The 288358-nt window shown below is 36.7% G+C and overlaps 18 protein-coding genes and 1 pseudogene across 38 annotated transcripts; 11 read left to right on the top strand and 8 right to left on the bottom strand.

The window, feature by feature from the left end:
- Window positions 1–653: 653 nt before the first annotated feature.
- Window positions 654–12232, bottom strand: pwp2h (PWP2 small subunit processome component). Of its 2 annotated transcripts, none has more exons than XM_058779138.1 (21): window positions 12119–12232; window positions 11156–11268; window positions 10932–11026; window positions 10057–10156; window positions 9812–9955; window positions 8741–8876; window positions 8325–8611; window positions 7572–7715; window positions 7163–7233; window positions 6941–7077; window positions 6720–6868; window positions 5592–5739; window positions 4884–5034; window positions 4590–4770; window positions 3857–4004; window positions 2785–2893; window positions 2573–2638; window positions 2210–2428; window positions 1963–2113; window positions 1505–1579; window positions 654–1418 (listed from the first exon to the last, which is right to left on the bottom strand). In XM_058779138.1, exons 1-21 carry the CDS (start codon window positions 12203–12205, stop codon window positions 1253–1255), a joined length of 2877 nt encoding a protein of 958 aa, XP_058635121.1. In that variant the 5' UTR covers window positions 12206–12232; the 3' UTR covers window positions 654–1252. The 2 variants fall into 2 exon arrangements, with proteins under 2 accessions (XP_058635121.1, XP_058635129.1); XM_058779146.1 differs by lacking the exon at window positions 12119–12232 and adding an exon at window positions 11478–11635.
- Window positions 12137–14401, top strand: LOC131542446 (thymosin beta-11-like). Its single transcript, XM_058779158.1, has 3 exons — window positions 12137–12269; window positions 13181–13290; window positions 13479–14401. Exons 2-3 carry the CDS (start codon window positions 13191–13193, stop codon window positions 13508–13510), a joined length of 132 nt encoding a protein of 43 aa, XP_058635141.1. The 5' UTR covers window positions 12137–12269; window positions 13181–13190; the 3' UTR covers window positions 13511–14401.
- A 34545-nt stretch (window positions 14402–48946) lies between these two features.
- On the top strand, window positions 48947–50447 carry LOC131543364 (transcription elongation factor A N-terminal and central domain-containing protein). The gene has a single exon (XM_058780630.1). It carries the CDS (start codon window positions 49205–49207, stop codon window positions 50357–50359), a length of 1155 nt encoding a protein of 384 aa, XP_058636613.1. The 5' UTR covers window positions 48947–49204; the 3' UTR covers window positions 50360–50447.
- Window positions 50448–51947: 1500 nt separating this feature from the next.
- LOC131540250 (ras-related protein Rab-9A-like) lies at window positions 51948–54579 on the top strand. 2 transcript variants are annotated; one of them, XM_058774970.1, is made up of 2 exons: window positions 51948–52241; window positions 53139–54579. In XM_058774970.1, the coding sequence occupies exon 2, from the start codon at window positions 53175–53177 to the stop codon at window positions 53778–53780; it is 606 nt and encodes a 201-aa protein (XP_058630953.1). In that variant the 5' UTR covers window positions 51948–52241; window positions 53139–53174; the 3' UTR covers window positions 53781–54579. The 2 variants fall into 2 exon arrangements, with proteins under 2 accessions (XP_058630953.1, XP_058630874.1); XM_058774891.1 differs by having other exon boundaries at window positions 51952–52216.
- Window positions 54580–55447: 868 nt separating this feature from the next.
- On the bottom strand, window positions 55448–101894 carry gpm6ba (glycoprotein M6Ba). 3 transcript variants are annotated; one of them, XM_058774363.1, is made up of 7 exons: window positions 101737–101894; window positions 64474–64660; window positions 63666–63822; window positions 62328–62496; window positions 61846–61919; window positions 59977–60042; window positions 55448–57384 (listed from the first exon to the last, which is right to left on the bottom strand). In XM_058774363.1, the coding sequence occupies exons 1-7, from the start codon at window positions 101738–101740 to the stop codon at window positions 57232–57234; spliced, it is 810 nt and encodes a 269-aa protein (XP_058630346.1). In that variant the 5' UTR covers window positions 101741–101894; the 3' UTR covers window positions 55448–57231. The 3 variants fall into 3 exon arrangements, with proteins under 3 accessions (XP_058630346.1, XP_058630270.1, XP_058630398.1); XM_058774287.1 differs by lacking the exon at window positions 101737–101894 and adding an exon at window positions 88202–88530; XM_058774415.1 differs by lacking the exons at window positions 55448–57384; window positions 101737–101894 and adding exons at window positions 57391–59684; window positions 88202–88529.
- A 1233-nt stretch (window positions 101895–103127) lies between these two features.
- Window positions 103128–106366, bottom strand: gemin8 (gem (nuclear organelle) associated protein 8). Of its 2 annotated transcripts, none has more exons than XM_058774772.1 (4): window positions 106260–106341; window positions 105977–106018; window positions 105424–105817; window positions 103128–103883 (listed from the first exon to the last, which is right to left on the bottom strand). In XM_058774772.1, the coding sequence occupies exons 2-4, from the start codon at window positions 105977–105979 to the stop codon at window positions 103627–103629; spliced, it is 654 nt and encodes a 217-aa protein (XP_058630755.1). In that variant the 5' UTR covers window positions 105980–106018; window positions 106260–106341; the 3' UTR covers window positions 103128–103626. The 2 variants fall into 2 exon arrangements, with proteins under 2 accessions (XP_058630755.1, XP_058630672.1); XM_058774689.1 differs by having other exon boundaries at window positions 103129–103883; window positions 106251–106366.
- Window positions 106367–106778: 412 nt separating this feature from the next.
- On the top strand, window positions 106779–113150 carry LOC131539843 (splicing factor U2AF 35 kDa subunit). 4 transcript variants are annotated; one of them, XM_058774571.1, is made up of 8 exons: window positions 106779–107031; window positions 107443–107530; window positions 110479–110545; window positions 111178–111227; window positions 111970–112068; window positions 112233–112366; window positions 112656–112748; window positions 112841–113150. In XM_058774571.1, the coding sequence occupies exons 1-8, from the start codon at window positions 106988–106990 to the stop codon at window positions 112956–112958; spliced, it is 693 nt and encodes a 230-aa protein (XP_058630554.1). In that variant the 5' UTR covers window positions 106779–106987; the 3' UTR covers window positions 112959–113150. The 4 variants fall into 4 exon arrangements, with proteins under 4 accessions (XP_058630554.1, XP_058630406.1, XP_058630472.1 ...); XM_058774423.1 differs by lacking the exon at window positions 110479–110545 and adding an exon at window positions 108945–109011 and having other exon boundaries at window positions 106780–107031; XM_058774489.1 differs by lacking the exon at window positions 106779–107031 and adding an exon at window positions 108945–109011 and having other exon boundaries at window positions 107457–107530.
- Window positions 113151–113692: 542 nt separating this feature from the next.
- On the top strand, window positions 113693–126167 carry cbsa (cystathionine beta-synthase a). The gene is made up of 15 exons (XM_058774185.1): window positions 113693–113827; window positions 116156–116411; window positions 117091–117197; window positions 117500–117634; window positions 117910–117989; window positions 118064–118268; window positions 119789–119880; window positions 120114–120239; window positions 120929–121013; window positions 121132–121237; window positions 121445–121522; window positions 123692–123826; window positions 123993–124101; window positions 124180–124264; window positions 125159–126167. Exons 1-15 carry the CDS (start codon window positions 113743–113745, stop codon window positions 125287–125289), a joined length of 1815 nt encoding a protein of 604 aa, XP_058630168.1. The 5' UTR covers window positions 113693–113742; the 3' UTR covers window positions 125290–126167.
- A 3843-nt stretch (window positions 126168–130010) lies between these two features.
- Window positions 130011–133578, top strand: cryaa (crystallin, alpha A). The gene is made up of 3 exons (XM_058783335.1): window positions 130011–130202; window positions 130917–131039; window positions 133207–133578. The coding sequence occupies exons 1-3, from the start codon at window positions 130011–130013 to the stop codon at window positions 133411–133413; spliced, it is 522 nt and encodes a 173-aa protein (XP_058639318.1). The 3' UTR covers window positions 133414–133578.
- Window positions 133579–134550: 972 nt separating this feature from the next.
- Window positions 134551–145336, bottom strand: LOC131542200 (serine/threonine-protein kinase SIK1-like). Of its 5 annotated transcripts, none has more exons than XM_058779871.1 (13): window positions 145199–145336; window positions 144788–145022; window positions 143977–144132; window positions 143645–143761; window positions 141588–141651; window positions 141319–141480; window positions 140847–140971; window positions 140599–140722; window positions 139420–139634; window positions 138450–138813; window positions 136282–136539; window positions 135995–136202; window positions 134557–135156 (listed from the first exon to the last, which is right to left on the bottom strand). In XM_058779871.1, the coding sequence occupies exons 3-13, from the start codon at window positions 144115–144117 to the stop codon at window positions 134814–134816; spliced, it is 2121 nt and encodes a 706-aa protein (XP_058635854.1). In that variant the 5' UTR covers window positions 144118–144132; window positions 144788–145022; window positions 145199–145336; the 3' UTR covers window positions 134557–134813. The 5 variants fall into 5 exon arrangements, with proteins under 5 accessions (XP_058637413.1, XP_058636574.1, XP_058638165.1 ...); XM_058779060.1 differs by having other exon boundaries at window positions 145137–145256; XM_058781430.1 differs by lacking the exon at window positions 145199–145336 and having other exon boundaries at window positions 134551–135156; window positions 138450–138678; window positions 144788–145164.
- Window positions 145337–147022: 1686 nt separating this feature from the next.
- hsf2bp (heat shock transcription factor 2 binding protein) lies at window positions 147023–152403 on the bottom strand. 2 transcript variants are annotated; one of them, XM_058772824.1, is made up of 8 exons: window positions 152271–152403; window positions 151349–151496; window positions 150597–150700; window positions 149959–150108; window positions 149668–149809; window positions 149457–149574; window positions 148503–148606; window positions 147023–148319 (listed from the first exon to the last, which is right to left on the bottom strand). In XM_058772824.1, exons 1-8 carry the CDS (start codon window positions 152337–152339, stop codon window positions 148087–148089), a joined length of 1068 nt encoding a protein of 355 aa, XP_058628807.1. In that variant the 5' UTR covers window positions 152340–152403; the 3' UTR covers window positions 147023–148086. The 2 variants fall into 2 exon arrangements, with proteins under 2 accessions (XP_058628807.1, XP_058628816.1); XM_058772833.1 differs by lacking the exon at window positions 152271–152403 and adding an exon at window positions 151894–152078 and having other exon boundaries at window positions 147024–148319.
- On the top strand, window positions 152356–174676 carry ankrd10a (ankyrin repeat domain 10a). Of its 3 annotated transcripts, XM_058772804.1 has the most exons (7): window positions 152356–152465; window positions 152547–152759; window positions 154776–154928; window positions 157681–157772; window positions 172249–172484; window positions 172593–172679; window positions 173764–174675. In XM_058772804.1, the coding sequence occupies exons 2-7, from the start codon at window positions 152562–152564 to the stop codon at window positions 174144–174146; spliced, it is 1149 nt and encodes a 382-aa protein (XP_058628787.1). In that variant the 5' UTR covers window positions 152356–152465; window positions 152547–152561; the 3' UTR covers window positions 174147–174675. The 3 variants fall into 3 exon arrangements, with proteins under 3 accessions (XP_058628787.1, XP_058628780.1, XP_058628794.1); XM_058772797.1 differs by lacking the exon at window positions 152356–152465 and having other exon boundaries at window positions 152519–152759; XM_058772811.1 differs by lacking the exons at window positions 152356–152465; window positions 152547–152759 and adding an exon at window positions 153482–153597 and having other exon boundaries at window positions 173764–174676.
- Window positions 174677–177052: 2376 nt separating this feature from the next.
- On the top strand, window positions 177053–179300 carry LOC131541895 (ubiquitin-conjugating enzyme E2 A-like). Its single transcript, XM_058777904.1, has 6 exons — window positions 177053–177288; window positions 177570–177650; window positions 177898–177923; window positions 178016–178105; window positions 178988–179076; window positions 179164–179300. Exons 1-6 carry the CDS (start codon window positions 177245–177247, stop codon window positions 179290–179292), a joined length of 459 nt encoding a protein of 152 aa, XP_058633887.1. The 5' UTR covers window positions 177053–177244; the 3' UTR covers window positions 179293–179300.
- A 908-nt stretch (window positions 179301–180208) lies between these two features.
- On the bottom strand, window positions 180209–185998 carry LOC131541862 (inhibitor of growth protein 1-like). Of its 5 annotated transcripts, none has more exons than XM_058777853.1 (3): window positions 185960–185998; window positions 182577–182727; window positions 180209–180951 (listed from the first exon to the last, which is right to left on the bottom strand). In XM_058777853.1, the coding sequence occupies exons 1-3, from the start codon at window positions 185981–185983 to the stop codon at window positions 180215–180217; spliced, it is 912 nt and encodes a 303-aa protein (XP_058633836.1). In that variant the 5' UTR covers window positions 185984–185998; the 3' UTR covers window positions 180209–180214. The 5 variants fall into 5 exon arrangements, with proteins under 5 accessions (XP_058633836.1, XP_058633861.1, XP_058633852.1 ...); XM_058777878.1 differs by lacking the exon at window positions 185960–185998 and adding an exon at window positions 183435–183670; XM_058777869.1 differs by lacking the exon at window positions 185960–185998 and adding an exon at window positions 183435–183669 and having other exon boundaries at window positions 182577–182805.
- cars2 (cysteinyl-tRNA synthetase 2, mitochondrial) lies at window positions 185364–192287 on the top strand. Of its 2 annotated transcripts, XM_058777829.1 has the most exons (15): window positions 185364–185962; window positions 186039–186089; window positions 186333–186450; window positions 186574–186645; window positions 186723–186828; window positions 186951–187031; window positions 187308–187437; window positions 188701–188834; window positions 188972–189039; window positions 189130–189196; window positions 189304–189442; window positions 189926–190049; window positions 190189–190284; window positions 191472–191696; window positions 191997–192287. In XM_058777829.1, exons 1-15 carry the CDS (start codon window positions 185718–185720, stop codon window positions 192051–192053), a joined length of 1713 nt encoding a protein of 570 aa, XP_058633812.1. In that variant the 5' UTR covers window positions 185364–185717; the 3' UTR covers window positions 192054–192287. The 2 variants fall into 2 exon arrangements, with proteins under 2 accessions (XP_058633812.1, XP_058633818.1); XM_058777835.1 differs by lacking the exon at window positions 186951–187031.
- A 146-nt stretch (window positions 192288–192433) lies between these two features.
- On the top strand, window positions 192434–197171 carry LOC131541888 (ras-related protein Rab-20-like). Its single transcript, XM_058777892.1, has 2 exons — window positions 192434–193365; window positions 195317–197171. Exons 1-2 carry the CDS (start codon window positions 193176–193178, stop codon window positions 195865–195867), a joined length of 741 nt encoding a protein of 246 aa, XP_058633875.1. The 5' UTR covers window positions 192434–193175; the 3' UTR covers window positions 195868–197171.
- A 234-nt stretch (window positions 197172–197405) lies between these two features.
- LOC131543941 (tubulin alpha-8 chain-like) lies at window positions 197406–197969 on the bottom strand (annotated as a pseudogene).
- Window positions 197970–201864: 3895 nt separating this feature from the next.
- On the bottom strand, window positions 201865–234212 carry LOC131542739 (NLR family CARD domain-containing protein 3-like). The gene is made up of 13 exons (XM_058779689.1): window positions 234110–234212; window positions 229243–229328; window positions 228908–229024; window positions 228653–228769; window positions 227082–227198; window positions 226848–226964; window positions 226009–226026; window positions 223238–225007; window positions 222406–222579; window positions 222122–222295; window positions 203341–203514; window positions 202754–202927; window positions 201865–202040 (listed from the first exon to the last, which is right to left on the bottom strand). Exons 2-13 carry the CDS (start codon window positions 229290–229292, stop codon window positions 202034–202036), a joined length of 3009 nt encoding a protein of 1002 aa, XP_058635672.1. The 5' UTR covers window positions 229293–229328; window positions 234110–234212; the 3' UTR covers window positions 201865–202033.
- Window positions 234213–245537: 11325 nt separating this feature from the next.
- On the top strand, window positions 245538–258166 carry irs2a (insulin receptor substrate 2a). The gene is made up of 2 exons (XM_058779473.1): window positions 245538–248886; window positions 255856–258166. Exons 1-2 carry the CDS (start codon window positions 245778–245780, stop codon window positions 255858–255860), a joined length of 3114 nt encoding a protein of 1037 aa, XP_058635456.1. The 5' UTR covers window positions 245538–245777; the 3' UTR covers window positions 255861–258166.
- The last annotated feature ends 30192 nt before the right edge of the window (window positions 258167–288358 follow it).

Below are 288358 nucleotides of genomic sequence, written 5' to 3'. Positions count from 1 at the left end.
CCCCCCGAGACTCAACTATTTTCTGCAATTCTCCAGCTGTGGTCCTTGGAGAGTCTTTAGCCACTCAAACTCTCCTTCTCACTGCACATTAGGACGATATAGACACACGTCCTCTTCCAGGCAGTTTCGTAACATTTTATGTTGATTGGAAATTCTTAATTATTGCCCTGATGGTGGAAATGGGAATTTTCACTGCTCTAGCTCTCTTCTTAAAGCCACTTCACTAATTTGTGAAGCTCAATTATCTTTTGCTGCACATCAGAAATATATTCTTTGGTTTTTCTCATTGTGATGGATGATTAAGAGAATTTGAGCTTTGTTTTCCCTCCTATTTATATTTCTATGAAACAGGAAACCATGGCTGGATAATTTCAATGTTCATAATCACCCTGGAGTGCTCAAAATTGTAAAAATCAATGGGAATATACTTCAGAGATATTTTACTCATAAGAATTTCTAGGGGTGCCAATAATTGTGTCCAACGTGTATTAGAGAAAAACATTTATTTCATAATGAAATTCCCCCCCCCCCCATCTTAAATTCTTATTATCCAATGAAAGGTTAGATTTTTGTGGGATTAACAATGCAGATTAATTTTCACAGCCTTCATTGATCATATTTACCAAGGGTGCCGATATTTTTGGCCATGACTGTATATTATAACAGATATCCTTTGAGACACTGTGCTCAATGAGAGCATTATTAGGCATGTAAAGAAGCTGTGGCGGCCTATTTCTATTTGAAAACAATCCAATGAAACAAACTCCATGAACATTGTTTCTGTATTTAAATCAACATTTTCTCTATAAAACAAAGATCAGCTTTCTATAAAAGCTTATTTCCACCAAGATTAAAAACATTAAATTACAAAAAAATGGTAATCGCTAATTGTCACAATTTTGACTTTTTCCCTTGCAATTGAAAATTAACATCTGCAAGACAATAAGTCTGCATTGTGAGATTTAAATTCAGAATTGCAAGGAAAAACATCAGAATTCTGAAAAAAGTTGCAATTACCTTTTTTTTATTACTTTGCAGAAACAAGCTTTCATCAAACAAGAATAAAAAAGTAGAAACAACATTTATTAACAGTTGATATTTTATATATAAAATCTAAACTGTGTCAGGTCATTTCTAACATGTTTGTAGGTGCTGCCTGTCCATGTTTACACTGACAAAATACATAAACCTGCACAATAACTGCTGCTTGTCCAAGTCCTGACCGGCTATGTTTCAGTTGAAGTGTTCATGATCAGTTTTCCACCATTATAGACTCATTCGTTATATTTTCCTCATCACCTCCGGAGTCCATTGCCTCCTCCTCCTCTTCACTGAGGGATTCTGCTGCTGTTCTTTTCATCCCTCTCTGTTTAGACAGAGCAGCAGCGTAACGAATGTTGTAAATGTTCCAGTCGCAGCTAGAAAGAAAACAAAGGTTATATTTAAAATTAATCCAGAAAGAAAAACTAACATTGTTTCCTTTTTAGAATTCTGACAAGCTTACAGTTTGGACAGATCATCACTGTGTCTTTGGATGCTCTTCAGCAGCTGCTGTACAGTAGGCAATACAGCCCCAGATCTGAAAATGCAACATGAACAGTCTTACAGTGCTCACCAATAACAGATAAATCACTGCAAAATAAGACATGAAACATTTCTCCTTACTTTTCTGCATGGAAAAACAAAACAGCTGTGAAAGGTGGTGTTTAACAGCCAAAAACTATTGATCATCTTCAGGAGATAAAACTACTTTTTTTTTTTTAGGTGCCATTTTTGCAAAACCCTATAACCAGTGGTATGATAATGTGATATAACAGCTTATTCTGTCTCTATGCATATTATTTGTGCCAAAATGCCAATTTAAGTGCAAAAATGGGCAATTTAAGTACAGCAAATATAACTTAAGAATTCAATAACTTAAAACCACTGTGAGCTCATTCTGAAAAGAGCTATGCTGCTGACCGGTTCTTGAGCTTTTGTCCATGTAGGGTGAGCAGACACTGGGCCCAGCTGAGGTAGAACTGCAGGTGGTTGGACTTTTCCAATGTTGAGGCCACAAAGTTCAGAAGTTTATCCACATACACATCCGGCAGTGAGCTACACACCACTGTAACTGAAATATCAAACAATAATATGAAAATAATTACAACAAAATAATGTATTTTTAATATGACAAGAATATATTTGATCATTTTAAGAGGGAACATACTTTGGTCATAAGGAACCGCCTCCAGAACCTCTCTTATGAGTGGCATTTCATTTAGCCGAAAAGACAGCAAAATGGCCGATGCCCACTCTTTTTTCTTCACCTGCTGCCGTATGCTTGCCGGCGTGACATCCATGTCTAGATCATAGGGGTCAAACACCAGTGAGGCATCAAGAGAGTAGATCAGCAACCCTTCAGTGGAAGCTGCCGCCCAGCTGCGCCCTAAATGGAGAAGTAGGCCAAAACATCATCATTCCGTTCCATATTCAATACAAATATTAGGAAGTCTGGATAAACATTATTTTGAATAGTTAATTATACTGAAATCTCTCTTAGTGTGTTGTGCTGTAAAGACAAAAACTCTACCGGTAGGTGAAAAGCAGAGAGCGCTAACACGGATCTCTGGCTTAAATCGTCTGGAGCTCATATCACCTGACAGACGAGGAGAGACAGGCATGAGAGTCGCATGCAAAAGTCAGTATACATTATATATGCAATAATACATTCAAAGCTCTTAAAAACAAAATGCTCAGCTACGCTGATTGGCAGGTTTACTAATCAGTGAGAAGTGGACTCACCTCTCTTGACTCCAGGAAGATTGAGCTCCACTCCGTCTCCATCCCCTGTGCCTTCATCCACTAAAGAGAGACTACCAAACTCTGTCATCTTACGCCTGTCGAGGAACTCCTGAGAAAAGAAGAACATGGCAGAATTACTTCATAAGCTAGAGTACAAGAATTATGAAATGCTAATTTAATGAATACTGCATGATAGCACTTGGTTTACAGTTAAGAGCAAAAAATAAAAAATAAAATAATAATAATAGGAAACTCAATTTCAAAGGGTTCGTGAACTGCGTTTTTCTATTTTAAGTTTCCTTAGGTGCACATATAATGTTAGTATGATTTTAACATCAAAAACTGTCACTTTATAGAAATAAGCCAGACCTAAACACTTCATTTAAATAGGTGTATTGTCTTTAAGATTTCAATGTAAACACCCACTGATGTGACTTGGCTTAAATCTCTGCATATGAAATAAGCATGTGTAACTTTTGAAAACTTGTACCATGTTACTCTATTAGAGCTGCCAAGATAAACTAATCATGAAAAATGTTGATTACAGCATTTCTACTTTTATTGCATCAAAGGTTGCAGCTCTGAGAATCGCAGCTGATCACAGTCATGTCTATTGAGTACATGAATGCAATGATCTCGCCACTACAACTCAATTTTTGCACAAAAACTAACCACTTTTAGTCCACTGATCATGTGGCATTTCTCATGTCAAATTGTACTAAAGCATCAACGGGTGAGTCAAAGAGGCAATGATGAAGTAGTAGGTGTTGATTTGTGTTACCTCTATTTTGTAATAAAAACTCAAGTAGAAATTTTAATTTTTCCACATACAATGAAACAAAATTTCATTTTGGTTTCAGTAAAAGCAGGTTTTGGACTAATGAGAATGTTTTGAGTTCTGAAACGTACAGTATACAGATTTTTTAGCACCTTTTATATGTCACAAGATCAGTTCGCAACCCGTTTATTAAGTAAATTATTAGAATACAATCCTAAGTTTTGTGTCAGACTTTTTAATGTCTCTATATGCAGTGAATACAAACAAGTAAGTTTGCTTAATAAGTGTGTGTACCTCCATAGCGTCCAGAGAGAGATTACAGGAGATCTCAAACTTCTTCATCAGAACATGTTCCTTGATGTTATAAATGCACACAAACTTTGACTGCCCACCTGCAAGGATTGATTCACCATCTGCTGAGTAGCACAAGGAGGTGAAGGACCTACAAATCAAATAAGTGATCAATGCCGGTTTCACACACATCTAGGTGCAGGAGTGTAAATTAGGTTTACTGGGGGTAATGTAAATCCAGACAGTTTTTTTTTTTTTTTTTACAAAATAAACTGATAAGAGTTTATGTACATTATCCCACTTATTACAAGGCTACTTGCCACAAGTCAATAATTGGGAACAAAATTCACCACATAAATATAAATAAGGACATAAAATGTGTAAAATAGCATTTAGAAAACTATTTAAAATCTGTTTATCATCATAAATCCATTACAGTGTATAAAATCATTCTGGCAACAATATTTACTTCAATATTCGCTTTAAAAATATATACTTCAACAATATTACCACAGGCCTAACATTAAAACAAGTCCACTGGTTTCACTTTACACTAAACACAGTCGATAACTTAGGTGCAAGTTGGTACATTTGAAGGAATTTGGAGAGCGTTGGTGGTGTGAGATGTGAAAGAAGTGGTATATTATTCAGTGTTGCTAATTACAATGGTTGTTATCAGGGAATAGATCAATAAAAAAAATATGCATTTATTTATTTTTCATTTTTTGTAGCTTACTTTCCCTTGGCAGACTGTTTAGCAGTGATCTTTTCGGTTTCTTTACGGCCCATCTGCAGGTCATGGCGGCCAGCAATAGAGCCAGTCTGTCCTCCAGTCTGAGGGGTCCAGAATGTGATCTCACCATCCAGAGAGGCAACTGCCAACTCCTGACCATCAGGACGATATGTTACAGCGAGTCCTGAATAAAAACAGGTGCCAGACATCTTTAAATAACACATCCATTTCTTTCCAAACCACCTGGTCTATTTCTCTCTAAACAGTTTTACATAAACGGTCACTTTGTGAACTTGCCATCAGAGGTGAGCCGCAAGATCTCTTTGGTCTGCCAGCTGTCCAGCATGTCCCACAGCCGGACTGTTTTGTCCCATGACACACTGGCAAGCACAGACTGGACTGGACTGAAGCACAAGTTGCTGACAGGACCCTCATGACCACTAAGCACCTGCTCCAGCAGTAAAGAGTTACAAAGAACCCAATTACATTTCAAAAGATGTTTGCACTGAAATGATTATTCTTGGCTGAAATGGAAAATGCAAATCTTAAGTTTCATTTCTAGTATTCAACCATTTACAACAATCCATACTGTTTGTTGACAAACTGATAATTATTCACAAAAAACAAGGATATTAAGTGAAAGTGACGTGACATACAGCCAAGTATGGTGACCCATACTCGAAATTCGTGCTCTGCATTTAACCCATCCAAAGTGCACACACACAGCAGTGAACACACACCGGAGCAGTGGCCAGCCACTTATGCTGCAGCGCCCGGGGAGCAGTTGGAGGTTCAAGGGCACCTCAGTCGTGGTATCAAGGGTGGAGAGAGCGCTGTACATTCACTTCCCCCACCTACATTCCTGCCGGACTTGAGACGCGAACTCACAACTTTTAGGGTCTAGAGTCCGACTCTCTAACCATTAGGCCACGACTTCCCACACATTTTACACATTGCACTTATCACATGATCAGAAACAAGCACACTAATTCAGTGGTATCTGACCTCTAGCAGTCGTCCAGTCTGCATGGACCATAGGAAGATCTCAAAAGAGTCTTGAGAACCTGCACACACCAACTCCCCACTACTGTCCACTGCCAGAGAGGAGAACTGAGCCGGTCGTGGAGACGTCATGGTACGGAAGTTCCGGTACCTGAGAAAACAGAATGAGAACAGAGTAAGAATAAAGAGAGAACAGAGTATTCAGCAGTGCAAAATGTGCATAGGAAACATTCTCCTCAAACTATATTTCTACAAGTAAGTGACAAGTAAAGAGAGCTATAAATTGGAGAAATCGGCAAATGATTTTGAGCGGTCTATTTTTTGACTCACAATCTGTGAATTCAACACTCATGTTCTGAACATAGGATCAATAACAAATCAAGCAAACTTTTTTTTATTAGTGATGAATCAAATTGAAGTTTTCATTTAGACCAAAACCAAACCTGAAAATAAAATTTACATCACATTTATCTTCTTAATAAACATATATATATTTACGCATTTATATTATATTAAAGGGATAGTTCCACCAAAAATGAAAATTCTGTCATTAATTACTCATGTCGTTCCAAACCCGTAAGACCTTGTTCATCTTTGGAACTCAATTTAAGATATTTCTGATGAAATGATAGTGTTCACGACAGTACCACGTATGCGTGTGATGCTGCTGACACATTAGATGGTATTCTAACATAGAACCCGGATGCACTGCACCTTATTTGAAAGCAGAGGACGCGTCTGACACTAAAGAGAAGAAATTCTTGAATAAAGTCATTATTTTTGTTTTCTTTGCACACAAAAAGTATTCTCGCAGCTTCATAAAATTAAGGTTGAACCACTGACATCACATGGGCTATTTTAACAATGTCCTTCTGGGTCTTAAACGTGGTAGTTTCATTCCTGTCTATGGAAGGTCAGAAAGCTCTCAGATTTCATCAAAAATATCTTAATTTGTGTTCCGAAGATGAACTAAGTTCTTACGGGTTTGGAACGACATGAGGGTGAGTAATTAATGACAATATTTTCAGTTAATTACTTCAGGGCTGAAGTAATAAATGTCACAGAGGAAACCAAAGCAGGAAGTATTGTGCAACAGTGAATACATTGTTGGAAATGGATAACAGCTGATACCTGTGCAGGTCAAATGCTCTAACAGTGCCATCTAGTGAGGCGCTGACCACCACAAAGCCACTGGAGATGAAGGCAACATCGGTGACACTGCTGGAGTGTTCAGTGAACGTCACAAAACAGAGGCCACTGTTGGTGTTCCACACTTTAACCTGGAAAGCAACAGTTTATCTGTATCTCTCTTATTTATTCCCTTGACAAAAACCTAGTGGTAGAAGACTTACCTTCCCATCATCTCCTCCAGTAACAAGATACTGACCATCAGGTGAATAAGCCAAAGAGTTCATGTTGTTGAAGTGTCCCTGCTGTTTGAACACATAGGACTCACTCTGCCATTCCCAGACCAGCAGCTGGCCCAGACCTTTAACCCAGGACAGAAACAAGGCATTACAGTAAAGGACAGCACACTGTTGTGCTCTGATAAACAAACTGATTGAGAGCAATACCTGAACAGCCAAAGCCAATCCAGTCACCGGTGGGATTCATAGCAATGGCAGAAATCCTCTGATCTGAAATACTAGATGTGAAATTATGCTACATTTCATTTCAATAATCAGAACAGAATAAAGCTATAGCTATGTAGTCACAAACACCTGCGACTAAGACTGAAGATACATTCAAATACACAATACTCTGGTTGTTAGGGCTAGGCAAAAATGTAGCAAACTTAATTTCTTAAAACTCCCGAGATCTTTCACTCTGTATAAAACATTTTTACTGAATTGTCCTGGTGGGATGCACACAATAGAATACACTGTGAACAGTGCAGTCTGATTCACGAAAAATAGCTCTTGACTCCCAGCCCTGCTGGAGGTTTTTGACAAATGCAAGATTCACTGGAAATATATGACAAACCTGAGTGAGTGAATGAGGTCAAATTCTGGCAGTTCATGCAGGTGGAATGCTCCAGATGCGAAACCTGTCACAAGGATGTGTGTTTTCTTGTGGAAAGCTGCAGCTGTCAACTTGTTGAAATCACCCTCCTTGTTAAAATAGTGTCTGCAATAAAAGACAGCTTTAAAATGTTATTACATTTAGTCATTTAGCAGACGTTTTTATCCAAAGCGACATTCAAATAAGGACAATGGAAGCAATCAAATCAGCAAAAGAGCAATGATAATCTAACTGAGACTTGTCATAGCACTTGCATAACGCAGTACACGTGGCAAGTTTTTTTTTTATTATTATAAAATAAATAAAAAGAAAACAGATAGAATGGAAAAAGAATAGAGCAAGCTAGGGTTAGAGGCCTTTTTTTGCTTTTTGTTAATTGTATAATTAATAAAAAGAAAACAAATAGAATACGAAAATAATAGAGAATAGAATTAGAATAGAGAGTGCTAGAGTTAGAGGATCAAATAAAGATGGAAGAGATGTGTTTTCAGCCAATTCTTTAAGATGGCTAAGGACTTGAGTTGGGCAGCTCATTCCACCAGGAGGGAACAGTTAATGTAAAAGTCTGACTACTTTTAATGTAAAGTTATTACAAAGACATGAGAGCATTTGCCATGTTTTATAAACAAAACACTAATTATGGTGTGAATACGTCTTAAGAACAGACCCACAGATTGAAGAAATAAGGATACTTTCAGAGCGGGAAAAACTCACTTGCTCCTCTGTGAATAGCGGACATTTTTGATGCCTTCCACTTGTTTGGGTGCATCTGTGCTTCCTTTAATCACATCTCCTCTGGTCTCTCCATCCTCCCCTATAATTTCCTCAACATCATCATCATCTTCCTCATCATCATCTTTGTTTCTTTCCCCTTCTTCTCTCTTTTTTTTCTCCTCCTCCATCTTCTTTCTCTCAGAGCATTTTGGGCCCTTCCGTAAGCCCTCGAGCTCAGTGTCACTTTCCCATACACATAAAGTGCCATCTTGGCTCACTGTGTACATCTGTGAAAACAAATGAAACAGCTTATGAGTGGCATATGTGAGCACAAGTCATTACAGAAATGCAAAAACAAACTTTACATTCACCCCTGTGCTACACAAATGCAGCAGACACTTTTTTTACATACGTACATCTAAGCTGTCCTTCTCAAAGAAACAGCCCACTATGATGTCCTTGTGACCACCAAGCGAGTAGTAGATGAGATTTGCCCATCTCTCTGCTCCAAAGATCCAGGTGGTCATGTCCTTACTACCAACAGCAAAGCACCTAGTTATTAGCAAAGGAGAGAGAGAGTTTAATCTGTCACATAGTGGTAAAATACGGTTCAGTCATTTCAATTATTCCCACCTGCACTGTTTGCAGTTCATTACATTTCAAACACACAAGGTAATTCATGAAAAAACTCAGGGATAGAGCATCATGTGGGAAACCAGCATTTAAAAATTGTTGATGCATTAAACAAATATTTATACATGCTCTATAAAGTTCCCTAAAAGGAACAGTTAAGCATCAGAATGAGAGTTCAAACAGATGATAAAAACATCAAAATAATCCACAAGCAATCAACATGACTCCAGTCAATGAATAAACATCTTATGAAGTGAAAAGTTACGTGTTTGTAAGAAACAAATCCATCATTAAGACATATTAACTTCAAACTATTGTTTCCAATAAGAAGTCCTCTATTCATAATATTACTTTCTCCAGTGAAAAAGGTGTCTCATCTGAATCAGGAGAAAAATATGCACAGACCAAGCAGTGTTTACAAACCAAAACAGGTCTGAACAAATATGTGGGTGGATTTTGATACGAGACGACAGCGGATGATGTACTTTTTCACTAATGAATCTTATTATATATATATTCAGGACTGTATTTTGGCTAGAAGCATTGTTTTAAAGTCATGTGGATACTTCTGGATTGTGGTGATGTTTTTATTAGCTCTTTGGACTCTCATTCTGACGGCACCCATTTACTGCAAAGGATCCACTGGTGAGCAAATTATGTAATGCTAAATATCTCCAAATCCATTCCCATGAAGAAACAAAGTCATCTACATCTTGGATGGCCTGAGGGTGAATACATTTTGAACTGAACTATTCCTTTAAGAGCGCAAGAAAGTATAAAATGCACAATAAAAAGTGAATGTTTTTGCAGCACCATTCATACATTTAAGGATACAGAATAAAGCTGTTACGTACTTGGAATCATCCGTCCAGTCGATACATGTCGTCTCATCAAATGGTCCATAATAACTCTTGTCTAATGCAAATGCATTAAACTCTCGGTTTCTTCCAGGTGCATGATACATTAGAGCCACATTTTCCTTCGTTATCACAAACTTCCTTTAAACAATGAAGGAACACGACCAGGGAAAATGTAATAAGAGCTGTTCATGCATAAAATCATATTATAAAGATAATAAGTGCTGTGTGTAGTAACTAACTTTCCATCAGGGGAGAAGGACACACTGTGCACAGGACTGTGGAAATGATAATGGTGAAGTACTGCCCGAGTGACCAAACTGACCAGTACGGCCGCTCCATCTGAAACACATTAATCAAACAGTGTTAAACACAAAACTCCTTTCTCAGCAAAAAAACTAACCAAGAACATATTTTTTTCCCAACTTCCACACTGAGGTTTAAAACTACACTTTAAAATGATTATGTTCTCATTCATTATATTGTTTTTTCCCTTTACAAATGATATTATTAGCATAATATTATATATTGCATTGAATGTTTAATTAAAATATTTCATTAAATTCAAAATATCCCTTTTCCTTTAAGTAGCATTTACTTGAGCAGCATTTCACAGCTGCAGTTTTGTGAAAAAACTGAGGATCTATGCTATCCAGCATGTTCCAAAGTTAAAATTAAGTCAAGTCATTTTTATTTGCATATGCTGTATACAATACAGATTGTTTCGAAGCAGCAGCTTCACAGTGATAAACAGGAAAAAAGCAGAATCAATTATGGAAACTCAGCTATGGAAACAGTTCAGATTCTGCTTTAAAGCAGCTATAAAAAAAAAAAAAACAATAGTGTCATTTTTATTGTTGATTTGATTGTTGAATAACTGAAGTGTCCATGTTGAAAAATTCTATTCAGCATGAGAACTCGTAATAAATAATTATTCCACTTACAGAATAATTATTATTTCTTTCTTTTGTTGTGATTAACATTTTATGTCACAACCTCTTCATAATCCTTAAACTGTTAACTCTTGGGCTTAAATTAAATGGAATTATTTTCAAAATGGTCTTCACGTTTTATGACAGGAAAAAATATGCATGGAGAATGATGGACTTTTCCATACCTTCATCAATAAGTATGGCAAGATTCCCATCTGGAGAGATTCCCAAACAGCTGATGTTCTTTGTGGTGGACACTGGTAAGGTTTCTGATTTGTTACTGAAGAAATACAAAACACAACATTTCCTCAGTTGAGAACAGTATAACTTTCACTCGATAATGAGAGAGCATTTTCAGCTCACAAACGGCAATGAAATCAGTGTTATTATGAAAAGGACTGATACTCACTTTTTCAAATCAAAGACGGAGATGCGGTTGCCAACAGGACTAATGACAGAATTTCCATCTTTAGAGAAACACAGGTTCCCATGGCGATAAAATGCCCCTAATAAGTTGGAAAACTAGAAGAAAACGCGAACACTTTGCATTAAAATATTCACTGTCAGACATACATTCTGATTTAAGACAAACATTCTGCTACATTTATGTTTGTTTAAAAATATTTCTCGTCAAAATAACCAGCAGGCAAAGTATCACACAAATGTCTAATAAAAAAGCAATACAATTATTCACAAGAAGAACATCAATAGCAAAATAGTGTCTGTAATACCTTGTATGCAAACTTCATGTTTTCTGGGATGTTATATTACAAATTATCCATTAAACATCACAAATCCATCGTTCTGCACGTGAAAAATTCTAAATACAAGAACGCACATGGGTTCAAAAACACTTCCGGGTCAATACCAAATTAAAAGTACCCAGCATCGGCACATAAAAGTCTCCCAAAGGTTATTGCGAAGTATAAAATATTGTGACAATAAGTAGGTGCAAACGGTGGAGAAAAAAATACTTAATGTTTACACCGAATATGGAATTTATTTCACTCATAATATGGTTTAATTTATCATTTGTAGATGCTAAGCATCTAACGTTACCTTTTTATTTATTAAAAAACACGTATACACATATCTAACGCGTGCTGTTATGTTGCTCTCTGCTAAATAAATAAACAAATTAATAAATAAAGTAAGTTTGTACTTGAAATGAAAAGTCACAGTCATGTCCACCAGATGGTGTCTTGGCACAATGCTGAAATCATTTCAACGTAAAACTCAAAAAAAGAAATAAAGGAGAAAACAAGATAGATTAATTAATCTCGTTGTCATAAACCACATCACTTCTGTCTTTCGGTTTGTGAGTGTCTCTGATTAAAACGAATAATCTGGATAATATTAATAGTCCCATTACCTGAACGCTGCTCTGTCCAAGAGAGCAGAGAGGTGACGTCAGCGTTTGATTAGCATATCTCCCTCTATATATCTCATGCTTGCGCATTGGCGCGCCACAGTACTGCAACGTAATTCAGCCACAGACTTCAAACTCTAATCCGTCTACAAAGGTATGTGTTTTAGAGCTACGCATGTGATATAATGCTATTGGTACTGTGTTAACGAATGGTAATAATGCAAATCGTTATATCACTAATTTTACTGAACGTGAAATCTGGTCTTTTCCTAATAACTCTGGAAAACAAAGCACATGCCTTTGCATCTGAAAACGCGGTGTATTCAAACATCTCCAGAATGTTACAAATAGTAAGAACGAATATGCAAATGTTGCTTTAAAGTCGATACCTTCAGGCGGTCAAGGCGGTTAACCTATTTTCCTTTGTTAAGCCTCTTTGTGCTGCAAATGCATTAATAAGGATGTGACTCATTATGTCATTTGGCACATTTGCTGCCTTGTATCAAAAGCACAGTTGGCTAATGCGTTATAACGTGTAATTGGTGAAGAGGGCGTTGAAAGAAACGGCAGCGTTGTGTGCTGTGGGTGATAAAGCAGTACAGGGCGGTGGTTTCCCTGAATGCAATCACATTTTGCTAAAGGCAGTCTGCATGCTTTGCCTGAGCGTACACACGAAAGAAATGGAATCGAGAGCAGAATTATGTAGGGATTTTTTTTGCCCTTAGGGAAAAAAATAATAAATAAAATGAATAAAACACAATTCCTGTCGCATTTAATAATTCATATTGTAACCTCAGCGTGGGAACTGCTATTGTTATGTAAATATTCAATTTTTGCTGCCTCAGACGCCATTCAGAAAGGGTGCGGTTTTGTTCAGTTCTGTGTGGCAGTGTCGGGAACATCAGCGGGATGTGATGCAAATCTCCTCAAAATGAACAATGGATTTCTGGGGCTTCATTGCCTCTGGTGTTTTAGAGAAGCAACCCTCGCTTTGGCTTAAACGCTTTTGCAGTCAGGAGAGTGGAACAGAAATTACATTTGTATTCTCTTTTGTTCCTTGAGCAGACAACCAATCATGTCTGACAAACCAAACCTTGATGAGGTCACCAGCTTTGACAAAAGCAAGCTGAAGAAGACCGAGACTCAGGAGAAAAACCCACTGCCATCTAAAGAAAGTAAGAATTACAGCACAAAACTGTACTTTTTTTTTCTTTTCTTTTTTTCTGGCTGGTGTTACATAACTACAGTAAGCTGTCATGTCTCTGGCCTTGGGTCATAATTTGTCATTTTCTCCTAGGATGCTATCAAATGACATTTACACAGAATCGGAGTGAATTCTATTCTTTTTTTTCTTTGTCCGCAGCCATCGAACAGGAGAAGCAGGCGGCCTCGTGAAGACACAAGCTGCCATCATGCACTGTGCACACTCCCTTCCCTGCATTGCCTTCTTTTCATTCACTTCTTTTAGCAGTATAACTTTGTAACCAAAATGTCAAAAAAAGAAAATATGAAACAAAAAAAAACAAAAAAAGAAAATCTAAAGCTGCATCACTGTCAGATGGGATGAGCCGACCCCTCTAGCAACACCTAGATGCATCTGGACCGCCTCCCTTGTCCAGTCCAGCGACGAGAAGAACAGAATGCTCTAATTCCAGGAGCATGTGGCATGGATTCATCTGGTGCCCACCGTGGGCTGTTTTGCATTGGTTTCGACTTGCCATAGGACAAGGGGGCGTGGCCTAGCGGATATCCCCAAATTTTCATCATCCGATTGAGGCGTGGCTTTGTGTCGACAAGTGACTAGCTGCAGAGTTATGTCATCACATTTTTTTTTTTTTTTTTCAAATTTTAGGATACACTGCACAATCTTTGGTTTTTATGTCAGTAATGATTAACACCTTCTTGTTAGTGCTGCTTCAGTGAAATGCTTTTTTTATTGGCAAGAAAGAGGAAGAGAAAAAAAGCAAATTCCGTCTAGATGTGAAAACACTTCAAAGGATCGGGTGTTGTATTTTAATTGATTGTGCCCTTCTTATTGATGTGGTTTTGGGGTTGCTTTGTGTCGCACCCTGTCTTGGTTGTCTTGTTGTATGGCGGTTATCACCTATCAAAATGTAAATTCAATGTGATCGCTTTCAGCTGTAGATCAATATTTTTTTTTTATTTTTTTTTTTCTTGGGTTTTGTAAAAGGAATAAACCTCAGCAACCATGTTATAATGCCACAAACCATTTATCAATAATGGAAAACTGAAACCGTTGTAATAAAAAAAACTTTGTTATCAGGATTTTCTTGTTAAGTCTTAATTTTTTGTTATTTGCACTTATGCAAGATCTAAAAAACAGATTAATTTAATGGAGGGTACTAACATTGTGTAAATATATAACCCGTTGTTCACTGACCATGCAATTAGCTTGCAGTCATGATCTATCGTGGGGATTTCTGAAGCTGCCTCCTGCACCATGGATTAGTGTCTCCTCTGAACCCTAATTACATTAGCATGGTGACACAGATTCCATATCAATAGGTATAAAACAAATCTCAGGTTTAAAAGGAAAAAAATTAGAAGTAGATTTGTGAAATACAAAGTGAAACCATTTTAGCTCTATCTGAAATTAAATAACCACAATCAGCTTTTCTCAATATTTAAACTTGTTAATCCACCATAACAGTTATTGCTATCGTTACTCTCCAAACGCTGTCTTCATGGACAGCCTGAGTATGCATATAATTAAAGAAGACAGTGGGCACAGTGTTTCCTCTCAATGTGAAATTAAAATGGCCACAACTTCCTGGAAGGACAAGCAACTCATTCTCTGGTGATTTTCTCTACAGTAGAACTGTGTTCGGCACACTGACCAAGCAGGATTTTAGCATGTGTCCTTGTAAGTGGATTGGTGTTAAGTCATTTACACTTAATACTGTATTAATCTCTTGGGAAAGGCACTGGTTGGAAGTGATGGACTAGAAGATTCTGTGTTTGTGTCTATTATACGTCAGTGACATCACAAGAAGATAAATTCATAAAGATCTTCTGCGTCTGTAATTCTTCCTCATTCTCTTTCTAACACCCCCCACCACCACCACCACCACCACCCGTCTCTCTCTCTCTCTCTCTCAATCCATTGTATTAATTCCCTCTAAGATCTTAATCAAAAATGAAGCCAGCTTTGGGCTACATATTAGATCATTCTAGCCAATCAGTTACATATCATGTCATATACAAGGGGAAAAAAGCATTCCTGTCCTGATAAAAACAAGAAATGCCAAAGGCTGATGCTTAAATGAAGTGCAAATTCAGGCATGCCACAGAATCTGTCAATAGATGTTTGAGCAGAGTATAGTAATGGCTAATTCCTCAGGGCTTCTGTTACATAACTTATAGTAGATTCATTGAATGGACTGTTGAACAAAGCCTAAGTGGGCTTTGTTTATGAAGCTGCTGTTTGTAATTTATAGTGTATCAGTTGGATTCTTCAAGTAAAAATGGCATTTATTTTCTCCATATAGTGGAATATATATTGAACTTGTAAACTTCTAAAGACAGACCTACAATGAAGTTGGTCTCAGAGGTTGTTAATTCATGGTATATGCTTTTGTTAAAGCCATCAATCTGCATTGTTTGAACACTTTAGCACCCATCCACTCCCAAGATTTGGTGTAATGTGTGATGTAATATACCATAATAAAAATGACATAATATAGTCTGACTACATCCAAAATAGCATACTCTCTGAGTAGGTACTTGAATGAGTAATTACTTGCAACCATTAAAAAGTATGTGAATGTGTGTAGTATGAATTTAATCCGGACATACTACATTCATCATGTTGTCATTGACGTGTGACCTAACAGCATCAGTTGTGTCACTTTATCGTCAGTCACAAATTCTCTCCCGTGTAGTAAAGTGTTCATCAGATGTACTTCAGAATCTTGCCGGAAGTAGTAAATCATCTGGGTACTTTTTGCCTGTTGTTTAATGAATAATGGGAATTCGGACATACTACTCTTTTCACAAACAGTTTTTTTTTTTTTTTTTTTTTTGTATATACGTATAGTAGTATATGATATACAGGTGCATTTCAATAAATTAGAATGTCGTGGAAAAGGTCATTTATTTCAGTAATTCAACTCAAATTGTGAAACTCGTGTATTAAATAAATTCAATGCACACAGACTGAAGTAGTTTAAGTCTTTGGTTCTTTTAATTGTGATGATTTTGGCTCACATAAGCCAAAATCTTCATAAGACCAATAAAAAAAACAATTTTAGTGAATTGTTGGCCTTCTGGAAAGTATGTTCATTTACTGTATATGTACTCAATACTTGGTAGGGGCTCCTTTTGCTTTAATTACTGTCTCAATTCGGCGTGGCATGGAGGTGATCAGTTTGTAGCACTGCTGAGGTGGTATGGAAGCCCAGGTTTCTTTGACAGTGGCCTTCAGCTCATCTGCATTTTTTGGTCTCTTGTTTCTCATTTTCCTCTTGACAATACCCCATAGATTTTCTATGGGGTTCAGGTCTGGTGAGTTTGCTGGCTAACACCATGGTCATTTAACCAACTTTTGGTGCTTTTGGCAGTGTGGGCAGGTGCCAAATCCTGCTGGAAAATGAAATCAGCATCTTTAAAAAGCTGGTCAGCAGAAGGAAGCATGAAGTGCTCCAAAATTTCTTGGTAAACGGGTGCAGTGACTTTGGTTTTCAAAAAACACAATGGACCAACACCAACAGATGACATTGCACCCCAAATCATCACAGACTGTGGAAACTTAACACTGGACTTCAAGCAGCTTGGGCTACGAGCTTCTTCACTCTTCCTCCAGACTCTAGGACCTTGGTTTCCAAATGAAATACAAAACTTGCTCTCATCTGAAAAGAGGACTTTGGACCACTGGGCAACAGTCCAGTTCTTCTTCTCCTTAGCCCAGGTAAGACGCCTCTGACGTTGTCTGTGGTTCAGGAGTGGCTTAACAAGAGGAATATGAAATTCCTTGACACGTCTGTGTGTGGTGGCTCTTGATGCCTTGACCCCAGCCTCAGTCCATTCCTTGTGAAGTTCACCCAAATTCTATTTTGCTTGACATCGATTTCTCTCAGTTGGTTGTGCATCTTTTTCTTCCACATTTTTTCCTTCCGCTCAACTTTCTGTTAACATGCTTGGATACAGCACTCTGTGAACAGCCAGCTTCTTTGGCAATGAATGTTTGTGGCTTACCCTCCTTGTGAAGGGTGTCAGTGATTGTTTTCTGGACAACTGTCAGATCAGCAGTCTTCCCCATGATTGTGTAGCCTAGTGAACCAAACTGAGAGACCATTTTGAAGGCTCAGGAAACCTTTGCAGGTGTTTTGAGTTGATTAGCAGATTGGCATGTCACCATATTCTAATTTGTTGAGATAGTGAATTGGTGGGTTTTTGTTAAATGTGAGCCAAAATCATCACAATTAAAAGAACCAAAGAGTTAAACTACTTCAGTCTGTGTGCATTGAATTTATTTAATACATGAGTTTCACAATTTGAGTTGAAATAAATGAACTTTTATATACTGAAATAAATGAACTTTTCCACGACATTCTAATTTATTGAGATGCACCTGTATATGTATAGCTTTTATTTTGATTATGTCATTGGCAATGTACTTATTGAAGTCATTAAGGTCACAGTCTTGTATCTTTGTCTTTTCGTCTGATTCAAATCAAAGTTCAAAGTTTATTATGTTGTGATTCTCCTCATAGCTGGTTGGTTAATGAAGACTTTTTAAAATCCCCATGGAAAAAATGAATGGGAAAAACACTTCTGGAGCTAACGCCGCTGAAAAAATGTTGCACTGTTGTACTTTCCAACTTATTTTGCAATGCAGAAGAAAGGTATTTTCTGTAAATGTGCAAGACATCTGGTTTATTTGCTGTATAGGTAAATAACTAGAAGAATAACAGTGCAGTAAACAGTAAAAAAAAAAAAAAAAAAATTCTATTTGTGCTATAAACCAGTGTTCATGATTTTGAAGATTAAATTAAAATAATATAAGAAATACCAGTCTGGATTATCAAACAGCATAGAGGACTGTTTTTGTATAGCTAAAATAACTGGAAGAGATTGACACTGGAAGCCATGCACATTGAAGTTACAAAGGTTGATCCACTTTTATGTAAAAAAAAAAAAAAAAAGCAGAAAAATGGTTAGCAAGGTGGTTAGCAAAAAAATAATAGTGTACAGTATAATTCTGTGAATGTTATGAAATGTGGGGTTTGACTTTATGTTGATGGTCCCTTTAACACTGTTGACTTTAAAGGGATACTATCATTATTATTATTATTATATATTTTGCTGACACAAAGAGGAGACGAGTTGTTGAATAAATGTCATTATTTTTATTTCCTTTGCGTACAAAAAGTATTCTCGTCACTTCATAAAATTCAGATTGAAGCCCCCCCGCAATCTCCATCTATGAGTAGAATGCCTGTTGAGAGGCCATCACAATAAAGAGCTAGCAGATTTTAAGCTGACAGTCTGATAGGCTACTCTAATGAGAGTTATTTATTTAAGTTATTTATTATTTAAGTTATTTATTGTCAACAGAATGTTAAAAAGGGACATTAAAATAAAGTTTTACCAAAAGGTGTGATTTCACGAGCACCTTCCAAGAAAGCATGACTGCTAATCTAAACTGCGTATGTATCCATATCATTAATTGAGACCTAAAGTCCTTTCATGTGGAACGCAGCATCAAGCTTACTCTCTCCTAACCGTCTGCCTTAATGTTACTGACATCTGTTGAGGCACCATCTCAAAGCTGCCCCACTGTGTGACCTCAGCAGAAATCTGCAGCCTGACTGGCCCACTGATCGTCCCGACTGAAGCCAATGGGAGGCCATTTAGCTTTTCACAAGCCGTTGCACATGCAATTGTGGTTCAGTGATCTTTCATGTCTCAGTTCTTGGCTCAGACAGACAAATGAAGTTGAGCCTTTGGGATGCTGGATGACTTAATGAAGAGTGCACTGAAAAGGTAGCCTACCTCCAAGGGGATTATTTTAAACTTCACATTATTTTAAATTAGCAGAATTTTAAATAGGCAGATTAACAGTTGCATGGTAGATAAATCTTATTAATTAGAATAAGGCAAAAGATATAAGTGGTTAAGTTGGCTCCATAATGTATCTACAACTGCCATTATGAGACTAGTAACATATCCAATCCCTGCTGTGTTCCATCTGTTGATCACAGTTGTTTCCAATATTAGCCGAGGTAAACAGAGGCCTGCGCTGCTGTTTCCACAGTAACCAGACTTACATGAGAAAGTATCAGTATTGTAATTAAAAACATTTGCTTTTAGTCTATATGTTTGGTGTCGCTTCACCTATTCTTTGTGGGAATTCAAAGTAATTGAATCATCGATATGAAATATAATAGTCTCCCAGCCATGTTCTTCTATTTAACTGCCTGATTCATGTGCTGGACTAGTATTGTGTAATATTGTGAGAGTCTTAACAATGGTTACAATTTCAGTATTGCAATGCGCTATGCTTGTAAACAGCAAGACACCAATACAGTTTGTGGTAGTTGGAGGCACGATTAAATATTCCATATTTGAGCAACATTCATGTCCAATTGGATTTTTCATCATCTGATCTAGAAACACCACAGCAAATTGTAATATTCTTTTACACAAATCATACAATTAATAGAAAAATATGACATTTGCACTGCTGTGTTGCATAACCTCACTCAATATCATTCCTGTGGTTTCTTTTGTTCTGCTTGCTATAGCCTCCCTTTTGAGCAAGAGACACAACCTAAAATATGTGCAATAACGACCACAACCACAGCCAAGATGCTTTGCTCAATCATTGGCTAGTTAGTGTATTGGTGTACTACACATGTTTTTATGTGTAACAGAGAAAAACTGATAAAGTCCTTGGAAGAAATGACCAGTAACTTTTCCGTTAAACTTATGGACATTTCCTACAAATCTAAAGCACAATACAACTCAATGCGTAATTTAAAATACAACCACAATCAATACAGAAAATCCATTCATATTTTTTTACCAGCTTCAGCAGATTTTTGAGTTTGCTCAACTTATTTCTGTGGGAGATTCTCAAATTTTTGTTGTATAAACAACAAGTTGAGAAAACTCAAAAATCTGCTGAAGCTGGTTACCTTAAAATTTTAAGTTGGCTCAATATTTTTTTTTTTTTTTTACAGTGTAGGCCATGTTTTTACAGACTTTTCTTAAAGTGTATATAGATAAACCTTGTGGTTTAGTGATAAAAAACAAACAAAACATAAATACATTGTAACCCACTGGTAGATGCATTAACTAAACATTCTGGGGGTAAAAAGACTGTCAGAAAATAAACAATTTTTGCAAACAACATATCACAAATATTTCCTTACATTATAGTAAATGTTTTGGTGTATCATTGTATCATTATGGAGCCTTGCAAAAAAATTCACTGCTATTTTCTGCATGTATATTATAGATCTTATTTTGAACAAGTTTGATTTTCTATTTTTTATTTTTATTCATTTATTTTGACCTCATAGTGAGTGTTTCAATCTAAACATCGTAACCGGATCTTCCAGTAAAATGTCTTCTTCAATCATGTTCATCTTCAGTCATCTTCAGCTCTGGCCCTGCAAGCACACACACATTTTTCACTACTGAGAGCCACGCCCACATCTCAAGGTCCAATCAACAACCAATGAATATGAATGAACCAATGAATTAAACTTTCAAAAGTTTATTGTGTAATTTTTCTGTGTTTGCTTTTAATACCATGTGCCAGCCAAGCAGCTGACATTTCCAAAATTGGGAGAGGCACAGAGAGCTTTGAGGTGTTATACTGTAGTGATGTGAGAGGATGTAAGATCAATGCTGATACAGTACATCACAAACCGAGTGTTCTTTCTTAAGTTCTGCGAGCCAAACGTAAATCAGTGCAGCAGCTGTGGAATGGACACTAATGTATTGAACTGATGCACTGAGTGTCAGGAGCGCTAATCAATAATGTTGCTTTGACAGACTCAAATTCAGTACTGTGGTGAGAGACTCACCCATTATGGAGTCACAAAACTACAGGCCAAGAGTGTATGTCTGTTTCTTTCGGTCCCACACCATTATAAGCTGCTTCATCACTGCATCTCCTCAAGATTACCAGTAAAAGCACTTGTTAGTTCTAAGAAGTCCATGAGTCAGCAGCTGTAATGACATTTACTTGAACAACTACAATAACCCTCTGTAGTGCAATGCGTGTGAGAAAGACTGTGCATATGGGATGCAGTTCATTGCTGACCACTGAGACAACTGTCTCCTTCCTCATAGTGACATGACAACACAAACATGCAGTGTTCTCAATTTTTAAACTGTCACTTCCTTCTGCACTGAAAAAAAAAGGGTAACCTAAAAATGGTGGTTAAATTTAATATTATTTAATATTGCTGAATCAAACAAAATGCATTCATTTATATCACCAAACCTATTTTATATGGATTAAATCATGTAAAAATATATTTTTAAAGTAACAATTGCAGGTTATCACTTTTTGCAGTGTGTGTTTCCACATGATGTATTAAGGAGAATATATACAACATTCATTTTGCCAGAGATTACAGATTTGTTGGAACTTTGATGAGTGTTTCGATTTCATTCAGTGATGAACTCCACATCATTATTTAACTGAACTGAAACGACACTGATCTGAACTGATCTGAATAACTTGTTAAAAGGTAGACGAGACTATGGCTATTCCTTAATGCATGGCACATGATAATAAACTTATTATTATGGATTTCTCTTATGTTTGTCTTCCAAAATATTGTTGTATTTCGAGATATTCAAAGCACATTTGCAGGGACCTCTTTAAAGTGCGAGCCACAATGTAATGTATGTTAATTACATTGAAAAAGTGTGTCTAGGAAGAGAGACTGCAGCTTAATTAACCACAGGCCCTTTAATAACGGTGCATGCCAGTCTCATGTCGAGAAGACTTTAATTAGCACAAGGCATCCTGCACCATTTAGGACCCATCTTATGTGTTGCTGACCCTAGATCAGCATTAATTCTGTTAATGAGTCAAGTTCGTAACTCCTCATTTATGCCCATGCTTCTCAACCAGACAGAGAGAAACGATCTGCTCTTAATTGGGGTTCTTGAATCTCTAGCCAGTGACTCCCCTAAGAGATTTGTTATTTGCTCCATTTTTACTCATGTCAGAAACCATTTGTTTGTCTGGATTTCAACACCTGGAAGGTAACAATTATAGTTTTCCCCCTTTGTTCCCCTTTTAGCTCATATCTTATCACTGGATTAAATATGACATATGATTACCTTTTGATTTCTGTATAGCTTTCCAAAGAAAACTTCTATTAACTATAGATTCTAAAATTATTTTAATGGTGACTAAATAGATTTTGCAAGGAGTAATTACAAATATTGTCGGTATAATGTCTACTCCTATAATCTAACAACTAGGAATTCAAGCACTGCAACTGAAATTTCTTCCTGTTTTAAATGTGCTAGTTCCCACTGTTCATTGTTTAAAATACAAAAGACTGTTTATGAACTGAAATAACTCATTTATCACATGAACCAGCTTTAATTATCTGTTTATTTCATAATAAAATCACTTTTAGACATTGCAAGTGTCTTTATTTATAAATGCAGTGTACAGATTACAGGGACAAGAGAGGCAGAAATGACACAATGGTGAATTTATTGAACCATTTATTGAACAGCAGGACAACAACAATGTAGGCGAATAGAAACTTCAAAGGAAGAATATGGAAACAGTTCTTATATTTGCAGGTGCCAATGACGCACACACAAACACACACACACACACGTGTTTCCATGTTTTACGAGGACTTCCCATAGACAAACTGTATTTTCTTTCCCCTAACCCCAACCCCTAAACCTTCCAATCACTGAAACCTTTTGTGCATTTTAAGATTTTCAAAAAACTTAATTCTGTATGAATTATAAGCTGTTTTCCTCATGGGAATCAAAAATAAAAATTACTGTCCTGTACATAAGGAATACCAGGTAGACACACACTTACACTGGGGAGCAGACGAGAGAAGGAACCCAGGGAGGAGCACCAGGAGATAACTTGGAGCATTCAAGTTGACTTTAGAATGAGAAGGTGACGACTAAGAGATCACTGATAGAATCACAGTTAAATATCACAAGGTAAGAGTGAGCCAATATCTCTAGTTGAGGCCAGACAAAGACTGTGGCTGCATCCAAAAACTTAGGCAGCTGACTTGCTGCCTCGCTGCCCTATGAGGCAACGTTTTTGCAAGAAGGCACCTCATGAAACTGATTTCGGACAGGCCTCTGGGGCAGCGTAACGGTTTTATGATCCACAGCAAAATAGAACGGAACCAAACCAATATTTAATCACAATAATACTGATTTCTCGCTATAAATAACATCAAAGTGCAAAAAGTTAGTTGGAAATATAAATTTACAAACTGACCACCAAACACAACTTTCAGATGCCATCTTTATTTTTTTTAGCTCAACCATCACAGAATGGAATGCACAGGATTGTGGGATATCAAAGGCAGCGAAGAATACATCTATGCTGCCTTCAAAAACTGATCAGATGAGACAGGAAGTGAAGCTAACTTTGGATTCGGACGTGCCTTGATGCCTTCCTACCTTTGGAGGAATGCGTCCTCCAAAGGCAACATTTTTCAGTTTTCTTATGCAGGCTGTGAATGATTGTGATTGGAGTGCTAATGAAGGGCAGGTGCAGGTGATGGCAGAGGGACAGCAGTGTAGTTCATGAGCAGAGTGACAGCGTGACACTACTATAATGATGGTAGTTTTTTGTTTGTTTGTTTTATTTAAGGTTCACTATGTTACAAAATTAGCAAGTACATTATGAATCCATCTTCTAAAATCAGATTCTTCTTCTTGCTCAATCAGATTATATGTAAGGGCAAATTTGTGAATAAGTGTTTATATTCAGACTATTTTAGACCAAGCGGGATGCCAACCACTGCGGAGTAGGCCAGTACCTGCTTAACTCGTCATATAACAAATAATAACGTCATATACAAGTAATACCTCTTTTGCGAACATATGGGAATGAGAATATTGCGTGAGATGTTTTATTTCTCAGCCTTTTTTCATGTTTGTATACAGTAGCCATGCAGTGGAATGTAGCCTTGCTGGAGACGATAATTATCTATTCTGTCAAGGTTTACGTGAGGGTTCATGTTCACAACCAGGCACAACATTCTGTAACATTTTTAAGTGATAAAAGAAAAAGTACATCAAATTACTTGCCTTTAAAGTTTTTAATGCTTTTAATAATTGGTCTTGCCATAATTTATTTCTTATTTATACTAAGGCATCATATATTCTGGGAGAGGGAGGAAATACAATATACAAACCAAAAGGCACAAATCAGATTAAAAGTGTTTACTGAGAGTTCTTATTTGTCCAGTGCAGACATGCATTAGATGCAGTGTTTTGTGACACAACCCAATGAGTTCAGGCACAGATATGTGTCTAGGAGTGAAAGCTTGGCTTATATGCAAAGCTTATTTAAACTCTATTAATCTCATCACCTTGTGTTGTTTATCTTTTAATATCTGGCACCAGGACAGGAAGAGGAACCGTTCCAAAGCTCTCTTATTGCACTCATTACTTCATAATGAGGTGACCACCAACAGAGACAGCTATGGCTGAGGACTGCATGCTAAATTTGCCCCTGTTAAAAATAATGGGGTACTTGTAGCTATCTAGATCAACTTTAAATGGAGTTTTGATTGTTAACATTTAGTGAAGTTAAAAATCACATAAGTGAGTAAAAATATGAATATTAAGTGGCAGTTGTCTACGTTAACTGATCAAGCCAAAAACACATAGAAATTTGACAAACGTGTACAGACAGAGACATTCTAAACACAGATACACACAACTGCATTTACATGTCCGGGCATGCAAGGTATTTGAACACAGATGGTATTTTCTAAGGAAGGGGTGAATCCTTTCATTCACACACCTAAATGACAGTCCTGATGTCAGCCGAAGCATCAATAATCACAAAGCTGCATGCTACACCACAGCCGCACATACTCTAGGCCTATGTGTGATTTAAATCTTTTTTTCAATGTTTAACTTAGACCTACAACGATGCAACTTGATTGGGTATTTAAATTCATTCAAATTACTGCTGTGATTTCCTTTGAGTGGCCAAACTTATTATCTTATTATCACTGACAACCACCAAAAAAGAAAAAAGAAAAAAGGATTCCAAAAGGGGGTTTTCGCTGCAAAAAAACCCCAAACCCCCTTACATTTAGTCATTTAGCAGATGCTTTTATCCAAAGCCACTATTGACTATTGACTACAATGCCAATAGAGAACCATTAGTTTAGATTATACAAGAGTATACAGTATGTTATGATTGTCTTGTGTGCTATAAGCTACACTGTTTCGTGCTTTTTTAAATGTTTTACTATTTAAATTCAGTTAGCTTGTCTTTAACAAAGAGTGAGAGCATGTTCTACCTCCTCTGTATTACAGTAAATCTGTTTGTAAAACTCCCTTTGATCGTGTTACTGTAATGACTGACTGTGTGTTGGGCTTTATTATCTTCTCAAAGGATGCTCTGTTAGAAGAGGTCAAAGAGGAACAGAGAGTTTAGACGGCTCTTATGCAGAATAGTGCCTTTGATAGATTTTCTGTGCTTTCCTGCTGTGGTCTCTTGTCTCACTGCCTTAGCTTCCTCAAGGCGGCTGGTTTGGATGCTGTTGCCATGGCAGCTGATAGCACAATTACCAATTTGACATCGACTCTGAGATCAAGTCCAGTAGAAAAATGCTAAAAACAGAATAATTGTTTTATTCATTCTTTGGTAAGTGTCCTATTTTTAAAGACTTATTTATTTTGCAGATTTATTAAGCAGATTCATTTTGGCAAAGACATGACTGATTACATAAAGCACAAATCTGACAACAGTTTGTCCTATTTCATCAACGTCACAAGTGTCATCTTTTTTTGAACAGAAGCCCATGCAGGTTCAGTTTTAAAACTAGAACATGTCCAGTCTATTGAAAGTAGTCTAAATCATCTAGTTTTCATCAAATATAAGCTTAGTCACATGCTCTTATACATCCTTTGATTTCCAGGTGAACTGCAACAAGTGAAGGTATTTTTCAAGTGAATCAATATTTTCAGAAGTGCCAATCACTAAGATCTGTGTCAAATACATGAAATAAAAAGGTAACAAATAAATCTAATATGCTCAAACTTGTAGATAAACAAATGCAATAAAACAGTAATAAACCTGAATTACAATTGCTGTTATCAAATATGAATGTACTCTGGAGACACCACAATATAGTGAGTGAGGTCATTAACCTAAAAATTCTATCCGCAGTTCTAGATCATTTGAAGTTTAGGCCTAGCGATTGAGTTTAGTTATTGATCATGAACATATCTATCTATCTATCTATCTATCTATCTATCTATCTATCTATCTATCTATCTATCTATCACGGTAACATCTAAATTAACTGTTTTTTAAGCAGTTAATGTAAATCATTGAAGCAACCTAAATACCTTAAAGCATACCAACAAAACTCATTTCTGTGTGTTTTATCATTTCGGTTCACTGCAGAAAGGCACAAGGTTTTTGTTAGCTGTATGGTTTCAGTCCAGCTAAACTTTCAAAATGAAAGTACATCCATTCCTTACTTCTCCTTCACTGTCTGATTTTGTAGAACAAGATGAAACCTGCCCACTGTTACATTCTACAAACTGTTCTGGTCGGAAGAGGTGAAACTTTCTCGAAAGTAAGAGCCTCTAAGCACAGTGATGGCTGTAAGATATCACCCTCAAAACAACTCCCTTCAGTAGACATGGCTTTTATTGTTGCCTTTAAAGCAGGAAGTGTGCTTGGAGTGAATTGATTGCACTTCCTGTTTTGCTGAGCAGTCTTTGGCAGCTGAACAGTCTACTGTTCTTATTTTTTTGCCTCCCTGCTAAGTTGTATATAAAAGGTGAGGTTGAGATGAAAGAGGTTTGTGTAACTTTTTCAGCCATAAAATCGTGTGGGATTGTGAGGTTTTAATTAAGATATGTTCGATGTGCTAACACATGTCTTGTGGAGTTGGCCATATTTTCTGTATATTTTTCACACACACACACACACACACACACACAAAAACGCCCACATTTGTTTCTGTGAATTGTGGGGACTTTCCATAGCAATTACTTTTATACTGACCAAATGATATTTTCTATCCCCTAACCCTAACCCTACCCCTTACAGTAAACCTGAAGTAGTAAGTAAACACACACACACACACACACACACACAAGACTGGATGATGATTAGATCAGATCTCTGTGTGGAGCCCTGACTGTTGGAAAAATATCATTGGATTATTGCAATTAATGGCCAAATGGATGTTTGGAAATGTAAACTGATATTTCCTACTGACACACTACAGCAAAAGATAACTGACTTTAAAAAAATAACTGACTTAAAACCATTTTTTAGCTGGTGAAAATACTAGTATTCTAATATATTTGTGTGTGTGTGTGTGTACGCACACACACACACACACACACACACACACACACACACACACAGATATGTTTGTTTCTGTGAATTGTGAGGACTTTCCATAGACCTCTATTATTTTATACTCACCAAACAATATTTTTTATCCCCAAACCCTAAACCTACCCCTTACAGAAAACCTGTTTGCATTGTTACACTTTCAGACAAACATCTTTTACTATGTTTACTTTTCTAAATTTTTTCCCTCGTGGGGACCACAGGCCTACACACACACACACACACACACACACACTATATATATATATATGGTTACACTTTATTTTGATAGTCCACTTTAGACATTCTACTAACTATAAGTAACTTTGCAACTACATATCAAATACATGTCAACTAATTCTCAATAATTTACAACAACATGTCTACTAACTCTCAGAGTAGACTGTTAGGTTAGGTTTAGGGTTAGTAGAATAAGTTGACATATACTTGCAAAGTTTCTCATAGTCAGTATGTTGTGTGTTGTGGACCCATCAAAATAAAGTGTTAGAAGATATTAAGCAGACAGTCTACTAATACTCTAATGACTGCTAGTTGACATGTAGTTGCAAAGTTACTTGCTGAGCCCATTTGGACTTGGATATCTTGGATATAACAGATTTTGCAGCTGGTATATGAATAGAATCTAACGAAAAAAATCAACCACCTGTAGCAGCTGCTCACCCACTGAGAAAACTGGATTTCTGGCAAACATTTCTGGGGTGATGAGGACACAGCTCTGCCTTGTGCCCCCTTTTGTCCATTGTTCATTTTCCACAAAGCAGAGCCCCTTAACCGCACGTGTGTCTTTCTGAATGCCTGATGCAAAATCAAAAGAAGTACACACACCATTGCTTTGAGTCTTGCTGGCTCTTTGCCCAGTTCTTTGCCTATTCCTGCCTTCTGTCTCTGTACAATTGGCACATGCCTGGCTCTGGCATCTAAAATCTGCTGTGTGCCCATTCTACTTGCTAGCTCAGTCTATTATGCTTTCATCAAGTGAAAGATGGCTGATATACAGATTTGTGCCTAAATACCAGGGCCTAACTGTCATCTTAAATGAATAGCTCACCTAAAAATGAAAATGTGCTGAAATGTATTCACCCTTAGGCCATTCAATATGTAGATGAGTTTATTTCTTCATGGGAACAGATTTGGAGAAATATAGCATTCCTGCAACTGTTACTTTAAAAAGTGTCATTATGGATTATGGACTTGTATTTTAGCCAGAAGCAACGTTTTGAAGTTAAACATGTCTTAAGGATGGATTCTCATTCTGACGGCACCCATTCACAACAGAGGATCCGCTGGTGATGGGATGTAATGAAATTTCTCCAAATCTGTTCCAATGAAAAACAAACCCATTTACATCTTGGATGGCCGGATATTTTCAACAAATATTCATTTTTAGGTGAACTATTCTTCTAATTTATTTAGCAGGAATGTTAAATTTTAGCATTCATTTTAAAAAGAATTTACTGTATGTAATATACTGATCAAAAGGTCGGTTTAAAAAATGACAAAGTGAGCATTAAACTTTTATTTGGTTTGAACTGCTTTGATGAAGTTTTAAGTCTGCTTTGGATGGTATATAGGGATTTCTTATGATGTAAAACAAATAACAAAACAAGCTAAACAAAACAACACAACAGGCAATTACTTTTCTGGCAGTTACCTTTGTGATAGATCAAATGGACAGAGTGCAGAGACATTTTGCTCAGACAGAAACTCTGAAAGGAAATACCAATGGATTATGAGAGAATGAAAGTAAGGGTGAGGGAGGGAGCTGGTGGACCCTTTCCAAAATCTCTACAGCCGTCCTTTCTTGCCCTCAGCATGGGTCAAATTTAAGGCTCTTTTCTGGAGGCCAGAGCATCTACACAGTTTCAAAACAAATCTTCATAACATCCAGCTACACCATGTGTCAACTTGGTATCCTTACATGACTCATGCTTTATCTTGGTTTGCGAAGTATCAAAATAATATTTATGCTGCCTGTAATTCAGGTCAAGCTAAAGGAAGGGTTGACAATCCTGTGGTTGACAGTTGTTGCGAAGTTTTATAGTTTTGTTTGTTTGTCTGATCATGTGTGAATCTTTTATTTCCAGAGTGCACTAAAATGACCCGGATAGACTGCTGGGTGTAGGTCAATTGGATATAACTGTTAACCTCTTTCCTCTGCCTTGTTTCTATGAGACTATTTGCAAACTCATTCTAAAAAATACACTTATTTGAAACTAATTTTGTGGTATTAGAAAATATTAGAAAGGAAGGCCCAAAACAGCTTACCATATATTTAGTACAGAGCAAGTCCTTAAGTGTCCCGCTTAGGGGCATAATTATGATAAGGGCTCTCATCCAGTTGATGAATTTTCCTCTCTGGGGTTTGAATTTCTGACCTATAGATCTTAATCCACACTCCATATCTTTAACATTTTAAAGTTATTATGAAAACACTGCATAAAATAACATCGAATTACACTGAATCACAACATTAATTTAGATACACAACTTAAGAGTGAGACTGACCAACCTTTCAACAAATTTCCACACCAATTTATGTCTGTAAGTTTTTTGTTTTGTTGTTTGTTTACTATAGACATACTGAAAGCTGAGGCTCTGTGTCTGGAAATGACTCATCACATCTTCATGGCATCACCATAATGTATTTCTGAAATCTTTAAAGCACTTGAATATGATATCAGAAGGCAAGAAGGCAAAGCTCTATGTTACAGCTCTCTTCATAAAACTGTTAAGTGGTTGGAAAGTCCCACTGAGCAAACTGGCAAATAGTACATTTAGTATATACATAATGCATAAATATGGCAACATTTAAATGGGTTAGAGATATATCTCTTTAAAATAACAGTTGCAGGTTACCACATTTTTGTAAAACGTACACTGGCTAGCTTTACAAATTTCAGATATCATATGATGAGTCATATTGTGGGATTATTATTTTTTTTCTGGTGTTTTTTTTGTTTTTGTTTTATGAAGTATTGATTAACCAAAAGGTAATTGATTTTTTTTATATATATATATTTATAAAAAAATATTATACTGACCATTTGTAGGCCATGCATCAGCTGTAATGTTGTAGATATAGAAATATCAAGTTACTGTAGATTAGACTAAAATCAATTTGAATGCAGGTGTGAAAGGGCTACTGAAAATGTGATCAGTCAGTGTTACATTCTAGGAGCTTGAAATAAACATTCATATAAGCCTTTATTACTGCTGAAGTTAATTGAAGTTTTGTTTGTGTCCATGTGTAGAGAAGGTAATAGCAAAGAATTGGCATTTATAGCTTATCGGTATCTTAAAGATTATATGGCTATACACTGTTATGGTGATGAACATTATAAATTCACTCCTCAGAACTGCATCTTCATAGATTCACTAACACACAGAGGAAGGACTGCTGATAGGCTTTACTGCTTTCTCGCTTCATCCTGATTTGATCCTGTCATCACACAGTGAGAATGCAGAAGTGTGTGTGTGTGTGTGTGTGTGTGTGTGTGTGTGTGTGTGTGTGTGTGTTGGCGTAATGGTGCTGTACTGAAACAGGCAGAGGCAGAGCCTCCAGGCCCATCATTCCTGTTCTGCAGATCTTGACTAAGGTCGACATGATTTGGTTATGCAATAATCTCAACAGATCCAAAAACCTTGCAGGCCCAACACACACACACACACACGTCTGGTTTGCTATCCTTGTGGGGACTCTGCATAGGCGTAATGGTTTTTATACTGTACAAACTGTATGTGCTATTGCCCTACACCAACCCTACACCTAAACCTACCCCTTACAGGATACTTTGTGCATTTTTAGATTTTCAAAATAACACCATTTAGTATGTTTTTTAAGCCTTTTGAATTACGGGGACATAGGCATTGTCCTCATAAACCACCTTCAAATTGTAATACCTCTGTCATATCCATGTCATTATACAAATTTTGTCCCCGTAAACAACAAAAACCAGTACACACACACCACCAAATACTCAAGCTACTACAAAACACATCAAACCCCTTTCAAACCTTTTCTGAGAGATAGCAGAATATCTTGTTTCATACCCAGAGGGGCAACTTTGCATTTGATGGTCTTGAAAGAAAGAAAGAAAGACAGCAAGAATTGTGACATCTGATACACTTCTTACTTTTGGTTATGTTCAGTGTATTTTTACTGATTTGTTGTCCATGTTATATATATACACATGCCTGATCCAATTCCAATAAATGAGTCTGCATTTGGTTATTTATTAACGCAGTAATATGATTTATGAACCTTTGCTCAAACTTCTTTGTTCAAGCATGGTGATAATTCAGTCAAGATTTCCCCTATAGAGTTCTGAGAAGAGCAAGGAAAAACAAGCCTGAGATGGAAAGATAGTATTTTTCATGTCCAGGCTTGAGAATCCAGTTTTGTGTGGAAGCTTTGGAAATATTGTACATCTGTCAATAAAGAGCACTAGAATCTTTACGGTCACAGGAAAGGAAATTACCAGCCAGATTCCACAATAATTGTCAAAACCTCTGTGCAAACTTAAAAGCAAACTGCATTAATAATGCACTCTTAAAGTGCTCATTCTGTGTGAATTGTCTAATACTTCAATTAGAAACAAAACAAAGTTTTTATTCTCTAGTTTAGAAAGAAATCAACCATAAAATCACCCTGAAGAACGTACAATGAAACATCAAGTACATTTTAAATGGTCATGCAGCGTATATGACAAATGATGCTTATAAATCTCCCAGTGTCTTCAGATTGTTGTAAATGAAGAAAACAAGATGTTGTCTCCTTGCAAAAGTGTAGAAGTAACATTTATACTTTTTATGCACGCACAAGTTAATGTTTCTTCCATGGTTTAAGTGCTGGATATCTGCAATACATTATGTAACAATGTAACAAGATATTTTGGTGCAAAATGTTTAACACTTGCTTTGAAAATACACATTGTAGGTTAGAACAAGGAGGAAACTGCAGTGTGTGATAATTAGGGCTGTAGCTATCGAATATTTTAGTAATCGAGTATTCTACCGAAAATTCTATCGATTAATCGAGTAATCGGATAAGATGAACGTTTTCTTTATTAAAGAGCAATACTAAATATACAAGAGAAAATAAGACAGGTCTCTTAAAATGAACAAGTAATTTGTTTCCTTTTTAGAAAAATTTACATTTTTATTGCTGAAATTGCATATATTAATAACTGTGAAAACTAAATCCATTTAGTGCATTTAATTGCCATATTACATTCAAAATGCAAATACAAATATATAAAAATAAAAAATCAATTTCAAATTACTGTAAAAAAGGTAAACACAGTACAACCTAAAACTAAGACATAAAACTAACATTTTTATTTTCTCTGTGACACTTTTTTTCCCCCCTACTATGTTGGCAGCAAAATGTTAAACGAATTTCGTGTCTTAAGACACAAAATTCGTTTAACATTTTGCTGTCAATAAAAGACTCTTGACGACGAATAAAATAACAAATACAATTTTGTGCAGACTACACTTTTATTTGTTAGCCTATCTGTCTTTCTTTCAATAGAGGAAATTTAAATGTGTGATTCTGAAAACGAGATCTAAATTTAGCGGGAACGGTCGGGTCGGGAAGAAAATTATTCAAAGCGGACAGCGGGTGAACAAAGAGTGAATATCGCGGGAGCGGGACTTAAAAAACAGCCCCGCGCAGACCTCTACATCAGATCGCGTAAATCAGTGGGAAATGAATAGAAATGATGATTCTGTGTACAGAAATATCAAGTAAACCTGTAAAAATATAAAAACCCTGGCAAAGTTATTATTATCAGCGCATGTGAGCAGAGCATAGCGGGGAGCAGATCAGTGAAGGAGATTTTACCAGTTGCCCACAGCTGCACTACAGCATGTCACCGCATAGTAACGCTACTGCAAACAGCGTTATTTGAGCGGACTTGGCTTTTCCGGTGAGCATGAGCGGTAAATGAGCAGAATGCACATGGATAGAGTGGAATATTGAACGGAGCGTCACGCGGCTGGAGGAGAGTGAAACCTGAACACTGCTGTGCGGCGCGGCATATATTTTCGGCGGCCGAAAATTCAGTGCATTCCTAGTAAATAGACTAAAACGATTCTTCGAAGCACAAGAATTTGCCTCGATGATTTTTTGTATTCGAGTTACTCGAGGAATCGTTTCAGCCCTAGTGATAATGTTCCATTCAAAGACTAACAAAAAACCCTTTTAAACTCCCACACAGGATCTACACCCACAAAAACTACACGCAAATATGCTCAGACTTGTCCATTGTAATCTCCCACTTTGTTTTGACATGCAAAAAATGCCAGCAATGCTGAGAGCTGTATTGGCCATATAGTACTGTACTGCGAAGACTGTCAGAAGGTCAGAACTGACGCCATACACAGGCATTATACAGTATTAGGTGTGTTTATCCTGGGTTATGATTGGATTAAGATTAATGCCTGAAACCAATGCAAAATCTGGGCATAGCAAACTGAAGAATTGAGATTTTTGCTTTCATTTTTTTTCAGTGATGCTGTCACTGAGTGCACTGCAAGTCACTTGAAAGACAAATTGCATGTTAAACATGAAATATATATATGTATAACATATTAAAATATTCCTTATTGTACTTAAATGGGAGAAAGTTTTTATTGATTTTATATTATACAAAAATTATATTTCCCTCACATTCCACTGTAAATATTTAATAGATTTATTTATTTTTGTATTTTGTTCCTGCAACATTCATTTGTGAATAAACACTCACTTGCACTTTTTCTTTCGTAGACATTATTTGAAGAATGCAATGTAGAATGTAAATATACAGTATATGCTTGTTATATGTCATCAATCTCTTGAAATGAATTTTAATACTCCATGTACTGAGGTCTGTACGAATGATGTATGTTTTAAAACACTAAGAAGCTGATCTTGTTCTGGCAGGCTCACCCAAAATCAACATGCCAAAAGTTCAAAGATCACACTGAGCTGAATACAGATACACCCACTGTCCCTAAATAATCGCTGCTGACCTGACAAGCTGTTACTACGGCCAGTAAACAGAGCTTTAAGCCATAGAGCACATGCCAGAGAAAAAGAGCAGATGATAGAGAGACAAATGACAGATCGAAAGACTACCAGGTGAATGGGTTAGTAGTACACACACCAAAACATCTTTACTCTTTATACAAACTATCTAAAGTATCAACAACCAAGTTGACAGATACACATGCTAATTTCAGATCAACCAGTAGCCTCTTACATTTTTTAGAGAGGAAATGTTTTTGGTACTTATGCTGGAACCTGGAACACATTCTTAGTGGAACCACTGACGTCCTCCCAAAATACAAAAAAATTCCTTGATCATCATCGGTTTGGCCAAAAAAATGCTGTCTTACACTTACTGTATGCAGGCTTGAAAGCTGAACCAACAGTCAAAGCTGTGGTTACATAATAGAGGCCCCCAGATATCATGCAAAAAAAGTTCAATTCCAAAACTGAGGAGCAGCCAGAAGTGAGGTTAGAGCCAGTGCTGTCTATAATTACAAACATTCCTCAAGTGAATCCTACGTATTAGAGACGGAGATTCCATTGACGTCAACTCTATTACCTTCTCTCTTGTTCTCACCCGGCAGTGTGTGAGTGGAGTCTTACAAACCTCTGGGCAGTTATGTCACAAAACTGAATCTCCAGCATAGTGTTATGCATATTTATAGAGATTATGATCCAGTAATCCTTTCATTACAACAAAATGCCAAGCAGAACTAGGCTGTTATTTCCAAACAAATATAAAGTCATTTGGACTCGTACACTGGAGTCTGTGAATAATCTTTATGTCCTGTAGCCCATTCTGTACCATATGCTTGTCTTTTCAAATGGAAATAAGTTGTTATGTTTCTAAAGCCTTACGATTTTCCATCTCTTTCTACTTTTCCCTGCTGCTGTTCAGAAAACAGCAACTTTACAATAGGGTTCAATTCATTACCATTGAGTATCATCAACTTACAATGAAAATAATAAAAGCATTTATTACTATATACTATATTAATATACTATTATTCAAAATACACTTGCAAGTTAAAATAAACATATTTATAAATACTTTAAAGGTACTATTCATTGCAACAATTCCAACCTTATTGTAGAGCATAACCACTGAAAACTGGTCACTCGTTCACCAAAATTAATGCAAGTTCAAGCAAAAGTTTAAAGTTAGCTGGCATCCCAGTTCTGCCTTAGATAGTACTTGTATGTACAGTGTCAAACAACATTCTAGAACATGCAAAATTCAACATTTACAATGATAATTTTGGAAACAAATGCATGTGAAAATGGGTTACACTTTATTTCGATAGTCCACTTTAGACATTCTACTAACTATAAGTAACTTTGGAACTACGTGTCAACAACATGCCTACTAACTCTCAGAGTAGACTGTTAGGTTAGGTTTAGGGTTAGTAGAATAAGTTGACATATACTTGCAAAGTTTCTCATAGTCAGTATGTTGTATGTTGTGGACCCATCAAAATAAAGTGTTAGAAGATATTAAGCAGACAGTCTACACTGTAAAAAAAAAAAGAAAAAAGAAAAAAAAAAAAAAGTTGAGCCAACTTAAAGGGGTGGTTTACTGCGATTTCACTTTTTTCATTTTAAATAGTGTGTAATGTTGCTGTTGGTGCATGAACAGTATCTGCAAAGTTGCTGCGCTGAAAGTTCAAGGTAAGCGGAGATATCGTCTTTTAAAAATCAGGAAGTTTAATGCCTACAAAAACGACTCATATGGGACTACAACGAGATACTTCCCGGGTTGCATACGTAAAAAACCCATAAATTTGCATCAACCCCTCCCTCCGGAACATGCCAAAGAGGGGGCAAGGCCATGTTCTGCGGCTTTGTCGAAGAGGAAGAGTTATAGTGGAGAGTTGTAGCCATGCCGTCGAAACGGTGTTATTTTCACCCAGCTGTCAGGTCTTCTGTGTTCGGGCTTCCTACGGACGCTGTAGTTCGTCAACAATGGTTAAAATTTATATTTGATTATGTTCCTGACAATTACAATCCTAATTTAGCTCTCTGTGCCGCGCATTTTACGGAAGACAGCTTCCAGAATCTACACGAGTTCAATGCCGGATTCACACAGAAACTGTTACTAAAACATGGAGCAGTTACAACTTTAAAACCAGAGGCAGCAGTTGTTGGGCCACAACCTGTAAGTAAGATTTAATAATTTTAAATGTATTTGCATGTATAATTTCAGACGTAATGTTTTAGTTTTATCAAGGACGTAAACAAATGCCAACGCTGGCTTTAGTAGCCAGTTAGTTAAATGCTATTTCGTGTGTCTATGACAAACACGTACAAACATTTTGGACCCGAATTTGTAATTATTTACTAATTTTGTAAATGTATTTTCCATGTATACTTTATGACGTAATTTTTCGATTTGATCAAGAACGTAAACACAAGCCAACTCTGTTTGGTTATAGTGGCCAGTTAGTTCAATGCTATTTTGTGTGTATAAGACAAACGTGTACAAACTTTAAAAAACTATATGTAATCACAACAGCAAACTTCCATTCAGAAACGTTTTGTAAGAGCCGTGCTTGCGGAAGTTCTGCTTGACTCTCTTCATTACCGCTTTCTGGGTCTGATTCTGGCTCAAACTGATGGGCGTGAAGTTTCCGGACAATGTGCAGTACGCAGTTTAGCCAATCACAACACACCGGCCCAACTAACCAATCTGAGCCCATTGCCTGTTTCTGAGGGAGTGGTTTATAGAATCAGGAAGTCAACCGGTCGTTCAAATGACAGAGGAGAAAGAGGCTTACAATAAAGGTGAAATATATGAAAAATAAGGCGTTTTTTAACAAACGAAACACGAAGACATGTTATATTGCACCCCATAAACACAATTAAGCAAAGAAAAAAAGCAGTAAACCACCCCTTTAATATTTTAAGGCAACCAGCTTCAGCAGATTTTTGAGTTTGCTCAACTTATTTTTGTGGGAGATTCTGAAAATTTTGTTGTATCTTAAGTTAGCTCAACTTTTTTTTTTTTTTTTTTTTTGTAGTTCGTTGCAAAGTTACTTACTGTTAGTAGAATGTCTAAAGAGAACTATCGAAATAAAGTGTTACCTATTTTTGTTCTGACTTAAGCACTTCCCTTTTAAATGTGAACGTAAATAGTAATTTATGTATTTATTCATGTCTTAAATGTTCTGTGTGCATTGAAGACACTGCTGATTCATTTTTACAATATATTTGTGTACAGTGACCTCATGTCAATCTCCACCGTCCCATAGACCTCCCAGACACCACGGGATTGTGTTGGAGAGAGGCTGTTCTTCGGTGTCTGGGAAGCGTCCGAGCCCGAGCCGGAACCAACCCGTCAGCCGCGGCTCCCCCTCGTCAAGTCAAGTCAAGTCACCTTTATTTATATAGCGCTTTTACAATACAGATTGTGTCAAAGCACTTAACAGTATCAAATTGGAGGATAGAGTGTCAGTAATGTATAATGATAAGATTAAACACTCAATTTTCAGTTAAAGGCATTTCATTATTGAATTCAGAGATGTCATTGTCTAGCTCGGTTTAGTTTAAATAGTATCTGTGCAATCAAATCGGCGATAAATCGCTAGAAATTAAGTGTCCCCAACTGAGCAAGCCAGAGGCGACAGCGGCAAGGAACCAAAACTCCCTCTGTGACAGAATGGAGAAAAAAAAACCTTGGGAGAAACCAGGCTCAGTCGGGGGGCCAGTTCTCCTCTGACCAGACGAAACCCGCAGTTCAAAAGTTTATATTTCTATTTAATTTTGTTGCAATTTCTAACAATAGTAGTATTATGTAGTTAGGTATTTTATTATATTTTAGTCAGTTGTCATCCCCGGCACTCCCAAACCCGCCGCCGTTCACGGCCACGGCAAGCCCGCAGACGGAGAGTATGGCAAGCCCGCCGACAGAGAGTATGGCAAGCCCGCCAGTGCCTGCTCCTCGCAAGAACCCTCCGGTGCCTCCGCTGGTCCTGTCCAGCTCTCCTGTGTCTCCGCTGGTTCCGTCCTCCCTATCTCCGCGCTTCCAGAGCGCCCTCAAGAGTCTCCGCTGGTTCCGTCCAGCTCTGCGCCTCCAGAGTGCCTCCCAGTACTTGCACCACGAAGGCGCCTCCCTATCTCCGAGCTTCCAGAGCGCCCCCAAGAGGGTTTAGTTCCGGTTCTTGTTTGTTAATTATCGTTCATTGTCCCCACCTGATTTGGATCACGTTGTTTGCCCTTTTGTTCTCTTCCATTTATAAGTTCTCAGTTTTCCCTTTGTCTTTGTCTCGTCTTAACGTTAATAAATGGAAAAGGGTGTTTATGATTTCGTTCTCCAAGTCTTTTATTTTAAGTTCGCTAAAACCACAAGCCCGTGACACCTCAAGATGCTTAATGCATTAATGTGAACAAATCGAACCTTAGTGTGAAGTGTTACTGCCCAAAACTTCACACATTCACCAAAATTAATGCAAGTTAAAGCAAATGTTTAAAGTTAGCTGGCACCCCAATTCTGTGTGTCGCTGTCCATCTATATTTGTGGTTTTTAAGGAGAGAGAGAGGTGTGAACAAGTGAGAAAACTGACTGAAGAGAGCAGATGTCTATAAATGTCTTTGCAAAAATGCAAAGCTCCTTTTGGCGCCATCCTGGCAAACACAAAACTCAAAGTATGCAACAGATGGGCTATACACACAGAACACGCATTTAAGACATTCAGCTTCTCAGCGTTCTTTCAGCATCATTGTGGCTCTTCAACAATACCGCTGGGGGCCCTGAGCTCCCTCAATGGTGCGACGTGAAAGTAGGAGAGTTAAAAATGGAGGTCTGTGGGAGGTCCGCATTGCACGCTCATAACCTGCATGTTCACAAAAAAGTGACCTTAGATTAGTGATGTTTTTTCCTCATTGCTAGATCAGTGCTATATAAGGATGTGAGAAACTGCTGAAATTCCCCTATTCAGTCTTATCAAATGCACTCAACCAGTCTACTGATAACAGATCCCTATTGGTATTTCTCTACGTGACAGTTGGACACCAGACACAAGTGTGCATTTGTGTGTGTGTGTGTGTGTGTGTGCATTTTTGAGAATGTTATGTGTTTTGGTTGTGATTATAAAGTGACATCACGGTCAAATCTAAGTCAGGCCCCTGAAAAAACGGTAATACACAATGAGCTTTGTTGTTTGGTCATTAGTTTTGAAGAGGACGTTTTTCACAGAACACATCCTCTCACTGACTCTTGTATGCTAAGTAATGAGGCTTTCAGATGCAGATGCAGTAAAACTCCTAATTTTCCAAAATTTCTTACTGCTTTCATTAACCTAAAAGCAACACTACAATGTCTCTCAAACAAAACCTCAGTTAATAATTGAATAAATGGTATAACAATGCTAATACTATCTTATGCACAGAGCATTCAATCAGTATTATGTCATTTTAAAGAAAAAAAAAATCCAAACTAACTTCCCCACTTGAATCAGACTTCAGCCTTTATCTGGTTTTTATCAAAACTGTGACTTCACAGTAACAAAAACTGTTGGTATCATTTAGTTACACTGGTTCCTGCAATGATTCTCTTTGATTTCAGGTAGACCAGAGACATATTATTGCCACAGCCTATAAATATTATAAAGTTACTGCATGTGGACATGAAAACAGCATCAGTACTGTAATAGTGCAAGCTGAAGCAACAGAAGAGGAAGAAAGACACACAGTACCAAAAGAGTTCTTCTTCTACTGAGTCAAGTTCCCTTCAGTCACAAGGTTTGCTGAGAGTTGAGCACTTCTGCAATCATCTCTTGGAAAAGGGAAGTGCAAGATTATGTGTACCTTTGGTTAAACTATTTGAGCACTGATATGACTTTGTATAAGCCTCTTTAAAATGGTTAAGAAGGGGCCTCTGTTTGACCATTATTTAACTGAGCGTGATCTCAGTAATGATCTCTAGCTGTTAAGATGAATGCACAAGTCAAGTTTAACAAGATACATATTTAGATTTTATTTTAACAGCTTGTTTAACACCATGTTTTTATTTACTTGTTTCATATTTGTGCACATGGATAAAACATGACGTCAAATCTAGGTTTAATTAATCAAATTCTAATGATTTGTTTTCCTTTCTTAGAGACATTTTTAAACCTAGGCTTCTTTTAGGCTTTTTAACCTCTTTACTTCTTCTAACCACCATTTTATCTTTGCTTTTTTCCTTCATACATTCAAACAGGCACAGTAGAGGTCATGGTTGGTATTCTCATGATTTAGCCTCAACTTTATAAAAACCGTCTGTGGAATTTGGCCGCATATTTCCTTCTTCCTAATTCAGGCTCCCAAATATGGCAAACATCTCGCTACATCAGCTGAAATATAAACCTGACTTGTACAGTTACAGTCATTTTGCATGTTCTTCAACATGTTTGTGTAATGCAAGGTGTTTCATCAAAACTCCTAGAAATTACATAATCTCTCCCTCTTCCTATTTGTTTCTTTCTCCCTTTTTTGTTCCTCCCATCCCCCAGCCCCATTAACTGAAATATTATGTAAGAAATTCAGGCAGGTCAACCAACAGGCAATCTGTTACTATGAAGGTGAAAAAAAACTTTTTTTATGTTTTGAGAGAAAAGAAATGCTGAATTTTTTTAGAAGTCATTATTCCTGCATTCAGTGCCACATGATCCTTCAGAAATAATTCTAATATGCTGATTTGCTGCTTGCTTTGAACTTTTGACTTCGTGTATATATAGTTGTGGTTAAAATTTTACATACACTCTGCAGTATCTGCAAAATGTTCATTATTTTACCAAAATAAGAAGGATCATACAAAATGCATGTTTTTTTTTAGTACTGAACTGAATAAGATATTTTTCATAAAAGATGATTACATAGTCCACAAGAGAAAATAGTTGAATGTATAAAAACGACCCCATTCAAAGGTTTGCACATGCATGCTTGATTCATAATTCTGTGCTGTTACCTTGATGATCCACTGCTGTTTTTTGCTTGTTTGTTTGTTTTTTGTGGTAGTTGCTCGCTGTTCTTTAGAAAAATTAGCTGTCATCCCTCAGTTGTGAAAAGATGGATCTCAAAATCATACAGTCATTGTTAAAAAGGATTCAAGTATGTAAAAGATGCTGGAAAACCAAAGAATTTGTGTGACCTGAAGGATTTTTCTGAAGAACAGCGGCAATTTAACTGTTCAGGACAAACAAGGGAATCATAAACAACTATCACAAAACAAAAAAATAGCTGTGGATCACTCAGGTAGCAACACAGTAAGAATCAAGCATATGTACATTTTTGATCACAACTGTGTGTATGTGTATGTATACACACACACACACACACACAAATAAGGCTTTGTTACAGGTCAGTCATATAGAGATATATATAGAAATATAGAAGAAGAAAAAAACTGTCACTCTCTCCCTCTCATTGACCTAGTCTTTCTCACACTCATGGCTGCTCTCTCTCTCACTCTCTCTCTCTCTCTCTCTCTCTCCTTTTCTTCCTAGTTCACTCTTTCACTCTCAGAGCAGAGTAACTAATTCTGACATGTCTAATAACTCACTAATCAGACTAGATAAGACAAGGGAGGAGACGTGCAGACTGTTGTGAAATCTTGAGGAGGCGGCGAGACACAACCACGTTTTGAGAACAAAGTGTTTTACAGAACATACGATTTGCCACTTGTTTTTTTTGTTTTTTTGCCTTGTATTGAGTCGGAACCACCAATAGTTTGTTGTTACAGATTAACATTACATAGTAATGAAATTCTGAAACATTATGAATAAATAGAGAATCTTAAAGAGACCAATTCAGACTAATATATAAAAAGATATTCTGACCCAGAGCTCAAATACAACCTCCTTTTCTGAGCTTTGCTCAGTGTTTTATTACCAGGGTAATTAACCCAGTTCTAGAAACATTCCTGTTTTGTAATTATTTGTTAGTGGAACTGGGTGGATGTGTTTATGTGTGAGTGTGTAGTCATTTTATTGTTGTATATGCTCAGAACTGTTTGTAGTTAGTCTGCACAGATTAAATGTTGTGTTTATGTACCTAATACACCTGATTATTTTACATTATATACATAACCTCATAAATAAATGAAGCACCTACACAATGTGTGGTAAAGGTGTGAAACAATTCTAAACACGACACGGAACCTACTTAAAAATATGAAGATTTTAGATGGAAGACCCCTGACAAGATGGAAACTTTTACTACACTAACAAAAGAGAAAAGAGAAATCATGGATAACATGGTAAATAATGACAATAGCAGTGGGAATTTCATAAAATATTTGCACCAAATGTCATGATTGCTCAATTCCCTATCATCTCAAACCTAAACATGACTTTGTCTAGTCAAAACAAACAGGGTTATTCCTTGGTGTGGGTTTAGACTGAATGTTCATGTGGAAGCGAGTGTTTATGTTTTTGGCAGATGTTTCGTTTTTCTGCAGGATAAACAGTACAGTTACAATCACGGAGAATCATTTGGGACCTTTATAGAGGGAGGAACTGGCATTATAGCCATACAACTGCAGATCTCAAGCTAACAGCAGCCAACAGCAATATTCATTGTTATTAACTGGGCCCAAAGCCTGAGCAATGTGTTCAGTAACTTTCAGCAATTTCTCTCTCTTTTTTTCTTTCACTCAAGGTCACACTCACAGCAGCAGGGCTTCAGCTCTCCCCCTCCTCCCGTCTCACTCAGTATCTGCCTGCGAGAGTCTATCCTCGTCTCACTCTGTCTGCCTGTAGAAGCCTGTCTTACTGCATCTGCCTCTGAAGACTTAAACCTCATCGTCTTCCGCCGGGCCATGTCTTGCTCTCACTTAAAGGGATAGTTCACACAAAAATAAAAATGCTGTCATAATTTACTCACCCTCACATCATTCCAAACCTGTATGACTTTCTCTGTTTGTTTGTACTTTATTTAAAGGTGTTAAGCACTGAGTAACATTAATTAACATCTAAATAGGGTTAGAGTAAGGTTAGTTGCTTGTAATTACACTATTACTGCTATAGTAATTACAATGTAATATGTGTAACATGGACACAGTAAAATAATTTTGGTATAGTCAAACAGTTTGGTGATCACTGACTTCCACTGTTTGGGAAAACAAATGTGTTTCGGAATGACGATAATTTTTGTATGAACTATCCCTTTAATGTCACTTTTCAACATATACTACTGTGAAAGAAACAATAACATCTAAATAAGTAAAACGAAAAATTATTTATTATCACTTAATCAGCCTTAATATGTTAATTTGTGACAACAAAACTACTTTATATGGATTAAATCATGAAGAATTATCTTTTTATTATCTTTGGAAAAAAGGATGTGGATTGTCAAAGATGACATCCGTGAGATTGTGATTCTATTGGTTAAAGTGTGTAGGCCTATTCCTGTTCTCACACTTATTACCATCATCATCAACAACAACAATGGATTTACCCTTGTCTTAATCTGGGGCAAAATCTAGGGCTAACCACAGGATAAACTAGTTAGACTGTCTTATCTGACTTAATAAATTTAAAGTCCACAGCATTTTTTCATCACATAGATGAAAGCACATTCTTACAGTCAATTGGAAACCCAATAATCTTTGGATGAAGCCATGAAAAACACATAATCTGTGCAATCCAAAAAATACTAATTGAGGTTTCATGGAATCATATCCTGAATGAGGATGACAGGACAATGTAGAATATGTGATATAGAATGGATGGTATTTACAATTAACACACTGATAATGTAAGAATTCAAGCAGTCCAAGTGGCCAGTGCACAATATGCTGTAACAGAATAAATAACAAACAGCAGTGCTTTAACATTTCTCATAATACTTGTAGCCAATGCATTTAAATATAATCCTGAAATGTATATTGAAGACCCAGAGCTGGAACCAGGAGGAAATGAAAGCAGTGTTAAAATAATCTACAGGAAATAAATGCTGTGCCACGTTGTGCACTGTCATCTGAACAGGCTGCAGAATGTCACTCAAGGGGAAAGGTCATGTTTTTGTCAGTTGCATACACTGACAAAAATGGTAACATCTAAAATGAACTGGTTTTATTGAAGTCAGAAATTATTTAATATTTTTGAATCAATCTAAACACATTTATTTATAACACTAAAATTACTTTATATGTATTAAATGACGAAGAAATATGTCATTAAAGTAATAATTACAGGTTACCACGTTTTGCAGTGCAGCTGTATGACAATGTGTCCTTCTGCAAGTGCAGGCGTGTGGATGCATGCTACTCTTTGTAGTGGAATGTGCAACGGCTTTGTTGACGTCTGAGTAGAATTTAGTTTGTAGACATCTGGTCGTAGATCAGTGTCCGTAAAACAACCCCTGCCTTGAATACCACATTAGAGCAAGCAGGAAATGACAGTATTTGTTTTATGTCCTCAAGGGTCTGGACACAGAACCATGAATAAAAACTAAGGTTGGATCCCCCTCTTGTGGTATATGAACTAAATAACAGTACAAAGCTCTGTAAATTTCCATTCTTTCTCAAAGTTGAGAGTATTGTAAGCAAATAATTACCAACAGTGGTACCAAATTTTGTCCTTTTAAGTAAGGAAGGGGGTGGGGGGGGGGGGGGAAACCTGTATAGGGAGAACTGGAATACATGGGAGTTGGTGCAGCTCCACCCAAAAGTCTAAACAGATAGGAACATTGAGTGGGAAGTAACAAAGAAAATAAGTTTGAAAGACTTTAAATTCTTTTTAACGAATTGTACTCTCAGGTTACGCCTGTTGTTATGAAGAACAAAAATGTGCCTATGACCGTGCTCTTCTATTATGTGAGCACTCATACAATGAGCCATTCCGGATATAAAACCCCCTGTGAGAGTTTTCATTACTTTTTATTTCAAAATGGAAAATAGTGCACCTGTGTCCGTTTGTGGAAAGAAAAAGCATACATAAGATTCATGCAAATAGCCTATAGCTATATATTTATATATTATAATTATATTATATTAGCTATTTATTTAAGTGTGTGTATATAATTGATTTTTTAACCAGCATCAAAGCCGACGTCAGCTAACTTCCACTTTTCCGCAAAGCAGTGGATCTGTACTTCCGTTATACATTTATACCGGCAGACTTCTCGGCAAGATGCGGGAACGCTAAGAGTTAGACTAATACTGTTAATGTACTTACAGTCGGGTTCTTTTGCGAACGTTATTCTCCATCTTCGCTGTAGATGGTTGAGAGGCCACCCTGCAGCAATGTTATAGATTTGCTTTCAGATTTGTATGATAACGCTTACGTCTCCACACAAAAAAACCTTTTCACTTGTTATTCGGTTTATTCCCTGGATCATTTATTTGATTTAGTTCAATTGTTAATGTTAATATTGTAATAGAGAGTACACTGTGTAAATTATCTGTATATTGACATGCAAGTGTAGTTGTTCTGCAATAAAAAAAGACAAATGTCGTAATTTTTTTAATATGGGAAAAATTACACGGACACAAGTCATATTTTTTATAATAAATATTTTCATATTACAAGTTTCACATCCATAAACGCAAGTGGTCTGAAAAGAAACCCAGTATTATCCAGTTCAAGAATAAAATGGCTTTATATTGAAACAATGCGAAGGTCCGCCGTCAAGCTGTAGTGCTACTTAACTATGGACCTCTACAATTACTTAAATTCCTCCGTTTGATTTATCTTTACATGTATACCCCTTCTTTGTGAATTATTATTGATTGATATGATTGATCATATTTTATGTTCGTTAAAGGCTATATGCAATGTGATCTTTAAAAAACAGCTGTGTTTTATATTTATTTACATAAATGCTCACAAATCTGTTTTTAACAGTAAAAGCTTTTATGCAAACTTAATATATTTATTATTTATTTATGAATTAAATTGTATCACGTTTATCAAAATAAAGCAGAAAAATATAGACCGTTTTATTGATATTTAAATAGTACAAGTTATGTTGAATATTATTCTTATACAGACGCTGTATTAAACAGTACATACATTTCTGTTACCACTTGCAAATATCTAAAACATTTGGCAAATATATATCTAACTGCAATAAAGACAGCAAACACTGCGCGAGAGTCGCAGAAATCAGAAAGTACGACTTCAGTGCTCCGTTCACAACTCCTCCCTCGACTTCAAGCGGCAAATCTCGCCGATCGGTATTCGGTAAATTCGTTTGAGATGCCAGACGCCTCGCCTTGAATGAGGACGAGAGTAGAAAGCTGCAGTCATCCTTTAATCGTATTTGTGGCAGATGTATAAGTGTCTGGGTGAACTCCATGCTGGTAGCGACAGCGCTTTACTGTGCTGGCGGAAGTGAGGATACCCTGCTTCGAGTCAGAACGGAAGTTGCGTGACGTCATGCAAACAAACAAAAATAAATAATAAAACATCGCTTCCGCAAAAATATTGCTAAAATGCTATTTGATTTCTTATGGAAAAATCGAACACACTATGTTAAAGAAGACTGTAATTATGAATACATATGAGAATGGTGGCCTTAATTTCTTAGATTTCCCCACAATGAACCATACCGGATTAAGCATCACTTAAAAAAACCCACTTCTGTCTGCAATTTTATTCCATCCTCACTATGCCTTTTCAAATATTGGTGGTCTTAGTTTTGTTTTGTTGTGTAATTATAATATAGATAAAATTCCAGCTAAGTTATCTGCTTTCCACAAACAAGTGCTCCTATCTTGGTCATTAATATAGCACAATTTTTCTCCACATTGCTGTTTCATCTGGAATAACAGAAAAATTATTTATAATCACAAATCTGTTTTGTTAAAGAACTGGTTTGACAACGATATTAAATTTGTTAGTTAAATAATAAAGAAGGAACACAATTTTCTTATGACGAATTCCTTTCTTATTATAAAATAGTTACTCAAAAAGAATTTGCAATGGTTTTTGGTTCAATTCCTTCAGGTACACAAATGCTATTTAGAGGTATTGATGAAGACCATTCTCCCGGTTCAGTGTCTTTAGATGTTACTAAATCTTATGTTGGTAAAATCTGTTTTTCATCATACCCCAAGAGTAATAATAGAGCTATTCATACTCTTTTCCAAAGAGAAATGACTGTACCTTATATTTTGTCTCACTGGGTCTCCTTATTGAATGGAAAATTGATTTGCTGGAGAAAAGTGTGGTTGTTACCACAGAAATATCATCTTAGAAATAAGATTAAAGAAGTTTCTTATAAGCTCATTCACAGATTTTATCCAGCAAATCATTATTTACAAAAATTTAAAAAAGGAATAAATGTAAATTGTACTTTTTGTAATGAATATGAGGAAACTGCCTTACACTTATTTTGGCACTGTACACACTCAGTTAGGCTACACTATGGTGTAAGGTCCAAAAGTTTATTAGTGAAAATATTCAGTGTTTAAAACCTTCTTCACTCTTATGGGAAAATGTACTTTTTGGCTTTACTGACTATCCTGACCAAGAGGAACAGTACTTTTACTTAATTTACCAAATTTCACATTCATAAGTGTCAATTTTCCAATAAAAATTTTTTTATGGTTTTGCTGACTGTATTTATGACAGTATCAGAGACTCTGTGAATAAGAAAGCTGTAAGAACCTTGAAAGTTTGTGAATTTTACAATATATTTATTTGATTTTATATATACATACAGATATATATATATATATATATATATATATATATATACTTTTTTTTTAAGTTTACTTTCCTCCCCCTGGCAACTGTTTTGTTTGTTGTAATTTGTCTTTCTATCTTTTTTCTTTTCCTTTTTTCTTTTGTTTCTTGATAACATGTTGTATGTTATTGTTCTTTGAATAATAATAATTAAAAAAAAATAATAAATCGCTTCCGCAACTTTCCAAAAGGGAAGAAAAAATTAAATAATAACAAGAACAACAACAGACAGATTGAGTTAGTAGAGACAAAAAGTAAATCGTGAGACAAACCCTGGACAGATAAGAGAAGTGTATGAAGTTATTTAATAACAATGAACATAATAACACAAAGTAATAGATGTAAATTATGATTTTAATGAAAATACAAAAAACCTTAGACACTATGCTAATAACGTTAATAAAGTTCATGGAAGCACGCTTTAGCAATCTAAAAAGGGTTCACTAAAGTTTTTCATGCCTGCACTTTAAAGACGTATTTATACAACTACGCCCTCTATAGGACGGAGGTGCTGCGTGTAATATGTAAAAGATATCAGACATGGCGGAAGGATTGCGAGGTGTCGCTTTCAAAAAAGGTTGTACTGTTGAATGTTTTAGCTAGGAATGACGACTTTGTTTGAAGGTAAAGGTGATGCGTTTTTCTGCAATTTAAAAATTATTTATTTTATTCATATTTTGCAGCAGTTTTTTCCTATAAACGCATGTCGGCTTAACGCCGCTGCAGCCAATGGCAATATATATTTTTCTTGGAAATGTTAGTTTAATGTAGAAGAGGTCATGAATACTAAAGAGATAATTCATTATGCTACACAAATAGAGAAGCTGCAAAATGATGGCGGCTATGAAGATATTATATCACTATTGACAGACCTGAACAACGCATGTTTCACGCTAGAGCAGCTGCAGACTACAGACATTGTTAAGGTCCTTTATAAACTACTCAAGTTCTGTCCAGTTGTGAGTGCTAGAACAATAGCAAAGGGCTTGCTTTCAAAATGGAAGAAGTTGTATAAGTTGTCATCTTTGCTGAAAAGTAATAAAAAAGGCATGCGGGACGACAAGGAACTAGACACACATGACCTGCCTAATGTTGAGGTGTCCCACTTAAATGAAAAGAGGAATAAGAATCAAGCATTTACATGCCACACAGAACAACATGATATAACAAAGGTTGTAAACCAGGACAAATGTGATGCATGCTTAAATAAGCTGTCTCCTGAAAAGCCTTGTCCAGCAAAACAAGCTGCAGAATCTGTTCAGCTACATTGTGAGGAAGAGAGCGTCACCCTACCTGCAGCATCACATAGGAGATCTGATACAGGGAAAGATTCTCAAACTTCAGTTCCTCAGAACACCACTCAGCCCAGCACTTCCTCTGGCTCCATGGCATTGAGATCCAAATGTGTCCATCTGATTCTCCAGGCTCTTACTTTAAATCAGCAAATAGACTCAGATGTTATGGACAAACACAAAGCCCTTGCTGAGGACATTGAAACACACGTTCATGCTCTTCACGGACGAAACCAACTTAAGTACAAGTCCTGCATCAGGAGCAAGGTGGCCAACCTAAAAAACCCAAAGAACCCTCTCCTGTGCCAGGGCCTTATTTCAGGACACCTGACTCCAGATGCATTCGCCCGGATGTCAGTGGAGGAAATGGCAGGGGAGGAACTTCGACAGCTCAGGGAAGGTTACACCACTATGGGCATTAATGAGCATCAGTTACCAGAGGCAGTGGAAGGGACACCCACCCATAAAGTTCGCTGCAGGCGCTGTGAGGGTTTGGACTGCAGGGTGACGCAGATCTCACGAGGGACGCTCTTCTTGCCATCCTGGGTACGGAGTGGCAGTGCAGATGATGATTCAATGACTTTCATGACGTGTGCTAATTGTGGAGACCAGTGGTACCACAACAGCTGGGTTTGTCTTTGAGCAAGTGTGTGTGTGTGTATTTATAACTGTAATAAAGATGAATAGCAATATTTTTCAGTACTAATTGACCGTTTTGTGCACAGTTAAACCAAGCAAAGATTTTTTTTATCAGAATAACTTTCTTGTGGCCTTCAGTTTGGTGCAGGGAACCCGCATGCATTGTAAGGGTTCACTGCACCAAACTGAAGGCCACAAAAAAGTTACTGACCCAGAGGAGATACATACTTTAAATACAGAGTTTTAAAATGCATAGTTTTCAAGTACAGGAGCCACACTTTGCAAATGCACCATATAACCATTAAATATGTTACCAATACCTTTTTTGATACAATTAAATATATCATGTTCTAGAATAATCCTGGATATTTATGATGTTGTCTTGTTAGAAAATGAACATGTAGGTTTCATAAATTTATACATTTTGCTTTTAAGTAGTTGTGAGTTTCATCAAGTTTAAAGTAATTTAATTTATTTAATCCATTGGTTTTGACTAAGTTGATACTGGTAATTCCGATTATATGCCCTTACAAATTTCATATAATGATATATTCAAATTATGAAAAACGTTCGCATGAATATATGGTGCAATAATGTATTTATTAAACACTTGTTACTTTCACCAACTTTATACATCATCATTTGTTAAATAATTTCACTTAACTACTCCATCTCTTAATAAAGGTTACTTAAACTGTGACTCGTACTAGGATAATAATAACTACTGTATGGTAATTTCCAAATCCACTTCCTCTGTAATGTCTTTCAGAGATCATGAGTTTGATCTTTACTACTCTATTCATGGCTTTGACCACAATAAATGAATGTATGAGAACCAGTAAAGTTACTTTCAGATCACCCAAAAAAGGGGAAGCACAACCCATGCAGCATGAGCCAAATGTGATCTTGTTTCTAGGCTCAGCAAACATGTGACAGAAAGTGTTCCACATGCAGAGAGCATGTGACCTGGTAATCTGCCCAAGATAGGGTCCAAAGGCTGATTTCTTTGGATGCCTCAGTCCAAAGAATGTATTTTATGCACTCAGATATCTCACTCAAGAATGTTGAGCATGAACACAATTGTAATAAAAAATACACGTCTTTAATGTGGAAAGTTCCATGGGAAAATATATTAACAGGCCATGTTGTTATTAGTCAGAATTAACTCTTGATATGTTTAGAATAGTCTAATTAGGCTACGCTTAACCTCATCTCGAACCTTATGGTAGATTTAGTGCTTTCATTAAAGTTATACAAAAATCACTTAAACTGTTATATTATTGTGGTATCTGTATAACTGTTCATTGCAACATTCCATGTTTGAGATATTCCATGATGAGGCAAACATTAGTGTAATCTTTAAGATTACATTCCTCTTGCACAAGTTCTAACCAGATCTAAGCTTCATGATGTAATGACATATTGATATAATATTGTGTGTGTGTGTGTACATGAGAGAATTTGTTCAACTAGCAGGGACAACATTTGGTTAGTGACTCGCTGATAACGCTGTCGTCAATCAGAGACGGTTAATAATTAATATGCCAACCAAATATTAAGGGGAAAGACACTTAAAAGAGAATATATTTAATTTACAATGAACCTTTCAGCCATGGTTTTCTGTATCAAGTTGACCTCAGTTATGAATCTAACATCATTCATTTCAGTGTTGTTTTATTAACTGATTTCGTGTTGCATGTCTTATAAATGAGTTCTGGGTCATATGAGCTTCAGTAGCTTGTTTGGCCAGCCCAGGGCGCCATGTCTTGGAGCCGCTCCACACACTGGAGATGCTGGTTGTACTTTACGGAATGGCGCTGCTAGCACAGCACTTCGACACTCATTGCTGAATTCTTAACGGTAATGTATTATTCTTACACTAACGGTATGTTCCTCGCGCAACAAATGTTTTAAATGTACATAATACAATGTGTAGAAATTGCCAGACCTTTAAAGCAATGATGGCGCTGTTAAGAGCGTCTCAGATCTGCCGGTCTGATCATGCGATTGAATGGAATGCCGCCACTTTCTTTTTCTCCTACACCGAAGCGATGTCTTGCCACAACATTACATTACTTTTTACGATTTGTTTAATGACGAGAAAACAGTCGCATTGTAACAGTTGTTCCGCTTGCCATTGATTAACTTCGCATCCGAGTAAAAATGGGCTTGACTTCAACAGACGTCGTATTCCAAGATGTTTCTGCTGTATAGGCATGAACAGCGCTGTCTGGTTGTTAAATGTTTGCTATAAAATAGCAGCCCAGCCTTACATTTCGTCTAGCTTTACACCGTAAATCTCCTACAGTTATTCAACATGTTCAGACTCGTTCGTTGTCAGTCTCATGTTATTCTGTATTGAAAAAAAAGTTGATGTAATAAGTCCAACTTTGATTACATTGATTCCTTACATTGTGAGTTTTATTATTTTCATATAGCCTACTAAGTTATGAGGACAGGACAATCCGTGAAGATGTGTCTCACATGATCAGCGCTTCCAATGAATGGACTCCTGTCATGGGACATTTCTAAACAGAAATATTAGCCTACTATTTCTGTGAGGAACAATGTCTGGGGCCAGAACTTTATTGTAAAGATTCCATTGAGCTAGCTGACTTTATGTCACACTGGCATTAAAAGGTATTTAGGCTAGTAGGTTACTCTGAAAATCACCTCCCACAAAAATCCTACTTAACACTTTTCAGTGTAGGCCTATATTTAGTTCACTTCAAAGTGAGAAGACGTGCTTTTCAAAACTTGATCATTCTGATTTTCATTTCAGGTCTTTGGGTGAGGTAACCTATGAAAGTTCTTGATCATGACCACCAAGTCGTCTTTGTTAAAGGTGATTCTCCTGGGGGATGGTGGTGTGGGAAAGTCCTCCCTCATGAACCGGTATGTCTCCAACAAGTTTGATTCACATCTATTCCACACAATCGGTGTAGAGTTCTTAAACAAAGAGCTGGAGGTGGATGGTCACACAGTCACTCTACAGATTTGGGACACAGCTGGCCAGGAGAGGTTCAGAAGTCTCCGAACACCCTTTTATCGTGGCTCCGACTGCTGTCTGCTTACGTTTAGTGTGGATGATAATCAAAGTTTCTTGAACCTCAACAACTGGAAGAAAGAGTTTGCATACTACGCAGATGTCAGGGACCCAGAGAAATTTCCGTTTGTTGTTCTAGGGAACAAACTAGATGTGGCAGAGCGTCAGGTGTCAATAGAGGAAGCTCAAAGGTGGTGTCAAGAGAATGGTGGATATCCATACTTTGAAACAAGCGCAAAGGATGCCACTAATGTCTCATCTGCGTTTGAGGAAGCAGTTAGACGTGTGCTGTCATCTGAAGATCGCGCAGAACACCTGCTGCCCACAGACACTGTTGACCTGCGCAGAAAACCACGGGCGAACGGCTCATGCTGTTGAAACACTCCTTATGTGTTAGCAAAAAAATGCATACTCCATGCCAGAAAAACCTCCTAATTTCCTAATTTTTGTTATTGCAGAGTTAAAACATCTCAAACTCTTGTCTTGCTCTGAACAATGAACATAATTGAAGAGTCTCTCAGAATTACATGCCTTGTATAAACTTTAAAATAATCTCTTTGGATCACATTCCTATTCCTGTGTTCTTTAGGTTGCCTATTTTATGATTGTTGGTAAACCAAACAGGGATCATTGAGATCCTTTAGCTTCAGCACTCACACTAGTTCTAATGCTGTTTACAGTTGAGAAATAAACATCGGCTGTTACACTCATGAACACTAGAACATATTCAAATGTGTTTTGTCTCATTTTCTGAGTGTACAAGTTGTGTTACTTTAAGTGCCTTTAGCACAGGTTTGTTTGTTTGTCTTATTTAACAATCTTGTGTGATAAGACATCTTGGAATGTCTTTGAGTCATGAAGTGCGATTTTGTAGCATATTTGTAAATATATTTTGTATTAATTACCACTCTCATTTCAACGGGCTTTGGGTCCCTCATTGATACTCTTAATTTATCAGAGCTAACAATTTATTTTTTGAATATGCTAGAATATAAAAGCAGAGTACTGAAATGATAGCATTCTAAGACATTCAACGGTGAATTTTATTTTACATAGTTTCTGTGTCACAAATGATTCTCATAATAATCCTGCATGCTAATCCAAGTTTGCTATATTTGTGTGTATTCATAAATATTTAATTGAAATAATGCTGAATTAAAAGTATTTGATAATTGATTATACTCTTCATTATGTTTTTATTTGCTGTTATACTAACCACAATTCTTATTATTATTTTGGTGCATTGAAAAGATAAAGGAATCTTTCACCCAAAAATGAAAATTTGCTGAAATTATGCAGATGAGTTTGTTTCTTCATGGGACAGATTTGGAGAAATTTAGCATTACAGCACTTGCTCACAAACAAACCTGATTAAGTTCATCAGCTTATTAGTAGAGACTCCAAGACCTGAAATGGGTATGCCAGATAAAGATGTTAAAATGTGCAGTGTCAGGGGGCTAAATGAACGTGGTTGAGAACCAATGCTCTATCTATCCATAATATTGCTTTCTCCAGTGAAAAAGTTTCCTTGTCTGAATTTACCTTAAAGTTAAAAACATCTTAATGATGGTTTTGTTTCTTTCACTTCACAAGATGTTAATTGATGGACTGGAGTTGTGCAGATTACCTTTGGATTATTGTGATGCTTTTATCAGTTTTTTGGAGTTTCATTCTGACGGCACCCATTCACTGCAGAGGATCCACTGGCGAGCAAGTGATGCTAAATTTCATGAAGAAACAAACTCATCTACATCTTGGATGAACTGAGGGTGAGTACATTAGCAAATGTTAATTTTTGAGTGAACTATTCTTTTACAGCCAATGTCTTTAAGCATAAAACAAAGTGGGGGCACCATGTTCTCATTCCTACACCAGGTGGCGCAAGTACAGCAAAAATGCACATTTAGAATGCACGAGCTCAGCAGGATTTAAAGTAGAAACGATGTTACCTTGCAATGCAGTTAAGTTATAAGTCAGTTTGGCCAAGATATGAATCTCTTGCACATGTGCTTTTTTAAATAATAATGAACACAAAAGAGTTCATATAGATCATAGAAAATATTTTACTAGAGAAGGTTACAAAAATCACTATACAGGATTCATAAAACATCTGACTTCAAATAAAATCGACTATGAAACATCTAAGACTACAATTTCCAATAACATACAGTGGTTGTTTTTCGGGGAGAGGTGGGACACTGCCAATTGTAGTTCATTAGAATGGACTACACATCACTTATAGTACTGCAAAACGAAATGAAATATCTCTCCTTCATGCAATAATCAGGGAACAATAGAACATCCAGGCACACATCTTCTTTTTCAAAAACAGGGTAAATAGATCAACATCTTACACATCCCTTTAAGCTCCCGTTAACAGAATCTTTAACATACAGCAAGAAACGGCATATAATTGGTATTAAACAGTTGTATATGTGGACAATACTAACATGCTTGTATTTACAGAGACATTACAGAGAAAAATTATTTTAGTTAAAAGACAGATCAATAAAAAGAGAGTCATATTGTAAAAGTAGTAATAGAAAGAGAGAGAGACCAATTAGGAAAAAGATACACTGCAAAAACAAGGCTGTATTATTTGACTGTAAATTCAAACCATTTTCAGAGTTTCACATCCACATAGCAATAACTCACACAGAGGAGTCACAATCATCTCATTAAACTCATGGTAAACATCAATCTTGCCATAAGAACAAATTCTAGAAGACTGAAAAATACCTAGATTTATCAATAAAACTGAAGGAAAGTATGTAACCTGTATAGCTGATGAGGGCAGTTTCCATTAGACATTATTAGTAAATAATTTAGCATTAGTTCATTTATTATTATTATTATTATTAAACAAACGTCTACTTTTTTTTAGCCTGTCACATTTATTTCAGTAAGATGCAGTTTTCAGAATATCATTTTGAAGGTTGAGTGCTTGATAATGATACTCAAGATTGACAGCTTTGAGGAAACGTCCTTTTAAGAGATTTGTGTGTGTGTGTGTGTGTGTGTGTGTGTGTGTGTGTGTGTTAATATACCTGCTTTCTATTACAAGATTAGTGCAATTTGTCAATAACCGGTATTGTTCCCCACCCCTTGCAAAAAATAAAGTAAGAAAGAGAGTTGGAAAAAGGTGAATTCAGAAATCTAAGATAGCCATAGAGACCAGAGAAAGATTCTACATAAACAGACATTTTCAATACACAACCTGGCACCCATGATTAAAAAAACAACAACATTCATTCACTTTCACACATTTATATATATATATTTATATATGTATAAAACACCAAAACAAAGGAAGTTCCTGCAAAATGTCTGTGAGGAGTTAGTGCAGACAGTCTATCATGTAAGCAGCGCTTCACCAAGACAATGCATCATAAAACCAAACATAACCCAGTTATAACCATGACTCTACACTGTACGTACAATTTCTAGCAATTCAAAAATACTTGCGAAATGACAGTATGATACTTGAATACATACACTTTTATACCAGTGGTCGTTTGCACCATGAAGGAGATGAGCAAAACACATCATATCACCATTAACTGCATGATTCCACTCATCATTTGTTACAGATGTTCAATATCTTGCCTGACATGTTTCATCATGATTATAACCAACTTATACCACTGTTATGATGTATAGTCAGGATAGCGCAGCGCTTAGCAGTGTTAGTTTGCGTATAGTGTTTCATCTGAGGGCGGCAGGTGTGTGTGTGTGAGTGTGTGTGTGTGTGTGTGTGTGTGTGTTTTGGTGTGGTGTAGTCTAGAGCAGGTTAGATAGAGGTTGGGTACGTAAGAGTTGGGAGAACTGTTTATGAGTAGGAGTTTAGACCCTCCTTGGAGCGTGACTGCACATCCTGCAGCTCTTGATCATCTCTGGTTTTGATGTCCTGGTAGGCATGAGTCTGCTGACACAGTCCCTTGAGATAGGCCCAGTTTGCTGCCAGGATCATCAGGTAGTGGATCTGTGGACGGGAGAGAAGGAGAGGAGACAGACAAAAGAGAAAGAGTGACAGAAAGGGAGAAAGACAGAGGAAGAAACAGGTGGAGGGCAGGATTAGTCATGAGTGGGTTAGTTAGCCAAAGCCAGCTATACGAGTTAAGACAGTATTAATTAGTTGCTCTAAGAATCACTTAAGTAAATAAATCTCAGTCAGTTATTATAGCTGCACCACACAGAAATCAATATTAGTTGATCGGAATACACTGAAAAAAATGGACATATATAAGGAAATATATATTTATTTATATATTAATATTATATATCTGTTACTGTATATCTTTAGAGATAAGCCAAAATATTACGCGATGTAGGTATAATATAATATACTTTTATAATTGTGTGTGGTTTTTAATATGCATTACATTTTCTATTATTTACTAAAAAAAATTAAGCTAGTCAGTATGTGTCACATGCACAGGGTTATTATAGTAAACTAAAAGTAAAATCATAAAATATCTGATGTATATTTTACTTCAGCTAGTTGCCATAAGGTAATATTTCGCACTTTTATACACTGTAAAAAAAAAAAAAGAAGTTGAGCCAACAAGTTTATACAACAAAAATTTGAGAATCTCCCACAAAAATAAGTTGAGAAAACTCAAAAAAACTGGTAAATTTTATTTTTTTAAGTTCGCTCAACTTTTTTTTATTTATTTTTTACAGTGTATAGTTTGTCTTTATGTAATAAAATAGCTAAAACAAAAACTGAAATAAAAAAGAGAACTACATATACATTTAAAAAATATAGTATCTCATAACTATTGTGTCCAGCAAAAAATACTGTTTAAACAAAATTGTTTCTTTTTCATTTTTGTCCTATGCAAGTGTTATTTGGTTTTATTTTTGTATTTAATGATTCCAGCAATATCATCAACTTGATTGCACAGATACTATCTGAACTGAACTGAGCTGGACAATGACATCACTGAATCGACGATGAACTGACTTTAACTGAAAACTGAAAGTGTTTACTATTATCACACACTATTTTCCTATTTAATACCGTAAAGCTGCTTTGACACAATCTGTATTGTTAAAAGCACTATATAAATAAAGGTGACTTGACTTTAGACAAACTGAACAAAACAGGTTTAAACCAGAAACTATTATTTCCGATTACAAAAATATATAAATGACATTTTTCAGTGTATCAGGCATCACATGAAATCTGGTTATTTCATGAGTTAGCAGTTAGTAAATAAAAGATGATGAACGACTGATATCTAAAGAAATGTAAAACAAACAAACAAACAAACAAACACAAAACCCCCTAAAACGATTAAATAAAGAGAAATGAACTTCTCCACAATAATTGTTTATTTCTGATTATTTCTGAAAACAGGAACTATACTGCTTTGAGAATAATACAAAAGGCAAAAACTATATGCTGTCTGAATTCAATATTAAACATAATATTAAACTATGCAGGAGGCTCTGAAAGAAAATGGCATTTTTAGAGTCAATTCCATGACTGCAAAACATCTCATAAGGAGTTAAAAAGTACAGTCACACCCTTCACAGGAACATGTAGCACAGAATAAAAGTTTATGAGCATAAACACAACATTCTTAATACCTTTCATAACAGCAGTAACTATGCCTTTCTCATCTGCTGTGCTTCACTTGCCTTTTCTATCTGGATGGGTTCTGGAGGACTACGGGTGCCTCAGGGTGGATATGATCCAATGGAGAGACATCATTACCAAATAGTACTATTTTCTAGTTTTAATCCTGGCCATTAGGTGTTGTTGGACTAACAGAGAGTTCAATTCTCACTACTAAAGTCATTTTCTTTTAAACTGTTAATAAGCTACATTATTCTGGATTGGTTATAGGTGCTATACTTTATATGAATTGGTATCTCTGTAAAAATATATGTAAAACATTAAGTGAGTATGATGTATTGTCCTTGTTTTGCAAAGAGATCACACCTTGTCAAATTAGTATAGAGACACAAAGATTCAAATTAATTGAACATTAGACATTATCATTAATATGCACTACCTAATATGCACTGTCTATACATTAAGGCCCATGCTATGAACTAACAGTTCTCAATTTATTTCTCTCCTTTGCCTTTTTCCTGATCTCTTTTACTCACTCAGATCCTCCCTCTCCCTATCTTTCTGTCTCTGTCTCTGAGAGTAACTTTCACAGACTTTGCAGTTATACAAAAAGCTCAAAACTTAGTGGTGTGACTGTGGTCGTAGCTCTTAAACTTCAACACTGCAAAGTTATACGTTGTGGCCATCACATAGATGAGCTGAATGGAAAAGAGACAAACCAGTGGGTGAGACCAAACAGTTTTAGATGCACAATAGCAACTTTACAATAGAAGTTGGACCACATCCCTCGAAAACTGAAAGTACGGTTGTTCAATCTGTGCCTATAAAGATTCTGTAAAAAATATAGCACTATATTTCTTTTCACAGAGCAATTCTTTCCTAAGCAATTTTACATAGTTTTTAACATCAAAGAAAATTATTATTGATATGAAAGTTAAGAAAACAAGTATAAAATGAACAAGTGGACAAATGAACATCATGAACTCTTACCAGTGCAATCACAGTGGCTCCAGCTCCAGCACAGGCAACAATATAAAGATGGTAGGACAGATAGAACTGTAATAAAAAGAGTTTAGGAAATCCATTAAACTACAGACTACAGAGCTCGCCTCACAAAAATGTAATATTCCCCATTCAAAATAAAATGTACCTATTAAACCTTTCCTTTAAAAGTATATTTTTAAAGGATCAACAAATCTTCTCAAGATAAATACAAGCCAACATTCCTTAAAAAGGTACAAAAAAGTCTGTCTTTAACCCTACAAAGCCTACTGTATCATATTTGATACACAAAGGACTAAAAAACAAAGGATTGTTTTTTTTTGCTGTGAAATCTTTACTGATTTTTATAAGGTAAACCTAAGAATTACTTGGATAATTGTTTCTCAGGGGGATGTAAGTGATTTTCACCATTTACAGGGGATAGTTGGTGATTTTATTGCCGTCCGAATCCAGGATGACGTAAAAATCCCCAGCCGAATTACCTACTGTTTTTTGACAAACACCAAGGTCGTGTGGTAATTTAATACCCATCAAAATCCACATCTCTGAGTTTACGAGAAGTAGTCGATTCAAAATGTAGTGTTTAAACCCTTTTTGAGCACTCCCGAACACCGTACAGTAACTGTTGTACTTCAGTGTAATTTGCATACATATTTATTTCTGAAATGCTGGAAAGTATTTAAAAGAAAAATACTTCATGACTGCTCAACCTGTTACGGGTTGTGGTTGTGGCATAAAATAAAATGAATATAAATGAAAGGCAGGAGAACGAAACGGCTTCAACGCACTTTTTCCCATTTATTAACTTATAAGAACGGACAAACACAAAGGGAGAACTGAGGACTTTTAAAGGAAAGGGAACAAAAGAGCAAACAACGTAATTCAACTCAGGTGGGGACAATGACAGATAATTAATTAACAAGGAACGGAACTAAACCAAATAAGGACAGACGGGAACTCAGACAGGCAGACACGTGACACAACCACAGCGACTAGGAACAAAAAGAGAAGTAAAGCACGTAAACATTCGAAATGGGTCTTTATTATGGCAGCAGCAAGTATGCAATACAATTTTAAAACATGTATTGTAAACAGATATATATCGCGTATAATTATATATAACTATAGCACGTCTATTTTCCTATTTTTAAACAGGAGATTTAAATAATCAAATAATAAAAAGGTTTATATATTATAAAATATGCTTGGAATAATAAGAATACATTTTACATAATAATAAGTATTTTTAAATACATTTTACACAATAAAATTTGTAAATAAAATTCATGTGACTGGCCACGTGAGCAGTGCGTTCCCGGGTTTGTAGGATCAAGAACTCACTCCTTCACTGTGAATAAATCGCCGTCCGAATCCATTCGTTTTATCACTGAGGTGATATGTAAATGTATTTTTACAGACGTCCATATAAGAAACAATTACCGTCCGAATCGGGCTTAAGACATATTACTGAATTTTATTTACTGAGTGACATCTGTTATTTATATAATTTAATGTAAGTAGTCTGCTATACTGTTATAAAGATCTCATTGATTTACATTACAAGCTATCAGAATTTCTTATTTTAAGCCATATAAAAGTATTGCATATTTTTGCTTAGCTTGGGCCCCCCTCCCAATATTCTCAGTTTATCATACCATATGAGCCATAAAAGCTCAACATAAACACATATGCAAGCTCTTTCTTTTTAGATTTTGTCTAAAGTTTCGATAAACTGTTCCATTAAAAAAAAAACTCCAACTATTATTACATGTCAGGTAAACATGTAAATATGAAAAGAAAAGATCTTCCTGTCAATGCAAATGTGGTGATCTTCAGGGAAAAATTAGGTATCTTTACCTCACTAGTATTGCAGATGTCGCTTAGCGTGGAGCCACAGGCTTTACCAGGAGTAGCGTTCCATGGGATGATTCCTGAAAATGATTATATGCATCACATACATTAATCTAAAAGGTTATAAGGACTAATAAAGCAATACATTTGAATAATTATAGATTATTAAATATATATTAAATATATTAATATTAAATATATTATAAATTAAATAAATTAAAATCACACACGTACATATACACATATATATATATATTCATTTTCCCACTGCTAGGGGTTTCAGTAAATGCTAGAGAAGGAAACATCTGATTGTATTTTTTTTTTTTTAAAGGAAGTGTACACTAGTTAGCACTGACAGATTTATCTCAACAGCTGCATTCCATTAGAATAACTCACTCCTTAGATTGTAAAGTGATGTTAATTTTGCAACTAAATACAACTAAGTATTATTCACTGGTTCACGAGTTGAGGACAATCAAGGTTTTTACCATACTGCCGCACATCGACACAGATGTTGTCCACAGAGGTGAGATTGGCAATAGGGGACTTCATGGCTCCACATGTGGTCCACATGTTATAAAACAGGAAAACGGGCACCGCAGAGAAGCCAAAGATACCCAGCCATCCCAAGCCCAAAATGTAGGTGAGGAACACAAACTTCAAAAATAAAAAGAGAGAGAAGGTTGTTAGCCTCTCATGCTCACATATCCTTTCAATCTCCACGTTTCTAATATTATGATGACGAGAATAATCTCATAGTTTTTAAATCCTGCAGTGCATACTGTATGAATGTGACCCAGAATCATGACCTATTTACCACCGGATCACCTTGGATGTGTTACTACTTGATTATCACACTCGTTCATGTGAACATACACACATGTTTTCCAGACTAATGCATGACACATGCATACATGGCCTAAAGGCTTTGAGGATGGATGCTACTGGACATCTGCAGTGATTAAAGCAACTGGGGTATATAGCACTGATCGTGCCAAATCCATCCTAAAGGGTTGGCGTATGTACAGTGGGCGTATGTGCGTGTGAATATGCTAAATCTAGCATTAATGTTTATGGATGGGGGGAAATGCATTTATGAGCGTGCACGTTTATATAATTATGTGTAAGTGTTTTTTTCAAACGTGTCTGTGGCTATATATCTGCATAATGCTAATTACAAGTTTCATTACATAAGTTGTTCTAAGTATCACAACAGTTTGGAAAGCGAGTGGCCCTAAAGGGTCAATGTTCTATTGCATTAGAAAATAATGTACAACCTACACTAAACCTTGCTGTAAACATAACATATTTATGTTAACAAAAGCAAATGTGAGATAAAAATGCATTTGCTGAAACAATAATGCTATTTTAGCTTACTTCTACAGGTCTTTGAGGAGGATTCGTATTTGAGCTCTACACATCACAAGTACAATGCTGTACCGGGTGAGATTCTGAGCAAGTTTACGCTGTCAAAACATATGCAAACATATGGAGCTGGTTGTGTGATGCAAACATCAAAATGTGTTAGTTAATTATGGTAAAAGTCTCTGAGGTCATAATAACATATTGTGCAATGAACTGTGTGAAAATAAATCTTTATTAATCAATAACCAGCCCCTACAACCATTCTTTGTGTGAAAAGGAATAAAAGTTTTTGGTGTTTTACTGCCTCTAGCTGGAGGCAGTCCGACTTGATAACTTGAATTGAAATGTACATGTCGGTACATTTTTTGAGTTTTGCAGAAACAAAGGTAGAGGAATGTTTTTTTACAGTGAGACTGGGTTTTATTTGTATGTCCATGCTTGTATGTGCGCACTGGCCTCACCATGGCACTGATGCAGCGTCCACACACAGTGGTCTTGAACTCGCTGTGCATCTCTTTGACAGCGCTGGTGGTGTAGAAGCCCTCAGCCAACAGGATGATGCCATACAGGAAGAAGAAACAGGCGATTCCATAGATGATGTACTGCAAAATCTGAACCCTGTATAACAAAGGAAACATTTAACTATGGTGAATCTGTTAATGTAAGAGATCTAGGGTGGACATAAATCCCTCAACAAAACAGAGATTTTCTTATTCTACTGGCACTTTCAAATTAACATGCTTGAAAAGATATCAGTTTAGATTAAATGATACCAAAGTATATAGTCGTAGCTTATTTAAGATCACATTTTCCAGAGCTCCTGCTCAGTAAACAATTGTGGCAGTGATTGATTTGACATTTATGTGGGGGATGCAGATGTGCTCTTGGCAGATTTTATCAGTGGTCCTGTGTATACGAGACAGGGCCACTGACAGTAAAGATGTACACAGGAAATTAAAGGCAATGGGTCATTTGTTCCCAGTAAATCTCCAGATGACATGATGGAACAGAAAGTACTGCCAGTTAATTGCTGGCATTCTAGAGGTCATTACTCAGCACATAGTCATCCTTGAACATGTCATAGCCATGAATGCAAACAGGTAGAAAATGATAAACTCAAAATTAGCTTTCATCTCTTTAAATATACCTCTAATAATCATCACACCTTGAGCAACTCACAGTAGTAATCTAAATAAATGAACAGCTATCATTGGGAAGTTATTATTTATGGAATTTGGAGCATTTTAATGGTTGTTTGAACACACTTACACATCAGTGAGAGTTGCATGATCAGAGGTGACGCGAGAGAAGTGGTTTTCCACCATGGTCACAGTGCCCGTAAGTGCCACATGCCCACAGCCGCAGAACAGAGCAACACCCGAAAAGCACAAGATGGTGGCCACCAAAGATGCGTAAGGGACGCCGCCCAGACACTTGATGCAACACTCGAAGCAGCCTGTAGGGGGACAAAGAGAGACTTCATGTTTTCCATATTTCAATGCTACTTTCTAGTATCTGTCACTTTGATTTTTTTTTTATGCTGTTATAATTAACCACACATACATTTTGAATATTGTATTTGAACTCTGAACATATTGAGCGTCAGACGAGTTTTTAAGGCCACAAAAACTACTTTAGACAGATAATGTTTTTATCACTTGATCAATTCTGCCTTGGACGCCCCAAGAGGTGAGGTTCACGTGTCTGGCGTCTTGACACCACACTGCGACACAATCATGTCAGATGAAATCAGCTAACCATCCATGACAAGCCATCTTCACACTCACGTCGTAGGATGAAGAGTTTAATTATAGCCACTAACAAATACATTTCTCTTTTTTGAATGCTCAATGATCAGGTTCACTGTTAACAATCATTATTTTACAAAACAGAATGGAAACTGGAAAATACAGATATGTAAACGTAATATATGACATATATTGCTATATCAAGGGTGATATTGCCATATGTTACCTATAAGGCCATATTTATATAAATAACATACTGAAACTCCCGATAGTAAAATTTATATTATGTACATATAATAATATCTATATAATGATGTTTTATATATTATATGTAGCATCCCTATATAACAATGTTTAATTTATAAATGCAACTTTATTAAAACAACATATACAAAAATGTGTTTATATATGTTTTTGTATTTTTGTTTTAAACATGTCTGTTAGATTACATGGATAAATCTGTCCTTCAGTTGCCAGCAGTTCTCCCTCACCAAAGAATGCATGATAATGGCAAGAACACACAAGGCTGTGTTCAGAATCTACAAAGTTTATTGGACATATACACAGTTAATTTTTCTTATTATGCATATTCACGTTATGCATATTCATCATTGAAGAAAGATTTTCAAAATTGAGCTTTTCTCTGACTCCCTCAGACTCTCCCAAGGCCTGGAATGCAGTTACATTTGAAACAACACAGCTCATATCATAAGTTATCTAGGTCAAAGAGGAAGTGCTGTGAAGAGATGGAGTTGCAGAGCACAGAAATCAATGGAACATGATCAACCAGGGTCCACAACAATAACCTGCACCGGGGCCCGCACGCCCTGACAATGTCTATCTTTTATATTTATGGATGGATATACATAGCCTATACATGACATTAATGTTCAAAAATGTATTCATGTCCAAAATGCATCACACATACAAAAGATATATGAAATTGTTCCAATTTCTAATACCTTTCATATATTTTACTTCATATGACAATATATTTCATACCTGAAAATTAAATATATGTACATATAGTAATTACATTTGCATATGTGTACTAGTACTTTTACAATGCCGCTTTCTGAAAAAAATGTCCCCAGAAAATGCAAAATTCAGCATTTAGAATGATAATTTTGGAAATACATGGGAAAATTCTGTTCTCACTTAAGCACTTCCCTTTTAAAATGTGAACATCCTAATTTTATTCTTTATTCATGCCTTCTAAAGAGTGAGAAATATTCTGTGTGCAGCGAAGTCGCTGCTGATTCATTTTGTTCTCTGCCTATTTATCTTCTTCCAGAGACATTAAACAACACCAACTCCCCCACATGCATGAATAATGCATCATAGATAGACTGCAACTTATGATCTTAAGACATCTATGGTACTCAGAAAAAGAGTGTTGAGTGTCTGCCTGAGGAACTACATTTTATTACCCATAAAAAAAAGCACTGTGGCAGTAACACAGTACAGTGATGGTATCAGATAATAAATAAACTATTTATTTATTTGTATAGATTTTTTTTACAATACTATAATACTATTTGAATGTTTACCAGATTAATATACAATATTAGCATGGTAGATGTAAAAAAAACAACAACGACAACATGGCAATTTTTTACATGTTTTGCAAGTGTACTATGTGTTTACAGCTCTTGTGTGTGAAGCTTTTTGCACAGTTTAAGAGCATAATAGGCCTCTTATGTAATCCAAGCAAGATGAATGTTTGCATAAGTAAACAGAACATACTGCATGTAAGAAAACAGAAAAAACATTTTATACCTTGCTTTGCCTTGCTGTTAGTGCTTTCAAACTGTATATATTAAGAGTTAATAGGGATTTTGACTGAATAGGGGTCTTTAGAAAGTCATGCAAATAGAAGAGTACACCGGCAGGGTCATTTCTGACATCAATGGGCCCTCTGACCCTCCTGTCACACACTCACATTAGTGATGCTAATTAATTTTTACAGTGAACAGAACTTCTCTGAATATACAAAAGCATCTGTTCCACACTGTCACACTGTTACCTCTTACAACAGCTGCTGCTCAGTTCATAATAGGCCATTTAAAGAGGTAAAATGGTTTCTCAACATGAAGAGGATGATTACAGCAGTTATCTGACAGCAATGTGAAATTTCATTTAATGTGTGCTGTGACTGGTTAGATCAGGAGTGGTCATAAAAGAACATATGGCTACTGCAGTTAAGCTTGGGAATGAAACACGGCAGGTTAAGATAGGGAAAAATTATTTTAGGATATTTGATCATTTCCAGCTTTATTCTTATAATAATGCCACTCATTTTATATGTGTGTTCACTTAATGTACTGCTGATTTTATAATCAAGCAAAACATTTTTAAAGATTGATCTCTGTTTGTGTCATGTAAAATACATTTATTTTATAAATTAAAAAATAAGTATTTCATTGTAATTCCCACTAATTTGACATGGCGTGACATATGGCATTACATTCATCACTATTATACCATTAAAAATATAGAATTAAAAAAATTTGCTATGTAACTTCAATGTAGGCTAATTTATATTCCCTGAAAATGCAGAAATTGTACATCATGTGTCTTTAAAGGAATAGTTCAATAATGAAAATTCTGTCAATTACCATTTCTTAAAAGTACAACAATTACCTTTTCAAAATGAATAGAATATTAGAATAAAGACATTCCTGACATTTTTAGGCGTAAATGGCACTTGTTTCCTGAGAATGGGCTGTGTACACATGCAAGTTTATTTGCATCAACCAGAGATCTGGACACGTGATATTCTTCATCCAACCACATTTATTATTATTCTCAATGCTCATGCAAACTTATTTCTGTGAGTGAACTGCTTAATTCAATCAGTAGTGTTAGTCGTAGGTCAGGCAAACCTGAAGAACAGAGACAATAGTGCGAGTGGAGATACATGCTGCTTGTGACACAGAGTGCTTATATAATGCTTGTTAAAAATAGCTTCAAACACACACACAAAGAGGAAAAAAGAAGAGCGTAAAATTGCACACTCTTGCGTGTGCCACTGGTGTTTCCATGGCAACCCTATGCAATTGGTCTCCTTAACACCTCATAATTGCAGTCATGTGAATATCTTTGGGATATCTTTCTGCTTTAGAAATTTTCTTCATAAAATAATGTGAGAAATGACTGAAGCATGATGCTGCTATTTGCTCTTGGGGAGATAGTAAGACATTGTGAAGTGACTTTTGCACATGACCCCTGTCTAAATGAAGAGACATGAATTCAGGTTAAATTCAGAATGATTCCAGTAAGGACATGTCCTAAAAATATTTGAACTGCCAAAATTTCCCCTTTATCCCTCCAAAATAGTTTACATTATCTTTTGTTTTCCTTTTTTTTAAAGATTAAATAATCAGACTGAATTTCTAAATCACTGACCAATCTCTAATGTAATGTCATTATTTGTTATTTTAAGTTTTTAGAGTGTTACAATACACCCTAAAATATTATTTCTATAAAACTGGCGTAAATGGTAAACAAAATTTCTAAAATTACCCTCCAATTTTATAAAAATGTATGTCACTCTCCCTATGTTTATGCCTTTCTCAAACATTACATTGCTCATTTCATTCCTTGGTAAAGTAGTGTAACACTTTAGCTTAGTGACCACTATTAACTAGTTGCTTATCAGCATGCACATCACTAACATATTGGCTGTTTATTAGTACTTATAAAGTCTTATTCTTATTCTACATGATCATATATCCCTTAATCCTATCCCATAACTAAACAACTTTACTAACTATTAATAAGCAGCAAATTAGGAGTTTGAGGCAAAATACATAGTTAATAGTTAGTTAATAGTGAGCATTGGTCCGTCCCCAAACTAAAGTTTGACCACACGCATATATATATATATATACACACACACAGACATTGTTATCCGATACATTTGATACATTGTCATCAAATGTAACACAACTCAAACCAGGAAGCCCCACAGAAAAAAATTTGGTCAGAAATGTATTTGTCAGGGAGCTCTGAAAGAGGAGATGAAGCTCTGAGAGAAGCAGCTGTGCATCTGTGTTGCCTAATAAATCTATCCCATTAATGTTAATGAGCTAATGAGGTTAAACCAGAGGTGCTGAGATGCTGCCTGATATTGTAGATACATGCCGGGTTACAGTAAAACGTAGTGGTGCTGACACAAAACTGAGTACAATTACAAATGAAAAGTTAGTGCACATTTTGACTTCAAAATTTATTTATCCCTCAGAGCTTCCTGCTGCCTGTTGAGGACCTCCAATGGGCATCCATGACAGTGCCTGAACCGTTCTCCATTTATCAACAGTGTTTAAGAGCTTTAATGGGCCATAGACAGGCAAAACAGGGCAGCTCTCTTTGCAGCCATAAAGGAAATCAATGAGCTATTCATTAGTGTTGAATTTAGAATGCAAAGATTACACGGGTCATCTCTCTCCGTCTCTACACTCAACTGTCTCCCTCAGCTATTTAGCATCTGATAAAATACATTTTACAACTGCATGCAGAACTCATAAATTCTGGCACAATATTTTTTTTATTACAATATTTGAGGTCCCTTCATTATTAAGATCTGGGATGTTCTATGGAATGAGCTCCACATTAAAAAAAGGGATGCTTTTTGTTACAGCTAAATTTATAAATTGTATAATTTATTTATCATATTGTGTTTATGGTTTGGTTCAAAACTTACATTTTGAAAATGTACAAAAGGTGTACATTTTTGTGATTTTATATTAATCAATAATATTTATTTTCCCAAAGACACAAACATTCATAGAAAGTAAAAAGTTTATTTTTTTTATACAGACCTACCATACGTAATCAAAATATTTTCTTTAGACATAAGCCAAAATGTTACTTAATGTAGGTCAATATAATAAATGTGTGCCTTTTTACAACTTAATTTCACCATAAACTGAGATTCTCAGATATTAAATCATATTTTTGACCTAAATAAAACCAGTTCATTTAGATATTGCCATTTTTTTCATTCTGTTCTGTACATCATAAAGCCAAAATACTATTTTAACTTTTTTTTTTTTCTATAGTGGTGTTATTTGCTTTTAGACAAACTGAACAAAACAGGTTTAAACTGATTTGACCAATAAAAATGCACTTTAAACAAATGACACTGTCATTTCACTTTTTTCAGTGAAGACACACAATGCCAATCAACCAATGTCTTCCAACTATCAAACATTGCTGTCAGTGGTAAAAAAAAAAAAAGCCAAATACCAAGTTCAAAATCTTGTAAAACACAGAGCCTTCATCCTCTTGGGACTAACAAGAAGAGCAGTAAAGAGGCCGATTGATCTGAAGCTCTGACAGCTAACCGTTCCTGGTCCAGGATCATAGATCAGGTCAGATTATGTGATGTCAGTGAATCAGTGCGTTTCGATGGAGAGCGAGAAAGGCAGGCAGGAGGTTTATGAGTTGAACAGACCTAGATGGGTAATGGTTTGGAATTGCTTTCGTCCACCCCCACCTCAGCGGCCACTGCCAGATGCAGCTGTGATTTGTTATATGAATTTATTTACATGTAGCTAGAAGGCAGCAACAGCTGTTAAAACTGAGAATGGCTCTACATGATAGGCTTTAAATGTAAAACTTGCCAAACCTTGATTGTTTATATGGTCCTATAATAAATCAATAAATTATTACAAAATGGCTTAGCTCTTTTTGAGCACACAAATAAATTAAACACATCAAATACTGCAATAGGGAAAAATAACCCCTTTAAGTTTTACACACTTTTTGCACAATGCCAATGAGATTTACAATGAAAGATAAAGCTTCAATATATTGATTCCAAATAAATCCAAAAAGGCCTGCAAAACAGACTTTCTAAAGGGCTTCCGAATGGTTGTTGCTCCTCTGTGAGATGTTCTGCAGTGATGAGCAATCAGAGTGAGTGTTCCCCTCACAACCTCTTTTCACAGCAATACAGTAGATCCTCTGCCAGACAGTTTAGCAAGGTTTTCTCAAATGAAACAGAGTGAGAGAGACGGAGAGATGGAAGACAGGAAAGAAAGAATGAACGCAGATTTTTTTGGCCCGGGGGCTGGTGAAAAGTGGTTGCCATGGCAGCGTTCTGCCCACGACCCAGTTGAGTGCACCCACATCTGACTGTCTCCGCAATGCCACGGTTTCTACATGCTTCCCACTCATTCACTAGCCCAGGGGAGAGTGTGTGTGTGTGTGTGTGTGCATGTGTAAACCTGACCTGAACTGTGATTACTTGAAAGACAGAGATATTGGTTTTGCAAGCTTTGGTCTATTATTAATCTTTACATTTATTGAGATAGTTCATTCAAAAATCTTTTTTGCTCCAATCCTGATTTTCTCACATCTGCAAAACATTCAAAGTTTGAACTGTTTTGTCCACATGATGAAAATCAGCAGAGTCTGATCATCTTCATTTCAAAATTGAATTTTGAAACACTGACACTGTTATTGGACGGGATCGAAGCAACACTGAACTGAAAAAATTGACGCTACTGTCTTCTGTAGAGCTGCTTCATAGCTGAACTCACTGATGAACTTTACACAGTTATTGAACTGAACTCAATCAATACTGAGCTGAATAGTGACACTTTTGTCTTCTGTAGTGCTGCTTTACAACAGAATTTGAATTTTGTCTCATTTGATGAAGTTTGCATCATTGATTCTGTTTATTACTGTGAAGCTGTATTGTATAAAGTGCTATAGAAATAAATGTGACTTGTCTAAAACTACAACCCCACTGACTTTCATTGTACACTGAAAAAATGGTAACATCTAAATGAATTGGTTTTAAGTCAAATATATGATTTAGTAGCGTAGGGTCAACTTAAATACATTAATTTATTTAAAACTACTTTATATGGGTTAAATCATGAAGAAATATCTCTAGCAACCATTGCAGGTCACCACTTTTTGCGGTTCATGGTTAAAATATATTTTTTAAAGTGTAGTTTTTGTGTTCCACAGAAGAAAAAAAAAACATACAAAATCATAAAAAATTTAAATCATTGGAATGACATGTACGACAGTCCTCACCAGGGTCACCCCGTCCCACTTCGTCTCCTCTTCTGCTAAATGTGGAATATATAAAAAGATTCTATTTGTATTCATTAACCTACAAAGTCACACAGGTAGAGCCAATGCTTTGAACTGTTTTAAAGAGTACTTTCCAAGATTCAATTGCACTTCAAACAGCAATGAAGCACTTCCAGTTAAATGTAAATTTAATATTTAAGCTTTTGTGGGTAAGCGTTGACCTCCCAAGCATATTAATTAACAACAGATTGTGTGAAAAAAAGTAGAACAAGAATCCAAACATCTTTATTTAAGGATTGGTGAATATTTAAATGGTCGTGTGCATATTTCTGCTATAGGCCATTCCTTTTTAGGAGTGGCATATTAATTTGTAGGCCAATTTTCTGTGCACTCTGAGAAGAATTCTCTCTCAAGCGAGAAAAACACTGACACAATGTCAGTTTTGGTAGAGACACAGCCGATCTGTTCAAGCTGTTGGAGCCCTGCCATCTCTCTCTGCCCTTATGGCTCATTATACATTTCTCTTTAATGTTTGCCACTGGCAAAATGTCCCATATTCGCCCTGTGCTAAGACTATATACTGTACGCCTGTACATTCACTCACATGACTATAGAGCTTTAGATTGAATTATGCTTAGGCTATATATCTAACAAAGCACCAACAAACTGATCTATCGTTTTATTGCATGAATAACATTGAGCTAGAGGTTACAAATATTGCCGGCTTTTACATTTCAAGCATAAAAAATTGTAACATAAAATGGTAATTCATTTAAATAAACTGGTTTTAAATCAATTATATTATGTAATATTACTAAATCAACCTAAATACATTAATGTACACCACTAAAACTACTTTATATTGGTTAAACCACGTAGAAATATCTCTTCAAAGTAACAAATGCAGGTTACAACTTTTTGCAGTGTAGTTAAAAAAAGTTGCATTTACGAATTTTGAGCACATGAATGTCCAAAAAAAGTATTCTTTACAACTGGGAATTGAAGATGATACCCCTGTTAAGATGTTAGAAGGGTAATGAATGATTTAGAAAGTAATTATAACTTTCTGTGCTGTAATTCAGCACAAATCAGGCTACCAATAGCTGCTTGCATAAAATTCAAGGCATTAACGTTTGCCTACAAAACCACCACTGGCTTTGCACCCCTTTACCTAAATTCATTACTTCAGACTTATGTGCCTCTAGAAGCTTACGTTCTGCAAGTGAACGTCGCTTTATTGTTCATCCCAAAGAGGCACAAAATCACTTTCACGGACTTTTAAATTAAATGTTCCCTCCTGGTGGAATAAACCTGCCCAACTCAATCCGAGTCCTTATAGCCATCTTCAAGAATCTGCTAAAAACACATCTCTTCCATCTTTATTTGACCCTAACTCTAGTACTCTCAATTATCTATCTATACAATTCTATTCTTAAAAAACAAAAAACAAAACTTTTTGCACTCTGTTCATTTACAAACTGCTAGTTTTATTTTATATATATATATATATATATATATATATATATATATATATATATATATATATATATATATATATATACCTAACACTAGCTTTTCAAATTTTTGTATTCCATCTATTTTTCTTTTATTTATTATAAAATTAAACAAAAGCAAAAAAGGCCTCTAACACTAGCTTGCTCTATTCTTTTTCTATTTTTTCTGTTTTCTTTTCATTATATAATAAAAAAAAAAAAAATCTTGTAACGTATACTGTGTTAAGCTAACTGAGACTTGTTATAGCACTTGCATATCATTGCTCTTTTGTTGATTTTGATTGCTTCCATTTGTAAGTCGCTTTGGATAATGGCTAAATGTAAATGTAAATGTAAAGGTACTTCAGTAATATTAAGGTGCTGTGTTCTAAAAAGCTTCAATGACAGATGCAGACAAACAGCAACAGACATGTTCTTTTGGGTTTTTTAGGATCAGTCTGTTACCGTTGGTCGGCGCATATTTTCGCCGATTGAACAATTTGAATCTGCGTATTTCGGGTGTTGGAATGTCTGAGAAGTGATGTACTATAAACTGGTGACCATCTGCGTTGGTCTGCATCTGTTAGTGAGGTGTTAATTGTCCTGTGAACAACAAATGTTGTCTTGCAAAGCCTTTACATGATGCCAGTTTTAGCTTGACATGCAAAACTATATGATATTATCCTTATATTGTAAAAAAGTTCTAACCTGCAATTGTTAGTTTAAAGAGATATGTATACCTGATTTCAATTTGTAAAATTTAGTTTTGTTGTAGTTTTATTTCACAAAAGTGAAGGAAGGTAAAATGCTATGGGAAAGTGTGTGTATACTTCAATTGGTTTCAGGCTCTAATTGAAGATCTCTGTTTTTTGTAATCTGGGATTTTTGGTTATTCTTGTTCTCTCATCACGTTTGGCAAAGTGGATTATTTCTTTTCTTTTCTTTTTGATTTTTCTTTTGAAAGATTTTTCCAATCTTTGAAGTAACCGCTGGTTTACTAAAGTTGCAAATCAAGTTATGTTACAAATATAATTATGCTGAATCAGAAATCTGAAATACACTTTCTGTAAAGCTGCATGCTTTGAAACAGTATACAGTGTGAAAAGTGCTATACAAATAAATAGCTAACGTAACTTAAATGTAAAGTTAATCCATCATGTGTTCCTTATATGATGAATAATACAAATTTCAGAAGTAGTTTTTGGGTTTAATGTTACACAATATTTTGTTTTGCCTACATCCAACATGCGTGACATGTCATAATAACAAATGCATTTGGAAGTAGGAGCTTCCCAGGCACACAGCATTAACCAATGGGAATTCTATTCCAATGGACAGCCACCACACGCAGCATAGTCTAGGAATAGATGAATTTGCACATGGCTCCTGTCAAAAAAACATCATGTCTCACACATATTCACTGTTACCGACTTATTTTGTGGGATGCAGTTTAAATGAAGCTTTTTTGTGGCTGATCAGAGATCAGTTTGGCTATATCTTTTGATAGATACGCAGTGGTTTTTGTAAGCAGAAGCATGTCGTTGATCAATGTGGAGGAGGTGAGGTCTGACCGCTGTGAGAGCCTGCTGAGAGACAGACAGCGTTTCGTGTGAGTAAATGGCCATAATTAAGTGCACGGCTTTTAAAGTTGTCCCTCCTTTCAGCACCAACACTGTGTTGATCGATGCTCGATGCCGCTTTAGAGCCAGTTCTGTATGCATTTTTGTGTGTGTGTGGTAGCTGACTGTCCATTCACATTCATCAAGGATGCTTGAGAGGAAATTAAGTGTAGCATTTGCCTTGACTTCACCCCTGCCCTTCTAACATACTCAAATGCTCATGTGCACATTTATAAGCATTCACACAAAAACATACAACATTTAGGACTAGACAACACATGTATACACTATTCAGTCCTTTACATCAGACAAAATTAAAGACATAGACTCAATCTGATCTTCACATTACTACACTGAAAAAAAATGGTAACACTTAAATGAATAAGTCAGAAATATTATTTAAAATCTCTGAATCTATCTCTAATTTATACCACAAAAATCTATTTATGGTTAAATCATGTAGAACTATCTCTTTAAAGTAACAACTGCAGGTTACCAATTTTCACAGTGTACGCTTAGATGGGCAAGCAACATTTACAAGAAATATATAACAACTTGTCTGTTCCAGAGCAACATTAACTTGTGCTCACAACTGTTTATGTTCGGAACAGAGACCAGAGACCTACTGATATAAGTAGAAAGCTGCCGTCGCATCATCCAAGTGGATGCTGCACATTGGTGGTGGCTCAGGAGATTCCCCCCTTTCATGTAAAGCGCTTTGAGTACCCAGAAAAACGCTATATAAATGTAACTAATTATTATTATTATTATAAGATATGTTTCACTATCAAAACCTGCTGAGGGTGAGAAAAAAAATGCATTGTTCAGTGATATTTTATTTTACAGTTCATGTTACACACGTTACTATAATTATTGAAAATACTAATAACAACAACAACTGTGTAATTACAAGCAGCCCCAAAAACAATGGCACACCAATTACATGTAGTCAGCTAGACTCACCCCATTATTATGCATGTAAATACATGGCAACCTGAACTTTGACCTACTATTCCTGTGCTGAAATGTACTTGGAAATTACTTGAATTTACTTTAAATATATGGTTTTTGCTGCTTAATTAAAATGAGCTAATGCTATACAATTTTAAAACGTTTAACTGTATTATTTACTCAGTTCAATCAATCATAAATAAATAAATAAATAAATGCCTCTTTCCACCTTCACCAGGCTGAAAGACGGACCAGGTGGAACACCTTGAAACACAGCAGGGATCCTATCATGAGGAATCAAACTGCCCTTGATCTTTTAAGATAAAAGATAGCAATAAGAGAACACGATGTACTGTCTAACATACTGGAATTTTCATAACTCAAAAAACCTCTAGTCAAAAAAGAGCTTTTATTGAAACGAATCCGCAAAAAATGACTCATTCTGAATTTGATCAACTTTTTACTTCAGCTCTTCAGCACCAACTATGTTTACATACTGATGCCTATTGATTACTAAAGGGATAGCTCACCCAAAAATGAAAATGCAGGAAATGCTTCAGACAGCATGCGAGTACCCCATTTCTGTGTTTTCTCCCTCTTCCAGCCACATCTTTAGATAGCATGTCAATGCCAAAATGAGTTCTCTTTCACATCTTTTTACATTCATGCAAGGGATAATGTACATCCAGCCGGTTGTTATCACAGAATAAAGCCTGACAGGCTTATCGGCAGTCCGACGCGAAGCGGGAATAATAGCAATGTTGTTTTAAATGTGATTATTCAATTTCTGTACCTGAATATTACTGTTATACCTATACCTCAAAAACTTAAAGCACTGTTTATTTCATTTTTTATCTTTGTTCTGTTGTATTTATTTGTTATTATTTGTAATTTGTTTATTATTTGTGTAATGTTGTTCTTCTTATTTCATTCCCAAGTGTTTTCTCTTTGATGTTTAACCTATCTAAATCTTTATTTCACAGAAAAAAATGGTAACCAAAAAACAATAACATCTAAATTAACTAGAAATATCTATTTAAAGTCACAACTGCAGGTTACCACTTTTTTCAGTCGGTCATTGTGGCTAAAACTGGACAAAAGCTTAATGCATAAATTATAAATAAGGCATCACTATGAATACATATGTTTTTTTCTCTCTGGTAGGGAGATGATAAAAAAGGGATCAGAGAACAGCAGATTGTGCACCAGTGGGCTGAATGGAGAGGATCCATATACAGGAGGATGAATGGCATCATGCAGAAACAGGACATGCTGTGCCAACCTGCCTTTTATTGCTGTTCATACCTATACACACCACAAATTTACACAAGCACAGGCCAATTTTCATACACAGGTACATGTAAACACAAAAACATGAATGCATAAGCATACTTATGGAAGCACTCGCCCACACTCTCTTACACATACAAAAAAGTGGCTAAACAGCCATGTGAGTTTGCGGCGGCAGATGGAGGCTGTCAGCATGCCCTGAGTGAGCTGTTCCAAATGAAAGGCACATGAGGTTGTCGTTCCTCTCTGTGATTACTCTCACATGCTCACAGTACTTGGCAGTCTTGAGGAAAGGCTAGGCTGTGCATATCAGCATTTGGGACTGAGAACCGTATTAGGTGTTAGTCACAAATTGTCCTGTTCATTCAACAGCACAGGAGCATCAAGCCCCTTTCTATAGCACTGAATACCGCATGCAACCACCAGAGACAGTGATTAAAGTATTATCAAAGATACAGATTTACATAAAACCGAAGCATCAAAATTGATGTTATTTAATAAATGGGTTCAATTCGTGTGCAAACCCAAAACAGCTCTGAATGGTTTGAATTCAAAGTCTGACACAGCATGTAGAATACATAAATAATGGTATAAGCTCAGGTCAGAGACAGGCTGAATCTGAAGCCTTCAAATAAAATACTGCTCTGTCTGTGTGACCTACCAGAAGTTCCTGGAACCCCAGATGAAACAACGTACCACATACAAGATTATGATTATCACACTATGACATAACAGGCACACTTACAGTATTATTTTGTACACACACCCACAAACATACACTAGAAAAAAAATTGTTTTAAAGGGGTCATCGGATGCAAAATTCACTTTTACATGTTGTTTGAACTGAAATGTGTGTTGGCGGTGTGTGTACACAACCACCCTATAATGATAAAAATCCACCCAGTTTTTGTTTTTTTTAAATCTTGATAAATGATAACCCCTTTCTCAAATCAAGCCTTTCTCAAGGCCACTCCCACAACTGTTGACTGACACTTGCGTTTTTACCTTAGACCCGCCCTGAGTGAGCTGTACACAGTCCGCCATTGTTTCACCGCTGGAGCAGGAGTAGACAAGAATGGCTCCTAAGCGATTGAGGTGTTTTGTTGTTGAATGTAATGAACATAGCAGTTGTCATTTACTCCCGACATCTGAGCCTCTGAAGACACAGTGGATTACGTTTGTTTTTGAAGTGAATGTACCCCCAATCTACCTAAATGCGTCTATGTTCGCACGAATCATTCGTGATCCAGCCTCACATACAGAAGTAATGAGTATAAGGTTTTTTTATGAATCTTTGCAAATCGCCTTTCCTAAAAATGTGCTAGTTAGCAAATTTCACGATGAATGCGGCTAAAGTTTACTGTCTCTTAAAGAACTGCACTACTGCACGTCACCTCACAGAAGAGAGGGGCGGGGTGAGCAGAGCTCATTAGCATTTAAAGGAACATGCAACGAAATGGCTTGCTGTCAACAGAGCAGTTTTTGACAAGGTAAAAAGGGTGTTGTTTTACACTACCATTGAGAACCTTTAACCAAAGTATGTTACAGACTTTTCATTAAGACCCTAAAGAATCATATCAACTTGTGGAAAATGGGCATCCGATGACCCCTTTAAGTCAAATACTATTTAATATATCAACCTAACCGCTCAATCAACCTAAATACATTAGGGTAAACGTACCTATTAAGCTCACCAAAATCTACATTGAGTCATTTTTAGTGCACAAGATATTGGTTTCAGTACAAGAAGTTATGTAAAAAATAAAATATTAATCTCTCACACAAAAATATTTAATTTTATTTTAAATGACAAAAGCATTTCAATTAAGATATACATCATTAAATGCAAAAAGTCTGGTTGTGCTTAATGGGTACATTTTTGTACCCTTTAAGCACACCCCGTTCCCATAAGGCTAACACCATGTTTTATTAAAAATTCTTGTTTATTTTAAACAACCTTTTTAAAGAATAATTGAAAAAAAAAAAGTTTTATTTGAAGGTACAAAGTCAATCACAATCGTCGTAAAACAGAACACTAAAATCAAGCAACAAGGCATACAATTTGATCAATTATATATTCATAGTGAAGTGTCATTTAAGTGCACTGCAACATCTATACTAGTCCACATTCAGCGAAGTAACACATATTCAAAAAAACACACTATTTACAAAGTCGGTAAGTGTATGAAGCCTATTGTTTTAAAAATTATGACGACTCCTATATGTTCATTAGTGCATCCCAAAACACAACATTTGTAATGCCTCTTTGGAGCTGACACTATATATATCCAGTAATTGCGGACCGCAGCTTCTCACTCAGGGCTGTGTGTATGCTAATAGGGCAGAGAGCGTCACAAATGGGCGGGACTTTTTCCCCTCGGTGACCTGAAACAGCTCTTTTGGGGAGACTGTTCATGATTTATTGGTTTTATAAAAAAAAAAATGAGCTGGTGGATTTGTAACATTATAGGCTGATTGTTTTCACACACTGCAGCCATGCAACTGTGTTCAAACACCTTATAAAAGTGATTTTTGCATAATAGGTCCCCTTTAAAGTGACGACCATCAGTTAATATTTAAAGTTTGTTTATGACGTATTTACATAGACGTTCAGTGTGGAAGAGCTTAAAGAGAGCACACTGAGCTTAACTGAGCTTAATCATGTAATAATTATTAAAATGACAAGATTTTGCTAAATAAATAATGTAGGTCATGTATTAAGTTCACACATATTTTAATATGAGCAACTATTATTAACAATATCTTTAAAATGATACTTTTTCTTATTGATGTCATACTGAAGCTGTGTGATTTTCATAGTAGTGCACCCTTTAAGCTCACCTTAAAATAACATGAAGTCTTTAAAAATAAAAGCAGTGTAAAACCACAGACCAGCAATAAAATGTCAATTTATAATATTATGGATGTAAAAGTACAAGCCAGTAATGCCTGTGAAATATTATATTAGCATAGCTATGTTCCTAAAACTATCTTTTGGATCTAACTGTAATTTTATCCCACATCCAAGTTACAGGTTATAATATGGAAAAGTCTGAACATTGATCTCTTAATTTTACAGTAAGTAGTGAAACTTACCCAAAATAAAGGATTAAACATCTAAAAAAAAAAATGCACATTTAAGGAGCTACTCTTTTGGTTAAAGTTTTCAGACAGCTTTCAAAATGGCCGCCAGGCAGCGTGAACACATGGAGACCCATACCTCAGTGTGCAATGATCTGATTAACTTGAAATTACAGGTGGTATATAGTAACAAACATATCAATTGATTAAGACTTCAAATAGGATAATAAATAATTTTTTCTTTTTATAATCTGAGCTCAAAAATGGAAGTGTGCTTAATGGGTATGCGAGCTTAATATGTACGTTTACCCTAATTAATTTATTTATTCCACCAAAAGTAGTTTATATTGGTTAAATCATGTAGAATTATAAAATGTGGCTGTCACTCTTGTTTACAACCGAATGGTGGGTGAATGTACCCGTATATAGTACTCTAAAGCGCATTGTACTGTTGTGGTAGACAGAGGAAGGGGGGCATTTAAATGGGAAGAGATTGAGGGAGAGATAGAGAGAGAGAGAAAGAGAGAGAGAGAGAGAAGAGAATGAAAGTGGGAAGTAGTATGGGAACAGAGATCAGGGAAACTGATACTGGGTAATGAAAAGCCAGTTTATAGACTACAGGCAGCGCAAACATACACAGCCCTCATCCACACTGAAAAACGGTAACCTAAAAATGGTAACAACTATGTTAACTGGTTTTATTTATGTCAAAACCTATTACTTAACATCACTGAATTAACTTAAAAACATTAATTTATACCAGTAATCAAATCAGAAATAGCTCTTTAAAGTAACAATTGCAGGTTACCACTTTTTATTATAGTGCAGAAGAGAGATGTTAAAAATGACAATAAAAATGCAAAGAAAATCTATACTGATCTGATCAGTATAAGAACAAGCACTAACCATCAAATATAAATATTCTTAAATGTAATTTATTTTCATTTTACTTATAAAAAGGTATTTGCTGCTTGGTTTACACAGTTACTTATTATTGCCATTTGTATCTATTAGTACACTGTAAAAAAAATTAAAATTCCAAATAAATCTGTGACATTTACAGTAAAATACCGGCAGCTGTAGTTGCCAGAACTTTACCATAAAAAATATGGTAGCAACATTTTTGGTTTTACAGTTTACAATTTAAATTCAAAGTAAAAAAAAAACAAAAAACATTTCAGTAGCTGCCAATGTTAATTTACTAACCTACTGAACTTCAAATATCTGTTTTGTACCTTAAATGGTGATGAGAAAAATCACATGATGAACCAAAGCTCATCATTGAACATCAAATGTGAAGTGTCATGCAGGGAATTCTGGGAATGTCAATTTAAATTTTTTCACTGTAAATTACATTATGACTTGTACTTTTTCCACTTCCAAAGACTCTATTTTACTGTAAAATTGCATTAACTCTAAATACAGTTATTCACTGTATACAGTAGGAAAACTTACTGTTAACCAATTAACAGGTTTTTACTGTAGCATTTTTACTTTTAAAATCACGCTCAATGTATGTATAGGATGACAACACCAAAAAATGTACCAAGAAAATAAATACTGAGAACATAAATCTGAGAAAAATGCCTTTATCTGCATGTCTGTGCATCAGTTCTTTCATCTTTACTACAGAGAAGTTATCTAAGCTGTGCAAGTTTAAATGTATCCTGACATGGTCCAACCATGGTCATCATTTGTTGTTTCTGAACATCCACAAGTGTACCTTAACGTGAACAGTGGCAATATTGGTCTAAAGCTAAAAGCAGACCACAGAAAGTGTTTTTCCATTATTGTACAGAAAACAAACATTATTTCCTGTGAGCCAATTCTTTATTGCTACCCATCCTACATATTTCCTGATTACAAAATCAGATGTTAAAGATACAGTGCCTCGTACGGTGATGAGAGGTCATTTACTTTATCAATTTTATCTTTCCCACCTTTAGTACTACTACATATCCCTCCCCTTTCACGTCCCAAGAATGATGTAATCCTTTTGATGTGGAAAGTGCAGGAGTTATGTAAAAAGAGAAGCGTGTGCATGCCGCCTCTTCTGCCCTCCTTCTTTTCTGTGCATGTGAGAGAAAAAAAGAAAGAGTGACAAGGAGAGAGAGAAAGACTCTATACTCTTTCAATTCTCCCATCATTGGCGTGGGAAGCATAAACAAGTACCCCAGCAAGCTATTAATCAAGAGCAATTGTATGGCACATCAGAAAGATTAGAAATGACAATGAATTGGTAAAATGGTAATTAATACTCAGAAAGATTTGAAGGGCCATGAACAAGGTGTACAAAATAACGAATGATGGAAAAAATGCTGTATTAACAAAAAGACAAGCATATGAGCATGCAGCAAATGAGACTCAAAACACTTTTTTTTATCTGGTCTCTGAACAATTTTTGTAACCATCCAGTATATTGTGCAGTTTCTGAATTATCTACACTGTTAGACGTTTATGTAATTTCTACAGTTATTTACTGCATATCACCCAGTATAATACTGCAAATTCCCTTTACAGTAAGTAACTGTAATACCCTTTGCATCATGGGAAATTTCTGTGACGTCAAACCCCACATACAGAGACTTACTGTATTTTTTAAAATTCCTGTATACTACCGTATTTGCCATAACGGACTCTTTGGCGCCATTCTATTGAGGTTGTTTTATTTTCCTCATTTCTTACATTTGGATTGACACGATTTTCCCTACACCGTGTCTACAATGCCGCAACAGCTTGGAACTGACTACTGGATGTGTTACATCGCTTCTAATGATTGGAAAATCCGTTTGTCCTTCATGTTGGAAACAGCGCGAGCGCTTGGAGTACTTCTGTATGTCAGAAATATACCGGGGCATCAGTTTACTGTCCGCATCCACTGTAGATAGTATATATAATGGCTTCTATATTGTCTTTTGTCGAGTCGCGCCGCGAGGAAGACACGGATCCAGCAGGGCAGCGCCGCGGGTTTTTCCCGGGGATGAACCCACGAGAGTGGAGGAGTTCCGGAGAACATCTGTTCTGTGTATCGATGCACCTTACGAGAGAATAAGACCAGCAAGCAAGGTAAAAATATATGTACGTTTGTCTGTGTGTTTGTGTCAGAGTTTTGCACACCAGGTTAACCTAGTAACATTTACTCGTCAACATAGTGGTTACAAACTTTACCCCGGTAAACTGCGCTATCGTTTCAAACGACTTGTGTCAGATTATTGAATTACCGAATTAAAATTATTTTTAACGAGCAAAGCTTATCTTATATTAACATTAAGCTAACTAATGTGAAATTTAGTTCAGGTGTTAGTAGTTAATGTTGGCCAGTACCCTACTGAGAAAATAAAATCGTATGTTAGCTAGGTTAAACAAGTTTTATGGCAAGCTGCCTTTCTAGTTTTAGAATTAAGTTTGTTAAAGTTTTTAATGGAATTTAAGATTTACTACATTTTTTTGTATTTGTGTTTTAAAGGCAACTGCAATGAAGCATCAAGAAAAGACATGAGCATGCCAGCCACCCTGAGACTGATCATTCATTGTAAGAGAACAACTATGGTTTTGAGAGATTTGTGTATTCTATATGGGGTTTGCCTTTTAAATGTGTATCATTTGTACTTCTTGTTTTTCAGGGAACACATTTCTATCACTAACAAAGTGGATGGTGAGCAAAGGTGGTGGCCACGTTTTGGAGCAGCACCTGGGTTTTGCAGATGGCTATGTATATTTTCCCCATTATGTTTCTATTGCTTAAAGATTCTTTGTGAGGATAAATCCAGATGATACAAAATAATGCACTGCAAAATGTCCTAAGACAGGAGTAATTGTGAAGATGCACTGTTCCAGTATTGGAAGACTGTTTTATTGGAATGTGTCTGTTTTAATTGAATGGCAGTAGTACCTATGTAGGGTAAAAATTAAATTAATTCTTTATAAAAAATTATAAAATCTAATGAAATCTATATTAAAATGAATGAATTACAGTAGTATACTGTTGAATTGGTAATTTACTGTAAAACTACAGTTGGCAATTGTAAATCAGTTTAAGATTTAAGTTTAAGATTAATTGTTTAAGATAATTGTAAATACAGTTTGCTAATGTAAATCTTAATTACAGTAACTTATTGGCAACAGTGTTGCCAGTAGGTTACTGTAAAAACCCTTTGAAATGTCTAACAGTGTAACAATTATGAAACAGTAAGGTAAACGTACCCATTAAGCACACTTCCATATTTGAGATCAGATTATAAAAAGAAAAAAAAAATTATTATCCTACTTGAAGTCTTAACCAATTGATGTGTTTGTTACCATATACCTTCTATAATTTCAAGTCAATCAGATCATTGCACACTGAGATATGGGTCTCCATGTATTTACACGGTCTGGCGGCCATTTTGAAAGCTGTCTAAAAACTTTCACCAAAAGAGGAGCAGCTTAAATGTGCAATTTTTAGATGTTTAAGCCTTTATTTTGGGTAAGTTTCACTACTTATTGTAAAATTAAAAATTAGATCCAATAGATAGTTTTAGCAACACAGCGCAGATGCTACAGAACACAGTTAGCTGAATAGCTGTATAAGATTGTGTGCAACGCTAACATATTACTTCACAGGCATTACTGGCTTGTACTTTTACATCCATAATATTATAAATTGACAGTTTATTGCTGGTCTGTGTTTGAATATGTGTTACTTCGCTGAATGTGGACTAGTCTAGATGCTGCAATGTGCTTAAATGACACTTCATTATGAATATATAACTGATCAAATTGAATGCCTTGTTGCTTGATTTTAGTGTTGTTGTTGTTTTTTTGTTTTTTTTTTGGTGATTGACTTTGTACCTTCAAAAAATATATTTTATTAAAAATTCTTGATTATTTTAAGGAATTTTTTTAAAGAACAATTGTAAAAATATGATGTGAGCTTAATGGGAACAGGGGTGTGCTTAAAGAGTACAAAAAATGTAGCCATTAAGCACAGCCAGACTTTTTGAATTTAATGATGTATATCTTAATTGAAATGCTTTTGTCATTTAAAATAAAATTAAATATTTTTGTGTGAGAGATTAATATTTTATTTTAACATAACTTTTTGTACTGAAACCAATATCTTGTGCACTAAAAATGTCTCAATGTAGATTTTGGTGAGCTTAATAGGTACGTTTACCCTATGTTCTGGGTACCCTGTCTTATTTATTTTAAAGACATTTCAGAAAATGTAGGAACTGTTGCACAGTGCAATTGTAATTCCAAGTATTTCTGTGTTCTCTCCATAATGTATTAATCTAATCATGCTGGTGGCGATTGTTCAAAATTTAACATGGAAAAGAGGATAAGAACACAGTGGAAAGAATAAAGCCATATGGAATTATCTGCTTGAATCTCATGATAATCATTTATGAGATGGGCTACATCTCCAATGGTTCAAGGCATACAGCAGTTATATGATGAAGCAAATGCACCAGTGGGTGGAGTGAAGGAGCATCCTCCTTGTTGCATTGATGCTTGTGGACTTTATTGCACAACAGCACAGTTATCAATTCCATAACTCAGTCAACATAAAAAAATATTACACAAACAGTCCAGAAGCATATGAGCCTGCAGCAAATGATGTTTGAAAACACTTGTTTATCTGGTCTCTGAAGAATTTTTGTAACCATGCAGTCTATTTTGCTATTCTGAATTATCCAGCAATCATGAAATATGTATCAGTATGTTCTACTCTCTTTTTTATTTCACAGAAATTTCAGAAATTGTAAGAATTGTTGCACAGTGCAACTGTAATTCCAGGTATTTCTGTGCTTATAAATTATGAAATGAAAATGGCTTGCTGAAAAGGAAAAAAAGCAGGACGGGACTTGATTTTATCCATTGGTTGTTGATTGGACTGTGAAAAGAGGGTGTTGCGTACCGGAATGGAGGGAGATTTGAATGTGATTGGTTCAACTGCAGTGAGGCTTTGCATATGCCAGCAGGGAGGAGTCCATATATATATGCATGGATGAATTATTCACAATATAAAGCCAGTAACATGCATTAAGAAAATGAATCAATTCAAGTCCATTTTGATTTCATGTCAACTCCAAAATCAATCAACCTATCCAGGTTTTCTGTACCTTATTACTGAACAAAGCATCAAAGCACCTGTTTCAATGTAACTGTTGCCTTATAGGGGAACTTCACAGCTGAGAAAATGAGCTTTTAATAAAATTAGCTGTCTACGCAGAAGCATGAAAAACACCCATAATGCACTTTGATTATGGCACCGCCCTTCTACTATTCTGACTGTCTGTGGGTGAGAATACAAAAATGCTAAACATACTGCTCATTTACATACACTACTGACATTGTAACAATAGAAAGTTAGTTGAAAATTGGCAAACTTATCCTTTAAGTGAACAAATAATGTGCCTCCAAAGCTCAAAGACTGACAACAGAGAAAGCATCTACAGCAAGGTGACCTGACAGAGACCAACAGTTCTTGCAAATACATCAAATTTTCATAAAGACTACTTATCTCTGCATATTTTAGTTGTTACACATATGGTACCATTAGGTCTCTCTCTCTCCATAATGTATTAATCCAACCATGCTGGTGGCAAGATTGTTCAAAATTTAACATGGAAGAGAGGATAAGAACACAGTGAAAAGAATAAAGCCATATGGAATTATCTGCTTGAATGTCATGATAGTCATGATTTTATGAGCTGTGAATATTAACAAAGATGGGCTACATCTCCAATGGTTCAGTAGTTATATGATGAAGCAAATGCACCAGTGGGTGGAGTGAAGGAGCATCCTCCTTGTTGCTTTGATGCTTGTGGAGAACTTGGACTTTATTGCACAATAGCACAGTTATCAAATCCATACCTCAGTCAACACAAATGCATTACACCTTCAGCGCTGCTTATATCACGGTGGGTTTTATTATTACAGAAGACCTTGTTCAGATAATCCTGAAACATAATCATCACTGAACTCAAATGACAAATAGGCTAACCTGTATTTACAGACACACGCGCGTGATTTATGTAGAGCGCCCTGATAAATGGCGCTTAGAAAGCATGTCTTCTTCAGGTGCTTTACATATTCAAAGCATGCATTCGGTTGCCATATGTGATACTTTTATTTTGCGAATTTCTTTTTGTCAAAAATGTTTACATAGAGCGCGACGTTGAACAGCAAAGGAATTCATCAAATTTATATATCAAATCTATCACAACCAGAGGAATTCACTACAGCAATGTAAACAACACCTTCAATACAATGCGACACCTCCATCTCGTCACCATCAGGCTACTATCGACACCAAGACAAAACAACATTTAGAATATGCTTAATGTAGTGATACGATATACAGTATAGTAGCCTATTTATTATTGACGCATCAGACAAAAGAAATGTGTTTGTTATTGCGTAGAGTAGGAATCACTAAGGTAACAGGAGCTGCGCTTATTCAAATCATCATCACAGGCAGCGATGGAAACGATTCTCCAAAGACGCAGAGGAGAGATTTGACATTACCAAAGGTAATGCGCTCCAAAGGTAGCTTAAATGCGCTTTCCCTAATCGAATAAACGACGTAGAAGAATTTTAATGTTAAGTGAATGACACGAGGAGGACCCTCAATCAATAAAATACTCGATTGATTCGCTAATGAACCGCGCGCAAAGCGAAGCCTTCGCAAATAGGTTAAGCCGCTCTCTAAACATCTAGCACGAGCAGAATAAATCCGAGTCGAAACACAAAACAAAACGAATACACAGTTACAAACCTTTGCTTTCTTCCCTTTCATCCTGATTCTCCTCAGCCGTCGTTTCTGGTTTCATCCCATCCATTTGGAAACGAGTATGTTGGACACACTTCCCTTTGCCTGGTCTCTCTCGCTCTAATATAGGAGTATATTTTACAGTCCACCTCAAATGTGTAAATGTTTTGTCAGAACGGATTTCGCGCAGACAATTGATTCATAAACGATAGGAGCTCAGCCGAAGAGGATCTCGCGTAAAGGAAGACTACAAGCAGATACGCGGAGGAGAGAGAATCCGTGAGAGGCGAGGAAAACAGCCACTCCACTGCCAGTCAGGTTGACATAAACAGATAGTCCCAGCTGTAAACAGTCACACATGCTCTCTCTCCGTCCCCCTCCCTCTCTCTGTCCCCCTCCCTCCCCGAATGGGAGGACAGAAAGAATAAACTGTACTTATTAGGACAGGGGTCAGATATGAATTAAAAGTGATGTGTGCTAAATGAGACCTAAAGACACAAAGACACTTCAACTATTATTTTATTCTAAACATCCACATTTAAATGGTGGGTGCCCCCTGTTTTTTTGATAATAATAAAACAATGGTCAAACAAAGAAATACCATCTGTCTGGAATCCTCTTAAACAGTATTAATTCTCATGCACATGACCTTCTGCTGCATTCAGCTAAACAAAAGACTTGCACGTACTGGTAAAGTACAACTGTGCAGGAAAGAAAGCACACTAAATACCATCTCTATCATTACCATTTAAGGAGCCTTAAAACCCAGAGGGTATATATGAGGTCGTATTTCAACAGTCCCCCTGTTAAAAAGCAGACACTCCAGAGGAGTGTCACATTAAATCCTGATCCTGAAATAGATAGCACCCTATAGTTTATTGGGTTAATGAATGTACAGTATACTTGGACACGACTAATACTAATAACATGGACGTGACTAATAGCATAGCTAAGTATGTCTGGGTTTTAGCTTTGATTTTTCTATCTCCTATTGTTTCCCTATACATGTCGATCCCACCTTTTCACACATGCCTGCATGCTATATTGGTCATAGCATACTGTTCAGTCATTACCTTCAGCAAGAATGAAAACAAAACCAAAACCCAGGAAAAAGAGGATGCATGATCACCCTATTGTACACTGTAAAGAGTGATGGACCTGCATTTGGAAATGACCCATAAAATGTCTCTATAGTGATGGATCTTTACGTATCACCAAAAATTTTACACCATTTTGTGTTTGTTAAATATTTATTTTTCAGCTAATCATAATTATATTTTATTGTGGAACCACAATAGTGTTTTACCACACTAAAAAATGGCAACATATAAATTAAGTGGTTCTATTTAAGTCAAAAATATTATTTAATATCGCTAATTTATACCAACAAAACTACTTGATATGGGTTATATGTACAAAATATATTTTTAAAGTAACACTTGCAGGTTACCGCTTTATGCGGTGCATAGAAATACAAAAGTGATCTGAGAAAGGCGTAAAGAGATTACTGTCCACCTCATTAAAACACCTCCCCTCCTCAGGCATCAAAAACACAGCAAGTAAAGGAATGCAAGTGGTATTGGATGTGCTGTAAACAACCTCAAACTTCTGGTTGTAATTTAGAGTTCTTACCTCCTTTAAAGTGTCACATTTTACAAGCAATTTAGGATGAAATATACAGTTTGTGTCAACAAACTTGAGCCTATCTTTTACATCCTGGAAGGTTGCTAAACTGAAACAACCTTGTCTTGGTGGAAGAGGAGACATTAGAGGATCTTTATCTACGCCTCTCACTGAAATTGCAGTATATATAGTAATGAACTGAGGCGTAATAAGAACAAATCAGGAGGAGAATTTTTGTGCATTTATATTTATTTGAAAGATATGTGCCCTAACATGAATTAGTTCCAATGACAGTTTTCAGATTTTTCAGAAAAGTTCAGAGGTGCATCTTTTCTTTGTTTTTGCCACTATTTGTCATCACAAATCACATTTAAGACTGGGGGTAGCCATGTAATAGCCAATGGGACACACTGGAACTTGTCATGAGGCAGGGCTCAGGGACCATTTTGCTCTGACACACTACAATAATCTCTAAATTTGTAGGTCACTGTCACAGATTAAGTGTTTGTCTGGTAGATGAGAAATGGTGTCTGGCACAGTTTATCTTCTTATCATCATCATCAAAAATTTTTTTTTTAAAACGTACACAACACATACAAACACGCAAAGCTATCAAGCTAGAGAACTAATTATTATTCTTTATTTAATATGTGTAACCACCACAACACTCTTTTTGGGCTAATTTGTCCCCAAACTTCTTTAATAAGCACAAAATAACAAGATATTGGCCATGGTGTCAAATTTGCAAGCCTTGGAAAAAGGACAGGTACATTTTGTAGAAATTTGTTTTCATTTTGACATGAAAGAACACATTTGTTGCTCATTGTCAAAAAAGCTCAACTAAATCAGTTGTGTTTTAGTGTTGGAAAAAACCACACACACTTTTCCATGGGGTGAATACTTTTTTATAGGAATTGTAGTCCTGCCAAGTTTTTACTGCAAAGCCTTGGAGCTTTTTAAGCCTTGAAGTTTTTTGTTTTTTTTAGAGATACTCTCTCTTTCTCAGGTCAATGTAAAACGGAGGCTCTTCGTCAAGAAGAGAAGTATGTTTTATCTATTTGTCAATAAAAGTGGAATTGTTCTCTATGCACCCTCAGAGCATAACAGCCCACTCTCCCTCAAAATAACTACACAATCCCTCATGGCTGTGTAGTTTAATTACTCTGTTCGCTGTTTATTAACAGGGACAATAGCTACATTTGAGGTCTCTACAGAAGCTCAGAGTAAGAGCCATTTAGCAGACAATAGAGAAAATAACGGATGAACGTTGGCTGCAATTTATGTTGCAGAACTTCATAATGTCAACAAACTGTCAACCACTGAAAAGGCTTCAATAAACACAGTTTAGGACTTATCTGAGTTTTAGAATATGTTAATTATTCATAACAGCAGAACCAGCTGTGGGTAAAAGAAAAGATAATATTGTGATTGTTCATAAGAAAAAAAAAATGTAGTGGGTTAACTACTAACAATGTTCATGCAGTCTTTTAATGACCACAACGGAAAAAGTAAAAATAATAATAATAATAAAAATAAGTACAAAATATAGTACAGACAAAAATAAACTACAGGATAACAGCAGAAATTACCAAAAATAACATTATGACATGGTACACATTAAATTCTTAATCTTTTTTTATTAGTGTTTAGCACATGGTCTGAGTAAAGAGATTTTATGTATTCCTGTTGAACAAAGCAATATTTTCTTTTAGAAATGTACTTTTTACCCATAATAAAATTTGATTACAATGTCTTTCAAGCTTTGTCAAATAAGCAGCCCGTTTGTGTAAAGGCCAAACTCAAAAGGAAACAATTAAAAAAATCTAAATGAATTCCAGACGAATGGTCTATTCGCATTAAAAGCAGATTTGCACTGGAACAATGGCACAACCCCAATGCACCTTTCAGATGGTCTGCCATTCAAGTATCAGAAGTACAGAATGCAAGAGAAGAAAGTTCAAGACTCGGATTTCATTAATAACTCCAATATGTACTGTTTGATTTAATTATGAAAAAAAAGAATAAAAAAATCTGAATCTCTAGCTCCACATCCATCTTTAATGCGGTTTCATAATTCAGTGTTTCATGTGGGTTAGCAAAACGCTAACCCACATGAAACACTTGTTAGTGCATCTGGTTATTACGTTTTCATTGCCAGACCACCAAAAAATAAAAAATAAAATAATGGATGTTCATCGCCATTCTGAATAGGTCGACAGGAATTATCTAATCAAAATCTTGTTTGCATCACATATTTGTGTTTAGTTAAAGGCCTGTTCACACTGACAAAATGCAATCTACACAGTGTATCAGAGAGGTTTATTTATACCAAAAATATTTCTTTGGCTACATTAAGACAAAATTCACTCCCATATGATAGGTGGTGCTGTTCGACAAACATACCTTCAAAAGGTCTACTAACCAGCTCTCACTGATGAGAGAGGAAAAGAAATACAATGTCACATGGGCTATAAATAGCACCGCATATGCCATGGAAGAACATATGGAATGAACTCATGTCTCAGTCTGCAAATCTTCTTCAAAATCAGAAATAGAGATCCACTAAAAAACATTGGATTGTCAAAGTGTGAATACTAGTCTTCATTGTAAATAGGTCTTTATAAACCCCTGCCCTAATCCCATATGAAGCAGGATTTCCAGATGCATAATAAATACTTTAAGATGGTGTGTATAGTTACCTTTAAAAATATAGCTCCACTGAGGGTGAAAACATTAGTTAGCTTCTCAAATTCTCAGAGAAGAGATTTGAAAACTAGGTCAGAATTCTACTTGTGTTGCTGAACTTGTCATTATTTCCCAACTGATCACAGCTAAATCAAATCAAACCCAAACACTGCACACAAAACTATTAAGGCCTGTTCACATCAAGAAAAACAGCTATAAAGATAACTAAAACTATAACTGAACGCTGAACTGACGAACTACATAACACTAACTGTAGGAGCTTCTTTACAGCAGAATTTGAATTTATCTCATTTTTGAAGTTGCGTCACTGATTCTTTAATTTTCCTGACAAAATCTTGCATGAAGTGCAATAAAAATAAATGTGGCTTAACTATAACAATAACTGTATAGCGTCCACACCAATGCACAATAACATTCTGTTTATTATTCTGTTTAATATGTTGTCTGCCACTTTAAATGCTCAAGCTCTTTAAAGCAGGATGTACTCTGATTGGCTCTCAATATTTTTATGGTTCATCAGCACAAAAAAAAAAAAAAAAAGAACGCTCTGAAAGTGATTCCAACTACATCATTCCTCGTCGTTTTTGTTAGGCCTATATTTTGTTGTTATTAGATGATGATGAATTAGATCAGTTATTAAAACTTTATAGTTATCGCTTCAGTTATTGTGCTTGGTGTGAATGAGCCTTTATTCTGCCTCTTCACATATAGCTACATTCTATTCTAAGTATGTCAAAAAAATTGGAAATCTATTTGGAAATCCAGACATATGGTTGGTCTAGTCTAGTTAATTTGAGACAGAACAACCCAGTGGACACATCTCTTCAGTAATGAGCCCATTACTGTTCTTTTATGTGCCCTGACTAGAGAGTTAATGTGGAAATAGAGGTTACAGCACACTGGAAGGTTTCCTTTTGAAGTATTGTAAACAAAAAAGCAATTAAAGTTGACAGACAAGGCCTAGTCCTGTTCCACTTAGGAGAGAGGTCTTCAGTGAGACCAGAGCCATGTCTCAGATGTCAAAGTTTAGGAAGAGAGAGATGTTTCATTTGATGTTAAAATACTGTCTCCTACTCCAGCTTATTATGCAGAACAACTGTAAGTAATCCATAGGTAGGTTTTCTCCAGAATGTATGATTCTAAACTGTGACTGTTACACCATTGCTCTATGTGTTTGAGCAGCCCGACATACAGTAGCAACACTGGCGTAACCAATATGTCGAGAAGTAAATACTCTATTTACTATGAAATCAACATCAAAGAATCAATTAACATTTCAACAGAACAAAAAAAGAAAGACAAGGCTCATGTGCTCCTGTAATTTGTGTTTACAATAACTGCCCCTAACTAATCCCAGATTTTTATGCAACCAACTTGGCCAATTGAAATAAGTACTTTAGTCCTGTGGCACAGAGTACTGCTGTTTAATGCCAACAGAACCCATGACAGTGTCTCTATAGCAACATGTTAGCACTGCTGAGAGACAAAAGTAGGAATGTTAGGAGAGGTTTTAATCATTCAAAACTGCTAGGAACCAACACTCGCGCATCTACATACAGTATTCCATACACATTATCTGGTTTAATAACATTTATTTCTCATTAAATGATCATAATATCATCAGTAGTTTTACATTTGTTGGATTGCAGCTCCATTTCAAAATGGTATAGTCAAGCAAAATATCGTCTGTATTGGCCACACACAATAAGCTCTGAATTATTGATTAGCATCAACCCTTAAATTCCATAACGGTGCATCCCTAACACATACACACACAGATATGGAACTTTATCATTAATGATTAAAAATGGTTCTTATAGATTTTGAAAACTGTTTTTGCTACTTAATATTTTTGTGAAGACTATGATACATTTTTCCATGATTCTTTGATAAATAAAAAGTTCTACAGAACCACATTTGTTTGAAATACAAATCTTTTGTAACATTATAAAATGTCTGTTAACCCAGTTAATGTTCTTGCTGTGTTAATTTTTATTTTTTTAATCTTATCCCAAACCTTTTAGTGGTATTCTATCATGTTTTCCACAAAAATATGCAGCACAACTGTTTTCAATATTGACAATAATTATTGTTATTGTCTCAGTAATTACTGTTATTGTCTTATCCTTGATCACAGCACATTAAAATGATTTCTGAAGGATCATGTGACACTGAAACTGCTGATCATTCCGCTTTGCATCAAACATTACAATTTAAAATAACCTTTCTATTTCAATTATATTTCACAATTTTACTGTTTTGTTCATATTTTAACAACTGCATTATTCCAAACTTAGCGTAGTGTATAATTAAAATATGTAATTCTCTTTGCCTAAATTAAAAAAAAAAAAAACTATCACTAACATATACAGAAATGCATGCACAAAACAAATGCAAACACAAGAAATAGAGTTTGTAGCTGAAGCCTTAATCTAATCCAAGTGGTTCAAACAGGCTAAATAGGCTGACAGCTTGGGTGGGTTTTACTCCTCAGAAGCATCCATGATTATGTGCAACTTTACAGGCTCATGTCATCAGCTCCCAGTCAGTTGTGGCTGTGTCTAAACAGAGTAGTGAGACAGAGACAAAAGAGAACTAGACAGGAGGTATATGAACTGGGGAACTATCTTCTGCCACACCTGCATTTAGAAAACATCATTTCTTTGGTCCATTTTGATCTAGCCATTTAAAAAAATAAAATAAAAAAACGTAATGGGGTAGTTTACCCAAAAATGAAAATTCTGTCATCATTAACTCACCCTCAAGTTGTTCCAAACCAAATCAAAAAAATATATTTTAAAGAAGATATTTTAAATGTTGGTAACCAAACAGATGACAGTAGCTATTGACTTGTCAATCACTACTGTCAGCTGTTTGGTTATCAACATTCTTCAAAATATATTTTGTGCTCAACAGAAGAAAGAAACTCATACAGGTTTGGAACAACTTAGTACATGATAGATTTTCATTTTTGTGTGAACTATCCCTTTAACTTAATTATATGATACTAATAGGACAAGCCAAATCACAAAACAGACAATGAATTAACAATGACTGTTGCTGAAAATGTTATGAAAAATACATATATCTCCAGGACTTTACAACAAAGTTGGTATTAACCTTCGATGCTGACAAAATACTTCAAACTGAAATTGCAGGTACGATAATGACAAAACACACACCACAAAACTAAACAAAGCACTCTTGATCTAATGTCCTTTAAACAGGCCAAATCTCCTGCTCTGAGAACTGCACAGTGAGAATGGAAAAAATCATGACAGTGCATCAAGAACAATGTGTATATATTATCTCATGAAAAACCTGCTCGTTCACCATCAGTTATCAGTTCACCTAAAATAGGCCAAGAAATAAAGGTAAAATATCTTTCTCACCCCCTCTAAATGATCTGTGTTGTTAGGTTTAAATCCCTCTTTGCAAACCCATAATCCTTTTGGCCCAGATTCTCAAGGGCGGGGTCTTAGGATGACATCACAGCAGTGGGAAAGCGGTTCATTCCCAAAGTAAAACTGTTTTAAAATATCCGGAAGCAATGCGTAATTTTAGTCACAACTTAAGACAGAACGTTGCTTTCAAATATAAATAGAATTGGTTAATCTGTTGCATATGCTTGCTGGTGCATGCCAGTTATATGTAACAATTATAATCATGGAAACTAAATTTGAGGTTACCAGTTGTTACATAACAATAGTCATAAGTTATGAATTATAATTGTCATTATGAAAACCTGTCATTATTTTCTCACCCCTATGTCATTTGAAACCCCTTACTTTCTCCCATGGAACACAAACAACACATTTCCTTTCCGTATAATGAAACTGATGTGTTGTCATTTGGTTCTTATGCCATGTCTAGAGCATGTTTTAGTGCTGGATGATATGATAATTAATAACTATGAGTGATTTAGATTAGATCTAGCTATATTGTACTTATGGTGTGGTCTAGCACATATTTCAATGCACATATTCAGATACGGGTAATAAAGAGATTTAAATATGGATTTGTATTGTTCTATTTAAATATTTCAATGTTGGTCGATTTTCTTCTAAGCGAGAGTTAGCGTTTCTCTAAAGGTATTAATGAAAATATTAAAGTCTGATGTTCGAGCACATGCCTGAGTGTTCAAAAGTAACTATGGGATTTAGATAATGTTTTGTTGTAAGCGAGAGTTGGCAATCAAAAGCATCAATGAGGATATGATCCGTTGTCTTAAGTGTTTAATAGTTTCCAAATTGAATCAGTAGTCATTTTAATAAAAATGTTGAGAAGTATAAAGTTGTCACACTTTGGCTTGGGGCGAGGAGAATATTCAACAATCCTTTTATTGAATAAAACACCAGGAACATGGAAGTTGGTTGGGGGTAGACAAACAGAATGACGATTAGAAGGACATTTAAGACTGGACCCTGAGGCAGGGAAACACAGGGCTTATAAAGGCTGGGGAAAACTAGATAATTAATAACACAAGGCTAGGGACTAATTAACTGATGATGACATCAAACAAGGACAGGAACAGGAACTCCAAATAAGGGCACGAGAGGAGGGGAAACACAAGACACAGAGACAAAGTCTGACAAAAGTATAGCTTTAAATTCAATTATACTGTATCTGATTTCAGGCAGAATTATTATATCTTGATGCCATTTCTTATTGTGGTTTAAAAATAGTGTGGTACAATGACTGGATGATGATTGCCTATGTATTTTTTAATGTCTTTTAAATTCAGTAAAATTTTTATAATTTTTATATAACAATTCCTGGATGATGGATTTGAATGCTTCAATACATGAAGTTGGTATTTTTTTTATAAGCATGGTGTATTCAATGAAAAGTGTAAGCATAAGTATGCATGGTCCAGGGTGCACATTTTAATGGCAAGTTTACTTTTTTTTTTCCACTGTGTGAGAGCATTTGTCAATGCCTTTTTTATACATCAGTCCCCAAGAGTTCATTTTTGTGTCACTTTAAACTACCTGAATCTACAGAATAAAGATTAGACCTGACAAAATTCTCAGATTAGTGAAAAAGGGCATCTCCAGCAAATAAAGTCACTTATTCCCCTTGATAACTCGAAATGTCATTGGATAAGTGATTTGAATTTCTGTTTAAAATGAAGTTTATAATTGAAGACTGTGGTGTTATCTACACTACAGTGACCTTTTCTATTATGCTGCACAAAATGAGACTTTGCCATGGCTCAAAGGCACAGATCTGTAGTTATGGTAGAAGTAGTGCTTTGCATAATGGACACAGAGGTGTTTTAGACTGGATAAACAAGATTTCATTCACACAGAATGGCATGTGATGTAATGGCATGGCACAGGTTGTGAGGTCTGAGGTGGAATTATGCGAGTAGGATTATGTACAGAGGGATGCTGTTGCTTGGAAACGAATGCTGCAAAGTAGCTAAATGCAAAGTGACATTACTCTCACTGACTACACTTGGTACAAGTGCAAATGCTCTTTGAAGCTAAGCAGTTCTCAATGTAAAGGCTTGTTCACCAAGAACGACTAGCTACATTGGCATTCACACAAGCGGATGATAATGTTCAGTTTATTATAAGTGTGTACTGCATTTTCGTCATATGCTATTTAAAATGCTTGAGCTCTTTATAGCTCTGTGCTCAATGTAAATTGTAAAATGTAAAATGTAAACTGTGCTCAATTGTAAAGCTCAATGTTTATATCGTTCATCAGCTGGAATTATTTGTTCTGAAAGTGATTCCAACAGTATCGGTCCTCTATGCAGTTATTGTTATTGCTGTGGTGTGGACATCCCTATTCTCATATTAGACTGATTATTAAAACTTTCTAGTTACAATTGTAGTTATGTTCCTTGGTGTGAATAATAGTCTGAATAACAAGTCTGATGTTGTTTACAGACTAAAACTTTAGACAGTTGTATATAGTACAAGAAAGGTTGTTTCTTTGTTTCTTCCATTTATTGCAGCCTAAAAGCACAAACAAATTCCTCACTTAATTTAAACCATTCACTTTTTGGTAGAAAGAGGAAGGATGTGATGGAAAAACAGAAGAGAGTTGAAGTATTCACTCTAGACTTTAAAAAGCATATTTGGTTTTGTATATGAACCTAGAATTAAGATATGAAAGCAAAGAAAAATCATTTTCAGTTATAGACCAATCACAGACTCCTTCAGTGTCAGAATGAAGTGGTTTTCTGAAGAAAAGATTTAAACTTGCTATGAAAACAAACTGACTTAGAGGAAACCTTGTTTTAGCGAACACTAACAATGCCATATACAACCCGAATTCTGGAAATGTTGGGACATTTTTTTTTTTTTTAATAAAATGAAAACTAAAAGACTTTCAAATCACATGAGCCAATATTTTATTCACAATAGAACATAGAGAACATAACAAATGTTTAAACTGAGAAATTTTATACTTTTATCCACTAAATGAGCTCATTTGAAATTTGATGCCTGCTACAGGTCTCAAAAAAGTTGGCATGGGGGCAACAAAGGGCTGAAAAAGCAAGAAATTTTGAAAAGATTCAGCTGGGAGAACATCTAGCAGTTAATTGACATCAGATCTGTAACATGATTAGCTATAAAAGGGATGTCTTAGAGAGGCAGAGTCTCTCAGAAGTAAAGATGGGCAGAGGCTCTCCAATCTGTGAAAGAGTGTGTAAAAGATTGTGGAATACTTTAAAAACAATGTTCCTCAACGTCAAATTGCAAAGGCTTTGCAAATCTCATCATCTACAACGCATAACATCATCAAAAGATTCAGAGAAACTGGAGAAATCTCTGTGCGTAAAGGACAAGGCCGAAGACCTTTGTTGGATGCCCGTGGTCTTCGGGCCCTCAGACGACACTGCATCACTCATCGGCATGATTCTGTCATTGACATTACTAAATGGGCCCAGGAATACTTCCAGAAACCACTGTCGGTAAACACAATCCGCCGTGCCATCTGTAGATGCCAACTAAAGCGCTATCATGCAAAAAGGAAGCCATATATGAACATGGTCCAGAAGTGCCGTCGTGTCCTGTGGGTCAAGGCTCATTTAAAATGGACTGTTTCAAAGTGGAAAAGTGTTCTATGGTCAGACGAGTTCAAATTTGACATTCTTTTTGGAAATCATGGACGCTATGTCCTCTGAGCTAAAGAGGAGGGAGACCTTCCAGCATGTTATCAGCCTTCAGTTCAAAAGCCAGCATCTCTGATGGTATGGGGGTGCATAAGTGCATATGGTATGGGCAGCTTGCATGTTTTGGAAGGCACTATGAATGCTGAAAGGTATATAAAGGTTTTAGAGCAACATATGCTCCCCTCCAGATGACGTGTATTTCAGCAGGACAATGCAAAACCACATACTGCAGCTATTACAACGGCATGGCTTCATAGTAGAAGAGTCTGGGTGCTGAATTGGCCTGCCTGCAGTCCAGATCTTTCACCTATAGAAAACATTTAGCGCATCATTAAACGAAAAATACGTCAAAGACTACCACAAACTCTTCAGCAGCTGGAGACCTATATCAGGCAAGAATTGGACCAAATTCCAACACCAAACTCCAGAAACTCATAACCTCGATACCCAGACATCTTCAAACTGTTTTGAAAAGAAGAGGAGATGCTACACCATGGTAAACATGCCCTGTCCCAACTATTTTCAAATTTGAAATGAGCTCATTTTGTGCATAAAATTGTAAAATGTCTCAGTTTAAACATGTTATATTATCTATGTTCTATTGTGAATAAAATATTTGCTTTTGTGATTTGAAATTCTTTTAGTTTTCATTTTATTCAAATTTTTAAAAAAGGCCCAACATTTCCAGAATTCGGGTTGCAAACAGTTAAGTCTAAATTAGCTTTTAAAGAGAATCCCAGGCTATAATCCAGTTCGGTCAACATATACATTAAAAAACCTGGCCCACAAGGGCCTTGAGAATAAGTCTATGTGTCGCTTAAGATTGTAACTGAATCTCTTTCTGAATTGTTTAACAAATTGTAGACAACTATCATCATGAGCAGAAAAATCATGAGCAGATTCTATGAGACATGGGCTGCCATTCCGTGGTAGTGCAATTCTGCTAGCAAATCTCCTGACTGAAGTTCAGTGGCATGAACGTTCAGTCAGTCATAAAACAATCTGTCCTCCCTGGGAAAGCAGCGTATTTATTAAAACCACTTATTTAAATGCAACATGCCTCTATTATCCTATCATTGTCAAGTGTCACTTACTATATAATGTCTATTAACATCTGCAGTAGGTGTTAGAGGGAAGCTTCCATAGTTTTTTGCTGACTAGGACAAGAGAGAGAGACAGAGAGAGAGAGAGAGAGAGAGAGAGAGAGAATGGGAGTCACTTTGGGCTCTGACTCATACAATAAGCATTTTCTTGAGTCCTGGTCCTCTAAAGGATGACATTCTTCCATCAAGGAATACAAAACTAACATCACTCTCTTGAGGGGAATTCACAGAGCAGAAATGTGCCACTTAAGCGGCAGTCTTGGTAGATGCAGACAGCTGGCAAAGAATGTGCTTTATAACTAACCATTCCAAGGACACAGCTGGGACAAATGAAAGAACGAATTCTTTCCCATGAATTAGCTCTATTTTGCATGCTGGATAAGTACAGGATAAACAAACCCACAGACTCATAGCAAAGCTCATTAATAGCACTCCAACTGACTGATGCATGCAAAAATACACAAAGCAGAATTTGAAAAAACTAAAATGAGATAAACATTGTTTTTCTAATGATTCTCTTTGTCTATTTATTACTGCCTACCTCAACTAAAACAAAACTCAGGGGGTGGGGGAGACACCTAAATAATTAGGCTATTAAAATAATAGTAATATACTAACACCAAACTAAACGGTAAACATATATCTAATAGCCTATACAACGGGCTAACAAATATCTGTTGCCATTTGATACAAGACCGTTTTTAAGAAGTCTGCGAAAGTGACACGCGTTAGAAAAATGAAGAAAAAAAGTAATTTTTGAAACACTGGCAGGCAACAACAAAACAAACTGCATTTTAACGCTATCAAATATTACAAATTATTCGCAGCTAGAGTATGAAAACGCATTAGTTGCAGCTGCAAACTAAAACGCGTCTCAAAACGAGAAGAGAAAGAAACGCTATACTAGAGTAAACTCTTATTAAAGAAACTATGAAGCAAACGCGCCACTGAGGATGCACTGACCAGCATTCACTCACCCATGTTGCGTTCTCTGTGTTCGGGGGGCGTTAGTGAAAGTTCGGCGGGTGTTTGGAGTGGAAAGAGTTTCGCTCAACTGAACAAATGTGTCTCTTCAGCTCGGGACCATCGCTGCGGTGACGTCACTGTTTGGGGTCCCCAGACGGGGCCACTCTTGCCTCCATAAGCGCAATGATGGCAGAGAGCGGAGCTTGTATAGCACCATTAGGCATTAGAAACATATAAGCGACAAACTAAGGACGATAAAACAGTGTCATACTCGCTCATGGTAATGGAAAATGTTGTGTTCTGTTTATTCATTACAAAAGAAAATGAAAATTATATAGGTTACACACCAAAACGACACAACGTTTTGGTATTTCATGTAAACTTTGATACTAAACTTGTGGAGAGACCAGAGAGTACAACTGAATATAAATTGCCTGATGCTCAGAGAAAACCCCATGGCAACCAGAAGGCAGGCAGGGAACTCTATTCAGTTTTGGCCATTTGGCATTAGTCCAGCATGGCCTCACTAAGTGGGCAAACAGAGAAGTTCCAAATTTCTCAGATCCTGATGCCTGTGGAGACAATGTTGCTCATATTTTAATGGCTTATCTGGAGTGTCACAGTTTGCCATTGGCTAATTTAGAAAAAGACAATAATTTCTAGAAGATAGATTGCACATAGTTCTTGAATAATGATTAGCATTACATAAAAGTACATTTAATGCAAGTTCATCTTGACAAAACGAGCTCAACTCAACCTCAGGCCATCCAAGATATAACTGAGTTTGTTTCTTCATGGGAACAGATTTGGAGAAATTTTGCATTACATCACTTGCTCACCAACGTATCCTCTGTAGTGAATAGGTGCCCAAACAGCTGATAAAAACATCACAATAATCCACAAGACTCCAGTCCATCAATTAATGTCTTGTGAAGTGAGTTTGTGTGTATATATATATATATATATATAAAAAAAAAATCCATCATTAAGGCATTCACACTTAAAATATGAGTCCTCTATCCATAATATTGATTCTTCCAGTGAATTTTAATTTTGGGGTGAACTGTTCCTTCAAACGTTTTAATTAATTTTGGAAGTAACCACTTTTTGCACTTTATCAACATGCAGTAACGTAAGTGATGTTTGTAGCATCAAAACCAGAGTCTCGCCTTTCAACATCTATTCACAAACGGTCACAGAAGACACCAGTAAAACAGGCATCTTTCTAATTGTATCTCCAGAGATGGATGTTTAAAAACAAGAATATATAGGCAAAGATCTATTTTTTTCTTATTGAAAAACTTCGATCAGATAAGATTATCATCTCTGAAGCATAAGCACTAAAAACATCATACCAACTGCCACACCCACACACATTTCAAAGCAATACATTTATTAATCAATCAAACCACATTAATTAAACAATGACTTCTTTGCATTAAAAAAGGAGAAATTTGAATGTAAAAACTGCACCAGAGAATAAGCCGGCAAACACTGTCTCATGTGCTCATGTGAGATGCAAAAAGAAGAGACAGACAAAACACATTAACCAAAGACTGTGGGGGAGGCAATGACCTAGTTAGGGAGAAATGACTACATGAAAAGAACGACACTGAAATCTAAGCAGCGCATCCATCATTTGCATGATATGAGAAACTTTAAAACGATAAAACAGTGTGGATGCCATTACATACAGATATCGCAAACTTTCAAACTTTTACTGATCATACTGAACTGAACATTTATTAAAAGTACTCTCTAAATGCTTTATCTGTCTATAAAGACCTAACAAGTGTTTGTTCTATGTATGCGAAAGGTCCTCAGAGATGCTGATTTGATGCATCGCTTCAGTACTGTCAGCACTGTTGTGCCTGGCATACTAATGATGGGGTCTGATCATCCTACAGGTTTAGTGGTATAACAGGCCAGTACTTGGGCTGTTTTTTGTCACAGTTGCGGTCAAAGGTGAGCTGCATGGCCGCTTCCATCCCCTGAATCATTGCTGCATCTTTACCATACAGCTTCTTCATCTCTGCAGTCCTCCTTTCTCCCGGACGCTCTGAAGGAGGCAGGCTGCTGCGCCAGGAAACTCTGTGCAAGTCTTGGTCAGCTAGAACATACGAGTCTTGCTGCTCTGCCTCCATCTGCTGTTGTTTCTCTACATAGCAGAGAAATGAGTAATGTCATGACTAGAAACATCACTTAAGGCTTTAAGATCAAAATAAGTGGCTTTTTAAGTAATCTTTTTTGAGATAAAAACACAAGATCAAGATTGGTATTTTGGTGTTCGAGCACCTTAATGAGAAAAACATTACATTTTCCTTACATTAGTTAATGCTACCATGACAACTCAAGCAATACATTGGAACTCAAATATGCATAGGTCAAATATTACATTACACATTTTTCATGTCTCCTATACTAGTGGATGACCACAGACTATGCTTATTTGCAAGCAAAACTTTATTTAATGTAGTTTAGTTTGTATGTTTTCTACCTTTTGTTTATTATTTTCCAGATTGAGGCCATGTCACATGTTGGAATCAGTCCATCTCACTTGGTCCAAAAATAGGTTAGAAGTGAGCACTGCTTATGTTTTTTTTTTTTTTTTTGGTTAGTTTAGAGTAGGTAAGTTAGGGCGTGTAAACGCCAAAGACTTGCTTTCATTGTTTTTTTCCCCCCTTTAGTTAGGTTAGAGGTTGAAAATGAGTTAGATTGGTTTTGTTTTGTTTTGTTCTTTTCTTTAGCACCACTTTTTCTCCTTGGGTTTATTTTGTTTCGATTGTTTTATGTAAATATTGTATATAATTTACTTAACCTTTTTGTTTATCCCACTTCTTTATTGTTACAATTATCTACATTATTGTTGTTGTCATTTAATATGGTTATTTCTTACTTTTCCTTAATTTGGTAAAATAAATGATCTTTCGTTGACACTTTTGGGTTGCGTTTTGTCTCTTGCCACCTGCATCGCCACAAGGCTGGTCACAATCTCAATGTTACTACTTCCATCTCTAGACTATAAATGAAAAGTTCGTAACAGTGATCGTATCAGAAAATATTCCTGTACCAGTTGAGAATCACTGTGCTACACTGTTGTCAACCAAGCCAGTACTTTAAAAATGAGATCTCATACTATCAGGTCCGTATTCAACAATGAATGAATAATCCCAAAATGATTGCAGTGAATTATTAGAGTGCACTTTTCCTTTAAGCAGGCTTAGTCTGTAAAACAGATGGCCAGTGTGAAGAGACTGCATGACTCCAGTGGGGACATTCTGGGATAATGAGTTTGGCACAGCACCACTGCTCCTTTCAAGCTCTCATCCAACATTTCCCCACATAAAGGAATTATCTAAGCAAATCAAATTGGGGAAGAGAAGATTTTGGGTTGTCTGTGCCATCCGTATGCATTTTTCCTGATATTTCTGGTTCCTGGTTCTCACTTCATATCTGCTTTTGTTTTAGGTTTTCTATTGTGTAACATCTATTTTTTGTTTGTTTTGCTTTGATTGGATTATGTATGTTTTTTTCTGCTGTCCTCTGTTTAGACTTACATCCTATTCATTTGTCGTTTCCCTTTTCCTTGGGAAGGACCACAAGGTTCTGAAAGGCGACATGGAAACCCCAAAATTGCAAGTTCTTGCAGCTGAAAGGTCAGTTTTTAGACATATTTCCACATGTTGTTAAACACTTACTGAGTTCCTGCCTGTGTCGCTCTGTCTGGGCAAAGTATTGTCGCAGCTCTTCTGAGATGTCCATGTTACTGACGTCACACTCGATCTGGCTCTCATCCGAACTCTCCTCCTCCATCTCACTGTCTGAATCAGTGGCCTCATTGTCCCTTTCTTCTTCTCTACCTGTCCTTCTGTCTCTGTGAGCGTTCCTCCAGCTCTCGTCTGCATGCCCGCCTGAGTATCGCTGGACGGCAGAGGGGTTCATCAAATACAGTGCCTGGAAGAAGCCAAACTCCACAGCTTTTCTGTATGCCCGCTTATGCCTCTGGTGCCAGCTCATGGCCTGCTGGTAGTGCTGCCAGTATCGGGCGTAAACCGGATGGGCGTACCACACCTCTCCATCACCCTGACTGGCCTGGAACACAACAAAGTTTTTGATGTTGACTAATCAGTAAAAAGTGCTTAAAATGATCACTCGGTTTCATAATGCATATAATCAGTCATATAGCCTTCATTGGCTGTATAATATTGATCAATCATAAATCAATCAATTACAGAGAAGTGCAAGACTTACCATTATGAAGAGACGACTAGTTAATGGTATCTATTTCTGTACCTGTTAGAAAGAAAGGTAATAGCTTTATTTCAGTCACCAGTAAACATTTATGTATATAGAGCAGTGGACATTAGAGGCGAATAATTTTGCCATAATACAGGTAAACGAAGTTATCTATTATTTTCGGGAGTGCTCTTTAATCAACACAAGCGTAACGTTACTATCAAGACTCCAATAATTAAACGTATTAGACATTAAACTTAAACTAGCATTGTTTAGTTGCACTTCTCACCACACATGCCTTCCTCTGCCATGAGAGGAGTGGTCTTCTTCTTCTTTGGTGTTTATTGACGGTTGGCAACCTAACTTTTCGGGGCATTACCGCCACCGACTGGAATGGAGTATGGATCAGGATATTTTCGATGACAGTCAGTAGAATCAGAGTTTTTTTAAGGAGGAGATGGCAATCTGTCGTTCAATGACTCGACCACGTGCTCCTTGTAAGCCAATCATTTAATGGCTCTGACGTTGTCGGTGTTTTAGGACATCTGGAGTAAAGAGATAACTATTCAGATTGTACAGGCATGTAATTCCTTTGATGTCTGTGAAATTTTGTTTATTCCCCATAGACGGTGTATTTATTTATTTTTATCTTTGTCAACAACTGTTTTTACATGGTTATGTTGTCATGCATTTATTGTTCAATAAAAATCTTTGCCAGATAATGCCGTAAATGACTAGTCTAGCACTTGTCTCCTGTTAGGATCTCATCGTATCTATGGTCATACAGTCTATGGTTAAGCATTGTTAAGCAAGATTGAAGTCTCCGCGTGTAAAGCGGTGGCTCTGGTAACTTCTAATCACACAACAGTAGGTGTTAAAGAAAAATGATATTGGTAATTTGACGACTGCGGCAGATGAGAGGCTACTGAGAAACATATATATCTATGCTGAGAAATGTCAAAGTCTTTTTATAGTCTTTGGAAATGACGTAGATCGCAGATTCGCATCCGAGTTGGACCGTTCAAGATGGCGGAGTATCTTGCGTCCATTTTTGGTACAGAAAAAGACAAGTAAGCTATATTAATATATTTAGTTTGAACGGTGCAATATTAACTGATTTGCAGGCTAACACACCTGCTTGTCTGCTGAGCTTTTACATCCGAACGCAAAACAATGTTTTTGTGTGAGATGTGATGCTTCCGCATTGCTCATGCTGCAGGTTGCAACAGTGAAATCAGACACTGCCGCCAATTTTATAAAACATTTTAAATATATCTAATGTACTGACATCATGAATTAAAAAGAAGTATTGATTTCTCTAGTTTTTCAGTAGTTGGGATTAAAATATTGTGGCTTTGTCAGTTTAAAAAGTTAGAATTGACACTTTGCATGGTCTTGTCACATTAATGTCAATGGCGATACTTGTGCGTGTCATAGTTTTCATATCTTGGAACAGTCTGCTTCCTGTTTGTTATTTCTAGGGTCAACTGCTCCTTTTATTTCAAAATTGGAGCTTGTCGTCATGGAGATCGGTGTTCTAGATTGCACAATAAACCAACTTTCAGTCAGGTATGTTTACATCTCAAACTTCACACCAGTATGTTTTCATTTCCACCTCATTAAAATTAGTTTATTGATGTTTAAAGTGAAACCGACTTAATATGTTAGCTATGTAGAATTTTTAGTGTGAAAGAAGTATATAATTGGATATATATCTTACGTTTACATTTGAATATGTAATTTAATTGACAATTGCTGGTATTGTCATATCTTGCCACACATTTATTGAAAAGTTATTTTTTACATTATAACTGAAAGTATTTGTATATTCACTTTTACATGTGTGCGTTATTCTATAATTCTGCACTTTAATGGAAGTTTTGTCAAATAACGAATGTTACTTTGCCTTTCAGTCACTTAATACATTCAAGACATTTAGTGTACAGAGTCATTTGTAGTTCATCCTTAGTTTCAATAGTGTTTAGGACTATTTTGTCTTAAAGCACCTGAGATCTGGGGCCTATACCATGAAGCCAGTTTCAGCTTAGTTTGCACCATAAAAGTGGCTTGGCCTTTAACAGTGTTCTTCGCCGTAGTACGTTCAACAGCTAACCTGCTACGGGGCTGGTTATATTCTGGATAAGAGATTCAAATCAAAACTGGACCAATCAGCTGTGAACAAAGTGACACATCTCTGACACAATAAACTCAGTACCCCAGTTTTTCTTCCTCCTAATTAATAGTCACTACAAACTAGCAAAATTTTAAAGAAAAAAATTGTCTGGCTTTTTGTGATGATTGATTATTGTAATTATTTTATGTATTTTGTCTGTTGCACATTTTTAAGCTTAACAATCAAGCACGTAGTTTAGATGAATATAAATATATACAAATAATATAAATAAGCTTTAGAAACAATTGATAAACTACATGTAACCTCACATGTTCAAGTGTCTGTTTACCTATATTTATTATCAGCTGTATAAACTAACTGCACAACTTTTACTTGCACTGATATACAGTAGCTTGATGTTTTCTTTTAATTTTCTTCTTTCATGGACAACTCTTTTCTTCTTGAACTGTATGTTTCAAGGCATGTGATTGGCTGTTTGTTACTAATGTCACACTTTCATGTGCACATGCTCCATGAACCTGAGTTGACAGAGACAGTTGATGATCAGTGTATTGTTTGGTTTCGTCAACTCAAAACTAATTCTGTAACCCTGAGTTTGTTCAACTACCATCATGGTACAAGTCCCAGATCTGTGAGTGTTGGGTAATCCATTACTTTCTGAGATTTGCTTAAGAAAGCTAAATGGTCAGCTTTTTTACCAGGTAGGATTTCTTTCTTTCTTTCCTTTTTTCTTTCTTTTTTTTTTTTTGGATGCACAAAGACAACTTCCTCAGCATCATTTGCAGCTCTTTTTTGTGTGTAGCCAATTGGGAATTATTTATATTCATATTTTGATTTCTCCCTTTGCAGACCATCTTGATTCAAAACATCTACCGTAACCCCCAAAACAGTGCACAGACAGCCGACTCTTCTCGCTGTAAGTCCCGCTTTTCCTTGAGATAATGCTAGCATGTGGGGTGAGCAAGAAATCCCATTTCTGTCCCAGATAATTGAGATAAAACTCAAAGTTGATGGAGAGGCAGCCTCGGCACTGATACTCTGGACCCTTACTGTACTTCAGCAAATTACACACATCAAGTAAACATAACTGAAACTTTTACTGTTTCTAATAAACAGTAAAAGTGTTATGGATTTGCTTTTATAATGTGAGATTGTCCAGGCAATTGTTCAATGCCCCTTTTCCAACGACATGATTCCTGAACCGTTTTATACTTGCTTGTACATTCTCAAGTGATTTTATACCATTCTATCAAAGAAAAAACACTTCTGGTCTGGAAAAACTGGTTCTGCAACATCCATAAACGTTTTCCGATCTGGAACCAGGGCCTCATTTATAAAGATGTGCTTAGAATATTCCTAAATGTGAACGTACAGCAATTTCTGAAATGTTCCTGCAAACAGTTTAGGTCTATACAATGTCTATAGCACAAAAAGAATTCCCTAATGCATCCCACATTATAAATCACACTTAATGAATTCATCTCTTTATGCTTTAGAAGTTGGATCAAACGTGATCGTACCTGTGTTTTATAAATGAGGCCCCAAAAACCAATTACGTCACAATGTTTTGTAGTTAGGTCAAATCTCCTTAAACAACATCAGGTTTGGCTAGCTACTTCATTGATGCTTGCAGTAAGGAGCAGTTTCTAATTTCTTGCAATAAATACATTTAAAAATGACTAATAGGAAAAGCATTCAGCATTGATCTGCGTAGGCTTCTACTGAGATTCAAGGAAATTGGAGAGCTTGCAAAAGAAAGTAAAGACATGCTGAATGCTGGTTTCATCTCCAGCCACATAACCTGTTACTTCACCATTTAGTTTGTGAGCCAGTTTGTGAAAAGATCCCAGATTGCATGAAAACTGGCACCATGTTGATGAAAAAGGGGTATTAGAGGTGCTGGGTTTGTGTGGATTCTTGCCTAGAAAAGATCATTTTATTTGTTTACTTTTAAGGTAAGTATGAGTGCAAACTCCAGTGACGCACACCTTTATTTCCGTCCAGTAAAGGACTCAGTACTTTGACGAAAGCAGACATCTTGTTTTTGATTTGGACATGACAACATCTGTTTAAAATATTTAATGATCCGCATAAGTATAATTAGACCCCTTGTTTCAAGAATATGTCAACTGAGCTGTACATATTTACATTATTGTTTACAGAAGATACTTCTCTGCTTCATCAAAGCCCTAAGACCTTTACGTACCAGTTCTCTTGTCATCTTGGATGGATCTCTGACCTCTCCTGCTGACCCCACTCTCCCCAATTCACTTGTTTTCATGGATTGCCTAATTTATAATGTTGATATCTCATGTGGTCTGTAGACCTGGATGCTAAACAGTCGTAGAGTTTCTTTTACAAAGATGCACATTTTGTATTTCAGACTATTGTCCTCATGAACATATACCGTAACACTCAAAACTCTGCCCAGTCTGCTGATGGTTTACACTGTAAGTTGCCCCCCACTTGCTTGCAGGAGTCTGCAGCATTGAACGTTTCTTACGACTGGCACATATCAAGAGCATCCATAACAATGTTAAATGATTAGAGCCCATAGTTTTTTAAAATACAACTTTTCACAAACACTGCAGTGATTGAATCTTGGCCATATGTTTATAAGTATAATGAAGGTCTATTTAATTCAGGATTTATGTTTTGCAGACATTTTATCCCCAAGGATGCATCACTCCTAAAAATATTTGTTAGGGAATTTTATGGGTAATATATAACAATGAGACCTATAATGACATGCAATATTGTTTTATCAGGGCAACAGATTTGTCTTTGATCCATATTATGATACAGTCTAATCCATACAAAGGCTTACTGTGTGTCTGCCAGATTGACCTGAAATATTTTCCTTTCTGAATTCTCAGTTTAAACATATGATATGTTGATCTTCAGATTTGATATTTAAATATATCCTGTTGGTTTGTGTTTTAACACTATCCAGTAGTTTTATGATGGGCCAGTTAATCTAAAACTTTATTTCTTATTTGCATGCTATGGGGGCTATATATCAAAATATTGTACTCTAATACACCTTTCTGTGTTCTAATTATATTTAAAAAATTGTTGCTAGGTGCTGTTAGTGATGTGGAAATGCAGGAACATTATGACGAGTTTTTTGAGGTGAGTTCTCATCAAGGATGAGTTTTGTTGTGTTTGTTTTTGACTTGGTCAGAATTCAGTGTACAGTTTCTGTGTCTTTCTGTACTCTTTACCGTGCTAAATGGCTCAAATGTGCACATCTAACATCTACTTAAAGTGATGTTCCTAGAAGAACAAAGCTAATATTTACATATAGATGAAACCATTAAAAGCCGTGCTGGTTGGGTGAGGGAGAAATCCTGGCGACCCAAGGTTTTTAGTTGTGGAAGCCTGAATGGTGCATAAACATTTTACAGTAGCTCTTCCTCATTTCAACATTTGTCACATAAAACATTTCTTTAGTGATCTCACCTTGCTTATTTTGTGATTTATATTACATTTCATAATGCTTAATGAGAATCAGTAGTTAAATGAATGCAATGGTTCACCCAAAAATGAGGGGGGGAAAAGAGTGAAATGTAATGTATGAGTAAAGCATAAAAAAATGAATAAATAATTATTTCATCATTTACTCACCCACATGTTGTTCTAAACCTGTGTGACTTTCTTTTTATTTCTTTTCTTGAACACAGAAGATACTTTGATGAATGTTAGGGTCCAAACAACATTGACCACATTGGCTTTCACTGTATGGACAAAAGAAGTCATACAGGTTTGAAACAACATGAGGGTCAGTAAATGATGCCACAATTATTTTTTTTGCACTATCCCTTGAAGTAGTTATTTCGACATTTTCAATGCCGATCGATTGTGTTTTCAACAGGAAGTCTTCACAGAAATGGAGGAGAAGTATGGAGAAGTCGAGGAGATGAATGTGTGCGATAACCTTGGTGATCATTTGGTCGGAAATGTTTATGTGAAGGTACTGTAAAATTTGAGTGTGTTTTGTGACATTTGCTTGATTGAACAGACAGGTTTATGAAATTAACCGTAGTTCAGTATTTCAAACAATGTAGCTATAACAGCCTGCATTAGAATTATACTTGGAAATGTGTAACCGTTTATTTTGTTTTATTGTCTGAACAGTTTCGGAGGGAAGAGGATGCTGAGAAGGCTGTATTGGACTTAAATAATCGCTGGTTTAATGGCCAACCAATACATGCAGAGCTCTCACCAGTTACAGACTTCAGAGAAGCCTGTTGTAGGCAGTATGAAATGGGGTCAGTGTCTCACACTTCATTCATTCAGATATTTCATTGAGAAACAATGACATTTTAAATATATAATATGTCACGTTTTAAGGAAATGACTGATTGGAAACGGTTCAAGACATTGTTTGTGTCTAAAGTTGTCATATACAAAACAGGAGAGTGGTTATGTTAATATAGTTTCTATTATAGTAATATAAGTCTCTAAAGCAGGGGTCACCAAACTTGTTCCTGGAGGGCCGGTGTCCTGCAGAGTTTAGCCACTTTTTTTTTTTCATCTTACCATCTCGTCTCACCACAGGGAGTGCACTAGAGGCGGTTTCTGTAATTTCATGCACTTGAAACCCATTTCTCGAGAGCTGAGGAGAGAGCTTTATGGACGTCATAGAAAAAGGTACCGAAAACCTTCTTCATCAAAGGCCAGTCTTGTGCCTTTTGTTAAAGTTGACATTTTCGTCGTTGTAATGGAAATTATCTTTCCATTAGACATCATTCTCGGTCAAGATCTCGTGAAAGACGCTCTCGCTCTCGTGACCGCAGCCATGGAGGTCGTGAACGCAAGAGGAGAAGATCAAGAGATCGTGAACGTTCTGGAAGATTTTGAGCCATGACACAGTTTTGCTGCCTATGTTTTGTTGCTTAGTGTCATCAACCAATGACCGACATTTTTGTGAGACATCAAATGCCATCGTTACTTGCTTGAAACCTTTTAGTTTGTCACTTTGTTTATTTACTTTTTTTTTGTGTACATTTGAAAGAATTTTATTTCTCATTAAAAGTGCATTTTTATAAATTGTCTATGCCACAGGTTTATTTCTGGGGTTATTAAAATCTTAGTCATGATGAATTAGTCCTGCAGGCTTTCAGCGAGTGTTGTAGGGGTGTGTCACACTGCATTTCTATTCATTGGTTATGTATTGCTCATAAAACACAGTGGTATCAGTTTGGAGGCAGATAAAGTTTTATATCACTACAAAAAGAAAATGAATTATGTTTGCCTTCGTAGTAGGAGTAGGGATATTGTTATAAGAGGCAATCTTGCAGTGGTAAAGTTAAAGATAGTACTTAAAAATCAAAGTTATTACCTCAAAAATCATAAAATCTGATTATTTCCATACACCTTATTTATCCATTGTGACAGTGGCTAGTCAGCATGACATTTGAATGAAAAAAATCTTTGTAAGAGAAATTAGCCATTAAAGATATCTTACATTTCAGCTATTTTGAGTTGCAGGCCAAATGTTTCACACTCATGTTTTTAAAATAATTAAAAAATAAATAAATAAATTTGGACATTTCCCAACTTCTGATAGGAGGGCGATCGACAGACGCCCTCGTTCCAGCCAATCAGATTGCGCGCCAACACATGGCCTTTTCCCAAATAAGTGATGAACCCCGTTCATATAAATGACGTGACGCAGGTACTTCTGTATGCACAGCTGTTAAAGTGGACGGTCGGCGCTTATCAGCAAGGTAAATGTGTTTTATAATCGTTGAATATTTGTAATGGACGTTGAAGTATGTGGTCAGCAATATATTTGAGACATATATATATATAATATACTTTTTTTTTTTTGCTGCTTTCCATATGTTGAAATGTTTATTTGCAGAACGTCTTTTTATTAGTATGTAATCATCAAAATCCTTTAATGCACCTAGCAGAACAGAAAGATTTATTCACAACTGCGAAGATTTATTTAAAACTAAACGTCATTTCCATCAATACGGATTAAATTAACTGCATTAACTAAAAACGAATTCACAAAAAGAGACGGACTGACTGACATTAACAAAAATTTTAAGAGCACGAGGTTTGTGATTTGCAGGTACATTGGTTGCCTCGTGCTCGTACAGATTATCTAAACATGCTTCTGATATTTAATGAATGGTTCTGTAAGTCTTATAAGTGTTTTGCGGGAAAACGATATGCAGGAAACTGCCTGGATGGGTTGTGAATGAAAGTTTTTAGTCAAAAGAGTTTCTTTAGAGCACATGGATCCACTTTAAACTTCCCCATACTTCTGACAGCCTGACTCTTGCGTCCTAGACTGGGTTGCCATGTGTGTGTATTAAAGTCACTGCAATCTCCAATATTTGGATTTTACAGTCACGTGAATATTGTTATCATAACCGCATCCGAGTTATATTTCCATTAAAATATAGTATACAGCTTGCTTGTTTAGACTGACAGAAGACTGAAGACATTTGTATTTGTGTACTGTCAAAAGTTGGGATACTACGGATCTGGCAACCCTGGTCCTAAAGAGTCACCACTCATGCAGTAGAATTTTGTATTATAATTTTTTAATATCTATCTATCTATCTGGGATCATTTGCTTTCAGGTAATATTTTGGTATTTAATGCAATGAAAATGCAAGAAGTGAAGCTTAAGTGCCTAACTGATCAAATACACAGTCACTGAAAATTACTGCAGTTTTCTTTTGTGGGAATAAGTCAGTCTCAATCATGTTATTTCTAGATACACAAAGACCATCTGAACTTGCATTGTATTATGGTCATTTCGCATTAAAGCAGTCAAGCATGCTTGTTATGTTGTTGAGGCTCATAGTTTTAACAGCTGGTGTATTTTATGCTTGGCTTCTTAGGTTATATATTAATGGTTTCTCATACTCTGGAATTAACCTGATGGATTCCTACGTCGTTGTGGTGATGTTGAAGTAATTGTAAGAGTGCTGCAGACCTGTGAACAAGCATGTTTAGCACTTCAGCTTCCATTGTCCTGAATTTTAAAAGGTTTTTAAATTTGATTTTAGTTAAATGCCTGTAATGAGGTCTGTGTTTAACACAAGTTCAACATATTTTCACATTTTATTCTACAACATTACATAAGTAATGCATCCTTGTGATTTTTTTTATTTTATTTTATTTTTTTACTTGTCTTAAAAAGGCAGTTGCTAACAACTGTCTAAATGGAACTACAATTAAACACATTAAATGTGAGTCATCATTTTATCTATTCACTAGTCAATTTTACAGGCTAATTGTGTTAATAATCAAATCTGTTTTAACTCAGACATTCAGGTAAAATGTTTTTGAATAAAGACTGAAAGAGCTGACGAACTTAATGGTGGTGACGTTGAAGTCATGTGACTATAGCCTACGTTTAGCTTTTTTGCTTCTTGTATTTAGTTTTCAAAATAGAGAAAAGTTGTTCATTTGTGAAGATTATCTTGAATGAAATGTGTAAGAATCATAAACTTTTGTTAGTCACAGAGCTTATTTTCTACAATAATCCAAAAGCCAATGGAAAATGTAAATTTTGGGTTGCCCTAAAAGTATATCTTCACTGCAGCAATCTATTGCTTTCTTGTTAATTCTGTGGATTTTACACTTTCTCATTATGGGCTTTGATCTTTTAGTCATAGTTGCTTTTGGAACTAGTATAAAGACAGCAGCCTGGAAGTATTCCAGCTTCATAGTCTGTGGACATCTGATTAAATTAGTGATGCTATATCCTATAATGTGCGATCCCTGAATTGAGTTATATTTCATGTCTTCTTGCACAATTGTGTTAAAATACCTACATTGGGATACAACCATTGAGAAAGAAATTGGATGTGTAGCCCTATAACAATTTTGGATTCATGCATTATGTCGTTAAATTGACCGCAGTCTAATTTACCAACTGCTGTCTGCCTTAAATGTTAATCCAAAAAAAAAGAAAAAATGCAGTGTTTCTAATTTTTCTAATTTTTTTGTAAACATCAAAGTTGTTTACAAAATTTAGCCTCTAATCTACAAACTAAAATATGTTATGAACCAATTCTCACACTTTACAGAGAACTATAGAGGAATCATGCCTTCAGTTCCATCCAACAAAGAGAATGACAGTCCTGCCTGCCCTTTTTCTGGCAAGAAGACCACTGGCAAGAATGGTGTTGAGAAGTTGGTTTCAGATAACGTAGACAGAACCCTGCAGCTGAATAGAGAAACTGTGGCCACTGATCCAAAATGGATTCGTCCTGACCTGCCAAGCAGATGTACCTGGAAACCAGGAATGTCTCTTGAAAATTCCCCTCACAAATACTTCCCCAGGTGATAATACTTAATGATCTCTCACTTTTCAATTCTGACTTAAAATCACAAGATACATTAAATCAAGTGACAGGGATGCATGCGTAGAGAGCTGAGCCTACTAAAAAAGCATTTCTGTGTCTTGCTCCGGAATATTTCCTTATTTGGAAACTTATCAGCAAGATAAACATGTTTCACAATCATTGATTAGCTGTAATGGACTTTGCTGTATTCAATCAACAATATATTTGTTATGGAAAAAAAAATATATATATAGAAGATATATAACATTAATTTAACAAAAGGAATATTTACTTTTTAGGTTTTAGAATGTACACACAGTTAAGCAGATGCATGTTTGTGTATGTATTCATAAGTGCACATGACTTTCCTTTATATTTACAGTTTCTAGATTGTAAAGTCACCATGAAATAAAAAGACAATTCTTATTTTTATGAGAATATGAATATTGGTTAATATTTTTGAAGATAATTTTTTTTTCTCTTCTCTGATAATGTATTCACTGCTGTGAGTGCAGGACAAAAGGTGTCACTCAATTCCTATACTATATTTTATATTATTTTTTAATTTACACCGTCACAAAATGACCTTTGTAACTTTATAACTATAATTGTAACTATAGGTTCTGTCCCTGCAATATCCTTTGAGTGTTTATTTTTTCCTCCTTTAACCATTACAGGACAAAAGCTGAGAAGATTCTGCCCAACATCCTGGACAGGATTGGAGACACACCACTGGTCCGTATAAACAAGATCTCGAAGACTTTTGGACTAAAGTGTGAACTTTGTAAGTGATTCATTCATATTTCTACTTTTGAACAATTCTAAATCAGTTACTTTAAAAGTCAGTATCGTTTTACCACAGAAAGTGTGCTACCAATAAGAAACCTCCTTGAAAGGCAAAAAAAAAAGAAAAAGAAAACCCTGAAAGATAAAGCAAGTATTGACCTTGAGTCCTTTGAAAGAGTTTTGGCCTGCTTTGTGGCTTTAATGTTATATTTAAATCTATGAAATGGATGAAAGACATTTATATAAATAACTTAAAGTTACTTTGCAGTCATTTGGTTTTGTTTGTTGGTGTGTCTGTAGTGGCCAAGTGTGAGTTCTTTAATGCTGGTGGTAGTGTGAAGGACCGTATCAGTCTGCGCATGGTGGAGGACGCAGAAAGGGAAGGCATCCTCAAACCCGGAGACACCATTATAGAGCCCACCTCTGGAAATACAGGTAATCACACAGGACTCTGATGTTGACACTGATTTTGTTAAGACTTCATCTGACCTGTTTTCTACATTCTTATTTCATTGTTCGTTGTTACAATATGTGTGTTCTTCTCAAAATCTTCAACACTAGTTCAGTGCATACGTTTAAAATCCAGTTCATAAATATGGTTAGAAAAGTGCATTGTAGTGGTCAATTTTACAATGGAGAAAAGCAAATATCAGTTTGCTTAAAACATTTTTTAAAGGTCTAAAGGGTTAAGTTATGTGCACTCTATGCAGGTATTGGTCTTGCATTGGCTGCAGCAGTGAAGGGTTATCGCTGCATAATTGTTATGCCTGAGAAAATGAGCATGGAAAAGGTAAGATTCTTTCCAGTTAGATCAAATGGGATTTGTTAAGCCATCAAGAAGGTTAAACGGGAGTCTCTTCATAGGTTGATGTCTTGAGAGCTTTGGGTGCTGAGATTGTCCGAACTCCCACCAGTGCACGGTTTGACTCCCCTGAGTCCCATGTGGGTGTGGCTTGGCGCTTGAAGAATGAGATTCCTAACTCACACATCCTGGACCAGTACCGCAATCCCAGCAACCCCCTGGCTCATTACGACACCACTGCTGAGGAGATCCTGGAGCAGTGTGATGGTAGTAATTGTGTTGTTTCTCTCACTTTCTCTCTCTGTCTTTGTTCTCCTATCTTTTTCAGATTTTTATCATCAAAGCATAGCTTCCTCTCGCTCCAGCTTCAAGGCTTTTTGTTGTCAGTAACATTAAAGGAATAGTTGACCCAAAAATTAAAATGTGCTGAAAATGCACTCACCCTCAGGCCATCTAAGATAGAGTTTTTCTTCATGGGAACAGATTAGGAGAAATTTAGCATTATATCACATGCTCACCACTAGATCCTCTGCAGTGAATGGGTGCCGTCAGAATGAGAATTCAAACATCTGATTAAAACAAAACAATTATTCACACGACTCCAGTCCATAAATTAAAGCCTTGTGAAGTGAAAAGAAGGAATACAAATTTATCAAGGCATTTTAACTTTAAACCATTGCTTCCAGTTAAAATACAAGTCCATAATCCATAATAACGCTTCCTCCAGTGAAAAAATCCTCTCACATCAAAATCCATCCATATATTTGTTTAAAACTGTTTTGGACTGTTTGGACAAACGTTGCTTGATCTGTGCTCTCCTGATTTACTTGAGACAAATTTTTCACTGGAGAAAGTCATATTGTGGATAGAGGTCTCTATCTAGGCAAAAGCAGTGTTAAATGTTAAAAGCAAATCTTAATGATGGTTTAGGTAATACTTTATTATAAATTAATAATCATTAACAAACATTATGTAATGTCTAACAGATAAGTTATATAATATCAGATCATTATATGATGTTTAACAGATTAGTTAATATATTCATTAAGCTACAAGTATGGTATCATTTCACAATGTTCAACAAATTCATATAAAATTACAATTGAAATAAGCTTTCTATTCATGTATGATCACGCACAAATACAATACAAATGATTGAAGTTATACACTGATAAACAGCTTATTAATGAGCATGTGAATGCTTACAAATGCCATTAAACTGGTTGTTTAAACTGATTAAAATATTAACCAATGCCCTTTTTTTACATTTACAAATGTTGTAAAAATGTTACTCATTCACGCATTCATTGCAGAGGATCCACTGGTGAGCAAGTCATCCTAAATTTCTCCAAATCTGTTCCCATGAAGAACCAAACTCATCTACATCTTGGATGGCCTGAGGGTGAAGAGATTTTTGGTCCCACTTTATATTAGGTGGCCTTAACTACTATGTACTTACATTTAAATTAATCATTTGGTACAACGCACTTATTGTGTACATACATGTGTTTACATTGTACATCTGTAATTACATTTATAATTACACTGTTGACCCATCCCTTACACCTAACCCCACCCTTAAACCTACCCATATCGCCAAACCTGTCCCTAACCTTACCCGTCCCGTATCCCACCTTAATATTACAATATGAACACAATAAGTACATTGTACTTGTTTTTGATGTAAGTACATAGTAGTTAAGGCCACCTAATATAAAGTGTGACCAGATTTGTAGTAAATTTTCACATTTGGGTGAACTATTCTTTTAACTCTCATCTCACCGCAGGTAAAGTGGATATGCTGGTGGCAGGAGCCGGCACAGGTGGCACTATTACTGGTGTTGCTCGCAAACTGAAGGAGAAATGCCCAAATATTAAGGTAGACACTGATTGTCCCTGAGATCTGATGCACAGCAATTTTGTGAAATTTGCCTGTGTTGTAAAAAAATCACTTCAAATGTCAGCCAGAAAGATAATAACTGGAAGAGTAAACCACATAATGTTAAATTGAGATAACATCATATAAATTGCAGTTTTCACTCAGAAATGAAGTAACCAGGCATCACTGAATATACGTCTTGACTCATCTGAAGTGTGTATGTGTTTTGGTAGATTGTTGCAGTGGACCCAGAGGGCTCGATCCTCGCTGAGCCTGAAGAGCTAAACCGGACTGATAAAACCCAGTATGAGGTGGAGGGCATCGGATATGACTTCATACCCACTGTCCTGGATAGATCTGTGAGTGACTCTACTTAAGTGTGTAGGTTTGAATATAAGTCCTTTTATAAATTGTATATGACAGGGCTCTTCAGATGACACACTTTCTAAAAATGATATATGGATAATCAAGTAAACCCAAGTTGCTTCAGTCCAGTAAGTGTTCATCCTGAAATTTTATTAACAATATCAAAGTTATTCTCACATTTTACTAAAAGGCCTTTTACTTGCTAAAAAGTATAATCTAGCAATCAGACGACTGAAAGCATGTAGCAGATTGTGCGCAATCGGTTTTTCAGCAAAGTTTGATCATGTTGATTATTTCGAGGACTTAGAAATGTGTGTATCAAATGTGATAAAGTAGGCAAAAAAAGGTTAAAAGTATATTTTTCTATTCTAAAATAAATGTATACTATTAAGGGGGTTTGGATTTGGTTTGGGTTTTTTGTGTTGACGTTGTTTGCAGTAAAAGTGCTAAGGTCAAATATTATACTCTCCTCTCATATTCATCTGAGTAATTTGACCCCTGATAGGAAGAGTCCTGCTTTTTGATACCCACATGTTTGTTGCAATAGTCTACTCACTGGTATTGCTATTCTGTTCTTTGCCAGAAGATGGCAGTAGAAGTATAGTTTTGGCTTACAGTGTTCTACTGTTGCTCTCAATAGCATGTTCATGTACAAATCACACACATTGTGTTTTTATTTCAGTTGGTTGACAAATGGTACAAAAGCAATGATGAGGAATCATTTGCCATTGCCCGAATGCTTATAAGAGATGAAGGGCTGTTATGTGGTAAGCACATTATCCTTTCTTAACATGTCACACATTTTACAGCATCTAAAATGTAATGTCATGATTGTAGTGGATTTGTGTTTGTATATACCGCACTGTTTATGTTCTCTGTTGCCAGGTGGGAGCTCAGGCACTGCCATGGCGGCTGCAGTAAAGTTTGCCAAAGAGCTGAAGGAGGGACAGCGCTGTGTCGTGATTCTGCCAGACTCCATTCGCAACTACATGTAAGGAGCACAAAATAATTACATTTATTCCTTAAATGCACTGTAAGCTGCTTTAGTTGAAAGCATCTGCCAAATTTATAAATATAAAATATATTCTCACCCTTGACTGGCTTTTTTTCCACAAAGACAACTAGCTTCACAGAAGCTTGGCTCAGTCTGAAGCAATGGATGTTAATCATCATTTTGTGTTTAAAATTTACTCTAAAGGTCCAAGTTCTTGAGTGATAAGTGGATGTTCCAGAAGGGCTTTCTGAGGGTGGAAGACATCATGGTGAATAAACCCTGGTGAGCAGAATATCATTTTGTCACCTAAGATTTAGTGTGTATACGTGAGACTGGGGCTATTTGTCGCATTTTATTGGTAATTTATTTATTTGGCATTTCTTAGGGTACATTTATTTTTAGAAGTAAATTTCTATGTGGGTATATAACTAAAGATTACATAAGAACATAATAACAGGACATGTTGTCACACTGTACACTCTTAAAAATAAAGGTGCATAAAAGGTTTTTCACAGCGATGCCATAAATGAACCATTTTTGGTTCCACAAAGAACCATTCAGTCAAATCCTTTCTTACCTTTTTACAATCTGAAGAACCTTCTTTCGCCACAAAGAACCTTTTGTGAAAGAGAAAGGTTCTTCAGATGGTAAAGGTTCTTTGTGGAACCATTTAGACAAAAACGGTTCTTCTATGGCATCGTGAAGCACCTTTATTTGTAAGAGCGTAGAATCTTTCCATTGCACAAAAGGTGCAAAAAAATATTCTTCATACTAAGAACTTTTTTTTTAACTGATCTCTAAAAGGTGTATATATATATATATATATATATATATATATATATATATATATATATACACACATAGGAATATGTATATATATACTTTTTTTTTGTGGCAACTCTGTGAAAAAACACTTTTTAAATTTTTAAGAGTGTATGGGGTAAGTTGCCACAATGCAACCTGTCATTTTATAAGCTATCCAGCAAAATTTAAACAGTAAAACAATTAAAACTGCAAAACAATTCATGTAACAGCACAACATTTAAGATTTATTCTACAAAAATATCAAACCATTATTTTGGGTGGCAAATGTTGAAACTAATTCATGTTAAACATTTTAAATACTCTTGTCCTTTGAACAAATTTTCACATTTTTATTTAAAATCTGTCTTCATTTTATAATTTATTATTAGTTTATTATTAGTCATTTTATAGTTTATTTTATTTTTATTTATTTATTATTATTATAATATAGGCCTATATTTTTATTATAATGTTTTAGTTTGGAGAAAAATTAATCTATTCTAAAAATAATTTCAGTTAACATGTTGTCACACTGTACACTCTTAAAAATAAAAGTTTTATGAAGAACCTTTAACATCCATACACTCTTAAAAATAAAGGTGCATAAAAGGTTTTTCACAGCGATGCCATAAATGAACCATTTTGGTTCCACAAAGAACCATTCAGTCAAATCCTTTCTTACCTTTTTACAATCTGAAGAACCTTCTTTCGCCACAAAGAACCTTTTGTGAAAGAAAGGTTCTTCAGATGGTAAAGGTTCTTTAATGGAACCATTTAGACAAAAACGGTTCTTCTATGGCATCGTGAAGCACCTTTATTTGTAAGAGCGTAGAATCTTTCCATTGCACAAAAGGTGCAAAAAATATTCTTCATACTAAGAACTTTTTTAACTGATCTCTAAAGGTGTATATATATATATATATATATATATATATATATATATATATACACATAGGAATATGTATATATATACTTTTTTTGTGGCAACTCTGTGAAAAAACACTTTTTAAATTTTTAAGAGTGTATGGGGTAAGTTGCCACAATGCAACCTGTCATTTTATAAGCTATCCAGCAAAATTTAAACAGTAAAACAATTAAAACTGCAAAACAATTCATGTAACAGCACAACATTTAAGATTTATTCTACAAAAATATCAAACCATTATTTTGGGTGGCAAATGTTGAAACTAATTCATGTTAAACATTTTAAATACTCTTGTCCTTTGAACAAATTTTCACATTTTTATTTAAAATCTGTCTTCATTTTATAATTTATTATTAGTTTATTATTAGTCATTTTATAGTTTATTTTATTTTTATTTATTTATTTATTATTATAATATAGGCCTATATTTTTTATTATAATGTTTTAGTTTGGAGAAAAAATTAATCTATTCTAAAAAATAATTTCAGTTAAAATGTTTTTATACTAGGTGTTTGAAACAACTCTATAGAAAACATCTATTTGTACATTTTCCTATTTGAACTAGACAAATTCTCGGTGTGAAAGCTAGCCCCATTTTCCTTATATTAAATATATACTCCATTTACGAACATTAATACAATGTCTAGGTATTTAGAACCCTTTCATCATCTTGTTCTGTGTTTGTTCTTTTTTTTATTCACCCTTCATTCAATTTCTTCCAGGTGGTGGAATCTGAAATTACAGAGTCTAAACCTTTCTGCTCCACTAACTGTGCTGCCCACAGTCACATGCCAAAAAACCATCAAAATCTTGAAAGAAAAGGGCTTTGACCAGGCACCTGTCGTAAATGAAGCTGGGTGAGCAATACATGCAACAAAGAAGATTTTAATCAACATTAAAATGGTGACAACCTCACCGTAATTGTCATCAGTACTTATTGTATTAAATCTATATTATCATTGTAATTGAAGACGATTAAAAGTGAGGAGTGGAATGCAGTTGTGTCTGGCTCGCTCTCTGCAGGTTGATTCTGGGAATGGTGACCCTGGGAAACATGCTTGCCTCTGTGCTTGCAGGAAAGGTCAAGCCCTCTGACCCTGTCAGCAAAGTGCTCTACAAACAGTTCAAGCAGGTGAGCGCAGTTCTTTTAGAAAGGATAGTTTGAGCTCACTCCATCTGACATTACTTCATCCATTTTTGCTTGTTTTAGATTCGTCTAACTGACAATCTGGGAAAGCTGTCTCGGATCTTGGAAACAGATCATTTTGCCCTGGTGGTCCATGAGCAGATACAGTGTGAGTGTTTATTCTGACATATTGAAGTCCTTTTGTGGATAATGTGCTCTCAATTGTTTTACAAAAACGCATTAGCTATGTTTGCAAGGTAAATTCAGATTTAGGAAAACTAAAGTAAAAAAAAAAAAAGACTTACATTTTTATTCTTATAAAAGGTATTTTGAGGTCCACTTAGAATGGTTTAGCATGGAGCAGCGTTGGCATCCATTATTCAGTTTATAAATTCAGTGTTAATGTGAAAAGTGTGGTGGTTGTGAAGGTGACAATCATATAATGATGATATTTGCATAAACATACAATAACAATAACCCATCTGGATGAATCCAAAGAAATAAAAGTTTAGATACTCAGGCAACTGTCACATTTATGTTCTGTTTTAAGAACTTGTATGTTGATATGTATTACGCTCACTAAGAACTGCTTACTCTCATCTCTTCAAGTCGGCATGAAATGAAAATTCATGTTGTAAATCTTAAACATGTAAATCTTCACGATTTGCTTTTTAAAAACAGTTATATCAGTATTATTCATTATGTTTCTTCCATATCACAAATGACTGGCAAGCCAAGTTTTCAGAAATGTTCTTCTTGTTTTTTCTTTTTTTCTGACGCTTAGTTCTGATATATGTATGTTTCCATTATACTGCTTAATTATTGATTTCTCCCGATGTGACCCCTTTCAAGGAGTTGAATTAATATTTAGTCCATGAAAAATGCTTTTGTATTTTTGCAGCCAGAGGCCTTTTCCTCTAGCCTGACTACGTCAGACTTCGTACTTCCGCTCAATTTCATTTCGCTTCTGTACCAGGCTACTTTTCCTCCTGATCTCATACACTCTTTGCTCTGAGAGGATGATGAGATGTTTGCCTGAATTTCTGTTGTTTTTTTTCCCCAGATCTGACAGATGGATCTTCCGCTCAAAAGCAAATGGTGTTTGGAGTGGTGACAGCCATCGATCTCCTCAATTTTGTGACGGCTCGAGAGAGAAGAGAGAGATCCATGTCAGAATCAACAGATGAATACTGAAGGCAATAGAGCACTTCCTGCCTCAAGCTGAATGTGATGCACTACAAAGAATCATAATGTTAGAGATATAGATGTCATATAGTTATTACACCCAAATTTGGGCAGTAGGGTTGGGTGGCATTGCTTCTTAATATTATATTTCTTGCTTATGTGTTTCTTAGCCAATAATTATGTAAACGTTTACAAATGTTGTTAACAAATGATGTTTAAAGGCAAAACAGGGTCTAAAATAGTTTTTACCACTAATTTACGTTAATGGATATAAATAGTTGTTATTGGCCATGGATGTGTATTTTGTATTGTGTTATTCCAAAACTATTTGTTTTAGTCAATGTGACAATTATTGTGGTTTGTTTTCTTGCATAGAAACGGTGCTGACAAAAGAAGAAAGAAAAAGTGATTGTACTTTGTATTTTCATTTTGGTTGCTTAATGTGAGAAATATTTGACATGTCACCACATGTAATTCTGCTGGATCAAATTGAAGGCACCCTAGAAAAACCTCTGATGGCAAATTTTCCACTGAGGTAAAAGTGGTTACAAGTTATAAAGCAAGGGATGGCTGTCAAATCCTTCTCCTGGAGGGCCACTTTCCAGGAGAGCTTAGTTCTAGTACAACTGCTTGGAAGTTTCTTGTCTTCTTTCTTATAGACCTTTGCTTAAAAGTGGCCCTCAAAGACCAGGTCTTGTCATAAACATTTATAACATTTAATTTGAATCACTTCATTTGAGTCACTTTTATCAGTGAGGGCCAGGTTAATCAATGTGATGTTGCAGTAACAACCACAGTGAAGGCAAGTGGCTTTGGCACAAAGTGTTTAAATGAACTAAATAAAATTAGTTTACCAGCATGATTGTTGAATGTTGTTTCTTTACTCTGGCCTTCGTACTGCATTGTATAAAAAAAGTTGGTAAAGTGGTATAATACAAAGAATAAATGAGATACTATTTTTTTTTAAATACTTTCCTAATTGAATTTGTCGCAGTAAATGAACAAACCACAGAAAGGAGGCCTTAAACAGCATCTAGACAAGAGTTTTGGACAATAGGCCTACATGCAAGATACTGATGTTTCCATCTTCTCTCCAGACTTTATATAAAATATCCTTTCTTACCTTATGCTCTTGTAATAGTTACGTTCATGCTGCAGTCCACTGAGAAAAAGCTTTTAACAAAAGCTGCTGACTGAGCTGAAACCTGGCCAAAGATTAAACCACCCATCCTCACTCCACTGGCTCGGCCGGGGTCTGTTTGCCAAGGCTGTTGAGTCCGTGGTATGGAAAAAGGGCCTTGCTGGTGGTTTAGAGTTAAGCCTTACCAGCGTGCCAGGTGAAGCCCCCAGGATTACCCTAATGCTGCCGCACAGACCAGAGGGGAAGTCATTATGTCTGCCATCGGAGTTATGGCTTCAGAGCTACACTGGTCAGACTGATAGTAGATGAGTTAAATACTCCACACATTAACTCTTTGCTTAGCCATCTCACTGTACATGTGTATGTGTGACAGTGCACTTATTATATATGCTATTAAACTAGTCATTTCATTGTCCATACAATGAAAGTCAAAGGGGTCCAAACATTTCAAGCTTCAAAATTATATAAAGTCTACATGAATACATTCTATGGTTATTCGTTCTCAGATCAAATCACTAATCAGCTGTAAAATATGTCAATGTAGTAATGATATGGGTCACTATTTTTTTATAACACAATTATACAACTTTCAAAGCTTAATAAACACATTTGCTCTATTTTGCCAGCGAGAATTTGTACAGTATTCATCTTGTTTATTTGCCCATGGTTATGAAGGTTTGCCCCTATAAAGTCTACTGTATCATATCTGATATGACAAATAAGCCTTCTAAATGATCAACATGATCAAAACTTTGCTGAAAACATTTATTGCACACAATCCAGCAAATGCTTTCTGGTGTCTTCTATGTGTTTTTTTAGCAAGTAGAAGGCCTTTTAGTATCATTGTACAGACTTCCATCTTTAGGTCATGGTTCACGCGTCTTTTTGCTGTGAAATCTTTTCTGATTTTTATAAAGTAAACATAAGAATAATGTTGATACTGCATTATTTCAAGCTGAACATTTCCTGGACTGAAGCAACTTTTTTTGTTGTTTACTTGATTATTCATACATCATTTTTTTTTTTCTTTCTTTTTTCTTTTTTTTTTAGAAAAATCATGTTCAAATATCAAATATGATCCATCAGCCTTTTGAGGAACATTTATTTGTTCATCTCTCAATAATCACTGTATTGCATTGCATTACTATATATGTTTTAATCATAAAATTAACATTTAAATATCTATAGACATTGTTGGGAGATATAGAGTATAACTGATATTTATATAATTTTACTTATCATTTACTTATTATTGTAAGTCTGTTATAAAGATCTCATTTATTTACATTACAAGCTATCAGAATTTTATCTTCTTGGCCATATAAAGCATCTGCACCAAACTGCAATTTTTTGCTCAGTTTGGGTCTCTGGATAAAATTGAGCAATTCCTTCTTCCATATTCTGACTATATCATACTATATGATCCACAAAAGCCTGATGTAGGATATCAAATATGATACTCAACAACAACAACAAGCATATAGGCATTCTGTATGCAGTTTTTTTTTTTTTTTGATTTCTTTTTATGTTTTGTCTAAAGGTGCAATATACTGTTCCATTCCAAAGATGATTTTTATGACTATTATTTATTTTCTTTTTTTTAACATTAAAATACATATCGATGTCTAGTCTCATTCTGCAGCCAAATGGTAATATATATATATATATATATATACACATACATTATATTTCTGGCCAAAATATTTGTTAAAAATATGGGCCATTCTACAGAATTGATGCAAACTGCTGTCCCACAAACAAAAAACACATTTAAAAAGCATTGAAGTATTAAAATCTTAGATGTTTACCAAAATCTTTCTATTATCTACTGAAACCCACAATAATATTTAAAATATCAGTAAGCTTAAGTTAATATATATATATAAAATCATAATTTATTGGGTACTTTCAATTGGGTGGTGGCTGTCCCAAACCCTAACCCCTAAATTTTAACTTATGAAAATAATAATGAAAATAGTTTTGTATTTTATTCCATTGTTTTTTTTTTTAAATATCTTTTTGATAAAAAAAAAAAAAGAAAAGTGAAATCCATTGAGTCCATTGGCGGAGACTGATTTTAACAACACCCCCACATTTATGATCAGGAAATATTCCTGTGTCACTCTCATAGCTAGGTGTGAGTTGTTAGGTCCCATCATTTTGAGGTAAATTGTTTTCAAAAGTTTGGAAATCTGTGTGTAACTTTACGGAACGTCACTACTGAACACCTTTTTTCTGCAATTAAACAGTTTTTTTGGGAGTTAGTCCGTAACAGTTAGTTTTTGTATGTGTACCACTGTTCAGAACTGTGCTAAGTAACATGTGCTGATCTTTTAGCTGGTTCAAAAGTATCTAAAATTGTCACTACTGAAACATTTGGTGGAGTTTCGACATCCTTGTTATTTTTGGGTATTACTCCCTAAAAGGGAACATATAATCCTTTATTTGGGTGAAATAAAATAAATTTTAGAACAGCTAGGCAAATGTTTAGTATTTTAATATGTTTTAGTAGTGTTTTAGTATGCAAGTTAAAATTCTGTAATGTGATGTGGTCACTATCAAAACTGAAATTACTGTCACTACCGAAAATGTACTGTCACGACGGAAGCATGGGATGTTTTGTCTAAAATAAAGTATATAAAGTAAATAAAGTAACTTTCTAAAAATACAATATGAGAATTAACTGCACAGTTAATAGAACTTTGAACCAATTCTGTTGAATATATGTTCATATATGTTAATTGTGAAGTGTGAAGCTCAATTAAATATATTTTTGAAATCCAAAATATATTTAATTTCAACCTTCATATCAATCTTCAACCAAAACATATTTCAAAATGTATTTCAAGGGGAAGACAATACATTTCCAACCTTCCAGAATGTGGATGGAGATCAAAAGTATCCATTATTTAAAAAAAATTAGAATTGCATTCTAAAATTACAGAAGAGTAACAGGAATATGACTATATTAATATTTATATAACTTATATAAATATAAGGACGATAACAACTCAAGTTTATTTATTTGTTTATGCACATTACATTCAGGGATACAGTAGCACATTTAATGATAACAAGGCAGTAAGTGTACTTAGTAAGTAGTCAGAACTAAGAGACTTCTGGTCAAACAAGAGGCCATAACACACCATTAGTAATGCTCTGCAGTCATCTGCATGGTCTGGTTTGTTTTGGCAGTCACTTATTTTCCGGTGATAACTGGCCAGCAGGGAACTACCGGGAGCCATTCAGGGCTAGACTGTCATTCTCAGGTCAGTGTGCACCCCACCAATTCTGCTGATTACACTGTTCCCACCATGAGATAATGCCATTCCAGAGAGATCCACTTGTAAGCCTCTCTTTCTGCAGCGCAGGTATATAACCAGCAGCTTGCCTTCACTGGGAACGGCGCACATCATTGGAGATCTTTGTCTACTGTACCAGCCTCTATCAGCCTCCTCATACCTGCCTTCAGTCCACATCTTCTCCTTGAAAAATTTCCTCAACATCAGGTGCAAATAGTCACAATCAGGTTGAAAATTGCCAGTCTACATTTAGCTCATCCAAGCTGCGAATTGCCAAGCCTGACATTATGGATATTGCCATCCAACACCCCTGGTTTAGACGCACCCTGGGCTACCCCACCCGCCTCTTCGACCAGTTGTTTGGAGAAGGCCTGTTCGACTATGACCTCTTTCCCTTCGCTGCCTCAACTGTCAGCCCTTACTATCGACACTCACTCTTCCGCAGCTTCCTGGACTCCTCCAACTCAGGCACCTCTGAGGTAACGAATCGCTTCACTGTGAATTGATAAGATTGAGATTTAGAATCTTAAGATGCCACTGTTGTTGCAGAGGACCGATACTAAATCAGTGCATTAAGTCGTCTTTGTGACAAACAGCATTATTAGTATCACCTCAAAATGAGTTATATTGTGGAGGTGAAAGATTTAAAGCAGCAAGGTTTCCAGAGAATTCATCTCTAGAGTTATTCCTTACAGACTCCAGAAATTAAATTACAAATAAGAGCACAAAAAAAAAAAAGAAGAGCAAACTGAAAATAATGCATAACTGTGACAGGACACACTAAAAAAAAAAACCTGGTGAATGCAGCACTGTATAAAAGTAGAAAAACTGATAGTGTCGATGGAGAAAATTACCAGTACCTTTTCTGTTAAGTTAACAGAAAGGAATTAAATGACGTACTATTCATTTAATATTGCGGCATGCTAAATAATGACAAGATTTTATTTCATATTACCTGAAGATAAATGCATCCACCGCTGCAATGCACAACAGTGTCACTCCAAATGAAACCACAAGTGAAACATCACTTACGATTCGTCTCCACCTAGATGCTGAATGCAGTTTGCTGAATGAACTGTTTTTCTTGAATTTATGGCATTAGTTTTCTCTTAAAAAACTGAAATCCTTATGTATTCTTATCTGCAAACAACACCACATTGATGTAAATCCACTGTACTTGATCATTTGTGCAGGTGAGGTCTGACAGAGACAAATTCACAGTGTACCTGGATGTGAAACACTTCTCTCCCGATGAGCTCAGTGTGAAGGTGACAGAGGACTATGTGGAGATCCAGGGCAAGCATGGAGAAAGACAGGTGAGGTCACGGCTCATTCGGACATGACAGGCAATGTGTTCAATAAGGAACTTACAATGAAATCGAATTAACCATCCAAATGTTCTCATCAGTTGCTGTGCTGATTTTTCTGTTAGTGGAAGGAAGCCGGTATTTGAACAGTACAGCTGTGAATCATTAATTAATCCGACTCTTGTTTGTGAATAATGCTTTATTTAGCTTATTTATTTTATTTAGCTTGTTTTGCATCACAGTGTTCAGTGTACTGTATGTAACAGTAATACTAGTGTAAGTGCCTGTGCATGTGTGTCTCGAAATATTATATAGTGTATGAAAATGCAGTAGCCTATGATAAATTCTACAGATTGTGGGAAAATATAATAAATGATTAAGCTTTTATTCAGTCATTTCCTTTTGTACAACCTGACAAATCATCACAACAGAGAATAAGACCTTGAACTTTCACAGACAGGCGTTCAGAAATGACTCATATATTTTTAATGCAGTACCAGTTGTTAAGCAACCATAACAAATAAATACACTTATTTTGAAAAAAATAAAAAAAGAATTCGATTTAAATCCTACTGGGAGAAAGTAGTATTTTTTTTTATATGTGAAAGAAATCTTTTTGGTTTTTATAAGACAATTTTATAGTTCATCAGCTATTCATGTTTACTTCACTCTCTCTTTTCTCCCAGTTGTGTTTTCTCTTCAGTTCCTTTTCTATTTTTATCCCCATCCTCCCATCCCCATAGTCACTATTTCAGTCTGGATTTATTCGCGTTTCAGTAGCCTGTGCACAGATAAGGAAAAAGTGAGCAGACCTCTCAGAATGTTTGTGTCAGATTGACGTCACTTTTGGGTCATAGCCTGCCGCCCCATTTGGAGTCCTGACTCTAGTAAAGGGCTTGTGGGTGATCTTTCCAGGGCTTTGACCCTAAAGCTGTTGTTCTGTCAACAGCATTCTCGAGAGACTGATGACTATGTTTGGGCAGTGCTTGATGAACTGTACTGATTTGTACACTGCAGTATATGAGCTCAAATCTACACTAATGTAATCAAAATCAAACTAACAATCTAATCTAAAACTAAAAGTCAAATGTAGAATTCGTATTTGTGAGAAAAGAGATTTGCAGTAAGATTCAGACTAAATTCATGGAAAATTCTTCATAACTGAAAAGGCATTCTTCAGAGCTAAACAGTTTCTCAAAAACATGCGAACGGCTCTTGACGGATTACTTATCTATTCATTACTTTATTATTCTTTTCATTCCTACAATCATTTATTCTATTTTCAACTTATTTAAAAAGCCTTTAAAATAGTACTTGAAAGTGGATCTTTAATAAAATGAGGTTTCTATTCCGGTTCTTCTTCTTAAAATAATAAGACCCCTAGCAGTAAATCCATCCTAAATCTAAAGGTCAGTATACAGATTCAGATTTGTCAGACTCAGACTGATTTAGTAAAAAATACTAATAAATGAAAAAGGTTTTCTTCAGAAATAAACAGTTTGCTAAGTCATTTTACAATAAGATTCCATTAGCTAACATGAGTTAACATGAACTAAGTATAAACTTCTAATGCATTTATTAATCTTAGATAATGTTACTTTCAGGTAATATGTCATTTATATCAAAAGTTTTATCTGTTAATATTATTTAATGGACTTGAGCTAACATGAGCCAACAATGAACATTTCTATTTTTATTAATACGGTAACAAATGTGTTAGTTAATGCATTAACTAACATTAACTAATGGGACCTTACTGTTACCTAAATGTTACCAACTTGAAAATTGGCATCTACATCTCGGAGAAATTACTTTTACATTAATTATATAAATATAATTTATATTAATTAAACATCAATTTTATATACATGTATATATAACGCCTTTAAAATAGTACTTGGAAGTGGATCTTTGCTAAAGTAGGGCTTTTACTTTGGTTCTTATTCTTACAGTAATTCCTATTTTTACACATTTATTCTTCATTACAATAATTTGGCCTGTTTTAATATTTCATGGAAATATTCTTCATGCCACATTGAATAGAGTTTTCCAACAAGTGAACAGGCACATCACAGGTCAGACTAGGTGAAGAGCTAGTCTGTACATGATGGGTTTATGAATACGCGTGTAGCCTTTTTCTTACATTTTGCTCTGTTTTTGTTGTTTGGCTCCTCAGGATGATCACGGCTACATCTCCCGTGAGTTCCGCCGCCGCTACCGCCTACCCTCTAACGTGGACCAGTCTGCTATCACCTGCACACTGACTGCTGATGGCCTGCTTACTCTTTGTGGACCCAAGACTGGTGGCATAGAGTCTGGCCGTGGAGATCGCACCATCCCTGTTAACCGGGAGGACAAGACCAACTCAGGCTCCTCCTCCTAGACGGGTCACTCCCCACAGCCAGGTGGCGGTATGGAGGTGTGAGTGGGGCTCACAGGGGGCTTTTATTTCAGAGGGCATCTAAAGGTGGATTTAAGCAAATCCTCTATTTGTTTATCATTAAACAAGCCCTTCCTCCCACTTCCACTTCAAAGGGTGTCAGTGTATATCTGACCTAATACCTTCTTTCATTAGACTACACTAGCTAATAATCTCCATAATCCACTATGATTGTTTTCATTTTACATGACACACAGGAAATGGATCAGGATGATTGGCTGGGGGTCTTATTTCTTAATCAAGCCTCTGCGTTCCTCTCTAGTCAGATGATAAGTCGCAAACAGTCATTGCTCTGATTTTTGACCATCCTGGTGATATAGGTAATCATTATTTAAAAGTACAATCCTTTATTGTATAGGATCAGTTGGAGAACTAAATGCTCCAAGAAAGGTTGGAGAGCTTGTTTAAAACTTGATCTGTTTGAAGATTTCTGATCCAAAGGAGATTCCATCACCTGTAAGACCTTGGCCTTCTCACTTGCCTGTGTCATGATCTCTTTTCTAGATTTCTCTTGTCCTTGACTCTTTTCTGTCTTGTAGGTTTTAGCCCTGTTCTACTCATTACTGACTCCTCAGGGGTCTACTAAAAAGCAATTAAAAAATAAATAAAGTTGTACCATTAACCATTAAGAAAACCTTGTTTGTTGTACTTTTGGTATGTAATACAAGTCACAACATACATCATACACAGAAGGAAAAAAAAGGTAACCTATCGCTGCATCAGCCTAAATACATTATTTATACCAGCAAAACTAATTTATTAGTTAAATCATGTACAAATATCTCTTAAAAGTAACTTTTTGCAGGGTATAATTAAGCCACATAGATTATAGTGATTACAATAACTGGGTAATAACTAGGTATTAACAATGAACCTAAACCTAACCTTAACCCATGTAGTTACCTTATATAGAACACAATAGTTCTAAGTATGAATTAGTATTCTACTATTTTAAATTTAAAAAATATATTTATTTATAACTGGAACTGAAATCTTAGTAGGAATAACAACTTATTAATGATACAAATAATGTTACTAATAAAGTATGATATAAAAACATGAGTCATAGTAAACTGTTTAATTGATGTATAATAATAATATATTTATATACACCACTTGATGGAGAATATCTAGGCCTAAATAACTACAATCATGACAAAAAAGACTAAGCAGAATGATGTCTCTATAAAACTATTCACTTCTATACAAACACACATCTAGCTAAACCAGATCTAGAGACAATTTATTTATCAGTCAGTTTCAGTCACTCACTCTCAAGCACTACTAAGTGCACACTACACAAATATTAATCTGTGTATTATTAACAATGGATCAAATCATTTTCACTTAACTGAGGGTAATACAGTGTCAATGTGAAGCCCGGCCTGAGGCAGAGACTGAGATTGTGGACTGATCTGCAGTTGAGATTCAAGAAGCTGTGCAGCTGATGCCACAATGGAGGAAGAACAGGAGAGAGAAGATAGAGAGTCCTGAAGAGCTGACTGTGGTGGGAACCGAGGATTCTGGGAGAAGGATGAGTGACTGATGGGATTCCTCTCATGCTGACCTGGACTAGAGAATCTCTGTGATTCCAGACCTGCAGACCTCTTCACATGATCAGGGGAAAGAGCAGGCTGCACTGAGAGAAACTGCTGCTGCTTTTGATGGCATGAGAAGGGAACCAACCTACAAAAAAAAAAAAACTATATGAAAATATGTAACATTCTATTACAGACATTCTTAGGCCCCGTTTATACTAGCGCGTTTTAAAAACGACGTTTTAGAATGAAAATGATCCCCGTTTACACTGTCGCTTCTGCTGCGTTTCAGAAATGATCTCTGTTTACACTACACAACCTAAAACGCATGTCACATGACCATTCATGCAGGTACAATCATAGATATGTATAGGTAGATTCCCTATTATTTAGATGGCGGATGTGTCTGTGTGCTTGGAGCGGTCGAATGAGAGATCTACCTCTACATATCTATGGGTACAACAATGCGCACGGTCGTCAAGGATACGCAGAGTGAATGTGGGCAGCCACGCCATCGTTTTCAAAAGTCTAGGTTTTGGTCCGTTTACACTGAAACGCAACCCCGGAGTTTCAAACTAAAACGGGGTCTGCAGCGTTTTCAAAAGTTTCCGTTTTTGACCTCGAAAACGCCAGAGTAGTGTAAACGATAGGCGTAACCGTAGCAAAAGTTATGCGTTTTAAAATGAAAACGCACTAGTGTAAACGGGGCCTTAATAAACATTTGCTAGAACTGATTCTGAAGGTATCCCGCAAACCAGTTACTTGATCCAAATAATTTTTTGAGCATAAATAATGAATACATAGTTCCCTTTTGGGCTAATTTGCTACATATTATTAAAAAGTGCATGGCCTTTTATTTAATTAATATTACATTATATGCAATAAGTTTTTAAAAATGTACTTCTAATATTTGTAATACACTACAAGTACACAGAAAATACAATTATGTGCACTTCTTAACTTCTTATTCACTGAATTATTTTTACCTTTCATTTCTTAAAGAACTCTTCAAGACGCCATTGTGGTGCACCACTGGGAAGCATGGAGGGTTTGTCAAAACCATCGATGTACTAGCGCTTTGTGGATTGTTACCTAGGATGCACGTGCGATGCACAGGCTCCTTAAGTTCGTTCCAACTCAACTGGCCCTTAATATGGACATTCTTTCTCAAATGAGTTGGAAAAGCCTTCACACCTGAAAAAAGAGGCAAAGTTGTTTAATCAACTAGAACTGTTACAGTGCTAGAATTTGCGCTGTGAGCTGTTTCCCTGACCTTGTGTAAGTGAGGTATCTGAGGATCTCCTTCCCTCCTGAAAGCTGGGCAGAGGAAGATAACTCTGGTGCTCAAAAGTGGATGAACGAGTGCCAGGATTTCCTAGTGAATATGGATGTAATCCCTGAGTCATGCGACTGGTGTCAGTGCTAATCTCTAATGGGTTGGAGACGGTGGTGAAAGAACTAGTAGAAACATAAGGAGAGGACCGGAGGCAGCAGTCTGAGGTGGAGCCATCAACATGATCTATGACAATACCTGAAGCAAGAAACAGAGAATATTAATAGTTCACCCAAAAATTTATATTTGATTAAATTTACTCACCCTCACATCCAAGATGTACATGTATATGAGTTTGTTTCTTCATGGAAACAGATTTGGAGAAATTTAGTATTACAACACTTGTGCACCAATGGATGCTCTTGTGGAATGGGTGCTGTCAGAATGAGAGTCCAAACAGCTGATAAAAAAACATCATAATACTCCACAAGTAATTCACACAGTCAAGTCCATCAGTCAACTTGCTGTGAAGTAAAAAGCTGCATGTTTGTAAGAAACAAATCCATCATTAAGATGCTTTTAGCTTCAAACCATTGCTTCCGGCTAAAATACGAGTCCATAATCCATGAGAACAATTCTTCCAGTGAAAGTCCGTCCCCTGTTGTCCTCTAACATCAAAATCCATATTTGTTTAGAACTGTTTTGGCCTCTTTTGTCTTGTAAATGGTCTTTGATCTGTGCGTATTTTTCTCCTGATTCAGATGAGATGACTTTTTCACTGGAGAAAGCAATATTAGAAGGTGGCAACGGTTTAAAGTTAAAAAGTCTTAATTATGGATTTGTTTCTTACAAATACGCAGGTTCTCAATCATTAATTGATGGACTGAAGTTCATTGTGGATTATTGTGATGGTTTTATCAGCTGTTTGTATTCTCTTTCTGACGGCACCCATTCCTGGTGAGTGTTGTAATGGTAAATTTCTATAATCGGCATCATTTTAATATCAATGTAATTTATGGGATGCAATAATTAATATTAATAATTATAATACTTAATAATTAATGCAATAATTAATAATAAAATCAATAGAAATATTCCAAATAGAAAAGTTAAATTAGCCTTCATATATGACAAAAGTTATACTTTATCACAATACTTTATAATTAATGAAATTTGCAGTGAAGACTAATCTAGAGCATGGGTCTCAGACTAAAACTACCTCGGGGCCACTATGCAGGTGGTGTTCTTTATCACGGCCAGCTATAAACAAGGGATAGAAGAGTTTTTATAACTTTTAATTTGAACTTTAAAGTTTCTGGCACTGTTAAGCAGTTATTTGTGTACAGAGCTCTTCAGAGTTGAGTGACTCATCTCATCCTCATATCTAGCACATTACTCTGCATTAGTAGTCAAGTAATGACGTTTGAGATTGTATTGTGTGGAACCTGCAGTTTATTAAAGGCAGATAGCAGTCCAATTGAGCGACTACAACCATTGCAATCTGGTTGGATATAAGTCAATTTATTTAAATATACAGTATAAGGACTATAACTGCTAAGTAAAGTGGTTAGCACTGTGCACTGCATGAACTCTTTAAACCTTTTGCATAGATTTTGATAAAGAGGAAATGGTATATATTTTATATGATATTTTTTCAATGTCTATGTGCATTGAAAAAATGGGAACATCTAAATTAACTGGTTTTGTTCAAGTCAAAAATATTATATAATCTCGCTGAACCTAAATACATTAATTTATACCATGAAAACTACTTTTTGTGGGTTAAATCACATAGAATGAGCTCTTTGGTAGTGGAAGTGGCAGGGAATTAATCATTTTAATCAGCAATACAGATAAAAAAAAAATGGTAACCTAGAAATTGTAACATTTGAATGAACTGGTTTTATTGAAGTAAAAAATATCAGTAATCACTGAACCTAAATGCATTCATTTATACCTCCAAAACTATTTTTATGGGTTAAACCAGGTAAAAATATCTCTTTAAGGTAACCATTGCAGGTTACCATGTTTTGCAGTGTGCATTAAATTAAAATCTAAACAAGTATACAGTATATTGTGATGATGGAGGTCTTTGGGTGTCCGCAATACTTGAGTGTATGGACTAATCATAATGAATGTAATTTCTTCAGAGATTCCTTCAAACTTACTTGGCAAGCAGGAAACTTTCTGGGATGCAGAGGCATCTGGGGAAGTGTGTCTCTGTGATTTTCTGGACTCCACAGAAGGACTGTCCAGGGCTTGATCCTCTTTCTCCTCCTTTTCCAAATGCCCCACCTGTGACTCTTTAAATGCTGTAGTCTCCAGCTGACAGGCAGCAGAAGCGGAGCATGTGTATTCTAGTGTGCTGAGATCCTCCTCCAGGGGCAGCACCGTCTCCTGAGGAGAGTGACATGGTTCTTTCAGCCACTCACTTCCCAGTTTGCTTTGCTGCAGTGATTGATGCTTCATCACTCTTTCTAACAGCAGGCAGTAGATAGCAGAAAAGTGGTTGAAGCTACTGTTCTGAAGAGACTGAATAAAGATGCATGTTTTTAGTCAATAGTCAATTTAAAATGCATGAAAATACAGCATCTCCTCCCCTACATTGAAAAATGGTAACACCTAAATGAACAGGTTTTGTCAAAAAATATTATTTAACATCAGGTTACCACATTTTTGCAGTGTGCTATTTGCAGAAAAGAGTTCCAAGCTTTTGAGCCAGAAACTTTTCGGAATTAGAAGTTTTAATGAGGTGTAATTCTAAAATGGGATATTTCTCAGATCATTATCAGCATTTGTAAATCAGTCTGGGTTGTCATTCAGACATTTAGTCAATTCTGTCATCATTTATTCACTATAATGTCATTCTAAATCTGTGTGACTTTCCTCTGTGGAACATAAGTGATATTTTGGGACGTGTTTGTTATTAATATAATGGAACTATTTTATTCATATAATGGAAGTCAATGGTCATGTTCGGTTATTATCAACATTCATCAAAATGCCTTCTCAGTTGTTCCACAGATGAACACAAAGTCATACAGGTTTGGATCAACTTTAGGGTGATTAATTGATGACAAACATTTCATTATTGACTGAACTTTTTCCCACACAGAGCTTGATCTCTGGGCTCCTCACCTCTATGGTTCTCTTCCTGTCAATGCCCACTGTCTGCATAATTCTCAGAACTGCTTCATTGTAAGTTTCCTGAGCCTCAAGGCAGGAAGAGGAAGAAAGGGACTGGCATATAGCCAAATGATCAGCCTGCATCCAGCGATGCTGCTTGATTTGTGCCACACTGAATCTCTTGGCAGGGTCAACAGCCAACATTCTCCGTATGAGGCTTTCACAGTCTGTGGAACGAGGTAAATGGCAAGGGTTAAATAAGATAAGATCACCACATCATGTGAAAAGGAAAAGTTCACCCAAAAATGAAAAGTCTGTCATCATTTACTCACACTTATATTGTTCCAAACCTGTATGAGTTTCTTTCTTCTTTGACTTCCATGGTGTGGAAAAAATACTTTTGTCTTCAACTCATATAGGTTTGGAACAACATGAAGGTGAGTAAATGATGACAGAATTTTCATTTTTGGATGAACTATCTCTTTAAGTCAAATCAAGTCACCTTTATTTATATAGTGCTTTATACAACACAGATTGTTTCAAAGTAGTTTTACAGGGAAAAACAGGGGAAAAAAATGATTCACAGAGAGATCAATTCTGCTATAAAGTAGCTTTAAAAAAACAAGTGTCATTGTTCAGATGAGGTCAGCTTCAGTTCAGTTCAATGACTGTGTAAAGATCATCAACTATGAAACGAGTTCAAATCAGCTGTAAAGCAGCCCTGTAGAAAACAGTGATGCCATTCTCCAGCTCAGTTCAGTTTTCATTCAATAGTGTCTGTACAATCAGTTCAATAATATTGTTGAATATTAAGTGTCCCCAACTAAACATGCCAGAATGGCAAGATTTTAAATGAATAAAAAACCATAAAAATTTATACACGGTTAATAGCCATCAAATTGTGAAGTGTGTGGGACTAAATATCAACCTAAGTGCATTAATTTATACCAACATATTTTTAAGGTTAAATCAAGAAGAAATACCTTTGAACCTGCACTTTAAAGAGCTATTTCTACTTGATTTAACTCATAAAAATAACTTTCTTGGTATAATGTATTTAGTTTGATTAAGTGATACTAAATAATATTTTTACGTAAATAAAACCAATTAATTTAGATGTTACCATTATTAGGTTACCATTTTTTTCAGTTTCACAGTTTCAGGGCCGCTCTCTATATAGGAGGAACATACCCTGTGACATGAAGAATGGCACTCTGAAGCGTCCATCAATGACTCTTCTTCTTAAGGCGGGGAGAGTAGTGCCATCAAAAGGTAGTGTGCCACAAACCAATACATACAGCAGTACTCCCAGACTCTAAGAGGCAGCAGGGAGACATTCATATTTCAGACACTTCCTTAATGCCAAAAAAGAAATTGAATTTATTTATATTAGACTATTAGTGAAAAGTCAGAGAATATACTCAAGCTGAAGATCCTACCCAGATATCCAAGGATGGTCCCTCATATTCCTTGCCCTCAAAGACTTCTGGGGCGGCATAGGGAGGACTCCCACACCAGGTAGACAAAGATTTACCAGGAATATAGAAGTTCCCAAAACCAAAGTCTGAAGAAAAATGGAGAGATACCGTATATTTGCCATGAGATATTATTAACAATGGACACTTTTAGCAAAAATAAGGTTTCTAATAGCAGTTTTCACACCCTAGTTTAATTTGTCTAATAACAATGTTGACAAATTTTTTTATATTTTATTATTATTACAATAATATCAATTATTACTACAATTAACTTTTATATAACAACTATATATATAAATGCATCATTCATTCATCATTCAAAATATTTAAAAAATCAACTTTTGAATAACAATTATAATGATTTACTTTAGTAAAATAATGGTTTAATTAAAAAAGTGATGCAATAAAAATAGAAGTACATGATATTTCTTACCTGCCAGTTTTATATTCATGTTACTGTCTAGAAGTAAATTTTCTGCTTTCAGGTCTCTGTGTACAATGTGATGCTTGTGACAATATTCTACAGCATCAAGGATTTGCCAGAACTTACAACGAGCTTCTGCCTCACTTAAATGACCAACTGAAGTAAGATAATCTTTGACAGAGAAAGATAATAGCAGTATTACATACCAGCATGTGGCAATGGCAGAAAAAGTATCCAAAATACAGATTTGTAGGTTAAAAGATTATCTTTAAGCTTACCAAACATCTCTCCATTCTTGGCATACTCCGTCACAATATACAGCATGTCTTTGGTCTCCATAACCTACAATTTCCAAAAAGTAAAAACATGAATTCTTCAGACTGGTAATAAGCAGTCATTCTTCATAAAGAATCAAAATTTTGTAAAGAATCAAAATTACATCTTTTTGCAGTCGTGGCAGAATAAGTCGTGCACATGTTTGACACAAAGGAGCTGTTTCTCAAGAAAACACAGTTTGGAATCCTACATCAGCTTCTGATCCCATCTCCTTTCTAATGTCTGCTCTTTTCTGTAGTCTCCATTAAACAGTCAATATGGCCATAAAAAGTGACATACACTGAACAAAATTATAAACACAACACTTTTGTTTTTGCCCCCATTTTTCATGAGCTGAACTCAAAGATCTAAGACTTTTTCTATGTACACAAAAGGCCTGTTTCTCTCAAATATTGTTCACAAATCTGTCTAAATCTGTGTTAGTGAGCACTTCTCCTTTGCCGAGATCCTCCATCCACCTCACAGGTGTGGCATATCAAGATGCTGATTAGAAAGCATGATTATTGCACAGGTGTGCCTTAGGCTGCCCACAATAAAAGGCCACTCTAAAATGTGCAGTCAGTATCTGGTGTGACCACCATTTGCCTCACGCAATGCAACACATCTCCTTCACATAGAGTTGATCAGGTTGTTGATTGTGGCCTGTGGAATGTTGGTCCACTCCTCTTCAATGGCTGTGCGAAGTTGCTGGATATTGGCAGGAACTGGAACACACTGTCGTATACGCCGTATCAACAACGTTGACATCAGCAAACCGCTCAGCCACATGACGACATACACGCTGTCTGCCATCTGCCCTGTACAGTGAAAACCGGGATTCATCTGTGAAGAGAACACCTCTCCAAAGTGCCAGACGCCATCGAATGTGAGCATTTGCCCACTCAAGTCGGTTACGACGACGAACTGCAGTCAGGTCGAGACCCCGATGGGGACGACGAGCATGCAGATGAGCTTCACTGAGACGGTTTCTGACAGTTTGTGAAGAAATTCTTTGGTTATGCAAACCGATTGTTGCAGCAGCTGTCCGGGTGATCTTGGAGGTGAAGATGCTGGATGTGGAGGTCCTGGGCTGGTGTGGTTACACATGGTCTGCGGTTGTGAGGCCGTTTGGATGTACTGCCAAATTCTCTGAAACGCCTTTGGATACGGCTTATGGTAGAGAAATGAACATTCAATTCACGGGCAACAGCTCTGATGGACATTCCTGTAGTCAGCATGCCAATTGCACGCTCCCTCAAAACTTGCAACATCTGTGACATTGTGCTGTGTGATAAAACTGCACATTTTAGAGTGGCCTTTTATGGTGGCCAGCCTAAGGCACACCTATGCAATAATCACGCTGTCTAATCAGCATCTTGATATGCCACACCTGTGAGGTGGATGGATTATCTCGGCAAAGGAGAAGTGCTCACTAACACAGATTTAGACAGATTTGTGAACAATGTTTGAGAGAAATAGGCCTTCTGTGTACATAGAAAAAGTCTTAGATCTTTGAGTTCATCTCATGAAAAATGGGGGCAAAAACAAAAGTGTTGCGTTTATAATTTTGTTCAGTGTAGGTAACTCAAAATGTATGCATCTAAATGAATTTGGAACTCAAATAGCCTATTAAATTATTGAGAAAGCAGTTGTATTGTGACCTTTCCATTGTGAGGTCATTATTTTCCCTCTTCCACATACTCCTGAGAGACCAGTGTAGGGAGGAAGCAGCAACCATGGGAAAGTCATGGTGCATTAGGATAAAGTAAGCTCAAGCTCAAACTGGCATACTGCTGGCTTAAACTAGTTAAGTGAGGTGAAAAATCAAAGCTAATACAGATAAACTATCAGTTTAATAAGGGAATTAGTGAAAATATAAGACATTAAACTCTAATTTTAAATGAACATGGATCAATAAAGGTGTTATTGATCAAGGTCTATCAACATTTTGTGTGCCTGAATATATTATACACGGATAGCAATAAATCATAATGACTGAACAATACAAGCCCACACACACCTGGTAGAGCTTGATTATGTGTGGGTGCTTCAAAAGCTTCATGATCTGAAACTCTCGATTAATCTTCTTCAGGTCAGACTCATCCAGTCGAGATTTATCAATGATTTTTATGGCAACCTGTTAAAGCACAACAAGAAAATAGATTTGTTTATTAAATTACATAAATAGGCTTATGTGTAATAAAAAGAAGTGAAATAAATAAAAAGGCCATTTAACATGAAATAAAAGAGCAGTAACTCCTACATGTAGCCTAGGCATATTTGTTCTAATTATTGGAAATGTACAATGCAGAGTAAAAGACTTTATAAAGAATAACAAAAACCACAACATACCTCTGTTTTGGTGACTTTATGTCTAGCTAGTTTGACTACAGCAAAGTTTCCTTTGCCTAATGTCTTGATGATCTCGTAGAAACCTACTTGCAGTGGTCTCCCGGAGTGGTTCACCACTTCTTCCTCTGAAAAAATCACCATTGTGACAAAGTAGGCCTAAAACAACAAGATCAGATAAGCCTTTATTATCACTGACACTTCAGTTAATATTCCATAAGTGTATAATGCACGCATTGGCTATACTGAAATAAAATATGTTTAAATGTAAAATAAAAGTGTGTCATTCACAAAGGGTATACTGGGGAAAAACTAAAACTGGTAGGCTAACATCTAAATTAACTGGTTCTAAGTAAAAAATATGATCTAATATCGCTAAATCATCCAAAATACATTAATGTAGTCTAGCAACACAGTGGATAGAAGAGATAAGACCTTTGAAATCAGTTATTTGTTCAGATTCATGTGCATCATTGGCTTGTTTACTAAATGATTTTATATGGGTTAAATCATGTAGAAAAATCTAGGCTATTTGAAGTAACAACTTCAGATTATCAGTTCTCTGAACCGTTCTGGCAAGGTTCTCTCAAGCCTTCCGTCAAGTTATCTTTAATAATAATGTTCTCAAAAAGTCAGCACAAAAACGTTATACATCGTTCAGAGAACATCTTCTTCTAAAAATGGTAGCTGTTTCAGAACATTCAAAAGTAGCCTAATGTTCATGCTTCCTTCTTAATATTCGTATAACCAAATTGTTAAATAAATAAATATTCATAGCTAGAAAGAAAAACGTTCTGTTTGTACCGTTAATTACCTTTTGGAGCGCCGAACTTAATCCATTTTTATAAAGTTCTCTTCATATGCTGAAAATGATCAGGAATCCTTTAAATTAAGCTAATAAGCCCGTTTATGAAGTCAATAACCCAAATGATTGTCTTGTTCTTCTCACGAGCAGTCAGTCAGTCGTCTCGCGCTGGGCTGTCATCTCGTTTAATCAGATATTCCCCTCAGAGTTAAGTCAGCGAAGTTGATGAGATCGTCTCCGCCTCCTGCCAACATACCATAACAAAATTATTCTTACTTTATTAACGTCACTTTTGCGTCAGAGCGCAGCTGAAACGAAATTTCATGTTGCCCAGCAACTTAACACAGCACACGCGTACTCAGGACCACAAGTTCCCAGACATTTAGCTACTCTGATGGGTGTTAACATTAACCCAATAACCTGCGATTAACGGTATAACAGCAGTGCCCTTCCGAGGGGTGCGTTTACAAAGATCTTCTTCAGCACATTATAGCACTATAATGCAAACTGAGCGCTGTAGGCATCATGACGCAGATGTAGGCGGCAGCAGAGTTAAATCTGATTCTCTCTGTGAAGTAGGGCAGATTAGGGAGAAGGCAAATTATTCTGTCCAAGCACGCGCTGAATCATTTAAACTTGTATTCAGTTTTAGTGCATTCAAATCATCTTTCTGGCTTACTGAGCTTGGGTTTTGGGTGTACTGTTGCTTGTGAATGGATGTGGGGCAGGACAACTGAAGAAGAAAGAAGAAACGTGTTGGGTGTCCCTCAGGCCAGTGAACCAGTCAGGTTGTGTTTCTGGACACCAGTTTAATTACTCCCTCTTTCTTTGCCCTCTCTCATTATCACTTGTCATCTGTTCCTACATACCTCTGTTCCTACATTCCTGCTTATAGTAAAGAATAACAATACCAACAAAGACATCTGGTTCTTGTTTTATTAAGGTTTAATCACTAAGAAGCAAAACAAATGCAGATTAAAAAAAAAAAAAAAAGTTGGTAAACTGTTACCATCTAGCCATGTGTGGTTTTACATTTATAATGCTAAATGCAAGTATGCCACAATAATCATTAAATATTGACTTCAAAACAATAATTCTTAATTTTAAGTATTTGGGCAGTGTTTAGTTTAAAGTGTTTGGTAGAAATGTTCTTTGTTTAGTGGACTTTAATAAGTTCATATGTGTACACATTATTAACAGCATTAATTTTTGAATAAAAAAGTTTTCTAAAAGGTTAAAGACAATTTGCAGTGTAACTTTGAACACTGAAAAACATTTAAACATTGAAATTCTTTAAACATCGAAATGACTTTAGATTCTTCTGTGAAGAGACAAAACTACAGAAATCAAGGTGAAATGCAAATATTTAATGTCTATCTTTTTACTTATATAATATTAACATGTATTGATGGGTTTTAGGATGAATATACATGTACTTGACATATATGTCCAAAAATGTATTACACACACACAAACACCTATGTTTATATATTAAAGTGTTCCCATTTCTAATAGGTTTCATATAGGCTATTTTTTACTTCATATGACAATTTATCATATATGCATATTTGATATGTACATATATTACATTTGAGTATGGGTATTTTTGATGCAACATAACATCTGATGTCTGTAATTAATAATCAACAGAGATCCATAAAAACCTGTCTAATTTGTATTGTGCTGAATGAACCTGGAATAAAATATCTAAAGAAAGAGTTTTGAATTTGAAATAAACGCAGAAAAGATACATCAATGAAAGGGGCTTTCTTATCAAGCTTTCACTGACAAGGGCTTTTATCTCTTTGATCTCACGATTTAGTCATAGTCTCATCTATCCCACTAAAGCATATGTCTATCGATAACTGTACAAACATATATTTTAAGGAAAAGACTGCTAATGGACTTCCACTTGTCTTAAATTGACTTCAGACAATACCGAAAACAAGAGACGGTGGTTATGGTCATCGTTTTATCCTTTAAACGTGTCCCTATTTCTTCAGCATTTCCCTCTGTTAAAAAGTGAATTTAAAAAAATCAAGACATCCTGTACATGCATTCACAGAGAGAATGTAAAATTTGAACTGACAATGAGGACTAGGACTATGTACTCTCATTATAGAAATCAATTAAACTGATCTCTTCTTCGACAGTCTCCCCCATTGAAGACCTCATGTTTTAGTCTGATCAGCTCTTGACATCAGCTTTCATCTCATCAAATGACCTAATTTCCTCTTCCCATTGACATCTTTTTCACAAAAACAGCCAGTCAGCTTTAATGATTATATACAAAACAGGATTATGTCATTTATAAAAAACAACACACATTGTAGGTTGTTAGAATGTAATAAAGTAGAGAGAAAAAAGAAAAAAAACCTGTTTGATGGCCTAAATTATTGCATGTCTCTAAGATGAACATATGAACATCTTACAAATTGGTGTCAAACACTTTTACAGAACAGAACTTCTTGTGTGACAAATCATAAGAGTAAAAAAGAAAAAACTTGTAACACCTTTAATTGTTTAACTTGAACAGATCTTTGCTCAAAAATATAGATATACATATAAATAAATGAACAGCCTAAAAGAAATGGAGAAAGACCACAATCAAAGCAATCAATGAAAATTAAAACAATCAAACATTTTTAAGAACATTCTATTTGTCAAAGTTTAGAAACGCAACATCAAATAAAAAAGATAATTTAACTGCACTTAACTTTAGATACACTAGACACCATCATGTCTAACATTATTGCTGCTGACTCTCAAAGGGCCACACTTTAGTTGTTTCTGTGACATTTGACCCATACATGTTGATTGCTGTGTTGTGTCCTAACAATGATCCTAAGTAAGGCTTCTTGTAAAGGGATGATTTATCATTCCAATGTTTAAGTTTAGAATTCCACGTAGGCTGGACTACAGAGACAGTGGATGTTGTGGGTGTGCTAGAAAGGGCAGCACACATATCGATTTGATGCTAATTTCATTCAGAACATAAAGTGATATAAAGGGCACACTGAGTATGAAAGCATGTGTTACAGCTTTTCTGGCATTTTATAAAAGACATGCACATCTATCTATAGAGGTGTTCAGCATTTACATCACAAATAAAGCTTAGAAAGTTCTGTAGAAGTCACTTCTTAACACTTCCAGGGCCTAACACAGTACAAGATGACTAAACTAACAAACTGTGGAATGAAAACTAATTCTTAGAAATCTCTAGGTTTGAACATGGCCAAGTCTCAGAATTAGTATGCGGTTTGTTGGACCTAGACCTACTTTTTTAAGTGAGTATGAAGGCCTGGGCTTCACTGCTCCTTCTCTGAGTCTTTAGCCTGGGAGTTGGTAAAGCTAGCCAAATCTTCCAGTGTCTCCTGAGCTGTTTGCTTGAGAGCGGGGTGGCGGCTTGAAGCTAGATGGTGGATACGACTGAGCGGGAAAGAGCTCAGAAAATCAGTTGTCATGTGTGACATGACCTCTCTCTCCAGCAGTAAGGATTGAAGGAGCCTCAATGACTGCAGACACACTTCTGGGTCAGGGTCTGTGAGAGAGAGAGAGAGAGAGTTTCTATGCATGTCAGGGGGCTAGAGAGCGAAAGAGTCAGAGGCAGTGTGTAAACGTGATTGACACAACATGAGGTCGTATTTATTTCTTAACGTGCAAAAATTTCGGACTCAGTGTGCAAAGACCTTCAATCTTCACACACAAACATACACATACGAACCTTCCAGAAGGGTGCACAGAAGAGGTAGAAGTCCAGGGCTCTCACTTATGAGCTTCAGTCCATTCACACTGATAGTGATGTTATATAGAGCCATTAACATCAATCTGCACACAAAAATAAACAGTCACATACTGTACTTCAGACAGTATTCGGACTTATAGTCAGTATTGTCGACTTATTCGGAATACGGTATACAATAATAACAACAACATATTGCATAAACATCATGCAAGTGTCCACAATAAAGAAAAAATCTTTTCAAAATCTAGTTTTTAATCTTAAATTGTCATGTGGTGTAACCATTAAATAAAAAGTAGTAAGGTTTTTACACCCTGAAGACATATGAGTTCACATCATGAATATATAAAAATGTAATATATGACATACTGTATATTGCCCTATATAGGAAGAGCAATATTGCCATATAGATTACAAATAAAGCGATATATAATTTTCATATGTACACTCTCATGTTTAATTGTTTATTACATATATACAATGCCCATAGTAAAAAAAAAAAAAAAAAGTGTGATGAAGGTTTTTTTTCCAACAACATATTTATATATTTTGTAATACATTTTTTACATGTCTAATACATGTCTATCTTTTAGTTTTACTTATATAATATCGACATGCATTGAGGGGTTTTAGGATGGATATACTTCTACAAGACATTTACTGTATATCCAAAAGTGTATTACACAGACATATTTGAATGGGCTAGATATACTGTATATGTTAATATATGAAATTGTTTTAATTTCTAATAGGTTTTTTACTTCATATGACAATATATTTCATATATGGAAATGTCACATATGTACATATATCTGCACATATGTGATCATTATTTTCAAAAATGTTTACATATGTGTGTGTGTATGTGTGTGCAAAAAAATGTTGTAAATTCATAAATAGTAATATTTGGATGTGTATTTTAAAGTTGTGACATACACTTTGAGTTTTGGGAACACTCCTGGTTTCATTAGATACAGCAGCTGCAACAAAGTATCCAACAGAATGTGGGCAGAAGAGGATAAGAAGTCCCGTCCACAAGACACAGCAGCTATATCTAAAACCAATGAACAGATGAAATGATGATTAAGTTAAATAAGTTATGACCGTTAGATTGAACTAGTAGTAAAAACAAGCTCAGTGCCCTCACTGGTAACAACGCCAGCCAGAGCCAGAACTAAATGATGCTCTTTTGAGTTGTAATTCTCTTGTGGCTTTGTCTCGTCATTCAGAAACTTGATGAAAGTCTCCAAGGTTTGACCTGCAATGCTCAGGAAGGGCTCCAGTTTACCCTGTGGATGCACAAGTGTATGAAGAGTTTTCTTACCTGGTTGAGGTAAAGCAAATGCATGTCCTCCCATTTACAAAACAACCCGGCTCACTTTATCTAACTGGAAGTCAGCCCTTAACAGTGTCCACTCCCAAAATGGTACAAACTCACAGCAGCCAGTATGTCTCTGATTGCTTCCTCCCTTTGGGACGCACTCCAGAGCAGGGTGCAAGATGCTGTGCCCAGCTCAGTACAAAATGCTTTCTGCTGCTGCAGCTCCTCTCTGCACTCCCATAACTGCTGCTTTAAAACCAACTTCTCCTACAAATGTATGTCAGGAGATACACACAATACATACACACATGAATAATTAGATAGCCATAACGTACCTATTTGGGGAAGAGATTTCTCCCTTTCTCTCACAATAACACACTAGTGGTTCTCCACCTTTCTGACCCCAAGACACCACATTTTCAAGAATAACATTCAAAGGTCCCGCAGGATAATGAATAAATAAATTACATTTTCATCTTTGGGTGACCTGTTACTTTAATTAATTTAATTAGCTCAATGTTCTTCAGGCTTTACACTTTTTATTATCAATGAATTTAACTTTGACTTTTTTAAGCATGTTTTTTACTCACAAATAGTAAAAGAAAAAAAGAGCATGACATAACTAGAAAAGTTAGCCCTCTGGTTGAGAACTACCTCACTAACATAGACATACAGTATATTAATACAAAACTATTTGAGCAGATGCTTTCCAATAAACTCTTCAGTTTCTCACTCTCTCCTCTCTATTTTAGTACCTGTCTCTCTCTCTGACACTCGCTCAGAGCAACATCTAGTCTGGAGCGGATGTGCAGACAATCCTCTCTCTGTTGCTGCTGCTCACGGTCACTGCGCTCTTTAACTATATAACAATAAAGAAACTTTTACTAAAACAACTGTCAGAATTAACATTTAGTATTGTTATAAATGCTGTAAAACAAGGTTGTGCACCATTCAGAATTGAACTGAGACTGTATTTTCTGAATTAGCACTAAATTTTAATTGATCTAGGAAACAGGATGCTTAATTAAAAAACAAACAAACAAACAAAAAAAAACACTGAATTTAAATATAAGGTAGCAGAAATGAATGAAAATCAAAGAAATTCATATAGGTGTAATCTGTACTAGATAAAGTTTGCCAAGACAAACTTTGAATGTTGGCTTAAAGTCTATATTGTGCAAGTGACATTATGTATAAGTAGCTTTTGTGAATCAGAGTGGAAGATCGCTTTATTTTTTTTTAGGATGCATTACATGGGTTGGATTCTTTTGAATTGCAATTCAGTAAATTTATCTTCTTGTTATTCAAATTCAACTTCTTGTGAGGTGTAGCCAATTTAATTCACATTCCAGCTTAAGAATTAAAGCTTCAATTCTGAATTTTGCTCAACCCTGTTGTTGGAACAACAATGTCCATTGCATACTATATACGTGTCTACCATGTACACATTAGTCCCTATTCATGTGTAGCATAACTAACCACTGCTACTGAAAGAGTTTTTGCTTACATGCGTCCAGAGACCGTCCTTTATGGATAGTATCAATAAAGTCACTATTGATTACTTTTGGCACAAGCTCTCGTAGTGTCCTGACTTCTGCCTCGAGTTTCTCCAAGTCTCGCTTTCTGACTCGAACAAAGCAGTCTGATCCTACGTCCTTTAAACACACAGGACCATTTTTGTTTACTGTTAGATGTAAACAAACGTTACAGTGTCGGTATGACTATAAGCAGAGTAGAGTACCAAACTTCTCCTGAAATGAATTTTGTATTATTGAACGTGCGTTAACAGTTGAACAGTGACATCTTGTGGTAATTTCCGGCGCTTGCGATCGTTTTGATCATACTTTAAAACTGAGTTGGTCTTGGAAAGCGATTAAAATGCTTTTGTGACGACAACATCTATTTGGAAAGTCTCTTTATGTTTACAGAAGTAAATAAATATCAAACAAATAATTAATTAGCTTATTAGCTTGCTAAACACTTGCACAAACTCTTTCATCAACTTCAGCTTCTCAACAACAAACTTGAAACCCGCGAAAATAGTAAAGTTACCTCTCCTGCAGATGACACAGACGAAACTTTAGCTGTATTGGTTGTTTTCATTTCGAAAAGTGCAAATTTGATAACGTTGTACGGACGGCCTCTGACCTATTATAATGTTTATAAACGATATCTTTAGCGCCCCCCACTGTTCAGTGAGTCATATTGTCACCCATCCCCCAAATCAACAGTGAAAACAATAATACAATTTTTAAAAAGGAAAGATAAAGATTCTTAACAGACTCTACAAAACATCTCTATGCAGAATTCGTTCTTAAATAAATTCTAAAAGAATTCTACTGGGTGAAAGCATAGATAGATAGATAGATAGATAGATAGATAGATAGATAGATAGATAGATAGATAGTGTGATTTAAACATGGACTGGCCTGATAGTTCGGTAGAGTTCCTGATCCCGTCTGGTGAAAATCCATAACGGGTTTTCCGTAAGTCATCATTACTTCGCTTGGGCTAAACCTGCTCCACAGCCCCGGAAGAAGTCCAGTCCGGGATTTCCAAATAGCCACTCAAGTTACACTTCGAGAGAGTGAGCGCTCAGTCTCACTGCCTTCTTTGTGTTTGTGGTAGGTGTTATCTGAGCACGCACCGCCTTGCTCACCCTGGAGCGTTCATAAGCCAAATAATTTGTGTTTTCCGCGACGCAGCAGAACTGTTGGACCATGTCTGTAGGACTGGAGCCCGGTTTCTCCAACGACGAGGTGTTGAGCCTCCGTTACCCGCTTCATCGCGCGTGCAGGGATGGAGACGTCGGCGCGCTGTGCTCGCTGCTCCAGCGCTCCTCTAACCAGGCGGACCTGGCCGCCGAGGACTCGTTTTACGGCTGGACCCCTATTCACTGGGCAGCACACTTCGGGAAGGTAATAGAAGTACATTGTTTGCATAGATTCATGCTTTATTCCTCAGTTCTTTCTCTTCCGGAGATAGAGGCGTGTATGCGCCCTGGTTTAGGGAATAACGAGCGCGTAACACTATTAGTTAGGCGTGTTGTCATCAAGAACTGAACTTACAGCGTGTGTACATACAAAGAAAAGTCAAATATCCCATCAATGTGAAATGGGCTGCCATATCGCTTAGTCGATAAAGGCCATCGGCAGAAAGCGGGTCATATCATTCGCAGCGGCTGCGTGCAAACTCGCATGCTGGGTAAGAGCAGAGATTAATCACTTAATACATATTTGAACTGAAAGCATTATGATTTCTGTCTGAGATGAGGCAGACTACAGCGTCAGTGGCACACATGTCGTCTATCTTATCCATTCCTGATTGAAGTTAAGTTGGATAAAAGAAATTAAGCCGAATATGGACGTTACTGATTGCTTCTTTGTTTCTGGATCACATTACTTGGAAAAAATCAAGTTGCATGGACCGCAGCCAGCGAAGCTGCAACATCAGGCGCCAGCTCGCACCGCTTCATTCATTGGCTGAGAGAAGACCAATAAAACACCTCGCGCCAAAACCGCGAATTTAAATTCCAAACCTTCCGCTTGTTAAAACTTTTGGTGTTGTTGTATTGCTGTCTATTAGTCAGAGAGAGAAGCACCATATTTAACTTTTGACAGGAATGTAAACGAGGTTTTGGGGGACTGAAGGACATCGTGTTCAATGGACTGTTTAAAACACGGATTGTTCAGCTTATAAAACGTCTTTCCGGAAAAAAAAGGCAGACAAAAACTCTATAAAACGGTTTTGAAAGGTGTAAGTTAATTGTGAAAGTTACATAAGCTAATACTTTTATACAAATGCTTGATATCGTCCCTAACGTTTCATTAGATCGTTTATATTCTAGTTTAGAAATGAATGTAAACCTCAATGAGTTTATCAGCTAATTTTACTGCAGAGTGGAGTTTTGACATACTGTTGACAGCCTGTCATGCTTCTTGTTAAATTATACACGTTTGATGGTCATGTTTGTGTAATTTTATTTAACACAAGATTGTTGACAATTTTGTTACAGTTAGAAAGTTTGTACTTTTGTGCCCATTCAGTGATGATAAATGACATTTTTGTGTCTTGTGTTAATGATTACTATTGATGTTATTTCAAACACATTACCTCATTATGTCTCAATTCCAGCATTCACTATGGAAAACGGAAAAGCTTGAGTGGCTTGTAACTATTTTTAGCATTATTCCTAATGGAAGTTTCCAGAGAAACTCTCTGAGCAAAGAACTGGTCCTGTGAAATGTGGCGTGTTTTCCACGCTTGAACATATTTGTCATTGGTTCAAATGAGCTTTAGTACATTTCTGTTTTATTAGTATGTTTCATTGTCTTGACCATTTCACTACACTTCATTCCTGTCACTTTTTGATTCCTTTACGCATTTTATAATCTGGTAAAAATGCAACCGTGTGTACACACATACAACGAGCGCATTGTGTTTCTGCTCCTAACATCTGCTGATTGTGTACATTTTGCAGAAATGTTTTGGCCATGAAGCAATTTCAAACAGCCAAACAAAGGTGGTAGTATTTGAAAGTGTTTGAGAGAATTGGTGTATTTTTCCAGAGTCTGTTTAATGTCAGGGAGAACAGGGTAATGAATTGCCCCATGGTGTTTCATATTGAAAATGCAACACAGCTGCTGGTCCCTGACAGTAGAGCGGGGGACATGAGTCTCAAATAACAAGTCAGAGAGATTGTTAGTATGTCTCAAACTATTCGATTTCACCACTGTGTGTGAAGTCTGCTGCTGTAAACCACAGCTTGAGCTGAAGTACTTACTCCTCCTTATCACCCAAGTTGTTCTGGAATAATTGATGGTTGTGTGTTTTGATGAACATGATTTCACATTTATGTAGGGGAGAAACCAGGCACTGGTGGAAAATCATGTCACTAGTTTGTTGATTTTATTTTTCTCTTTCTCACAAAACAGCTGGAGTGTGTTATGAGACTGGTGCAGGTGGGATGTGAAGTGAATTCATTAACCACACGGTTTGCACAGACCCCAGCTCACATTGCTGCGTTTGGAGGACATCCAGAATGCCTGCTGTGGCTCTTACACACAGGGGCTGAAATAAACAGACAGGTGGGTCCACATACAGTACTTGATAATGTTATAGGATTTGTAATGTCTTATGACTTAATTAACCCTCTAAAGCCTGACATGAATTAATAGTCAGAAAAATTGAATTTCTTAAATGGAACAGTTTACTGAACCTTTAGAAAAAAATCAACAACAGTTTTCATGTGTTTTTTGTTATGTATCATATTAGTCATATCAGGCTTTTATGACACATAATATGAGGTAGAGAAAATATGCTCAATTAACATTCAAAAACAGTTAAAAAAAATTCCAGAAGCCCAAACAGAGCAAAAATAAGCAATTTGCTGCAGATGGTGATCATTTATTACATTTTGATAGCTTGTAATGTAAATCAATGAGATCTTGATAACAGTATAGCAGACTACTTGCATAAAATAATATTAATATCAGCTGACGCTCTGTATCTCCAATATGTCTTAAGATATTAAATGCTTAGTTTTATGATTAAAGCTCTATAAAGCATATAATGCAGTGCAATACAATGATGATTGACAGAATGACAAAAACTCTTCTCAAGAGCCTGATGGATAAACATAATTTTAAAAAAATCTATGGAAAAAAACATTGTTCACCTTGAAATATTAATAACAATATAAAAATGTTTTTTAATGATTTCACAGCAGAAAGACACATGAACCACAACCTGAAGGCAGATGTTTGTACAATTATACTAAAAGGCCTTCTACTTGCTAAAAAACAATAAACTATCAATCAGATGACACATCATGTAGTAGTATGTAGTTGTGCAACGGGTTTTTCAGCAAAGTTTTGATCATGTTGGTTAATTATAGGTCTGTGCATGAAATGATACAGTAGGCTTTATAAGGTCATTAAATTGAGAATGTATTATTTATAGGGGTGATATCAGCCTTGTGACTCTATGAATTTTTGCAAGAGCACAGTCCCTCAACAATGAAGTGAAATATTCAGCATTAAAGGCCTTTTATTTCACCATGGCATATGTTACTGTTTTCTTCTTGAGTCAGGTAGTTAATCTATGAGCCCTTTAATACAATTTATCTTTCAGGAAGTGACTCAAAGTCTTATCATTTGCCCTAACTTATCATCCCTGCTTCCACTTCCTTCAATTCTCTATCCGCTCTCCGATGTCCTGGTGCACAAATCTCTGCCAAACTGATCCTATTGCCAGGGATGATCCTGTCTGCGATGGACAGATCTTTGAATGTGACGTCTGTCCTCAAGGGTTGAGCACTGTAGTCTGTGATTTAGCCCAAAGGGCATTGGAGGATATTTAACCCTTAATAACAGATGAAGACAATTGAAGTGACAGAATGAAAAGTCCCACTACTGTTGGGCTAAATCTCATTTCTCTTGCTTGACCAGTTGTACTTGAGGACCGAAACTAACTCTTACAATGCTTTGTACAGTAATTTTATAAAAAGCATAATATAATATAAAAAATGATGTGTGTGTGTGTGTATATATATATATATATATATATATATATATATACACACACACACTATTGAATTAATATTAAGTATGTGCAAACTGAACAGGTGCTACTCTTAATTTTTTTTATATATATATATATATATATATATATATATATATATATATATATATATATAAAATATACTTGAAATATACCCCATTTTGTAACCCATGTTACAGTTATTTTACTTTTGCCTGATGGAGATGCCATTGCCATCAAAGTAAGCTTTCCCAAACCCATCAGAATGTGCCTTTTATGAACTGTTGTCTTACACCCTTTGTCCATGTTTCCCAAGCTAAATTTTTAACACATTTTTTTCTCCAAACTTCTTGCTGAAAGTGATTCTGAAGTCTTTAAAGTGTAGGGTTGGGTGTTATACATGAACAAAATGTGATCAGCCAAGTTGAGAGTACTCAGAATCAAAATCTTTATTGGCCAGGTATGTTTACACATACAAGGAATTTGTTATAGTGACAGAAGCTCCACAGTGCAACAGAAAGACAGCAACAGGACAGAACACCGATAATAAAATAATAGTATACAAATAGGCAATGTACAAAGCAGCAAAAACACAATATATAATATAGACAATTATGTGTGTACAGGTCTGATATGTGCAATTTTGAAATGAAAAAATAAAATAAAAAATAAAAAAATTACTCTGTAGAAAGTCATTCTACTCATCGGCCCATTTCAGTAAGCAGCCAATCAGTCAGACATCCCTAATCAGGTTGCTTGACTTGCAATTACTTGAATTTTTGTTGATTTAAAAATGACCAACATCAAATATGTTCACTCCGACACAAACATGCACAGACACTGAGGAGAATAATGCTCACAAGCAAGTCCATTCTGTATTATTGCTTTGATTTAAGAGGAAGTGAATGAGAGATATCCCTGTTGTATTACTGTCTCTGCAGTAATTGTGTGGTTTGACCTACTTTTTGTGGTATTATCTGGGTTATTTAATGGCAAATTATCCTCTGTGCTTCAGTTTACACCCTTTAGGGGGAGCTGTTGTGTTAGGGTGAAAAGTTCAAAGTCTTCATTATGACTCACATGAGGAGTGTTTGTTTAGATTCCTTACTTTAGATTGATACCAACCAGATATGCAGACATAGCTTTTATAGATTCGCACATGCTGATGGTTGTTAAAAATTGATGAATTAAAGAATTGTCTAGAATGTTGTCAGCCGGTCTGTTGCATTTTAAGTGTGAAGAACTGTTAGTGATGTTGTTAAAGCCTATTAAAATATGCATTTTTCTATATGGTTTCAGGATTATGTGGGTGAAGCACCCATTCACAAAGCAGCACGGGCCGGTAACATGGAGTGCATTAATGTCTTGTTGATCCAGGGAGCCAAACCGGAGTAAGTCACTGTCTTACTGTTTTTGTTGTTTTAGTTATTTTTTTCAAAATGCATTGTTACGTGACTTTGTGACATCTCAGTGTGAAAGAGAATCTCCACAAATAAAAAAGCTCTGCCATAAAGCCTTCATTTTGATTTTGACAATCTCATGAAACCAGATGTAATACAACTAGACAGCCTTAATACATAGTTTACATTCAGATCTGTTGTGTCTCAAAATAGCTCTAAGGCCTTGGAAAATGTGTTGTTAAAGGATTGGTTCACTTTCAAATATTTACTCACCCCCATGTCATCCAAGATGTTTATGTATTTCTTTCTTCAGTCGAAAAGAAATTAAGGTTTTTGATGTAAACATTCCAGGATTTTTCACCATATAGTGAACTTCAATGGACTCCAAACAGTTGAAAGTCAAAATTACAGTTTCAGTGCAGCTTCAAAGGGCTATAAACGATACCAGACGATGAATAAGGGTCTTATCTAGCGACACGATCGGTCATTTAAAAAAAAAAAAAAAGTATATGCTTAATAAACACAAATGCTCGCCTTGCTCTGTTCTGCGATGCGCGTTCATGACTTCATGTAATACGTAATTACGTTGAAAAGGTCACGCTTGATGTAGGCGGAAGTACAGAGTCAGTGTTTACAAGTTGAACATGCAAATACTAAGTCAAATGCCGTTTACAAAAAAAAGGGAGTTAAAAGGTAAAACAACAATGTCGGGACGATTTTGAACTTGGAGGAGAAGATGAGATGCCCTGCGTCCCAATGTGCATACTATCCACCCTATCTGCCCTAAATAGTATTGAACATTACTAATGTCACACAGAATTTAGGTTGGATAGTATGCACATTGGGACGCAGGCATGGAGTTTTTTGCCCTGCCCTACTTTTTTGAACCGGAATACACAGAGGAAGAAATTAGGCAGATGGAGGACACTGCAGCGGCACAAACCTCTCAAGCGTGACCTTTTCAACGTAATTACGTATTACGTGAAGTCATGAACGCGCATCGGAGAACAGAGCAAGGCGAGCATGTGTGTTTATAAAGTATATACTTTTTTTTTTTTTTTTAAATGACCGATCGTTTCGCTAGATCATTCATCGTCTGGTAACGTTTATAGCCCTTTGAAGCTGCACTGAAACTGTCATTTTGACCTTCAACCGTTTGGAGTCCATTGAAGTTCACTATATGGAGAAAAATCCTGGAATGTTTTCAAAAACCTTAATTTCTTTTCAACTGAAGAAATACATAAACATCTTGGATGACATGGGGGTAAGTAAATTATCAGGAAATTTTTATTTGAAAGTGAACTAATCCTTTAAATTTAGTCCTGAAAAGTCATTTGAAGTACAAATGAAGATATGGATATTAAGATATTAACATTATTTTAGCATTTTTGTCCATCCATTTAAAAGCTTTGGTTGCGTAGTCTTTGACGAATCAAAAATACGTAATCCATATTAATAGAGAGGTTTAATTTAGGCTTTTATTCACTTATAAACAGATACAGATTTAGTAAACGAAGACTTAAATTTATGCTTTTATTCACATATATGTAACATGTAAAGAGGGTGAAAATTTACTATCACTTTAAATGTCCTGTTCTGTGTAGGTTAGCAGAGCTCTTTTAGTGGAGTTTTTCTTCATCTAATGAACGTGTTTATCTAAACCTGTTGTCATCATTTAGCTTAAAGGTAAATTTTATGTTTAGTGGTTCCATCTGAGGTTAAGATGAAATTCAAACAAAACAAATGCACATTTCCTCATTTTTTTCCTCATCTGAGGTCTCTTAAAAATTTTGGCGTAGAACGTGAATTGCAATTTGAAAATATTCTATATGAGAAATAAAACATCCCAGGGCTCAATGTTAAGGACTTTATTTCTACTGACCTGGTCACCCTGTGGTTTAAATTTTTTACTTGCCTTGCGAGAATTGTCACTGGCCCTGCCACAAAAAAAAAAAAAAAATATATATATATATATATATATATATATTGTTTTCATTGTTTTTGAACCATGTAACCTTGTATGCTAATAAATAAGCTTATTGTGACGCTAACATTTTAGATATCAGTTTAATTTCACAATTCTAGATTCCCATCTCAATACCACAGCAACAACAACCAGCCTAGGTGATATAAAGTTAAAACATTATTAAAGACAAGTTAACACTGAATAATAAAACAGGAATGAATAAACAAATTAGCACAAATAAATACAAAAGAACAAAAGTATAAACTAAATAAACAATGCTTTATAATAAAGTTTTTCAGGTAGGTCCAACAATAGTATTCAGCTAGAGAAATTGAATAATTAAATGTTATATGAATAATCCTTGTTAAAGTTACAAAAGCCATTTAGTCAAGAGCAGTGAGTGATTTTCTTTTTATCTTTTGTTTGAATAACATTATTGACACAGACAGCAGCAGGTTAGGCACAGATTAAATATAATGATATCTTTCTCCAAGATGGATGTTTTGACATAATTTTGTATGTATTTGTCTAAGTGCAAGAAAATGCAAAACATAAATTAGGGCTGTCAAAAAAAAAAAATTGAATTTCCAATGTTCGTCTAATTTAAAATAAAAATCCACATTTTATCACTCGACTTTTAGGTGTGCATCAGGCTGCCTTATCGGTGCACAAGATGCGATGACGATGTAAGTGTCGTTGCATTTTAATGTTTTTCATAGCTTATCCAGTTGAACCCTCTAGATGCGGCGCTGCTACGTTGTTCATTCAAAATATTGCGGGAAAAGAGAACATCAATGTGAAGAAGATGCTGTTTACATTAAAACTGAAACCAAGCCACACAGAACGCATATTTATCGCATTTTCTGGAGCAGGGGTTTTCGACCTGTGGGGCACGCCCCAGCATCTGTTAATTCAAGGCATTAATTTAAGGGCGTGTCTGAAAAGGTTGAAAACCCCTGTTCTAGAGGGACATCGATCACCGTTGCACTCGCGTCTCGCACAAGAGAGCTGCATGTTTAGAAAGCCATGTAAAATTTATGTTAATTCAACTTTTAAAAAACATGTCTCGAGACTTTATGGCTGTTTTTCCCCATCCCACTGCATCTCATGTTTTTAAATGAAAAAGAACTCTTTGTGACTGGTTTTCGGTCCTTTGTATTAAACGCATACATACGTGATGCTGTTTTGTTTCTAATTGTTTAAGCAAATTAATTAATTATATATGGTTTATATACATTAATTTAAACATTATGCAATTTTTTTCAAAGATAGTCGTGTTATTTTTAGGGCTACACGATAAATCGCATGTGATGATCGTGCATCTAGTCAGTAAAGCCTGTTCTGTGATTAGTAGTAATTCTCCATCACGTGCTTCAGATGGAGTGGCATTTAATACACAGAGCCATAGTTCACAGACAAGCTAAGCAATATCGCGTTCATAATCGAATGCGATTAATCTGCGATTATGTACACAATATTGCGTAGCTTGTCGATCTACGGCCCTGTGTATTAAATGCCGTTTCATCTGAAAGCATGTGATGGAGATTTACAACTAATCCCTGAACCGGCTTTACTGGCGAGATGCGCATGACAATTGCATGTGATGTATCTTGCAGCCCTAGTTATTTTATTGCTTTGAAGAAACATGCATTAGTAATATTTTGCTCGATGCGCCCTCTTGTGGCCTCAGGAGAGAAGCCAAAAGCTTTTGTCCCCCTAACTGAAATTATGCCTTTTAAATTCGAATATAATTTGAATATTGATAAATAATATTTAAGTACAAAATTCGAATTTAGTTTTTCAGCCATTCAACAAAAATGGTTTTTCTGTGCCCCTGGTGTGTTCAGAAAACTGTGCATGAGTACATCATTCAGTGTCGTCTTGTGCTAAAATGGTTTAAAATCGCTTTAATGTTAAAAATTGGCAAGGCTTAAAAACAAGTGCAAATGATAAAATTTCGTAACGACCCAGCAGTTGCATATCAGTCACCTGTCCTGAGTGTCTTTTGTGCTGGCCCAGGGCCATCAGGCAGTCCTTATTGTCGAGCCCTGCATCCATTAATTTCTTAGTTTTTTTCTTCTGTTGAATGAAATCACTCTTGTCTTGACTAGCCAGTATGTTGAGATGCAATATGCAGATCCTGCAGACCTCTTAGAAATTAAATTACATTTTGCTTTAAATCAAGTAAATGTAGGAGATGTTTCTTGAAGTAAATACAGGTCTTTTCTATATAAAAAATGATTAAATACTCGTTTATTGGTACTCGTGTGTACCAAGATGGGTGGATGGTTGAGTAATTGTGCATTTGTTTTAAGTAGTTTTGTATGTAACCGTAAAAGCATGTTGCCTTGTGTTTTTGTGTGTTTAATGACATATTGTTTATTAGTTTGTCTTGAATAAAAGCCTTTTTGGTCATTCTGTGTCAACTCAACATCCTGTCTAAGAAAAAACATGATTGATAATTTTTTTACTGGTGAAAGACAAACATAAATGAAGAAGAAAGCTAAAATAGTAAATGTCATGGTTGTGTATTTGAGTTTGGTAGAGGCGGGGCAAAATGACAATTTTAACCTGAGATTAGGGCCAATTTAGGGGTGGGCAAAATATATTTTATTTAAGCTTAGGGATGCTCATATTGACCGTTTAACCGTTAGACGGCAGTAAGAATTTTAACCGATTAATCGTTTCACCAGTTTGCTGCATGGTGAAAGAAAAAATAATGTTATACAGTCATGGCCAAACGTATTGGCACCATGGCTGGATAATTTCATGTTCATAATCACACTGTTGTGCTCAAAAATTGTAAATATGAATGGAACATACTTCAGAGAAAATTTCTAGGGGTACCAATAATTGTGTCCAACGTGTATTTGAGAAAAACATTAGGTTCCACTTTATATTAGGTGGCCTTAACTACTATGTACTTACATTTAAATTAATGATTTGGTACAATGCACTTATTGTGTACATGTTTTTACATTGTACTTATATTTTTAAAAATACCTATATGTAATTACATTTATAATTACACTATTGACCCATCCCTTACACCTTAACCCACCGTTAAACCTACCCACACCACCAAACCTGTCCCTAACCTTACCCGTATCCCACCTCAATGGCAGCAATAGTGTTTTGCAATACAGTATGAAAACAATAAGTACATTGTACTTATTTTTTGATGTAAGTACATAGTAGTTAAGGCCACCTAATATAAAGTGTGACCAAACATTAATTTCATAATGAGATTTTCCCCCATTTTTAATTGTTTTAGTTGAATGAAAGGTTAGATTTTTGTGAATTTTGTGAATAAAAAATCAAAAGGATTAATAATGCAGGTTTATTTTCAGAGCTTCTTTGATCGTATTTACCAAGGGTAAAATTAAATAAATTCAGTGCACATAGACTGAAGTAGTTTACGTCTTTGGGTCTTTTAATTGTGATGATTTTGGCTCACATTTAACAAAAACCCACCAATCTCAACAAATTATAATACTTCATAAGAACAATAAAAAAAAAAAAAAAACATTTTTAGTGAATTGTTGGCCTTCTGGAAAGTATGTTAATTTACTGTATATGTACTCCATACTTGGTAGGGGCTCCTTTTGCTTTAATTACTGCCTCAATTCGGCGTGGCATGGAGGTGATCAGTTTGTGGCACTGCTGAGGTGGTATAGAAGCCCAGGTTTCTTTGACAGTGGCCTTCAGCTCATCTGCATTTTTTGGTCTCTTATTTCTCATTTTCCTCTTGACAATACCCCATAGATTCTCTATGGGGTTCAGGTCTGGTGAGTTTGCTGGCTAACACCATGGTCATTTAACCAACGTTTGGTGCTTTTGGCAGTGTGGGCAGGTGCTAAATCCTGCTGGAAAATGAAATCAGCATCTTTAAAAAGCTGGTCAGCGATAGGAAGCATGAAGTGCTTCAAAATTTCTTGGTAAACGGGTGCAGTGACTTTGGTTTTCAAAAAACACAATGGACCAACACCAACAGATGACATTGCACCCCAAATCATCACAGACTGTGGAAACTTAACACTGGACTTCAAGCAACTTGGGCTACGAGCTTCTCCACCCTTCCTCCAGACTCTAGGATCTTGGTTTCCAAATGAAATACAAAACTTGCTCTCATCTGAAAAGAGGACTTTGGACCACTGGGCAACAGTCCAGTTCTTCTTCTCCTTAGCCCAGGTAAGACGCCTCTGACGTTGTCTGTGGTTCAGGAGAGGACAACTGTAGCCAAATTCCTTGACACTTCTGTGTGTGGTGGCTCTTGATGCCTTGACCCCAGCCTCAGTCCATTCCTTGTGAAGTTCACCCAAATTCTTGAATCGATTAAGTTGGACAATCCTCATAAGGCTGCGGTTCTCTCGGTTGTTTGTGCATCTTTTTCTTCCACACTTTTTCCTTCCACTCAACTTTCTGTTAACATGCTTGGATACAGCACTCTGTGAATAGCCAGCTTCTTTGGCAATGAATGTTTGTGGCTTACCCTCCTTGTGAAGGGTGTCAATGATTGTCTTCTGGACAACTGTCAGATCAGCAGTCTTCCCCATGATTGTGTAGCCTAGTGAACCAAACTGAGAGACCATTTTGAAGGCTCAGGAAACCTTTGCAGGTGTTTTGAGTTGATTAGCAGATTGGCATGTCACCATATTCTAATTTGTTGAGATGGTGAATTGGTGGGTTTTTGTTAAACGTGAGCCAAAACCATCACAATTAAAAGAACCAAAGACTTAAACTACTTCAGTCTGTGTGCACTGAATTTATTTAATACAAACCCGATTCCAAAAAAGTTGGGACACTGTACAAATTGTGAATAAAAACAGAATGCAATGATGTGGAAGTTTCAAATTTCAATATTTTATTCAGAATACAACATGGATGACACATCAAATGTTTAAACTGAGAAAATGTATCATTTTAAGGGAAAAATAAGTTGATTTTAAATTTCACGGCATCAACACATCTCAAAAAAGTTGGGACAAGGCCATGTTTACCACTATGTGGCATGCCCTCTTCTTTTTATAACAGTCTGCAAACGTCTGGGGACTGAGGAGACAAGTTGCTCAAGTTTAGGAATTGGAATGTTGTCCCATTCTTGTCTAATACAGGCTTCTAGTTTCTCAACTGTCTTAGGTCTTCTTTGTCGCATCTTCCTCTTTATGATGTGCCAAATGTTTTCTATGGGTGAAAGATCTGGACTGCAGGCTGGCCATTTCAGTACCCGGATCCTCCTTCTACGCAGCCATGATGTTGTAATTGATGCAGTATGTGGTCTGGCATTGTCATGTTGGAAAATGCAAGGTATTCCCTGAAAGAGACGATGTCTGGATGGGAGCATATGTTGTTCTAGAACTTGGATATACCTTTCAGCATTGATGGTGCCTTTCCAGATGTGTATGCTGCCCATGCCACACGCACTCATGCAACCCCATACCATCAGAGATGCAGGCTTCTGAACTGAGCGCTGATAACAACTTGGGTTGTCCTTGTCCTCTTTAGTCTGGATGACATGGCATCCCAGTTTTCCAAAAAGAACTTTTTGGAATTTTGATTCCAAAGCTGCGCTTCTGGATCATGTTTAGATATGGCTTCTTTTTTGACCTATAGAGTTTTAGCCGGCAACGGCGAATGGCACGGTGGATTGTGTTCACCGACAATGTTTTCTGGAAGTATTCCTGAGCCCATGTTGTGATTTCCATTACAGTAGCATTCCTGTATGTGATGCAGTGCCGTCTAAGGGCCCGAAGATCACGGGCATCCAGTATGGTTTTCCGGCCTTGACCCTTACGCACAGAGATTGTTCCAGATTCTCTGAATCTTTGGATGATATTATGCACTGTAGATGATGATAACTTCAAACTCTTTGCAATTTTTCTCTGAGAAACTCCTTTCTGATATTGCTCCACTATTTTTCGCCGCAGCATTGGGTGAATTGGTGATCCTCTTCCCATCTTGAGTTCTGAGAGACACTGCCACTCTGAGAGGCTCTTTTTATACCCAATCATGTTGCCAATTGACCTAATAAGTTGCAAATTGGTCCTCCAGCTGTTCCTTATATGTACATTTAACTTTTCCGGCCTCTTATTGCTACCTGTCCCAACTTTTTTGGAATGTGTAGCTCTCATGAAATCCAAAATGAGCCAATATTTGGCATGACATTTCAAAATTGTCTCACTTTCAACATTTGATATGTTATCTATATTCTATTGTGAATAAAATATAAGTTTATGAGATTTGTAAATTATTGCATTCCTTTTTTATTCACAATTTGTACAGTGTCCCAACTTTTTTGGAATCGGGTTTGTACACGAGTTTCACAATTTGAGTTGAATTACTGAAATAAATGAACTTTTCCACGACATTTTAATTTATTGAGATGCACCTGTATGTCTGTGATTGGCTATATTGCTCAACGCTGCAAAAACACGCTGTGGATAGAAACATATGACCACTGGATGAAATGTCCCGAACCGCAAATTGACGGGATTTTTGTGATGGTGTTTTTGTCGCGGGTCTAACAGTTAGCAGGCAGCGCTTCCAGTCTATCTGTACAGCATGTCGACATGTTACTTTAAAAAAAACAAACAAACAAACAAAAAAACAACTAGACACGTACACTGAGCCTGAGGTGAGGTATGCCTGCTATAAATTTTTGTCTGATGTGAAGAACAAGACTGGAACAGTTCTTCAAAGCACATTGAAGGATTCAGTGTGTGTTTTAGTTTTATCATCTCAATTAGATAATTATTTAATTTATATATATTTAGTGCAGGCCTATTTATTTTTTTATTTATATTATCTTATTCTGTTTTTTCTCTCCTCTCAGAAGCGCTGCTGGTGCGTGGTAATTTGAGGATGTGTGAATCCAGGTTTTGTTGTTGCTCTATATGCTGCTGTTTGCACGTTAAAATAAAATATTTGTTTGTATTTTTAAGTGTCATCACAGATTCTATTTTTATTTAATCCTAATTTATTATTCTAATTTGATCAGTTAACGGTTAATGTTCGGTTAACGAGCAGCGGTTGTTGGGTCATGAAAATGAACCGAAATGAGCATCCCTATTCAAGCTACAACAACTAGATTTTAAACAAGCTACATTTTATATACATGTATTTATTCTTCAGACATTCCCCTTTAAATGCAGTAAGTAACAGTATGCAAAGTGACCCACATTTGGATTTCGACAATTGAAAATGGGTGCAATTCAACAATTTGGACATGGAGCCACATTAGGATCCCCATATCTATGGGATTGAGCCATATAGGGCCTTGAAAATGAAGATTCCAAAATAAATGTAAGAATCAGAATTTGAGATGTTTTTAATACTTCTTGAATTACATTGCACACAAACTTTGTAAAAAGAATTTTAGGCCCTTAAAAAGTAACGTACCAAAAGAAAAGTTTTAGAACCAAAATCTAAAAGGATATTAAAATACCTTTTAATACTTATACTGTTATAGGCGTGCAAATCAACAGCAATCAACACCTATCAGTTTACTAGTACCAACAATGTTGTCATTTTTACCCCCTGTAATTTGGCTTCAAAATTGTCATTTTGACCCCCCTCTACAAAATTGTGGATTGCGGAGTAAATGTACGTCCACAACATTTAATCACTATTTATGTTTGTCTTTATTCATAAAAATATTACCAAAATAAAAAAAATTGAGCCAGGGAACTTGGTGAAATTCAGTTGATTTGACATGGAATGACTATTCTGTTTCCAAATTAGCTGAAAACTGAAAGTTAATTGACTTTTTGTATCATCAGCTAGCACCAGCTAAACGAGTCTTACAATTTTTTTTTTTTTTTTTTAATCCGGTAATGCCACATCAGTCAGTATAAACTAGCACATGCCACAGCAAAGATCACCAACTTGCATTAATAATCTGGAAAACATTAGTAGTAAACAGGAAAATATCTCTCTGTTGTGAAAAGTTCTCTAATTTGTATCTCGTTTATATTGAAATCATATTCTGAAACATCGAGTACAAACATGTTTGCTGTATTTGAAGTATCTCTAGACCAGACTGAGTGTTATGGTGATTCTCTTTTCCCAAATTTAGGTGGGTTAGATATACATGGCAAGTTGGTGTGAAAATGGTTTGGCACACGTTGGAAAGTTTTTTCATAAAGGCCAACCATAAAATTAAACCGTTAAAATGTAGTTTGTGGCTAAATTGAAGCACTGCTTTTTATAAGTACACATAATCATTTAAATTAACATCATGAACTTGTAAAGCTGTAAACATAAAATCAAACATTCTTAAAATATCTGTCAGTTTGTAGACGCATTTGTTAATAATATCAAAGGCAGTTAATGATTTATTTGTCAAATACAACATTCAGACTGACATTGATTTCTTTGATTATATACTTTAAACGACCCAGTTCCTCAAAACTTACTAGATTCTCAATAGATATACTAAATGAGACCTATATTGTGGAAATTGTAATTATAACCATCAATAAAGCTTGTTGGACTAATCTGTTTCCGTAGTCATGTCCATACTCTCAATATGTAGCATTACAGCAGTGCTTCATTTTGTTGAAAGTGATGTTTTAACATTAGCTAAAGTCAAAGACACGTTTCACCAAACAAATGTGTTCTCGCTACGCTAGGGCTGTCAATGTATTAAACAAGTCTCTAGAGATCAAATTTGTTAAACACCTTTAAACTGTAATTAGCAAAGAATAACTACATTTTCCCAAGTTGATACTAAAATTCTTTCATTCTGTTCTGCTTGACTTAAAAAGATCGGTTGGAATGGGCTGAAATTTTTTCAAGAATGCTGTTGCAAGTTTCATTACTACAACAGTTTTAGTATGAAATGTTTTTTAGCAAATGGTTTATAAGTAAACATTCTGAACACTGTCACTGCAACATGTAATACAATTTTCAAAGTTCAGTAAGCCAGAAAGATGAACTGAATTCCTTAAAACTTATCATTTTAAAAACGGATTATTTCAATCTTTGACAGCCTTAGTTGTGTCCCATCTGACTTTAATATATAGGCCATGGCTTTTTTAATTGTATGTGCCCATCTTTTAATGAGCTCTTAACTGTCAGAAAATGCAAGCGTTATAAGGAAGTGGAACTTATTTTTAGTCAGATCGGCACATAATCTGTCTTTAGGAAAGCTGGTCAGGGAATAGGTCCCCAGAACAAAAGGATACTTAAAAGCAGGGATGTGTCAAAACTTTATATAGATAAGATTCATGAATGTCTGCTTGTTTTTATGCATCTTAGATGTGTACTTGATCATTTGTTTGAAATCATCTGTGACCTTTCTGATTAAAGTAGCATGTTTATAAAAATAATATTGAAGATCCATTGTGAACCATTACAGAGAAGGAAAATCCCTACACATCTCAATGTTTTGCAGCGGTTGAATTTGAACATGACTTGATTTTCTCAAGTAAAGCCCAGAAAAGGGGGGGAAGCATTCCAAAAACTGCTGCCACACGTTCTTCAGCGAACACCCTTACATTGAGTGTTCACACTATCGCTTCCTTCAGTATCTACACACTGGCAATCTGTTGAGGTATTTCTTGTGGTGATTGGTTTTGATTCTAGGAGAACAGTCATGATAGCATTTAGACCTGCATGCTTTGCCTAGTCAGCACTGTCTTATTACTTATCCTGCAAGATTTGTTTACTTATTTGTTCTCAACTAACAAGAATAAGGGGAGGCTCAATAATAAAGGCTGATCCTACAGTAATCAACTTGAATAAGAGCACACTTGCAAAAGTAGTAAACTGTGTTATGATTAGTAAAACATTTATTAAAAAGTTAAATGCTTCCTAGAGCAAACAGTGTAGGACCTCTTTATTTTCAATGCCAGACAATTGTAGCAATGTGTCTTTTCGTGCTGTAATACCATCTTTAATAAGAACTTCATTCTATGTGCTGAGGGTTTAACCATTGGATTTAGCGTAGAGTATGTTTGTGTTTGCAGTTTAAATTAATCTAGTTTATTTTTTGTAATGTATTTTAAAGGCGTAACTTTACAACTTGTAGAAATCAGCGTTAAATTTGAACAAATTCGAAATTTTAGATTAACGTAGGCTAATCTGCTGTGATTCAACTGTAGGCACAAATGTCTTCATCTAAAGGCGTAACAGTGTAACCTGCACTGAAATCACCATCATGAACACACAGAAATACCAAATACTATTATTAAATACTACTATTATACTATTGACGGCCTGGTGCTCACATCTCAGAAAACAGTGAAGTGCCTATTTGAAAATTTGCTTTAAATATGCAGATTTATTTATTTATATAAAGATTAAACTACAGCATTGATATAGGGGTGTGCGATTATTTATTGTCTGCGATTTAATATCATAATTGTTGTTTTAATGATATGCAAGCTGACATTATCGAGTATGTCTCTCATTTTGCAAAAAAACAATGGCGCCACAGCATTTTTGTTTCCAGGCGGAACTTTAAAGAACACAACACACGTCTCCCGGAAATCCTGTATAATCTAACCAATCCGATGATGACTTCGAAACTCCTGAAGTGTTTCCAGCTAAGTGTGCCGTATGCATCAGATGTTTAGCCAACGTTCCGTCTGAGGCTGAGACTATTGATTAAGTGCCTTATTCGTAAAGCCAGCCTATCACTAGCTTTGTTTCTAAACGAATCAGCCATTTTGAATGAATCGTTTGAATGAATGATTCAATGAATCACTCATTAAGACACGGACTTACTGCCAACTACTGGTGGCTTTAGTGTCATGTTTATTTGTTCATGACAGTAAACCAGCCAAGGCACAAGCACAAAAACACGCTCGGCAAAATATTGTTTAATTATCACTATCGAAAAAGTAATAGATATGTTAAATATCTTTTATTTTATTTATTTATTGTCAATATCGCACACACCTACATTCTTGCCTGCTCTTAAACTACATTCTGTCACACAACAACTGTAGTATTTGTAAAATTATAGTGGATTTGGTCCTTCCGTGATGCTCGTTGAGACAAATGGTGTAAGCATAGTGATACGAATGGTGAAACTGTTCCCATGCTGATACTAGTAGATGGAAAGACCTTTCAGCCAATCAGATTCAAGGACCAGACGTAACTGTAGTATAATTTTAAATAATCCATTATTTACAATTATACTACATGTATAATACGTCCATGTGGCCTTTGAGCATTCATTTTATTAAGTAAACATGGCTTTAAAACAAGTAACAGAATGAAGATAAGACATGAATGCTTTATAGAGTGAACATGCACAAATATCCGCATGGAAACATTTGAAAAAGGTTTTCTGTCAGCCTAGTGTACCAAGTTTGGTACTGAAGTACCAGTACTTTTGACATCTCTACTTAGGGCATAGAAATGGTTATTCTTAACTCCTTAACTACAGTGCAGTGAGTTCCTTGTCTTAAGAATTGTCTGGCATTGTCTGATGTTTTCATTGCATGTTTCCAGAAGATTAAAATATTCAGTAAAAATACTTGGAAGCATTTAATATTTTATCAGCTAGAAAAGGTATGTTTAGGAAGGAATGAGTTAATGCAGGCCAATCATATCTTTATTTTATTTAAGTTTTTTTTTTAAAAGCTGAATTTGTCTTTATTTATATTTTATATTGTTTATTTACTTTTCATGTTTTCCTTGTTTTCCATGTAAAACCATTTTATAAATGCAAAGGGAGAGATTGAGAGATAGGTAAAACCGAATTCATAAATGAACCAACTATGTTATTCCTATAAATGTTATTCCTTCTCATTATTTTGTGCAGACACTGCAAAAAAGACAGAAATGGTCAGAAGTTTGTTAGGTTTGGGGGTGGTTTTCCAAATGCTAATTAAAACATGTTCAGGACCTAAAAGGAATCCATAGGATCTTAATTCTTAATAAGGCACTATTCAAAGGCTAGAATCTTTGAATCTGTATCTTTGAATATCAGTGTCATGCAGACTGAATGTAATTTTATGTCCATCTGACAAAATGGCAAACATTTAACATTAAAACTATATGTATAATGTAATCTGATCTGGTCCAAATATCTTTTATCCATTTAGCATGTTGGTTCATGTCTGAATTCTCATTTAAGTTCACACACTGCATTTGGAGATAAATATGTGCTGAACTTTTTTCTTAATGAACTATGCTTAAGTGGTTTTATCTACTAAATGAAATAAAGATCAACTGCCTTGCCTTCAGTACTTTTAACATGACAGTTCTACAAAAAAGCATCATGTTGAATAAATAGTGTTAAACTTGTATCATTGTTTAATTTTTTTTTCACAAAAATTATCTGTAAGAAAAAACAAGTTTCAGAACTTTACTATTTCCTGTTGCAGTGTGTAAATAAAATCAACTTTTTTGGGCCTTTCCTAAAACTAGCTTATAGAATAAAAGGGAAAGTCTTTGAAATTTAAAAACATAGTTAACATTAGTATAACAGATAATTAGATCATTCCAGACACAACTAATCTTTATTTTTTGTTTTTACCCACTGTGCAGCTTGAGGAATGCAAATGGGTTGACTGCAGCAGATCTGGCCCATGCTCAAGGCTTCCATGATTGCGCTCAGATCCTCTCTAATGCACACAACCAGCTAAATCAGATAAATGGATTTGCCCATAATGGGACTGACCACTCGCACATCCAGGGCCGCAGTCTTCTGAATGGGATAGCCAATAGAAAAAGATTACTTGATTGCACAGAGCCAAACCAAATGAAAAAAGCAAGAACTGAGAGTAAGTCTGTTTTGTAGTGCATTTAATCACACGTGTTTGTGCAGAAAACCAACACTAAATCAAGGGGAAAAAATATTTTTCTGACTATATTGCTTGTTTTCCATTCAGGCATGAATTTTTCAGTGAAGGCAAACAATGGAATTGGAGAGGAGCTTGAGAGTATGAATGTGGAATCAACTGCTGAAAACCAATCAGGTGGGACTGGACCTTCTCCACCAATGTCTCTTGACCTTGAACATCATGAGGACAGTGTTTCTTTGAGGAACCCCTCTCCCACCCAAAAAATGTTGGAGCCCGCATCTATGACTTCTGTTCCTGGCCCCTGGCTATGGACAAATTCTTACGCTTATTTATGAGACCAAGTTATCCACAAGTTGCCCCAGGTTTATCAACAAGCTGTCAATGCAAATGATTTGGCTAGTATATTTTTATTGGATTTTTTTCAGGCTGCTGAAATTTCTGCAATCTAATAGTATTTGGGGTGAGATGTCCATTTTTCAGAAGCTGACATTTATTTTCGAAGTATGCTCACATTTGATTTAAATAACAGACTTTTCCAATCCTTGCAAAGACACATCAGCTAAAATGATACAGAAATACATGTACGGGAGTTGCTAGTATTTTTATTTTTTGCTTTAATTCCATGAATCTTTGCCATATAATCTGTGTATGCTTATTCTGAATCAGTTTTGTAAAAGTAGCTTAATAATATTACAGTTGGCTTGTATGTAATAGTTATATATTCTGAATCCTCCAGCAATCTATTTCACAATGAAAGCATTAACTGATTTAAGGATATTTCATGAAGATGTCCTATTTACAAATTAATGAATGCATTGGTTAATATTTTACGAAGTAATTGTTTTTCTATACTTTTTCTATAAACTATTTTAAAGATATTTAAGGATTTCTTGTGTAATCTTGTTTATTTGAAACACTGAAGCATCGTTTAGGCTATTTGACTTTTATTTGATGGTAGTTATGGTTTCTAAAAAAAAAAACTTTTCTTATTGCTGACTTTTGCAGTTAGGCGTTTAAACTCTCTCCCTTGTGACCATTTGGAAGAGTACACTCTGTGTGTTGACATGCAGTAATAGTTCATTAAAAACAAGATGATATACTGTACACTTAAAGTATAACCAAAAAATAAATGCAGATTATCAATCGGCAAGAATGTATTGGGTACAAATGTTTTGTTTCTCTGGTCTGGCCCAAGTTCTTGTGTAATCAAGACCCTTTGATCATCACTTTCTGACGCATGTCTTGTTTTGAATGACAGATGAAGCCATAGCCACAGGTTTGAGGAATGGTCATGGGCAGCAGAACAGTTTCACTGTCAACAGCTTCGCCACAAATGGGCAGTGCTATCAATCCCAATTCAATGGGGTTGAAACCATTCCAGCTGAGTCAAGAATGGACATGTGCGGCTCACTGCACCGCAATGGCAGCCCAAGCAGCTGTGTATCTCACCGGCCTGCATGGGGTGCGTTCCTGCCTGACTCTGGTGAGCATCTGCACTATGGACACTACCATGGCTTCGGAGATACGGCAGAGGACCTGGAAGATGCTAGCAGCTGTCAGGAGCACAGCATGATCGTGAAGGTAGAGCAGCACTACGACCAAGAGGTTCTCAGTGCTGTGCAGTTGTTCCATGGATCATAAAGTCAAAATGAGTTCCGTCCAAGTGGTCACATTTATGGCAGCACTATCCGCCTTACCGGTTATCGTGCACCTTAATGCAGGGGGGGGGATTTTGAGAATTTGTTTTTGATAAGAGGACAATCTTTCTACCAAAGGGAAAAAATTGTATTGCATTTTGTATCTGAGCTAATGACTTTATTTTATTATACATACGTGTTTGAACTAGTTATCTGGGTGCATTTCTTTTTCCCCTTTAATGCAATGCTAGAACGTTAAGTTGTATGAGGAGTTGATTTTTATGTGAATTAATTGTGAGTTTGTAGTTTTGTGCCAATGAATACTAGCTTTTTGAAAAAGGAGTCTTTTGTATGATTTTGTTGTATTCTTGTGAGTTTTTTTCCTGAGAAGCAAAGCTGACATGCTGACTATAAAACAGTGTTTTTGTTTGTTTAGATTTTTTGAAAAAGAAAGCTTAAGATGTATAACATTCCTTCATCTTTGTACCCTGTGTTCTAATAAAAAAATAATAAAACTCAAAAGAAGCTCCTTTCATTGCCACCTGAAGACAGTTCTCCTATACAGCAGGCTATAGCTGAATCTTAAGTAAAGATGTATTAATGTCTATGTTCATTTTGAAAGTAAAAGTGTAAATTTCTCTTTTTTTCTTACATCATCTTCAGTGCACTTTGGCATTGACCCTCAATTCATCACTGTCATTAATTTTGTACATAATGCACTCAGACTTCTAAAAATCAACCATTATCAAAATTAGAACCTTATTACTCAATTGCTGTACATATGACTGTATTATACATACACGCATATATATACAGTGCCCTCCAACAGTATTGGAACCGTAAAGACAAAATTGCTCTGTTGGCTGTGGAGTCAAGACATTTACAAATATGATTAAAAGATGAATACGAGACAAAACTACACAATGTCACATTTTATTATTGGGTGATTCAACACATATGTTTTACCAGCTAAGAAGTTCAGCATTTTTAGAGTTTCATCCCTCTATCTGATGTGAGCATAAGTATTGGAACAGTTGCCTCACAGGTCTTTCTAAGTGATCAGCTGTGTCCTGTTGCATTAATTCTTCAGATATTAAAAGCAAGGAATGTGTCATATCAGTTATATCCATTAATTCTGCATGATGACACACACACAAACCAGGATGAAGATGAGGGAGCTGACTTTGAGAGAAAAGCAAGCAATTTGGATGCTAAAAGAAAAGAGGAGGTCAATTAGAGCTATAGCAAAAACAAAGGGCATGGAGAAATCAAGAGTTTGGAAACCACCAGCAACCAATAACTACCTGATCGGCTGAGAAAACAACAGTAGTTGATGACAGACAAATCATAAAAGCTGTGAAAATGAATCCTAAAAGACGTGTCTGTAAAATCACCAACAACTTCCAGAAAGCTGGGGTGATGCTCTGACAATTTACTGTCCTCAGGAGACTTTGACACAGAATTACAGATGCTACACAGCAAGATACAAACCTCTGACCAGCTCCAAAAATAGAAAGGCAAGATTAGAGTTTGCAAAAAAGCACAAAGGTGAGCCAGAAGAGTTTTGGAACTGTGTTTATGGACCGATGAGACAAAGATGTCTCAGAAAGCAAAAATGTGGAGAAAAAAAAGGGAACTGCAATGATCCCAAGCATACAGCCTCATCTGTAAAGCATGGTGGAGGGGGTGTCATGGCATGGGCATGCATGGCTGCCTCTGGAACAGGCCCTCTCAACTTTACTGATGACTTAATGTATGATGACAGTAGCAGAATGAATTTGGAAGAGTACAAAACCATCTTGCCTACCAATATTCAAGAAAATACCACCAGATTCATTGGGAAGTGCTTCATAGTGCATCAGGACAATGACCCAAAACACCCTGCCAGTTCAGTCAAGGAATTTATAAGGGCAAAGAAATGGAAAGTCTTAGATTGCCCAAGTCAATCTCCAGATTTAAATCCCATTGAACATGAATTTCACCAGCTGAAGAGGAGAGTAAAGGCAGAAACTCCCCAAAACAAGCAACAATTGGAATTGGCTGCATTAAAGGCTGGGAAAAGTATTTCAAAGGATGAGACCAAGAGTCTGGTGATGTCTATGGGTCACAGACTCACTGCTGTGATAGTGCGCAAGGGATCTGCAACTAAATAATAACTTTATATCTGTCTTATGTTCAACTGTCCCAATACTTATGCTCACATCAGAGTGGGATGAACTCAAAAAGTGCTGTTCTTTTTATTTGGTAAAACATATGTGTGTTGAAACGGCTAATAATACAATGTGACATTCTGTAGTTTTGTCTCAAATTCACCTTTTCATCATATTTGCAAATGTCTTGACTCCACAGCCAACAGAACAATATTGTCTTCACTGTTCCAATACTTTTGAGGGCACTGTATACACACACACATATATATATATATATATATATATATATATATATATATATATATATATATACACACACACACACACACACACACACACACACATAGTGCAGGGTATATGCATACATTTTAAAAGTTACTTTGTTTTGAAATCCATCATGCCATGTCTGAAATAAAGACAGGTCGTGGTGCACAACAAAAGATGAAATTTGATTAGCAAACTGTGGATGTTGATAGGCCCACCTCGGTCTCCTGTCTCACGTGTTTGGACACACGGGTGTCACCTGTCTTCTGCGTCGACCTTTACTGCGAGGCCTAAACGTCATTAGCGCTCCGCCTGTAACACATGGATCTTCGAGTTAATGCCTCGAAAAGGGGGTGGGGTCAGCATTCTTAACCCATCTAACTGCTATGATATACTAAATACAACAGCATACATATATTGAATTAAATCACGAATATTACATTTGTAGATCATTTAAATGGTACGAGTTATTTTTAATGGCAATCTACATTATTAACTTAGTTCCAAATATGGTTAATAATTTTCCACCCCCGCGCGTATGACAGTGGTATCGTCTGTATTCCGTGTAGAAATCCTCCAAGCAGAGCCGAAAAGCAAATTTCGAGTCGAGGACCTTTCGAGAGAAGGGAAAATATTATTGTAAATTATACAACGGGAATTTATATCCGACTCTTGTACAGTTTTAGCAATGTCTACTCCAGCACGAAGGCGACTCATGAGAGATTTTAAAAGGTGAAGCATGAATATATATATATATACATATATACGAGGAGCTGTTGTTTACTGAGCCCGGATGTACCTTAAAAAGACCTGAACGTGAAGAAACCTTTAGAAGGGAACTATTTTGATTGCAGGAAATGTAAAAAAGCTCTTTGTCATATCGGCCAGTTTTCATTTGAGTAAAACTGCTGATCTGTTAAATGTATTTTAAAAGGAAAGTTATTTGTTTAGTTTATTTGGACCTTTCGAAATCTAATCTGGCTCCTTTATTTGTTTTGAAACAAACACACCAGACTTCAAGAGGATCCTCCAGCTGGTGTTAGCGGTGCTCCGTCAGAAAATAATATCATGGTATGGAATGCAGTGATATTTGGGTAAGTACTTGTGAGCAGGTTTGTGCTGTGGACTAAACCAAGTTTAGCATCTTTCCAGGTTCGCGTTTCTTTATTCTGAAACCCGAGCATTTTGTCAAATATTCATTTGGCATAAAACCGTCCTTTGGTACTTGTCTTGACTAGTCTACCGGTGTGTTTTCAAGCACTGAAACTAAAAGCAAGAGCTGACGTGGTGGCATTATTGTGGTTATCCAAATGTGACCACTTTTCATTCTTGTTTTCACAGGCCAGAAGGAACTCCCTTTGAAGATGGTAAATATAAACATTACTTCTTGAGGTCCATAAGTTCTAGTAATTTAAGAGATGTATTTTGTATTCATGCTCTAAACCTGTTTTTGTTATAGGTACATTCAAACTGACTGTAGAATTCACAGAAGAATACCCAAATAAACCACCCACAGTCAGATTCATCTCAAAAATGTTTCATCCTAATGGTAAGATTTAGTTTTTTGTTTGTCATTCACAACCATTAATATGGCATTTTTATAGCATATGGCATTCTTGACATGACTTAAGGAAATAGTTCAACCCAAAATGAATATTTGCTGAAAATGTACTCCCCCTCGAGCCATCCAAGATGTAGATGAAATTGTTTCTTCTAGGAAAAGATATGGATAAATTGAGCATTACATCACTTGCTAACCAGTAGATCCCCTGCAGTGAATGGATGCCGTCAGAATGACTGTTCAGGCAAGCTGATAAAAACCCACAATAATCCACGTGTCCAGTCCATAAATTAATGTCTTTTCTTTTGAAGTGAATAGTTGTGTGTTTGTAAGAAACAAATCCATCATAAAGTTGTTTTACCTTCAAACCTTTGCTTCTGGCCAAAATATCAGTCCTTTATCGATAATATGGCTTCCTCCAGTGGAACAAGTTGCCTCATCTGAATCAGGAGAGAAATATGCACAGATCAAGTACAGTTTACAAGAAAAAAACAGTTCTATATAAACATGTTGGTCGATTTTGACATGAAAGGACAACAGGGGATGGACTTCTTCACTCGAGGAAACATTAGTATGAATTATGGACTTGTTTTAGTCGGAGGCAGTAGTTTGAAGTTAACACCTTGACATATTTGTTTCTTACAAGCACACAGCTGTTCACTTCATAGACTGGATGTGCATTATATTTTTATGAACTGTTCTGACTCTCATTCTGATGGCACCCATTCACTGCAGAGGATCCAAGTGATGTCAAAAAAATTTCTCCAAATGTGTTCCTATTAAGAAACATAATAAAGTATATTAAGCAAATGTTCATTTTTGGGTGAACTATTCCATTAACAACACCTTTCTCTTTCAATGATATTATAGTATATGCAGATGGAAGCATATGTCTTGACATCCTACAAAATCGTTGGAGTCCAACTTATGATGTGTCATCAATTCTTACCTCAATCCAGGTGAAATATTGCTTTTTACCATTATAAGTATAAAAGTAAATCAGAACACAGCTTGACCAGCTTGTTTTCCTGTTGGTTTTCCCCCAGTCTTTGCTTGATGAACCAAACCCTAACAGTCCAGCTAACAGCCAAGCAGCTCAACTTTACCAGGAGAACAAACGGGAGTATGAGAAGCGTGTGTCGGCTATTGTTGAGCAGAGCTGGAGGGACAGCTGACCATACACTGCAGAGCACAGAACTTTGTGTGATTATAGTTTAGTTGAGTGAATTGTGAGGAAGTTTTTTCACTTTTCCACCCCTCCCCTGTCTCACACACCACTCTCATACCGTTCTAATGCACTTTAATCAAAATCCATCCTTTTTCACTTGGAGAACTTGTGCTCAGCCAATATCGCCTGGTCATTTTCTGTTAAAAAAGTGACAGACATGGTGTCAGCCTAGAAACCTGGACTATATGATGATATATCCAAGGGCCATTTTTTCCCCCAAGAAAAACCAAACTCAATGGACATGGTGCCAGCCTGCCATCCTTGAACTATCCATGCCCCAATTGGAACTGATGTGATCCTGTTATGCTGTTTTTGTGTGTGTTCTGTTACATGCCTGAAAGTGTGTGTTCTTTTTACTATTCCATGTGTTATTGATTGCCTCGTGAACTATATTATAATAATACACATTGAATTTCGTGTATAGGATTTGAGTATGATCAGTCTGTTGTCTTTTTGTTTGTTTTAATGTGGTCAAGAAAAAAAAAAATTCATCAAAACGAGAATGGTAATTTTTAACCACAGAAGAAGAAACATTGTTAAATGTCTGAAGAGCATTTTTCAAACATTTATATTAAGGTTTTTATAAGATACACTAGATACATGCATGACTGACAATGAAAGCTCATTCACATAAACAATACAACATATCACACGACTAAAGATTCAGTTATGCTTCATATGAAATATCCATTTAAATTAAATGCTCTTTAAACAAAACAACAAAAAATTATTTCTGCCTCTCAGAGAGCAGCTGAGTTCAAGCCCTTAGATGGTACTTCATAAGTGATTATCTGAAACGAGTCTCCAGATGACACAGAAAACAAAGCATAAATCCATATGATTAGTTGTTTGAGGTCAGCCAATATGGGCTACCTGTTATATGCCCTCTCCTTTTTTGCTTTTTCCAAGGCTTTGTCCATGGTTTTCTCTGTGTCTCCCCTACATTTTGGACAATACCACTTCCCTTTGGGTTTGTGATTAAGCCCAACACATGAGAAATGGAACCATTCAATTGGACATTCATCATTATCACACCCAATCATCTCCCCAAATGACACCTGCTCACACAGGCAGTAAGTAGGCTCATTCGGATCAATAGGTAGATCTGTAGGTGAAGGCTCTCTGTCAGCTCTGGCTTTAGACTTCTTCTTTTTCTTTGAGGTTTTATTCCGCTTCTCCCTGACAATGCTGCCGGTCTCTTCATCATGGTGAACTGTAGAGATGTTCTCCTGAGTCTCAATATTACTGTTTTTCTGACGTCTGGAGCGCTTGTTTGCTCCAGAAAGACTTTCTATTGAACCAAGGGATTCCTCTCTTCTTTTCTCCTCCTCTCTTCTCTTGCTGGGAAAAATGGAAGACATGGTAGTAGCGGTCATGCTTTCTTGGGGTTCATGTCTGGTTTCTAGAAGCTCAGCAAGACTGTCCACTTGCCGGCTACGATTTTCCACCATCTCCACCATCTGACTAGCAAGTTGGATCTTCTCATCACCCAGTTCCTGACTTCGGATAAGGGCTCTTTGGATACAGTGTAGCAAGCGCTTTTGCTGGATGGGGTCCTCTTCATGGCAGTGTTTCTCATATGCCTCATCTAACTCTTTGAGGAGTTCTGAAATGACAAAAACATTTATTGTGAATATAATTTAATATTCTGACTTCTGTGTGGTCACATTAGCAAAATTGCACAGGCAAAGAAAAAAAAGCTCCATTGCCTATTGCCAACAGTGTAGATATGTATGAAGCACAGCTCATATATAAGCTACTTTATATTCAAGCAAGCTTTCTGTTGGTCAAAGCAGTGAATTAGATTAGATTCCAACTGAAATTACAAAAATGTGTCAAACACAAATTAAGATATATTTAATGAAACCTGAGAGGTTTCCATCCCTCCAAAACTAAAATCCAAAAACCCCATAAAAGGTGCCATAAAATTAATCCATATGAATAAAAGCCTAATTTAAATCTGTTCATCATATAAAGAAATTATATCTCTACAAAAGATTTGGGTTAAACTGCTTGATTCATGAGGATTTATTTTACAGTGCCTTAATGACCTTTTTGGATCTTTATAGGTTGTGGTTACCTGTACTTTTAATGGATGGACAGAAATCTCTCAGGTTTCATGAAAATATCTTATGTTTTGAAAATTAACCGAAGTATTATGTGTTTGAAACAACATGGGTAAGTAATTTATTACAGAATTTCCATTTTTGGGTGAACTATTAATGCAATACTGGACAGCTTCAAATGTACTTAACCTTGAAGTTTAACTTTCAGTATGAAATTTGGCTCCAAGGGCTGGTAAACACCAATCCCTATTTAAAAATAGCAAATCAAGATCCGCCCATGTAATATTCAAAAACCAGTCACACGCCCGAATGCGACCTAAATGGGCGGACTTAAAATGAATTGACAGTTTCTTCCCACCAACTGCAGCGCTTTCAAGCCAGAAATGTTTCCCACACAAAACCAATCCAAAACCAAATAAGGTGGAGCATGTGTGCTACCGTTATAAAAAAAGCAGTTGTGTACTTTGCACGCTCATTTCTATCCTACCAAATCCAATGAGCTTGCTTAGCCTACTTCATCTGACTGACAACAACAACAACAAAATAAATAAACCGACATGAACGAAATATATCCAGCAAGTAAGAAAGAATGAACCCGCATATGCAAATGGCAATATTTTTACCCAAGATAAATTTTTCAAACACAAGACAGCATAATACAACCGATCAGTCTAGTAGACAGCAAGTAACTGTAAAAAATAAGTGAACAACTGGAATCACAAATTGATTTTCAGTTAAATGATTTTGCCTTTAATTTATTTTTAATCGCAGAGTGGGTTTAACTGCTGGGATTTACATTTTTGCTGTTATTTGATGACACCAGCTAGAATTAGCTGCGAATCTTGCATATTTCTGTAATTCAAGATCTGACCAACCCAAGAGACGTAAACGACCGACAACAAAGTAGAAACAAATGAAGTCAGTCGCCATTTCCGAAATTGTTGGGATTTGACACGAACGAGTCTTTTGTTAGGCTATATCAAATGTAGTAGCCTACTTCTAAAATCATAATGGCAAAAAAGCACATTATGAAAGCGAATCATTGACTAAGATGTCTAATCAAAGCTATATGTTTCGCCCTATCTAAAGCGATAAATTAATTCCCACAGCTGCCACATGTGGAATATGAACACAAACAAGCGTTTGAGAAAAAGGGAAACGTTACCTTGGTATTTGGAGTCAATTTCTCTCATAAGAGACACATTTCTTTGCAGGTCGAATGGTAAAGACTCAATCAAGTCCAAGTATTCTCCAACATAGTTAGCGATGTGCAGTGGGTCCCAGCTGGTAGTATTCAGCATTTTAGTTGCTTTTTTCTACGTTAGATTTGTAGGAAGAAATCGTCAATGACCAAAGACAAAAATATCTACTCGGTCAGAATAATCCTTGGGAAACTGTAGACCACAAACAAACATAGTTCACATCAACGTGCACAATAAATGAAAATTACTATATTCATAAGATTTATAGTGTTGTCCATTATATGTTACAGTGACAATATTCCAGTGTCGCAATACTTGACTCCAGCGTGGAGATGCGTGTTTCAAACACTTGGGAAGAGTAAATCAGATGCGCATGCGTCAATGTAGCATAAGGACTCCCCATGTACACATAGCCTACTGTGTATATGGGCTCCCGTGACTTGTTTTTTACTGTGCTTTTCACAATTGTTCCACTCGGGATTATAGTGTCACCTACTGAGTGGATTTCTGGATCCATTGGAAACGGCCGAAAGGGCAAAAACATTCTGGTTGTAAGCAGCTCTAAGGAAGATAGAAACGCACATGAGAGAACCTATCGAAGATATTGTCTGTGCCCTTTTACTAAACTGTTTTTGTTACATTATGCGGTAATTGTGAACAGCGATGTAAACGTTTTCGTTCATGTGTAGCAGCCTGAGCCTATCTCGCCGTGACATCTTGCGGGTGGAGCTTAAGGCTATGAACTCCTCCCACTTAAAAATACAGTCTCATCACTAAAAAGCATTTAGGCTACAAGAATAAAGTTATTAAATTTGTGTTACCGAATTTGTTATTTGGATCGGTGGATGACACTCCTGAGTACTGCAGTAACTTATAGTTTTTCAGGTTAGTGTCATGTTATGGGGTGAATTCCAAACAAAAGTGCAGATCCCTATCATGTTAAACTCCGGTCCTGGAGAGTGCAACCAGCTCCAAAACACCTGCCTGGAAGCTTTTAGTAATCCTGAAGACCTTGATTAGCTGGTTGTGCTTTTAATTAGGCTTGGGGCTAAACTCTGCAGGACAGTGGTCCTCAAGGGTTTACTTTATTGAAGGGTGTAGGACATTGTTGTCTTGTGTAAACGTTTGGACCTCCCTTAGTGAAGTGAACCGACTGACCTCCGCTGTGTGAGTGTGCAGCCTCCAGCACTACATCTGTTGTTGCAAATAAATATTCATTATTATTTATTCATTAGTCTGTCTAATTTCAAATTACTGCAGGTAGTCACATTTAGATAGCATAGCTACTAATAAAAATTTTCCAAAAAACTGAACTTGCTTACACTTAAGCTTCCTCATTCATGTTTCTATCACTGACAAAAATATTTTGTATTACAAATTAAAGACAAAGTGAATTATTCTACTTACATTTTGCTTCAGAATGCATTGCGAGAACTTGTAACCCAAGATTTCATGATCTCAAACGTAAATCACTTCCTTTAAGAGACCATTGTTTCACTGATGGACTTTTGGAAGAGCCCTTAGTTCGTGAAGGGGTTCGGTTGTTCACTTTCATTTGAAAAGTCCCTACAAATGCCACCCCCTTCCCAAAGTGCCCTTCAATGGCACAAAAAAAAAAAAACTCTTTGGAATCCGCTTATTGTTATTTGCCTTGCTTTTGAGTTCGTGGCCGATCTTGACCCCACTAGGAAGAGGCTAGGGAGTGAGGTCAACGAGAAGTTGGACAGGCAACCACTTTTTGATGGAAAGTTTACATATCATTATATGAATTACGAAAAAGGACCAAAATCAGAAGTGGTGCTTCACTTGAAGTAGGCAGAAATAATGGATGATTTGACGAATGGAGCAAATCATACTATGGAATTCCATGAAGTACGATATCATAAAAAAAAAGAATAAAGGATAACGTGATGAGTTTGATTATGAACAAACATTCAATAGAAATAGAACCAGAAATATAAGGCAAGGAATGGTAAGCAATGGTGGAGAAGAAGAAATCAAAGTTATGATCAAGTGTGTAAAACAAGCAGAACAATACATACATCCTGTCAAATGACCAAAAGCGTTAGAAAAAGAAATAGGGACAGTATAAGGGGCAGCCTATCTAGGTAAGTGAGTCTTAAGTGTTATGATGAGAACAAAAAGCAAAGGTTCTAAAAGCCATTTGTCTGAAAAAGTGTGAAGTAATGTATCTTAAATATAGGCCTATCTTTGGAGGAAATTAAAGGAAACGTGTTTGGAGGTTTGAAATTGCTCCAGCTAAAAACTGATGACAGGATAGTCAAAAATGTCATATTTTTTTTTTTTTTTGTGTAGATACATTTGAAGACAGTAATCTTCCTTTAAAGGTGAGGTTATGTTTCATAAATGTATTGGTATGGGAATATGCACCCCCTTTGTGTTGTTATTGTCAGCACATAGGACACACTGTTGCTGTTTGTGAGGGGAAAGGTGATGTTCAAGATGTGCAGGAGAGCATGAGTATGGGAAATGTCAAGAAGGAACTGAGCTGAAGTGTTGCGGTTGTGGAGGAGGGCATAGTGCTGCGTATGGAGGATGTCCTCTACAGCAGGCTCATGAAATCCAAAAGTTAGAGTCCGCACCAAACATTTTCCGAAGCATCTTGTCGAGTGAAACATAGAAGCAAGTGTAGAATAAGCAGGCAAATTTATCTATGCAGTAGTGAATGGCACTGCAGAGTTAGAAAGGAAATCTTTTGAGCTCATGTATATAAGAAGGATACTGTTCGCGGCTCAGTACTGTAGGTGGCGACAGTGTAGAGTAGGTTGCCATTAAAAAAGTACTAGTAGAAGAAGAACCCACTGCAAAACAGCCGAAAGAGATCGAGAGATCTGTGTGTCAATGTGACAGTTTGGTGGTGTGTTGAGAGTTATGGACCCTTACTAGTAGCTGAACTTTCCATGTGATGACACTGAAAAGAAACGGGTCGTGTAGTCACATTGAGGACGTTAGACTATGAACAGATGGCTAAATCTACGCAGGTCATCAATCCAAATCGGAAAACACGCTAAAATGTGTAGAGATATTGATCGTCAAGGTTATGCAACATCTTTATTACTATTATAACCACCAAATGCAGTAAGATGAAAATGAGGCTTCCTTTAGCATTGATTGCAAATGTAAGACTGCTTAATTCTGGCTTTAGAATCAGGCATTCGATTCATAACGGTGTTACAAAAACGGCATTGCTGTCCAGTCATAATATATGCAGCAGAGCGGAGAGAAAGTGGATAAAACCAGCGGGGTTTGACACCGGTGTGAAGACTTACAACAGTCTCACCAAGCAGAAAGAACCTCTGGTTTTGGCACAAGAAAGAATTGCTACCTGGTAAGGCACACAGTAGTCCATAACGTCAAGTGAGATTTTCTTACATGTACTTTACACGTTCTTCTGTCACTTCCAGGTATAGCTGTGGACCTACTGTTTATGATCATGCCCATCTCGGTCATGCGTGGTAAGTTTTTCTGCTTGATAACTAGATGCAGAACGTTGAAAGAAGCACAGTTTGTTGTAGTGTTATTTTAGTAGTATTGAGATAATAGAGTTTTTAATTAATATTTTCCATTTTAATTTTAGGTGGAAGGTTTAGTAATTTTTTTGTTGTTCTAGTAACTGATTACATGTAATCTTGATTATAATTAGATTATATTACATTTTTACTTTATTCATTCCATCTTTTTTTCTTCCTTGCATGCAGCTCATATGTCAGATTTGACATTCTACAAAGGATCTTATCCAGAATTTTTGAAATTAATGTCATCCACGTCATGGTCATCACTGACATTGATGATAAAATAATACAAAGAAGCCTTGAGGTAAGTGTTAACTGATAATATATTGTTTAACTTCTGTTTCAGTAAATACAAGATTAGTCATTTATGTTGAAGGATTTAGCAATTTTAACACATGTAAAAAAAATTATTTTATGTATTTTGCAGCAGAACATCTCGCCCACTGTCCTAGCAAGAATGCATGAGGAAGAGTTTAAGAGGGACATGCAAGCACTGCGGGTAAATCACCACTTTTGGTTGGTTGGGGTTTATCTTGTCTAAAATATTTATTTGACTGATCTTTGTTCATTTTCCAGGTTCTTCCTCCAGCTGTATACATGAGGGTGACAGACAACATACCCCAGATTGTAGCTTTTATAGAGCGTATTATCGGAAATGGACATGCCTATGTCACAAGTCAAGGTGCCACTCTCTATTTTGTTGACATTTACAGGTCAAGGCCTTCTTGTTTAATTTTTTTCCCCAACAGTGAATAAAAGATGAAAAATAGAAAACTGAATATCCAGTATTATTTGTTGATCCAGGGAACGTTTACTTCGACACTCAGTCAATTGGTAACCGCTATGGCAAGCTTGTGAACCTTGGAGGGGTTGTTGGGGAGCTGGGTATGTTTATGATATTTTGTTTTTTCTTGGAAGTCTTCGTCATCAATAACAGTAAATGTAAATACAGTAAATATATAGTTTCTTTAATCACACGTTTTTCCACTGCACATTTATGATAAAAAATTGTTATTGGGCTAACTTGAATAATGAACTAAAATTATATTACTGTTAATACATGCCATGTCTGTGGTTAAGAGAAGTCAATTTTTCATAATTAAAATGTATTAGAAGCTAACCTAGATAATGTTGAGTAATTAACCGTTTCTTGTATTTTAGGGTCTCAGGATAAAAGAGATCCAAGGGATTTTGCTCTGTGGAAAGCATTCAAACCACATGAACCTCATTGGGAATCACCTTGGGGACAAGGAAGACCTGGGTGGCACATTGAATGTTCTACGATTGCTAGGTATTTGCTCTGTCAAACCAAATATCACTGTATGTTGGTATTTGTTTTGCATTGCTTTGATGTTGTGTCTGATTTTGAATGGATGTCAATGGTACATTTACTCTGTGTGTACATAGTTGAAGGCAGTAGCTTGAAGAAATGTATCCTCTGTTCATACAGAAACACAACATAATGGAGGTTTACCCCCTTATAATTTAAGTCAGTTTTCATTAGGTCTTTAAGCCCTGTTTGGATGGTAATTATTTATGTGTACGTCTATCATGTGTATGTCTACGTTTATGTGTATGTAATTTCAACATTTAGAAGGGCTAGTCTGTGATTTTATTGTTGTCCAAATCCAGAATGTCTCTTTTTTTTTTTTTTTTCTCTCTCCGCAAGACTTACTGTTTTTTCATTGCCATGCCAATAACGGTTGCGCTTCGTGGTGCATGCATTGTCAATATTGGAGACATTTACTACTGAAATGCTGAAAGTTGTTTACAAGAAGAGTGATTTATGTATTCACATATCCGTGTGTATTCATGTGAACTTTTGAAATTGGCCTTTGTGGCAGCAGGCATGTAATCGGTTTAAAAAAATAAATAAATAAATAATTTATATAAATTAGGACTAGTCAAGTCAAGTAACTTTTATTTATATAGCGCTTTTAACAATACAGGTTGGATATCTGATTGGATAATCGGTTTACTAGTTGGTTAAATAGTTAAATGTTTGCCTTATGTAAATAATAGGTTATTTCTGCTAATTTTCACCTTTTTTTAATAACATACATAATTTTGAGAGTTAAAATGTAAGAAAACCATTTAAACAATCAGTTTTCCTTTTTTAAATTGGATATTAAAATGAATACATATTAAATATTATATTATTTTCCTATAATTAAATTTGTCATCGTGTTGAACGTGTGAATGAGCACATGACACATGCGTTTCCAGGTTTTGTAGGATCACAGAACTCACTCCTCCACTATGAAAAAATGGTTATCTGAACGCTTGAGTTTTATTGCTGAGGAGCCATGCAAATATGTTTTTACAGATGTAGGTATAAAAGGGGAAAAAAAGTGACAAGCCCCTTTTTTATGGGTGAGGAATGGATGTCTAGGGATGCATGGCAGATGTAGCAGTATTGCCCATTTATTAAAGGCAACAGGAATGTACATTTGTCATACCACATTGGAATGTATTATAAAATCTTACCCCATCAAAGAAAAAATGAAACAGAATCATATAACATCCATAAACACTTGTTTGCTCTTATCTGCAGTTCAGTGTTTGGAAGTCAGTTGGACATCCACTCTGGAGGAATTGACCTTGCCTTCCCACATCATGAGAATGAGATTGCCCAGTCTGAGGCGTATCATCAGTGTGAACAATGGGGAAACTACTTCCTGCACTCCGGTAATGCCCTTAGTCTTCTGGTTTAAGTAGTAGTAATTGTAAAATTATAGGTTACATACTGTAACATAGAATCTGTGAAAATTTAGTTTTATTGTTGCTGACTTGAAAGAAAGTTTAATAAAAACTTTGTTTTCAAGGGCACCTTCATTTGAAAGGAAGCGTAGAGAAGATGTCAAAATCCTTGAAGAATTATGTAACTATAAAGGTAACAAGTTATACTGATATAAGTGTAAAATGATGTGTTATATTATGAATACAGTAGTGTATTTTAAATCTAACTCTCTTCATAATCTAGGATTTTCTGAAATCTTACACTGCAAATGAGTTTCGACTTTTCTGCCTTCTGACCAGATACAGATCAGGTATGTGTTACATGCTGAAAGGGACTCCTGAAAGTAATCCTCCTGCAGTTTTGCAGCAAAAACGGGCAGATATTTTACATTTACTGTCGGTCTTTTAAACCTTCCAGCTATTGACTATAGTGATGCAAGCATGAATGAAGCCCGATCTACCCTGTCCACAATCTCTGCCTTCTGCCACAATGTACAGGCCTACATGCAGGGCCACTTACAGTGCCAGCCTATAGAGGAGGGAATTCTCTGGGAGAGGTAAAGACAGATCACAGTCATGGTCTAATATACATTTTGAACAGCAGAATGACATGAATAAGATAGCGTGCAGAGACTGATATATGAGCTGTGTGTCATGCAAAGGATTTAAATCCAGTTTTGTGGTCTGTATGTGCCTTACACTTATTTAAATAAAAAAACAGTCAAAACTGGTTTTACAGAAAAATATGTCCCTCACTTTGACCTGTAATCCGTGTGTCAGATGGGATAAAACTTTCCACTGTTATGGATGCCACCATCTTTTATAGTTACTTCATACACTGTCAATATGGTTCAGGTGTTATTCACAGCTATAGTGATAATAGAAAAGGGGCTTGACTCAATGAACAGAACAATTATAGAATCACACCTCATAATAAATACGTTTATAATTCCCAAACATTTGACTGAATGTAGACTAGAGAGCTGATGATGAAAATGTCTCCAATTTCTTTTCGTCTCCTCTGTCTTGGTTTGGTCAAGGTTGTCTGCTACACAGTCCAGCATTCGGAAAGCACTCGCTGATGATTTTGACACCCCAAAAGCTGTGGATGCCATTATGAGCCTCATTCACCATGGCAACTGTCAGCTTCAGCCTGCTACTAAGGTAACATCATAGGGTAGGTCACTGAGGCCTCAAATTCTTTGTCATTATACAAAATTGTACATTTTAAATTGTACATCTTTAATTAGATGTTGTATATTTATATTTATTAGTCAGAGATGAAAAAAAATTGTATTTGAAGGTTGATGGGCCGAGGAGTCCTGCTGTATTTGGAGCCATGCTGTCCTATGTCAGGGAAATCATGGGTGTTTTTGGAGTTGATCTATTGGACAGAAAGGTAAAAGATCAAACATTAAAACTAATGCATGTATTTTTATGTTAAAATACTTCACCTAATCCTAGTGTAATTTAATGTTCAGTGATGTACAGAAGCAGGACTGCCTGCTTGACCGAAGAGTGGTGTATGAGGGAAATATTCTCATTTTGAAGTGGTTATTATTAGCAATTCCACTCTGTGGCACAGGAAATTCACAAAGCAGCTTTTAGGATGGATGAATAGATGGAAGGAAGGAAATAAATTAAACCATTTATATTCAATAGGCAATAGATATTGTTGATTGCAAGATACTTTGGCTTTCAATAATAACTTCTTTTTTTATTTTTAAAGATTAATTTTTTGGCATTTTTGCCAAATTTTGGACAGATCAGAGCTGACAGGAAGTGAAGTGGGAGAAAGATAGGGGGGCAGGATTGGGAAAGGTCTTCCTAATTTCTGTAATGTTCAGATATAGGAAATACATCAGGGTCGGAAATTAATGGGCACTTGGGGCAAAAATGGCACCAAGATTTAATATGTTATCATTTTAATATTTAATATACATTGAAAGTCTGTGCAACAAGAAAAATTTAAACTTAAAAAATGACATAAAGAAATCATAAAAGGAATGGAATCGAATCAAGACACCGCTTTATATAATTTATATGAACAGATTTAAATACAGGCTTTTATTTACATGTAACCATTGATCAATGCACATACATAGAGCACATCAAATATGGCAAACAGAAGCTCAACCATTGCGTGAGAACAGACCACATTGTCTGTCACAAGTCAAGCATGAGAGCTTCTTTTTATCTTTTTTTTTTTTTTTTTGTGGCATGTGATCAGTTGTGTAGCTACTACACTGTTGCCATTAGCCCAACACAGTCATGTCTACTGGGCAAACGATGCAGTGCTCTCCTTATTGCAATGCGATTTATGTAATCTCATAAATACTTTCCATCATAACTAACAGTAAAAACATGATGTAAATATGAGACTCGTTGGTATAAAGGGTATAAAAATAATTCATATTTTAAACTGGGGAGTTAGTTTTGAAACTTGCAGTACGTTTTTATTGTAGAGTAACAATTTGGAACAAAATGACCAAAAAATGTTCTTCCTTGAAGGCATTGACATCCTTTTTCTTCATAAAATTAAATCACTGCAACACTTTAAGTCCTTTGTACTCTTGTGTCCCTTAGGAAGTCCATGATTCCTCTGGAGTTTTAAATAATGTGGTAGAGGAATTGGTGCATTTTCGGATTAAGGTTCGTAAATTTGCTCTTTCTGTGGAAGATCAAGCTCCACAAGATCCCCAAACTGGCTCTGAAATTCAGAAAAGACATCCACAGCCAGACAGAGTGCCCTTGCTGAAGGCCTGTGATGCCTTAAGGAATAATCTAGCACCTCTTGGAGTCTACATTAAGGTAAGATTTCATCCTATTAGACTAAGTGCAGAAGAGCGTTTAAAGGAAAATTCATGGTTATTATTTAAGCATGGTGCACTGTAGAAATGCCTTTTGATTTTCAAAAACCCAAAGGCATAATTACAAAGTAATTAGACTTCCTGAGATTTCTCAAGTCAACAAACATTTATCTACCCTTATAATGCACATTTTCCTTGGCATATTCTTTATTGATCCCTTGAACTCTTGTAGGACCCTTCTGAGAAGCACACTACAAGACTCACTGTGGTTCACATTTCTAAATTTTGATTTTGGTTTCAGGATAGAGGCACAAACTCCACATGGGAAATAACAAGAGGAGAGACAAGGAAGAATTAACCACTTACTGAATTGGGACCAAACTTTATCTATTAGAACACAAGCTGTTTGTATCTCAGTGGTGACTCTTTGTAAAGTTTTTCCTCTCTTCAAAGAAATTACAGTTTAACTGAAAAAAAAAAAAGATTAGTTCTATAACGCAACTAAAGCGGTAACACCTCTAGTAATCGTAACCACATCTTGTGTCTGATGATGATTGTAATTGTTAATAAAACAACTCTGTTCTTAGTTTAACGACTTTTTGTATGATATTTGTCTCCATAAAGGACATTAGGACAAACTAAAGGACATTTCTCAACGATTCTGATAGAGAAATTACTCAAGTCAAGGATCGTGATTGACCTGATGATCATACTGGAATATGATATGCTAACCATAGCAATGTTACAAGTTAGAGCAAAGTTATACATGTTATTTGATGTTTGTTTGGTTGAAAACTTGTGTGCAGTGTCTGTTTCTGTTCACAACATGTTTTATGGTTTTTCTGGGAAGATTGTCCTTTGATATCTGAAGACATTATGAAGAGGCTCCCTAAAGACCTGTCGTAGCTTTTCTCTTTAAATGAGGAAGAATAAAGATAAAATATGTCAGTATCAAAAATAAAAACAAAGTCTGTCATAATATTCATTATGAATTGGTGCAAATTAAAGTCTGGTAAGTAGACTTGTAAAGTAACATTCCTAAATAAAACAGACATAAATAGGATGGGAACAATAAAGATTAATTTATAAGATCCAAGTGATTTAAAAAAAAAAAAAAAAAAATTTAATCTCCTTGCTTTGGTCTTCTGTGTGACGACATTTGCAGTTTAAATCGGGACTTTTTTGCATTGTGCCATAATTGAGCTTCCAGTTTCGTCATTGCTAGAAGTGAAATTTAAGTGGGAGCAGAGCACTGATGCTCTTTTAAAAGGACCGTTTATGTTCACGTTTAGGCACGAAAAAGTCCATTTAAACTCGCCAAAGCCAGAAGACCTGCTAAAGTGTTAATACAATACGAGCCGAAATTAACAACCACCACAGGAACTTGGACGGCGCGCGTTTGTTATGGATCGCGGAGTTTGAAGTGACTTCTATAATTTTGAGAGAATCGTTTTATCACTGAGTTTTCAACCTTAAACCCATGTCTGCTCCTGGGAGAATGAGAAAGCCTGTTATTAAAATTGTAATCCTGGGAGACATGAATGTAGGGAAAACGTCCCTGCTGCACAGATACACAGAGAGAAGCTTTAAGGACACTCTAAGCACAATCGGCGGAGCGTTCTTCTTAAAGCAGTGGGGTCCGTACGACATCTCTATCTGGGACACAGCGGGTAAGATTGATGGATGTCCGTCCAAATTTGACAGTTTGGCAGTTTTGGCCAATAAAACGGAGATAATCAGATGCAGAAACCTGCAGTTAAAGGTGCTTATGGAAAACATTAAATTAATAGTTTATTAATAGCCTAGTTATTGTTTCTAGAGAGAGTACCAATATAAATAAATAAACAACAACAACATATATAACACTTATTTTTTTCCAGAACTAGTTCGTGATATTTAGAACGTGATATTTTGACTGGGACAAGAGTTCTTCCACATGTGATTATGTTGAAATCAAGTGACAAGCCTAGTCTTGTAAGTTCCTGAATGTCCCTGATCCAATGACACGGAAAATCATTCATCTAAATAAATCTAATTGAGCATATTCTGCCAAAATTATTCATTTTATTATTCATATGTATTTATTTATGCCCCTTTTCATCTATCGCTAGTTTCTAAAAGCAGTAGCCTAAGTGAACCAAAAAGGAAAAAAAAGAGGAAAGGATTGACTCTGTCGTATTGCGTCAATGACTGCAGTTGTCTCGTGTGCTTTGCATGATTTTGCAATCTAAGTAGTTTCAGCAATAATGTGGATTTTTTTTATTTTTTTTTCACATAATTTTAGTAGTCATTGATAGGAATCATATCTTCATGCACATTTGCTGAATGCAAGCAACAGATCTAAATGTTGTATTCCATCAAACTATTTAAACGGTGTGTGTGTGTGTTTCTTTTCTTTTTTTTTTTTAAAGACATTTTAAAGATTTTAATCTTTAAAGCAAAAGGATATTTGACTGTTCTGGCCTTTATCTAAACATGTTTTTGTAGCTGTGATAGTATGGCTGAGTTGATAATAATGACTTTACATCCTGTAAGAACTGGCTGCTGTTTTTAAGACACTGGCTGCATTGTTAGCTGTTGCTGTAGCTCTTTTTTCTTCTTCTTCTTTTTTTGAGGTTGTTTTTACATAGCCTACTGCACATTGCAAACACATCTCATTTTAACTGACAAGGAAAACAAACAACAGCTTCTTATTTAACACTGAAATTAAATAAAAAAAAAAGTCATTAAATTGAAAATTTCTTTTTATTTAATTATTTAAAATGAAATTTAATTTAATTTAAAGCATAAAATATGAAAAATTGTTGGCATTTAGCTGTTTTAGTCATTTAGAAGGAGTATTCTCTTCCACCACTTAAAATTGTATAATTGTACTGTACGTATTTAACCCCTTTTATTAGACCCGAAAAAGAAAATAGAAAAAAAACCTAACAGGAATATTCTCAAAATAAATAAAATAAATAACTTTTTTTATTTTATTTTTTTTTGTTATGTGAATATATTGCAAAATGTAATTTATTCCAGTTATACAAAGCTGAATTTCAGCAGGCATTATTCTAGGTTACAGTGTAATATGCTGATTTGCTGCTTAGGAAACATTTCTTATTAGCATCAGTTGAAAACAGTTGTGTTGCTTCAAGTTTTTATGGAAACCATAATGCACTATAAAAGGTTTTGTGTTTTAAAAGGATTAAATTCATCAAAAGTGACAGCAAAGAGATTTATAAGATTTCTTTTTCAAATGCTGTATGTTTGAATTTGCTATTTATCATACAATCCTGAAAAAAAAAAAACTTTTCCACAAAAATGTGAAGCAGCACAACTGTTTGCAACATTCATAAATAATAAGAAATGTTTCTTGAGCAGCAAATTAGAATAATTTCTGGAGGACACTGAAGACTAAATCAATGGCTGCTGAAAATTCAGCTTTGCGTCACATGAACAAATGACATAAAATAGAATATAATAATATTTTGCAGTATTACTGTTTTTATTTTATTTTTGATCAAATCATTTCAGCCTTGGTGAGCAGAAGCGACTTCTATCAAAAACGGAAAGTTCAAACTTTTGAAATGTTGGCAGTTTTTAATATCTGTATTTCTGTGTTTCTTATTTCATCAGGTCGTGAACAGTTCCACGGTCTAGGCTCCATGTATTGTCGTGGCGCTGCAGCCATCATTCTCACGTATGATATCACAAACTGGCAGAGCTTCGTAGAGCTTGAAGATCGCTTCCTCTCTCTCACTGACTCAGCCAATAGTGACAGCATATTTGCCATTGTGGGCAACAAAGCAGACCTCACTGACCCTCAAGCCCATGTTATGACCCCAGAGGAAGTCAGGGCAGAAGACGGTAGTGTGCTTCCCCTTCCATCCTTTCCCTCACCTCCAGAATTTCCCTTGCACAAACAGGTGAGTCAGGATGATGCCATAGCACTGTACGACCGCATAATTCGCTATAAGGCACTGGAGGGCGCCAGCCCACCAGCGGACAAGATGTGCTTCGAGACAAGCGCTAAGACTGGATTTAATGTAGATGTTATGTTTGAGACACTCTTTGATCTGGTGTTGCCATCCATCATTCAAAAACGCTCCCAAAGTGAGTCGCCAATACTGTATTTGGAGGACTATAATGAAGAGGGGATGAAGAGCAAAAGGAATTGTTGCACATGAAAATATTTGCGGAAGAGCATCTGGAGTCTTGCATGAATATCCATTTATTTATGGACACTGTTATTTGATCTGTTTCAGAACGGTTTACTGTCACAGTAAAAATGAGTACATTGTCAGTGAACAAGTGCACATTGTTATCTCTGTTCTGACTCGTGTGTGTGTGTGTGTGCGTGTCTGTTTATATGTTTGAGATAATCTTGTTTTCACAAATAGAGCACAAAGAATTTGAACTTAAGTTACTCAGTGTTTTGGCCCACAAGTTGATCACTTGCTTCTGAACTCTATGAATAGTTGACTATATTGATTTTTTTGATTGATTGACTGTTAAAATTTTTTTTTACAAATGTGAATCAAAGATAAGAAATATACATTGTTTCATTGTTTAGAGTACCAAGCTTTTTTTTTTTTTTTTGGACATTTTTAAAAATATTTTATTTTGAATTAATTTGCTGTGATTACATTATAAAAATTAGTGTTTATATATGATCTTTAGTGACTCGTGACTTATTTAATAAAGGTTAAATGAATATCATTTATACATACAGAAGACAGTGTATACAATTACAGAAAACAAACCTCATTCGTGAACAGACTGTTTACACTGTCAGCATTTCCTTTTGGCTTATATGTGAGAATAACAAAATGATTAATGAGCAGTGTTGTGTCATATTTATATGTAATTCCATAAATGTCTTAACAGCTGCATTATATCTGCAACGATCATATTTTTACCCTAACATTTCCAAGAGAATTGTGATGTTGTTTTACTCTCTGGGTTTGTCTTCTGCTCCTGCTCAGATTCATCAGTATAACATTTGGCCTGAATTAAATTTGACACGCACGCACACACGCCACATATTAGAACATAATTCCTTGAAAAAAAAAAAAAATCTAATTTATTGTTTCAAAAGTAAATGACATTAAACATAGGATCGTAATTCAATGCAATGTGACAATATTGCAATATGGTATTAGTTTCATAGGTCTGCATGAAACAAGCTGCTGAATATAATTGGCAGTTTACAAAAGATATTTTCGTCAACTGGCTGTTTGTTGTTATATCTCTTATCTTGCTATATTTTATATCTCTTAGGTTGAAGTCCATTGTTTATTCTTATCAGAAACATGCAGAGTCGGGGAAGGGAAGGGCATGAGTCTGTGAAAGTCTATTTTTTTAGTACATTTAGTTGAGAGTTTGAACTACTGTGCAAGACTTGGTAATCCATTTTTAATCTTTTTTTCAAAAGGCATTCAAAGTAATAGAATAATGTCCAGAGTTTGAGTTTAAATGCTTGCAGTTAAAAGATGTGCTTGATTAAAGATAAGATTTACCTTTAAACTCTGTGACTATACAGACCAAATAAAGATGCGTGCTGTCTCGGACTGAATCCAAGAAAATCCATTACAAGGTCTTATGGGACATGGGATTTAAAAAAAAAAAAAAAAAAAGCCTACACACACCACCCCAAACACATCACAAGGAAAAGTTAAGCAGAAACCTTGATTAGTCAACATTACAACATGTTTTCAGAATTTGTTCAGAAAAGTTTTACAAAGAGGTTGTTTGAAGCAGTAAACCACAATTGTGTGATGCATAGTGCTTTTACATAGTGGACATCCAGGCGGCCCCACATTTCTGCAATGACAGTATTGTTGCTCAGGATACAGACAGCCTTCTGCACCTTAGCCAGATCTCCTCCAGGCACAACGGTGGGCGGCTGGTAGTTGGTGCTGACCTTAAACCTTATCAGTGTACGAACTGGATGGAGCGCTGTGCTTTGATTTCGGCTATAGCACCATAAAATAAACTGCAGGCCATGTATTTTCCACGTCAAGGGTCACACCACCATCTGGTTTAATGGCACAAAGGAGAATAGGGGACCAGTAGGAAGTGGATGCCAGGATACAGAACCAGGATACTCTGGAACTCTGTGAGGAGTATGTTTAGACCACCAGCAAAGAACATTGATGCCGTAATAGAGGGGACAATCTGGCCGATAAGCCTGTTCAGATTGGTATAGTAAGTTTTGCTTGCAAATGTCATAGAAAGCTTCATTATCCACCACGAAAGAGCAGTCAGAGTGCTCAAGAATGGTGTGATAAGGATCGAGTTACAGGGCTTCTGTTTCCAGCAAGAATGAACTCATAGCCTTTAAAAAAAGAAAACAACTCACCTCCACAGCTAGACCAATCTAGCCACCTGATGTTGATTTATATTGATCTCAAATCAGTGGGGTGTGACTTTAAATGAATTCTACCTGAGATAATGCTATGAAGATAATTTATCTTGTAGATTACAGCTATTTTATTTAGCAACAATAACACAAACAGTTTTCAGTATCAAAATAACGTCATTTAATTTGTATAAGGGAAAGTATTTTTTTTCTCTAATCCTGTGGGGTGTAATTTGTGTTTTTCCCTTTCATCTCAAGGTAAATGGTCATCATTTAAGTCTTACTGATAGTATTCTTTTTATCTTATTTGAAATAACCTTTCTACAGGTTTCTAAAGTAGGTAAAGTTGTGTTAAATTTGCATACATCCTACTACAAACTAGGAAAGTAAATGTGCTTCATATTAAGTGCTTAAATTTTGTGGGACGGTGTTTGTAAGAAACTGGAATTCTGTTTTTTCTACTTATTTGAAATACACTTTTCTTCAGGTCTCTTAACTTGAGAAATATTGGAGTTTTTGACCATTTTGTTGCATATGGATGCATGCTATTCCAAAGTGCCAAGGTACAACGACATCATATTAGGTGTACTGATAGTAACAGTGTAGAAGGTCACTTGTAAGAAATGGCCATTACTTTTTTTTTCTGCTCATTTAAAACAAACTTTCTATACAGGTCTAGGCAAGGCAAGTTTATTTATATAGCATATTTCATACACAGTAGTAATTCAAAGTGCTTTACATAAAAGGAAGTGAAATAGTCATTAAAAATAATAATAACAAGGAATTAAAAATAATAATAATCACAACAATAAAAACAAAGTGGATTTAAAAATTGATTTAAAAAGAATTTAAAACATTTAAGAATAGAAAATGATTATTTTTCGGACGTAGCACAGTGCTCATTGGGGACACTTAATTTCTAGCGATTATCGCGCGATTTGATTGCACAGATACTATTTAAACTAAACTGAGCTAGACAATGACATCTCTGAATTCAATAATGAAATGCCTTTAACTGAAAATTGAAAATTGAGTGTTTAATCTTATCATTATACATTACTGACACTCTGTCCTCTAATTTGATACTGTTAAGTGCTTTGACACAATCTGTATTGTTAAAAGCGCTATATAAATAAAGGTGACTTGACTTGACTTGACTCATTCAACAAATGCACAGCTAAACAGATGAGTTTTGAGTCTGGATTTAAATGTGGCTAATGTTTTAGCACATCTGATCTCTCTTGGAAGCTGGTTCCATAATAGCTAAAAGCGGACTCCCCTTGTTTTATGTGAACCCTTGGTATTTCTAACTGACTCGATGCTAATGATCTGAGTGGTCTGTTAGGTTTATATTCAGTGAGCATATCTCCAATGTATTTAGGTCCTAGGCCATTGAGAGATTTATAAATGAGTAAAAGTACTTTAAAATCAATCCTAAATGTAACTGGAAGCCAGTGTAAGGACCTGAGGACTGGTGTGATATGCTCAGATTTTCTGGTTCTAGTCAGAATCCTGGCAGCAGCGTTCTTTGGAAGGCCGGTGAGGAGACCATTACAATAATCCACCCTGCTGGTGATAAAGGCATGAACAAGTTTCTCCAAGTCTTGACTGGAAACAGGGGCGGATCTAGAAAATAATATTTAGGGTGGCAAAGGGGTGGCATGGGGTCTATGAGGGGTGGCAACACCAAAGCATGCAAAGATTTTGGGGATTTATTGTCTGACGTGCACAGTTATGTTCACAAATATCTAAGAGATCTGCTTCTAAACAGTTAAGCACACTTTAGAAAAAAGATGTGGGAAGTGTGGAAAAACAGACAGTCACTTCTTTTTGAAATTGCGGTCGAATCTGAGTGACCTCTGCAAAACTAGATATGCCAATCTCCTTTCTGATATTATTGATCTTCTCAGAAAAGAAGGAAGCAAACTCATTGCATTTGCTGTCGGAGAGCATTTCACTGGGAATCTGACTTGGGGGGTTTGTCAGTTTCTCTACAGTAGCAAAAGGAGTGCGAGAGTTGTTTAAGTTACTATTTATAAGGTTTGAGAAGAAGGTCTGTCTAGCTGTAGCTAGTTCCACATTGAAAGCATGAAGGCTGTCTTTATAGATGCTATAGTGAATTTCAAGTTTTGTCTTCCACCACATCCGCTCAGCTTTTCTGCATTGTCTTTTCATACTCTGAACTGCTGTTGATTTTCTCCACGGTGATTTTTGTCTGCCATTCTTCTTGCAGACCCTTGCCGGAGCAATATCATCAATAACATTCTTAACTTTTGAGTTAAATGAATCCAGGAGAAGATCAGCAGAGTCTGCAGAAATGCTTGGTGTTAAAGATATAGCCTTCATAAATAGCGCACTAGTGTTCTCGTTAATGCATCTCTTTCTGACAGAGACAGATCTAGATTCAGTGGTTACAGAGATCAATATATCAAAGAAAATACAGAAGTGATCAGATAGTGCTACATCCTTAATAACAATAGATGAAATATTTAGACCTTTACTGATGAGTAAATCTAGAGTGTGTCCACGATTGTGTGTGGGTCCATGCACATGCTGGATCAGGTCAAAAGTGTTTAAAATAGTTATAATTTCTTTTGCAGTTTTGATTTCTGCATTATCTATGTGAATATTAAAATCCCCTGCAATAGTAAAACAGTCAAACTCTGAGGAAATCATTGATAACAGTTCTGTGAACTCTTCAACAAAGGCTGGAGAGTATTTTGGAGGCCTGTAAATAATGATAAACAGAATGCGTGGAGCACCTTTCAGCACAATACCTAGGTATTCAAAAGACAAATACTGACCAAATGTCACTTGCTTGCATTGATAAACATCTTTAAATAGAGCAGCTACACCTCCACCTCTCCTAACAGTCCTGCAGACACTTGTAAAGTTAAAGTTAGGAGGGGCTGTTTCATTTAGGACCGTTGCACTGCAGCTGTCTTCAAGCCATGTTTCATTTAGAAACATAAAATCCAGGTTGTTTGTGGTTATTAAATCATTGATCAGAAATGATTTATTTTTAATGAACGAATGTTTAAAAATGCTAACTTGATGGAATTACATTTTGTCTCTACAGCAATCTTAGATTGACGCATTATAGGCCGCAGATTAGATGGGTCAACCGTATGGCTTGAGAAGGCCTTGGACTTTCTATCACGTGATAAAACAGAAATATAGAAGGCTACAGGCACACTGGGTTCCCGCTTGTTCTGTGAACATTTGTGAATGTTGCTGCTAATATAGCGGGGACCCGACACATATCACTGAGGTCTAGAAAAAATGAGAAATATTGCAATGTTTTAGAGCATTTTTGCTGAACAACAGAACCACTTGCCTCAACACTACATACAAAAGCTTTTGGCACTGGAAACAAACAGTGGCGCCTCCATATTGGAGCTGATTACAGACATTGAGAAATCCCTTACTGGCCTTTTGTCCAGGGTGTTTCCCTGCCTATGCACCGAGACACTGGAATAGGCTCAAGCATCCCTATGACCCTACATACAACAAGCAGTTCGGAGAATGGATGGATGTAGAAATGATCTGGTAGAAGTCTAATAGAGAAATTGCTAAAATCTGAGACATCAAAACTGAAATAGCATGACAAGTTATTTAACAAAAAACTGATGTAAAAAAATGATCACAAAAAACAAAATCACAAAACGTTCTTTTCACAGGCAGTACTTTACAAACACAAGTTTTTTCATTTGAATCACTATGAGCAACAGTGCCATATGACAAAGGAGCAACACAGTGCATAATTAATTAATTGCCATGAATTTTTTATAAATCTATACGGAATGTGCTTTGATTTCCTCGATGCAACACCATCCAATAGGCCAATAGTAAAGCATCATAAATGTCACTTCTGAAGAAGAAAGTAACACAAACACATCTCTGTGTTATGATCATTATGGAACTGTCTTTATTAAATGTGATGTTTCTTTAGTGGCTCTATTCACTGTCAGCCGATTTAGAGAAGGTCAGATCTAAAACCTGTAAGTAAAACACAGACCATAGAACAACAAACTGTTAGCTCTATTTGCAAGAAATAACATAAGCCTGTTATGCATGGTGCCAACAATGCCCTTTTTAAAAGAAAAAAAGGTATTTGAACTTTAACTCTTACCCATAATCAATACCTATAATGACTGTCCTGTTCATGTGTGAAAGAGGTGTTACATATTTACCTTTATCTTCTCTAAAAAGGGCAGATGCAATTCTCTCAAAATACATACTTTTAAGGGAAAACAATTGGGAATGACAACACCCTTGTTTTAAAATAATAATAAAAATAACATTAAAATACACGTTTTTGCACCAGAGGAACAGAAGTATAGTTCACCCAAAAACTCTATGTATGTTGTCAACAAAAGCCTAAATCTGTTCCTTATATAAAGTGCTCATGTATCTTAAGAGGACTTAGATTAATCAGCATAATTAATATGGATTATGCTGGATGGGCTTTTTCAAGCATCAAAGTTTTGGCGGAATGGTTTTTCATTGTTGGGACAGAAATCTCTCAGAGTTAAAATGTCATTATCAAGTGGGTTTGGAACAACATGGTGGGGTGTAATTATTGACAAAAATGTTCATGTTTGGGTGAACTATCCCTTTAAAACTCCTAACATGATCTTCATTAAAATACTGATTAGTACCAATTAATACCAACCAATTATAATACAAACATTTTAATCATCACTACTCACAGAAGTCTCTTCAGTTCATAATCCGGATCATCCTTCAGAGCAGAAAGCAGCTTCATGTCTGACTTTCCAAGAAAATTTCCAGTCAGATCCAGTTTTTGTAGGTGTGAGGGGTTTGATCTCAGAGCTGAAGCCAGAACAGCACAACCTTTATCTTTAACACTACAATCCATCAGCCTGTAGAGAACATTGACAATCTTCACTAATATACAGCTTAGATAAGAAGAAACTTCACAATCAAAAGATTAACAGGCCCAGTCTAAGGTGCAGACCTGTTTCTATGAGTGCTTGAGGGTGTTAATATCATAAAAAAGTAAGATACTTTAATTTTCCTTATCATGCATGTGTGATATGAAAGCAGTTGTCAGATCTTCCAGTCATCCAATCATGTTCATGCTTTGGCCAAGTATCAATAGTAAAATTATGACAGATACTTTGGAAAGAATCTAATAAAGATCAAGACAACATCCACTTCAGTTATTTGACAGGACACTTTTTTTAAATATAGTTTAGTTTTTGTTTTAATTTTGTTCATTATTCACCATAAGAGGGAAATTTAGGAAGATGCTCACACATTTATGCAAACTTACCACAGTGTTTCTAGTTTACAGTGAGGATCCTTCAGTCCAGCAGACAGCAGATCCACTCCTTTGTCTTGTAGTTTATTTCCAGACAAATTGAGATGTCTCAGGTGTGAGAGGTTTGATTTCAAAGTTGAAGCCAGAGCAGCACAACCTTTATATGTGATACCACAATTAATCAACCTGTAGAGAACAATGACACACCTCAGTCTCTCTATGCAGGATATAAGTTCAGATAAGCAGGAACTTCAAATCAAAATCCCAGAAAATTTTAACAGGTCCAATCTACGATGCAGACCCAACATTAATTTCAAAATAAATGAAGAGTGATTCATGTTATAAAGAATAGGGTAGAGTGGGGGAAAGCGCCCCCTACTGTTTTTCCCAAAATAACCACAAGATAAAGTTAAGATACATTTTTATTGTAACTATGGACTATGTTGACGAGAGTGATGTAGATGTTTTCATGATGAAGCTTACACTGGTGATGTACTGGAGAGAAAACGGATTTCACAGTAAATGATCTCATTTTCAGCAGTAAGAAAAAAGTGTTTTAAAGTTTTGTAGAACATCACAGTTATATATGACATGAGAACAGTAGGGCCTGTAGATAGGGAGTATGTGTTATTTAATAAAAATATAATTATATTTCCAGAATGACAATTTTTTCCCCAAACATAGTCTGTGGGTAAAACACCCCCAGCCAGGTGGGGTAAAATGCCCCCTGGGGGCAATGGGCAATTACTGTAGTTATTCTGTTCTGAACATCAAATCCTTTGTTTTTCCATCAGATGTATTTTAACTAGTTGGTTGAATAAAAATATTTGGATTTTATATTTAAAAATTACCTCAAGTTAACATCAGGTAGCTAGTTAGCTAGCCAGTTAGCATCAGCTAACAAAATGTTTCAAACAGGCTATACTAATTTTGTAATTCATAATTATTGATTATATTCTTTTAAATTTTAAGCAAAAACTGTCTGTAATCTGATTTTGCTGTAAATTTTTAAAGCAAATTGCTTTGTCAGACTGGGGGGCATTTTGCCCCATAGGTGGGGTAAAACGCCCCCTTGGTACAAATTTAATTTTTGTAAAAAATCTAATCAAACATGACAGTCACAAAGTAAAACACGTTTAAAAACAGATTCATGACCAATCTCTGTAAAGATCCATTGATTAGTAACAACCCACAATCGGTACATCAAAAAAACAACAAAAAAAACAACACCATATATATATATATATATATATATATATGCACATAAACATATCCTGTACAATCATACTGACGTGCAAATCAGGCCCAGATTACATTATAACATCACATTAAATAGAGCTTCATCATTCATGCCATTAGGTGATAATGTCTGAAGGGTAAAAACAGCTCACGTTGCTGTAAAAACAATTCAATATCGCCACCTCTAGGTGGCACATAACCCTTTCAATACCACAAAAACTTAACGTAGAAATTCCATTATCACCTAATGGCGTGCGGAGGTTAATTGTTAATTGTAAAAAATCTAATAACATGAAAACTCTGGACATACTTTGTTTATAATTTATGTCATTGTTCTCTTCTGAACACATTTAACTTTTTCACAGAAAAAAAATTACACAGTCCTTAAGGGGGTAATTTTTTTATATTTATATTATAGTATGAAGAATATTTTAGAATTTTAAGTACTTATTTTAAGTAGCAGGTGCACTGAGGTCGAATGTGAGGAGGCATGAAACCTCATAACGCTTACTCTGCGAGTGCTTGATGTATATCGTCGTAGAATAAGTCTGTGCCCTCCCGATCTTACACGCTTTCTACTAAGCTTAAACAATGCTGATTACCTTGATTATGTTCTGGGGTACTCTCCAAAATGGTGGAAGACGGTAACTCGGGGAGAAGAATTGTTGAATAAATTATGTTATTAATGTTTTCTTTGCACACACAAAAAATATTTTCGTAGCTTCGTAAAATTACGGTTCAACCACTGATGTCACATGGACTGTTTTCCGATGTCCTTGCTATACGTTGTTATACGGAACATTGCAGTTGCATTGCTGTCTACGGAGGGTCAGAGAGCTCTCAAAAATATCTTAATTTGTATTCCGAAGATGAACGAAGGTCTTATGGGTTTGGAACGACATGAGGGTGAGTAATTAATGACAGAATTTTCATTTTTGGGTGAACTATCCCTTTAAGCTCTGGACCCCACAGACTGAGGTCATCAAGCAGGACTGTTTTGCTCTGACAGGCATGTGTTTAAAGCTGCAGCCACTCTGGAGGACTCTTCTGTCAGCATACAGGATTATGCTGAGAATGTGACTGGGTACATTAGCACTTGTGTTGATAACATCATACCCACCGTACAAGTCAGGAAGTTCCCCAAGAAGCCCTAGATAAACAGTCAGGTACGTCACATGCTGCATGCTCAATTTTTTGCATTTACATCAGGCAACAAGACAGAGTACAAAGCTGCAAAGTACGGACTGAGAAAAGCCATTACAGCGGCCAAGAGACAGTATAGAGAGAAGCTGGATAGTTTCTCTATTGGTGATGGATGTGGCAAGGCCTGCAGCACATCACAGACTACAGGACCACCACGAGCACTATTATCTGCCCATCAGACAGCCTGCCCGATGACCTCAACACCTTCTATGACCGCTTCGAGACCTCCAGCATCAACGCAGAGAGGAGGCACACACACACTTAGACCACCCAACGCCCTCCCCCTCCCCCTACTGTCTCATCAGTTGTGGTACACAAAGCACTGAGGAAGATCAACCCCGCAAGGCAGCAGCTACAGAGCTGGCTGATGCACTCACTTCCATCTTTAACCTCTCCCTCAGTCAGAGCACTGTACCCACCTGCTTCAAGACCACAACCACCATCCCCCTTCCCAAGAAGAGACCCCCGACCTGCCTGAATGACTACAGACCAGTAGCATTCACTCCAATCATCATTTACATTTACATTTAGTCATTTAGCCATTTAGCAGACGCTTTTATCCAAAGCGACTTACAAATGAGGACAATGGAAGCAATCGAAATCAACAAAAGAGCAATGATATGCAAGTGCTATAACAAGTCTCAGTTAGCCTAACGCAGTACAGCAAGTTTTTTTTTTAAATTATATAATAAATAAAAAGAAAACAGATAGAATAGAAAAAATTGAGCAAGCTAGTGTTAGAGGCCTTTTTTTGCTTTTGTTAATTGTAAAATAAATAAAAAAACAAAAAAAAAACAAATAGATAGAATACAAAAAGATTAGAGAAGCTAGTGTTAGTTTTTTTTTTTTTTTTAAAGAAAACAAGCAGTTAGTAAATGAATAGAGTGCAAGTCTTCTTAAAGAATAGACTTAGAACAGAGAATGCTAGAGTTAGAGGGTCAAATAAAGATGGAAGAGATGTGTTTTTAGCTGATTCTTGAAGATGCTCAGATTGAGTTGGGCAGGTCATTTCACCATCATTCCATCATGAAGTGTTTTGAGAGAGTGGAGCTGGCCCACATTCAGAGCAGCATACCGGACACATTGGACCCCCTGTAGTACGCATACCAGCCCAACAGGTCCACCTCAGACGCCGTTGCCACTGCCCTCCATATTTCCTTCTCTCATCTGGAAGATAAGTACACCTACATCAGGATGCTCTTTATTGACTACATTTCCGCCTTCAACACGGTCATCCCTCATAAACTCACCCACAAAATGTTTGCACTTGGACTACACTCCACACTGTGCGACTGGCTTCTAGACTTCCTGACTGGCAGACTGGAAATAGGACCTCGGCCACCATCACAACAAACATTGGCACCCCACAGGGGTGTGTTCTTAGTCCCATCCTCTACACACTGTTCACACATAACTGTGTCGCCTCACACAAGGAAAACATCATCCTGAAGTTTTCTGACGACTCTGCAGTGATAGGACGGATCACTGGCGGAGATGAAGCGGCCTACAGGAGGGAGGTGGCCATGGTCTGAGGACAACAACCTCACCCTCAACACTGACAAGACAAAGGAGATGATAGTGGACATGAGGAAGAAGAGGAGAAGTCACTGTTTATCCGAGAGCTTTTTGAGAGGGTGAGCAGCTTTAAATATCTGGGGGTTCATATCAGTGAGGATCTCACCTGAGCACTCAACACCACCCACCTGGTTAAGAAGGCACAACAGTGGCTGTACTTCCTGAGGAGGCTGAGGAATGAATGACTGAATGGATGAATGAATGAATGAATGAATGAGGCACTTATACAGGTGCTGGTTATATAATTAGAATATCATCAAAAAGTTGATTTATTTCACTAATTCCATTCAAAAAGTGAAACTTGTATATTATATTCATTCATTACACACAGACTGATATATTTCAAATGTTTATTTCTTTTAATTTTGATGATTAGAGCTTACAGCTCATGAAAGTCAAAAATCAGTATCTCAAAATATTACTTAAGACCAATACAAAGAAAGGATTTTTAGAAATCTTGGCCAACTGAAAAGTATGAAAATGGAAAGTATGAGCATGTACAGCACTCAATACTTATCGAGTCGATCAGTCTGTGGCACTGCTCAGGTGTTATGAGAGCCCAGGTTGCTCTGATAGTGGCCTTCAGCTCTTCTGCATTGTTGGGTCTGGTGTCTCTCATCTTCCTCTTGACAATACCCCGGGCCGCGGTCCGGGTCCGGACCCAGAAGCCGTCCCATCTGGACCCGGACGTACATATCTAGCTTCTATTTCAACTGGCGCAGCTTTTGTAGTCTTTACGGTAGCGGACTCCGGTCCGAGTCCGTGAAGGCTTGTGACATAATGAAATGAATACCAAACGCTAATTTCTAGTACATCAAATTTATATCTAGCAGATCAAGGTCAGCTCTAGAGCCGTTTGGGTGCGCTCGTGTGTGCAGTGATGAGAGCAGGGAGCTGCCTGCTGCGCGCAGACAGATGAAACTTTCAGTGGGTGAAAAGCAATGGCATTTTCAAAAATTAGGAAAGTTGACGGGTCCTTAAAAATCTTAAATGTTACAAGAAAGTCTTAATTATGATTTCAGGAGGTGTTAAATGTGGGGACTGAAAGACAAGGATTGCGCTATTCTTTGAATAAATATGAGCGCTGCACGTTTCAAAGTCATCTGCTTCGCTGCTTTGTGGAGTCTGTCTCTTGGGCTTTGTGTACTGCCATTCCCAAAGCGCCACCTGCTGGAAGAGAATGATTTTCCATTTTCAATCAGCCCGGACAGTCTGCTGTTGTCAAAGGCCAATGTGAAAATCAATCTATGTTTTTAAGCAAACACGCAGAGTTGTAAATGTGAACTGGTGGATCAACAAGAAGATGTGTTATAAAATGTAAACAATTAAGGCAGTAAAATATATTTATATGTTATTTAATTAATATAATACTTGATTGTTTTTGTGAAAACCTGCATCTGAACAGTAAATCGTGCTTTTTAAAGTCATTTAATTTTTTTATTTATTTTTATTTTTTTGTGCAGGTCTTAAAAAAAAAAGGTCTTTAAAAGTCTTGAATTTAAGCTTAAATATCCTGCAGATACCCTGGCCTGGCAAAAACCATCAATTGTTTTTTATATATAATTGTTCGGACCTCGGCTGGTGGGGAGGGTTCATTACTGGACCTTGAGCCGTTTTAGTTGAAGACCCCTGCTCTATGGGGTTCAGGTCAGGCGAGTTTGCTGGCCAATCAAGCACAGTAACACTATGGTCATTGAACCAGCTGTTGGTACCTTTGGCAGTGTGGGCAGGTGCCAAGTCCTGCTGGAAAATGAAATCAGCATCTCCATAAAGCTTGTCAACAGAAGGAAGCATGAAGTGCTCTAAAATTCCCTGGTAGATGGCTGCGTTGACTGTGGACATCAGAAAACACAGTGGACCAACACCAGCAGATGACATGGCAGCCCAAATCATCACTGACTGTGGAAACTTCACACTGGACTTCAACCAACATGGATTCTGTGCCTCTCCACTCTTCCTTCAGACTCTGGGACCTTGATTTCCAAATGAAATGTAAAATTTACTTTCATCTGAAAAGAGGACTTTGGACCACTGAGCAACAGTCCAGTTCTTTTTCTCCACAGCCCAGTTAAGATGCATCTGACGTTGTCTCTGGTTCAGAAGTGGCTTGGTAGCCCTTTTCCTGAAGACGTCTGAGCGTGGTGACTCTTGATGCACTGACTCCAGCTTCAGTTCTCTCCTTGTGAAGCTCTCCCAAGTGTTTGAATCGGCTTTGCTTGACTGTATTCTCAAGCTTGCGGTCATCCCTGTTGCTTGTGCACCTTTTCCTACCCAAATTCTTCCTTCCAGTCAACTTTGCATTTAATATGCTTTGATACAGCACTCTGTAAACAGCCACCCCTTTCAGTAATGACCTTCTGTGACTTACCCTCTTTGTGGAGAGTGTCAATGTTCGTCTTCTGGATCATTGCCAAGTCAGCAGGCTTCCCCATTATTGTGGTTTCAAAGAACAAGAGATACCCAGAATTTATACTGTAGGGATGGTCATTTATTCAAACTCAAATGTAAATATTCTAATATTTTGAGATACTGATTTTTGACTTTCATGAGCTGTAAGCTCTAATCATCAAAATTAAAAGAAATAAACATTTGAAATATATCAGTCTGTGTGTAATGAATGAATATAATATACAAGTTTCACTTTTTGAATGGAATTAGTGAAATAAATCAACTTTTTGATGATATTCTAATTATATGACCAGCACCTGTATATCGCTTTATTGTGTATTGCTGTACACCCAAAGCGCTTAACAATCATGAGGGGGTCTCTCCTCAACCACCACCACTGTGCAGTATCCACTTGGATGATGCGACGGCAGCCACAGTACAACAGCGCCAGTGCGCTCACCGCACACCAGCTACAGGTGGAGAGGAGAGAGAGTGATGGAGCCAATTCAATGAATGTGGATTATTAGGAGGCCATGACTGACAAAGGCCAGTGGAGGGAATTTGGCCAGGACACCAGGGTTACACCCCTACTCTTTTACGAGAAGTGCCATGGGATTTTTAATGACCACAGAGAGTCAGGACCTCGGTTTAACGTCTCATCCAAAGGATGGTGCTTGTTTGACAGTAGAGTGTCCCCATCACTATACTGGGGCGTTAGAACCCACACTGACCACAGGGTGAGCACCCCCTGCTGGCCTCACTAACACCTCTTCCAACAGCAACCTAGTTTTCCCAGGAGGTCTCCCATCCAGGTACTGACCAGGCTCAACCCTGTTTAGCTTCAGTGGGCAACCAGTCTTGGACTGAGGAAGTTTAGCATATCACCTAAGATCCTCAACAACTTCTACAGCTGTGTTGTTGAAAGCGTCTTGACCAACTGCATCACCATGTTGTACGGCAGCACTACTATGAGGGACCGCAAACATCTGCAGAGAGTGGTGAAGACTGCTGAGAAGATCATCAGGACTCCACTGCCCTCTATGCAGACCATTTACCACAGCAGAGTCCACAGGAGTGCTGCCTCCATCCTTAAGGACCCAACCCACCCACAACACAGACTGTTCACACTCCTACCCTCAGGACAAAGGTACAGGAGTGTGAAATGCAGGACTTCCAGATTAAGGGACTCGTTCTTTCCCTCAGCCTTTAGACCTCTGTCTAAACAGGTAGTCAGAGGACATAGACTAGTCTCATCCATCTCATAGATTAGTTGGACTAAATTGTTCTTTCTCATTTGCACATTTGTTAATGTTACTGCTGCTATTATTATCAAGTAGCTACATCTCAGTTTGCACATTTTAATGCTACTGCTGCTGCTATTGTCTTGGCATTCACTGTGGACAGCAAATAAATAATTTGATTGTACAGGGAAACTTGTTTTCCTCACTGTGCACATGACAATAAACGCTTTGAATCTCTTGAATCTTAAATCTCTTGAATATTTAAATGGTGGTTTGAATCAGAACCTGTGATGATTGACATTGATAAACATGGCAATGGACAGGATAAATATAACCTGATACGGTACCGTGTCTTGCGAAAGTATTCATACCCCTTAATTTTTTTCACGTTTTGTTATGTTGCTGCCTTATGTTAAACTGTTTTAATTTCCTTTCTTTTCCACATCAACCTACACTCCATACACCATAATGATAAAGCAAAAAACAGGTTTTTAACATCTTTGCAAATTTATTAAAAATGAAAAACTTAAATGATTCCTTTGCATAAGTATTCATACCCTTATCTGGGACAGTTGAAATTTAGCTCAGGAGTATTCATATTGCTTGTAGATGTTACTACACTTCGAGTGAGGTTAACCTGTGGCAAATTCAATTGAATGGGTATGAATTGGAAAGGCACACACATCTTAAAGGGGTCATTGGATGCAAAATTCACTTTTGCATGTTGTTTGAACATAAATGTGTGTTGGCAGTGTGTGTACACATCCACCCTATAATGTTAAAAATTCACCCAGTGGTTTTTTTTAAATTCCCCAAAATAATAACCCCTTTCTCAAATCAAGTCGTTCTCAGCTTCTTGGCTGTGTGACGTCACACAAACCCAGGCCGCTCCCACGATTGTTGATTGAAACTGGTGTTTTACCTTAGACCCACCCTTAGTGAGCTGTATACAGTCCGGCATTGTTTCGGCGCCGGAGCAGGTGTAGACAAGAATGTCTCCAAAGCGACTGAGGTGTTCTGTTGTTGGATAAAATAATGATCATAGCAGTTGTCATTTACTCCCGATATCTGAGCCTCTGGATTGGATTATGTTTGTTTTTTAAGTGAATGCTCCCCCGATCTACTTAAATGTGTCTATGTTTCGCGCAAATCATTCATGATCCAGTCTCACCTACAGAAGAAATGAGTATAAGGGGTTCCCCTTCAGGAACTCGAGCTGTGTTGAACGCTTTGGGAATGCCTTCAGCGAGACCATACTCTGAAACGTGTGTAATCAAACCAATGGATGGGCGTGACGTCACGGACGGGATGACGTGTGACCAGGAAGCTATAAAAGCACGTGAGGTGGATACACCGGCAGCTTCTGTCATTCAGCGAAGCGCTCTGTGTGTGTGTATGTCTTATTTACCGTTGTCTGTCATTGTGAGAAACGATAAAACCATGCCAAAGGCTAAGTCTAAGACTGATAAGGGGTGTGCTAAACAGCAGTTTAGGCTGTGTGTTCCTCCCTGCCCTCGTTACATCACGGGTGGGGAGACACACAGCCTTTGTGTTGTTGCTTGGGAGCGAAGCACGCTGAGTCTCAAGGGAGCTGACTGTCCAAATTGCGAGTGCCTCTTGCTGTGGACACTTTACTCCCAGATGGCTCTCTTTGAGGAGGGAGCCCTCACCAGCGCTCCCCGCGGCTCTGGGGCGTGGTGATTGCGGTCGTGAGGTTCGCAGGTGGATCTCGTGGAGATCTTCCTCTGCCACGGGATCCAGTGCCTCCGAGGGTTTAGAAGCACGCTCCGATGGACTATCGTTCAAAGCACGCTCCGATCAAACTATCGTCTTCTGAGGAGGGCGATGGTGAGGGCGCCGATGAACCACCCCAGTCTGCACAGTACAAGGAGGTGATAACTCACACTGTGGCCAAGTTAAATCTAGAATGGCCTGCCAAGAAGCAGGCTGAACCCTCAAAAAGCAAATTAGATGAGCATTTTTTTGAGGTCTAAGCTGCTACCTCCTAGCTGGGGTTTGCCGTTTTTCCCCGATCTCCATACTGAGGTTTTGAGATTGTGGGCAAGACCATATTCGGCCCGCCACTTTAGTCCCTCTCTCATTGATTACAGCAACACCTCGGGACTAAATGAGCGCGGTTATAGAGCGATGCCCCGGGTTGAGCAGACACTCACGGGCTATCTGTCTCCCGGTGTGGCATCGTCTCTAAAAGCCCTGGCACTGCCTGTACATGGCAGCAGGTCAGGCTGGTGCTTGCTTGCATACGATGGCAGTTTTGCAGGCATACCAAGCAGACCTGCTGAAAGAGCTAGATGAGGGCGGGGAAGTTAAATCTGAGGTATTCAAGAGCTAAGAAGAACTGCTGATTTGTCTCTCCGCGCCACAAAGGAGACTGCCAAAGCAATCGGGCGGTCTATGGCAGCCCTAGTGGCCGTGGAGAGGCATCTTTGGTTGACCCCGTCAGATATAAAGAAAGACAGGGTCTTTCTCCTTGATGCCCTGCTTGCGCCTTCTTGCCTGTTTGACGATGCCGTCAACTCTGTCGTCGACAGGTTTCAGGAGGCTCGTAAACAAGCGGCGGTGTTTCAGCGGTTCTTGCCTCGCAGCTCTCTAGTTCACAGGGCTGATAGACAGGAGCAGCCCCAACCGTGTACCCATTCCTCACTTGACCCAGTTAATGGCCCGGTCGGTTCAGTGCTGGAGTTCTTGCAGGCTAGATTCTCTGCAGGGTTGACCCACTCCACTCTGAAGGTGTACGTGGCAGCAATAATTGCTTACCACGGCACTCTCGGTGGTCAGTCTGTGGGAAGACACCTCCTGGTTACACGTTTCCTCCGCGGTGCGCTGAGGCTGAAGCCTCCCGTATGATTTCCCCCCGTGTGACCTGGCCGTGGTCCTGGAGGCTCTCTATAAACCTCTGTTTGAACCTTTAGAGGAGGTTTCAGATCGAGTTGTGACACTTAAAACTGTCTTCCTGTTAGCTTTCACATCGCTGAAGAGAGTCGGAGATTTGCAGGCCTTGTCAGTTCAGACCCTCAGTAGGTGGATTGCTGATGCCATTACTATGTCATATGAGTCCACTGGCCTTCCCTCACCCTTTAGGGTCAAGGCTCACTCCACCCGAAGTGTGGCAGCCTCCAAGGCCTTCCTGTCAGGTGTGGCTATGCAGGATATATGTAACGCTGCGGGCTGGTCTACACCGCTCACCTTTGTCAGGTTTTACGACCTCGACATTCGTACCACTCCTGGTTCTTCCGTCCTTTTGCCGTAGCTGTGCTGTTTATACACACTACGCAGGGACTTGAAAGTCTGGCGGCGTGGGCATCTCATTCCCAAAGTGTTCGACGCAGCTTGAGTTCCTGAAGGGGAACGTCTCAAGGTTACATATGTAACCCTAGTTCCCAGAGGGAACGAGACGCTGCGTCTCCTGCCATACTTCCGGCATCCCTGCGAGCGCTTCCTTCATTCTCTAGAAGCTGCCAGTGTATTGACCTCACGTGCTTTTATAGCTTCCTGGTCACACGTCACCCAGTCCGTTGGTTTGATTACACACGTTTCAGAGCATGGTCTCGCTGAATGCGACACCTATCACAGCACTCATATATAAGGTCCTTCAGTATTATCACCAGCTTTCGCGTTGCTCAATAGCTAATTACCCACCTCCATCCCCGACGACTCCTCTTGTCAGTCAGGATTCAGCCTTCTGATTGTCCTTGAATCAGACCAATCTAAAATGTTACATTAAATTATTGAACCTTAATGATATTTGCAATAAATTTATGTTAGTTCTGTTCTGTTTACACTGGAGGGTTATTGCTGCTCTCCCGGCTCTTATCCATGCTAGACTGGAATTGGGAGTTCTTGCCCAGAACAGAACCATAATTGTCAGTCACCTTTGACGATAGTGGTCCTGACAGAAGTATAGACTTTTCATTAAGACCCTAAAGAATCATATCAACTTGTGGAAAATGGGCATCTGATGACCCCTTTAATAAAAGGTCTAACAGCTGATAATGCATATCAGAGCAAAAACCAAGCCCTGAGGTCAAAATAACTGCCTGTAGAGCTCAGAAACAGGTTTGCGTCAAGCCACACATCTGGGGAAGAGTTCAGAAAACAATTCTGCTTCATTGAAGTGTCACAGAAGCATGTAGTCTCTGTTACACTTAATAAAACAAGTTTGAAACAACCAGGACTCTTCCTAGAGCTGGCCTCCTGGCCAAACTGAGCAATTGATGGAGAAGGGCTTTGGTTAGTGTGGTGAGCAAGAATTTGATTGTCACTCTAGTTGAGCTCCATGATCATATATGGAGATGGGAGAAATCTACAGAAGGACAAACATCACTGCAACACTCCACCAGGCTTTATGGTGGTTCAGCAAGACTCAATCCTCTCTTCAGTGAAGACACATGAAAACACACTTGGAATTTGCAAAAAAGCACCTAAAGGACCGTCAGACCTTGAGAAACAATATTCTCTGGTCTGATGAACCTCAATTCCAAACATCATGTTTGAAGGAAACCAAACACTGCTCATCCCCTGCAGAGAAAAGTGTGCTGGTAGCAGCCTCTGGCTGTTTATCAGTGGCAGGGACTGAGAGACTCATCAGAGTAGAAGAAAAGCTCAATGCACCAAAATATTGAGATAGCCTTAATGAAAACCCAGTCCAGAGCATTCAGAACCTTAGACTGGGCAGAAGAGGTGAGGAGAAGAATGGCAGATAATTGCCAAATGCTGATGAGCAAAGCTTGTCGCATCAAACAAAAAAGACTTGAGACATCATGTGGTGTCAGGTGTTGTGATGAGCTATAGCCAATGAAAGAGCAAGGCATGGGTTGAGGTGACCGGAAGAAAAACAACAGCAGCAACATGGCTTAAAGGAAAGTTTGGACATAATAAATGGAGCAAAATTTTTCATCGTGCTAACAGCTTGCAGCGCTAATTTCTTTCTGACGTCCATTTTCAAATAACCCTGATAGCACACGTACATCTTGGAGACGTCTATTTGACGTCTGCATTTACATCTGCAATACGTCTATAGGACGTCTCCTTTTAGATGTCAAATGGACGTCTATTAGATGTCTTTAAGATGTTTATGATTTAGAATGTATGTAAAACTGACATCTTACTGTCAGACGTTTGTAGACAGCAGATGCTTTACAGATCATGAGATCTTTAACAGACTTGCAGATGTACGTGTGCTATCTGGGAAACAACTCCTGTTTCACGTGTGTTTTCTTGACAAAACGTGGTTTAGAGACCTTGTAGAGTTGCTGTCAGCACGTGTAGTGTGTAACCCCCGGTTGCTGATCTTTACAGTGCCGTGAAAAGGTTTTTACCCCTTCCGGTTTTTTTTTTATTTTTTATTTTTTGCATATTTGTCACACTTAAAAGATTCAGATAATCAAACAAATTTTAATATTACACAAATATAATGCAAGTAAATACAAAATGCAGTTTTTAAATGATGATTTCATTTATTAAGGGAAAAAAGCTGTCCAAATCTACCTGGCCCTACGTAAAAAATTAATTGCTCCCTCCTGTTAAATCATGAAAGAACTGTGATTAACCACATTATTTTACAAAGCTGAGTTCAATTTCACTAGCCAAACCCAGGCCTGATTACTGCCAGACCTGTTGAATCAAGAAATCACTTAAATAGAACCTGTCTGACAAAGTGAAGCATGGTTAAAGAGCAACACATCATGCCGCTATCTAAAGAAATTCAAGAACAGATGAGAAACAAAATAGTTGACATGTATCAGTCTGGAAAGGGTTCTAAGGCTTTGGGACTCCAGCGAACCACGGTCAGAGCCATTATCCACAAATGGAGAAAACTTGGAACAGTGGTGAACCTTCCCAGGAGTTGCCGGCCTACCAAAATTACTCCAAGAGCGCAATGACGACTCATCCAGGAGGTCATAAAAGAACACAGAACAACATCTAAAGAACTGCAGGCCTCACTTGCCTCAATTAAGGTCAGTGTTCATGATTCAACAATAATAAAGAGACTGGGAAAAAATGGCATCCATGGGGGAGTTCCAAGGCAAAAGCCATTGCTGACCAAAAAGAACACAAAGGCCGTCTCACATTTGCCAAAAAATATCTTGATTATCCCCAAGACTTTTGGGCAAATATTCTGTGGACTGATGAGACAAAATTTGAACTTTTTGGAAGGTGTGTGTCCCGTTACATCTGCCGTAAACCAGCACTGTACATAGTCACGTAGTGTGAACACCAGAACGACTTATAGACAGACAATCAAGTCATGTAGTCTGAACAGCACAGCGATCTGCCAACGTTTAAAGTTGTGTAGTGTGAACTTGGCTTAAGTAAGCAGGTGAGTCTTTCTCTTGCATGAGCGACGAGACCAGAGAATGAGGTGACAGCAGGTGCAGATGGTTAGAATTCAAGTAAATGCGTACAAGCCTGTGGAGCTGAGAAATTTGGTGGTAAAGATGCCACTTGGCCTGTGTAATGTTACTTTTTATAGGAAGCAGTTATTTCTGAAGCAGTAGGTTGGGGCTTGCCTTTTATTTTGTGAACTCCGTTTTCTCCTGGTTTTTGGCCAGGTAGGAAAGGCTCCTGTAATTCTTTTGGGGATTTTCTTTGTTAGGTAATTTAAGCTTTCGAAACCCTTAGTCTAACTTTTGGTTTGTTATTTTGGCCTGGATCCCCTTCCAAAGTTATGTGCTTCTAGTAATTATTAATTTATGAAATAATAAACAAATTTTTCAACATGTGAACAAAACCTCTATTGTGGTCATTGTGAGCTGGGACAGGAGAGGAGGAGTGAAGTTATTCTTTAATTTTATTCTTGTCACCGGCCTTACCAACCCTAGACTGGTCAGGTTGTGACAATACCGACGTATTAGATTCTAGTATCGTACCATTGAGGAAGCAGATTTTCTCTGCAACCTTCTGTCAGCACACAGACGAGAGGACACAGACGTAAGTGCACAAACAGTATGTTTATTTGGCAGAGGCGGGGGGTGAAGAGCAAAGCAGAGAGTCAAGGTGGGTAAACAGAGAGAACTGGTTACGTGGGGCTTGTTCGTGAGCAGAATCCTTTCCTGTGTTCCTCCCAGGAGAACTGTAGAGATCTGGAGAATGAGGGAACGGTGGAGCACTGGAGCTGAAGAGAACGGGGGATGATCGCTAGACAAACAGGCAGGTAAGTAGAGCAGAAGAGAGTCAGGTAAGTACACAATGAATGTTCAATACTAGACAGTGCCTGTGCGGGAGGAATGCCTTCATATAGTGCTCGGGCTGAGTGGTGACAGGTGGCGGTGGTTAGTACTCAGGTGATTGTGATCTGGTGAGCGTGATTGGTGGTGACTGTGACTCTCTGACACCTTCATCTCCACCAGGTTAATCCACAGGTGGCGTTCCTGGACCACCAGAGTGGACATCACCCAACCAAAAGCCTGCGCTGTGACCTTCGTTGCTCATAGGACAAAGTTGGTTGTTGTGCGCAGCTCCTGGACTACTCTTGTGCAGGTCTTTATGTGCCTTGGCCTGATAGATTGCAGGATAGCCATGGCATGCACCGCGGAAGCAGCCTGTCCAGCAGCACTGTAAGCCCTCGTAGTCATGGATGAGGTAAAGCAAGGAACTGGGATGGAACATGGTTGTCCCTTACGGAAAGAAAATATATTTGATTATATATGAACGGTAAATATATTAAAGAATTTTCAGAATATTGGTAATTATATAGAATAATACATTGTGGTAATATATTACAAGATACTGAGTTATACATAAGGAATTGCCGCTTTCCATATATTGGGGAATATATGTCAACATATATGGTGCTCAAATAGTCATATGTATATGGGAATATGTATTAGCAATATATGACACAATTCAAGGTAAATACTTATTTTAATATATTTTCATATATGGAATTATATATTTGTAAATATATAAATATTGGCTACACATAATTTAACATATATGCAGTATAATGTCATTATATATATATATATATATATATATATATATATATATATATATATATACAGTGGGGCAAAAAGTATTTAGTCAGCCACCAATTGTGCAAGTTCTCCCACTTAAAAAGATGAGAGAGGCCTGTAATTTTCATCATAGGTATACCTCAACTATGAGAGACAAAATGAGAAAAAAAATCCAGAAAATCACATTGAAGAGCAATGAAAATTTGCTCTTTTTTTCACACTGCTGAAGCACCCAGGGGAGCTCTCCACATTTAACTGTTTACAAACAGAGAGACCACTGGAATGCACCGTTATTCCAACAGACTTGTTTAGAAGTGAATGGAAGAGTAATCAGTACTATAGCTGACTACTCTGCTCCAAAGAGAAGGACAAAAGGCATCTCCTTTTATACCCATATATCCAGGAAATGCATGCAAATTCCATTTCCCAATTTTCATTGGCCTTTTTTGAAGTATGAGAGGTCTTTAGGGCTCCTAAATGTGACTCCTAGTTTTACTACATCAACACAATGTTGAGTAAGTGACAGATAGGCAACTTGAGTAACAGAACAGCAACTTCAGATTAAAAAAATATTATAGCTACAAATATTTATTATTTGTATATGATTGCATTTCTATCATGACAACTCTCAGAAGATTTTAGCATGGTAATGGATTTGACAGTACTAATGTATTTGGTCTTGGTGGAATAGATCTGCTACGCTGCTGCTGTTGGTTATTGCTGTAGTTGTAGATTATTGCTGCCGCTGTACAGGAACTTGCCATACAGCGCTGTGAGTATTTAAGACATGCTGCTGCTGCTGCACAAATAGCATGTAAAATAACCCCTAGCTGATCTATACAGGTGGAGCTGGGGAAGGTGGAGGATTTCAGAGGAACTCTGAAAGCGCACTGCAAAATGCTCAAGTGGATGTTAACCAGCCATTTAAATGTAAAGCAGCAAGCTCATTGGCTGTGTATGCAACATGAACCAATCAGGTTGTGCCAAGTCGTTTAATGCTGTGAATATCATCAGTTACGTGAAGACCCATCAGCCTGCGCCATCTAGAGTTTCATGAAAGAGCTAGGCATTTTTCAATTGACCGTTGACAAAAGCTACAAATTTCCTGCATAGCTGTGCTAGTTTTATCTAATAAATAATCTCATTTAATTAAGATAATCAATATAATGTACAATCAAAATCCAATTGGAATCGGGGTCCTGGTTCACTATCTGCCGTATTTATTGGATCTCTCTCTATATCTGTTTTAACCTTTTCAAATAAGATGAACCAAAAAAAAGAAATATGTTATTAACTTATGCTATAAGACAGAGATATGCTATTCATATATGCTATTTGAACAGAACTACGATGTCAGAAACCGGAAATTGTTAGCAGATGCATCACCTGTAACGAGAGCAAGTCTCCCAGACAATTACCATCCGGCTTATTGCACCCTTTGCCGGTTCCTCGCCAACCATGGTCTCATCTGGCTATAGACTTTATCACTGATATCCCCAAATGCAATGCCAATACCACAATACTCACCGTCATAGATCGCTTCTCCAAGGCCTGTCACTTAATTCCACTTCCAAAACGACCCACAGCTTTCGAAACGGCTGAATCCCTATGCAACTTTGTGTTTCGCTCCTAAGGCCTCCCTGAGGATATCGTGGACAGATCGAGGTCCCAAATTCACCTCCAGAGTTTGGTCAACTTTCTTCCAAAAACTTGGAATATCCTCACTTCAGGATATTACCCGCAATCTAATGGCCAGACTGAGCGGCTCAATCAGGAGATCACACGATTCCTCAGATCCAGACTAACTCCTTTCCAATGCGTAATGGGCTTCCAACCACCTTTATTCCCATAGTCGGGAGAGTTCACCGAGGTACCTGCTATCAACGACTGGCTCCAGAGGAGCGAAAACATTTGGAACCAGGCTCACACCCACTTGCTACATGCCGTTAGGAGGCAGAAGTTGCAAACTGATCGTCACCGTCACTCCAATCCTGAATACACTCCAGGTCAATGGGTCTGGTTATCTACCCGAGAGCTCCGCCTCAGACGTCCGTGCAGGAAACTCAGTCCCAGGTACATGGGTCCCTTCCAAATTGTTAAACAAATAACACCAGTTTCTTACCGTTTGGCATTACCTGGTAATTATCGTATTTCTCCTACATTTCATGTTTCACTTCTCAAACCCGCTGGTGGCCCGAAAGAGAAGGAGGAGGAGCAGACCAGTGACCAGGGCCCTCCACCCATCTTGGTTGATGGCGAGGAGGTATACCAGGCTCGTGAACTACTTGATTCCAGTTGCTGGGGAGGACTCCTCCAATATCTGATAGATTGGGAGGGGTACGGACCGGAGGGGCGATCCTGGGTCAGTACTGAGGACATCCTCGATCCCACACTCATAACCGAGTTCCATAGGACACACCCGGATAAACCGGCCCCTCGACCTCGCGGAAGACCCCGCCTCCTTGCCTCAGGAGCCGCTCACAGGGAGGGGGCTCTGTCACAAATGAGACTCCCACAGTGCTTCCCACTCGCCACCAGAGGGAGCTCTCCCCTGAGTATTGAACTGCAATTTGGACTACATTTCCTACTCACGTACCTGGCTCTGATTGCACATGCACCTAACCTGCATTAGTGGACTATTTATACAGCTCTCAGACTCTCCCTCATTGCGAAGTCTTGTATTGCCCCAGTGTGCATTTCTGAGTGTTTCTTTCTGTGTCTTGTCTATCTGTGGATTACCTTTGGATTGCCCTCATGGATTGCCCTCATGCCCGTCCCTGGATTCCGAGTTGTCTTGCCTTTACTGTTGTGTTTGCTGGTGATTGACCCTGCCTGTTCTACCACGTTTTCAATAAAACTGCAAATGGATCCTCAATCAGTTGAAGCCTCGTTACACTATTATGGACAGATAAATGCTATTCAGCTATAGACTCCTTGTCTCTGAAGGCCAATAATCATGTCTGGAACCATACTTGACAGCAAACTCGCAAACCACATGTGTTTGCAGAACATCACCTTAATTTCTCAATGAAATCACAAAACTCTCTCTTGTGTGTGTGAGAGAGGCATGTTTTTTGCCTCCTACATCTTTGTCAGAACTACAACTATAAACTCTTAGTGAATATTTCTTGCTAAGTAACAGTATATGTGACTCTCAGAGAGATGATTTACCACAGTATCTCCAGATTAAAGTGAGGGTCCTCCAGTCCGTTAGAGAGTAGTTTCACTCCTGATGGTCCTAGTTTATTTCCAGACAGATTCAGTTCTTTCAGGTGTGAAGGGTTTGATCTCAGAGCTGAAGTCAGAACAGCACAACCTTTATCTGTGACACCACAATCAACCAACCTGTAGAGAACAATTACATTTTTCATTTTTGTTTTAAATTTGTAAATAATTTCTTTATTCATCATAGGAGGAAAATGGAGGAGAATGCTGACACATTTACATAATCTTACCGCAGTGTTTTCAGTTTACATTGAGGATCATCCAGTACAGAAGAGATCATATTAATTCCTAGGTCTTTCAGTTTATTTCCAGTTAGGTCCAAATAACTCAGGTGTGAGGGGTTTGATCTTAGAGCTGAAGCCAGAGCAGCACAACCTTCATCTGTGACACTGCAATCACTCAACCTTTAGAGAACAAATGGACACTTGTTAGTCTCTTAGTTCAGGATATATCAGATCAGTAGAAATTTCACAATCAAAAAAAGAGACTTGTACTTTAGATTGGACCAAATTGCATTAAGTAGTCTCTCTTTTTTTAAATGGGGGCTTGATAGTGTTAATTTCAATATGAGCATAATAAATGTAATTTTTTATGCATTATCCAATGACCTTATGAAGCACCTAATTAAGATCAAAACAGCATCATCTTTAGTTATCTGACAGGATACTTTTTTTTTTTTTTCTTTTTTAAATGTATTTTATTGTTCATTAATCCCAGTAAGTGAGGAATGAGGATGGTATTTTTATACAATCTTACTGCAATATTTCCAGGTTACAGTGAGGATCCATCAGTCCATCTGAGATCAGCTTCACTCCTGCATCTTGTAGCTTATTTCCAGACAGATCCAGATCTCGCAGGTGTGAGGGGTTTGAGCTCAGAGCTGAAGCCAGAACAGCACAACCTTTATCTGTAACACCACACCTACACAATCTGTATAGATTAATGAATGTTAATGAACTAATGACAACAGGTGCAGTTAAAGAAAACAATGTGAAAACTTTGCAAAATGTAATTCAGTGATTTTTGTGTAGTGGTGTAGTAATTGTTGACATTTTTACTTACTGAGCTGATCTAGATTCTTTAATCACAGGCAACATTTTCTGAAGAACTTCATCTGCAGTATTTTGTGCTCCCATGAATTTTTTTAGATCAAATGTTTCCATCTTCTGCTCTGATGTCAGCAACACAAAAACCAGAGCTGACCACTGTGAAGAAGAGAGTTTGATTTGATTTATTTTTCCAGATGCCAGATAATCCTGGATCTCCTGCATTAGTGAATCATCGCCCAGTTCATTCAGACAGTGGAACAGATTGATGGATCTCTCTGGAGAGAGATTCTCCCTGATCTTCTGTTTGATGTACTCAGTTGTTTCCTTTTTATTGTAGGAGCAGCTTCCTGTCTGTGTCAGTAGTTCTTGTAAGAGAGTCTGATTAGACTCCACTGAGAGACCCAGAAGAAAGCGTAGGAAAAGGTCCAGATGTCCATTCTTGCTCTGTAAAGCCTCATCCACAGCTATCTGATGTAGGTCAAATAATGAACTATTTTTCATCCAATTTAAGACCTTAGAGAAGATATTTTGTTCGGTGGCATGGTCGAACACATTTATGTAGTCTGTAAAGGAGAGGTGTGCATATAAAGCTGCTAGATGTTCTTGAATGCTCAGATGAACAAAGCAGAAGACCTTCCCCTGATACAAGCCAAATTCCTCCTTGAAGATCTGTGTGCACAATCCTGAGTACACGGATGCTTCTGTCACATCAATGCCACTCTCTCTCAGGTCTTCATCATAGAAGATCAGGTTGCCTTTCACAAGCTGCTGAAAAGCCAGTTTCCCCAACTTGAGGATCACATCTTCATCTTTCACTTTCTTCTCATAGTCCTTCTCATGTTTAATGTTTGTCTGAAGGATCAAGAAGTATGTGTACATTTGAGTAACAGTCTTAGGGATCTTTCCTTTCCATGATTTCCCCAATATTCCCTCTAGAACAGTGGCTGAGATCCAGCAGAACACTGGGATGTGGCACATGATGTGTAGGCTCCTTGATGACTTCAGGTGTGAGATGATTATGTTGGCCAGACTCTGATCATTGATTCTCTTTCTGAAGTATTCCTCCTTCTGTGGGTCATTGAAGCCTCGTACCTCTGTCACTCGATGGACACACTCAGAGGGGATGAGATCAGCTGCTGCTGGTCTGGAGGTGATCCAGATGAGAGCAGAGGGCAGCAGATTTCCTGCAATGAGGTTCGTCAGAAGCACATCCACTGTGGCAGATTTACTTACATCACACAACCTCACATTGCTCTGGAAATCCAGAGACAGACGACACTCATCCAGACCATCAAAGATGAAGAAACCTTTAGATTCATCACTGGATATTTTAATTTCTTTTGTTTCAGGAAACAAAACCTGAAGTAGACCTGAAAGACTGAGTCTTTTGTCCTTCATCAGGTTGAGCTCTCTGAAAGGAAGTGGAAATATGAACTGGATGTCCTGATTTGCTTTCCCTTCACTCCAGTCCACAATAAACTTCTGCACAGAGACTGTTTTCCCAATGCCAGCAACTCCCTTTGTCAGCACAGTTCTGATGGGTTTGTCTTGTCCAGGTAAAGGTCTAAATATGTCATTGCATTTGATTGGTGTGTCCTCTGTTGCTGCTCTCCTGGATTGTGTCTCAATCTGTCTCACCTCATGTTGTTTATTTATCTCTCCACTTTTACTCTCTGTTATGTAGAGTTCTGTGTAGATCTCATTTAGGAGTGTTGGGTTTCCCTGTTTTGCTGTTCCTTCATGCAGACACTGAAACTTCTTCATCAGATTTGATTTGAATGTGCTTTGAAGCAGTCAAGAGCCATTAAATAAAGATTCACATAACAGATTACAACATTTAAACATTTATCAGTTAAAGAGATAAAAGTGACAGCAAACTAATCTATCTATCACATCTGTCTATCACATCTGTTCACATCTGTGGTTTGATTCTCTTGGTTCTTTTGGTCCAGACCAAAAAAATTATTCATTTAGCCCTTGGATTACTTAGCATTCACACTGTGAGAGGGTAGATCTATCTATCTATCTATCTATCTATCTATCTATCTATCTATCTATCTATCTATCTATCTATCTATCTATCTATCTATCTAGCTTCCTGTCTGTCTGTCAATTTAAACAGAAATGTACCTCAGATCAGTTGATGTGTGTCTTCCCTTAAATTCCATTGGCTTGCCCACAGACAAGTTGCCTTTCATGGACACATAGCTGGACTCTGGTGGGTTTGATCTATCTCTGTGCAATAGTCTTAGAACAGAGTACAATAGAATAGAGACATTAGCAGTATATACAAGAATTCAGATTGCTTTTACATGTAGATTGTAGATTACTTTCATATATGGAATCTATTTATCTGTCTATCTATCTGCAGATTTAGACAGTAATGTTGTATAGAATAGAGGTATTAGTAATACCCTTACCAAAAAGTAGTATACTTCAAGTTTATTTTATTAAGTATATTTAAGTAAAGTTCAAGTATATTTTTAAGTATACTTTATGTAGTAAGTATACAAATATCAGTGTACTAGTAGTATACTTGTAAGTGTACTATTTCAATACTTCTTGGGACTAAATTGGCACACTTTCTAGTATAAAAATATATACTTTTCAGTATACTTTAAGTATAACAGTAGTAAACTGAGTACGCAACTAGTTTACATCAAAATTTTTAGATTGTACTGCAACTATACTAAAAGTGAACTTATAGGTATACTGATAGTTTACTAATTAAATACTTGTAGTAGCATTTTTAGTACACTTTGAAATATAGTCTCAGTAAACTACTAGTTTAGTAGTTTTATACTGCAAGTATATTCGTAAGTTTTCTTTAAGTGAACTTGACATCATACTTTAAGTATACTACTATGTCCCTATTTAGGTATTAATTTGTATATATTTTATTATATGAATATCTGAACATACAAAACATCAAAAGAAAGAACTGCTTGTAAACAAAAACATTTTATTCTAGCTTCATGCATTTTTTTTAAACACTTGAATGTGGGTAAGTTTCATAAATAAAAAATAAAGAAAAAAATAACGTTTTGAACAAAAAGCTGAAAAAGACTATGAATTGGATTCAGAATGATAATCAAAGCGTAGATGGAGTCGATCAACACCCCAAAGCTTGACAGTCATTATTACCTCTTCATTGGTTGACATTTTATTTCATAACGTTAAACAGTTTTGATGCTGTTTTATGTCTGATGATCGTGTTAGATTACATGTGGAAGCATCTGTTGTTTCGGTTTCTTCTTCACTTGTGTTTTTTTTGGAAATTATGTACAGATGATGAGTACTAGCACCCCCTACCATATAACAATGAAAACACGGATTCTAGGAGCACAAGTATAGCTCAAGGATATTTTGACTTTTTTGAAGTATAAGTCAAGTATACTTAAATGCCATTTTAAGTATATTTCTGAGAAGTATATAAAGCCCATTTCTGAGACGTATATAAAAAGTAGACTAAAAGTAGACTTTCCTATTTTTTTTGTTTAAAAGAAGTATACTAATAGCACACTTGAATATACTTATTTTTCATAAGAGTATAGATATAAGAATAAGATATAAGACATATCTATCTATCTATCTATCTATCTATTTAGATAGAAATGCTGCACCTCAAATCAGATGATGTTTGTCTTCCCTTAAATTTTATTGGCTTGCCCATTGACTGGTCGCTCTTCATGGACACACAGCTTGCCTCTGGTGGGTTTGATCTCTCTCTGTGCAACAGACTTACAGTATAATGGAGTACAATAAAATAGAGACATAATATATACAAAAATACAGATTAATTTCACATAGGAAATTTATCTATCTGTTTATCTGTCTGTCTATCTTAAATGTTGTACCTCATATCAGTTGATGTGTGTCTTCCCTTAAATTTTATTGGCTTTCCCATAGACTGGTCACTCTTCATGGAAACACAGCTGGGCTCCGGTGGGTTTGATCTCACTCTGTGCAAAAGACTTACAATAGAACAGATACATTAAAAACAGAGATGATAAATTGGTCGATCTGTCTGCCTGTCTCTCTGTCTAGGCTTTTCCAGATATTACTTAATATCCAGAAAACAGTAGTGTACAGCACTGAAACTGCACTCATCAGAATTATCATCCTTATCATCCCCTCATTGTTTGCATCTCTATATTAGTACAACTGGACCTTAGTGTTGCTTTTGATTATACTGACCACAACATTTGTTTGGAGAGGCCTGGAAATTATGTTGGCAACAAGGGAATGGCAATGGCATGGTTTAAATCATATTTATCTGACCGTTATCACTTTGTAGCACCAAATGACGAGGTATTATATAGATCACATTTTGGTTAGGAGTACCGCAAAGCTCAGTACTAGGACCATTGTTTTTCACCCTGTACATCAGGGTTCCTCAAATCTTGCTTTGGAGGGCCAATGCGCTGCAGAGTTTAGCTCCAACCTTAAACAACTCACCTTCCTGTGATTTTCTAATGATCCTGAAGACATTGATAGTATGCTCAGGTGTGTTTGATTAGGGTTAGAGCTAAACTCTGCAGGAAAGTGGATCTCGTGGACCAAATCTGAGGATCCATGCTATACATGCTACGCTTGGGAGGTATCATTGAGAAAAATGGAGTTAGTTTTTTTCACTGTTATGTAGATGATATTCAGCCCTGTATTTCTTTGAGGCCCAATGAAACATACCAATTTACAAAATTAACGAAATGCATAGTTGATATTAAAAATTGGATGACTAGTAAGGTACTACTACTTAATTTAGGAAAAAAATAGTTTTTTTTTTTTTGTTGTTGGCATTTTCAGAACTGACAGGAAGCAAAGTGGGAGAGAGAGGAGGGGGATGGGATGGGGAAGAGGTTTTTAATTATTGGATCAAACATCTCCACATATAATAACTTATTGCTTGACTCTAGATGGATGCTCTTCTGTAGACTTACTAATCAGCTAAGAACTTGTGCTTGTCCTGCAGTTTAATTCAACTATTTTCAATTGGTCCAATATGCAGCAGCTAGAGTGCTTACTAGAACCAGGAGGCAAGACCATATTAGCTCAGTTCTGCCAACACTGTGTTGACTGCCTATTAACTATTGTCTACATTATTAATTAATGATGATTAATTAATGCTTATTACTTATAAAGCCCTGAATGTCAGTTTAAGGGTGTGTTCACATCTGTGGTTTGATTCTCTTGGTTCTTTTGGTCCAGACCAAAAAAAATTATTAATTTAGCCCTTGGATTACTCAGCATTCACACTGTGAGAGGGTAGATCTATCTATCTATCTATCTATCTATCTATCTATCTATCTATCTATCTATCTATCTATCTATCTATCTATCTATCTATCTATCTATCTATCTATCTATCTACCTACCTATACCTACCTATCTATCTATCTATCTATCTATTTAGATAGAAATGCTGCACCTCAAATCAGATGATGTTTGTCTTCCCTTAAATTTTATTGGCTTGCCCATTGACTGCTCGCTCTTCATGGACACACAGCTTGCCTCTGGTGGGTTTGATCTCTCTCTGTGCAACAGACTAGAGTAAATTAGAATAGAGACTTTAGAAAAAGACACAGAATTCATTTAGTTGATATTACATATAGGCCTACATAAATTTAGCACAGGGAGTCAATCTATATTTATCTGTCTGACTATGTAGACAGAAACATCATACCTTAGATCAGTTGTTGTTTGTTTCCCCTTAAATTTTATTGGCTTGCCCATAGACTGGTCACTCTTCATGGACACACAGCTGGACTCTGATGGGTTTGATCTCTCTCTGTGCAACATACTTGTACAATAGAATAGAGACATTATTAATAGATTCAGAATTCAAGATTTTAAACTGGACTGGCATTTTCAGTTCTTTCCAGGTTTTCAAGGATGTGTGGGAACCTATTTGTATGTCTGTCTATGTATGTCATTCAATTAGATCACCAAAACAACCATGGCAAAGATTTACCTACACTGTTAAATACAGTGAAAAACCATATGAAGACACTGATGTACCTGCATTCTGAAGGAAAATCTCTGTTGATGAATGTTTGTGCGTTCTCCATAAATCATTTTGTCTTCACAGAGCTGCATAGGTAAGTCTAAGAAGGCATACAAAAGTATTTATCACATTTTTGTGAATTAACTTGAATGTAGTATTCATGAGGACAAAATAGGTTAATGCAAGTTTCGAGATAATTCCTTGGCATGCTAAATGCCAATCTATAGACAGATTCTCAGAATATTCATGGTTTCCCACCAAGTACACCTTAACTCCTACATTAGCAAATAAAAACACTATAAAAAATGTTGATTCTTATTTTCCAATTACAGTTTTTCTCAGTCGCTTTGGTGCATTTCTCGAATCATCCTTAATATTTGCAAAGAAGTACGTGCATTTCTCAAAACAATTCGTACAAACAGCACCACACAATGGATTACCTGCAAAAGCCTGTAACTTACTCAAAATCTTTAGTTCATCTCTCAAAAGTAAGTATTTGTCAATGAACATTTCAGTGCCATCAGAATGAAAAGTCCTCGTGTCATTGTTCACAAACAAGATAGTTAAAATGCTTAGTCATGTTGTCAATATAACACTGCACTCTATTACTGTTTTTCTCAATTGCTGTGGTGCATTTCTCTGATCGGAAATGAAATTCTCAAAACTACTTGTTCAACCTCCACATCATCTAGTCACTTGTGCACATCACAAAAGCAGTTTCTCATTCTTTTGAACAAATTGCGATTGCTTTGGTACATTCATGCAACTGATTATGTACATTTGTCTGCGGTTTCCTACATTTTCAGTTGCTAATATCATGTTGCTCAAAATGTATACAGTTCTCTGTGCTATAGTCTTACCCCTCAAAACATCTAGTCATTAGTTCATCGTATAAGTAATTAAATGCAAAATGGTTGATCTAGTTATCATAAACTGTCAAGCATATTTTCTACACATTTCTATTAGACTTTTTGTAAATTTGCCATGAATTGTGCAAGTCAATCTTGACTTTCACTAATGAAGAGAATGTAGATCAACCAATTATAAATCAGTTCTCTGAAATAGCTCAAAGGTGTATCTCATGAATCTTCAATTGGAAAGCATATATAGACAGAGGACAACACAAGAGTTACAAATTCTGATGATAGATGAACATCCAGAAAACGATCAGGGTCAACAGCAAGAGGAAGAAGAGGAGAAAGGATGCTTGGTGGAAGGGTACAGAGGCAAAACAGAGGAAGAGGCAGAAGAGGCCAAGGACAGAGACACATATCAGATGAAATAAGGGCCACTGTTGTGGACTATGTTGTCAATCATGGCCTTATAATGGCTGAAGGGTGCAGCTAAATATTGGTGAGATCTACCATTCCTCGATAATTCAAACATTTCGAAACAGTCTCTTTCAATCAATATCCCACATACAGTAATGTGTAAATTTGTACATTTGAAAGGATATATGGCATACATAAGAAGCACAGCCTTCTGCATTTCAGTACAGTAACTCTCATCCAAACTCTTGTCATAGTTTACAGCAGGTAATACTAGCTGAGTGCACTGTTATATTACAGTTTTTCTCAGTCGCTTTGGTGCATTTCTCATATCAGAAATGAAATTCTCAAAACTACTTGTTCAACCTCCACATCATCTAGTCACTTGTGCACATCAAAAAAACAGTTTCTCATTCTTTTGAACAAGTTGCGATTGCTTTGGTACATTTATGCAATTGATTATGTACATTTGTCTGCGGTTTCCTACATTTCCAGTTACTATTGTCATGTTGCTCAAATGTATTATAGTTCTCTGTGCTATAGTCTTACCCCTCAAAACCTCAAGTCATTAGTTCATCGTATAAGTCATCACATGCAAAATGGTTGAACAAGTTGTACTGTAATACTGTATACTTTCTGTAATGCTTCATACAATATTACAGTATTCCACTTGCATTTTACAATATACAGTAAGTATACTTTAAACAGTGACATTTTATCTTACTCAATTTTGTGTTTTCATTACTATATTTTTTCCACATAGGACTGCAAGACAACTTCACAGGGGTGGCAGAGGGCCCCTTTTTACACCTGAACAGGAGGAGGCTATTTGCACCATGGTTGTAGAAAACAATGCCATAAGACTAAGGGAGACAAAGAGTGCCATTATAGAGGACAACAACATCTTTGAAAACATCCAAACAGTCAGCATCTCAACCATTGACAGGGTGCTGAAAAGACACCAAATGAATATGAAGCAGCTGTACACTGTTCCATTTGAAAGAAATGGTGAAAGAGTGAAGGAGCTGCGCTACCAGTATGTACAGGTAAAACATGTATGAGCATGCAGCAACTGTACCTCACAGTAAACAGTACAACATCATATAGTGATATACAGTACAGTAAGTGTGACCTTTAGACATTTGCTATGGCTGTAGAAAAGATGCAATATGTGCTGTCTACATTTGATGTAACTGTATCTTGGTCAAAATGAAAATGCATATAATTCATAAAACTCATTTTGTGTCTTCTGGACATCGCGTATAATGGAACTGGAAGCAAGTGAACCACCGCACAGCTTCATCTACATGGATGAGGCTGGCTTCAACCGAATGAAACGCAGAAGGTGTGGTCGAAATATCATCAGCCAGAGCTACAGTTGATGTGCCAGGCCAATGGGGTGGGAACATAACCATGGGTGCTGCTATCTCTGAGAATGGTGTGCTAACACATATTCCCATTATTGGGCCATACAATACAGAGCATCTTGTCACCTTTTTAGACACTCTCTACAGGGATCTCATCCCTGAACAAGAGAGGGGTCAGATTGGAGATGACCTGCCAAAGTATGTGATAGTTTGGGACAATGTCAGTTTCCATCGCTCCCACAACAGGATGCTGATGGAGTTCCTCTCACCCTACTCTCCATTCCTTAACCCATTGAGGAATTTTTCTCTGCATGGAGGTGGAAAGTATATGATCGCCAGCCACATACACCGATGACCCTTCTGGCTGCCATGGATGCAGCGTGTGATGACATCACAGCAGATCCCTGCAGAGGCTGGATAAGACACTCTAAAAGATTCTCTCCACGCTGCATCGCAAGAGAAGATATTCGTTGTGATGTGGATGAGAATTTGTGGCCCAACAGACAGGATCCTATGTTCACATTTCTACTTTTTTTTTTTTTTTTTCTTTGTGCTATGTAGTGCTGTCTTTTCCTTTCTGTATTGCAATGACATGGTCTGTCAACAAATTACAGTACAAACAGTAAAAGCGTAAATGTGAATCTTGTCCAGTCTCTTTCAATCAATATCCTACATACAGTAAGGTGTATATATGGCATACATGAAAAGTGCAGCATTCTGCATTTCAATACAGTAACTGTCATTCAAACTGTTGCAATAGTTTACATCAGAACAATAGTAAGGATGATTCAAGAAATGCACCAAAGCGACTGAGAAAAACTGTAACAACATGTAACTAAACTAAAGATGAACTAAAGATTTTGAGTTAGTTACAGGCTTTTGCAGGAAATCCATTGTGTGGTGCTGTTTGTATGAATTGTTTTGAGAAATGCACGTACTTCTTTGCAAATATTAAGGACGATTCGAGAAATGCACCAAAGCGACTGAGAAAAACTGTAGTATTACCTGATGTAAACTATGGAAACAGTTTGGATGACAGTTGCTGTATTGAAATGCAGAAGGCTGCACTTTTTATGTATGCCATATACCTATTTCAAACGTACAAATTTACACATTACTGTATGTGGGATACTGATTGAAAGACTGGATTGGATACAGTTTACTAGTGATCTGACAAAATAAAAAAAAACATTACAACATCATTGTGAAAAGAAAAAGAAATATGGACACAAAGGTGAAATTCATTGTCAGAATTTGTAACTCTTGTGTTGTCCTCTATATATGCTTTCCAATTGAAGGTTCATGAGATTCCATTGAGGTTCTTTGAGCTATTTCAGAGAACTGGTTTATAATTGGTTGATCTATATTCTCAAGTCAAGATTCACTTTCACAGTTCATAGCAAATTTACAAAAAGTCTAATAGAAATGTTTAGAACATATGCTTGACAGTTTATGATAACTAGATCAACCATTTTTCATTTAATGACTTGTACGATGAACTAATGACTAGATGTTTTGAGGGGTAAGACTATAGCACAGAGAACTGTATACATTTTGAGCAACATGACAATAGCAACTGAAAATGTAGGAAACCGCAGACAAATGTACATAATCAGTTGCATAAATGTACCAAAGCAATCGCAATTTGTTCAGAAGAATGAGAAACTGCTTTTATGATGTGCACAAGTGACTAGATGATGTGGAGGTTGAACAAGTAGTTTTGAGAATTTGATTTCTGATCAGAGAAAAACTGTATTGAAAAAAACTGTAAACGAATCTTAAGCAGCTGTAAAATGCACAGTTGAAATCCACTTTCACTTGCTCTAAGTTTGCAATCCTGATTAAAGAGAATTCACATTTCAGACACAGTGGGACGATTACCCCATTCTGTAATCAGTAAGTTAGACAATATCAAAATTCTATGATTCTATGTTTTTGTGGAAAAGAATGACTTTCCAGAAGACAATTTGTGAGTTAATAACTGAAAGTTCTTCTTGCAGTGATTTGAGGAACCAAGTTTTCATTTTATAACTTTTTAAACAAAATTAGTCACTGTAATTTACTAAGCATATCAGGATTGGAGACACAATTTATTGGCATTTTGTTTGTGATTCACCTTAACAGAGAATATATATATATATATATATATATATATATATATCGACGAGCGGAGCATCACATTTTGGGACTGGAATGTCTCATAAACAAAATGAAATAACAAATTTAAAATGTAGTTAGGACGTTACCCATGTATACATGCAACACCGTCTGTTTTCTGTTACTTCAGGACTCCCACGTAAATTGTGTGTATCCAGTAGCTGCATGACTACAGAAGTCGGGCGTTCTCCTGCAGACAGGTGTGATAAACTTACTCCTTATCTCTTACGGCGTAAGGAAAATGACGACTGCGTATAGATCAAGAGTTCAGTTTGAAACCCTGGAATAAGCCACTCTCGTAAATTCATTCAAATGTAGTAGTTGTAGTAAGCTGTCGACATGGGCGTCGCTAGGCCATTTTTAGGGGGGCTTTAGCACCCCTAAATTTCTGCTCAGCCCCCCTAAAAATCTTGCGATTCTTTCCCTTTAAATTTCAAATGAAAACGGCAGCAGACTTCGGCTCCTCCCCATCTTTCTGCGCGTTCTTCAATCCACAGACTGCGGTGGCGCAGAGGAGAGGACAAGGAGGTGTTTATCGATAGATTGTTATAATATCTACATCTATACAGTTCTTTGTCATAAATACAGTTTACAAAAAGTCATGGGAGAGCAATCGGTTTCCAATCTACTGTAAAGTTTTCGCTGCATTCACCACTCATCACACCACAGCTGTTTACTTCAGCGAAAGCCCTTAACACATATGAACGCTTTATAAAACGATCACGTTATTGCTATTTTCATTTGAAAATTTAGCTTTCAATATAGAACATAATATTACAGTGCATGTGGCATTAACTACCATACAGTTATGCATAGAAATGATTAAAGACAGTGACCGACAGCACTCATTCAGTGCACTTATTTTAATTGCATATCAGAGTGATTGACAGAGATTGAAACATTGTGTGTGTGTTTTGTATTAATTTTAAAAAAATTGAATTTATGTAGAACGGTTCTACAATTTTTTGTACAAATTTTCAATCAATTCTTTTGTAAATATTTTTTAATTTTTTATTATTATACCCTCATTGGGGGCTCAGCCCCCCTAAAATGAAAATCCTAGAATCGTCCCTGGCTGTCGATAAGTTCAAACACTGTTTCTTTGTTACGGTTTGTGAAATGTACTAGAAATGTCTACTAGAAAGAGTTTCAACACCCATTTTTACAGTGTATAGGCCTATAGGTGAGTGACACATTGTGTTTTAAATAATGAAGATGGAAGAAAGAGCAAAGTGGACTATTGCACATGAGAATATTTGCTGAAGAATGTTTACCATAACAGTAAATATTGTACATTGTCACAGTAAATAAGCGCATTGTCTCTATTGTTGGCTCATGTCACATGCATGCATGTGTGTGTGTGTGTGTGTGTGTGTGAGAGAGAGAGAGAGAGAATCTTCTTTTCACAAATAGAGCAAAAAGACTTATAGTGTTTTTGCTCTCAAGATGTTCACGTGCTTCTGGACACTGTAAATAGTCAATTTTTTTTAATTAATTTTTTTTTAACCTTTTTAAGTGTCAGATGTGTTTACAGTACTGACTTGGTTAACAGATTTGTTTTTGTAATTATTTTCTTCTAGTACAGTCTGCTGCTTGTTTTTGTGCAAAAAAACCCTTCCATCACTAGAGGTCGCTTTATACTATAAAAAACGCTCAAGAGTAAAGCATGTTGGAATGACGTGTGCAATTACAGATGAAAACATATGTAGATAGAGAACATGTCAAAGGCAGAATAGAACACACTGAATTATACACATTTATTGTAAATGGAAATAAGGGCTCCTTTATGAGGCGCCACGTAGGATTTAAATCAAACTTCACTTATCAATACATACATAAAACACATGCATATACACCTATAAATTACTCACATATACATGTATACTATTGGATGTTCAATATCTATATATGAAATACACGTGCACACTAATATGAAATCCATACCAATACATATTATGTTAGTAATGAATGCATATACACTTGTGAATAACTTGCGTATACATTTAAACTTGACGCATGCATACACCTATAGACACACGCTTATACATATAAACTCGATCCATGCATATACACCCACAACAACACACGCACATACATATAAACTCGCTGCATGCAGACACACCTATACATACTCGCATATACATATAAACTTGATCCATATACACCTATAAACCACTAGCGTAGGCAGAAATGTTTAAGTGGGTGGGCTTACATAAAACTGGGTGGGCCAGGTGTGTATATGAAAGCCGCATGTCAAATTGCCAACAAAAAAATACAGCACCAAGGTTCATTACACAGTACTTCTAAAGTATGCATTAACATTAGTAATTTGTTATGTTAATGTTCATTTCAAAATTTACTAATAGTGGAAAAAAGATCTGCACACTGTTATTCCCTTTATTTAATTTAAAAGAACAATGTTTCAGTCCAGAGACCTTCGTCAGGCAAACACCTAAAAAAATGTTACTAATAGGACATTATTAAAATTAAAAATTAACATTTAAAAAGTTAACATTGTTAACATTTGCCTGAGCTGGTTAACAAAGATGAATAAACACGTAACAAATGTATTGCTAATGTTAGTTAATGCATTAACCAACGTTAACTAAAGGAAGTTTATTAAAAAGCATTACCTCAGTGTGAAACAACGGGTCTTCGCTGATGATTTCAAGCGTCTCTGTCAGTTCACGCGCATCGAGGACCGCAGAAATGCACGCAGCTGCAAATTATGCAGTTTGTTGTGGCGTCCAGGATCTAGCACAACGTTTATGTGTTTCTTTCCACAAAGGACGCATCTGTTTAGCGGATCAAACTGTACCTATGCTAATATGATGTTTCAAAGTATAAAAGTATAAAAGTGAAGTTAACGCATCTTCACTTCGTGGGTTTTTGTGAGAGGAGAAAGATTTTGCGATATAGTGATATTTATAGTGTAATCTTGTTAATTATATTTAGGCTAGATGAAAAGTTATTATTAAGATACTGATAGATATAGGCTATAGACATTGACAGATAATTAGGATAAATATACCGATACATTCATATAGGCATACATATACATTAATATAAGTTAGATAGTGACAAGCAAGTTAGAGATAGGATATCATAGGCTAATTGATACATAGATTATTTCATACTGATAGATTACATAATAATGGAAGCTCCATGCAAGAGATGCCATGCATCTGTGGTGTGGGAGCATTTCCATTTGGAAACACAAAATAAAGTGAGATATATGTATTGTGATAGGCAGCTAGCCTACTGTAATAATACAACATCCACGATGGGCCATTTGAGGAGCACTCATCCTGGCCTTTTGGGGGGTGCAGAGGATGGTAACATTGTCCCTGTACCTAGGCCTGCTATTGACACTGCTGGGCCATCTAAGCAAGGCATACATTGTATGAAATCTAATTCAGATCACAAAGTGTTGAGACACTGTTTAGAAAATCCATATTTTACAATAAAAATCTTTATATGTAAAAAAAAAAAATTTTTCCAATCACGAACACTAAACACTCCCCCGAATCACGTGGTGAACCAACGAACACAATTAGGTTATAATTCGTATATTCGCCTAACTGCTTCTCTGTCGAAACTGTTTCAGAGCAAAACTTGAAAATGACCACTAGGTGTCACCGTAGACACGGGTGTCGAATTGCTTCGAAGCCTCGACACATTTGCTTCGACTGTTTCAGTGTTTCACGAAGCCTCGCTTTGCCCACCACTACAAATAGGCCGCCTTGTCGCCTACCTCTGCTCACTATCGTAACAATATTACAAAAGACAGTTATTTTCTATGCAATTCCAGTGGCGTAAGTAGTAAAGCGTGTACCACAGTATATTCGACGCGAGAGACACGAGTTCGGGTCCGCCTTTGACCGAAATCGTTCGTCCTTTTCACATCTCTTACTACATCGGAAAGGCATTTGTTTTCAATAAAAATAAAAATAAAGGAAATAATCTAAAAGTTTAAATAAAGTATCTGGTAGGCTTAGGTGTATCTGAGCAGCAGGTACGCTCAGATGCTTTGTTTACTTTGCTGTGTCTCGGTAGTGCAGCAGGCGCGAGTAACTAGTGAAAACACGGAATGGAGTTTCATTTATATGGACTCTGAATGAGACAAGTGCAATAGATTTGAGGAAGCAGCAGTGTTCAAGGCTGTAGCTAAATGAAGTTTAATTTATTAGGGCATTCGTCATGTCACGTGGAATGGATTTGACTGACGGCGCTCTGAAAAGTGCAAAGACATATTCACTGAATTAGAGAAGGTAAAAGTGGGTGGAACCAATATCGGTCTTCAAAAGTGGGTGGGTACTGCCCCACCCACATACAATGGTTCCGACGCCCATAAACACATTATTAATAAAATCAAACTATGTACTATGTTATTGCGTTTGGTATTTTAAAAACACTGTTTTAATGCATTAAGCCACTCCTTTTAAAATGTCCCGGCATCTGGAGATTTGCCTAGTGGGCAAACTGACTGAATATATTTGAATATATTTTGCCAATATCTCACCTCAGACAATACTTCCAATATTTCCCTTACTGTACGTACAGTACACAATAATTTTACATGAAAAATTGGACTTACATTTATTATTTAAATAATTGTGTACTGTACATCTATGAAGGGATGTATTGGCAGAAAACTCACTGTAAATCACTATATAAGTAATAAAAGCTTTACAGTTTGACAATGTGTTATTTTAAAAGTAATTTTAATTAAAAATACATCGGACGTCGGTGGAATTGTCAGACGGTTCCTTAAACATCAAGCACAATAGCGCTTCAAAACTTTCTCCAGTTTAAATTTACTGCTACAATATACGTTTTTAAATATTCTTTCATGTCATTAAATATTTTTTCATGATATTATTATTTTTTTCCAAAACCGCCAAACTCAATACACCCATTATTAATAAATCATACTATACTGTACATAGTTTGATTTGATTAATAATGTGTTTACTGAGTTTGGCATTTTAAAAACACTGTCTTAAGGCATTAAGCCAGGTTATGCGTATTATGGGAGGAAAAGGCTTTACGCGTAATTAAACGCGTTGCGTTCTTATTCTGGACTCATCTGCTTGTCTATACATCATATGCTTTATTAATAATGTGTTTATTGAGTTTGGTCTTTTAAAAACACTGTTTTAATGCATTAAGCCATGTTAATCATTTTCAAATGTCCCGGCATCTGGAGATGCCGCCGGAAGTGCCGCTGCTTCCTTTTACACTGAAATGCCTTCTGTTTGCACTGAAAAGTTCACGCACATCCACATATGAAATCACTTGCATATACGTATATACACAACTAAAGCATGCGTCTTTCTTATTGGAATTGTATACGTTTGTGAATTTTATTTTGTATGTTTGCGTGAGTGTTTTATGGGTGTGTGCGCGCATCAAGTTTATATGTATGTGCGAGTGTTTATAGGTGTATGCATGGATCAAGTTTATATGTATATGCGAGTATGTATAGGTGTGTCTGCATGCAGCCAGTTTATACAGGTGCTGGTCATATAATTAGAATATCATCAACAAGTTGATTTATTTCACTAATTCCATTCAAAAAGTGAAACTTGTATATTATATTCATTCATTACACACAGACTGATATATTTCAAATGTTTATTTCTTTTAATTTTGATGATTAGAGCTTACAGCTCATGAAAGTCAAAAATCAGTATCTCAAAATATTAGAATATTTACATTTGAGTTTGAATAAATGACCATCCCTACAGTATAAATTCTGGGTATCTCTTGTTCTTTGAAACCACAATAATGGGGAAGACTGCTGACTTGGCAATGATCCAGAAGACGAACATTGACACCCTCCACAAAGAGGGTAAGTCACAGAGGGTCATTACTGAAAGGTGTGGCTGTTTACAGAGTGCTGTATCAAAGCATATTAAATGCAAAGTTGACTGGAAGGAAGAATTTGGGTAGGAAAAGGTGCACAAGCAACAGGGATGACCGCAAGCTTGAGAATACAGTCAAACAAAGCCGATTCAAACACTTGGGAGAGCTTCACAAGGAGAGAACTGAAGCTGGAGTCAGTGCATCAAGAGTCACCACACTCAGACGTCTTCAGGAAAAGGGCTACCAAGCCACTTCTGAACCAGAGACAACGTCAGAAGCATCTTAACTGGGCTGTGGAGAAAAAGAACTGGACTGATGCTCAGTGGTCCAAAGTCCTCTTTTCAGATGAAAGTAAATTTTACATTTCATTTGGAAATCAAGGTCCCAGAGTCTGAAGGAAGAGTGGAGAGGCACAGAATCCATGTTGCTTGAAGTCCAGTGTGAAGTTTCCACAGTCAGTGATGATTTGGGCTGCCATGTCATCTGCTGGTGTTGGTCCACTGTGTTTTCTGATGTCCACAGTCAACGCAGCCATCTACCAGGAAATTTTAGAGCACTTCATGCTTCCTTCTGTTGACAAGCTTTATGGAGATGCTGATTTCATTTTCCAGCAGGACTTGGCACCTGCCCACACTGCCAAAGGTACCAAAAGCTGGTTTAATGACCATAGTGTTACTGTGCTTGATTGGCCAGCAAACTCGCCTGACCTGAACCCCATAGAGAATCTATGGGGTATTGTCAAGAGAAAGATGAGAGACACCAGACCCAGCAATGCAGATGAGCTGAAGGCCACTATCAGAGCAACCTGGGCTCTCATAACACCTGAGTGCCAGAGACTGATCGAATCCATGCCATGCCGCATTGCTGCAGTAATTCAGGCAAAAGGAGCCCCAACTAAGTATTGAGTTCTGTACATGCTCATACTTTCCATTTTCATACTTTTCAGTTGGCCAAGATTTCTAAAAATCCTTTCTTTGTATTGGTCTTAAGTAATATTCTAATATTTTGAGATACTGATTTTTGACTTTCATGAGCTGTAAGCTCTAATCATCAAAATTAAAAGAAATAAACATTTGAAATATATCAGTCTGTGTGTAATGAATGAATATAATATACAAGTTTCACTTTTTGAATGGAATTAGTGTAATAAATCAACTTTTTGATGATATTCTAATTATATGACCAGCACCTGTATGTGCGTGTGTTGTTGTGGGTGTATATGCATGGATCGAGTTTATATGTATAAGCGTGTGTCTATAGGTGTATGCATGCGTCAAGTTTAAATGTATACGCAAGTTATTCACAAGTGTATATGCATTCATTACTAACATAATATGTATTGGTATGGATTTCATATTAGTGTGCACGTGTATTTCATATATATATTTTGAACATCCAATAGTATACATGTATATGTGAGTAATTTATAGGTGTATATGCATGTGTTTTATGTATGTATTGATAAGTGAAGTTTGATTTAAATCCTACGTGGCGCCTCATACTCCTTGAATTATGACACACTAAACATATAACTAGCAACAACAACTAAGTTAAAAAATAATTTTAAGATATATGGGCTTCTGTACATTTGTATGGTCAAAAAGCAATTGTAAGCAGGCTAAATGCCCTTTATTAACTGGTGTTGTTTGTCCACATTGCAAAGGAATGCTATTCCGTTGTGGTATGAATACATTTTTATTGTCACCTCTAACAGCATAACGAGAGCTTTATTGATGTGCATCATTGGTATTTGTCCAAAAGGTCCAAATTATAGTATACTTCATAACTCTGTGTTTGTCACCCAAGCTTAGTGTACAGTGTACACAATTGCAAAGAACAAACCATTTAAAGCGGCTATATTTTTCCCCCATGAAATATCAGTTTCAGAATCATTCTAATGATACACTTTAACTTCTAATAAGGTGAATGGCAGGTTTTTAAGATTTGTGAGCGAGAATAGGGCAGACTGATTTACAGTAGCAACAAATGCATGTGTACAGCTATCCACTGTATGTGACTGTTGTTTGTATCATGTCCTTAGGCACCATGTAATTCACAACAACAGCCCGTTAACAGTTACAGTATTACATTTCTTTAGTATGACATTAGACTTAGGACAGTAACTCAAAGCAGTAATTCTTATATGTGAAAAATAATTTTGAAATGTGAAGTACAATGGTTAATCTTAGGCCTGTATAAAACAAGCTACTAATCTTTCCAGATATTTTCCTTAACAGGTTGTTTATTCTAATATCTCAGGGCTCAGGTTAAAGTTTATTGTTTATTCTTCAGAAATATGCTGAGTTCGGGAAGGGAAGGGCAAGAGTTTGTGGATTTAGTAGTAGTGGAATAACTTTAAAATCACTGTTAACAACAGCTTCATGGCCTTATTTCTTTTAAATTATTTACTACACATACCAAGGTTTCATAAACACACAGCAACAAAATGTAATAATTTATTGATAATAAATAATGATTCCTCGGCACATAGCATTTGGTGCAGTAATAGAATATTTCACAGTGGCCAATGACACATCATATATATATATATATATATATATATATACAGTATATCGGGGGTTTTAATGCAGACTTTTATGTGTAACATCGTTAAAGATTACATGCAGCTAAAGATTACATGCAGCCATTAATTTAAAGGGATCCACTACAGTTGTAATAAAATTATCTAAAAATGATAATGTTCAGATTATTGACTATTGACACCAGTGAAGTAAAGTGTCAATTATTCACATCAATTGTTCACAATTATCATTATTACCAAACAAACAAACAAACAAACAAACAAACAAACATTCAAAGGACGTTGCTTTTATATCCACCACAGTAGCATAAATAATGTGGAGTGAATGAAGATTTATTAAATAAGAGGTCTCATCAGACACATTAGTAGTCAGATATCCAGGCTAAGTATAAACATTACATTTAGGTATTAAATAAGAGAACAATCCTAATAGTTTAAAAAAAAAAGTGTTTCGGGGGTTCGGGGACAGTTAAAATGATTCGTAAATATTAATATTCCTCTTTAATATCTTAATATCTGAAACTGTTAATTTAAGTAGTATTACTACATTAATGCTTTAAAACTAAACCACTGGTTATATGGTAACACTATTTTAAGGTGTTCTTGTTACACATATTACATGTAGCCTACTTACTATTATAATAACAATAAATTATGCATAATTTCATGAAAGTAACTCTAAACCTAACCCTACGCATATTATAAATACATGTTGTTAATAAATATTACTCAGTTCTTAGGTGTATTACACTGTAACAAGGACACCTTAAAATAAAGCGTAACCATATTTATTTATTTCCATTTTCTTGGCACCATGTTAGCACCTGGCACATAGAGGCCTGTTGTGTCTTGCATAGGTAGATTTGTGTGGATAAGCTTTGATCAATGGATTTTATAGACTTTATTTCATTGTTGTGTAAGATTAGAAACGCCTGCTGCTAATGCCTCAAAACACATGCTGCTGTGTGACACAATCCCCTTGACCTGACAGATCAGATCAACAAACAACATCAAGCACAACAGAATCTCAGGACAATGCAATATGGCAGCAGCAGTTATCTGTCTGAAGCGTATTTAATCCATAGGATTGTTTGCATGTGTGTGTGGCAGAGTGTTAACAAAAGACAGCTGCTCTTTTCAGAATTTGGGGTGTAAAGGACCCAAATCTTTCCTAGGAAGATCAGCCATGCTGCATGTATACCATAATCTTCGTTAAGAGTCAGATTATGAAACAAATTGAGGAGCTGCATAGCCAGTGAACTCCTATTGGGTTCTATTGGACTGAGATAAACTGGACTGGTACGTATTTCAAATACAATACATCATTTGGCAAACAGCCTTCATACATTTGCATCTAATACTTGTAATCCCTAGATTATATGCTCACATCTATTAATAATAAAGAATCAACAGTCTGAAGTGTTGTGCTGCTTTTATTTCATGACCTGATTTGAGCTACATCATTACCAGGGAAAACAAAGGCTAGTTGCAAAGAACAAATGCTCATTCTTGTCAAGAAATAACTGTTTACAAGCGTATTATGCAGTAGACATAAAACGTTGATGTCTATAGGCATATCTCAGAGGTCAGTTATAAAATATTACTTCAGTTGTCAGGAATAAATACCATATTGGTCTTTGATGTGGTGCCATTTCTTGCATGGGAGTGGAAAAACAGCACAGTCATTCTCATTCATTTAATACATTATTATTATCATCAGTTTTGGGCAGTAACTAGTTACTAGTAACTTAGTTACTGTAATAATATTACTTTTTGTAATTAAAAAGTAATTTTATAATTAAAATAAATACTGTTACAGCATCATTTAATATTTCCTACAGATTAAGCTACTATGCTACTGGATAGGATATGGTGGACTATTTCAGTTACATCACATGCTAGGTATTTTAAATGTTCTTTAGATTATTTGTGAAATGCAATTACACCTAGAGCTAACCAAGGAAAAGATTAGGCATAATGTGTTGGTACAACTACAAACTCCATTATTTGTTGGTCCCACAGTAATGCTTTTATAATCTCACTAAATGCAAAAGTCAATTTTACATTTCAGCAAGGCTATAAACCATAGTGCAAAGAGTTCAATGTCATATTTTTATATTCTTGTGTTATGCGTGGCCAGAGGGTGGCGTATTTTTACTTCTACGTGCTGCGCAGTCCTTTCTCTTTTTTTTCTGGAACAAACAGACGTATTCTACCATTCCAGAAAGTTCCAAGTCTCCTTAAATTAAGGCTCTAATTTCAAAATCAACAGATTCCTTTTAACAAACTGTCAACAGACCACCTTTAAAAGTAAATGGTTTTAAACAATACTGAAAATCCATGTTGCACGGCGGAGGAGGCGAGATGCATAGAAGACACTCAATAGGCTATAAAGAAAAACAACTAGATGGGATGCTGTATTCAAATGAGTTCTTCTTGACGTTATGTACAATAACGCTAATGCTGGTTCTCAGACACTGTTGCTAGACAGGGACACCCGAGTGCGTAAAAATAGACCATCATATGCGTTATGTAACACGCAGCACGCGCACTACGACTTCACGCTTGTTTACAAGTTAGAATAGACTGCATGACTCTGTGATTTTAATAACTGACATATGCGTTTTCTTACTCCCACAAGTGCGTATTTTCACATTCTGACAGAGTGAAATGAACATTGGGTCTGACTAAATTATAATTCTGAAACAGCTACACAAGTCTGTATTTGTCGTCATTGCTTGTGTAAAAGAAACACTCAAATGTGTGTATATCGAATGTATTTGGAGTAGCCTACACAGCAGGTTTATTCAAGTTCCAGATTAAAACATGTCGATGTTTATGGTCGCTAGCGACATAATAAAACATTTTACAGCTATCAAGACGCAAGTCTCTGCAGCACTGAAGTGCGTAGGCTATATACAGTAGATGTGTCATCCACACAGCGCTGTTTGTTTTGAGAGGAGGAGAGAACAGCTTGTGTAAAGGGGGATTTGCCTGTACTACGTCACGGATTTGTCCGTGTACCGTCAATCTTTTCGCCTGGCCAATGAATCCAATGAGAAACTCCATTCGTTGGTTTGGCAGGCACGCCTCTAAAAGATCGCACCGCCTTTTGTGACTTTTTTTTTCTTCACTGATCCAAGATGGGCTGTGTATAACGTCACATGTTGTTTGTTTTTTAAGCTCAGTCATTCTGAGCGAGGAGTTGTTTTGCGGCGAACTAGTAGACATCGCATTTGGAAAGAGCGCGGAAATCTCCAGTTTTCGGATATTTAAGTTTCTCATCTCTTTTTCCACGGATGGATAACAAGTTCTTAAAACTGAATAAATAAATTTTAAACGCAAGTATGGCAAGTCCGCCTCTTAAAGGGGGACCCGTGTTATCAAATGACAACAACATTCATTCAAACAACATCAGAAAATGCGGATACCTCAAGAAGCAAAAGCACGGACATCGGCGCTATTTTGTTTTGAAGGATCAGAGTGACGGACTCTCTGCGCGGCTGGAGTACTATGAGAATGAAAAGAAATGGAAAAACAAGTCCGCTGCAAAAAGAGTCATATTCATCGACTCCTGTCTGAGCATAAACAAGCGCGCTGACGCGAAACACAGATATTTAATAGCACTCTATAGCAAGGACGAGTATTTTGCTGTTGCTGCGGAGAATGAGCAAGAGCAGGAGAGCTGGCACGCAGACTTAACCGATTTATTAAGTAAGGGAAAAGTGTGTGACAGCTCCGTTTCTAGTTCGGCATCTTCTCTGGTGGGCTTCGAGGAGGGAAATTACGGTATGATTACACCAGCGTATAAAGAGGTATGGCAAGTAAATCTTAAAGCAAAGGGACTTGGGCAGAGCAGAAATATCACTGGAGTTTACAGACTGTGCTTATCAAGTCGGACAATTAGCTTTGTGAAACTTAACTCGGAGGTGGCATCTGTGACACTGCAGTTGATGAATATACGCAGATGTGGGCACTCTGATAGCTTTTTCTTCATTGAGGTGGGAAGATCTGCTTCTACTGGACCTGGAGAGCTGTGGATGCAAGCAGACGATTCTGTGGTGGCACAAAATATACATGAGACCATTTTAGAAGCCATGAAAGCGATGAAAGAGCTGTCAGAGTTCAGACCACGCAGCAAAAGCCAGTCATCGGGATCAAATCCCATCTCTGTACCCACTCGGCGGAACCTAAACAATCTACCCCCTAGTCAGACGGGGTTGGTGAGGAGGTCAAGGACGGACAGTACAGCAGCGACATCTCCTGTCCCCAAATTTTCCTCTTGCCGAATACGCACAGCAAGTGAAGGGGAGGGTACCATGACCAGGCCTGTCTCCATGTCAATATCTGAGAATGGGAGCCCGACAGCTGTTGGCCGGAACCACATGAGCAGATCTAACACAGTCTCTGTGGGCTGCCGGACATCAGAACCATCCCTGCTTCATCACAGCAGGTCTATGTCCATGACAATGTCCCACTCGCCACCATCTGCTGTAAGCCCACTAAGTTTGTCCTCAATCAGTATGAATGGATCCATCTCATCTGCAGTACACAGACCCTCCAGCTGCAATGATTCTGTTTCTGGGTCACCCAACGACACTGGCTTCCTCTCATGTGACGATTACAGTTCTAGCCCGGGGGATGTGAGGTACAACCTAGCAAACAGGAGTGACACTCCGTCTTCTCTCTCCAGTACACCACCCTCACGAGAAGCCAGTGAGCTCCATGGTTACATGATGATGGACAGGCCAACCCAAAACAAGATGTGGCCAAGTAGCAGAGAAATGCTGGATGTGGAGACATACCGGAAGAGGACGTATTCTCTGACAACCCCGCGGCAACAGGTAGCACACTCCCAGGTTTCTTCAGCGTCACTTGATGAATACATGCTGATGAGGGCTGCGAACAGCCACTCTGGACGGAGCACAAATTCTGCCTCTCCTAAGGTCTCATACCCAGAAGATTATGGGGACATTGAGATTGGCTCTAACAGCAATGTGGGTGATGATGGCTACATGCCTATGACACCAGGCATGGCACCTCAGGGTGCCAAAAATGATCACTACATGCCCATGAGTCCTATGAGTGTTTCAGCACCCAAGCAGATCATTAACCCGAGGTTACATCCCCAGCCCACAGGCAGTGGCTGCACTACTATCTCGCCCAGCAGTGGATCTCTAGAAGACAGCGGGTACATGAAGATGTGGTCTGGATCCAAGTTTTCTCTTGAGAGCTCTGACGGGAGAGCGGTGAGTGGAGAATACATGAATATGTCGCCTGTTGACTCATGTGTCTCGCCCACACCACCAGATTATTTGCTGGGTCAGTGTGAACCAGCACAACGGCCCTCCCCATCACTAAGTATTCGCTTCAACAAGCAACAGGCACCTAAACGGGCAGAGGATGACCAGTATGTTTTGATGAGTCCCCAGAGCCAAAATCCAACAGAAGAGGCAAACAGGGTTTCTGCCCTGCCCCCTCTTCGTCGTCCTGATGGCATAGCATACAGAGCAAGAGTCAACAGGCCCAATAGGTTATCTCTAGACACTCTGAGGATGCTTCCCAGCATGACAGAACATCCTCTTCCTTGTGAGCCTAAAAGCCCTGGTGAGTACATCAACATAGACTTTGCTGCTGCTACACAGTACTCTTCTCCCTCTATTGTTTCCGTGGAAAACCAAGGCTCATTGTCCAACCTCAGACAGGGATCCCCCCTCTCAGACTACATGAATCTCAACCAGAAGTCACACTCTCCTAAACTGAGGGAAGCACTCAGCAGTCCCCTGGATGCAATGCCAGAGCTGGCTGAATGCCCATGCCCACTTAATGAGAGGGCTTTTTTCCTCAATGAACAGAGGAACTCACCATGCCCATCTGGCACAGGTAAAGATAACTACACTGAGATGAGTTTCAACAGTGGTCAGATCTCACCTCCATTCCTGACTCAGAATGATGAGAGTGCTTCAGTCAGCCCCACTAGCAGGGTTCAAAGGCTTAATTTGAGCGACCAGGGGGTTTCAACTGGAATTGGTGCTTTCTTGTTGGCTGCCTCTTCCGTAGACCCAAATGGAGGAGCGAAGGTGATCAGAGCAGACCCTCAGGGTCGGAGACGGCATAGCTCTGAGACCTTTTCATCCACCACCACAGTTGCACCTGTCTTTCCTTCCTTTGCACACAATGTTAAGCGCCACAGCTCTGCCTCAGTTGAGAACGTCTCTGTCCGAAGCAGTGAAGGTTCTGATGAGGAGTATGGGTCTCCCATGTGCCGAGAGACTTCAGCTGGTTATCAGAATGGACTTAACTACATTGCCTTAAACCTCATGGAGAAACAAGAGATGGGCAATTGTGAGCTTGTGGGCTTCAAGACTGGTGGTTGCTGCAAAGCAGGAATAAATGGATTACATGCAACTCCATATGTGTGTCTGGGATTCAAAGAGACTGCAACCACTGTACAAGGTGAGTTTAGATGATGTGATGGGCTGTTAAGATTTGAAAAGATAGCTGAAATAAACCGGTAAATGCAGCATGTGAGATTAATGTAATTGTGTTGGACAGTGTGGTATAATTGCAAATTAAATGCTACTTAAATATTGCAGTACTTCTACATGGGCACATCCAAATCAACTTTAAAAATAAATACATTTTCTATAATTATAGTGTGTGTGTGTGTGTGTGTGTGTGTGTGTATATATATATATATATATATGAGAAGGAGCAGGAGATTATATTTGATATTTGAGTGTTGGGCTATAACTTTATAAAATGTATTTAAAACTGTATTAAAATGTTTTCAGTTGTCTGTAGGTTGCATATACTATATGTTTGCTTGTATTTATTTTAATTGTAAAATTTAGTAGTAAAGGATATTTAGGAGACAACTCGAAATTATTCAGAAATTTTACAAAAAGTAATTAAACGAAACGTTAATGTAATTCAAAACAGTTATTGAGGTTTGCACCTCTGTCTATTTATGTAAGTATATGGGGCGTTTATGGCGATGATAAGGTGTTTTTCATTCAGAGGAATTCCAGAGAAATTTGAAGCATGAGAAACGTGACTAGCTCAGTGGCGCGCCGTAAACAACCCAACTGCGCAGGCACGATGACGCTGCAGGATAGAGAGGTGCGCGCAGGCGCGCGCTTGTTTATTTACCCCAAACTTGATCGACGCTGGGTTTATATAGACTGAAGTGTGTTAATGATTAACACTGTTTCAATGTTTGTAGGCTTTTGTATAAGCTGTTCTCAGAGAATGGAGCATGCACTGAGGAGAGAGAAGTGTTATTTTGAGGTTAATTTGGCTCACATGCTTAGCAGTGTTTTCATTCTGTGATACAGCCTGGTCGATCCTTTTCCAAGAAACTAATCACCGTTTACTTTAGTGCTGAAGGCAGATCTGTTATCGTAACGTAATGTAGCAAAATGCTATTAAATTTCCCATTAACAGGGATATTGATATAAGGTTAAGAATGATTCCCATATCAAATCTTCCTCACACATGACATATTTCTTACAGAAGTGCATGTGCTAATTTGCCTACTTGAATCATAAGTGGGCGTGTGTGAGATCGAATTGCGGTCACAAGCTGGAACAATATGCTGCTCTTAAGTGCAGTGCCTGTGGCTTTTCCATGTGCACACTGTTTTTGCATAGCACACAGAAGACAGAACATGCCATGTTCTGGGGCACGTACTTCACATCATCTGGTTCACCCATATTTCCATAACGCCTCAGTTGGAAGCAGTGTTGTGGCCCAGAATGATCCCCAATGGTTAAAAAGACCGTTCATGGCTGGTAGTTTTCATTGCAGGCAGCCTGCAGTGTAAACATCAGTCAGAGGAGGGATAGTGCACAGCAGTTTAACTCTTTCGTGGCTGGAGTATTGAGCCTTGAGAATATAAGAGGGCAAGAGGAGGTGGGGGTGAGAGCTTGTTTGCATTTTGTCTCTGAAATGAACATGTGCAACCATGTCCACGGTTTGGCAGAGCAGAAAAGGGAGAGCCTGATGGAAGCTTGAGCCATGTGCTTCCATCAGGAGGGAAAACAAGCCAGTTGGTTGTTTGTGGTTCGTTGTCAGGTAACGATGATGTTTCACGCTTGGAATGCCTGACTGGGTAAAGGTTGCTGGGAGAGGTGAATACTCGCTTGTTTTGGTTTCACCTTGAGCTTTAGTATTGTTCACTCTCTCCCCACTCATTGCCAGGTTTCAATTTCACATACAATGTGTTGACAAGAACTTGTTTTGGTGTTTTTTGAATGAATGCCAGGGACTCTCAAACATAACTATGCTTTCACTTTTGTATTCTAACTGTGATGCATTTATATTTGGGTTTCTTATGTAAAAAACAATTCAGACAGCTCAGGTGACAATTTTATTAATTACAAATTGTTATCGTAGTTGCAGAAAAAGAAACCACATTTACAAGCAGTGCAGGTCACGCCTCATTTGGTTGAATTACTTACAATTAATGTACTTTTGAATTTTGATTCTCCATTGGTTGGATTATCAGTAAGACTTTATTTGAGAATGTTGCTAGGAAGTGAAATTGGCTTGGCAAATTGGCATCCCCAAAGAAATGGCACCCTGGGTGGTTGTCTGTCGCCTAATGGGTTTATTATGTTTCCCTGTTTACAAGCACATTACTGTGCAGAAATACTTAATGCAAATGTCTATAAATGGTAAAAGCTAGGCATTATTTCCACATGAGAGCAGCAGGAAAAGAACATGCATGGGGCTAGTTTATTTGATTTATTTCTGAATAAAGAAAACCAGAATATGGACATTAATCTGAAAATGATGTGCATGTAAACATGGTCAGTGTATTACGGTACCTGTTGCTCCCCATATACAAAAAAACAAACAAAAAAAAACATTAAACACATTTTGGGATGCTGACATTTTAAAAATGTACCTTTTAAAAATAAGAATAATAAAAAGTACCAGAAGAAAAATAAATTTAGTTTAAGAATTCACACATTCTTGAATCAACAGAGTTTCTTTTCATTTCTTTTTATTCTTTTCAGTCATTCTTGCCAAAAGTGTATTGTTTCATAATAATTTGTTAACATTTATGTTTATATGTAGAATGTCTCTGTATGGATTTGTAACACCTCTGTTGAATGACACTTACTGCTATTGTGGTGTTATAAACAAAGATGTATTAATCAGTTAACACCTTGGTATACAACATATGTAAAAGTGAACTATTTTGACCAAGAAGCTGTTTTGAGACATTTAGTACATAAGAAACTTTTTTTTCTCTCTTTTGTTCACTCATTCACTCTCTCTTTTTTTCTGGAATCATATTTCTAGAGGTGTTTGTGTGCATTTGCGTGTGTGGCAGATGGCTGAGCAGAGAGGGGTGTGTGTGTGTGTGTGTGCACCTGCCGCTCTGCTCACTTCAGGTCTGTTATCAGGCATGGCAGCAGCACAGACAATACACTAATGACAGCACGCCATCTGCTTCTGCCCCAGGACAGTGGCTAGTGCTTGTCCCTTCAGCCTGAGAGGGGCAGGGGGTGGGGGAATGGAGAGCTATAGAACCTGTGTGATAGATAGAGAGATAAAGATTAAAAGTGGTTTGCAGAAAGGGAAGAAATTAGATGTTTTAAATTTGGACAAATGTTTTTTTACTGAAATATGTTTTTACTGAAATACTCAAACTGAAATGTTTTCATTTAGCCAAAAACCAAATATGAAGTTTTGTCATTTCAGTTTGGGTCATTGAGTAAACTCTTTTTCGCGGTGTCTTGTTCTCTGGTGTTTAATTAAACCAGTCAAAGTTCTTTGGAAACAAGTTACCTCTTGATATTTCAGCCAAACAAATTTTCTCATACTCAGTTGTCATTTTTGGTCACAGTGAAGTGTGGCCACCCTGCTGACATGTTTACTTGTAGCTTATCCACATTGTGTAAGAAACACTAACACAGTCAAAATGCATCATCAGAGAAGTGCTAATTAAGTATCGTTTCAGTCAATGATTTTAGTCCTCAGGAACTTTTGTTGTTTAATATTTTCAGTTGCTTAAATTTTGATGCATCACTTTAAAAGAATTGGTCGCACAAAAATTTGCTGAAAATGTACTCACTTAATGTAGTCCGAGGCAATATGGCAAAAAATAAATCTTGACTCTTTTCAGAACATTTGACCAAATTAGATTTTTATTTATTTATTTTTTAACATTCAACTAGTCAACTTAAAAATGTAACTACAACATGATTCACATATACCTTTCTCTTTATTTAAAACATGCAAAACCATCTGGTTAAAGTGAGTTCTATTCACTTGTTAAAATATTGTTGCAGAAAAGAAACATGAAATTTGGAGGCAAATATTGTAAAAACTTAAACATATCCTATATGTTCAGAAATAATTTCTATTTAGAATATAGAAAGAATATAATATAATTATTTCTATTTTAATTACTAAGAAAAATGCGAAATATTTCTTGGCATTTAGTTAGGATTTATTTAGTTACATTCAGTTTTAGAGGTCAACCCAAAAAGTCAAAACAATTTAAGTTCAAAAAGTGCAACACCAGTAGAATATCATTAACAGTAAATGTTTTGTAAAAACAAAGAAAATAACAGAAACTTTCAGCCTGTCACCATCATGCAAACATGAAATATGAAACATGCAGTAGTAGTTCTTGACAGGTTATTGCATTCCACTGTGCTTTCCATATTTTTTTCTAGCGAGTCATTCAGGAATTGGCATTTTAAAAACGTGGCACTCAAGTTAAAAAAAAGTTCAGTTTTCATCTCATAACCTTGTATTTTCTCCCTATTCCCCTGCCGCTTCTTGGGTTTTTCTGTGTGAAGTGATACAGTATGTTCTATGTTTGGTTCTTCATAGAGCACGTCACACATGAGCGGGTAATCAGATGCCGTTATCATTGGTGTATTGCCAATGTGTCTAATTGTAATGTTTGCTAATATTCTTATCCAAAACTACGATTCCTTGATGAAAAAAAATTTTTGAATTAATCGATAAAACTGGAAACATCACCCAGCCATACCAACAGGCCATTCAAGATGTAGGCGAGTTTGTTTCTTAATGGAAACAGATTTGGAGAAATTTAGTATTACATTACAATAATTCACAAGTAATCTACACAACTTTTAGCATTTTATCAATTCAACTCAAGTCAGTCATCTTGGATGACACGAGTACATTTTCAGAAAAGGCGAGCTATTCCTTAAGGGTGTGAAATGACACAATTCATATAGTTGGCTTAATGTTAATGTGTGTAAACAGCTTGCACGTTTTTGTGTAACTTTAGCACGAGGACAGTGAGTGTGCATTTTCTGAGACCTTAGTTACTATTCTACTACACTTTCAAAAACTAGGCTATCTCTCCCTAGCTCTGTTTCTCTCTCACTCACTTTCCTCGTGTCAAATTATAGAATGATTTATTACTATTTCACACATTTAGATACATTCTGGATTAATTATAACTTCACAGTTTACTTACCACAACAAGGTAAACACCAGTCAATTACCATAGAAAAGTATTTCATTTATTTACTATTACCGGTAATTAAAAAAAATATTAAGCATGTTTTATAGTAATACAGAAGAAGCTTAGAACTGTGAGTCTATACTGAAAATTTTTTTAGGAGGTGCTTCATGTCAGCTCCCAAGATCTTGTAACTCTAATCCAAGCTCTAACTTTAAACAAGCTGAGATTTAATAAACAAAAATTGTTAACCCAAGCAGTTCTCTCAGATTCTCCACCTCTGCAGAGCTGGCTAAACTAGGCCGGGATGTTCCCGCCTGAGATAGCCATGTCAACACTGTCAATGTTACCCACATTTAGCCAGGAGCGAGAGGAGATTACTCTTAGGGGAGAGTGGGGGATTAGACATTGTTCAGCGGCTTGTTTTGAGGCGGATGAAAGGAGCATTGACTCAGACATAGACAGTCATTCATGCAGGTTCACAACAACCATGTCCTCAAGTAGACGTCGCAACATTTCCGGGATGGTTTTGCGCAGCTTCATTAGCTTTTGTGTCTCTGCCGATTATAGACCTAGATTTTAACCCATCGTTGTGGAAGGTTCTATAACCTTTATTAAATCCACAGCTTAGACTGTTTATTAGAGGACTCAGCTGCCCTCTTGTTGTTCCACAGTTGTAGGTTCTGTTATATCTCTATCCAGTGATGCGCAATCTAGCAGAGACGCTATGTCATGCGTGCATTAAATCAGCATTGCGTGACTATTTCCCAGTCCCAGGCATCACTCACTGCTGCCTAGAGCTTTCAGCATTACACACTGAATACGCTGCAGACATGGTTGTTGGTAGCGTCATCATGCAAACCCTAAATCTCATCAGCTGAATAAAATACAGGGAGGATAACCATTTAATTTATCTACTTGCATGCAAGCTTGAGCCTTTTGGTCTTGATTGGTGGTTGTAGTGTTGCATGCTTTCTGCTCATTGGCTTATTGAAGCTAATACGTTATTATACATGGACAGTTATATTCTGTGAAATGTTATCAGTATTGTGCATGTAATAGGAGTGTTTTTGCTGAGTGTATTGCAGGGTAGGCATAATTCAGGCAAAATTCATAACTGAATTGGCTCACTTTCAGTTCATGAGATGGAGTTTGAATTGAATTTGCCACAGCCTGCTAAATGTTGAACTGGAATTTGAATTGGAGTAAAGGGAAGTGGTATGGGTTATATGGTAATTTTTAGAAATGATGTGGTTCTCTCTCCTGGTTCATACATTTGTTAAATAAATAAATATAAAGGGGTGTGTGTTTGTGTGTGTATAATGTGGAGGAGTAATGTGAGGCCTTACAAAGGTCTCATTCCGTAAGGAGGACTAGATGCATGTCAAAAAGGGAACAAAATTCCAAAAGGGCAGACATTAGATCAAAAGACTCTGCACACACAAACACAAGCCTTTACAAGGAGATCCCAAGGCCCTACTTAAAGTGAAATTGAAGAACGAACAGGTGTGACGTCATGTCAAACTAAATGTAGCCAGCTCATTTTGGTGGTGTGAAGCAGCTCGTCAGAGCAAACTTTCTGCTGGCTGTTAAAAACATTTAAACTTGGAAATCTTTTCAGGATAATTTCTTCACTCAATCCATTGAGGTCAGATTTGAGTAAAACCACGAACAGATTCAAGAGCTGCTTTATAGTTTATAAGTTGTATTTATAATTTAGGTATTCTTAACTACTATGTACTTACATTTAAATTAATCATTTGATACAATGAAGTTAGTGTGTACATACATGTTCAATTCATTTGAATGGAATTGTAAAAGACTGATTTTGGATATCTTTTAAGATGCTTTGACATGGTTTGATTTCAGGGATTCTATACAATGCATCTACTTTTTTTTTTTTTTTTTTTCTCAGTACAAATGGAGCTTTAAAGATATCTTCTCTTGTTTCTCCCTCTTACTTTCAGATTGAGCAGGAAGCAGATTTTACTCCTCCTGGTACTGAGGCAAAGTGGAAGCTCAACCAGTAACTGGACTGGACTGATCTGGTCTGGACTATGCTGCTGTAAATGAACTGTGACCTTTACACCTCATCCTAAAGCTGAACGTCGGTGATTATTCCAATGAGGCCACTTTAACATGCTACTCCTGTTTTTACCATCTGCACCATTTTTCAGGAACTGCAAAGCTGCTGCTCTGTTGGTAACAAGAGTCATGAAACGTACATGCCACTTGTATGTTTGAACATTTATTATTGTTGTTGTTGTGAACACTTTTGTTTTGGGGTTGTTCAAATTCAGAACAACGATTGGAATATAGTTTATCCTGAAATCTGTAATCTTTATTTACCTGACCTAAACAATTGTAAGGTACTTTTTGCCCTGTCGTACGAATAGTTACATTTGTGGCATTTTAGTAATTTTAAATGATAATGACTAAAAGATTTCAACAAGTTCTCTTTCGGGAAAATACTTGTATTGATGTACGCAATTCTGAATTATTTTTTCTTCAAAATTGAATGTTGTCATATGACCAATCCAAAGCCTTACTGTATCTATCTGAAAAATTGTGACTACTTATTTGGACCTAAACAATCAGAAAGTTATCAAAAATATAAGATATTTATTGTATTCACACTATTTTTCTAAATACTTAGTTTATTCAATAATTGCATAGTAAGTTGCTATATAAGAGTCCATTTTGATATGCAGAGTTTCCTACCACTTAATCAGAGGTGGTTATTGCACATAATATTTAATAACTACACAAGTCGATATTATATTTATGACCAAATACGGTCAGTCTTTCACTCTTGTGTTTCCTCAGATTCGTTGTCACTTTCTCACCTTGCAACATAAAACATGGCCATTCCCTTTTCCTCTGCCTCAAGTCATATTTAACAGTTTCCAGTGAATTAAGTAAAAAAAAAACACATGCATTAGACGTCAGGGATGCACAGAAATGTTGGTTGCAGAAAATCTGGCCCAAAAATGTCTGCCCCATGTTTGCTTAGAGTAGAAGTAAATTAAATCAAACATTGATCAATATTGATACCGTGGAGCTGCATTATATTAAACCATTTTGGAAACCAATATCTTATTGTAAAGTCACACCAATCAAAGAAAGTTAAAGTAATCATTTAAAAAGTATTATTAACAGAACTGATTAGATTAATTAAAAAAAGAACACTTTTGGTTTTCAGATGAGAGGATCCAGAATTAATTTCAGTGGATCATTACTAGACAACAGTTTAATGGTTGTCCGTCTTAATCTGCTCAGATTGGCTCTGTGTTGATATGTGGCAGTGATGTCTCATTCAACAAGATTGTAACACATGACACATCTGAATGTAGAGCACAAAGCCCACTTACATGAGAGAACTGATTAGAGGGGCAGAAAGAAAATGATCACAACATCAGTCATTTTTAGCCACTGTCTGCTTTTCCCTGAATGTTGTGAACTAAATAAAAGCTGTGATGTGCTTAGCATTTTCATAACATTTAAAAATACTCTTCATCCAACGCAATATATTAGTGTCTTATATTAAAATATTAAGTAAACTGCTAAGAAAATAAGAAATGCAAGATACTAAGCATTGCATTGGTGAAACATGTTTTGTTCATATCTTAATAAATCCCTTATCTAAAAACACATGTATAGCACTGATATAGATGTGTTGATTAGTATTTTTTTATTTTATTTTATTTTAAGTTTAAAGCCCTGAAAAGGAGTGACACATGACTAAATGAGTAATTTCTTGAGGTAATGGTACACATTCTACTTGATTCTTGGGAAGGTCTTGCTTCTTAGGTAGCTTTCATTCACCCTTTCTATATGCAATACTTACAAATCAGATTAGTTTACAAAGTGGAACCAAATGTATAAATATTATGTTAATATATTTGTTAAAAGATTTTACAGAGATATTGAATTTATGCTGTTTATACATTTCTTTCTGCCAACTTTTAAAGCTTATTTTATTTTGCTTTTTGAAACTAAAATATATATATATATATATATATATATTCAACAGTGTTCTTGAAGATCTCGAGTATAAGTATAAAAATAAATATATCTATTGTTTGTACGTATCAAAAAGTTAATATATTTTCAATATTTGCCAGGTTTAATTGAACAAGCTGTCTTCCATTGTACAAATGTCACATACTGTTCATTGTTATGCTGTTGAGAAATCATTTAATATATCCTTGATGAATATTGCTTTCGTTTGTGTTGCAAAAGATAGTCACATGCAATAATACGAATAAAATCATTATTTAAGAAAAATAACATTTTTATTGTTCCTTAAATCCTTTCTACAACAAATGTGAAATATCAGTAAAAAGTATTACATAAACACCTACGATATTTTGCCATAATTTCCACCTCGTTACTGACACTGTGTCCCTAAGCTCGAGGGCAATAGAGGAAGGAACACACAGTTCATTCATAAACAAGTGGACAGATTACTTCCTGTGGAATGAGCAGGACAGAGGCAAGTGTTTTCCTGTGCATATCATGAGTCCCAGGCTCCCATTGACAGAACAGGATGCTAATAAATCACAGTATTCCAATCTGAGGGAGACTGTGAGGTCCAGTCCAGCTACACATGCCTCCTTTTCTCTGTTATCATCCGCAGGAAGCTAATAGATTTGTGAGACATCCTTCCTGCTTTCACTATACATCTGGATCATTCCTGTTACAGCATCACTCTTGAGCTCTGTAAGTGAATATCAAGAAACAGTTATGCCAGTGTTTATATGTGGAAGTATTTCTATAAAAGGGAATACTCAACTTTCTGGAAACACTTTATTAATTATAGCTTGATTATTTCAGGGTGGAAATAAAGAGTTCAATTGTGCTAGATCAGTGTGGGATTGACAGTCTACTTCCATGAGAGTGTTAGCTGTGGAATTTTGATAATATCATATCATTTTACTCAAAGTTTTAAGTCTATTATCAAGACTAGATTATCAACACTTACTTATGCATATATACATTACTATATACTAGATGTTTATGTAGGTTACGCAGGACAATTACTAGATCTACACGCGTTAAGACCATTTCAGAAAACAAAATATGTGCTGACTCATGCATGCACAGGGGGAGACGAAACACCTGACAAACAAACGATCACGTATTTGTACTCGCACAATGAAGTGCAAGGACAGCAGGACCTCTGTTAGATCACCGTGACTGGAGGGAAGAGGCAAGGGCACTGTGTTATGCAATAATCCATGTCAGTGTGCAGAGAACACACTGTGCCGGAACTGCAATTTCCCCTGCCTCTGTCCCAGGGCCTGTTTCTGAAATATTTGCAAAAGACCTCCCACAGAGACTAAATGAATATGAAACGAGTCAATTAAAGTCATTTAAATCAAGGTAGTGCTGCTAAGAGAACATTCTGTTTCGGTGGAGGCTTTGATCAAAAGAATCGCACAGATTTTGAGTGAATGATTTCCCCCTTGAACCATGAAAACGCAAACCATGCACAGCAGACGATTTCATTGGTAAACTCAATCCTGCAGTCACCGGTCAAAAAGAGTTCAACATTCTGAAAAAGGGGCAGGGTTTGGGGAAATGGTTTTGAAAATGCTGCATGGGACAGGTATCATTTTGGCCACATTTCTTTTTAGCAAATTTGTATAAGATGAAAGGACTTGTTTTCAGAGATTTTTCTCTGGGGCAGTACTGACAGTAAATGTGAAATTATTGGGATTCCCCAGATGTCAGACAGGCCATCACCTGTCCTTCCAGGACAATAAACCAGTGGTGTATGGCAGATGTTGAACCACTACATCTTAAAAACGAGGGGTGGGGAAAGCCCCCATGTCTGAATGGATTTATGTTGTCCAGAAAATTGGGTAAAATTAGTTGATGTTCATAGTGAAGAAATGGATGATTAAGAAGAGGATAAAGAATATACAAGTATGTTCACATGCTGCTTGTGTTTGGTCTGTAACATAGTAAAATCTGTATTAATTTCCAATGCATTTGGCACCCATAAATCACCTTCTTATATTCTCAGACACAAAGTCTTGGACCTGCTTTACTCACCTAATCAAGCTACCCTTCTGCATTCCAAACAACATACCTACGAACTAAACAAAATATTTTATAATTAACTCTCTGCCATACTGACATCAGACATGGTTGTGAGAGCACAGAATATGCATGCACATATACATAAGCACAAACACCTTGGCAATCAAAAGAGCAACCACTGTTTATGGAGAACCCATTAGTAGTCATGGTGGCAAACACGCACACATCCATCCATTATGCAAACACACATTATTTCCACATAACGAGGCTTATTATACTCTCCCCACAAGGAAACTACTTTAGATTCAGTATTCCATTCTCACATTCAGCTGACATGCAACGCAGCGCTGGCATCTTAAACGTTGAAGTCCAATAACATGCAATAACGGCTGAGTGAATGATAACTGAAAAAGTGACTAATTTAGCCAAGAAGACAACAGTTTGTACTTATTCACCAAGACTAATTCACTTGAATAAATACAGAAAACAACAGCAATATGACCATTACACAATGGTTATAGTGTGTCTATACTAAAACTGACAGCTAAAAAAAAAAAGATTATTTTGATTGTATTGACTTCAACTAATTGTATTAGAGTTTCAGTACAAAGAGATTACAGTATGAACTGCCTGTAGAATTAAATTTTATGATAAACGTTTGTACAGCCAGAGATGAAAATGGGAAACTGTTGCTTGAAATTCTCAGGGGCATTTCTCATAGCCAGTTTTCTTTTAATAGTACACGTGGATGTACGGTTCACTTGTGATGCTTTCACATAGAGTTTTATAGAGCCATTACAGCAGGATGATTACACAAGTCTTGACACTAACAGAACAGAGGAAACGGGTGAGAACAGATAACAGTGTTTGACAGCATGTTAATCTAATTGCTGGTAATACCCTGACTTGTCCCAATGACTGCAGGACATTTAGGATTTTAAAATGCATTTGGATGGATCCATGTAATGGCTTCATGCAACACACATGCACTTTTTTCTTTAGGGACTGAAATACAAGTGTATGTGCTATGTGGGAATTTGGTTTATTTTATTAAAAATGATCAACATAATCTGATTTAACAAGAAAGGGAAGATGCTGGCATTAAAAAGAAAAAGAAAAAAACTAAACAAAACAAAACAAAACAAAAAAAACCCCCCAAAAAACCGTAGCTCTGTGGGAGTCCCTTTGGACCGACACATGCATCAGATCATGTACACAAGGCGCTCACGTGCGTGCGTGTCACGGACAGCAGCTGATGGTGTGTAACCTGATCTTTCCACCCCCTGCTTCTATTCTCTTGCTTTATAAACAAACTAAAACTATAACATTCCAATGGAGGCAAGTAACGTGCTTTGAGGAATAATGAATGGGCTTAGTTCTAATCTCACACGAGGCCACAGACAGTAGCGAGTAATCGCGAGCTTGTAAACAAGTCCACGTGCTCGCTGCTGTTTCAGGGCTAGAGCCACGCCCCCTGCCTCAAAGTCTCTTGAAGCTTGTATATCTGCAATAATTTGAAGCTTCCTGAAATCGCCTGCATGGGCTAAATATTAAAGTAATCTGTCATTTCGTTTATTTATTTATTGAAAACATTTATTTATTTATTTATTTATTTGCAAACATATATCGCAATAAGCCTGTTCTTCTTGGGGTTAAAATCTTTTTTCTCCTCAGAATCTTTAAAATATGTCTGTAACAATTTGCAATATATATATATATATATATATATATATATATATATATATATATATATATTTTTTTTATTAATTATTTTTATTTATTTATACTGTTATTTATTTATTTAAAAGTGAGAAATAGGTGAAAATAGAAATAACGTTTATCTTTTCCCAAAATGAATAGTAGAGGAGGGGCAGTTGTTGCACTGCTCTGGTCAGTATATTTCTCATGATGTTTTTCTCATGATGGATTTGTTCTTGAAAGTCAAGTCATTGATGAATCGGTACATACTGTACTTTAAATGCTAGTCTTGGCTAAAAAATAATAATAAAAACAAACAAACAAACAAAAACATTTCCACATTTAAAACATCTGTTGTGACAACATGCCTCAATAGCTGAGCATGATTCCAACCTGTTTAAATTCTTTTGTTGTTGACATTTACCTTGTATTCCAGTGTGATTTTGCTATTCCTTTGTGTACACAAGTACTTTTACAAAATGGATGATTGATATATGACTGTTGCTGCTTCAAAACTAAAGAAGTGTTCAGTAGCTTTTCTTTATGCCATGTCTGCACGAATGGTACAATTTTTGTCATCTATCCTATATGAACACGCTTCAAAACAACAAATCAGGTAACATTACTTCTGACTATGTTTTTCAGAAACACTCCCCGGAAAGATGCTTCAGACCCATAAATATCAGTTCTGTTTGACAGCACAAGGGCTTCTAAACCTGCTCCTGAAATTAGAGTCAACCCCAGCTACATTCAAAAAATCATTTGTTTCACAAAATCTCAACATGCATAGACATTAAGATTCTTTCTGTACAGTCTTCAGATATCCTGGAAAATTGTGTGTGTAGCCTCCTATGACACTAAGCCGAATCCAGTCAAATACATTACATATATAACATCGGTTCTGTACTATATATATTAGAGGTAATTCTGATTTGATTTATCTTTTCATTATGTTCCCTGCTGAAGATTTGCTTCAAGCACAAGGCTACTCAGCTGTGACCTATTTGCCTCTGATATGAAAACTATTTAGAGCATTATGTTACTTAAAGAGGTCAATGTTTTCCTTATTTTCTTTTTCCTTTTTTTTTCGTCTCTATTTTTCTTCATTATGTAGGTCATTTTCCCTAACTAAAATAAAACTGTTCTTTTGGGCAAGCAGAAACGTTTATATATATATATATATATATATATATATATATATATAAGTTCCAATTAATTATGATCTGACATGAATGTAAATATGCTTGCCACATGCCAGATTTTTTGTGTTGTATGGAACTCTGAGGCCATTATAACAAAATTGGGTTGTTTTGTAGGTTTATAAGGGTTTGTTTTACCTCTTTTTAGGTCATTGTTACACATCCTTGTCACTTATTGTCTAAATCCTTAGTAAATAAGCTGTTTAATTCGATTCCTCTTAAGAATGATTTACAGTTTCAATGGAAAGGTCAAGTGTGGCCTCTGGCAGGGAAATTCATCTGTGAGTGAAGCACACGTCAAGCCATTTAACATCTATATAGGCATATATCTTATTGTACATTACATACATTTTTATTTATTTATTTAACTGACTGATGTTTCTATTAACCAACATTGAATTGTTAAAATCACTGAAGTGTGCTTATTTGGGTAATCAAGATACATTTTTATAAATAGCTAAAATTTATTGTACTGTTAAATCAAGTTTGGAAATTTCAAAACATTGTCTTTCTAAGGTGCTAAAATACTGAGTAAAATTGCTCAGCAAGCAGTTCTGTAGGTAAAATGCCTTTTAATGACAGAGGTCAAGCGAGAATGACCAGACTGGTTCAGGCTTATTATTGCCACATATGGATAAGTGTTCCGTTTACTCTTACAACCTTCTCAATTCTTTGTGGCATGGATTTAAGGCGCTGGAACCATTCCAGTATATAATGTGGCAGAAAAGCTACTTATTTTGGATGCTTTTCTGTTCAAACAGAGGACTGTGACATCAGTCACATGTGCCTCTATAACTTTCTAGGCTTTAGAGGATGGATATCTTGATCTCCAGAAACAGAACAGTAGCCTAGTTACATTGACCATCATACTGCAATATGTATGTAGAGTGAGAAAACAGCTCTAAATTAGCATGTGGAATTAAAGTCTGCATGTCAGTTGCTATACAATTTGCAAAGAAGTTTATTTGCATTTTGGTAACACAAATTTTATTAATTTATTTTTAAATAGGCAATATCAACGTGAGACTCCATTATAATAGGTCCTCTCTTCATATTTCTCGGCCTCTTTGGTTGTTTGTCTCTAGGCTGTAGTCCGTTTCGTAGTTTTTAAGTAGTTGTGTTTTATGTTACAATGTTATGTTGACTCCATCAAATAACTTTGATTGGGATTTTTAAAAACTGTTCCATCAACCTATTTAAGATCAATGGTGGATTTTGTTTTCTTTCTCTTCACTAGCTCCAAAACTATGGAACTCTTTTCCTATTGAGATAAGGCAAGTGAAATCCCTAAGAATTTTGAACTCTTAAAACTCATTTTTTAGGGTAGCTTTTACTTGAAAACTTGTATTAATTTTAGATTATTTTTAATTGTTTTGAATGCATCTTTTCTCTTCTTGCTTATTGTATCATTTTTGGTGTATTTTGTTGTTTTATTAGTTCTTGTAAACTAATAAAAAGTTAAACTAATCAAAGTTACGCTTTGAGATGTAACATTTAAATTCGCTAAAGAAAATAAAGAATGTTATTATTTCCTTCATTTATTAATATAAATGCAAAACACTGTTTGACATCTCTGTAAGATTTCTGTATTGATAATTCATTAATTCATTCTTTGTAGTTTTGTCAATACTCAGGTTGACTATCTGCTACATTATTCATTTTGTGTTGAGTGGTAGAAAAATACCCACACGAAGGCAAAGAAATTGAGAAAATAGTATAAACAGAAGATTACTCTGATACACTCAGGTGAATACACCTGAACATGTTAAACAGATATATAAATATATATTAAAATAATACAAGAACTGGAGCAAGATGCAACTTAAAAAAATGTTTTGTGGCTATGTCTCACTTCAATAAATGCATATCTCCTTAACTCACTGTTTGTTTGGCCAAATGTTATATAAATATGTGTATGTGTGCATGGGTGGATGCATGAATATGTGCTCTGATAATACAATATGGAATCTAAAACTTCTTTGAAACCCATCTCTGATTGACCCATGGTAGTTTCAGTTTCTTAATCAGACAGCTTTAGACTTATAGGCAAGGTAAGGACTCTATTATATTAGGGTTGTCTTAACCAGATTACAGGTGTAAAGTCAGCAATGAGAATATAATGTCAGTGTGTATTTGCAATATGTTTTTCCATGACCTGTGAAAGAATCTACAGTCCACAGTGCATTTAAGGTGTTTTTTTTCTCTCTCTCTCTGTACATCTGCTTTGAAACAACAGACTGTGAAAAGTAACCTACAAATAAAAATGTCAATATTTCCAAAAGTCTTTTGTTAAACTATATTTATGAAATATTATACTCAAGTCAATTATGCTATCTACATTAGCTCTACATTATCTACAGAGTAAAGGGCAAGAATTACTCGTCAGTACTGAGGTAGAAGCATTACCACTAAGCAATCTTTCGCTTATCGCTTATCACTTTCAAAGGTCTTTATTTCTTAACGTCAGTTAAAAAATAGCTTTCAGAACATAAGAAAAACAGATTACTGTATCTCTCAATGCATCATGGGACACAGTTTTGAATTATCAGTAAAAGATACTTTGCTAACAGAACTGCTGAACTTATATGTGCATTTAATTACCCATTACCATGTTTTTATGGACTTTAGCTCACTGAAACATAGCTCGCAGAGTGCTTGTGGCACTGCTGTCCTCTCAAAGAAAGAAAGGTAACACAAACAACTGTGAGATAATTTGCGATGCCCTAGGGGGGCATTATATAACTCATGGCTGACATCTGTTCACTTGTGCTGCAACATGGTTCTTGAAGTCGATGGAAGTTGGCCATTTCACCTTCAGCTTTCTTGGCACATTCTAAATAATACTAAGAAAAATTAGTATAAAGGCACAAGTCAAGAATTACTGTATAAAACCTATCTAATCAAGCCCAGAATTATATTTACTTTTTATTTTATTTAATTATATCTGGTTCACACTGCATGTATTTTGGATGAAATATCCAGAATGACGGAACTTCCACAATAGGAATCAAAGGATGATGGCCAAAGTTTTCGCACAGCATAAGGTGCTCACTCGCTCCAAATCCCAGTTGCAATCCTAATCTCATTTCATAATCCTATGTGTAGTCTTGCCTGCATGTGAGATTTACGGTATATTTTACTCGTTGTGGGATTGTGTCTGAAACAAGTCATGGTGGATTCAAGCATGAGTTACTTGCTGTTTGCATTGTTGTGGTAGCACCATTAGCAACATCATTTCTAAATCCTCCATTGTCCTGTATTACACCCACCTGTGGTCCTTGGCTCAAAGTTGAGCCACAGTGAAAATCCTTAAAATTCATAAATTCATTATTAAGGTATAATGTGTTTTTCTGGTCTCAAAATTGCAACATAGTACACTGCTGTCAATTGTAAAATATGCACCCATTGTGCACATCCATCATAATTCACTCATTCCACCCCTACTTATGCAATACATTTTCTATATAATGGGTGGCCCTTTTACTCAAGGAGTGAGAGTTTAGCCAATGAAATCATCATCGTCAACCTAGTAAACTAATTTGGTTGATAGTTTTTCAAAACAAAAAACAAAACAGAAATATTAATATATATTAAAATATATTACATTTACATAGTGTTTGTTAACATAATCTTGACAATATTCCAAAGTCCAGTAGTCCTGGGGCCCGTTCTTTGTATGTTGCTAACTCAGTTAGCTGGATTTGATTGTTGCCGATTTCGCTTGATCTTGGATTGTTTGGTTCTTCGAAGCTCATCCCGGAGTTGCTGTCATAGCAACAGGTCCGCAAGCTTAACCCTGCTCGGGAGCAGGCTTATTTCATTTAAACAGGAAAGCAGAATTGATACTTAAAATCTGTCCCAACCACTGATACTTTATTACAAGAGTACCCCACCAATCCAGGGACAAAAATTGTAAATAATAAAATTAATTTGAAAATAATATAATAATGTTGTGTAGTCTATAGGGTAATAAACATAGTCAGGTTTACTTATTGAAAGATTTATTTGTCATAAAATAATTACTTCATAATTGTATTAGAGGCTTACAGATAGGCGTGCATTAATTTGAGTGATGACAGCTATTGTGGGAGTGGCTTGATGGAGCGCATGAGATGCAAATAACATGATCTTGACCCTAAAGAAAGTTTAATTAATGCTGTCACGAAACAAATAAAATTAAATGAATTGCTATTTACTAATGTAAAGCCTGTACAAATATTAAACATCATGAATATAAATAATTGGGAATCGTGTAAAAATAAAAAATAAAATAAAAACAGTGCACATTTCATTGATCTATTATAACATTTATATAGTTTTGTTCGCTTGGCTGTGTGTTTTCGTCTTTTTTAATTATATGATGTCATTACGTAGCTGTCTTTATGTTGCCAATCGCTGCACTGGTCGTGATCGTGGTTTCGAGTATCGATACATAGCCCCTTTTAAACCAACCCATGAATTCACTATTATCTCTGATATCTCAATTCAGCCATACTAATCATCAACAAAATGTGCATTCGAAGAACCGAATTAGCCAGATCATGATTAGCGCAATCATCTTGGATGTATCATTTGATCTCGGATGTAATAAGCGACGTATGAAGAACAAGCCCCAGAGTACTCCAGTACCAAAAACAATGTAATGTTTATTATTTACAGAAAACGAGTCAAAAATTTGACTTGGTTGTAAGACTTACAACCCCTTTGCAAACAGTGGTATCCAAGCATACATAGAGATGGAAAGAAAAAGACAGAGAACAAAAGGATGTGTTACAATGATCTGCTTGCCTGAGAGAGAGAGTTAGTGTGTCCCCTGCTTTGGCTATGGCAGTTCAGCGAGCCAATAATGAAGAGATATATCTGGACTTAGAGACTACAGCAATACGCAAGCCTAAATCAACACAGCACAGAATTTATGACAGTTTTTGCCATCTTAGTTTTTTCCTATACATTATGTTTCACCACAAGGACAAATAGAATTTAGTTCCAGAGACTGAACTCAAAATGACTTCACACGATGCCAGCTTTCCCCTGATCAGGCTCACAGTCTTGGAAATGTAGGAAATTTATGAGATTAAGAAGATTCCAGGCAACAGAATGACAGACTTCAAACTGAAGGGGTTTTCCAGACATGTGTTAATTAATGTTGATGCTGGTCTCTTGAGGCGCACTAATCCATCATACTTGTTTATCAATGTTTGAGTGACACTGCAAATTACTGTCATCCTGATTTCAAACAAGCAACAGCATATTAGCAGCATCCTTGTGGGTTTTGTGCGTGTATGATGAGAGCAGATCTAAACTAACATATCATTACAGAGGTCAGGAAATGGTGGACATTTTCCTGAAAGATACAAGAGATTCTCACTGCTGTTCTGCTCTGAGCTGAACCCTGTCATCCATAATTTACACTCTTCTCTCCCCTCCTCACCTCTCTCCCCGTCCCCTCTTGCCCTCCCCTCTTGTCTATCTGTCTATTCTGAGCCTGGAGAAAACCGGAACAAGACAGGGGAACACAGTGTACCATGCAAGCACAACGTGCACACGCGCTTGTTTTTCTATGATGCTGGGGACTTTCCATTGACTTCTATTGTTTTTAGAATGAGATAATGGTAAATTTATATCATACTCTTAAACCTAACCTTCAAACAAAGTATTTTTTATTACATATTATGTTTTATTTTTTAAGCCATGTTCGTCATTAGTTCCCACAATGTGGGTGATTTCAGGTTTTACTATCCCAAATGTTCACACAAGGCCAACAAAACCTTATCCACCCACACACATCACTATACTTATCCCTCACTTTCATTCATCCATGCATGTTCTCTCTCTATTTCTCTTCCTTGATGATTTTTAGTGATGTTGCTTGGCAACAGATCCAAACAAACCATCATAATACTGTAAATACATGCATGTGCTTTTATGAACACAATGAATGTATTAAAAGATTTAAAGGTGGTCATAAGATATAGAAAACACATCAGCAGATGTCTGTTATATTATCATGACACTGTTTAGACCTTTAAGAAACACATGAGTGAAGGTGATCTAAGGACTGGTGTTTTTCACGACTCTCCACCCCAGGCACAAGCATACACACAGGAGGCTTGAGAACATGTTTACCACCACCATTAATAAAACACTGAATTAAGGTCTGCCTGCAATGAATAAACTCTGAACTATGAACTGTCTGTACCTGTTATGGCACACAGTGCATCATTTACAGCACATGCCTGGATCTTGCACTGGTTGTCAGTGCGAGCACGACTCAGTCCTGTCAAGTCATGCCACAATCCTCTGTGAGCAAATATTAACCTGAATGAAGTGTAATGGAAATGACAGCTCATCTGGGATGTTTACAGAACACAAACTTCATTAAAAGATTTTTGCTCATGCATGTGAGCAAGATGCATTTTAAAAGACTGGCAGACGACACAGATTGAACTGGTGTCCTGTTATGATGCATATTTTTGTTTTGGATTGATGGCGCATGTGGGCTCATGAGTTGAGTTGAGTTTCCTGACCTCGGTTTCAGGATACAGATTACCTACTTTAGTTCATGCATTCTAAGGAGACAGTAGCTCTTAATTAACAGATAAGATTTAGCTAGTGTCTGTGTTGTGATCTTGCTCTTAAAATAGAAATCTTAGGACTTTAACTTGAACAGATGGCTGGATTGAAATGGGGTAACTGTTTATTAGTGTGAGGAAAGAGAGATGAGTAGCTTCCTGCTTAAGCTCGTCTGTCTTCAAAAAGACATAGACATGGGCCAGTCCAAATATGCATAAAGATGAGAAGAGACACGGTAAATATAAGATCCTATACCAGAAATGTGATCATTGGAAAATCCACTGTTTAGTTTTCGAAAATTTCTGCTAAAAGTAAAATGATGTCACATTGTGAGTGTACAATGTCAAAGCCCATTTAAAGAAGCACATTTTCGGAACCAAGATAAGAAACTTTGTAGGACAAGTATAGCAGAAATGCAGATGGCACACCTTGAAAAACTAATAAAAATATAGCATTTTGGCCTGATTATTTGAAAGTTGTAAGATTCATTTTAATTGAAAATGTGCAGCCTCACCTCCTGAATGGAATCTCTGCCTCTGAATTTGTTTAACACGAGCATCTGACCCTAATTTGGGGGCAATCTGATTAAAGCTGTAGGAATGAGTTTGGAAAAAGTAAAATGGCAGAAAATTCAAAACAGGCTAAATTGAAGCCATAAGGTACATTGAACTAGGCATACCAATGAATTTATCTACATCATGATTGCAGTGTGATACCACTTTTATACATATAAAAACAAGAAAGTCATGTTATTTAACTTACAACCCGAATTCCAGAAATGTTGGGACGTTTTTTAAATTTGAAAAAAATGAAAACTAAAAGACTTTCAAATCATATGAGCCAATATTTTATTCATAATAGAACATAGATAGCATAACAAATGTTTAAACTGAGAAATTGTTACAATTTTACGCACAAAATGAGCTCATCTCAAATTTGATGCCTGCTACAGGTCTCAAAATAGTTGGGATGGGGGCATGTTTACCATGGTGTAGCATCTCCACTTCTTTTCAAAACAGTTTGAAGATGTCTGGGCATCGAGGTTATGAGTTTCTGGAGTTTGGTGTTGGAATTTGGTCCCATTCTTGCCTGATATAGGTCTCCAGCTGCTGAAGAGTTTGTGGTCGTCTTTGACATATTTTTCATTTAATGATGCGCTAAATGTTCTCTATAGGTGAAAGATCTGGACTGCAGACAGGACAATTCAGCATCTGGACTCTTCTACTACGAAGCCATGCTGTTGTAATAGCTGCAGAATGTGGTTTTGCATTGTCCTGCTGAAATACACAAGGCCTTCCCTGATATAGACATCGTCTGGAGGGGAGCATATGTTGCTCTTTATATACCTTTCAACCTTTATATACCTTTCAGCATTCATAGTGCTTTCCAAAACATCCAAGCTGCCCATACCATATGCACCCCCATACCATCAGAGATGCTGGCTTTTGAACTGAAGGCTGATGACACGCTGGGAGGTCTCCCTCCTCTTTAGCCCGGAGGACACATCCGTGATTTCCAAATTTGGACTCGTCTGACCATAGAACACTTTTCCACTTTGAAACAGTCCATTTTAAATGAGCCTTGGCCCACAGGACACGATGGCGCTTCTGGACCATGTTCACATATGGCTTTCTTTTTGCATGATAGAGCTTTAGTTGGCATCTACAGATGGCACGGCGGATTGTGTTTACCGACAGTGGTTTCTGGAAGTATTCCTGGGCCCATTTAGTAATGTCAGTGACTGAATCATGCCGATGAGTGATGCAGTGTCGTCTGAGGGCCCGAAGAACACGGCATCCAACAAAGGTCTTCGGCCTTGTCCCTTATGCACAGAGATTTCTCCAGTATCTCTGAAACCTTTGATGATGTTATGCGCTGTAGATGATGAGATTTGCAAAGCCCTTTTAAAGTATTCCACAATCTTTTTACGCACTCTTTCACAGATTAGAGAGCCTCTGCCCATCTTTACTTCTGAGAGACTCTGCCTCTCTAAGACATGCCTTTTATGTTACAGACCTGGGCCCGTATTCATGAAAAATCTTAGAATTGCTCCTAGAAACTAAATTCTAAGAAAATTCTTAGAAATGTGGGTGTTTCCTCTTAAAATTAAAGAAAAGATCCTAGTAAAGAAAAAAGTAATTCAAAAAGCATCTTAATCCTTAAAAGAGGTCTTAAGGTCCAAAATTGTTAGGAGTACGGACAAGGACTTTTAAGGGGCTTAAGAGTTTCTTTAGCAGCGGAGAAAATGGACGAAACATGAAGAGGGAGAAGAAATGTGTTGCACACAATGCATGACAGTGAGTTAATAAGACACTACACATTAGATCGTGCAGGGATCATGTTTGTGACCGATCTTATTAAAGACATGCTAACATCTCCGACACCACGCTGAAATGCCCTAGCGCCAGAAATGGACGTAATCACTACATTAACATATTTGGCAACTGGAAAAATGCAACTATGCAGCAGTGATGATTTGGGTCTGTTACAGCACTTATGTCGCTGTTCATTTCCTATAAAATACGTTAAGTATGACAGCATGGTAAATAAAAAAATAAAGAATATATATACATATATATGCGTGTGTGTGTGTGTGTGTGTGTGTGTGTGAGAGAGAGAGAGAGAGAGAGAGAGAGTGAGAGAGAGAGAGAGAGTACGGTAAAACAGGAAAAATTACGGCTGTAATTTCAAAGTGAAGGCTTATAATAAACCCTAATCTTAAAAGCGCTCTTTTCTTTCCTTCTTGGACAACCAACCAATCACAGTATTCAAAAGACTGTGTCATAGCTAGCAACGGGGTCAGCCTCGCCTCCTCGCTAAGATAAAAGTTTTTGTCTTTTCCTCGCTCAGAGTTGCTCTCAGATTGGTCCTGAATCACTTCTAAGCTAAGACTCCTAGTTAGAATTTTTTAAGCTAAATTAGGAGCTCTCTGAGAGGATTCTTAGAATCTTTAAGAATATGGGCCCTGATGTCAATTAACTTAATTTGTTGCTAGATGTTCTCCCAGCTGAATCTTTTCAAAATTTCTTGCTTTTTCAGCCCTTTGTTGCCCCCGTGCCAACTTTTTTGAGACCTGTAGCAGGCATCAAATTTGAAATGAGCTCATTTAGTGAATAAAAGTGTAAAATTTCTCTGTTTAAACATTTGTTATGTTATCTATGTTCTATTGTGAATAAAATATTGGCTCATGTGATTTGAAAGTCTTTTAATTTTCATTTTATTTAAATTTAAAAAATGTCCCAACATTTCTGGAATTCGGGTTGTTCATTTAAGACAAAATATTGCCTATTACTTAGTTTAGTTTTGCTCCATCAATGAGAGTTAACATTTTTATCAGAACAACTAATGGTACTTCTGAACGAAGGCACAGACAATTTTGCAAATTTTGTCCATTGTCAGGAATGAATGGACGAACAAAGCACTTCCCACAAATAACTTGCTTTCTATTGGTCAATGTGGCCAAGTTCAACAATCTTGAACCCAACAAATCCACCTTGGTAAATTCTTCGCCTTGGGAAGTCCATTAGTGAAATTTCATGGGCAAAGAAGACGAGACTGGAAGTTAAGTATATGAGAACCCACATGTGTTCCAGATTGAAACATCACAGAAGTTCCTGCCAAACTAAGCAGCTGCATATTTGTGAATGTTGTGAATTTGCATGTCAGAGTTCATTAAACTTGAACCTGACACAAAAATTGCATGGGAAAATTTTTGAATGCGTATCATATATTGAATCTTGTCTTTTGCCTCTTGTCGTCACCTACTGGCATATAGATCTAAACTGAATAAAAATTGAGAGTCTCTGTGCTGTTGGATTATAGCACTCTTGGAATGCTGCTCATCAAATCAAATTTAAGTATTGGAAATAAATGTATGCTTAATTTTAGGGAATATTTGGAGTAGGTTGTTGCTGTGACAAAAATGTCTGATTAATACAGGAATATACACACTGTTTTAGTCAGATTTATACTAAATATTATAATATTAGTGGACTATAGAAATATAGGAATGTTCTTTTTAATGTAAACAGTGGGAAATTCAAAGTAAAAATGAATTGTATAATACTGTATATGCATTGGTTCAGTGAACATAACTTACATGGACATGCCTTATCATTGACAAGAAGACACATAAACTAAGATTATCTTCAGGTTAATTTTTGGTACAAACTCAAATAAACAAAACAGTTATAATTGTCACTACACCCCTGCATATGTACATTGACTAAGCATCCCTGGATAAAGGCAATCCCAAGAAATTTGCCACACAAACCAGTCTATGGGTGCTAATGATATGTTATTGTCACAGATCAGCCAGGCTCATTCACCACCCAATCACAGCTCACACCGTCACCTGAGTATTAACTGCACGCACCTGTTTGGAATCATCACTCTCATCAGGACTCCTTCATAAGCACACACCTCACGTCAATCAGTGTCTGGTCTTGTTTCAACAAAGTGGACTCATGTGCATGCCTTTCAAGTGCTGTTCAGAATTACTGTCCTTGTGTACGTACCCTTTGTGTTTCTTCCAGTGTGTGTCTCTGATCTTTGCTCCAACGTCAGTTCCAGGTGCCCTCTCCTTGTGGGTCTTGTCACTGCTCATAGTCAGAGGTGTGTGCTATCTCCAGCCTCCGTTCCACAATCTCCTGTGAAACAAGGTTATACTCCCCATCAATCCATGAACTGTTCCATTGTCCTTGATACTCCCCTGCCATTACCATCCACCTCATTTGCTGCTAATAGTTACCTGTATATCTTCTAATCCTCTGTCTGAGTTTCCTTCCGTAAGTTATGTACAAAGTATTATTTGTGCTGCAGCTTTTTTTTTTTTTTTCTGAAAATGCTCCCCCAAAACAATCAAGATGGAGGCCCATGTTTTACCAGCATTGTTGTTCCTTTCCACATTCAAAGTCATGTTGAAGATGATAACACTCATGCAAATTCATTCCCAAATGCTATCCTGACTGTTTCACTCAAATCAACCTGTACAGTGCACAGAATGAGTTTTTTTTTTTTTTTTCTCAATCAATACTTCTATTTATTCCAGACTTTTCAGTGTTGCTTTGGTTAAAAGGCAGTTTTATATAGTTATTAACTGAAAGTATTGTGATTTGCACCATGACTTGAAAATATCTCTTTGAGGAGCTGTAACACAAGATGGCATACCGAATGGGTCATTCAAGTTCCTGCTGAGGTCAGAAAGTCAAAACAGACGCAAGTCATTTGACACAAAGACTAAAGGAAATGAAAATCAAATCCCTCAAAATTAGCATCATCTCTTTGATTTCCTGTCTGCTTAGAGCCTGAACCTGAGGGGATAAAAGGTAAAAGAGTGAAAAATGAAGTCAAGTCAAATATATTTGTATAGCTCTTTTCACAATACAGATTGTTTTTAAAGCAGCTTTAAAGTTATAGTGTTCTGTCTACAATGCCTTAAAGGAATAGTTGAAACGTACCCACCCTCAGGCCATGTAGATGAGTTTGTTTCTTCATGGGAACAGATTTGGAGAAATTTAGCATTACAACACTTGCTCCCAACGGATCCTCAGCAGTGAAAACAGTGAAACGACTGGCATTTATTTAAAGTACACTTTTACATTGGTAGAATAAATTAAATGCATAGAATAAAAGAAACAATTTTTTTAAATAGTATTTTCTCTTGACACCATAATGTTAAATATTGATGTGCAGAACATACTGTTAAGCTTTACTAACTGCAGAAATTATTGTATATTTTATAAATTTTTCTGGTGTTTTTTTTAATATTATAACTTGGCTCTTGTTATGGTGATATTACGCTGTAATACGATCTTACATTGATTATTATCAAGTAACATTTTGGCTTATGCTTAAAATTTAAGTATATAGATGCACTGAACAAATGGGAAGCCGGCTTTACTTGATCAGATTATTTGTGTTCTACGCAACAATTGTTTCTCTTCTAAACTTGATTTCTTTCCTTTTAATGAATGTAATTATGTGCAATCTACTAAATTGAAGTAGGTCGAATATGAACCAATTAATTGGTGTCTAATGCTTGCGTGTCAACACACGTTCTTGATTGGCTGGCGTGAATTCACATTGCTGGTGATGTTGTGTGGCCATGCTGTGTATGCATCACCAAGATTATAAATAGACGCTTGAAAGCATGCCACACTGAAATTTTTTTTTTTTTTTTAATGTAAGGGGTTGCAAACTATTTATTTTAGCTACATTTTAAATACAAATTTTGAAAGTTAGTTAACTAAAAAACTTTTAGTGAATTCAATTAATTATTTTTTTTCCAGTGCATCAGCTTCTTTGTCTTCAGGAAACTGCTTATTTGTTCAGTGTGGTTGAAAAAGAAAGAAAATATTGCCCTAGAGGGGGCTGATTGTGTTCATTACATGAATATTTTCCATTCCGCAAGCAAAGTACAACCTCCCTGCCATAATCTCGAGATCTTGGAAGAATACTGAGCCTTTAAGGGCACATGCCAAAGGTGGAATAGATGCATGCGAGCTAAACATACCAACATCAAATGCTTCAATGTGGCCTAGTCACCTTTCACCTTTGAACTGAACAACCCAGGTCCAAAAACTGGTGGTTCAACATCAAGATGTTGTTCTCGCTCACATGAGGTGCTTTGGTTTAAAATTAAACCTTAAAAAGCATGTACTTTCTCCAAGTCGAAGAAGCATTTTTCAGGGGGTAGTGTGGGATTTGCACATCTGAATTCGATCCTCTGCTATGAGCAGCTATAGGCTGAGATATTTCAGTCAGGATTTTGGATGTTGAGATTTAGAACAGTTTTGGATACATTGGATTACCATTGTGGTGGGGAGTGGTGTTTATGCTTAGGGTAAGAGTGGGATCTTAAATTTAAAATATAAACTAACATGTCAATTAGTTTAAGTATTTAAAAACAGAAAGTATGTGTTTTAGTTTAGCAGTGTTTCTAAGAAAGAAGGCTGTCCTACAAATATTGGGAATGTCACTATAAGGATAGGTTGCTATCAGCAGGTTGTAACTGTAGGGCGTGACGCAATCAAGCGACAAATTATTTTGTAGTATTTTTGTTCAGAATTTGGTCCAATAAAGGAGGTCCATTTTAATTAAAATTATTTACCTGTTTGCTGTACTGTACACACTGTAATTCTAATGCAATATGAACTGTAAAACTAGTGCCAGCTTGACTTGTACATGAACTTGAGCTGCACCCTCTTCCCAGAAGTGGTGGGTAAACAACACAGATTTGACATACTGAATATATTATTCCCTAAAGGCATGAAGATACTGAAGATGCCACAAAGCAATTATTTTTAGAGAAAAAAAGAAAATAGCCACTGCTTTCTGTTGCTAAATGTCAATCCTGTATTGTAACTCTTCATTCTTCAGGATCATGAATAAAGAACCTTAATATGAATGAATGAATCATGTCTAAAATACATCCACTAAAGGAATCATACCGTAAGTCAAGGGAAGAACAGCCCATCGAATCAGTGCCCTAGCATTTTGTAATTGACTTTTTTTTTTTTTTACCCACCTCATTGGAGTATGTTTAGAAAGTAGCTGAGGAAACCTGTAAATGGACGACGCTGTGCTGAGTTACAGCAGTTCAGCAAACTGGACATAGACTATTAGATGAATTTGAGCATTTGCCTTTTGTAATTTCCACATTGGTCTGTCTGTGTTATTCTGAAAATGTTTTTGACTTGACATCTTCATGGATGTGTTCAGTATATAACTGATCACGGCAAGTATAAGGACAAACTTTTAAATTGTCATTGTAAAAATTGTTATTGTGGCTTCTAATGATTATAATTTGGGACTGATCTGATAAACTATGAAGCTGGTTAGTCCTTTTAGAAAACCCCGAATAACAAACCAGCTACCATGTTCATAAACATGGTTTTCCAGCATGAACTTTTGTTACTTTTCATATAGAAAAGTGAAATACAGTCAAGCATCATCACAAAGAAAATATATTAAATATTGTTTCAGTATATACTTACATTTAGAATGGTTGTGCCATCAGACCAAAAGCTTTTATCAGTGTTTCATCACAAACCTATACCAAACACTGTCCTAATGCTGCATGCAGTAGTTTACCCTAGGAAATCTTATATCACCTTGTTTTAATAACACTCCAATTCAATTTCACATCATAAACGCACACATTGTCAATCTAAGAGGATCTGTATGTCATTTGTTAAATTAACAGAAATTATAAATAAATAATTTCAACCTATCTCCTTATTCAGCACAGTCTACACTGGGTCACCCATTAGCCCACCTGTCTCTGTCTCTGCTATCTGTAAACAAGCCTGCCTTGTTTTCTTGACCACTCACAAATGGCTGTTTGTACGTCTTATCCTGCAATTACCATGTTACCTCAATTCAACCCAACCACATGTTGAAATTCGTCTGTTTTTCTGCATGTTTCACTGTTAAAAAGCCTCTTAGTGTGAATTGGCCCAATTGAAAAGGAAACCAGGACAATGTGTTATAAAAGCGTGATCATAAGCTGTTTGTTGGGTATTTTCAGTTTGAAAATAACTGATCTGTGTCAGAGCGCACACGCACGCACACGTTTGTTTTTGTGAATTGTGGGGACATTCCACAGGCTTAATAGCTTTTATACAGTACAAACCGTATTTTCTATTGCCCTACACCAACCCTACACCTAACCCTACCCCTTACAGAAACTTTTTTACTTTCTCAAAAAAACTAATTTTGTATGATTTATAAGCCTTTTGAAACATGGGGACATGGCACAATGTCCTCATAAGTCACCTTCTTCTTGTAATACCTATGTCATACACATGTCATTATACAAATTTGTGTCCTCATATGTCACAAAAATGCGCGTACACACACAAACACACGCACACACTGGTTTCCAATGTTTTATGGGGACCTCCTTTCATATGGCGAAATGGTTTTTATACTGTACAAACTGTATTTTCTAACCACTTACCCTACCCCTCACACAAAACGATATAAATATAACTACATCCTGCTACATCTGGGCAAATCAGGGACTTGTGAGGATCCTGTTTGTGGACTTCAGTTCGACCTTCAACACCATCATTCCAAACCTCCATCCGTAAGTGGATAGTAAGGCTGGAAAAAATTCACATCCAACACCTGTACCATCAGCACTGGAGCCCCCCAAGGATGTGTCCTCACCCCACTACTCCCCACTTAACAAACGACTGCACCTCTACAGACCACTCTGTTAAACATTTGAGGTTTACAGATGACACAACAAACATCAACCTCATCCAGGACAGTGATGTAGAAGTTAGGTCAAGCAGCTGACTTTCTGGTGCAGTCACTATAACCTCTGAACACACTCAGAACAGTGGAGATGATTGTGGACTTCAGAAGAAACACCCCAGCACTCCAACACTTACCATTATAAACAGCACTGTGGCTGCAGTGAAGTCCTTCAGGTTCCTGGGCTCTACCAAATCTCTGGACCTTAAGTGAGACGCTCACATAGATTCAATTGTGAAAAAGGCCCAGCAGAGGTTTTTATTTTCTTCGCCAGCTGAAGAAGTTCAACCTGCCACAGGAGCTGCTAAGACAGTTGTACTTGACTGTCATCAGAAGACTACAACTGACAGTCTGGACTGCTGATAGCATTTTTGGTCCTCCCCTGTGCACCTTCCAGGACCTGAAATATTCCAGAGTGAGGAAGGGGGCAGAGAAAATCATCACAGACTCCACTCAACCTGACCACAAACTCTTTAAACTGTTGACATCTGGCCAGCGACTCAGAACACTAGAGCATCTAGGCACAGGAACAGCTTCTTCCTACGGGCCATCTCCCTTTTGAACAGTTTAATACTGCCCAAGGCCTCTCTTACTGCAAATTCACTCCTGTTTATTCATATTATTGCTCATAACACTGTAAATACACAGAAATCTTTAGATACTTGTCCTGTATTTCTATTCTGACTTAAACTATTTCTTCTATTTCCATTCCATATTATTGCATTCCATATTATTCTGTAATTTTAATATCATGTGTCTTGTATTTTTGTGAGAACTGGAAGCTTAAAAAACAAGTCAGACCACTGTTGTTCATAAGAATTACTCAGCAGTGGATGACCTTCTATGTTTATTGCAATGTTATGTAATAGATTGCTTTCTATCTACTGTTCTCTATCACTGAGAAACATGTGAGCAATGGCTGGTAGGTTGCAGTGAGTACGCAGACATTACAGCCACTACTGTGGCCTCTGCTGCAGCCTGGAGCTTTAGAGGTTTGTGCAGAAGCATTTGTGCAAATCTGTGCACCGACCTGATTTCAGTTATAGAGTGTGGGGTGGAGGAGATAGACTGTCTGAGATGCAATGTGATTTATCTCCTAGTCAATGTAGTGCTATTTCATCATTCCTCCCACTCATGTGCACACCTGACTCATAAGAAAAGGCTTCATATGAGCAGCAATGGAAAAATTAACAAGACTGACATTATGTTCCCAGAAAGAACAACATTTCACCCTTCTGCCATCATCTGAAATTATTATATATTCATAAATTTAAATGAAAAAATCTATAGTCAGCAGTTCATGAGAAAAGGAAAACAAAATTGTTTTAAGATATCTCTAGAGATTGTTTGAAATAAGGGAGCTTGTTGAACATTAATTCCAAAACTATGCACTGTAAAAATATATAATGTAATATAATATTTATTCATTTATTTACTTATTTATATTTATGTATTTTCATATTTATTATAATATAAAATAATATTTGATATTGCCCAACTCAATCTAAGCAGCTGAGCCCTTAGCCATCTTCAAGAAACAGCTAAACCATCTACACTTGACCCTCTAACACTTGCACTCTCTATTCTATTTTTATTCTAACTATTTGTTTTCTTTTCATTTTAAAAAAGACACTCTAACACTAGCATTCTTAGTATAGTATTTCTTATTGGTTTTGTTAAACATTAGGGATTTATAGTATGTTACAATACATCTTATGTTGGTTAATTGTGTTTTATTGCATTATTTAAACAGTACCTTGGTTTTGTTTGTATTTGTGTGTATGACAAAGTGAACTCAGCTTGTGGAACGTCTTTGTTAGGAATCTGGTTCGTGGTCTTCCATCCACTCGCCATCAGAGGTCGCTCTTCCATCATATTGACTCTCACACCACACAGACATGTCACTCCGGACTAAAGTTCCCATCATCCATTGCACTGACACAGCTGAATGCACTGATCACACAGTTGTTACCAATCACACGCTCAGCTGAGAGTAATGACACACTCTATTTAATACCCACTCAGATCCTGTTCAGATCGCTGAGTATTGTCTAGCGATAGTTACTCTACGGAGCCATCCCACGCTTGCCCTAGGATTACTCTTGTGCCTTGTCTGTGCCATACCCATTTGCTGTTATTTGACCCTGCCTGTGTTTTTACCATGTTTCATAATAAAAGCTTGCAATTGGATCCGCTTGCCTCACATCTCGTCGACTCCGTTACAGTCTTGTGATGAACTTTGATTCTTCATGTGGCTTTATCTTTTACTATCTGTGTTATTATGGAGTTTAGTGTATGTTAAAGATGGAAAACAGATTTTACTTACAGAATGGTCATGTTACTGTAATTCAACTGAAAAGGGACTGGATTTTTTACAGTTTTTTTCTTTTTCTGGCAACTACAGCTGTCAGTTTCTTTCTCCCTTTTTGTTTTCTTTTTGTGTGTGTGTAAAAGCAAAAGGGGTGTTGTTATTAATAGGTTGTTGGTGTTTCTTTTTCTGCTACAACAGCTTTCACTCTTCTGGCAAGGCTTTTCAGTAGATGTTGGAACATGGCTGCAGGGATTTGCTCGCATTCAGACACAACAGCATCAGTGAGGTCAGGGACTAATGTAGAGCGATGGAGCCTGGCTTGCAGTTCACCCAAAACTACTCAGTGGGGTTCAAATTCTTCCACATCAGGTTCAGTAAATGGTTCTCAGGTTCTCATGTCATTTCCAGATATTGCATTTAATATCATAATAAAAATAATGGACTAGCTTATAAATAGCAGTCCTTTAAAGCATCCTTTAAAGATGACATAACTGATAAAAGCTGATGACACTTTCTGTTTATATATACATAAACATTTAGAACCTGTAATTTGTTTGTATGAGGTACATCCACTGCAGAAGTGGAGCTTAGAAGTGGGTCTCTCAGACAGACAGGTGATGGAGAAATCACGTGCCTCTGACCGGTAATAACTTTCCTTACTGTAATCAACGGCAATCACCACTACAGCCCTTGCTTTTGCATTTGTTTTGCATCTGGCTAATCAATCATGTAGCAATGGGATAGCAGAGGGCACAAGAAGTGCTGATGTGGGAGAAAGATGGACTGGATAAAACAGAAACATCAGCTGCATGCCCTTTTTAATTCAAACGTCAAAACATTACATAGCAGCTCTTTGATCATCGTAGAAAGGACGGTTCCACAGTACATGCAACGCTATGGTGCAGATCTGTATGTCTGCCATCTAATGCTTTAATAGATAACAACAACGTGATTTTCTTTTACATTTAGTTTGCTCTAAGTTGGGGTTTGGGTTGATTAAAAAAAAAACAATTGATATTGATTGTTTTTTATTTTGTCATTTGTTTGTTATATTACCAAAATATAGTAAAATACTATTTAATGTATAACAACCAAGGAACATGGAAATTTTTCTTATGCTGTATCTTTACCTAAATACAGTAACAAGCATTTGTTTCTGTTAACTGTTGTTTGGATATTATTTTTATAATCTCTTTCGGATGACAAACAAGAGGCATACCTTCCTCAGAAACTTTATTTTTCACTGTTGGACAGGTTGTTTCATAATACAGAAAAATGTTTGTTTACTGTTTGCTCTCATAGTTTTTTTTCGGTAGCCTTTTTCTCCCTATGAAAACCTCCTGACAAACACAAACACAAACACACACGCACACACGCAAGCACAAACCGAACTAGCAAACTAGCCTGAAGTGTTTTTGAGAGCAGGTGTGGGTCATTCTAAATTTGGGGGAAAAGGTCAAGCAACTTAGGCTACTATATAATCACTCTGTAACATACAGTATATATATCAATGCCCAGTGTTTAAAGGGATACACCCCAAAATAAAATTCTTTCATCATTTACTTATCCTCTTGTCATTCCAAAACTGTATGACATTATTACTTCCATGGAGCTTCTTTTGAAGAGTGTTTAAACTGTTTTTGTATATACAATGAAAGACAGTCGCTTTCGCACTGTTGACAAAATGCTTTTAAACATTTAAAAATATATTTTTTTGTGTGTGTGTGTTCAACACGAAGGAACAAATGCATACAGGTTTAAGACATAATATATGCGCCTGTATATTGTTTTAATAAAGTTGCATATATAAATAAAATATATTTTGACATAAGTGGTTGCTATATAAAAATCATAATATTTATTTTTAACAAAGTATGTACAAATTTTACTAAGGGGATTTTATATGTTATAAACTTATATCTTTGCCTTATAGGTAACATATATGACAACATCCCTCTTGATATCTTGCAATATATGTCATATATTACATTTCCATATGGGTTTTATTTTATTTTGTCCTACTTAGAAAAAGAGTTGAAGTGAAGTTGCTTGGTCCTACCCTGTGCACAAACAGTAGATAATTCCACAAAAACATCATTGTGGGATTTTAGTGGGAGGGAGAAAGACAGAAGAAAACAGATATCAAGAACATTAAAATGATTATGTCAAGTAAACTTTTCTCCCTTATTGCAGGTTAGAGACATCAGTACAGTAATTTCTGACCAGCCTTTTTTTTCCTTTTTTTTCCTTTTTTTGCATGGTCATGGTGACTCTGTGACTTCTGTGAAGCATTGTAGGTTGTGGTTCAGTGATGCAGAAGTCATTTGGTGTGCAGTGCAGTGAGTAATCCTATGAAGATTAAAACAGCAATTGCCTCACAGCTGGGAATATGTACGTATGCATGTGTGTGGATAAAAGTGAGAGAGAGAGGACCATTAGTGATTTTGTGATATCAGCTGACCTAAAGTTTCCCTGACAACAGAGCATTTTCCATGCACTAACCCTCCTCTAAACCCTCTGTACAAAACACACACACTCACACTCTCTCTCTCTCACACACACACACATACACACACACACACACACACACACATTGTTCGGTTCCACTTGAAAATGGACTCCTCACCACAAATGCTGACGTCACTTGTTTACCATTTCCCAGCTCAGCACACCCTCTCTAGTTCGGTTCACTTAATCATAGTTTCCTCTACTTCTTCTGCACACACACATCTACATAACTGTACAATCACACACATGGAGTGTTATGTAATGAACTGTTTCTTAGTGCCTCATTTTCATGCATGTAATTCTGTTTGATGAGATATGAAGTGTCAAGCCATTGGTAGCACTGATGTTGTCGTTCTGAAGGATGGCAATAAGAGGGATAAGATGAGCACTGTCCCCTCAATGGTTTCTCTACTGCAGGACTGATGTAAACAAGCCAGGGCTCTGACACAGTTCCAGCAGTGCAGTTTCATCTCATATGGAAAGTACTTCCCTCTAGTGGTGAATATAGAAATTCCAAACGTAAAATTCCACTCTGTTGGCCTGTTGACAAATTCACATTCTGCCTAACTCAGCTCTTCTATTCCAGTGCTTCAGGTCATGGGTTCATGTTTGCATTATGATTGGATTATTTTGAGGGCACAGGCTTCCAACCCAAAACAAATTCCCAGAGCAAAGGATTCCTAAAAACTACTGAGTGCATAAACATTGTGCCCGTGTGACCATGAGCAATTTCTCTCTTTTTGATTTTTCTTCTTAGTAAAACACCATTTAGTTCCTATCTATGTCTGTAAGGCCTATAAAACATTTTCTTTGCTATCATTTAATAAAGTTTGTCTTGACGAACTTTGCTATTGGCTTCTAAATGAATTAAATAGAAAATCAATTTAAAATTTTATTCTGCATCCTGATTTTCTACCTCAATTCAAATGTAAGACTAAGACACTTTTAATTCAGTTTTAAAAGGTACACTTAACTCTGAATAAAAAAATTAAAAAAATGAATTCAGGTAATAAAGCAGTTTATAGCTACACTTCGGGGTCTGGGCAGAGGCTTAGAATATGCAGGGATGTGGTGGTGTCCCTAAACTTTTAATAAAACGTAAATTCGTCCATCATACTTTTTCATTGGACAAGTATGTTCACATAGAGGTTTTCATGGGGCAATGTGCATGTATAAATCAAGATTTAAAGTTCAAAAGACAAGATAATCTATATAGTATGTAACATGGCATTTCCATGGCAATCAGACACTCACATAACTTAATAACTCCTTTTTCATGATCAAGTAAAGCAGTAAGTTGCTTTGGCATGTGGTAACAAAATTGTGTTGCACAATGATGAATAATTTGCTAGATATTTCTTTTAAAACCCTGCTTCCGAAGACTGTTTTGACAGCCCAAACATGCCTGAATCTGGTCTAAGAATATTGGAATCCATGTTTTTTCCCCCCTGCTTCATTCGTGGGTCATGAATTGAGTCATATGATCCATGTAATGTAATTGTGGCCTGATTGTCCCCTGTGCCTGAGATAAAAGATCTCTCCTGGTCAGAATCTCCCAAGGAAAGCCTTCCAGGTCCAAGTCTGCAAACCAAACTTGGGCCAACTGGAATGGAGCTACTAGTAGAAGGAGTGCTCCGTCCTGACAAACCCTCGCTAGAACTTACGAAAGCGAGTGATTGGGGGAAAGGAGTACCAACACAGCCTCAGCTATGCCTATACCATGGCATACAGCCCCAAGGGTGCTTGATGTGTAAGGGAGCACCAGAGGTAAGAAGGGACGCCATGGAGTCAGGACTTTTTTCTTGCCATCCGGGCAGTGAGCTGTCAAGAGCTGAACTTCCAAACAAACTACACAAAACTTGTGTCCGTCATCCCTAAGTATACAGTGGTGTGAAAAAGTTTTTGCCCCCTTCCTATTTTTATTTTTTATTTATTTTTTGCATATTTGTCAAAAGATAACCCGAGTAAATACAAGATGCAGTTTTGAAATAATGATTTCATTTATTAAGGGAAAAAAGCTGTCCAAACCTGCATGGCCCTACGTGAAAAAGTAATTGCCCCCTAAATCTAATAACTGGTTGTGCCACCCTTTGCGGCAACAACTGTAATCATGCGTTTGCGATAACTGGCAATGAGTCTTTCACATCGCTGTGGTGGAATTTTGGCCCACTCTTCTTTGCAGAATTGTTTTAATTCAGCCACATTGGAGGGTTTTCGAGCATGAAAGGACTGTTTAAGGTCATGCCACAGCATCTCAAAGGATTTAAGTGCGGACTTTGACTTGGCCACTCCAAAACCTTAATTTTGTTTTTCTTGAGCTGTTCAGAGCTGGACTTGCTGCTGTGTTTGGAATCATTGTCCTGCTGCAGAACCCAAGTGCGCTTGAGCTTGAGGTCACAAACTGATGGCCGGACATAGAGTGCAGAGTTCATGGTTCCATCAATTATGGCAAGTCATCCAGGTTCTGAAGCTGCAAAGCAGCCTCAGACCATCACACTACCACCACCATGTTTGACTGTTGGTATGATGCTCTTATTATGAAATGCTGTGTTGGTTTTACGCCAGATGTAACGGGACACACACCTTCCAAAAAGTTCAACTTTTGTCACATCAGTCCACAGAATATTTGCCCAAAAGTCTTGGGGATAATCAAGATATTTTTTGGCAAATGTGAGACGAGCCTTTGTGTTCGTTTTGGTCAGCAATGGCTTTTGCCTTGAAACTCTCCCATGCTGCTGTTTTTGCCCAGTCTCTTTCTTATCGTTGAATCATGAACACTGACCTTAATTGAGGCAAGTGAGGCCTGCAGTTCTTTAGATGTTGTTCTGGGTTCTTTTATTACCTCCTGGATGAGTCGTCATTGAACTCTTGGAGTAATTTTGGTAGGCCGGCCACTCCTGCGAAGGTTCACCACTGTTACAAGTTTTCTCCTGTAGTGGACAGCACATTCCAGGGCCCAGTTTATGGCGGGGCCCCTCTCTGACCACAATAGTGGACAAAGATTTGCTACATTTTGATTGGATCTTGGTGGACTAGCATAAGCAAACTGTCCAACGTCATCAGTTAAAGATGCCAGGACAACAGCCAGACACCTCTTAGAGGGCAAGTCTAAGAAGACCTTTGGTAAAAAGCCCGGGAAGGACAGGACTTCTCATTGGTCAAATGCAGTTTCTGCCCTTCACCCACCAACAGACTGATTCCTAAGGTTTTGGCCTGTGACTGCCATAAAAATTCCTTAGGACCTCTGGATGCAGCAGCAGTGGGTAAAACAAAGAGAGGTCACAAAGTTCCATCCAAATCCATTCATAACTATGTTCTCAAACCTTAAACTGATGCAAACTACAACACACACATCCTACTTATTCAGAGAAATAAGTATTCTTAGTGACAGCGACGTGTAGTGCAACATCTTACACAAACTCAGCTGTTGATGGACAAATGAATGCATGCATGACAGTTCAATCTTCTTCCATCATGTTTGGACTTAATGTGTTTGTAACATTGCCAAAGGTATTCTGGTTGTGGTTTGGTAAGTGAATGATGCAGGAAAGGCAGCAACAGATCAACCAGTTCTGAGTCTTCGGCCTGCAAGGGTGAGACACTAACAGATCAACCAAGTTCTGAGTCTCTAGCCCAAAGAGGCAGAAGACACACAGACATCTGTAACAAGGTTAAGCTCCAGCGAGCCAACCTTCACTCCAAGGTACCTTGGCTTGCGTGTTCCAGGCTAAGGACCTTCTGCACCTACTCCAGGGCCACATCTGCGTGTTCCAGATTCTAGGACCCTTTGGTGCTCCAGGAGACCAGCATCCTCCAGCGCTTCGTGTTCAAGGCTGTCGAAACGGATTCCTGCTCCTTTCCCCACTGCATTGTTACCAGCACAACCAGTGGTTGAAGTCACCGTCACCGGACTGCTCACTCAACCACAGAGAACGTAACTATCACTTATCCAAACCTCTTCCAGAGACCTTGGCATTGTTGTATATTATCAGTATATGACTTTTCTAATTTACATTAGATATTATATAGCCGATTGCAGTTTATAGCAAATCTTTCATGTATTTGTTTGATGCATAATAAGGTTCTTCACCTTATTTCTTTCAGAGTAGCAACAGTTTATCTTTCCAGATAACGTAGCTCTGACATTGCAACACCCAACATAATCACTTGCATTTTATGAATCTTATGCACTTTATTCCTATTTCATTTATGGTATTCGTTTAGTAGTTGTTGATTACTCTTGTCTATTTTATTACACTTGTGTCTTCCTTGTGTTGATGATACAGAAAGAGGTTCTACAAGTTAGAGATCCCACCAATCTTTCTTATGTGATGTACTCATAACCACACCTTAAGTGACACGTGATCCAAATATCATAACGTCATTGGTGACGCGAGTACCCATCACACCATTTCGCATCCCTAGGTTGGCAAAAGCAAAAATCACTACACTCCATTTGTGGATAATGGCTCTGACCATGGTTTGCTGGAGTCCCAAAGCTTTAGGAATGGCTTTATAACCCTTTCCAGACTGATACGTGTCAACTATTTTGTTTCTCATCTGTTGTTAAATTTCTTAAGATCGCGGCATGATGTGTTGCTCTTTAAGCATGCTTCACTTTGTCAGAGAGGTTCTATTTAAGTGATTTCTTGATTCAACAGGTCTGGTAGTAATCAGGTTTAGCTAGTGAAATGTAACTCAGCTTTCTAAAATAATGTGGTTAATCACTGTTCTTTCATGATTTAATAGGAGGGGGCAATTAATTTTTCACGTAGGGCCAGGTAGGTTTGGACAGCTTTTTTCCCTTAATAAATGAAATCATCATTTAAAAACTGCATTTTGTATTTACTTGCATTATCTTTGTGTAAT

Source organism: Onychostoma macrolepis, chromosome 01 (genome assembly GCF_012432095.1).
Source record: "Onychostoma macrolepis isolate SWU-2019 chromosome 01, ASM1243209v1, whole genome shotgun sequence".
Taxonomy (NCBI): Eukaryota; Metazoa; Chordata; class Actinopteri; order Cypriniformes; family Cyprinidae; genus Onychostoma; species Onychostoma macrolepis.
The sequence above is the reverse complement of the archived record's forward strand: the minus strand, read 5'-3'. Positions and strand labels throughout refer to the sequence as shown.

Excerpts from the sequence above, each read along its gene's own strand:
- pwp2h (XM_058779138.1), bottom strand. The coding sequence starts at position 12,205 with ATGCGCAAGCATGAGATATATAGAGGGAGATATGCTAATCAAACGCTG. Across the intron at positions 9,956-10,056 it reads TCCTTCTCCCCTGATGGAAA|GAAGTTTGTGATAACGAAGG; the intron begins GTTAGTTACTAC and ends CATTGTTTAAAG. Across the intron at positions 5,740-6,719 it reads AGAGCATTTGACCTGCACAG|GTACCGGAACTTCCGTACCA; the intron begins GTATCAGCTGTT and ends CTGTTTTCTCAG.
- LOC131542446 (XM_058779158.1), top strand. The coding sequence starts at position 13,191 with ATGTCTGACAAACCAAACCTTGATGAGGTCACCAGCTTTGACAAAAGC. Across the intron at positions 13,291-13,478 it reads CCCACTGCCATCTAAAGAAA|CCATCGAACAGGAGAAGCAG; the intron begins GTAAGAATTACA and ends CTTTGTCCGCAG.
- LOC131543364 (XM_058780630.1), top strand. The coding sequence starts at position 49,205 with ATGAATACTAAAGAGATAATTCATTATGCTACACAAATAGAGAAGCTG.
- LOC131540250 (XM_058774970.1), top strand. The coding sequence starts at position 53,175 with ATGACCACCAAGTCGTCTTTGTTAAAGGTGATTCTCCTGGGGGATGGT.
- gpm6ba (XM_058774287.1), bottom strand. The coding sequence starts at position 88,265 with ATGGATGGGATGAAACCAGAAACGACGGCTGAGGAGAATCAGGATGAA. Across the intron at positions 60,043-61,845 it reads ACATCTGCAATACTAGTGAG|TTCTATCTGTCCTACCATCT; the intron begins GTAAAGATACCT and ends TTTTTATTACAG. Across the intron at positions 57,385-59,976 it reads GAGCCACTGTGATTGCACTG|ATCCACTACCTGATGATCCT; the intron begins GTAAGAGTTCAT and ends TCCCGTCCACAG.
- gemin8 (XM_058774689.1), bottom strand. Across the intron at positions 103,884-105,423 it reads GCGACACAGGCAGGAACTCA|AGAAACAACAGCAGATGGAG; the intron begins GTAAGTGTTTAA and ends TCTGCTATGTAG.
- LOC131539843 (XM_058774571.1), top strand. The coding sequence starts at position 106,988 with ATGGCGGAGTATCTTGCGTCCATTTTTGGTACAGAAAAAGACAA. Across the intron at positions 107,531-110,478 it reads ATAAACCAACTTTCAGTCAG|ACTATTGTCCTCATGAACAT; the intron begins GTATGTTTACAT and ends TTTGTATTTCAG. Across the intron at positions 110,546-111,177 it reads GTCTGCTGATGGTTTACACT|GTGCTGTTAGTGATGTGGAA; the intron begins GTAAGTTGCCCC and ends AATTGTTGCTAG.
- cbsa (XM_058774185.1), top strand. The coding sequence starts at position 113,743 with ATGAACCCCGTTCATATAAATGACGTGACGCAGGTACTTCTGTATGCA. Across the intron at positions 117,635-117,909 it reads GCCCACCTCTGGAAATACAG|GTATTGGTCTTGCATTGGCT; the intron begins GTAATCACACAG and ends CACTCTATGCAG. Across the intron at positions 120,240-120,928 it reads CCACTGTCCTGGATAGATCT|TTGGTTGACAAATGGTACAA; the intron begins GTGAGTGACTCT and ends TTTTTATTTCAG.
- cryaa (XM_058783335.1), top strand. The coding sequence starts at position 130,011 with ATGGATATTGCCATCCAACACCCCTGGTTTAGACGCACCCTGGGCTAC. Across the intron at positions 130,203-130,916 it reads CCAACTCAGGCACCTCTGAG|GTGAGGTCTGACAGAGACAA; the intron begins GTAACGAATCGC and ends TCATTTGTGCAG. Across the intron at positions 131,040-133,206 it reads GCAAGCATGGAGAAAGACAG|GATGATCACGGCTACATCTC; the intron begins GTGAGGTCACGG and ends TTGGCTCCTCAG.
- LOC131542200 (XM_058779871.1), bottom strand. The coding sequence starts at position 144,117 with ATGGTGATTTTTTCAGAGGAAGAAGTGGTGAACCACTCCGGGAGACCA. Across the intron at positions 141,481-141,587 it reads CAAGAATGGAGAGATGTTTG|ATTATCTTACTTCAGTTGGT; the intron begins GTAAGCTTAAAG and ends TCTCTGTCAAAG. Across the intron at positions 136,540-138,449 it reads GAAAGTTTCCTGCTTGCCAA|GTATTGTCATAGATCATGTT; the intron begins GTAAGTTTGAAG and ends TTCTTGCTTCAG.
- hsf2bp (XM_058772824.1), bottom strand. The coding sequence starts at position 152,339 with ATGATGACTTACGGAAAACCCGTTATGGATTTTCACCAGACGGGATCA. Across the intron at positions 150,701-151,348 it reads AGGACGGTCTCTGGACGCAT|TTAAAGAGCGCAGTGACCGT; the intron begins GTAAGCAAAAAC and ends ATTGTTATATAG. Across the intron at positions 150,109-150,596 it reads AGTGTCAGAGAGAGAGACAG|GAGAAGTTGGTTTTAAAGCA; the intron begins GTACTAAAATAG and ends ATACATTTGTAG.
- ankrd10a (XM_058772804.1), top strand. The coding sequence starts at position 152,562 with ATGTCTGTAGGACTGGAGCCCGGTTTCTCCAACGACGAGGTGTTGAGC. Across the intron at positions 157,773-172,248 it reads ATCCAGGGAGCCAAACCGGA|CTTGAGGAATGCAAATGGGT; the intron begins GTAAGTCACTGT and ends CCCACTGTGCAG. Across the intron at positions 172,485-172,592 it reads GAAAAAAGCAAGAACTGAGA|GCATGAATTTTTCAGTGAAG; the intron begins GTAAGTCTGTTT and ends TTTTCCATTCAG.
- LOC131541895 (XM_058777904.1), top strand. The coding sequence starts at position 177,245 with ATGTCTACTCCAGCACGAAGGCGACTCATGAGAGATTTTAAAAG. Across the intron at positions 177,924-178,015 it reads AGGAACTCCCTTTGAAGATG|GTACATTCAAACTGACTGTA; the intron begins GTAAATATAAAC and ends TTTTTGTTATAG. Across the intron at positions 179,077-179,163 it reads CAATTCTTACCTCAATCCAG|TCTTTGCTTGATGAACCAAA; the intron begins GTGAAATATTGC and ends GTTTTCCCCCAG.
- LOC131541862 (XM_058777847.1), bottom strand. The coding sequence starts at position 183,157 with ATGTTTTTGCCCTTTCGGCCGTTTCCAATGGATCCAGAAATCCACTCA. Across the intron at positions 182,728-183,109 it reads TGGATCCAGAAATCCACTCA|AAAAAAGCAACTAAAATGCT; the intron begins GTAGGTGACACT and ends AATCTAACGTAG. Across the intron at positions 180,952-182,576 it reads AATTGACTCCAAATACCAAG|AACTCCTCAAAGAGTTAGAT; the intron begins GTAACGTTTCCC and ends TTGTCATTTCAG.
- cars2 (XM_058777829.1), top strand. The coding sequence starts at position 185,718 with ATGAAAATGAGGCTTCCTTTAGCATTGATTGCAAATGTAAGACTGCTT. Across the intron at positions 189,040-189,129 it reads AGAATTATGTAACTATAAAG|GATTTTCTGAAATCTTACAC; the intron begins GTAACAAGTTAT and ends TTCATAATCTAG. Across the intron at positions 190,050-190,188 it reads AGCTTCAGCCTGCTACTAAG|GTTGATGGGCCGAGGAGTCC; the intron begins GTAACATCATAG and ends TTGTATTTGAAG.
- LOC131541888 (XM_058777892.1), top strand. The coding sequence starts at position 193,176 with ATGTCTGCTCCTGGGAGAATGAGAAAGCCTGTTATTAAAATTGTAATC. Across the intron at positions 193,366-195,316 it reads CTCTATCTGGGACACAGCGG|GTCGTGAACAGTTCCACGGT; the intron begins GTAAGATTGATG and ends TTATTTCATCAG.
- LOC131542739 (XM_058779689.1), bottom strand. The coding sequence starts at position 229,292 with ATGGAGAACGCACAAACATTCATCAACAGAGATTTTCCTTCAGAATGC. Across the intron at positions 203,515-222,121 it reads TTTAATCTGGAGATACTGTG|GTTGATTAATTGTGGTATCA; the intron begins GTAAATCATCTC and ends TGTTCTCTACAG. Across the intron at positions 202,928-203,340 it reads TGTAAACTAGAAACACTGTG|GCTGATGGATTGTAGTGTTA; the intron begins GTAAGTTTGCAT and ends TGTTCTCTACAG.
- irs2a (XM_058779473.1), top strand. The coding sequence starts at position 245,778 with ATGGCAAGTCCGCCTCTTAAAGGGGGACCCGTGTTATCAAATGACAAC.